The sequence below is a fragment of the Equus quagga genome, chromosome 5 (assembly GCF_021613505.1).
Source record: "Equus quagga isolate Etosha38 chromosome 5, UCLA_HA_Equagga_1.0, whole genome shotgun sequence".
NCBI classification, from domain to species: Eukaryota; Metazoa; Chordata; class Mammalia; order Perissodactyla; family Equidae; genus Equus; species Equus quagga.
This window is the reverse complement of record NC_060271.1, coordinates 137938047-138181126: the sequence shown is the minus strand read 5'-3', so window position 1 is coordinate 138181126 and position 243080 is coordinate 137938047. Positions and strand designations below refer to the sequence as shown.

General features: G+C 47.5%; 2 protein-coding genes across 3 annotated transcripts in view; both read right to left on the bottom strand.

Moving 5' to 3' along the window:
- Positions 1-17270, bottom strand: part of PXDN (peroxidasin) — an 86678-nt gene extending 69408 nt beyond the window's left edge. For both annotated transcript variants that reach the window (XM_046661896.1, XM_046661897.1), the window contains exon 1: positions 16832-17270. In XM_046661896.1, coding sequence (XP_046517852.1) covers positions 16832-17184 — 353 coding nt within the window. In that variant the 5' untranslated portion in view covers positions 17185-17270. The remainder of the gene's footprint in view (positions 1-16831) is intronic.
- Positions 17271-42113: 24843 nt separating this feature from the next.
- On the bottom strand, positions 42114-197614 carry MYT1L (myelin transcription factor 1 like). The gene is made up of 21 exons (XM_046660145.1): positions 197560-197614; positions 197346-197379; positions 196987-197049; positions 164370-164725; positions 147736-148707; positions 143123-143257; positions 138309-138399; positions 136466-136573; positions 132534-132745; positions 125010-125012; positions 124592-124842; positions 122073-122309; positions 120195-120316; positions 119248-119316; positions 85902-85964; positions 76791-76874; positions 75245-75466; positions 56434-56525; positions 48130-48233; positions 43186-43329; positions 42114-42140 (listed from the first exon to the last, which is right to left on the bottom strand). The coding sequence occupies exons 1-21, from the start codon at positions 197612-197614 to the stop codon at positions 42114-42116; spliced, it is 3444 nt and encodes a 1147-aa protein (XP_046516101.1).
- Positions 197615-243080: the final 45466 nt, after the last annotated feature.

Below are 243080 nucleotides of genomic sequence, written 5' to 3'. Positions count from 1 at the left end.
AACCTGCTAACCACGGCCCTAACCTGCCACCCGAACCTGCTAACCACTGCTACATCACCACCAACCCACTGTGTGAGCAACTACCTAATCTCTTACACTAACCTATGGCACTAACCTTTTCCACTTTATTTTGTTAGCTTTGTTTTTAAATCAGTAGAAGAAACTGGGTCCCAGAAGCTGCAGTGATCCACGCAGCAGGGCTTGTGCGTTTGTCTTTTTTCCTCTTTGCTTAAACAGGTTTGTTACCACGCTGCTGATGCACTGTATTTGCATGAAATTCTGCACCATGCATACCAACTGTAGTCAAGCTCCCCCCTCATCCCAGGGAGAAAAACCTACTCTGGAGGATAATTTTCACTGAAATTGAACCAAATTTCATTAAGTGGACTGTGATAATACTATAAATGACATGAAAAATAACATTTTAACATTGGCCATCAACTTAAGGAAATAGTTTGCCTATAGAGATTTTTGTCATTTTTAATATATTCTACCCTCAGAATTAAAGCATAATGAACAAGAAAAAACCTGAGTCCTAATATTTGAAAACTAACAAAGGTAGAGTAGATGCAAACAAGTGCAGAACTTCGTAGCACCAACGAGCTAAGAGTCTATACACGAATCTTCAGCACCACCCAGCCCGGTGCCCACCCTGCCCAGGAGCCCTGGGCCTGCTCCCTTGGGAGTCACTCTAGTTTTGTCCGTAATTCTAACAAACCCAAGGGAAGTGAAAGGCGGGAATTGGGGAAGGTGAGGTCACCCAGGTGACAACTAACCTTAGTGGACGTCTGCCAACACTGGGCACAGCAACAGACATAGAGGGCCAAGGGGACCCAGAAGGAGGCGATGCCTGGAGCCCGTGGGAACAGAGGTGAGAACACCACATGCCACGTCTGTGAGGAGAGGCCCACCGTCCTGTGTCCGGGTGAGGGACACCAGGACAGACGCCAGGATAGACTTCGAACAGCGCAGGCGGGCGCACATGTGCCGGCCACTCCCTCTCGAGGCCTCTCCCTCCAGGCTCTTGGCTCTTCCTCTCCTGTACCAGGTCGGTTAACGCAAGTACACACTGGCTCACTTCCGCAGCATCCGCTCGATCCACAGGAATGTCTGTGATGGATCACAACGCCCCTCGATGAAGCTGCCCTGTGCGTGGTTTGCTGGGGCGCACGTAGGAAACACAACACCGCGAGATGCACGCGAAGGCACTGCTGTAGCAGTCGAGCTCCACAGCCCGGAGGCATCAGGGCCCCAAGAACCCGGGCAGCAGCTGATGCGGCCTCCGCTCCTCCTGGGCACAGGAGCCTGGCCTCCCTTCTCACCTCAGTGGCCCCAGCTATGCGTGAGCCCAGAGAAGTCAGCGGCCTATCTCTATCCCCTGGAGCCCCAAACCTGCGGGAGACCCTCCCAGGGGCAGGGCTAGCACATGGGACATGTGAGGGGTCGCCCGGGGCAAGAGCGGGTTCGCCTTAAAGCAGCAGGCTCGCAGGCCCAGGATGCAGGACCACAGGGCACTCTGAGCTGCACAGGTCCCCGCCTCAGTGAGTGTGCACGGGAGGGGCCATTCGGGCAGATGCTGTACCCAGGGGAGTTCGCCCCACACTGTATGCGCCCAGAACCACTCTGCCAGCGTGCACCCTTACACAGACCCTTCTTCCTCCAGGGCTGGTGGACCTCGGGCAAAAGGGGTCACTGAGCCCATGCACGCGCAGGCACACGCACTCCAGAAGGAAGGGCACCTGCAGGGGCTGCAGTGCTCCGAGTGTGGCCAGGGCTCCCTGCTGGACGACACGACCCACTTGGGGGGACGTGTCCCCAACCTTGCAGCAGGGGCTCGGTTCCCCATCTGGAAAGTGGGGCTAACAGCAGGAGCTCAGTGACTCATGACGATGATCCTGTCCACAGAAAATGACCATCCTGGGGGTGAGCAGGAGAGACACGCCCAGGGACCAGCTGACGGCAGTAACAAGGTCTCCTCAGGCGCCAACCTGATCTCAGATGGAGGAAAACGCACGGAGAAAGAAACTGGTGTGGGGCAGAGATGGCGGGGGGCCTATACACGAGGACATGGAGTGTCTCATTATGGAAAGTAAATCAGTGAGGCAGGCATGGCACACAGATGCACACGAAAAGGCAAAGTTTCTATGCCCCAGGATTACGGCTGCAAAATTAACCATAGTTTGCTTTTTCCTTAACGCACTTTAAAAATCTCGGAGGGGCCACCCCAGTGGCAATGGTTAAGTCTGCGTGCTCTGCTTGGCAGCCCGGTTCACGGGTTCGATCTGGGTGCAGACCCACACCACCCATCAAGCCACGCTGTGGCGGGACCCACGTGTAGAGTGGAGGAAGGCTGGCACAGATGTTACTAGCTCAGGGCGAATCTTCCTCGGCAAGAAAAAAAAATTTCAAATGAACAGTCTTGCTTATGTCATAATAAATCCCTAAAAGACAGGGTTTTTTCTTTCCTTTTTTTATGTTTTAAAATAAACTAATCGAGTTGTTTTCTAAATAATTTCTAGACAAGAAATAAAAACTCATTCAACAACATGCAGTCCTGAAAAGGAGCAGAGGCAGCTGTGGACTCCGGCCCCTCTCGGAGGGTCTCTCTCCCGGGCCAGGAGAGCTTTCACAGGTGTCCAGGTGCCCAGCTCCAGCCGCCTTCCCACGCGTGTCTGCTCTCTGCTTCCTCGGAGCTCTGTGCCACTGATGCGGGCTCTGGATCCTCTCGAAGCCACAGCCTGACGGTTTCAGCCTCCACTGCTGGCTGTTTGTCCCTTAGTATTTTCTAGTTCCAGCGCCCCTGGGAGACATCTGTCCAGGCCAAGTCTGACCACAAGCAACTGGCCAGCACATGGACTGGCTGTCCTTGGTCAGGTGCCCACCCAGATCCAGGCAGCTGACCAGGAGGACTAGGGTCACGTGACACTCAACAAGGACACTGCAACAGTCAGGGTTCTCCCAAGGAACAGAACCACAAGGACATGACATGTATGTGTGTGTGTATATATACAGAGAGAGAGAAAGATTTATTTTAAAGAGACATTTACTGTGGAGGCTTGGCACGTCCAAAATTTGCAGAGAGCTGGTGGGCTGGAAACCCAAGAAAGAGCAGCTATCTGCGTCCAAAGTCCATCTGCTGGCAGAAGTCCTTCCACCTCAGGAGATCCCAGTCTTTTTCTCCTGAGCCCTTCAACTGATTGGATGAGGCCCACCCATGTTGTGGAGGGCAATCTGCTTTTTCTCAAAAGCTAGACTTAAATGTTAATCTCATCTAAAAAAATGCCTTCACAGAAAACTCTAGAATAATGTTTGACCAAATATCTAGGTACTGTGACCCAATCAAGTTGACACAAAAAATTGACCATCACAGACACCCAGGCATCCTGGGATATAACCTACTTGTTACAACAATTATAATTTAAACAATTCAACAGGTTAATTATAGTTGTTCCTACAGAGAGAGACAGAACTAGCTCTTTGAGTTCAGCAAAATAAACAGACAAATCATGTTATCCCACTGGGCACTCAGCCAGGACTGAGCCAACTGGCCGGCAGAAGGTCACATACCCTCAGCACAAACCAAGCCCAAGACAGAACCAATTTCAGGCTTTACCAAAATATACTGAGTTTTGCTTGTTGCTTTTCTAAAAGGCTCAAATCAGGCTAACTGTGTTTGAATTGCCTCCACTGAGGAAACGGATCACAAAATGGAATCAACAAATATTGAAAACCAATAGTTACTCTCTATCCAGAGGCTCTGAGAGCGTCTAATCTGGGGGGCTTCCTACAGACACAGAACTCAAGAAGTTTTTAGGAAGACAAGAAAAGCAACCCAAGTTAATTACTGAATGAGAAAACATTTTTAGAGTGTTCAGCGAGATAGTTTCATCAATCAGAAAATATCACAGGTCAAAAGCGGTACGGGACAGACGAGAAACCCCGAAAGGAGCTGATAAGAGATGGTTTGAGGTGAAGCGTCAGGAAGGCTTCTGAGGGAAAAAAACGGAGCCCTGTAAAGAGAATAAAAATAAACCTTAGCCAAGGCAGTTCCTCCTGGCAGTCTATGTGGACCTCTTCATTTTAAATAAGGTTATCCCACGTTACCAGCCTAACCTGCCTACTTGCAACTCCTTGGCCGCGATGCCGGAGCAGTCATCTTCCTTTGCACTGAGTTTTTGATGGTCTCACTGGGCTTCTCCAGTGAGAAAATGAGAAGCCCTAAGGCAACCCCCACGGAATGGAATGAGCTGGTTCATCTCCAGCATCCAGATGCTAGCGAAGCAGGATCTTGGAAGAATTGAAAAAAATAATCACTCAAATCATTTTCTTTTGGGCTTCATTCTCTTAGGAACTGCCTGAAAAGGGCTGCTAGACACAGAACTCAGAGAATCCTCAGAGAAATAAGAAGTTTCTCTGAGACTAACGAAAACAACGAAGAAGTTGGATTTAAAGCCAGTGAATTTTGAACTTAGGAAAAAAGGGGCTTAGGTATACAGACAGAGTTCTTTCCACAGCTATCTCCTTTTCCAGAACCCTCTAGCTAGGCTTCCAACCCCACTCCTAACCCATCAGAGGGTAGGACGGGGCAGGGACAGGGCTGTGTTAGGATAGCGGTGCACTGCCTACACAACTGGGTGTGCCTCACAGCCTGGCCCCTCCTGGACAGTGAGCCCCCAGCAGCAGGGTCTGTGTGTCTTAGCACCAGCACTTGACACCTAACAAGGATTCCAGAAATGAAGGAGGGAGGGAAAGAGTGATGGAGAAAGGGATGTGCAGTTGGGCAGACGGATGAAAGAATGAATAGATGGAGGGGTAGCTGAATGGGTGGGTGGATGCATGGATGGATGAATGGATGGAAAGATGCATGGGTGGGTGGATGGAAGAAAGGACAGATGGATGAATGGGTGGATGGACGGATGGGTGGATGGACGGATGGGTGGATGGATGGATGGGGGGGTTGGATGGATGGGTGGGTACATGTGGGGATGGATGGGTGGGGGGATGGATGGGTGGGGGGATGAATGGATGGATAGGTGGGGGAATGGATGGATGGATGGATTAGGTGGATGGATGGGTGATTGCACAGATGGATGGGTGGGTGGTTATGAATTGAAGGGTGGATGGATAGAAAGATAGGTGAATGAATAGATGCATGAGTGCGTGGTTATGGACCAAAGGGTGAATGGGTGATGGATAGGGTGGCACAGGCACTGACCGAAGAAAATTACACAACAAAAAAACACGCACAAGGAAACAAATGCTCAAGATTAATATTTAGCCACCTGTTGCCATGCCAATACAAACATCCGACATGTCTGAATAAGTAACAATGATGACTAATGGTATCCACTTTTAATCACTATTTTTAAAAGTTAAAGTCCTGCTCAGCTGGTGATAGACTTTTAGAAATATTGTGTGACTCCAGGAAGCGACAAGGCTAATCTAGGTTCTCTTTCCCCAAAGGAAGCTGTGAGGAAGAAGAGAAGCACATGTTTAGCAAGAACTTCAGATAAGTTACAGCCTCGTTCCACTGATGGAACACACTCTCACATTTGTCTGCTATCATGCCTCCTTCCACGACATTTCTGAGTAAAGAAATTCCTGCCTGAGAGCTGTAATAGTCTTATTCTTCCCCAAAAAGGGAGAAAATATTAATCTTACAGCTCCAATCACTGCAAAAGCAAACTTTTCTCATCTCTACCAGTGTCGGCTTTATATCTATTTAGAGTAACTGTGAATATTCAGTTTTATTGTCCTTAATTCTTAGCAAATAATTAACATTAGATCTATGCCAAACTGGCATCTTAGGAAGTTGAGAAGGGAGGAAGCTCACATTATGGGATATTTCCTGGGTCCTAGGACTGCAGAAGGACCCCTGCAGGAGCTGTCCTCAGGAGGGAAAATTAGATGCTCCCTGAACATTTGCGTTTGGTCTGTCAGAGAAAAATGCATATTTACAATGCCCTGAAAACCTGCTTAATGGTATTTCCTAGCAGTAGTTCCTGGCATCACTGGTATCTGCCTCCATTAAAACCAGCACACAAAATAACGAAAGTCACACCCAGGAGCTCAGGGCCTGCACTCCACCAAGAGGAACACACCGCCCATCACAAGCACCCCGTTTCCCCGGGCCTGATAAGGGAGAGCGCCCCCTCCTCTGGCCTCCTCCGGCACAGCCCCTTGTTTGAATTTGCATGGTCCAATAAATCCATTCTTCGAGGATACAATAAAAGCTTCCGTTGTAAAAGCATCTTCCCCACAGGCTCCGGGTCAGAACACTCACATAGATGCCCTTCGTTATTCCTCAGGATCTGCCCACAGATGGGGAAACTGAGGCCTCGAGGGCTGGAAAAACTTACCCCAGGGTGCTCTAAAATAATCCAAAAAATATACACAATGGCATTTGGAAAGTTATTGTTTATACTAGCAGAAAAGTGGAAACAGAGAAATGACCCATAATAAGAATCCACTTAAACAAATTTGGCAATTCCAAACGAAATTAAATACTATGTGGCTTTAGCAATGATGGTGCAGACAACTATTGCCTAGACACATGGCCACAACGTGTCACTAGAACTAAAAATGTGCACCATGCGCTACAGAGCAGGACGTAAAGCACGACCCAATTTCTGGAAATAGATGATAGATAGATTGATCCATAGATAAATAGATAATATGTAGATAAATAGATCCTTAGATGGATAGATAGATCCATAGAAAGACAGATAGACAGATAGATAGATAGACGTAGATAGATAGATGATAGAGATAGACAGGTACATAAATACATAGAGATAGATGACAGATGATCCGTAGAAGCTAGATAAATGTAGACAGATGATAGATATGGAGATAGAGCTGTAGATGTAGACAGACACATGGACATACAATATTTCTGTGTACATAAGCACTCATTTAAATGTTTGTTCATGTCTGTATCTGAGGGACAAGCCCAACTTGTTAACAGTTTCCTCTAATGAAAGGAATGTAATTTTTTTGTGTGTGTCTATATTTTCACATTTTTCTACCATGACCACGCACAAGTTGCATAAAAATATTTTAAAAATATGTTGTAAAAGAAAACTAAACAAGATGGTGCAATTCAGTGGGTAAGGGGGCAGGTTGCACAACCTCCCTCCAGGGGGGCTCAGGGGGAGTGGCTGACTTCATCCGTCCTGTGCCCACCCAGCTCCACGCCTGCGAGAGGTGAACGACGACAAAGAGCTGAGGGGCCTATGACAGAAGGCAGGGGGGCAAGTTTCCAAAGGCCTTCAAAATTATACACAACTTGAGAATTACGGGAAGTAAACAGGAAGAACCGGGATCCTCCGGCCAGCGGGCAGGAGCGCGCACGCTCACAGGACGCGTCCATCCCCGGCATGCAGGTGGCAGGAGATGCACAGTCTGCCTCCTGAGCAAGAAACTCAGAAACACAGCTGATTCCTGGCCCCTGGAAGCTAACGATCCAACCTGAGGATTAAGGATTCCTCGTGGTTTTTCTCCTTCTAGCCCCTCACCACTTCTCCCCTTATTTCTGTAATTATCCAGGGCTGACATCATGTCAAACCCAAATTGGTCTCGTCCCTTGGAGAAAAGTCTTTAGTTGAGCAACCTGCTTACGAGAAATGTGGCTGTGACGTGTGGGTTACAGTCACTGAGGCCACTCGACACTTGCCACAGAAAATCACATCCGGCAACTCTCTACAGAATATAAATAATCCGCCTTTAATCCCCAAATAATAAACAACAAAATTCTTCTTGTTGAAAAGAGAGGAAGTTTTTAACCTGCATTTTTCCGTGATGGAATTTGCTACAGCCCACAGCAGGAGTTAAACTAAACTAAGCAGGGTCGGGTGGTGGAACCCAGTCGGTCACAGACACAGAAACAGTGGGAGCACAGCCTGGTGGCTGCCTAGCCGATCTCTGTGGAAAAGCATGAGAGCACAGAGCTGCTCCCTGCCCATGCCCGGCAGCGCCCTGTGGAGGAGTGCGCAGACACGGAAACAACCTGTGAAGGGAGGCTGAAAACAGAGTCCAGCACGGTCGTGACATAAACTGACAAGATGCTAACAACTCACTTCTTTTTCCTGGGCACGAACAAATCAACGTTCCCCAGGGCCCCTGCTCCCAGGCTGGGACATGTGGCCAGCGCAACGTGAGCAGCAGTGAGGCATCCCATTTACGCTCCCTTGCGCCCCTTGCGTGACAGCTTGGAGGGCCAGGGACTGGCAGCAGAGCCCCCGGATGGACAGATCCTGAGTCCCTGAGTCACTGTGAGAGCAAACATTTTCTTAGGTAGTAAATATTTTGACTTGTCACAATGACCCAGCTCTGCCTTTGTGGTTAGAAGGCGGCCACGGAGAAAAGACAATGAAGGGCTGGCACGTCCCAATGCACTCAGTCCACAAACAGGCAGCTATCCCACTGACCGTGGTCTGCTGACCCCTGGCTGCAAGCAGAGCCTCTGACGACAGCTGCCCAACCGCGGACATCCGCCCGGGGCCCTGTGAGCGAGGGGGACGCGCTGTCTTCATCCACGAAGACTCTGCGACCGCTCCTCACAGCAGCTGAAGCCCGATTACGCTGACGAGCACACAGGCATTCCAAAGGCAGGTGGGGACAGCAGCAGGGTTGCAGAGCTCTTAACTTTTTTTAACTGCAGACTTGGGCATGTGAACTCAGTCATTGTTTTACTCTAATTGTTACTTACTTTTTAACACACCTCTTTGCAGAAGAATTTAAAGGTTTTCTTGAAAAAGTGAATGAGGACTTCCACTTTTGAACACGATGGAATGAGAGTGCCGGACTTACCGTCCTGTCTGGACCAACCAAAAAGCTGATAAAATACACGAAACAAGTGTTTTCGAGATGTTGTACATCAGTGAACAACGGACACAATCCCTGAGAGGTGAAAACGAACGAGGTGACCACACGTCCACCCCATGGCTGCCTAGGAGAGAAGATGACGATGACGCTGTGTATCTGGGGAGACCAAGGCAACGAACTCACAGGACAGAGACAAGACACCCAGATGCTCCAGCGAGAGAGGACGGAGGGAGAGAGAGAGAGAGAGAACCCCAGGGATCTGCAGAGCGTGGAGGACTCAGCTGAGCACTGAGAAGGGCATGCGTGTGGGCAAACCAGGAGAAGAGCAAATGAAATCTAAGGTAGAAGAAAGGAAACAAGAAAGATCAAAGCAGAAATCAAGAGAACGATGAAACAGAAAAATCAATGAATCCAAAAGTGGAGTTTCTGCAAAGATTAATAAAACTGATAAACCTCTAGGCAGACCGATCAGGGGAAAAAAAGAGACCGACAGGCGTTTCCAATTTCAGGAACAAGAGAATCTCACCCCAGATTCTCAGATATTAAGAGGATAATGAGGAACAGCTTTATGATGGCAAATCCAACTTGTGTGACACGGGCAGTCTCCCTGGGAGACACAGTCTTCCAAAGCTCTCAGAGAGAAAAAGCCCTGAACGGCCCTTTATTTGTTGAAGAAACTGTAGCTTAAATCCTTCCCACAAAGACAACCAACCCCAAGCCCAGGAGGCTTCCCTGGGAAGTTCCACCCGATGTTTAGGGAAGAACTAAAACCAAGTCTACCCACACTCTCAAAAAACTGAAAAGGAAGGAGTGCTCAACTCATTCCATGAGGCAAGATTTACCCTGATAAGCCAAAGCCAGACAAAGACATTCCAGGAAAGGAGAACAAAGGCCGACAGTCCCCCTGAACACAGCCAGGTCATCTCCAACCAGGCAGAAGGGCGGAGGGAAGGGCTGCCAAGGACCAGAGGAGACTTCGTGGGCAGGGAGGTTCATTATCTTGATTGTGGCGATGCTTTCACAGGAACAGACATATGTCAAAACTCACCAAAGTGTGCATGTTATATATGTGCACTTTCTTAACATCAATTATGTCTCAATAAGGCTTTTTTTAAGTGAAAATTCATCTGGACAAAGGTCAAATGAGGGAATCGTCACTGGTTAAGCTTCTACTTCAGACCTGACTCCAGAACAAAAGACGAGATGATCCTGTAGGCTGCTCCGGGAGCCTCTGAGCTCAGCAGCTCCATTCCCAAGAGTGGGTGCCGAGCGAAGAAACCGCCAGCCGCAGCCACTGTGGGCCCTCCTCCTGCCCGAGCTCTCTGATGGGCTGGGCGTCCAGCCGGGACCCCTCTCTTCAATGAGCTGAAGATCCCGTGGGCAATCAGATTTGGAACAAAACCGTTTTCTTAAAAAAAAGAAGTCTCAAGTAAACCCTAAAGGAGAAGGAAAGGAGTCCCCTGGGGACATACAGAGGAGGGTCTGACCACCCTTTATCCAGGATCTTTGGGTAAAGTTCTTGGGGGATCAGGGTCTCCCAGATTTCCATCCCTAAGAAGGCAGAGAAACAGGACAGAGGCAACAGTGTCCAGAATAGAGAAACTGTCACAACAAATTAACAAAGATAACCGACCTCATAGCCAAGCCGGGGAAGGTAGACCCTGAGAACTAACCCACGAAACAACTAGCATATGCTCACTCAACTGGCATATGCTCACTCAGCTTTCTTGCTAGTTTCGATCTCAGGATTTGTCTATCTTGATTGTGGACTTCTGGCATCTGAAGACAAACCACATGACCAGGGAAGAAAAAGTACAATTTCTATTTTCCAAAATTAACTTCGAGACAAAAAGACTATAAATCATTGGAACTATTCATTTAGAAAGATTTTACGCCATCAACGACATTACTTTAAACACCAGAAAAGCATTCCCTCCCCCACTGACATCATCAGGCTGTTTCATCCAGGTGGATACGCAGCACACAGAGCATAACAATTCTACAGTCCCGTCCAGATCCCAGGGAGCCACTGGCCTCACCGAGAGATGGCAGTAACACAAAATGTCCTGATGGACTGTTTAAGCATCAAATACAGTAAACTTTAACTGCTTTTCAAGTGAATTCACCAAAAAATGCACTTTTAAATAAATCGCATTTTCTGTGTACCCCAAAAGCATATGAAACCGTCAAGATTAAAATACTCAGTAAACCCATACACTGAAGAGACCTTACATGTTGGGTGCTGAAGACCAGCGACCCAAAGAAGCTCTCGCAGTCCACACAGTAAGGAGGAGACGAGGAGGACCCAGGTCCCCGACTCCCAGCCCTGGGTTCTGACTGTGGAGCTCTGCGGGGGGGCCCCCGGCCCCCACATGGTCACCATTGGCATCTATGTCGTCTGTTCAAGTGCACAAGAAGAAGCCTGGCATCTCAGAAAGATAAAAAACATACTTTGCCAGTGGGACTCAGCATACTGCATGTTGACTTCCAACTTTTACCTAGTTTTCAAACTGATGAAGAGATCAGCGCTGCAGACTGGAATTTTGTCACTGTTTTTGTTGACATCTTTAACGTTAAACCTTTAATCAGTGCGGTGGACAGTTCTTGTCTAGTCTGCCCAACAGCCACTTTAACAAAAACGCCCTGTTCCTTCCTCTGGGCAAAGGGCGTGGCCTGCTTCCAGCCCACCAGCTGGGCACAGCAGGTTCCATCCACTGCTCCAGAGGCAGGCGGGGCCCAGGCCTTGGGGCAAGACCTCCCACTCCACCCCCCTCCCCGCCCCACCCCATGTGCTTGAGACCAGGCAGGTGGTCCTTTCAGTCAAGTTCCAGAATTTGTGCTTCTGCACCAAGAAAGAGTCATTCACTCTCTTTCCGTTGCACTGAGCGCCATTAGAAGGGAAGCCGACAGCTGTCAGTCATCACTGTGTAGAGAAACTGAGTCACAGTCTGAGTGGAGAAGGAGCCCAGTGCCTCATGATGGTGGCATTTGGACCCTGGATGAAGCCACGCTCGAGGCAGGAGCTGTCTGATGGGCTTTCCTATGATGACTATTCCCTGGACTCATTAAAACACGAAGGAGGCAGGGAGTTCCTCCAACAGCTGAACTTCAACTCAATTCCCAACAAGAGGAGCACTTTCCAGGCACAGCTTTCAAATACAAGTTCACATTTTCAAATGGTGACCGGGTTATAACTAAGCCCAGAACCCACTCCTGATGGAGACGTCACACTCAGAGCTCTCCGCTATCCACAAGACGGCTCTCCAAGCTTATTTGGGACACCGAAGTTTCCTCCTCTGAACACAGCACGCGGTGCAGTCAGAGCTCAGGAACAGACCCCCGTCCGCATGGGACCCTGCAGAGCAGCTGTGAGTGGGAGGAAATATCTGGTGCATCACCATTTGGGGAAGATAAATGACCAATACCTAAATATTTAAAAAGTAGCCAGAGCCAGCCCTGACGGCCTAGTGGTTAAAGTTCCGTGCTCACTCACAGCTTCGGTGGCCCAGGTTGGCTTCCTGGTCTCAGAGCCAGACCACCCGTCTGTCAGTTGCCATGCTGTGGTGGTGGCTCACACAAAAGAACTAGAATGTCTTACAACTGGGATATACAACCATGTACTGGGGTTTTGGGGAGGAAAAAAAAAAAAGAGGAAGATTGGCAAAAAAAAATAAAGTTACTTCCCACACACTCCATGTAATTAATAAATATTTTTGAAAAGAAGTCTTCCTATGACAGTTTTCAAATGCATTTGAGCTGCGATAATAAAGATTTCATCGTAACAGGGAATTTACAAATAAAGTAGTAATTTGTTTTATGGAAGCCAAAGGCTCCGCCTTGGAGCCTGCTGTCCCCAGCGCGGCACGCACTAGTGCTCTGCAGAGCCCAGAGGAGCCAGGATGCAGCCTTCATGTCCACCGACCTTGTGAATCTCCCACCCCAGAAGAGGCCAGCCTTCCCAGGAGCTGAGGGTGTCCCCAGAGGGTCAGGAGGGAGGGAACTTCCTGTGAGCCAGAGGGAGAGTGGGGAAAGTGCCAGGGGAGAGAGCCGGGCCTCCCAGCATGCAGCTGCCCTCCTCAGCCCACCCCCACCTCCTGGCCAGGGGAACGGTTTCTACCTCAATCCACCTTGAACGAGGAGACCTCATCTCTGTGCAAAGGGAAGCTCGTGGGAAATTAGATTCTCCTGATAGCCAAGGCTGGGGAGCTCCAACAGAGGCTGGTGAACAGGCAGAAGCTGTCACTCAGGGCTAGTGTCCCAGGGACCAAAGGAAACAGTGAAATGGCCTGAAGATTCTCCCTCCACCTATGTGTCAGGATCTCAGAGAGGCCTGTGGGGGTCCTGCAGGAAGGCGGGGACCAGATCCATGAAGTGGCAACACTGGGATCTTCTTCCCATGTGGACAGGGGCCGGACAACAGGCATCCACTGGCCCAGACCACCAAAAGTGCATGGTGCCCAGAGCACGCCGTCCCCACACAGCCTGGTGCACGAGACGCTCCTCCTCATCACTGCACCTCGGGCCCTCACTCTCCAGCGCCCGACTGGACCAGGAACTCCATGAGGCAGGTACCAGACCAGGCACAGACCCAGGCACACAGCGGGTCATCAGAAAGTTGAGGAGTGGGGGAACGGCTGTCTGCCAGGTGGACCCTGTACCTTGGGGAGAATTCAACCAAGTGTGCCCCCTGAGGAGGCTCTCCCTAGCCCCCTGCCTAGTCCACAGGGGCCAGTCCACAGTTCCTCTGCAGCAACACCTTCCAGGGTCCCCCCAGGACACATCCCCAGGCTCCCTGCAGAGCCAGGGTTTCCTGTCACGTGGACGGCACTCCGGGGTTAACTCTGGGGCTGTGGAGTGGTCTGGACTGGAAGACGGATGTCAGTGATGAAGAGCTGATGATTCCCATGACCTCACGGCGGAGGCTACAGGGAACGGAAGGTGTCGCAGAGGAGGAGGTGTGGAGGGAGCGTGCCCACAGGCCAGAGCCCAGAGCCCTGGGCCTGTGGCCAAAAGGCTGGGGTTGAGAGGAGGGCAGGAAGGGGGCCAAGGAAAAACGTCAGCCTTCATCTTTTAATACTAGCCTTTCAACTATCACAGTGACAGACATCTATCATGGCAATGAATAGAGTGTAATGCTCAAAAATTAAACAAGCATTTCTACAAGAACTTCTGAGAGGAAACGAATACTCCACCCAGTGGTGAAGGGGCTTCTACAGGGGCTGCAGAGAAGCTGCAGAGCCGCCAGACCACAGGGCGCCGGCTTCCAGCTGCCGTCTGTTCTAGGACACCACTTTGCACTTTCCAGTTGGTGTGACTCAAGGGTCAAACGGAACCTGAATCACAAGGTGGCCTCAGACGTTATTTTCTGAAGCCCCAACCACGAATCAACACAATCCACTATGAGGCCCGGCTGGCACACACTGCTGGGACGCCGCGCGGCACACGCGGCTGGGACGCCGCGCGGCACACACTGCTGGAACGCCGCGCGGCACACACTGCTGGAACGCCGCGCGGCACACGCGGCTGGAACGCTGTGCGGAGAAGTCTGACATTTCCCAGTGATTGAGAGTCAATCTTGGGGGGGGTGCAGTTCTTGAAAGCAAAGGGATGATGTGATGGTTGGACGGCCCAAGTAACTTTGGGGGCCAGGCTCTTTATCTATCGTCATATCTCTTAAGTCCTCAATTTCTACCAAATAATTTCTTAAAAAAAAAAAAAATCATACGCCTGAGGGCAGAGACCTGGGAGAAAAGCTGAAAGCGAAAACTAAGTATTTCTGTGTGAGTGGAATTTGTAATATGACTGCGTCCCACCATGCAACTGCCAGACTGGACCCCAGAGACATATCAACAGGGTGCCCCCAGAACTGGCCCTGTTCCCTCATTCCCTACTCCCTGAAGGATGTACTCCATCCGACTGTCTCTTCTTTGTTTCCAAAAACCTACCCCCTCCCCACGGTCATTGAAAAGTCTCCACTTGTGCCCTCAGTCCCCAACCTCCAGGGGCCAAGCGACTGGCGAACTGTCCCCCAGCTGGAACCTGTCACACCAGGACTCAGTTCTACCCTCTTCCCTGGTGTCCACAGTGGCCATGATGGGAGCTTCCTCTCCCGGAGCCTGGTCTGCACAGCTGTAAAATGGGTGGGTGCTCATTTCAACGAAAATCTGCTCAGTTCTCTTAGGGGTTTGCTTATCTCAGCATCTGTTCTGCCTGCCTCAGAGTCGATGAGACCAAGGATGGCCATTTCAAAACATTTTTTAAAACTACAGAGACCCATAAAAGTGTAACATATAAGTGTGTACGAACGAACACTTTCTGGAAATCTTGCAAATGCCAATTATCACGTCACTCTCCTTTCCTGTGACCCCCACATCCCGCTCCCCACTTTACAAACTCCGTTAGGTTCTGTAGACAATCTCACCATGTGCAGCAGGCCGGAGGATCCCATTTTTGCTCCACAACACTCATATTTTAAAATACTGTTCTTTTTAAAAAGCAATTAAGATCTGAGGGCAAAGCATAGGACAAGTATTAGACACTGGCCAGATGTGGAAAATGGCTTCAGGGTCCAAGCGTTTTCCACTGACTCACTGAAGAATTAAACTACCCTACGGAGAAACGCCTCCCCCCCCCCCCCCCCCCCCCCCCCGCCCCCCCCCCCTTCAGTCCGTTTCTTGAGAGTCTGACGCCCCCTTGGGTCCCTCCTTGGCAGGCCGCTCAGACGCTCTGGAGGGAAAGCCCTATTTATCTCTCTGAGAGGAACAATTTCGCAGGCTGGGAATGACTCCCGACAAAGACCCTGAAGGAAGCTTTCTGCAAACTCAGCGACCACTAGCAGAGGTCTCCGTCCATGCACTCGGTTTTAAAAGTAAGGACACTAACCGCCCACTTCCTGAATAGTTCGCTCAAAATTTTACAACTTTTGCAGGCTCTTCAGCGGTGCCAGAGGAACTTGGCTCAGCCAAGAAAAGTGGAAACTATTTTTGGCATTCAGAAGGGCAGCTGTAGGACGCTGAATTACAGGCGGCGCCTAAAACGCATGCCTGCCTTTACAGATTTTGAAAATTTCTAATCAAAGTCGCATCGGAACACCTCGAGGCCCGCAGCGAACTCTTGCGGCATTTCGGGCCCTCTGGGGACGGGATGCGGCCTTTGGGGACCGACTGGGGCGGAGGCGGGCGGGTTTCCGGGCCTGCGGGGCCGCCGGAGCACGCGACACTTTGTAACAAGCCGAGCGCCAAGTATCCGCGAAGTTTGGCACAGCCGGATCGCGGCGCACCTGGGCTAGAGCCCAGAGGGACGAGCCCCGAGCGGAAACCGCTCGGACCCCGGCTCCGTCCAGACCCGAGCTGCCTCAGAACTCGGAGGCCCGCACCGGGCCCCTCCCGGAACCTCGCCGCCAGGCTTGCTCCGGGCTCAGGGAAAGCCCCAGAGAACTGTGCGCCCCGCGGGGCCGGGGACATTCCGCGCCGGAGGCTCCCGGCGCCCCAGGCGGACGCGGGGACTGGGAGGGGCGCTGCCGTGAGTCAGTGAGGGTCCGCGAGGGAGGATCCCCAGAGCGGGGCCAGGGGGTGCCGCTCTCCAGGAGGAGAGGGAGGGAGGGAGGGAAGGAGGGGAAAGGAGCGGGAGGCGGAGGGGGAAGATCCCGGCTGAGCCGAGGAGGGGGAGCCCCGCGCTCCGCGAGGAAACTGCCCAGAGGGGGAGAAAGGGGAGCGGAGGAGGGGAGCCAACAGGAGGGATCCCGGCCAAGCGCGGGGAGCGGGCAGGGACGTCCGGAGGAGAGCAGGATTTTCCCGGGCTGCTCCCGACCACTTCCCAGTCCAGCGGGGCATTCCCTGCGCCGAACAAAGGCGGCTCAGGAGGCCGCGCGAACTGCGCCCAGGTCCGCCCTCTGCGCCCGGACCACCGCGGACAAAGGGCCGCGGGCCCCTGCCCGGCCCCCGACGCCGCGATCCTCCCCCACCTCCCCTAGTCCATCGCCCTCCTGCGCCCCCGCCGCACTCACAGGATGGAGGTCTGCGGCGCCACGGCGGGCACGGCCTCCAGCAGCAGATGCATGCAGCGCACCGTGGTGCGGAAGCACAGGCAGCGGCTCGGGCACCCGGCGCCCGGCTTCGGGGCGACAGAGGCCAGCGCCCCCCAGCCGCAGCACAGCACGAGCGCCAGCAGGCAGAGGCGCGCGGGGCCCGCGGGGCGCAAGGCCATGGCCGACGGCGCGCACGGACGCTCGGGCGCACCGACCAACCGCGAAGGGCCCGGCGCGTCCCCGGCCCGCTCCGGACTGCACCCGCCCGCCCGGCCGGCCAAGGCCCAGGTCCCAGCTGTGTGCGGGGGGCGGGGGGCGCCAGCTGTGCACATGCGCGCGGCTCCTCCCTTCCCACCCCCACCTCCCCAGGGGCCGGGGCGGGGCGAGGACCTCCGGCCGCGGCGTCCGGTCACTGCGCCCCCGTCCCTGCGGCGGGGCTCCCGGGGTGCAGGGGGAAGATGGGGGCCTGGCTTTCAACCCCAGATCTGCACTCACGAGCTGGGGTCTCGGCCAAGTTGCTTCGCCTCGCCTGGCCGCCGTTTCCACATATGTGCGATGGGTTTTTTGTTATTTTATAAAACACTTTTAGAGAGCTTATTATGTCCCAGGCGCGGTTCCAAGCGGGCACTCTCTGTCTGTCTCGTCTCTCTCTCTGTCTTTCGGTCTCTCTCTCTGCCTCTCGCTCTCTCTTTCTGTCTCTCTCCCCCTCCCTTTTTACTCACACACTGCAGCGGGATTTGAGGCAGGCATGCGGGCTGAGACCCCAGAGCCTGTTAACCACTCGCTCTGCCCACTACTGACCACAGGGCACTTTTAGGAGTACGGAAGATCAGGCTGGCGTTCTACCAGGGGCGTGCTTGAAGGCATGCTGGAATGGGACCAGGGGGTACCCCAGTACTTTCCTATTGCTGTGTCAGCACTCTCCTGTAGCTCACACAGTTTCGAGGGTCCACATCTGGGACCAGCTGAATGAGGGGTCTGGCCCCTCTGGAGGCTAAATGTCTGTTGTTGAAGTTACCAGCCCTATTACCACGTGGAACAGCTTTCTAGGGACCCAAAACAAGCCATCCAGCGGTCCTACATACTAACCAGTCACAAATCTCCCCCGCAGCACACTCCTGGCCTCCACACTCATTTCCAAGTGCCTTCTAGAGGTCTCCCCTTAATGTCTTACACAAATTTCAAGCTTATCATGTCAAAAACCTAAAACATTACTCTTCCAAAAAAATCTATTTTTTCTTCTGAATCACTGCTTTGATCCTCCAAACCAGTCTCTCATAACTTCCAACCTGGAAGTTGTCCCTCCCATTTAAGGAGTTGGGAAATCCTGTTAATTCCAGTTGCTCATGGTTGCTCAATCAACTTCAGTCCTTTCTATCCTCCCGCCTCATAACCACTGAGAGTCCGGCCCTCCCCATCAGCCCTGGACCACCACTGAGTACCCTTCCTGGGTAGCCTGCCTCCTGTGTCTGCCTGGTCCACCTTCCCCACAGCCGACAGAGAACATGTCACAGCTTCAACTCTGCCACTTCTCTGTCCAAACATCTCTGGGCCCCTCCAGTTTAACTGGGCAAAGGCCATATTTCACTCAACACTAAGAACTTACTGCCTCTCCCAGGAGACAGGGGCATCTCTGAGCAGCTGGCTTCTCTTTTCAGTTCAACAGCTATCTCCTAAGCCAGCGGTGATGTTAATTTTATGTGTCCATTGGGCGGGCTATGAAACCTAGTGATTTAATCAAACACTAATCTAGGTGTTGACTGAAGGTGTTTTATAGATGAGATTAACATTCTTTGACATCTACAATCAGTTGACTTTAAGTAAAGAAGATTACCCTCCATAATGCGAGTGGGCCTCATCCAAACAGTTTAAGGCCTTACGGGCAAATACCAAAGTTTCTCAGAGAAGAAATTCTGCCTCAAGATTGCAGCATCAGCTCGCACCTGCGTTTCCAGTCTGCTGGACTGCCCCACAGATTTTGGACTTGTCAGCCCACACAATCGCACAAGCCAATTCCTTAAAATCTATCTGTGTTTTTATTCTTCCATCTATCCATCCATCCATCCTTCCTCCCTTCCATCAATCTGTCTTTTTTTCCATCCATCCATCCATCCATCCTTCCTTCTTTCCATCCATCTATCCATCCATTCATCCATCCTTCCTTCCTTCCATCCTCCTATCCATCTATCCATCCATCCATCCATCCTTCCTTCCTTCCTTCTTTCCATCCATCTATCCATCCATTCATCCATCCTTCCTTCCTTCCATCCTTCTATCCATCTATCCAGCCATCCTTCCATCCATCCATCCTTCCTTCCTTCCATCCGTCTATCCATCCATTCATCCATCCTTCCATCCTTCTATCCATCTATCCATCCATCCATCCATCCATCCTTCCTTCCTTCCTTCCTTCCATCCATCTGTCCATCTATCCATCTATCCATCCATCCATCCACCCATCCATCCATCCCTCCTTCCTTCCTTCCATCAATCTGTCTTTCTTTCCATCCATCCATCCATCTGTCCTATTGTGCTGTTTCTCTGAAGACCCCTGACTGACACACACCTGTTTGCAGAGCATTGGATGAGGAAGTGTGGTGGAAGTGGGAGGCCAGGATAATGATTTAGCCTAAAGAATTTACATTTGAGTAATGAAGCTCTTCCTTATTTTAAGCTAAATGTGCTTCCCATATCTTTTGTTCATTATTTCCTGCTTCTGCCCTCAGAGGCCACGGACCCTCACACCTCCAGGATCTTGACCTCCCAGGGGGTAAATTGTTTAAGGATGATCAAAGCCACTGAACTTTTCTACTGCCATGCACCCAGGTGAAATATCCCCATTTCCCTCTGATGACCAATTTCCAGATCTTGTTGTCTGCCCCAAATCGTGTTATATGTCCCACAGCAAACATTCCTTTCAGGGGGATTGTGCTAATGGACAATCTTTAGCTGTTTAGGTTTCCATACACAGAAGCAAAGATTAATGAGTGAAAGATGCTCCTTATCTTCCATCCTCTGTGTTCTGTGAATGCTATCACTGAGTTCTACAGCATACCAGGTGCGGCCCTGGACACACATGGAAACAATCTCTACTCCTGGTCGAGTACTGGCCTCTGTGGCAAGGATTCCCCACGACTACCTTTGTGCAGACGCCTTAGGATCTGAGCCTCGCAACGTCCCTCACAGAAGGTATTATTATCCCCATTCTTCAGAAGAAAAAACCAGTGTTCAGAGATTTGGGTAATTTGCCCATGCACTTGTAGGTAATCAAGGGAAGGATGGAAGGAGGGAGGGAAGCAGGGAGGAGAAAGGAAGATGGTGCTGACTCAGCATTCGCAGTGTGCCAGGCACTGACCTGTGTGCTTCACCTATTGTAGTGGATACTCGCTGGGGGGCTGCACCCCATCCCAGTCACTGCTGATGTTCTCTGGAGAACTGCCTAGGGCTCCCAGGAGCCTTGTCCCAGAAATGCCGGGAGCTCTGCCCCTCCTGACGCAGCCCGCAGCCAAAGGCGGACTGAGTTGGGGCTGCCTCACCTGAAGGTTGAACAGCTGGCGAGCTTCCTGGGGCATCAGGTCGATGGCCAGCTTCTCACCCTGCGCAGTCGGCTGCCCTCACTCCCAAGAGCCCCCCTTACTCATCAGGCTCTGCTTTGGGGCCCCAACCTAATAGTGCATCTATGACATTAGCGCCCACAGTGTCCCCCAAGGCACACAGTCTGTCTTTTCTACAACCTCTTTGCGGTGCAGTGATGTCATCTGTCTGCCTGTCTGTCTCCCCACTAGACTGAACACTCTTCAAGGATTTATACAGAAAAGAGCAGGGGTTTTGGAACAAGACAAAACTAGGAGGCAGGCTCACCAATTCCGTGACCCTGGGCAACTTTCTTACTCTCTCCCTCGGCCTCAGTTTCCCCATCTGTAGAATGAGGACTCCGGCTCCTACTCACAGGCTGTTGTAAGGATTAAATGAGGAAGTGTATGAGGTGCCCACATAGTTCTCGTCAATAAACTTGAGTGGAATGAAGCTTCCCAGGGCCCAGGGGGGCCCCCCCCCCGGAGTCTAGAAGGCCATGGGGTCATTCCCAGACGATGAGTCAGCCCCTCTCGGAACCTGGCAATGCCTGAGGCAAAGATTTCAGCCTGCAACCTTCACCCTCATCCAGCGAACCCTTCTGAGTGCCTCCTGCATGCTCAGCCCCATCCCACAGCGCTGGGCAGCCCACAGGAACAGAGGGCCCGGCACCTGGCCAGGGCAGACAGCTGAGATGGTGAGTGACTCCCTGAGTCAGGCGCCTAGACGGCTGCAACAGAGCACCACAGACTGGGCACCACGAGCAGCAGAAGCCTGTTCCCCCACAGTTCTGGAGGCCCGAAGTCCAAGATCAAGGTGCTGGCAAGAATGGGTCCCTCTGCAGGCTCACAGTGAGAGTCTGTCCCAGGCTCCTCTCCAGCTTCTGGTGACAGTCAGCAACCCCTGGCATTCCCTGGCTCGTAGTCACATCCCTCCAACCCCTGCCTCCATCCTTACATGGCATTCCGCTGCATCTGTCCTCATGTGGTGTCTTCCTTTTGTGACAATCATATTGGCCCAGAGCCCATCCCAATGACCTCATCCTGACTTGACTACATCTGCAACAACCCTATTTCCAGATAAGGTCACATTCTGAGCTCCCAGGAAGACACGGATTCTGGGGACAGAAATAACATGGCAGGGCAGTATTAAGCTCTGAAACTGTGACCTGGAGTCATAGTAAAGGGCCTGCCTACCTCGTGGGCTGTTGCAAGGCTCGTGTGAGGAAGCGGAGTGTGGTTCCCAGCAAGCTCTGGGTTAATGTTGGCTCCACGATAAAGAGCTGCAGGCGGTGAACAGCAGGATGGTGTTGGGCTCCACCCCCCGGAGGCAATGGGAGGTGTCTATGGGCCAGAAAACAGCTCGCTGTCTGCACTTTAGCCACATACACTTGGAATTCTACAATTTAATGCAAACTGTGGAGAATCAGTCCTTCTTTATCCATCCATCTCTCCATCCTTCCCACTCACAGACTTAGGCATCTAATTGTTGCCAACGTGGTGGTAAAGAAGAGAGAAATCCTAAAACGCGCCTTTCAGTCAGAGAACCATGTCCCCATTGCTCCTGTGCCTGCAGAATATTTACGTAAATTCCCTTAGTTACACGACGAGCTTAGATTCATGGTTTTCTCAGATCTCAAGGGTTTCCCTGTGCCCGGATGAAAAGTCAGGCAGCAGAAGGCATGTCCGAGAGGGTGGTGGGGCTGAGAAATGCTCTTCCCAGTCACAGGCCCTGGGCACAGCCTGAGGTCCCCCAGCCCACCCACTGATGCTCGTGCGGAGTCCTGGGGCCTGCAGGGAGGCTGCAGGAAGCAGGGAGCCCAAATCCACGAGTCAGGGTGTCGTGTCTCACTCCCGCTCGCGGCCCTGGTGTCAGTCAGGTGCAAGCAGGACTTAGGTGTACACTCGTAGTGTTGAGCAGAGGAGAGGTCAACTGAGCGACAGTCTCAGAGGTGGGTGACCTGAGGGAACCTGAAAGGACCAGGGGATCCATCCAGGATTCCCCCTGCACATCCGCACCACTCCAAGGCCTGGGAAGGCGAGGGAGGAATGAGTAACCCAGCCTGGCAAGCCCTGTAACTCCACCCCACTGGGGCAGACAGGGGGTCTTGATGACTCCCCATTCAGAGGTGGGTCCCCGGGATGGCGGCGTGAGGGCAGAGGCGGATCAAGAGGAGAACGTGAGCACTGCATTGGCTCAGCATCGACTCCAGCTGGTGAGCGGGCCCCCATGAGAAACCCACAGTCTGGGGAAACACAGCCTTATAAATAAGCCTCCTGGATAGCAGGTGGTCATTAAGCAATGGGTCCACAGCCAGAAGGGAACAGCAAATAACTCAAAATCATGGTAGATCACTTCTCTATATACACCCTGAGTCCCACTGTGGGAATTTCTCCCCACCCCTCCCTCCTGGCGCCCCCTGTCCTCTTTGGGCACCTGAAGCTCCTGTCCCCCCACCCCACCAGGTGAAAACAGAGGATGTTGGTCTATTGGTCACAGGGATGTATGGAGTGACTGGCTGTTCCACGCTGAGCTGAAGGCTAATGGGTGAGATGCGTCCCTGCCTTGTGGACACCAATGGGAAAAGTAAACGTGTGCATGTGTGTGCACTCTGCACACACACAAGGAAAATGCCCCTGAGCTAAAGGGAATTCCGGGGAAAGCACCAGGCCGGGAGAGACCACACGCCCCGGCTACACGAGAGATGATGTCCCAGCAAGGAGAGACAGCTGCAGAGGCTTTTTCAGTAAGATTGGAAAAGTGAGCGGCCTGCTGCCATAGAAGGAACAGGCCCCTGAGGAGCCTGTCAAGTAAGGAATACCAGAGCCCCAGCCCCCGGCGCAGCAAAGCTGCTTGGTTAGGAACCCTTTAAGCCGATCTTTTATCCTTACCAATTTTGTGTTTTCTGGGTTTAGTAAACACTCACTCAGACTCCATCCAAGACTTTTAATACTCATCCCTCAACGTGGACATAGAAAGTCACCCAGTCTGGCACTTCTGAGCTTTCCCAGACTTCTGGGACTAAGTCATGGGATCGGCTGTTCAGACAACACGGGACCTCTTCCTGGGAGGAGGGCATCCACCTTCGTGGGCAAGGCAGAAAGCTTAGGTAAACCGAGCCATGAAGAACACGGAAAAGCCCACTTCTCTAGAGTGAATTATTTCTGTAAAATGCAGAAGTCTCTGCCCACAGCTTGGAGGGCATTGCTCTGGCACTCCAGCCCTCCGGGGTAGGCTGGGTCAGGGCGCTGACGAGTGCCCACTTTGCATTTTGGCAAACCTCTTGCTCCCCAGCCAAAAGTGTCCCGTACATGCTAAGCATGCTTGGCTAACGGGTGAAATCATTGTGAGGTGCTGCCAAAAATGCCCCGTAATCCTGTGTAATAAGTTAATCACTTTGGGAACAACACTGTGGGCCCGCTGGCCAGTCCGACTGCAGCCAGAGTGGCTGCGGGCTCAGCCAGCCCAGGTGCAGCCCCCGATGGATGCCTCCCGATCTGTCTGGAGCCTTTGCACAGAGTCGCTGCAGACACGGCTCACGTTACCCGGCAGCGTTTACCCAGCAGCCAAAGAACGTCAACCACAGGACCTGAAACTCAGCCCTTGGATGTGTTTTCCATCCCCGGTTATACAACTAATGAGTTTGTCTTAGGAGAAATTCCAGGACCCTCCTTTGTAAACTCAATACGACTTCAAAGGAGTCTCTGACCAGGTATGGCTGTGTGTCTGAGCTCTGCTTCAAAGGCTCCCCTCTGCCCTGCAGCCAGGCCTCCAAGCTTCTTGCCTGGTGACTGCCAGAAGGGGCCCAGGGCCGGGGCAGAGACGGGAGCCCCTCCCTCCTTGTCTGACCCCGCCTCAGGGGCTGCCCCACTCACAGACCGCGGAGCCTGACTCGCTGCTCGGAGCTGTGGAGGCACATGGCCCAACGGCTGTCTGAGGGTTCCGGGGTAGGGGGGAGCCACGCTCCGGCGGGATGGGCAGGGCCTGGACCCAGACAGGGGTGGTTCCAAATCCAGCTCCACGTTCCCGACTGCCCGAGTTTGGACACACTGACCTCTCAGAGCCTCCGAGTCCTGATTCGTGAGGTGGGAGTCACCTCCCCCAGGACTGCCATAGGGCTAAAACGATTACGCGTCTCATTGGGTTGGCACTGCAGACAAGGGTCCTTGGTACGAGTGTTCCACTCTGCCAGCCTGCCCTTTCCTCAGAGATCAAACCCTCCTCCTCAGCTGAGGTCTCACGTGCGCAAACTGACTTCACCTCCACACTCCAGACTCTCGACCAGAGGGTCACTTAATCGTCTCGATGAACCCGTAAAGGCAGCCACCAGGATTATCAGTGACATTTCCTTCCTCGGTCCACAGTAGTTTTCCTAATATGGAAATTGTGATTTCTTACCCAAACCACACTCCACACCACAAGGCAATAAAACCGTGGTCGGAGAAACATAAATACTGTTCTTGGACTTAATAATGTCCTTCCCTTCGGCAGGGTCACAGCTGGCAGGACGATCCCCTCGACCTGGGCTTCCCACCTCGCAGGAGCCCCAGACCAGCCTGAGCCAGCACTGGAGCTCACACAGGGCGAGGAGGACCGATGGCTGTGCTGTGGCTCCCACTTTTGGGAAGCAGAGTGGCCAGATCCTGATGGAGACCCTGCAAATGCCAGTCTGTGTGTTAACCAAACAGTTTGTCTTGTTTTTCTTTCTGATAATTTTGTCTTCGGAGCCATGTGGGGTTTGCGGCTGTATTGTGAGAAAATACCACATGAAATACTGGACGGAAAATGGTGGAAACAAGGGCATTCGTTAGAAAGCTTTCTTTGCCAAGGTTCAGCTTTCCTTCTTGGCCTCTGAATCTCTGACTTTGATACTCATGGCACAAATCACGAGTTCAAGCTTTTCTGTTGTTTCTGTTGTTGAGAGAAGCAAACACTCAGAATTGTTGATTTTATTTTGATTTCTCAACTCACTTCTTGTGGATCTCAGCAATGGTTTGTTTAAAACTATTTCTGTGACCATTGTACCCATGGTGTCCAGCTGCTGATTGCAGACTGAACAAATGCTGGGGCTGACCCAGGGTCTTCACTGACTCGAGGAGTTTCCCTGGAGAGGTGCTCTCATGGGATTACATCCTGGCAGCCTGCTATGGGTTGAGTTGTGTCCCCCAGAAAGACATGTTGAAGTCCTACGTCCCAGTATCTGAGAATGTGACACTATTTGAAACTAGGATTGTTGAGATGTAATTAGTCAGGAGTCAGGTGGGACCTTGATCCAACGTCTCTAGCTTAGGGCAAGTCTTCTCTTGCAAAAAAAAAAAGTAATACAAAAAAGAGGGAAGATGATGTGAACAACGATACACAGAGAATGGCCACGTGATGATGGAGACAGAGATTGGAGTGATGCATCTACAAACTAGAGAACCCCAACGATTCCTGGCCACACCGGTAGCTGGAAGAGGCCAGAAGGATCCACCTCTAGAGCCTTCAGAGGGAGCACGACCCTACTGACACCTTGACCTTGAATTTCCATCCTCCAGAACTGAGAGAGAATAAGTTTCTGTTGTGTGGAGTCACCCAGTTTGGGGTACTTTGTCACGGCAGCCACAGGAACTCATACACAGCACATAGGGCTGTTCAAGGTCTGGAGACCCCCCAGGGCCTGGCGGTGTGTCTGGCAGAGAAATAAGTGTGATCAGAGTCTTATTCACAGGCCTTCTCAGGAGGACGGGCCTGGTGGTGTCCCCAAGCCGGGGGACATCTGGCTCGCCTGGGAGATGAGCTAGGACTTCCCGTGGGGTCTCCCCTCAACTCGGCTCTGCACCTTTTCCTGCTGATGATTTAATGATTTAATCTGTGTCCTTTCACTGTAACAAACCTTAACTGTGAACACAGCAGCTTTTCTGCGTTCTGTGAATCATTGAACTTAGAAGTGATCTTGGGGCCCCCGAGCTGCAGGGGCAGGATCTGGGACGTTAGGAGGCCTACCCCTGGCTTTTGTCAGGCCTAGAGCAAGCACACAAGTGGAGACTCCATCCGGGGCCTGCTTTGTCCACCTGGCTTGTAGTGGGATGTTCCCTCCTGGCCTATCATCCAGGCTTCATCACAGTGCCCCCCACCTGTAACAGCTCCCTTGGGCCTAGGGTGCATGCACGGGCCCTGGAGGTGAGCATGGCATCCTTTGGGAAGGAGATTCCAGAGTTCTTAGAACATGGGTGGGCATGGAATCCAGGCAAGCATGTTCCTTGACCTGTGACCCCGTGCACCTTGGAGGAGGGTGCAGCCTGTGTGGAGCCAGGGCACTGCCCTATCGAGGGCAGGAGTCTTGGGGCCGAGGGCCGGGGCAATGCTGACTGGAGGCATAAATGTTCCTAAAGGATCCTGAGGGCACAGACTACATGGACAACCAGAGCCTGACTTCACGCGCTTCCCAAATGCAGGCCGGTGATGACTTACACCAACCCCGTAGTGGGCAGGGTGGGTGGGGCTCAGCCAGGGTCAGCCCCTTCTTTTTCTAGGGGTCAATTCGTTACTCACCTTGGTTCTAGATCCTGTCATTCATTAGGCATTCCTTCAAAACCTCAAACCGTTTCCAGCTTGATAAACTAGGGGATTGATAAATTCAGGCTCTTTCACCCCCTGTCTAAAGTATGACCATACACTGTTAGGGGTGGCCATTCCACTTGCATTGTGTTGAATTGTGTCCCCAAAAGACAAGTTGAAGGCCTAACTAGGGAACCTATGAAGGTGACCGTTTTAGGAAATAGGGTCTTTACAGACGTGCTCAAGTCAAGATGAGGTCTTTGGGGTGGACCCTGATCCACCATGACTGGGGGCCTTATAAGAAGAGGAGACACATGGAGATGAGAACACCATGTGAGGACAGACATGGAAGGAGGACGGCATGTGAAGGTGAGGCAGAGACTGGAGTGATGCAGCCACAAGCCAAGGGACCCCTGGGGCACCAGAGGTGGAGGAGGAGGGAAAGTCCTCCCCTGGAAGCGTTGGAGGGGCATCAGCCCTGCCCACACCTGCATTTCAGGTTTCTGCCTCCAGAACCGTAAGAGAATAAATTTCTGTGGTTTTCAGCTGCCCAGTCTGCGGTTCTTTGTTCTTTGGGAAACCCTTATTCCACTAATGGTAACTCTGTGCCCTGTTGGAGAAAGTGTTGGGGAACGTACGATTATTCGAGGCCTGCCTGCACTTTGTGCTGGCCGTCGGCTCTGTGACCAGGATTTGATCACGGACGAAGCTGCTGGACAGCCGTCACCTAAAGCAGCATACGCAGACACACAGACTCACACACTTGTCTTCTGTCTCTATCTCCAGAGCAGCACACAGGTATGTGTTTCGTCCCCTTCCTCTTTTGTTTCTTTTTGCTGAGGAAGACTTGCCCTGAGCTAACATCTGTACCAATCTTCCTCTATTTTGCACTTGGGTCGCCGCCACAGGGTGGTTGCCAACGAGTGGTGTAGGTCCACGCCCAGAAACCCAACCAGGCTGCCGAGGCGGAGTATGCCAAACTCAACCACCAGGCCACGGGGCCGGCCTCTGGTCCCCTTCCTCTTTGAAGGACTGTGGGAAACCTCCCACTGCAGAATAAAGCACAACCACAGCACGTGGTGTCATCTCATTGTCACCAACTAGAAGGTAGCTTCATAGATAAAGGGGATAAGGGGCAGTTCTTCCAAAGTAAAGCCATTCGCTTTGACAAATACGCCCGAGTGTTTAGTCGTAACCCCACGCGGCAGCTTTCTGCACCCCTTTATCTGGCAGCTTAGATCAGGAAGCTACAATACGTCACAGGAGACAGAGAAAGGCTCTTTTTTTAATTTAAATTTTGAAAATGAAGCAGATGATGAAATACACCACTTACAGCTGTTTTAGACTAAAGTTAACATACCTGTATGTGTGGCTTAGCCTTGCAAGGTTTTAATCACCTGTTACCTTGAGTTAGAGTTGATGTAAGTAAGTCTGGAGCTTGCCCTAGGCAGTTCCTCATGAGGCCTCTGCAGGGTGAGGGTTCCACCGGGCCGACGTCCTCAGCAGGCTCCTCAGTTCTCAGACAATCCCTTGTCCACACGCAACCTGCCGGCCAGCCGGGTACAGGCCAGGCATTACACCAACAGCACATCACTGCCCTCCAGGGCCGGGTGAAGGATGCCTGGGGTGCAGGCACTCGAGTACTGGGCCCCACTGCCTTTCAGGGCTGGGTGAGTGATGCTGGTGCTAGTACCTGGCAAAAGTCAACTGGTCGATCTGAATGGGCTGGGTCTTGGTTGCCTTCAGCTCAAAATAATCTACATGCCAAAGTGGCAAATTTTGGGGGGATGTATTCTACTCCCCTTCATCTGCCTAAAAACAGGTCCTCCAAAAGGATCTCCCTTGTCATCAATCCCTTCCTGGGAGTTTCACCAACAGGGAGGATTGACTGTTGACAGGACAGGAGACTAAAGGCACACCACACCCTGACAAGTGTCACAAACTGTCACGCTCCCCTCATCTGTTCTTCTAAGGGCCCAGTCATCTTCCTAAAAAACATTGACCCTCCCTACAAGGCCCGCATTCTCTCCTCCCTTGATGAAGAGGATGTATTAACTCTCAAAACTCACCAATTTGGGGGGGCGTTCATATTTTTCCTGTGATGCCCCCCGATGTAATATTAAAAGTTAAGAAATGTGTGTACCTTTTCTCCTGTTAACTTTCCTGTTGGTTTATTTCACAGCCCCAGCTGTCAACCTGGGAGGATGGGGGACAGTGTTTCCTCCCCCACAGCATTAAGCCAGGACGTGATGGCATCACAGGAAACCTGCTAAGAGATCACAAAGTCATGAAATCTCAGTTTTTATAGAGCCAAGTGGATACAACCTACTACAGTTTGGAGACAGGTGACAAGGAAGGCTCATCTCCCAGGAAACCGGAAGGTGGGTGCCATGTCCTTGATGATCACATTTCAAAGATATGCTTTCAGAACCTTGAGGAAACTTTGCTGAGTCTGAGATGGGCGGAGGCTTATTTTAGACACTAAAAAGATTTACATACATTTGAAAGGGACAGAGAAAGACTTTCTGAGAGAAAAGAGAAATGGGACGTTGCTTCCCCCATCTTCCACAGGGAGAATTAAGCCTCTAGTTTTCAATGTGCATTTGTCCTCCCACTGAGAGCTGTTGAAGTGCATAGACGGGGCTGAGACCCCAGAGTGATCTGCCTGGGTTGTTTACACTTCCAACCAGGCAGATCCAGCCTTGCTCTCCCTTTCACCTGCACCTGGGGAGAACTCTGGTCTTGGGGTGGAATGCACTGTACCCCTCCTTGTTCCACCACCTAAAGAATGTTCCAGAAAGAATGACAAGTGTGGGAAGCACTTATGAGCTGTGGATGGGGAACACCTGATGGGGGACAGTATCTAGGGTGACCCCAAAGGCCTGAAAGTGGAACCACGGCCTGTGTATGTAAAGAGGGTACCCAGGGTCTGCCACGTCAGTTGGCTTTCATGCCTTGTTGTTTGAGAAAAACCTTAATAGGCTCTTAGTAGATGAGCCCAAGGATCCGTGTCCCAGGGCCACTGTCTGCTGCAAAGAACCAGTGATAAAGTAGAATTTCTCTGGCTTCTCCTTAAATATTACTTTCCTAGGCTCACCTTCAGAGTGAGTATTGACCCTGCTCATTTCAGGATTCCTCCTCCATAGAGGAGGAAAAATAATTTTCCCTCTGCCCTTCTGTGTTCTTGCCTGGGCTCCCATAACAAAAGACAGATGAATAAGAGAAAAACAGAAGTTTATCAACAAGCGTACTTCATGTACAGCCAGCCCCAGTGGTCCAGTGGTTAAGATCCAGTGCTCTCATAGCCCGGGCATGGGTGCATTTCCCCGTCAGGGAACTGATGAGGATTATTTTGGGCTGGTTACTTTTAAAAACTGCAGATGGGAAGGAGGCTCTGAGGAGTGGAATTTGCTTGCCCTTTGATGAGAGACATTTGCATTTGCGAAGGAAGTCTCCATCTGTGGGGGTGTCTCCCTCTCTGCACCAGGAGGAAGGAGGGATGACCTTATCTCTAGAAACTCTTAATGGGGAAGCATCGGACATCCTGACTTAATCCGGTCTGATTCACATCTAAAGTTAGAGGACCACCCAATAACCAAACCCCACCTGCACTGATACCATTTTAATGACTTTTTTACATATTCTTTCCTTTGTCTTGTAAAGAGATAACTCACATACCTATGCCTTATAAATTTAGCCCTACCCTCAACCCATGTTTGCAGCAGCTCTTCTTGCCCGTGGGTCCTATCCCCATGCCTGCAGCAGCTCTTTCCTGCCCATGGGTCCGACTGTCCCCATGCTATTCCACACTGTTCTCTAAATAAAAGAGCACTACTGCCAGACCTTGAGAGTCCAAGAAATCTTTCTTTCGACGACTCTGCTCACTGAGCCCACATCAGGAACCACACCACCTATCCATCAGTTGTCATACTGTATGTTGTGACTTTGAAAGCTCGGCCACTGGGATCGACACAAGCGCACTAACAACAAAAATGCTTCATTTGTACGTGCAGGGAAGTGAGTAAGTTTTAAAGTGGCTTAGAATTCAGGCTTAAATATCACCTTCAGGGAAATGGGAGAAAATACCACCTTCAGGGTGTGGTGGGAGGGTGACCAGCTGTGTAAGCAGGGTCCAGTTTTGTGCAGATCTGGGTCGAGCCTTCTCCAGTGATAAGTCTCTGGGGCTTCACCCTCCTCTTCCTGCTCAGAGAGGGAGACCCCCACGTATGGAGGTTCCCTCAGCAGAAAAGCCCCCTTACAAAGAGAAGCATGCTCTGCCTTTAGAGCTTCACCAGTGTCAAAGCAATCCTTATGCCAAAGAGGGATATTTGGGGTGGCATGCTCTGATCTCCTACACCACCCAGAATGATACGCAGCACTCAGTGATGGGTTAACGAAACACGGCTGGGGGCTCGGCCTGCAGTCCCTTAAATTGAGATTTCTCTTAGATTGTGCCAAGCCAAGTTCTAAGTGAACATAGGCCCATGGTCTTCACTCACAGTGTTCTTCCTCAAAAGCAATACTACTTGTCACCCACAGCCACAGCAAGCCAAGCATTCAGCACCCTTTCCCATTGGTCCATGCCAGTCGGCTCTTAAGCTCTTACAAGCCTATCCTAACAAAGAAATCCAATTTGCAAGCCTATTCTGCAGGCAGCCAGGTCTTGGGAAAAGCTTGCTGGAGCTAATAAACCTAGTTTTGTACCAGGAAGGCGGGGTGCATTAAGGATAAGGAATTGAGGACACTCATCTCAAGGAGGACTAAAGATCAGAGGTGAGGCAGCCTCAGTGGGGCTAAGAAACTGAACCATTTCATTTCTCAGAGAATGAGACAGGTCAGGATTCAAATCCACACTGAAGGAAGGCTTTCCAGATCTGGAAAGTGAGAGAGGATTCTCCTGTGTTCTTCAGGAATGAAAGAATTTAAAAAATGTGACCATGGGCTAATCTTTCATACTTTGCATCAGATAAGCCTAGAGTGTTTAAGAGTATCTTTGAATCAACACTTCATTGGGTTCCGGGAAATATTTTTGGCAATGTAGCAAATGGTAGCATGTGATTCACAAAGCAGTGGCAAGTTGGATGTCTTGAGTGAACTGCAGAGACTCTGCAACCCTGAAGATGGGAACGGAGGAGGAGGAGGCCTGGTTGTCTATACCGTAGTTGGCAAATCTGGTCATAACAATGCTGGAAAAGGATCGCAACAAATGAGTGAGAGAGAAGCTTTACCCGGAGACGCTCAGGGAAGAAAGTCAAGACAACTTTGGAAGCTGGTGCCAACAGATGTAACTCTGAGAGAGCAGGTAACACCTGTGAAAATTGGTCTCCTGTTTTCTAGACCTTTCTGTTGCTAATCTATCATCCTCTTCAGGGCCTTTGGTGCTTCTATGATAAGGAACATATTTCTGTTCAATGGAAAAAAGAATCTGACTGGTTTGTTCCTTATCCCAAATCTCTTCCTGTGCCCCAACTCAACCCAAAAACCAGTGATGAAATTTTGTCATCTGAGCATTTTTGCGCATAAGGAGCTTGTGTGCTGTCTCCAGTCAAGTTAAAAGGGAAAATTGCTCATTATTGCAAAAAGCCTGTTGTTCTTTTAAGACTGGTCTTCTGAGAACTTTGCGTACTTGCCTCACAGACAGTCGGTATGTGAAATCACTATCATCAACTCTCAGAATCTAAGATAAATGGTCACTGTGCAGAGGGAAAGAAAATTCTCTCTTTTTACTTTAACATTAACATTTCTGTCCTGGTCAGTTTGGGCTGCGGTAACAGAACACCATAGACAAGGCAGCTTACACAGCAGAAATTTATCTCTCACAGATCTGGAAGCTGGGAGTCCAAGATCAAGGCGCTGGCTGATCCAGTGTCTAGAGAGAAGCTGCCTCCTGGTTTGCAGGTGGCCCTCTGCACGTTCATATGTTGGAGAGAGAGAGAGAGAGAGAGGATTATAAGGACACTAATCCCATCAGGATGGCTCCACCCTCATGACCTCACCATCTCCCGAAGACCCACCTCCTAACACCCTCACATTGGGGGTTAGGGTTACAACATATGACTTTTGGGGGACACAACCATTTATTTCATAATGATTTCCAATGGAAAATGTAATACCCTACTATAAATAAGTGTAGGGAATGGAGGCAGTCTTCCGAATGCCCGAGTCTATCACCCGAGAGCAAACTTGCCGGATTTTCGAACCCTTCACATCTCTCAAGCTTCCATGTTATGATGGTGGCAGCATCACAGAGATCCTTTTATTGATTTGCCCTATTCCATGGGCCATGTTTCTGTGTGAGCCACCTTAATATAACTTAATGAATTTGAAGAATATTAGATGAAAAAATAAGATAGAAAGACTGGAAGACTTCATTATTTCCAACAGTCACTAAAATGAAATAGATATAACATGATGAGAAGCAGAGGGTATCAATGGCATCTTACACATCTTTCACCAACAGCTGCAGCATGAAGACTTCCTTTTTTGCGTGTGGTATTCCAGTCAAGTGTGCAATTCCTACTGCCCCGATCCCACCATGGAGCCACTGATGCTCTTTAAGGACTGAGGTCCAGTCTCCTCCACAGACAGAAGTACTCCAATGCTGAATTTCAAAAATGTACATTTGCTTTCATTTGATATTTGTTCACTCTGGTCCTGTAATCTTTCTTCTTATTCCCTTGTTTTCAATTGTCCCTAAAAGGGGGGACTCATATTGACCAGAAATAGATATTTCCAGACAAACAAACTTGTGTGCATCAGAATTTAATACAGGATAAAATGTAGGACTGCTATATCAAAGTTTGGAAATGATACATATTCCTTTAAATATGATCTAAACAAATTTCCTAAATTCTTATATTTTCGTCATCTCTCAGTCAAATTCCTTCCGTAAGAATGACTCTCAAATTTTGTGCTCAAAATAGCTACAATATTTGTTACGACTTTTTTTAGGAGTGCATCTATTTTAAAAGATGTAAAACCACATACTGTCACCAGTATTAGCTTTTATTGAGTTTCATTTTAATAACCTTTATCAGGGTGATGGATTCATTTTTTAGCAACTGCGGTTTCAACTAGGTCTCTGGTACTCAATAACTCTCGTGTTTACTGAGGAAATCACTCCACCTTCCGCTTTTTAGACAGTTTAACAAAAAAGGTTAAGAATCACACCAATAGCTAACTTTAGACAGATACCTGCCGAAAGGTGTGAATGAGTAACTGCCTTCCAACGGTGTAGTATGTTTGTGTAGCCCTAAGCTAAACCTAGCACTCTTGGGTTACAGCCGAAAGGGTCAGGCTTTCTACCCTGACTACCTGCCTTGGAAACTTGATCCATGTTCTCACCTCAGAACACCTCTTTTCCCATGGTGCATCCATTCTGCTTCTAGCCACCAATCCATTTGGTCCTGCCTCGGGGACAAAGCACAGCACCTCTGAGCATAAAATGATTGTGGAGTACACCTAACCTGGACCCCTCCCATCACTGGCCCCCCACACACTTATCTCTTTGATTTCGCTGAAGATGGTATTCAGCCTGAATTCTAAGCTGCCTGTTTGAGTTACTCATCTCCCTGGGTGCCTCCTATGTGTATGTGAGTATATGTGTTGATAAACTTTAGTTTCTTTTCTCTCGTTACTCTGTCTTTTGTTTCAGGGGCCCCAGCCAAGAGCTTAGAAGGATAGAGGGAAATTATCTTCTGCTCTCCTATGTCAGCGCACCCCCCGCCCTGACTGCTTCATCCCCTGATTAACTTCTGCATTAAGTTGGTTCTCAGGAACTTTAGATTCCTCCTAAAGGCCTCTGTCTAGCTCTTACGTTATAGAGGACTTCAAAGTTGAGGAGTTCTGCGTTCTTCTTAATCTTCCTTCCTTTCTTTCTTTTTTTTTCTCGTTCTTCTTCTCCCCAAAGCCCCCCCAGGTACATAGTTGTATATTGTAGTCATAGGTCCTTCTGGCTGTGCTATGGGGGACGCCACCTCAGCATGGTTTGATGAGCAGTACCATGGCCGTGCCCAGGATCCAAACATGTGAACCCTGGGCCGCCGGAGCAGAGCACCCGAACTTAACCACTTGGTCATGGGGCCGGCCTTAACCTTCCTTTCTTGATAGGCCATGTCTTAAGTAGATATTTAAGATGCATCTATAGTCATGCATTGCTTAACAATGGGGATATGTTCTGAGAAATGCGTCATTAGGAAATTTCGTCATTGTGTGAACATCATGGAGTGTACTTACACAAACCTAGAAGGTACAGCTTCCTACACACCAAGGCGCTACGGTACTAATCTATGGGACCACCGTCATATATGCAATCCCTTGTTCATCGAAACGTCATGATGCGGCCCTTGAATTCTAACGTCATAGGGCTGCATCTTTCTTTAATGGAGTCATTCCTAGGAGAGGAGGGAGAGAGCATCATATCAGATCCAGTGACATCGTCCCTGGTAGGAGCAGAAATCCTCACCACTCTGGGAACATGTAAGGAGAGGAAGCAAGAGGGGCCTCCTCTAGCTAGATTTTCCATGACTCTTCTAGTTAGGATGGGATGCTGCCCAGGACGTGTTCCTGCCTCAGATACACCTGATTTCTGGGGTGGACACTGCTCAGGGAGGGACCTACACGGAGGTAAGCACGTAAACAACCTGGCTTGGGGGCCAATACATATCAGACGTTAGTGTTACTTCTCTAACCTGCTCCCCCAAATGGTCTTGGGCATGTTTTTGTCCCCACATATCAAATGAAGAAAATAAGTGTAATACCTCCTGTTTATGCCTCACACATGAGAAAGAAAAATTTGTTTCAAACATGAGGAAAAGAAAAATCATAATTACTAGTAGTTTTTATTAGAAGCTGAATATTTTTTTGTTAGCTGTTCATACTAAAGAGGACAGTTGCTTGCATTTTCTGCCAGCTGGCCAGTCTGGCATGGCAGGGGGGAGGGTTGGAGTGTCATTGCCCAGGGGCCAGAGAGCCATTGCTCCTTATTTGTGATTTAGGGCCAGGTCAGCTCCACCCCATTTTATCCTGGCCCCTGATAAAGACATGATGTTTTGCAACCCTGGGAATGAACTCTTAGAGCTCACACTCAAGTCTCTGTCCCAGGTGCCTTGTTAATGAGCCAGTAACACCCTGACACATGCTCAGGATCAGTTTTTTAAGAAGTGTTCTTGTGATAAGGTGGTGTTTGAAAAATGCAATGACATCCCTTCACTGCATTATCTGACGTCTAACCTTAGAGCATCTGCTCCGTTCCGTACATCTGAGAGCAGCGGTGAGGAATACAGCTTCTTTCTTCTCAAAAATGAGGATGAGTGACAAAGCAGCAGCCCTGTGGAAGGCCTGGAGGGCGGACAGGGGACGAGCAAGTGTGAGGTCAGTCTGGCTCAGGACAGGGTGGTGCTGCTCAAGGCCGACCACTTCCTTGGGAAACGAAGCTGAACTCGGCATGACATTCTGCCGTATTAGTCACAGAACACAATTGCACTATGAACCCTGAGAACATCCTTGGACACTTACTAAATTACAGATAGCCATGACTTACCTAATGTTATTTCCCTTTCAGGCTCGAAGAAGTAATGTTTATTTTATGAGTCCATCATCTGCCTTCTTCTCTCTTCCCTTTTCTGTTGAATTAATCTCCTTCCTTGCATGCCATTCACTCACACACACAAACACCTTTGTTTCTGCACAATGATGGGGTTCAGAACATGCTTTCCCAAAATATGGCACTTTGGCATATTGAATATTTTCAGCTGGAGGGATTTGAGGAAGGGCAGGTGCCAGAAGGACTCTCTGCCCTTCCCTGAATCGGGTCATAGACCTCACATGCGAGGTTCCCCCCCCCCCCCCCCCCCCCCCCCCAGGGAAAGGCGCACACTGACCTCCAGATGGCAGGGCGCTGAAGGAGCCCAAGCGAGCAGGCCTTGCTACATCTCCCCAGCTGACCACCCTGAGATCAACATTTTTCCATGACTGTCCGCTCTTCAGCAAACCTAGCATAAAAATACTCAGGCCTGACCACTTCTCAGGGTCTTCATTTCCTCGTGAAGTCTCCCGTGTCATGTAAAACTAATATTAAGTAAACTTGCTTGCTTTTCACTTTGTGGTCTTTTGTTACAGAGACCCAGCTGAGAACCTAGGAGGGTAGAAGGAAAAAAACTTTTTTTCCTCCCCTACAAGGCCTATCCTTGTTTATTTTATCTTGCCTTGCTCAAAAAATGATTTGAGACAACTTAAAGGATATATATACTACTACAGGGAGAAAAACCATGTAGACAGAAAAAGAAGAGAGGAGAAAATTTGGAATTAAGGATGGGATTAGACACCAGAGATGACTAATCTGCCAAACAGAGGCTATTCCGGCGTCCTCCCCTAACACAGTTAGGTCTTCTGGGGACTAACTTGGAGGCCTCGGCGTGGCCACTGTGTTAGACACAGAAAGACGGTGAGCCACAGAGCTGGCTGTGTCTGTCTCATGTGGTAAGGTAGGCTTGCTCCCCCTGCATTTATGATGTGGGATTTGATCTTTATGCTGTTTTTCCATTTCATTCACAGTCTGTACAGTGACCAATAACTTTTTTTGGGTGTCATGGTGATTGGAATACAAAGACAAAGTATAAAAGTTTGATGTTTTTCCCCTTAATATATATTTTAAATTGCTTAAGACCCTGGGCTCTCCTGCATTGCTCTGCTGTGTTAAAATGCCACATCGATCCATGGCCACATTGACTGGAGTCAAGAGAGTGGAGGGAGATGTCTTGCTGATGGGGACCCTAACTGCTCCTGAGTCTACCTTGAGCAGAACGAGCCTCAAATCAACTGTGCGCACAGAAGAGGGCAGCGGTGGGAGCTGAGAGGAACATACATCAGCCGTGCTGGGGGCTGAGGGCTTCTAAAGTTACCAGAGCAACACGTCCTGAGGAGGAGGGAGTGGGAGACGGGGAGCGTCTTACCTTCCGCAATGGGCAGTGCCGGGAGACTGGGCTCCAGATGGACTTTCCTGATGGAATCACCCGCCGGCCACAGCAGCAGCACTCCACACGCAGCATAGTCTCCTGCCCCGTCTGCTCCAGGTTCTTGTCTCACCTCCGCTTCCGATGCTCAGGCGACCATGTAACGCAGACCACAGGGGATTCCCAGAGGCCTCTTCCCTAAACCCTCTAGAATCCTGGCGAGACCTGAGCATTTTTCTTTTTCAAAAATTCATTTCTTTGTCCATGGTGAGAAACACATGATCCTAGCCTTCCATTTTGATAGTTTTACGGCAAAATGCACACAGTAGGCCAGCTTTAGACAGAGGGCCCTGGGGAGCTGATCAAGGGCTCACCTCCTTGTACTATTTCTCTTTGCTCTTCAGTCTTTTCTCATTCTTGCCCTAAACCTGGAGATATTTGCTTTCTAATCGGCCTTGCCAGCTCCTCCCACTCCTCTCTTCCCTTTTTTTGGTGATTAACTCAGCTTCTTTGAGGCTGGTCACCCACCCCTTGCTGGCCTGGGCTTGCTGCACACCTGGTGTTACCTTTCCGGCCCCCCAAGGCACAGCCAGCAGCGAATCAGCAATCAGCACATGGCAGTTTGACTCAAACCAGCTGGTGAGCTGCTTCTCAACGTGCTCATAATTTTGTTTTCTGTAGTACTCACTAATTTCACTACAAGCACCTTATTAATGAGTCTTTATAACCACCATTTTAACTAACTCCATCATGCTCTATAACGTGCATTTATCATCAATTGCTTAATCATTCCTCCATAATAGGGCTTTGGGTTATTTTTATTTATTTCAGTGCATTTACAATTGTTTTGGTATTTTAGGATAGACGTCTGGAATTATTGGATCAAAAATTTGAATTTTGTAAGATTTTTGACATTATTGCTAAACTGCTTTCCAAAATGCTTATAGTGATTCTCAGCCACATTGCTCCTAAGGGGAAAAAATGGCTTTTAATAATCAAGGTGGCAGACTTCAGTCACTGACGGCAGCTGCTTGGCTGCCATCGGGTTTAGGTTTATCTGTTCCTAAAGACGGGGCCTTTGGCAGAGGCTGCTCCCTACAGCAGAGAGACTGCCACGATGGGATCCTAATGGTGCGTCCTCCCACCCTCCCCGCTGTCAGCTCTGGTAAAGCTGACCGGCTGTTGCATGTAAAATGTCAGACAACAGTAACCGGCAGAGCGGCTCAGTGGCCTTGAGTCTTGGAGCAGTAGGAGTCCACCTGGAATATACGTCGGACTGAACAAAATTAGGAGAGTCTCTTCCTCAAAGTCTGTATTTCAGGGGAGTGTGTCTATTATAGGAGAGCATGTTTTGGAACTTTAAAGGGTGACGTTTACTAATGTAGATGATAGGAAAGTGGGTAATTCATCATTAAATCATCGTTGAAGGGTAATTTAAGTTTGATGGGTGGTCTTTGCTGACAGCGTGAAAGTAACAATGGATGATGAAGCATGCAGGGAACAAATCACCTGGCGAGTGGCCTTGTGTGCCCTGGATGTGAGACGCTGAGAAGGGCACATCTCCCATTGAAACAGAACCGCCAGGAGGCAGCCATCAGACTGAGCCCACGTGAGGACGTTCCGCAAACCAACTAACGGCCCTGGACGTTGACCAACGTCCGTGCGCTGGGAGGAAGAGGAAGGCTGAGGAGCTGCTCAGGAATGAGGGGCCAAGGACAGCTGGACACAGCGTGTGATCCCTGAGAGAGCCAGGTAAGGCGGAAACCTGTGAAGGGCACTGTTGCTTCCACTGGGAACTTTTGGGTATGGATGCACATTAAATAAGGACGATGTCACATCAAGTGTGATGACGGCCCTTGGTCGTGTAGGAGAATGTCCTGTCCTGGGGAGAGACCTTCGCTCAGACGTGACAAGACGACAGAGTGAACCTGCTAAACTACTCACGTCGTTTAAAAAGAGCCATTTACTCTTATGCGCTCTGGAGTAGAGAACTAAACCTCTAAAAATCTTAAAACGAAAGCCACAGGCTTGGGGGAGACGCTCCCGGTGGGCCCTGCGGCCCGGATGGCGCGCGCAGACTCCAGCGAAGACGCGGCCCCTCAGACACCCAGCGGGACAATGTGGCAACACCTTTTTTATTGAGAGTAAGATGTGTTAACATCCAGCATGACAAAATTTGTACAAAGTTCACAATTTAAAAATGAAGTTATCACCGCAACTCGTGATTCCACACATTTATAGCAAAATTAAAGTCTCAACAAACCCATGCCGTGTAGTACAAAAATAAATCAAACTTCAGTTCCACAGAGAGCACGATAAATATTTATACAAAATTCTGTCTTCATAAATGATTACTTAAATTAACTTAGAAATGAATATGAACAATAAGTTAGAATAAATAAACTCTGATGACCCACAATAATCCCATACGAAAGGTCAGCATTCTCTATGTGACACTTTGTGATGCCTATATAATAGTCACGGTAACTTCTGATTGGATAGTATGTACCAACGTTAGATGAGCAGCAGATTTGTGCTTAAAACCCCTCTCCATTGTACATAGGTGATGACAAGAAGAATCCAAAACTGATACTACCTATTACTCTACTAAAAGCATTACTATATTGGCAAAGAAGCTGCAGACACAACGCGGCCGGGAAATGCATATGCCGATATGAACAGCGGGCCCCGCAGGGAGGCTGGGGCCCTGGACGATAGATATGGCATCAGGTGACAAGAAGCACCTTGCTTCAGCTCTCAAAAAGGCAATTCTGAGCATGGCAGCTACAACTAGTCGCACAACAGAAAGAGGGCGCCTGCAGAGAAGGCGCTGCAGAGCCCCGGTAATTACATAATCTTTCCCAGCTAGGTATTAAAGTCCTCGTGGAAAACTGTCAGCTTTTGTACAGTGAGCAGTATAAAGTGCCGCTGGGATATACATATATTTATACATATATATATACCGAGGTTGAGTATTGTATCAGAATATTTGCTGTGAGATCCCTGTAATCTCCCTTAGCAACATTATCGGGTCAGCCGTGAGGGCCTCCTCCAATTCTTCCAGGGTCAGCGTCGCAAGGCCACTGACACCAGGAATTGCACACCTCCGTACGGATATAGAGGACAAGGTAAGTGCAAATAATCGACTGGCACGCTGTGGGGACAATGACCCTGTAAGTCCTGTTCTGCTAAAAATATTTTTTTTTTTATTTTTACAAAACCCATCTTTTTTTTTTCATAACAAAATTTTAAAGTACTTTTGTACTTCCTGCATAACATCAAGACATGGAAGGAAGAGATGCTATTCCATGTAAATCAAGTCGACATCGGAAAACACAACACGTCGTCCTGGGGACTACTCGGGAGGGGCGCACGCAGCAATCGAAAGTGGTCTTATGCATACATGTAAGTGCAGTCACTGAAGAAAACAACCAAATCTCCAGGTACAACGAGGCTAAGATGATCTAGTGTAAAGCAAAAAAGTGCTGAAGTAGATTTCATTACTCTTAAAATCTGATTGCATTCATGCCTAGGATAGGTCGGGACAAACCAAAGAAGGCTATGCGAGTGCCGGGCGGTCAGTGGTCTCCAGCGGAAGGTAGAGTGTGAAGCTCGCTTTGAGAGTTCTCTGAACAGAACCAAACGCTTATTCAGAGCCAAAGGCGGTGGCGGGGGGAGGGAGACCCTTTACTGAGCTGCTTTCCCACAATCCAGCAGAAAACTCAGTCCAGTAACTCGAAGACCCACAAATCATTTGCTTTCATCCCCCAAACGTAAAAGAAACGTAAAATAATGATAATGACCACATTTTTAAAAGTGGAAAGGAGAAATAAATATTCTTAAATTATCTTTAAGCTTAAATTAAAACACACAGATTCTGTTGGGTAAACCACATGGCAACAACAGACAGTTCAGTGGGGCACAAAACTCAGGGAGGGAAGAGGAGGTTGTCCCAAAGTTTACTGAAAATGGAAAAAGACATCTTCACGCCGTCCACCTGCATTAAGCCCCTGTCTTAACTGAAGTTCCCATAGTCACGCCATGTAATGCTCAGGAGTTAATTTAAAAGTGCTGTTTAAGCTGCTTGGAATCTTCCGCCAAGTTTCCATGGCTTGATGTGGTCTTACAATAAATTACTTATCTCATTTCTTACAGTTAATCCATATGCCATTTCCTTGGAATGCAAAAAACCTCATTTATTGCCCCCACCATACACCATCCTCCTAAAACAAACAAACAAAAAAATTACATAATATTTCCAAGCATTGTTCAAAAATAAAGCATTTTTTGCAACCAATTCTTGCTATGAAACAATATGCACACAAAATGTATTTCTTAAATTCCATAAAATCCTCCAACATGAGGCAAAATGATAATGTCTAAAAAGTGGCTGCACGGCCACCACATGATCATTCAAAGCTGTATTTTTTTTTTGTCCATTTCAGTTCAAAATACTAAAACATTTAATCACTAAAGCATTAAAAAGAATTTACACTCTATTTATTTTGATCGGCTTACCTCTTCAGAAATATATATACCCCCAAATGTGCATACATTAGCAGCTATAAACATTACATGGCATATCACACTATGTCAGCTTATATGAAAACGTACAAAATGTGAATGTATTCAAAAACTATTCTGCAGGTACTATCTTTAAAGCAAGACATAAAATCATTATGAAGTCTTGTAAGCATAACACTGTTTCAAACAGAAATAAATATATAACACTTTCTGGTAAATTACAGCAGCAAAAAACAAGAGGCATCCTTTTTTAAGCAAGATTCCATCACTACAGCAGCTGTTCAGACCTGAATTCCTCTCACAGCCTGCTTTATATTTTCCAGAAGGGCTTTATTTTCTGGGCTCTGATAACGATCTTGATTTGTATACATGTCCGTCAAAGTAGTCACGTATGCATCAAAATTTTGTTCATTGATTGGATCCTACGAGATATTAAATAGTAGTTCATATACAACTTTTATTTTCTTAATAGGACATTCACATCAGCATAAAATAGCATCATAGCCTAGTGCCACTGTCCTTATGATATTTAAAAGGCCTATTCAGAGCATATTAACCATATGGGATACACTGGGTCAGCCCCACCAATGTTGGCTAGCAGTTAACATTATGGTTTTGGGGTGGTAACCACAAACATCCAAAGTCTGAAGAACCATGAAAATAGTAATAGGAACAGACATCTACTTTATGCTGTGCGCGGTGGAAGACCACCAAACGCCTCATCTCGAACTCTCAGTCACTTACCATATGTGGCAGCTGGATATTAGCTAGACTATGAATTAAAGACTGGCTTAAGTTGGCCAGCTCATGAAGAAGAGACTCATTTTGCTGTTCAATTACTTTGTTCTCCTCTTCTATCGTCTTCAGGTTGCTCTCCATTGTGGTAATCTAAAACGCACAAATTTGTGTACATGTAACACAAGGCCAGCCCTGGGAAGCATGCGCTCCTGCCCTGAGTGACCACAGCCTGTCGATGCATCAGAGTTCAGAATCTGTCATTTTAAGGGTTCGGTATTTATGCTTTTGATTCATTACACTTGAAAATCTGGTAACTGGACTGTAACGGTTTGTCTTTCTGAGGTGGGATTAATGAATTAATGGAAAGCAGGCTTCTGGGCTGTTCGACCTTTATTCAGTTTCTTTAAAGTCCTGCTTGTCATCGTGCACGGATTATCACACAATGACTGTTTCCTTCTCCTGTCCTGCTCTCGCCACTGGCTCGATGGGCTACGTCAGCTACTTGAGTTTTACTGACTCGCTGCTAACAATTCTTTTTTGGCTTGAACCTAATCCTGCCACAGATGAGTCTTAAGATGCTGACTTGTTGGTGAGGCACATCCGTGTCTCTCAGACAGGGGCAGGTGGACACTCTCTGTCCACAGTGGTGGTGTTCCTACATTCCCATGTCAGGGGAAGGCTTCCTGATCCCCTCTTTCTTCCTCTGATGCCCCAGGGAGAACTCAACTGTTGCCATGGTCAAGGGGCTTTAGGTGGCGCCCTGCTGGCCTCTACCTACAGCCAGACAACCAGCACTCACTTATACAACCGGAGTCACACACAGGTAGGGAGGAGAGCCGCCGTGATGGATCCACGTGGGTGGCAGGAACAACAGCAGTGGACCCAAATACGCAACTGGGACCAATGCAGTCAAGGCGCTGGTGGCAGAGAGCCCTGTGCCCTGGAGGCCACAGAGAGGGGGCCACGCCGTGTCCTGCTCAGGAAAGCCAGACTCGCAGGACCCAGAGCAGCATGCAGGCCCACGGCAGCGTCAGAGGGGACGTGTGGACACAGACAGGACTGCCAGGGACACACCAAGTCCCGCAGCTCGGCTCCTCCAGTCGTCTCCCCCTTCTGCCCCTGAGTTACCTGAATCTCCAGCTCATACTCTGAACTCCAAGTTTCTCAAACAGGGCTTCCCTGCTCAGAGTCCCTGGCCTGGCACCTCTCCCAAGGATGCCAAGAAGCTGGGAGTCTAAGGGGAGCTATCGGCTTTAGCTTCATTAGATCAGTCAGGCAAACTCGGGGTTCTTTTCCTGGCAAACGGGAATGATGATACGTGCCCAATGTGCCCCTCATGTAGAGACGCCCAGTGTTTGCAGTAGGAAAACATGTTAGTCCTGGGCTTCTGGTCCAGTCAAGGGGCCAAGCTGAGGGGAGACACCTGGGAGCCCCCTGGGGTGGATACATGACTCGGCGGTAACAGAAACTGGAGAAAGGAGCTCCTCTCCCTCCCCAGGCAGCCCCATCGAGGGCTGGCTGGTCTGTGCTGTGGGAGGAGCCACCAAAGGGAGGACGGCGGGCAGAGTGCCCTCCCTGCAAACCCATGCTAGAGCAACCATGGGTCCCAGGTGTTCCCCAACGCCTGGCTCTTGAAAGCCAGGGTGGCTCTGAGGGAGGGGCTCCGCCCCAGGAAAGGCCTGCAGCGTGTGGGGAGCACGAGACAGGGGACAGGCAGCGGCTAGTAGCCTGTCCTTCCGTCATGAGCCACGTGCTCCTGGCTGTGGGCTCGCTGTCCTCAGCCTCGGGAGGCAGGAGAAGGGCGCCCCCATGTCGACAGCTCATCCTCCGTCTAAACGTCTGAGGAGCGTCTAGTTCCTGTGGCAGAGGGAGGAGCCCCCTCAGGGCGGGGTGTGTGTACAAAATCCAGCTGGGGCCCAAGTTAAAGATAAGATCCATAAGAGAAAGAAATATAGCTAAGAAATCACTGATTTGCTGATATTAAAGATACGTGTAATTCTTCACACTGTTCTGACCGTTTTAAGCGGAGAGACCATTGAACTCTGTCACTTTTGGTGTCCAGGTTCTGGACCTGGGACAGGGAGGGCCCCCGTCTCCCTCAGGTTCTACAGTTGTGAAAGGAGAGGTTTGGGTCGGACTGACCATTCATAAGACTTTTTTGAAGCCGTAGAAGCTACTCTTATCCTGAAGACTCACGTGGAGCCGTGGCGCAGAAGGCAGTGAGAGTGGCCCCGACAGTGGGAGCCAGGCGCCTGGGCGGGGCCACGGCCGGAAGGGCTCTGCCATCCCTGGGGCCTCGTCTGGGGGAGTGGGCCAGCTGACCCTTTCACCATCTCGCTGGCTGTCCTGCCGGGACGTTTGGGCCCTGCAGGCGAGCCTGTGTGCCCTGTGTGTCACCTGTGGCCGAGTGGCCTGGGAGAGGTTGCCTTCTCCTCCAGTCAGACGGGACAAAACACGGTGGTGTGGGTCTCCCCTCTTCCTGGTGGCATGGATGGGGAGTGAGGGCGTCAGAGGCACCAGAAAGCCAGCCACAGAACCTCCAACCTTCCAGAGTTTTCTGAGACAAGCAGGGGGCTAACCTCACCCCGGCCAAGGATAAGGAGGCAGAGGCCCCCCTGAGCTAACATGGCCCCGGGGCTGCCTGGCTGCACCGTGTGTGTCCTCAGAGCTAACCGGGCAGCGGAGTGGCATGGGTTGGAAGGGGCTCTTCCAGGTGTCAGCTCAAACGATTTCCTGAGGAGTTTTGCCTGAGGTCTAATCCACTCACTGTGGCTTTATGTGGCCTGTGGCCACTGCCTGTCTCCACATTCAGGGCTGGTGTCCCCTGACCTGCAGCCCATCCCCTGGCCCCGAAAACTAGAGCTCAGGACCTGGCTCAGTGCATCCCCATCACTTTGAAGACACCAGGCTAGCCTCCCAGAGGAGAAGAGCCGCCTGGGTGCACCTGGGAAGTCACCTCTCATCGGCCAGTGAGGATGCACGTTGACCCTTAAGATTTGTCTTTGACGTCCGATGCAAAGAGATGCTGCTGGGAGCAAATATTCACATTGGACACCAAAAAGGCCCCGAGTGGGCCATGACAGCCAGCAGGGAGCAAGGGACTGCGGAGGCCGAGGCAGGCGGGCATGTGTGCACAGGGCCTCGATGTGTGTTTCTGGCCCAAGTGTCTGCGGTCCTGAGGGGGCTCAGAGCCAGGGAGCACGGCGCTGATCCCTCAGCCTGAGCAGGGCTCTGGCGTCTGGTCCTATTCACAGCCGGCAAGAGCTCCCCGTCCACGGGTGAACAGGGACACTGGGAGGCAGGGCTTCCCGCGGAGGGTTGGGGTGTGAGGGAAGGGGTGTCTGGACGAGTCCTGCGGAATGGGGCGCCCGGCGGGCTGTGGACTTAACACGCTGGACAGAGGAGGAAATTCTGAATCTTCACGACTGTCAGAAATGCGCCATTCGGAGGGGGATTAAGCATGATTCTGGGCCTTTCACCCTTATGAGCAAGTCCAGCTGGAGGCCAGGTAGCCTCGTCTGCCCGCCGGACGCCTCACTTCTGCTTGGCCGTCTGACATTCCCTACAGCCAAGGGGCTCGTGGGAGGGTCATGTGCCGTGGCGTCCTCCACAGGGCCAACGCCTCCTCCGGACCTCGGCCTGGCCTGTGGCTGAGAAAAGCCACACGTTTGGATAAACATCAGGGAAAACTCCAGCCCATTCCGGGCGGGCCTTTGGCCAGGCAAACAAGCCTACCGAGCCGTCGGTGGTGGCGGCCGGAGCACAGCCTGAGGGTGAGGCTGCCGGCACTAAGTAGGCTGGTATCAAAACAACGGGACAGGACAGGAACGGCCAGGTAGAGACCGTCCACCCTCCACTCATCTTTTGTCCTCACAGGGAGGGGCCCATGGGATCCCTTTCAATTATGCTGGTGGGAACCCAGCCTGAGGGCCCCCGACACCAAGAAGCTGTGCCCACTGTGGACGAGGGCCAGCAGGCAGCAGAGCAGAGCCATGACCTCCACCTGGCCCCACAAGACCCATAAGACCGAGGGCAAGTCCCTCTCAGCCGCTCCCGAGAATCTCAGTAACACTGTTGAGGGTCCCGCTGGGGAGGGGCTGGTCCAGGCCCACAGGGAGGGTGGGAGTCAGAGCCCTCGTTCCTAACAGGACAGAAACGCCTCACCTTACCTGTGACAGCAACACAGGGGGCCACTCTGGGCAGTGAGTGTCCACTCCCAGAACCTGTACCAGGCACAGGGGCCCCGCGGCTCTCAGAGAGGCAGCAGGGCACATGGGGAGCCCCCAGCACCATGGCATGGCCACTGCCAGCTGTGGCCTTGCCGTAGCTGAGGACGGCACCTCTCTGAGTCTCTGATGCGGCGTGTGTGGAATGACGACAAGGATACTCACCTTGCGGGCCACAGGAGCACAGCGGGGCTACGTGACCAGAGCCCTGGGGTCGGGCGCCCAGCGGGTGCTCAGTAAAGACCCACTCCTCTCTCCCTGCACCCCAGCTGGTGGGCTGCACGTCACAGGGGGTCTGTGCCGACCATGCCCAGGCCTGGGAATCTGCACAGAGGCCGCCCCCGCAGCACTCCTTATCTGGACAGCGGGGAACAGGGGCCACTCTCTGTTTAAGGTGGCACTCAGTGACGTCGGGGCCCTCAGTGTCTTGGAGCAAGACAGCTCATCTACTCAGGGACTGGGGGTCCTCGGGGACGACTGTCCACACACAGTGTGTCATCAAAACGCACAAGCGAGACAAAACCAGACCAGCGAGGAACGCCTGTCCCAGCGAATTTTGCCACTGAAATGATCTCAGCAGAAAACTAAGACATAAGGCGAAAAAATGAAGGGAAAAAAGAGCAAAGGAAAGGAGAAGACGCCTCTGTGGACGCCGGCGCTCTGCGTGCTTCTCTGGCGCCAGGCACGCGTGACGGCCACGGTTGAGGGCTTCAAAAACTGTTACCTGAGTCCTGAGCTTGATCATGTCGGCCTCCATCTGCGAGTTGGACTCGTTCAGCTCCTTGATTTCTTCATCCAACTGTTTGATCTCTTCATCGTTCTCTATACCTGCGGCGACAATGCCAGAACATGAAAACGACTGTGAAGAAAACATTAGTCAGGTAGATCTCTTTGTTCTTTTTATATTCAGAATTGAATTTCCTGGGAAAATAGACTCTTTTTTTCCACAATATTTCTTAATTGTTTATCTATCAAGAGAGACTAGTTCTTAGCCCAAATATTCATGTTTCCTAGTTCAGGAACACAGGTCAACGAGTGACAAACTTCCATGGCACTCAACCCAGAGGAGTTCCTTACACTCCAAAATCACTGGGGGATCTGAAAGGTGCCAGCCTTCCTTGTCTGCTCAAAATCGTTCATGAAATCATAGTTTCTGTAGAAGTCCGCGTATGCCTTCTTTCTTGGTTCAGCCACGGCAAACTTACAGAAAGCTGCAGCCCCCGGGACACAACGAATGCTCCAGCAATACAATCGCAGACACCTGGCCAGAAGGCCCCGCCTCCGAGGTATCGTGAAAGCCCTGGAAATTATCCTCCTCAACACCAGCACCCTTCCTGACTCATATATTCTTGAATTAAAAAACACATAGTCACAATTGTGTGTCCCTCTGTCTCCTACCACTGACCTCCCTACCGTAAAGGCATCTAAACCAGAAGAAACCGACTGAGGGAACGCAGACCACCCGCCCCGAGGCACGGGCAGTGAATCTCCTCAGATAAGTAATCGGAGCCCCAGGGGGCCTCTGCCACAGCTGAAGCACCTTTGCCCCGGATGCGGGTTTACCTGGTTCCGTCCATTAGTCTCTCCTTCACTTAGCCACTCTGTCTCCCTCCCTCTCTGCCTTTCTCTCTGTCTCACCCCCAGACGAGACTGACGGTCCCTGCCCCCACCACGCTGAGATTCAGGTGGGAAAACTATTGACAGACATGTGAGCAAAAACCTGATGCAGCGAGAGCTGAGGATGGCCCACCCCATTGACTAAAAGGAAGCCGTCCAATGTGGAAGAGAATGATGGGGGCAGGGACGGGCTGCAGGTCCGTGGTCACAAAAGGGCTCTCTGAATATCTGACTTTTAACTAAGCATCCCCTCATCTTGAATGGTAGAAAGGACATAGGAGCTGACATCGAGAAGCTCATCTGGATCGAGTACCTGTCCTTGCCTGAGCCGTGGTCCTGTGCGTGGAGAGGACAGCCCAGGAAGATGATCGCCCTGAGTGGGCTGCAGGGGTTGGTGCTGGTCTCTCTGGCACAGGGGCCGAATGGTTGCATTACAAGGGGCACTGTCAACACCGGCTGGCTTGGCTGATGTGCTCAGTTGCTTGCAACATTGCACTGCCAGGATCAGAGAGATCCTGACCCTTTCTAGTTTGGGCCATTTGGTCTCACATGGTTGTGTGTCCTTACGGGGAAGAAGAGCAGAAATCTTGCAAATGCAACCACCTTGACGTTCCAGGGTGTGGGATTGCCATTCCCATCAGTCAGAGGCAAAACAAGGGAGCCTTACTCAAACCCAAGGGAGCACACGCTGCCCAGGCCTCTGCAGGGAGCTGGGGTCAGGGTGACATGCTGTGTTCAGCTTTGCAGACCGAGGGGTGCGGTCAACCTGAGACAACCCCGTAGCACTGCAGAGACCGGGTGAACCAGGTCCCTCCCCACCGCGATGGTGAAAAGACAAAGAGGGAAAGTGCTGGGATCAATGGGGTTGGGTCTTAGTTGTGGTTTTTAGTGAAATGGTTTGGAAGAGTCAGCAGTCTTCCTGGTAACAGTCCGATTTCCACCCCAACACCGTTCCTCACAAAAGCAGTGAGGAAGCACATGTGACTGGTTTCCCATTTACCCTTCCTTCTGGATCATTTCTTCCCACGAGTCAGCCTTAGGAGTTAAGGGGGCTTCACAGACGTGCTGGTCTGAGCACCCTCAGAGACTTCCCTCCTCCCTCCGGTGCCCCCACCTCACCCAGAGGGACTGGGCATGGACCGCTAACCAGAGCAACGGTCTTGAGACCATGACCTGTGACCTGCCACTGAGCTCTCAGAGTGCATCCCCTGCCAGCGTCTCGCAGGGTCCAGAACACAACAAAGCTTCCCTTCTTATCAAGTGCACCCCAGAGCAATTCAATGGTATCCTAAAAAGATGCCAGTAATGGAGTGTACCCTTTCTCAGGTGCGGGCTATTATTTTTTCTTCCCCTTTTCATATCTGAACAGCCTTTTACGGCAATATTTCAAAATTAAGAATTAGGATTGGGGCCGGCCCGGTGGTGTAGTGGTTAAGTTCACAAGCTCTGCTTTGGCGGCCCAGGATTCGGATCCAGTGCTCAGACCTACAGACTGCTCATCAAGCCATGCTGTGGTGGCATCCAACATGCAAAAAATAGAGGAAGATTGGCAAAGATATTAGCTCAGGGCCAATCTTCCTTACCAGAAAAAAAAAAAATAGGATCAATTGAGATGATGTATATAATACTTGGCACACAGGAATCTCAATCAAGGAGGTGGTCATGTCATTCTTTTTCTATAGTAGAAGTTCAGATACACCCCGAATAGGAAAACCCAGTGCATAACAATCTGGATGGAGAAGCAACTGAATTATGAATCAATTTATCATTTAATAAGGATTCTCCACAGAATTCCTTTAAATTGCGAGCAGTCCAAAGGCACTGAGAACATCTCTCATGTAGGTCGAGGCCTGCGGTGACCTGAATACTCATAAGAAGTCGATTCCCCAGGCTGTGACGGGTGGATTTTCTGAGGCCTGGAACCTGCACACGAAGCTGGTGTGCAGCTCTTGTTGCGGAGACATCCACTGAAGACCCCAGAGCTGTTGGATCAAGATATTTAATTTCAGGTAATTCTTGATAGGAAAGGTGAAAAATGCTCTGCGCACCTGCCGGTTCCAAACATCCAGATGACACGTTTCCATTAGAGAGGAGGAGTGGAATTACAAGCAAACTGTCCCTTTAAAGATGGGCAGTGTGAAGACCACCGTGCCACTGCAGATCTGTGAGACAGCAGAGCTTTCCCCAAAACTCCAGTTAAATCACCTTCATTGGCTGTCAGAGGTGCTCCATCAACGGCAGCTGATACAGAGGGAAGCACATCAAACACCCCAAAATGTCAACGACTTTGTCTTGGTGCTAGATCCTTGCCACGAAAGCTCGGAGGAATTCTGATAAAGTTATGAGAAGAGAATATGGGGTTTCTGGAGCATAGGTGAAAACTGGCGGGACCATTTTACTGGCTTGAATTGTCATGAAAAAGCATCAACAATGATTATTTTCTGGTCAACTTTCATGGAAAACCACATCTAAGCAGGGGATAGAGGTCACACTACCGGGGAGATTTCCTGAGGTCTGGAGGCATTTCTGAGCCACCTGACGAGAGGTTTTAGAAGCTGGGGTTTGAAACAGGACAGACCTGGAGTTTAAATCTATCTCATGCTACTTGAGAATTTTGTGATGAGTAATTTTCTGAATCCCTTTAAACCTCAAATTCTTCCATTGCAAAAATGGTCCCTATTGGACAGAGTGGCTACAAGAAATAAATGAACCGTATACGACACCTGACCCACAGTGAACTCGATAAATGGTGGCTAAAGAGGGAAGTTAAACATCGAGCGCTGCTCAAGATGGCAAACACCAGCGGAGCATCTGTGTGTCTACAAACTTATCTGTGTTTTGACTGAAAAGTAGCACAAACTAATTTTGCTCTGCTGACACATTAGTGTGAGTTGACAAATAATTGAAAGAAAAGGAAAAACATTCTATGTGGTCTAGTGCAGTGGGCTTCCATTTTTGTTGAACTAAAGAATTAAAAACAATGCAAATTTCCTCCTCCTAAGTCTTAAAGTCGACATCTAAAAATTTTTATTATGAGTTTAAATAGTTACCAAAAAAAATATACATATTACCGCAAAATAATAGGTTGCAAAGTGCTTTCAATATATTTCCATCAAAACTTTGGGCCAGAATGTTTAGTTTATAAAATTTATGAGAAATGTCCACTACATAAACTAACTAGCAAATCTAGCTCATTATCAAATCAATACGCAGATCAGATCAACTTTCTGACAGATGTCAGTACCATTTTAAACCCAATAAAAGTATGGGCAAGGGTTCCATGATGACCTTTCCATCTCTAGTTCTTATTCTAGGAGCAATGGGTGGACGGGTGGATAGACGGATAGGTGGATGGATGGATAGACGGATGGGTGAATGGATGGATGGATGGATGGATGGATGGATGGATGGACGGACGGGTGGATGAAGATGCGAGTTTTTGCTTGGATGAAATAGGAAGCCCAGTGCCTGCGTATTTCTCCCTGGAGCTCTCTGGCCCTGTCCTCCTGCCCTCCTGCCCTCCTGGGATGCGCCCTCAGGAGCCCAGCATTTGTGAGCCCTCCCTTGTTAGGTGCATGCAAATGTCTTGCTCCAGGACTCAGGAGTAGCCTTTCTTCTGTGAAGGTGGAGAAGGTAGGTGGCGACACAAGGGATGGGGAAAGAGCTGGCAGATGATGATAGGCAAAGTCTCAGTCCACTAGATTCTGGAGAGACTCATGTGGAATTTGAGGGTCTAGAAACTAATTTCCTTAAAGCAATCTGTGTCCACTCACCCCCAGGACAAACCCGAGAGCCCCAGGCTCATGTGCCTCTGTGTGACGCCCATTTCTAGAGAGAAGAGCTTGCCAGACCCAGGTGCAAAGACCCCGGTCCCTTAGGCCCACACGGGGGTGGCCCGGGAAGGCAGCTGCCTCGTGCTTGTTGGTGCCCGTGTCCTGGGCAGCACACAGCACCTGGCCCCGCTGCCGGGCTGAGTGGGAACTAAACTTTCTGACTAAGTTCTGCAGGCGGGCCTGCTCCCTCTCAGGTAGGGTGCTGGTTGGGTGAAGGACTGGCCTGGACAGGGAGCAGCATCTCCTCGTCCGTAACGTCAGAGCTCCTCCCCTCAGCTTCCAGTATTCTATGATGATAGAGAAAATGATCTCATTTCCTTCTCTCCTGAAGATTTGGCCAAAAAGCAGGGAAGCCAGGGGACCCCCGGCAAAGATGCCGACAGGCCAGCAGTGAGCTTTAAGTCTCGGTACACGGCTGCCTGGAGGGGGCTGAATGCTGACTGACTACACGAGATCGTTCAGCGGGATGAGGAGAATAATGACAATCTTGTTGGGAAGAGATGAGCGCAGACTCTTCTCTTAACTTGAGAAAAAGGATTTTAGGGCTGGAAGGGAGCTTCAAGGACATTGAGAACAGCTCCTTCTTATTCATTTAAGTGCTGGAGAGAAAGAGCTGGAATCCCAAGACAGGAAGCGCCTTGCCAGGGTCAGCTACGGAACCTCAAGATTGTCTCCTTGAGACCTCAGCGCTCCTGGGGCTCCAGACAAGGGCACCAAGGGAGGGAAGCTTCCGGGCTCGTGTGTCACACATGACGGCGTAAGAGTGAGCTGGAATGAGGTTTTATACCCTCGATGTTCAAGAAGAGAGAGGAAGAGAGATTGTCTCCTCCACACATACAGCTAAGGCAACATCAGAGCCGGATCTTTTGATTTTCAAGGTACAAGTGCAGTGGGAAATGGGATATCCACACTTCTGTGCCCTGAAGAACAGCAGAAAATTCCCCCGTCTCGTCATCTAGTTAGCCACACAGATGCAGATACGATGGCTGGTTATCTGCATCCTGCACCACAGCCTTCTCACAGAGAGAAGTGTGCTCTGCGGTTTAGGAGCAATGTCCGGTCCTGGCACAAAAGGGGCCCCGACAGGTGAGGACCAGGAGGACCGAGGGCCCCAGGCTCCAGCAAGGACTCGGGCTTGGGGAGACCCGGGTCTGACCTGCTGCCACTTATTCTCCGGGCGACCTGGGGTTTCCCAGGGTCCTCACCTGTGGACGTGCGTGTAATAGAGCCTACAGCAGGAAGAGCTGTTTCTGCCCTGACGCCGAGAACCGCATGAGCTCTGTTCAGATGCAGAGAAATGGGCGATGGCAACCCCAGCCTGGCGACCCCGGCGGACCAGAGCCGTGCCCTGCGCCGGGGGCCCAGCCAGGATGAAGCCGGTCGCTGGCTCCTCCAGAGAACAGGAACAGCCCACGCTGACTGCCACCTCTTCAAGAGGGCACTAGGCTTTCTCACTAACAGCTGTGTCTGGTGGCTACAGAAAGCGGACTCTGAGTTTGGATGCCCCTGGTAAGGCGACGGTGAATGACATAGAGACGCCAGCCCTGCGGACGCCCTGCCTGCGGCCCAGCCCAGCACAGTGATGGCTCCTCCTCGGGGTTTGCAGATCCACTCTCCCAATGTGCTTTCTTACTTTCCTTCTTGTTTACTTTGCACCAGGCCTCTGTCTAACTACCACTGCCTTCATTAGCAAGTCATAAACGGATAGAAACTCAGGTAAACGTGTCTAAGGATTTTCACTCTAACGCCAGAGTTGTTTTGGGGGTGAAATGTCACACTAAATGTTTTGGAAAGAGTTCAGTAATGTTGCTTTCTTCCTGGCAATGAGCACCAGCCTTCGATGGCCGAGAGAGAAGAGACGATGGTGATCCTAGTGTCTCAAAACAGGCTTCCCCAGGCCGGCGGCTGGGACTGCAGGCAGGCTGAGAACTTGCGGAGGTCGGTGCGCTGTGTGACCAATCTCCACTTCTCTGGCTCCTGACCGTGTGCAGGACACAAGTGGGAGGCAGAGAGCTGGGCCCGCGGAAACCAAGCCTTCCAGAGATGAATACGGTGACCTCGACTACCTTCCCAGGAAATGAGGGGCCGCACATAAGGAACGTTTCGTGTAGGCAGGTGCACGCTGAGTCTCTCACGCCGTCCTCAGGGCCTCAAATGAAGGGTCAAATGTCCTGCGGAAGCCTCCGGACCATGGCCCAGGCCTGTGCACCTACTCACGAGGGAGCTCCTCCCGGTCTGTCTCCTCATCAGTGGGTCCCTGGTGGAGGACAAAGCCCCAGCCTGGGAGGGCTGGGCTCTTCCCCAGGGCCAGAGTTATAGGTCGTGTCTATCTGTGATGGTTGAGGGGACTTCCGGCCAGGAGGGACCCTCATTTCGCCGTGCTGGTTCCTTCGCGGAACACAGAGTCAGGCGAGCGCCTTGCTCCCCAGTTTCACCATAACTCTCGCTCTGCCCAAGCCCGCTGGTCCCGAAGTCCTGAGGGGCTGAGCAGGAGGCCGGCCCCTGCCTTCAGGGTGGCCGGTTTGCTGAGCGGTTACGCATCACACCCAGCTCTCCTTACTCAGGAGTCTGTCCTACAAAGTCACCGCACACATGGGGCGAGTGAACATGGAACCGTTGCTTCTGGGGGACCTGCCGGCCCCTTGAAAGCCTCTGGTCGCAGTGGTTTTGTCAACCGATCCCCACGGAGGCGTGTTTTGCGTGTGTTTTGTCTAAAGACACCTTTTTAATGTACGTTGTCGGTTCGCTAACGTGAACTCATGGCAGCAGCACTAGCTCAGGCCAAAGGCAGCTTCTTCCACACACGTCCTCTCCCCGAGGCGCCTGGCAGCCTCCCTTAGGGACCTAGACAGCACGAGGCCTGGGGGCTCCTAAACGCAAAAGCACAGAAGTGGGATACATGCAGCACTGAGGGACCCTTGTTGGCGGATGGGCTGCAACAAGCAGGCGAGTGCCGCCTCGCTCCACCTCGGCTGGGAGCACGCAGCAGGCCAGACTCGAATTTCTCTCGGCTCTGCTCACTTCCGCGAGGGGCCTGGGATGTGCTGCGAGTGTGGATTTTGGAGTTACAGATAAATTTTAGTGAGCAGGCGAATTCACGGATACGGGGACCGTGAGACGGCCCCAGGGCTGTGTGCTGTCCTCGCCCTGCAGGCTTCTCTGCGGCCTCTCATCGGCCCCCTAGAACTTTCTACACAAGATGCGTGCGGGTGAGGCAGAGAGGCAGGCAGAAGGACTCCAGAACATCAGGCCCTGAGAGCCGGGAGGGAAGGGGGAGCAGAGGAAAGCGGGCGGGGGCCGTGTCTGCTTTGTGGCCTGAGGGACCCCTGATTCTGCCCCTCTATGAGGAGGCCCTGGAGGAGCCACGTGGACTCTGGAGAGCACACCCTGGACTTGGGCTTGTGTTCTGGTGGGAGGTAAAGTCAGGGGTTGGCTTTACAGGTGGGGCAAAAACTGACTTCGCCTCCACTGCCTTTGAAAGGCCAGCCATAACTGTTTGGGCTCCAGCTAGGCCGGAGGACACGAGGGTGTGGTTGCTGCCTGCCCCTGAGCAGCGAGGGACGGGGGATGGCGGTTACCGTTGCTGGCCCGCTGTCGGATGGTCAGCATCTGCTCTCCTGACAGCTTCGCCTTCTTCATGGCCGACGTGGCTCTCGGGCATCCCGACAAACTGAGGACAAGAAGACAAGAGATGGTGTGAGTCTCGGCTCTCCAGAGGCCCCAAGCCCTGCACAGAAAGGGTGACGAGCCAGGCATGTCCCGCGTCATTTCATGAGGCCACTCGCCAGCAAAGGGCCATCTCAAATGGGAAAAACAGCCAGACCGAGGAACACAGTTCGGCCCGCTGTGCACGGGGTGGATGTGCCCATCTGTGGTTCTCAGACATCAGTGCCCGACACAAGGGAGCCCAGGCTGCAGGCGGCCTTGGGTGAGGGCCCAGCTCTGGGGCCCCAGGGCTGGAGGGAGATGTGCCCTTCACTGTGGGTCTTTAGGGCTGTTTGGTATTTTATGGAGTGACTACCTGTTTTAAAAAACTTGTTACTTACGGAAAGTGTCAAATTTACACAAGGGTTGAATTCAAAACTTAATTCAAACAAACAAAAGTAAAAGGGTCGGGATAACGAGCTCACATGCAGATTCCATCACTGTCTCGGCACATCCCGGTGCCTCTGTTCCCCTCCCGCCACACGGGAGTTATTCTGCAGTAATCCCAGGCATAAAAAGAGAGGTTTAAAGTCAATATCTCACTGAATGCTCTAAAGCTAGTGCCAGAGGTGCGGCTTCAAGCTGCCCGCTATCTCCTGTCTGTGCCCACAGCTGTCCCTCCGCCCACGTGCGCTCTGCGCTGGAACTGGGCCGAGGCCTCTGGAGACGTGCACAGGAGGCTCTCCTCTTTCCTTTCTTGCTGTGGACGTATTGAGGACAACGTTCTCATCCTGAGCACCTTCACGGAGCCCAAGTCTGGGCCCCACCATGCCTGCCTCACCCCTCACCTTTCAGCCCTCACCTTTCACCTCTCACCACTCACCCCAGCTATCATCCAAAGGATCCCCACCGGAGGACCCTCTGCACTGGTGGTCAGGGTCCACCTGGCACTTCATATACGGATGAAATGAAAAATCGTTTGTGTAGAGTAATTTATGTATTTATTTCACACATGCATAATTTTGTATTTCATCCGTATATTCAGTGCTCCGTGGGCCCCATCCATAGCACAGTGACGCCAGGCTAGGGGTTTATCCACCTCGACACCCATCCCATACCCAGTGACGGCGTAGATTATATTGTTACTAGAAACCACTGTTCAATGTTACATTAATATAATGAGGATTTCTAAACATCTCTTCAGACATTTTTCTAAAATACTTTCTGATGGGGATGTTACAGTTGTTTGCAGGGAAAACATATCTTGTACAACAGACATTTTCACCGTCCTTTACCATTCACACTGCAGTGTCTCTGACGTGACCTTGCTGGGCTGCTGGCATCTGGCTCTGTTCTTGAACATCCCTGCGATGCTCAGTGCCCACTGTGTCTGTTGCTCTTCCCAGAACCTCGCTGGAGTGAGCTGTTTGCTGACAGCGCCTCTAGACTTACGGGGAAAGCGGCACGGGGCTTCAACCCAGTGGGGCGCCACCAGCCCCAGGCCCTGTCTTCTCCCTTCCCTGAGGTCAGCTCCCCAGAAAACCCCAGGAAACAGAGGCTCTGGGATCCTGATGGCAGGCGGGTGGGGTGGGGGCAGGAAGGCCCTGAGGGGCTCCCCAGGAGCAGAGTCATTCTCCTAAGGGGGTTCTACGCTGGTGCCCCAAGGCCAGCCTCCTCGTCATCACTGTCCACCCTGTGACCAGCCTCACAGCTGTGTTCTGAGCCGAGTGTCCCTCAGAACTCCTTCCCCTTCTCCCTGCCGCCAAAGTGACCTGTGATTGCCCTTTGGTGGCCCCGTGGCCTCGGGCTGGCTCCCCTCAGCTCATCAGCACCGCACACTGGAGGCACCCTGGAAACTCATAGCCGCCACCCGTGCTAGAACACGTGGTTTCTCCGGAGGAGTTCCCCCGGCCCAAGCCATCTCCCGGTGCCCTGAGCCCCGGGGCCCTCTGCAGAGCGCCGTCCTCCCTGGGCCCGGCACTGGGCGGCTCCCCCCATGGCTGCGGGGATGCCCGTGGCACAGCTTGCTCCCCGGCTCTGCGCTGCCGGCCTCCTGATTCCTCTTCACTGCTTGTTACAAAACAGGGCCCGGCGGGGGTCCTGGCTGAGCCCCTTCGGCTCTGACCCCAGATGCCCTGGAGCCTCGACCCTCGACCTGGGTTAGTTTCGATCCCCCGTCATCCTTCCCGGTTTCCCCCCATCGCAGGGCTGTTCCTCGAGGCCCCGCCAGGCACGTGCAGGCCTTCCGGGAACACTCATGGATGGGGTGCTGCCACAGTGGGCGTCTCCCCACCCCGAGTTCCGACCCCGAAAATAAGGCGGCCAGAGGCACGTACGGGACAGTGATGGAGGGGAGGACGAAGGGGGAGGCTCAGAAAAGCAGAGCCGCGGAGCCGCAGGGGCGTCCCCGGCGCCACCAGACTGCAGGTTCCCGCCCGGGACGGGCAGCGGGAGGACCTGGAGACCGCGTAGACACGGATTCTCGGACCCACGCAGAGGTTCAGAACCGACTCCATCCTGCGTGGCTTCTCTTGGTCCTCAGTTAGCGAGGCTGCCAGCTGGGAGCGGCCGCGACAGCATCGTTCGGGGCCGGAGCCCTCGGCCGCAGCCGGGAACCGCATCAGGACGCGAAGGCAGCCGCGGGAGCCGCGCTCTGTGCAGACGCGGACCCGCGCGCTCGGCCTCGGGCCTCGGTCCCCAACTGCATCGCCGCGGCCGCGGGTCCAGCGCCGTCTGGCGGCGGCTCTCCCAGCCTCACCCGCTGGGGGCGGGGGTCCCGGGGTCCGAGCTGGTCCCCGTCTCAGGGAGAGCGACCCGGGCGGTCTCGCGCGGTGGGAGTGGAGCCTGACGTGCAGACCCCGCGGGCCGCTGCGGACCCTCTTTAGTGGAAACCCGGCTGCTCGGAGCGCACGCGGGAGCCGAGAAGCCTCAGGTCTGGGACGCTCCGGGCAGCAAACAGTCGGCAGGCTCCGCTCCAGCGCGGCGCTGGCCGCCCCGGGCCCCGGCGCCCCGGGAATTCCGGGGAGCGTTCCAGGCAAGCGCTTTAGAAGGAGACCGGAGGCCTGACGGTTTTATAGGACATTGGCCCCAAAGGGACCTCCTGCAGGAGAACATCACAGCTGAAAATACCTAAACAAGTAAAAATTCCGGGGAGACGTGGTTCAAGAGACGTTGGGAGGAGGAGGGTTCATTGGGAAGGAAAATAATTAATCTGAGAGCAGGTCGGGGGTGTGTTCAGACTGTTTCTTGCCGAGAGTGGCTGGGAGGCAGAGAATTCAGGACCAAAGAACCCAGACGGGGGCTGGGACCGTCCTGTCTGTGACTCAGGCCCGTCCCGGAGACACGTTCATCCAGGTGCCAGCAGCTCCCTTTACACCGGTTTGTGCTATTGAGAGTCCTCATTCATTTTGCTCTTCACTATTCACGGTCGCTATTATGATCCCATCAGCATGAATGACTCCTACGAGGTGTGATGCGCTCCATGCACAGCACACACACAATTCCCTGTTACAGTGCTGTGCTGACTCTTCCCACCAGGGTGTCGTCCCGTAAGCAGACGTCGATGGCGCAGCAGCGGCCTCCCCGCCTTAGCATCAAAGTGCGCACCATCTGCCCACCAGAGCAGCCGGCTTTGAATTTGCCTCCCGGGACTCCATGGTTTCACAAGGGACCCCAGGGGCATGTGTCCAGAGGGGGAAGAGGGTGTCCTCTGAGCTCAAGAAATTTCTGCCTCTGGTTATTTATCAAATCTCTGCTAGCTCAGATTTGGAGTTTCTTCCCCGAATGTATTCTGAGTCAACCCCCTCCTCTGTGCGGAGCAGCGCATCCTGGGAGCCACGGACAGAGGGAAGTGTTTGGAGCAGGAGCTGGGCCTCACACGGTCGACAGGCAAGCCTTCGGGGCCTACAGCTCGCGGGGTCCCACCAAGTCAACCAGCGTGTGCGGGTCGAGCCAGGGACCAGCAGGCTGCCCAAGTGCCTGTTTCTCTTTCTTGTTTCCCCCTCAACCTGCGGCATTTTGGAGGCGTTATGGGCAAAGTAGGCTTTTGTGAGTGTCTGGGTCCAGGCCATCAGGTTTCACAGTATTTGGAGGCCTCTTCCCTCAAGGATGGGGGGCGTGGGGGGTCTTTCACGTGTACCCGGTAAGGACCACAGCTGTTCTGTCATGAACCCCTTTTCAGGCCTAACACTCCTTGCTGAACTTGAGGGCACTCAGTAATGTTGCCGCGTGAATGAATGAACACAGGCCTGCAGGACTGCGACGTGTCTGCTCTCTGGGTCTTTCCCTCCGCGGTCTCTGCTGGAGAGCAGACGCTTAATACTGTGTCTGCGGCCAGAGGGCAGGGCTCTGCATTGGCTGGGCTGACAGTGACATGTAACAGCCTGGGGCGCTGGGGAATGCTGGTCCACGTGGTCCACAGGTCCCGTGGCTGCCCCTACTGCCGCCCCCAGGCTGCTGCTTGGCTGTTTCTCTGGGTCCTTGACTGACATGTGCCTTATCATCCTCAGTGAGGCCGTCCTCAGAACTCAGGAATGCAAGCTCTCAAGCTACCGAAACTTCTCAAAACTCTCAAGATCTCCTCAAAAGCTCAAGACCTTTGCTGCCCTGCAATTTTTCTTGTATTTTTCCTTTGACAATTTTCTGTCTTCCATTTTCTCTCTTCTCTTTTTCAGAATCTCCTATTAGTTGGTCACTAAACCTCATGAATTCTCTATTTTATGAAAAATATTTTCATCTTCTTTTCTCTTCTCTGTATAATTTAAAGGAGATTTCCTCAACTTTATATTCTAAACTTCAACTGAATTGTTTATTTCACTTATCCAGTTTTTTGTTTCTTGGATTACGAATATAATAAATTATAATACTCTTTCTTTTCTCCTTTTCTGTCTGATGACAAATCATAGTTTTTTAAAAAAATATTTCTTCTCTTTCCAGAAATGTCTGTTTTTTCTGAGCTTTTCTTCCCTTTTTAAGTGTGTTCACTGTGCTTTCTGTTATGTTACTGCGTGCTCTCCTTAAGTGGCTGGTGCTCCTTGGCTGTCTGTTCACATTTCCCAAATATTGGTCGTGGCAGGCCTGTCTCTTGGATCCGCTCATTTCCAGAGGAGGCCCCCCTCTTGTCTGATGGGCTGGGGTGGAGGAGAATGCAGAGTGCAGAGAGCCAGCAGCCACTTTGAGGTCGTGAGGGGGCTGGGCTTGCCATTCCACCCAAAATTCCTGTGTCAGTGCAGCGGCCCACTCTCGTGTTCTAGGTCCCTGTACTGAGCTCCCCTTTCTGCTGGGTGAAGAGGGCCAGGGCTGGGCATGCAGTAGCCATTTCCTCTTCCTCAATGATAACCCCCATGTGAGAGGCCCCAGGAGCCTCGCCCGGCCAGGTGTGGTCCATAGTATGGACCACAGGGAATGGCCATAGTATTTGGGGGTCTCTCCCCTCAAGGATGGGGGGGATGTAGGGCGTCTTTCCGTGTGGAGTGTCCTTAACGAGGGAGCTGCTCTGCGTCCGGGACAAAAGGAGAGCCTGAGACGGGAGCTCCCCGTGTCAGGCACGGAGTCGGGCCCTGGTGCCCCGCGTGCTTCTGTGATGAAGAAGGTGGGTCTCGCCAGCCCCCCGTGCGTTTTCTGCTGCTGACCGCTGAGCCCCGTCCTGACAGACAACGCAGAAGCTGCTGCTCCTTTTCTCTCCCCTTTCACTCGGGGAACTCAGAGCTAAATTTAGTGTCAATCATTGCTGCGGGTTGATTGAGCCCCCCAAAAAGATTTGTGGGCGTCATCACTCACGGAACCGTGAATAGGCCTTATGCGGAAATCAGGTCAAGATGAAGCCACACTGGATCAGAGTGGCCTAATCTGGTGACTGGCGCCCTCAGAAGAGGAGGAAACACATACACAGGAGGAGGAGCCACGTGGCGATGGGGCAGAGACGGGGTGACGCGCCCACCAGCCCAGGGACCCTGAGGATGCGGCACCAGAAGCTGGGAGAAGCAGGGAGGGGCGTCCCCTCGAGCCTTCAGAGGGGGCGCGGCCCTGCCTGGGTCTTGATTTCCGATTCTGGCCTCCAGAACTGTGAGAACAAATCCGTGTGGTCTTACGTCACCCATTCGTGGTCTTTGTCATGGCAGCTCAGGAAACTGACACCATCGTGGTTGTTACTAGTTTGGGTTCCTGGCCCAGACGTCCCCCCATTTCCTATAGGATTTCTGTTGCTTCTGCCATGCGACCATGCTCTTCCGTGGACAGAGATTTACCGCGAGTTTGCTCAAGCTGCAATGACACGTGGGAGGGAAGATGACGGACAGTCGAGGAGACCCTGAGGCCGCAGACTCAGGAGGGAGTCCTGGGCGGCCTCCCCACGGGGCTGCAGTGGTGGGAAGGTGGGGACCTGTCTTCACCCGGCTTGCCCCGACGGCCCACTTGTCCTCCCTCGGGGTCCTGCTCCGGAGGAGGCATGGCGGCCGTGTGGCGGGAGTGTGGGTGACCCCAGAGGTGGCTGGGGTGGCCGGCTGACCCGGAGCTCGCGGGTGGGGCCCACAGGATGCCCATGGCTGCAGCTTCAGGAACCGCTCAGACTGTGCGTCCCTGTGGGAGCCACCTGCATGGCCACTCCAGGTAAGCTCATGTCAACCGAATCAGGCGACGTTATACCACAGCCCCTCTGCCGCAGGTACGGGGCCTCAGCGCCTGTCAGCCTCACGCGTGGCCATGGGGACCATGACCCTGGGCAGGACAGCTCTGGCCTGGGTGTCTGTGGGTGCCGTGGGCTGCCCGCTCGGCTGCATGGGGGTCGGTCCCCCTGAGAGGGGCTGGGCGGATGCACGGGGAGCGGGGACTCCTTGGGGCTGCGGAACGTGATGGGCAGAGGATCTCAGCTCACTCGTTTGTGTCTTCCTATGTATTTTCCCACCATTTTTGCTGGAACGAGAAGCATCTGCTGTGAAGGAACCTGTTCCTGGGGCTGAAGCCAGAAAAAGGGTTTGCGTTTCACGGTTGAGTGTCGTGGACGCCAGGCCCAGGGTCGGAGAGAAGTCGGTGTCTACACCGCAGATCTGGAGGAATCTGTCCAACGAGGTCAAGGTTCCCAGAGCAGAAGAAGGAGGAGGGAGAGGGAGGAACAAGGAGAGCGGAGACACCGGCGGGTTGAAGGGGAGGCCCCAGGGTCCCCTTGTGTCTCCGCAAGAGGAGGAGCCGCAGAAGAGAAAGGGCCACGGGTGCGAGCTCCCCTGCCTCACCCCTCCAGAACAGCATGTCAGGGGGACCCCAGAGGCCCCTCCACCCTGCAGACAGCCCAGAAGCTGAGGAAGCTGGCAGGACACTGGGAGACAAGGGGCTGGCCGGGGGCTGACATCAGACCAGACAGGACAGGAGCCGGGAGCCTCGGGGCTGCCCACTGCCCAGGGAGCAGACAGCAGAGGCGCTGGGCCCCCCGGAGCAAGTCCTTGTCCACGGTGAGCACAGAACAGAAACCAGCTCAGTTACAGAAAACAGACTTGTACAATTTATATGTAGTACAGTCACGTTTTAAAAATTGCCACATTGTTGAGAACCATTATTTGCTTACAATCTAGGTGATGTTGTGCTGATCAGAAATGATCAGAGGAGTGAAAAGATCTGGGGTCGGAGCTGCCCCCACTGACCACGAAGCTTCGAAGCCTTTGCACGTGTGTGCACGTGCGTGTGCGCGTGTGCGCGCGTTTTACACCGAGTTTGTAATTCAGATTAGATCACAGACCGGACCTGAAGTCTTTGAAGGGATCAGTTTCCTCCCCTGTTTACTGGAGATAAAAAGGACCTCGTTGTCCGCACGGTTGAGTTTTGGCTTGTCCGTCGGTCTTTCCCGTGGAATTACAACAGGCTCTTTCCCGGGGGAGAGGCGGCGCTGAGGGTTTTGTTTCTCCCGAGACCCCGGCCTGGTGGCCACGACGGCGACCGTGGGAGGCCGAGCCCAAGGGGGCGCAGGATCCGCCCCCGCCCCTGGAGCGAGGGGCGCGTGCGACGGGCGGTCACTCGGTGACCAGGGGGCCCTGCGGGAAGCTCAGCCCTGGACGCTGGAGGAGGTGCCCCTGCCGCCTGAGGGAGCGGCTGCCACGCAGGGAGGGGCTGAGGGGCCAGCACCCGAGGGCGACTCTGCCCCCGAGGGCCGCCCGCAGCAAGAAGAAGGGGCCGCAGTCCGCCGACCCCAGGAACTGACTCCTGCCAAGACCCCGAGGGAGCGTGGAGGGGCTGCGAGCTCGGGGCGGGACGCGCTGCTCACTCCTGATCTGAACCTTGACCCTAGCGGAGGGCGCCCACCCGTGGGGGCCGAGATGACCACCGGGCGTTGTCTCCAGCCCCTGCGTCCATGGGACGTTGGAGAGCCGGCAGGAGACTCCTCGGAAAGCGGTGAAGACGGCGGCACCGCGCCCCCCGCGCCCCCCATGCCCCCGCGTCCGGGCGCTGCTCCTTGGGGCCGAGGCCGCGGACCCTGCATCCCCACCCTCTGATGCCGCCCCCCCAGCGGAGAGACGAGCTGCAGCCGGCCGTGTGAGGGGCTTCAGGAGGAGACGTGCAGTGACCGTCCCCGGCAGAGGCTGCAGGGGACCCTCGGCTGAGTCGGGCCGGGAAGGCGAACAGAGGCCGGGCTTCCGACTTTTCTCGCGGCCCTTCGGGGTTCGCAGTTTGGGACAGATGTTGGATCTTCAAACATCTTCAAACAGGAAACCACTGAGAATGAATTGGAAGAGGTGGAGCGCAAGGCGCTTTTGGGGGCAGCGGTCAGCACAGGGCGGTGCACAGGGGACCTGTCCCCCGGGGCGTCGGGACCAGGACCCAGGGGAGGCTGGACCCCGAAGGGCGGCGAATGCAAATCCCCAGAGGCTTTCCCTTGTGGCAGCCGGTGCCCAGGGGGCAGCTCGAGGCTGGCGGGCCGGAGGCAGTGAGGACGCGGGAGCTGAGGGCTCCCCGTGGCGCCGGTGGAGGCCTCCTCTCTCCTTCGCGGCGGTGGGTGCCGGTGGACGGACGCGCAACAGGCCGGAGGCCCCCGGGCCCCCAGGCCGGCCGCGCAGAGGCGCAGAGCCAGGTCCTCGGCAGGGTCCCGGCGACCCTCCTTGGGGGGCTGCAGCTCGCACAGAGTGGCTGCTGCCTGCGGCCCCCTCCGGCAACACCCCAGACCTCGGGCCGGAGAAGAGGCCGTGGGCAGACCACAGGGGCACCTTCCCTGTCCCCCGCGGCGGGGCAGCCTGGCCAGACGGCCGAACAGTGTGGACGGCGTGGAAGAGGGCGCGGCCGTTCCCGGGAGTGCCCTCCAAGGAGCCCGCCAAGCCCACTCAGCGCAGGGTCCCATCTCCCTCGGCGCGTCTGCTCCTCCTGGAGGGGGCCACCTGGACCCTCGCTCCTCGCTCCTCCTCTCCGGCAGGTCACAGAGAGAGCTGGAATCTGGGAGGCCTTTCTTCTCGTGTTAGTGTGAGGTAGGATGCTTCGCATATGCTGCCTTAACAGAAAGTCACCGCCGGGTCTGGAGCGCCGGGGCTCTGCCCCGCGGCTCCCTCCGCGCTCTGGGCTGCAGACCGGGACCGGACTCAGAGAGCCGGACGGCGGAGGAGCGTCCGCGTGGGAGGGCGAGGGTCCGAGTGCTCGCAGCGAGGCCCCAGGGCTCGTCCTCGGCTCGGATCGCAGGTGCTGGACGGGCGGTGTTTCGCTCCCTGACGCTGTGGAATTTGGGTTTATCATCAGAGAAGGTCTTGAGAGAAGAACAACGCGAACCTCCTTTAGTGTCCTCCGTCTGTGCGGGTGTGGTCTTGGCGACAGGGGCCAAGAGCTCAGCCATGGGAGGGAGCGGAAGGCCTCCCCGTCCCGCTCACTGGCAGACATGGACACGGCTGTGCTCGGCCCAGAGCAGTGGGCGTTCCACGGGGTGAGGACGGCTGGGGTGGAGCAGGTCCGCCCCACTTTGCTTCCCGGTCTAGCCCTGGAGAGCAGCTAGTGAGCTATCCTGTGAGACCAAAATGAAACCTAGGAGACAAGGTAGCTGTCTGCCCTCGTTAATGATAGTTTCTCGGGTACCTGCACTGTGAAAGCCTGTCCTAGGTCTTGCAGGTGTACCGGGTGAGTGAGGTGAAGGTGACCCATGGATGGAGAACACTGGACAGTCCCAGCTTTCTCCTTACTGGCATGGGAAGGTGAGTGACTGGTCTTCCTTGAGTTAGTTTTCTCAGCTCTAAAATGGGAACCATACAGATCTCAGGGTCGTGTGGTTGACTTTACATGTTTTTGTAAAAAGGACGGCAGCTCGACATCACAGAGAGGCAGGATGCATAAACGTTTCCTTCTCTTCTTGGGCTCACAAAAACTACGTTTCCCAGCACCCCATGGGTGGGCTATATTTCCCAGCACCCCATGGATGGACTGCATTCCCCAGCATTCCACAGGCGGACTACATTTCCCAGCATGCCACAGGTAGACTACATCTCCCAGAATCCCATAGATAGACTACAACTCCCAGCATCCCAAAGGCGGAGTCCTTTCCCAGCAGCCCACAGGAAGACTACCTTTCCCAGCATCCCACGGGTGGACCACATTTCCCAGCATCCCACAGGTAGACTACATTTCCCAGCATCCCACGGTAGACTACACTTCCCAGCAGCCCTTGCTTTAGGTGATACAATGGACTGAGTTCTGCCCACAGGAGTTGGAGGAGGTGTGTGCTCCTCCTTCTCTGCCGTGGATCCTCCACGTTCTTGTTCTCCCTCCGGTTGTGGAATGGAGACAGACTCTTGCAAAATGTGCTGAAGATGGCAGAGTACTTCTGTCCTGTTCCCCAGCCAGTTCTGTTATGTGAGCAAGAAGGGAAGATCTGCTCTGTTGGGGCCAGTTTCGGGTGTGTTTGTTATGGCAGTTAGCCTTTCCTAGCTCTTACATTAAATGAGATGATTGATCACAAAAATAACTCACCTGGTAAGTATTCAGTATGACGACTTATTTTCACTACAATTCTCTTGAGAAGAAGCAAGCAAAATAAACATTCTAAAAAAGACTACCTTCTCATTTATGATAGATAGTGGGGGAACTGAAAATAAATAAACCAGATCATATGGTCCAGGTGGAAAAGGTTTAAGAGTGTCTAGGAGGTGATTTTTTAAAAAAATTATTTTGGTTAAGCCCTATGAGAAAAGATAGGACTTCTAAGATTATTTATTTTTCAGGGTTAGAATCGTGACTTTAATTTTGGAGAATCTTCCTAATCTGCCTTGAAGTGGAGTGGGATTGAGGTGATGGCAGAGATGTACGTTCAGCATCCTTACACACACAGAAGCAGGTTCAACAGGTAAAGAGGCCCCTCCAGCCGCATCCCCTCCCCTCGCCCTGCAGCTCTCTCCTGCCTCTGCTGGCCCCACGGTGTTCCTGAGTCCTGACATCCCCACCCAGGCTTGCCGAGGGTCTTTGCAAGGAGGTGGAGTTGGGCCAGTCGCCTCCTGAGTCAGTTCAGACCCAGGCAGAACATTCTGGGGTTCCTCTTTCCCTGTCCTTCCGCCTAAGGCCTCTGACCATGCTCCTGGCATCTCGCGTCTCCAGGCCCTTTCGCACCTGGTGAAGCATTCGTGTCTGATGACATCCAGGTGCTTCAAGCTGCATTTAGTGAACACGGCTGCTCCCTGTTTTAACCACAACTCTGACCAGCCTTTTAAAAACTGTGTTGAGTCAGTGACGCATAAAAGCATTTCTTCAGCGCTGATATGTGCAGGCATGAGCGAGGTGCTGTGGACATGCGGGAACTAAGAAATGGTCCCCATGCATACACACAGGTAGTCACAACAGAGCACGACAGACCCTGCAGTCACTCAGTGGTGGGGCGCAAAGGGACGGACCACGCTTCCTGGAGAGAGAAGTCAGGGGCGGTTTCAATAAGTTGATAAAAAGGATCAGAGTCGAGAAGAGGCACAGAGGAGAGGGGCCCTGGGTTGGAGCATCAGGCTGCCTGGGGTGGAACCCTGGCTCACTGACAAACCGTACAACCTGGAGCAGTTACTTCACTTCTCTTTGCCTCAATTCCTAATCTTTGAAACGGATGATTAGGGTACCTATTTCCCTGGGTTGTTATGAAGATTAAGAGGGTTAATATACAAAGGTGTTTGGTGCACACTAAATGCTAAATAGCATTAAGCAACATTATTTAGAAGGACCGGAAGGCATTTACGGGGCAGATGGGGAGGTGGAGAAAAGGGTATTCTAGGTAACGGGGAGGCGGAGGCGTCAAACAGTAGGCTGTGGGTGGGGTCCTGGCAGCTCAGAGAGGCTAGGTGAGGCGGTGGAGGTGGGTAGGGGAGAAAGGGCACAGGGCCAGGTCAAGGAGACCTGTGGGTGCACGTTAGGAATCTGGATGTGGTTTCCCAGCCAGTCACCTCCTCCCAGCTTCTCTGCCCTTCCCTACCCATCCTGCACCCTGCTCTCATCATCCTCTGGACCAGCCACGCCTCACGTCACCTCTGCGCCTGCATTCCCCCGGGGCTGCGTCAGAGCTGCAGGTCTGTTTCCCTTCTCTGCGCCCTGACAGCTGAGTGCTGCGGGAGACAAATACGACGCCTCCCCGGCGGGACACAGGTAATGGGTCAGGGTTTCCTGGGGGCCTCGGCATCCCCATTACTCATCTCGCTCAGCTCATGGCCTTTCACTCGCTCCTCAGCAGGGCATTCCCGCCCTCCCCAAGGCGCCTGCCTGAGGTGCCCGCTCACTCGTGGCTGCGTCCTCTGGGGAAGCCCGGTGTGCACAGCATTTCCTCACTGACATCCTCACTCATCTTTCCTGACCTTCTAGTGCTTGGTTTTCTCACCTCCTCTAAGATCTGGCCCCGTCAAGTCCCGAGCCCGCGCTGTGTCATTAATTTCCTTCCGTCTCCGGTTTCTTCCCTTCAGATGAATAACATGCCCAGTCTCTCTCTTCCTGTGACACCCTCCTTGCTCCCAAGCCCTTACGGTCACTCTGAGTGCTGTTCTCTCGTCTCCTCTATGGTTCTCTGGTGTCACAACCTCCTGTCACCACTTGACCCCTTTCCTTAGCCCTCTGGCCCATCTCCGTCTTGCTTTGGCATCGGGCGCCTTCTCTGACCTCTCCCTGAGGTGACTGCCATGTTCCTGACGTCTCCGCCCTCCTAAACTTGGAGTCCAGTAATCCCCGGGTCTCTCTCTCTCTGCCACCCCATCCTGTGGCCACCTTCTCCTCTCCCAGATGCCCGGGCCCTCAAAACACTGCCTGTCGCACGCCTGTCTCTGTCATGGCCTCACTCTGGTCCGCCTGCCCGCCTATGCTGGGGTTGCCCATGCGTCCTTGCTGCCGCTCTTCTCATTCTGCTCCTGGTCCCTGGGTGGCTGTGGGGCCGGTCCTGACCCAGCTCCTGCTCATTCTTACAGTGCTCTCTCCAGAGCGCTGTCCTGACTTCCAGCTGCCTGCAGACATTTCTGCTTCAAAATCTCACAAAACCTGAAGCCTGTGTATTTCAAATGAAATAATTGTCTTTCCCCCACTGCTGTGGACTGAACGTGTCCCACAGATGCCTGTGCGGAAGCTCTAACCCCCAGTGTGGCTGGTTTTGGAGAAGGGGCCTCTGAGGAAGTGAGTACGATTAAGTGAGGCCGTGAGGGTGGGGCCTCGCTCCAGCAGGATTAACTCATAGGAGTATAAGAAGAGACACTGGAGAGCTGTTTCTCTCTCTGCCACATGACGATGCTGGGAAGGTGGCCGTCTCCGAGCCAGGAAGACGGAGCTTCCCACTGACTAGATTTGCCGGAACCTCGATACTGGATTTCCATTCTCCAGAACCGTGAGAAAGTGAATTTCTGTTGCTTAGCCCACCCCGTCTATTGCATGTTGTTGTGGCGGCCTGAACAGTTCAATGTGCCCATTTTTGTGTAAATGTACCTCTTTTCCCATGTTCTTGACTCGCAGCATCACCGTCCTTGCAGTTGCTCCCCTGCTTGGCTCCCCGTCCCCTGCAGCCTTCACCCACTGGCCCTGCTGGTTTTACTCCTGAACGTTTCTCTAACCTTCCGTCTTTGCTACCATGGCACGGACCCAGCGCCCGTCCTCTTGCATTTGGGTCCCTAGGGGCTGCTCACCCGTCTCCCTGTGCCGTCAAACCCTCCGCAGCCGCCAAGATGGGGCGTGTGAAACACAGACTCGGCGTTCCATTTAAAGCCCCCTCATACACCATCCTTCCCCAGGGCGAAGGGCATCTCTTTCTTCAAAATGCAGCCCAAGTCTCCTCCCGGTAGAGCCTGTCTGTCTAGCCTGGTCTGCCCTGAACCCTCCCCCTCTCTTCCTGACCCCATCCTCTGCTGCGTGGTGGTTTCTATCTATGCACAGCCTCCTCCAGCCCAGACTCTTCCTCTTCTCTTAAGGGCAGAGAAGTGGTACCCAACTCTGTCAACCAGAGCCTGATGTGGTGATCAGGGATGCCATTGAAGGCGTCTCCATCACTGTTAGCTGAACGAAATGAGTGACTGATGCAGCTCCAGGGACTCAGGAGAGAGGGTTGGGTGCGAGTTGAGGTTTCCTTGGGAATGTACCTAACAGGTCTCAGTTTCCTAAGATGCCTGTCTGATTTCTCTGAGTCGAAGACCTGTCTTTCCCACCGTGTCCTCTTCCTTGATTTGAGCATTCATCCCATTTGATCTGCCCTACGTGTGGGGTCTTGGTGTAAACATTTGTCCTCAATGTGAGGTCCTGGGCTTGGGGAGGGCGGGTGCTGTGTTTTCTCGCCATCCCACAGTGGCCGTCCTGAGCCAAACGTGGAATGGAGGGGACAGGCTGCACGCCCCACGCACCGGCCGTGTTGGCCTCCCAGCTGTACTGAGCATTGTCCTCAGTTTGTATGAGCTGGAACTGAGGAGTGTGCTCCTGACCTGTGTCATCTGGCCTTCAGCTCCTCATATATAAAATCGGCATTTTCCATAATGCCTTCTAATTGCTGTACAGAATTACCTGACTCCTCCCCTCTGGGCATTTGGGTCGCCTCTGGTCATGGGCCTCATTTGGGGGAGGGTCGGCCTGAGAGTCTCGACTTAGTTCCTCCTGCGATTTATCCCGCGTCCATCCTAACGGTGACGAGACCACTCAACCACACACGCCTGGGAGGCTGGCGTGGGCCCCGGCGCGCGGAGGGTCCCCCTGGCCTGCTGCTGAGCCCTGTGGGGCCCCGCGCTCACAGCTGCCTTCACAAGCGATGGGGATGAGCCCGGCGGGAAGACCCTGTCACCCTCAAACGCTCGAGAAACAGCAGAAGTGGATTCGCCCTAGGGGGCCGATGTTTTTAAAATGTGCTGTCTATAATTAGAAAAGAAAAGGAATTCAGTTTTTTTTTTTTTATCACTGGGTGTCAGGAGCACGTCTCAGTAGAAACGTTTGCCTTAGTTATATGAGGACGCATCCGGTTTTGAAAGACTCGCTTTTCACGTTGAACACTGCTTGTCTAGAAAGATGGGCCTGTCCTAAAGGTAGGACAGAACATTCTCCACGTGCTTCCCGTCAGCTCTGCTCAGGAAACGGGCCGGGAGGAGGTCCCCTCACACTGCCCCTCCCCTGTTGACAGACTCCCTGTGAAATGATGGAAACAATTTCACGACAAATGGGGCCTCGGGGTGCCCAGAGCTCCTGTCGGCTCTGAACGTCCTTGTCCCGGAATATCCGGGGTGACCTGTGCGAGAGGAAAGTGGCGTGGGCGTGCTCTGGGGGCTCCGGGAGCCACGGTGTGCGTTCCTGCCTCATCTGCTGTTTACTGCTGCTTTGTTATCTGCTGACACCATCAGAAGGTGATCCTCTGTCATCTAATGAGTTGTCACAACTTGGGGAAAAAAGAGAATAAAACAGGAAATTTCTGTTTCAGTCTCATCTTTCCTTCCGATTCTAAAAGCCGCTTTGTGTTCACAGCACGTGGGGGTTCAGGGAGCCCCGCATCTTGGCGCCACCCGTGTCCTTGGGACGCTCCTCCTGACCAGGGCCCTAAGGGCTGCCGGTCAGCCCCGGACGGCCACAGGCCCCGGGGAGAGAGAGGTGCAGACCTCGCTGCGCGGCCCCCGCCCAGGGTCACTGCTGTTACACCTTCAGCGAGGAATGCTGCGCCTGCCCAATAAAATACATGGAAAGCTGTGCGACAGATAAAAACTGCAGGTCAACATACAATAGGACATTATTCAGCCTTAAAAACGAAGGAAATCCTGTCACAGGCTATAACACGGATGGACCACGAGGACATTGTGCTGAGGGAAATAAGGCAGGCATGAAAGGACACGTAGCACGTGGGCCCCGCACATGAGGTCCCAAAGTCATCAGTCCACGGAGACAGAGGGCAGATGGGGGTGCTGGGGGCTGGGGAGGGCGCCCAGTCAGTGTTTACTGGAGGCCGAGTTTCAGTTTGGGAAGAGGAGAAGAGGTCCGCGGATGGAAGCTGGTGATGCTTGTACTACAGTGTGAGTGTAATTAATGGCACTCAACTGTGCACTTAAAAATGGTTAAGATGGTAAATTTTATGGTATATGTTTCTGACTACCACGAAAATAAGTGCAGGTCTGTTCTGAACGCTGCTCGTGGCCCTGCTCATCCCTTCGACCCACGAGCCCCCCTGCCCTGTTCTCCTTCACGCACAGACATTTCAGACCCTGCAGAAGACGCAGTTAGTCACCCCGCACCAGGGGGCTCAGCGCACTTGCCTACGCGGCATCCATTTCCTTTTCGTCCTCGAGAGGACTAAAGGTAGCAGTTCAGACTGCCCTGGTTAAGCTTTTATAGTAAAATAAGGTTTCACAGCCTCTGCACAGCTCTGCAGCCATAGGTGGGCCCTTTGCTGGACCTGGGCCTGAAAGGCTGGAGAGGTCGCAGTCCTGGCTCCAGTTCACGCTGGAAGCGACGCCTGGACCAGAGCCCAAGGGCCCTTCCCGGCACAGCTGGTGGGTGGGAGGCTGGGCCATGTGGTCATTCCCGCGTGCCTGGGCCTCTGTGGCTCCTCCAGGGACCTGGGACCCTGAAACGAGAGTCTGCCTAGCCCTGGGGGGCTAGAGGAGTGGAGGGCAGACCCACAGTGCTCTGGGGGAGGGGTCTGCAGAGCAGAGAGAGCATTGATGGGGGTTCTAGAAGGGAGAGATTCTCGGGGTGCAAACTGTGCGAGTGACACGAATCTGTCAGCTATGACTGTCCTTACTAAATGTGGCCTGCATCCCGGGGTTCTGTCCTGTCAGGACGAGGGCACCCCTTTGGACCAACTCCCTTCTCCTCGCCTGAGACCCTGGTAAGACTTGTCCCTGGGGAAAAGAAACAGGGAAGAGGCCCGAAGCCCAGGAGAGGCAGGCATCTTTACGAGATCGCCTTGGTTGTGGCAGCTGGGTGTCAGACAGAGGTGTGTGGGGTGAGGCCCAGTGGCATTTGGGGGGGGGGACAGGGCATGACCCTGGCGAGGCCTCCTGCCCCGCTGCCCGAGGCTGGGACTCTGGGCTCCGCAGATGCCCCAGAGCCCAGGACACGCAGCCGTTCCCCCGCAGCTGCCCACCTCTTGGTGTGAGAGCTGTGGAACCCAAAGTACTTACATTTGATCAGAGGAATGGAACTTGTCTCTGTGTCAGATTGCAAAACACGTACACCCTTATTCCTATGCCACATGGGCAGGGTTTACACATTTAATCAATAGCCAAAGATCTAAGAAAGTAGGAACTTTTTGGAGGCATTTTGGCACTGTCTGTCAAACTGTAAAAACTAGCGTTTTTGCTTCTAGCCTGCATCCTGAAGATGCGCTTGCCCGAGAACACGCAGACGTCCGCAGCGGGAAGTCTATGCTCGAGTTCCTGGCACACGCGCACCTGGAACGGGACTGAGCCGCGTGCGCTGGAGCCTTCCAGCGGGCAGGTGGCGGCGCTCTGCGCGCAGTGGGAGGTTTGTCCATCCAAGGACAGTGCCCACCTCGGCCAGTCTAGGGCTTCCAGGGGCAGGGAAAAGGCGCTTGTCCTGTACAGATATCTAAGAAACATCGTGATCTATTTGCATGAAAAGAAGAAAACGCGATGCGCGCACGGGGTTGGCGGTAACCAGGTGCCCTGGACGGGGAACGTCTGCAGGGCGCATGGGCTTCCCTGTTCCCGGGCGCTCTCGGAACGGAGCCGCCGGACCGGACCGCCTGCCAAAATGAGCAGCTAAACCCACAGACGTGCGTGTGCTGTGCGTGCGCGTGTGCTGTGCGTGCGCGTGTGCTGTGCGTGTGCTGTGCGTGTGCTGTGCGTGCGCGTGCTGTGCGTGCGTGTGCTGTGCGTGCGCGTGTTGTGCGTGCGCGTGCTGTGCGTGCGTGTGCTGTGCGTGCGCGTGTGCTGTGCGTGCGCGTGCTGTGCGTGCGCGTGTGCTGTGCGTGCGCGTGCTGTGCGTGCGCGTGTGCTGTGCGTGCGTGTGCTGTGCGTGTGCTGTGCGTGCGCGTGTGCTGTGCGTGCGCGTGTGCTGTGCGTGCGTGTGTTGTGCGTGCGCGTGCACGGAAAACGAAAACCTAGTTCCGACCTTGGAGCCTGGTCGACGACGTCTAAGCCCGCGGTGCTAGCGTGTGGATGTGGTGGGATGACTCTGTACTTCTCAAAACGAATGTAAGCCTTTTCTCTCCTTTTCCCAAGCCTCAGACGGTTGTTAGTTTGGTGTCGCAGTTTTCGGTGTTTTCTTTCTCGCGGTGGGTGATGAGTTAGGAGCTGCGCGCGCCGTGACACACCCCTCCCAGGAGAACTGCCCGGGCCGGGAGCCCAGACAGGTACCACTCACCTGCGGTGCGTGAGGAAGCTGCCGCTGACGTGCCCCGACCCGTCGCATCCCGGCGTGGGACACGACATGCCCTCCGTCTTGACCGACTTCCAGGAGAACTGGGAGCCATTGAGGTACCCGTCCTTCTGCCTCTTGGCTGCCAAGGGGCACCCGGACGCGCTGCGGTGGGAGGCGTACTTCCCGGTGATGTGGCCCTGGCCGTCACACCCGGGAACAGGACATCTGGGGAGCAGACACATGAGACACACGCTGTTGTCTTGCCGCCGTATACCTGGTGGCCTCTACAACTAAGTCAAAATAACCTGACATGAAGGAAAAAGCACCTCTTCTACTCGAGCAAAAGAAAAAGAAAGGAAGAGGTCGCTAAAAGACACCACCTAGTGGGGCCATGAAATAGTTCAGCCTCGCAGAAATACTTGATCTGCAGCCCGTGAAAGGAGGTTTTTCTGGAGCAGAACGTCTGCCCTTTGTGAGGCATGATGGATGCCAGCACGTGGAAAAGATGATCCAGTTTGTTGTATCAAGAGAGATGCAGGTGTCTACTTAGAAGACACCACTTTTGGAGAGAATCACAGCTTTGGTGGAAAAATGCAAAGTCAGTGGGAAATTGGAGAATTATTTTTAAAAGATTATTTTACAAATCTGTGTTCTTCTCAAAAGATAGAGCTAGAAAACACTCATTTGTTTGGCCGTGTTTTCTGGAGACCCTACAACACCCCTGCAGACAGGATGTTAAGCAGGAGAGGCTGTATTTAATGAAAGGTCCCGGGATGGTGTTGGCGCACAGTGCGCCATCAGTTCACTTTTGTGAACAAATGGGAAAATCGTTGGCTGGAGCTAAAGGTCAACAGTAGGCTGACCCAGCTTCCGAGACTTCTCTGTCAGGGGCTACGGCAAACGGCAGAGGAAACACAGCCAGCACTGCAAACAAATGTTTAACTAATTTTATTGTGTTTTCATCAAAATTTTTCTCTAAGGATATCCAGTGAGATTGAAACTTTGGGAAGAGAGCACAAGGTCTCTGTTATGGATTTCTGAGACCAGGCCCCCTGGGCATCGTTTGGGCACAGGCCCAGGTGAATTGGGGCTGACATTCTCACCCCACACATTCAAGGCCAGGGCACCCGTGGGTCTCAGTCCTGCTTTCGGGCGAGGCAGAGTGTAGCTAGAGGGTTTCCATAAGCCAGAATGCCAGCAGAATGTTCACTTTTGGTGCTAGAGCTAACACCTTCCTACGCTTTCATGAATCTGCCTCTCCCAGTACATTCACTGCTTCCCCCCCACCCCGGGGTCGAGGACGTTTCCTGTGCATTGGTTACTCAGAACGTCAGAAGGACGGTGTTCGCTTGGTACCGCAACCATAATTTAGAGGACGCTGTGGCCCCATGGGCAGGGGCACTCTCGTTTGGTTTTTGGGTTCGACAGTCTGACATTGCAGTCGACTGATGTCTAAGGCCCTCACGGAGCTGCGGTTCCTCCACACGCACTCCCTTGTGTCATCTGAGCGCCTGGCCGGCAGCCCTGCCCGTCCCTGTGCTGCGCGTACCTGATGGGCTCCTGGTCCTCCTTGTCTTCTTTGCTCTGTGCTATTCTGATGCCGCTCTTCTTTGCTCTCGGGCACCCTGAAAGGCTGAAGAAGAAGCAGGATGTGAGAAACAGCCGCACTGTCAGTTCTGCAGACTTCCTTCACCAGGATGGGGCTCAACTCCATCCTCTCCAGAGGCCGCTGCTTTTCGGCATGAAAACAGCATCGGAGGAGGGTCCCCCCACCGTGTGCTCTCACAGCCTGCAGACACCTCAGCCCCTTGTAAGGGCACCGAGGGGCTGGGTGGGCCAGAGAAACTGACCAGCTGGCAGAAGTGGAAGCAATGGGGAGTCACCAGGAAGGAGCTGGGGAACTCCTTGTTGAGAGAGGGGGAGGATGGACCCACGCACAGAGAGGGACATTGAGGAGGACGTGCGCCTCCCTGCTTCTCTTTCCTGGAACTGTTTTCGCACAGCCAGCTCGCCAGCCCTTCCACCCTGGGAGGGAACGATATGCTGGCGATCTGTTCCTGCTTATCAAGTACAGGCTTCTGGGTGTACCTGCAGAAGGCACGGTGGAAGCTGAATGTGCTTATTTTATTTAACTTTGAAATTTTTGGAAATAGAGGCTCATGTTTGTCTAAAGGAAATTTTCCAGCTGGAACACAGATGTATGTGTCTATTTTTCTGTTTGACAATAGGCTAACCACAGGCTTTTAGGCTGTTATATATGAGAATATGTAGAATAAATGGGATTCTTTGCAAAGCACTGAAGAACCAGAAATTAGGCAAGAACCAGAAACTAGACTATTACTGAGATGCCCGGGTGTGTGGAAGTGGAACCCTGACAGGAACGCACGGCTGTGTCTCAGGTGGGATATGCTGGCTCCTCGGTGTCTTGCTGAGTTCACAGATATGTCCTTCTTATCAGTTCTGATTTCTTTCTAGATACGCTGATTCTCAGGCGGAGGGCCTGACTCCTAAAGGGAGGCCCGTTCCCCATCACCCCCTCACTACCCGCTTTCCCTAGCATTTTCCCAAGTTGGTGCGGTGGCCTGGCTCCTCTCGGGGGAGGCAGCACCCCACAGGCAGAGGTTGGGTGCAGGGGGTCTCGAGGCCTCCCAGAGCCTGAGCAGTGGAGCTGATGGGTGCTGGCCCCCAGTCCCCCCAGGCCCTCCGTCTCCACTGTCACGTGTTCCACCTCCCCTCGGTGTGGCCTGTCTTCTACTTCTGCAGGAAAACAGAAAAGTTGGGCCTCAGTTCGCTCCCTGCTGCTGCCTCCATTTCTCTCCTCCCTTCCTTGACAAAAATCTGGAAAGCAGGGTCTGAGCTTTTCCTCCTGACCTCTCAGCTGCTACCCCACAGCCGTCTGGCTCCTGATCTCTCTTCCAGGAAAACTGTTCTCGCCAGTGTCCCCATGACACTGAAGCTGGAGGATGCTCGTAGCCTGGTGTAGCGTGCTCGTCTGCAGCTCCCGAGACGCCTCCTTCCAGAGCCCGTGTTCTGTCTCGGCTACGGTGATTCCTGGGTCTGGAGACTCCTTACTTCCACCTGCTCTGCCTGAGCTGACCCTCCTACCATTTACCCAGGTCCTTCCTCTCCTCTGTGTACAAGGCTCCCCATGGCAGGGCCTCCCACCAGTGTCTGTCCGTGACCTGCTCCCCATGCCAGTCACACCCGCCCTCCGCAGCTTCTGCCCATGCCGGGTCTCTGCCCCGCCAGCCCATGGCCGCTGACGTCCATGCTTTGTCTGCTGGCCCCTTCCGAGGGCTTGACCTCAGCTCAGGTGGCCCCTCCTTCCAGAGGCCTTCTCTGACTCCCAGCCCTTCCTGACGGCCAATTCTGCGAGTTCTCCAGCGCGCTCCGCTAGTGTCGTCATGCTGTGTTGGTGATTGTCCCCTCACTGACCCATGTGGTCCTCTAGTTGTTGGTCCCGTGAGTGTGTGCGCCTGTGCGCATCCACCGTTGTCTCCCTGGTTCCCAGTCGGGGGCCTCGACAGAGCAGGAGAATATTCCACAGCTAAATATTCACTGAAGGGATCAATCAGGGAGCGAATGCAAGAGGGATGGTGGGGGATTACAGTGTTCTGCCCCAGGGCCCTGTCTCCCCTTCCTCTCCCCGGACTGAGAACTTCATTGTCGGGGGGAGACGCCGACTCAGGACTCCGTCCAGCGAGCCTGGCCGCCTCTGCTCTGCTCCCCGTCTTCTCCCCGTGAACTTGGGAGTGAGGGGCAGCTCTGGGTCCTCAAGAGACCTGGGCTGGGGTGGAAATAAATCAGAACAAACCAAAACAGAAGAAATAACAGCGAACCTGACTGACAGTAACCGGCCTGGAGGCCTCGATCTTGACTCGGGCTGGTCTAGAATCCTGGAACGCCTCCTGGGGCTAGGAATCCCACAGTCACTTTTCCAGGGTTCTGGGAAGCAGGCGTGTGGGTTAGAAGAGGCACTGTCGTCTCCGTGTGTGGGCGTGGGGTGCTGGCCCCGGCCTGTGAGAGGCCTGGGCTCATCTGGGCGGTGGGGCTGCTCTTGACGGTTTTCCTCACCTTCTGGGTCCTCGCCTGGTCCTTCCACCTGCCTGGCTGCTGTTGCCAGTATTCAGCGCCATCCCAGCCCACACCCTGCAGTAGCCGGCCTCTCCTGTCAGCACTGATGTCCCACAGTGCAGGGCCGAGGGGTCTGTTCTCACGGGCAGCATTTGAATGCTTGGGCCGCTGGCTTCATCCCGCTTGCTTCTTGCTGATCTCCATGCTTGATGGAAACAAGAGAGCTTTCCCCACCAACAGCTGAGCACAAGGGACCCCAGGAAAAATGGAACTAAGCATTGATTGCCATCTTAAAACTCTTGTTTTCTGCTTTAAACCTGGGCAGGAAAACCCGCTGCCTGCTGCCGAGGCCAGCACGGAGCTTCTCTACAGAGCTGCCATCTGGCGGCATTTCCCACGTGGCCCTGGGTGAGAGAAGCTGACGAGACGTGGCATCAACAGGCACAATGAAATGCCACTTCTGCCCCTAGTCAGCCATGGGGAGCCTCAGCCTCCTCCTCCATGTTCTGGGGAGAAGATGCCCACGGCGCCGGCTTTGGGTACAAACCGAGCCCAGGCGGGTCTCCAAGGTCCCCACAGGAATGGTGCTTAGCACTTAGATCCTATCCTTCTACCTCCGTCCGTATTTGTGATTCTTCCTTAGGGTCCAGATCTGAACCCAACAAGGTCACTCGGCCCGTGTTCTCCTTCTGGTTTGAGCGACATAGTAGTTCACGCTGCAGGACCACAGACTGTCCAGCGACATGTGCCCAGAGTGGCGGGAGTGATTCCTCCCTAGGGTGCCGGCTCAGGGCTCCCGGTGGGAGCGAGTCTCTCAGTGTTTGGACGCATCTCTCATTCTAAAATGTGTGATTCTCTGTCCACTCCACGGAGCTTCCAATGAGCCAAATAGCAGCGGACACTCCACACCCTCACTCCTCCTCCAGCCCTGCCTCCTCCGTCGACGTGCACGTACCATAAGACTCTCAAAGGTAATGCATTTAACCAGAAATTGATCCCCTCTGTCTGGGGGCTTCTTGACCTCAGACAGGGACATGGCCCTTCACCCCTCTGTCCCCCGGGGAGATCCAGCACTCCCTCGGCCCTTCCGTCCTCACATTCAGCCCGTCCTTCTCTCGCACTTCTTAGCCCACCAGCCTGTCCTCACGCGGGCTGCGCGTAGCTTCCCTGTCGCTGCTTCCGCCCCGCCGCTCCCAGTCTTCTCGCGGACGCTGCCCTCACAGTGCGCTTCTGGAGGCCTCTTGTCTCTCGGCAGCGCCTTCTCTGTGCCGAAAGTCAGCCCTGCCACTCTGTCACTGGGGTGACTTCCTGGATTCTAGAGAATTAAATGTCTCTCAATTCCCCATATGAATATAAAAGGACTCCTAAAACCGAGTTTCATCGGTAGCCACTCCCATTACTTACCCCCGAAACTCCAACCAAACTGACTATTCACACTTTGTCAAATGTACATTGATTTTTGTTGTTGTTGCTGCTGCTACAACGCTTTTTCTAATGCTCTTCCTCCTTCCTCATGACCCAGCGACTCTTACCCAGCCGTCCACACGCAGCTCAGAGGTCACCGCCTCTCTCTGGCTTTCTCTGGCCCACCCTCCCTGGTCAGAATTAAGACCTGCCTTCTTTATCATGTTCATGCTTTAATAACTATATCTGATCTCTATCTGTCCCTGTCTTTATCTGTATCTTTAGCCTCTAGCACATTTTGTGTGGTCAATAAATATTTACTGAATTTACTAGGTTTCTAGAATTCCAGGTTGACATTTGCGATTACGCTCTATATGATTAACAGTTTCCTGGGCAGAAACTGTACTTTCCGCGATTCGATATTGTTGATGCAGGAGCTCATCACAGACCTGTATCTTCACATGGAATTTTATAAATTTTGGAGCCATCGTCAACACTTTCGGTCTTGCCTTCTCTGGGTGGGGAAAGGCTCGGCTGGGACATGTGGACAGCTCTCAGACAGGCGAGCGGTTACAGGAGGCCGAGATGTGGAGTGCTCAGCAGGGCTGTGGTGGAGGGAGGTGTGCCTTGTGGTCTCAAGACCAGAAATGGTGCTGGGATGGGCATTGCAGCTGAAGCCCAAGGTCGAAGGAGAAACTGCCACTGCCTCTCTGGCTGAAGAGATCTGCTGCGAGTGTGACAGCTGGTGTCTATGGGATAAGCCAGCGCCACGCCTCGATGGTCCTTGGAGCTCCCCGATGAGGAGTCACATGTCCTGACTTTGTGACTAGGACCCAAGAAGCTGGAAGGGGGACTTATTCACTCCTTGTTGGTGTCTGCGCTTCCTCAGGCCTGGTTTTCATTGCCTTCCTGAGTACCTGGTGACTTGTCCACTTCACAGCTGGAAGGCCTTTGGGCTCCTTGTGTTGACTTCTCAAAGCACTTTGGAACCGAGGAGCAGAGAGTGATATGGTCAGACCACTTGCCTGTCGTGCTGGAGGCTCACACATTTTGCCCATTCTTATAAAAGAGCAAAATGAAGGTGCCCCAGGAGAAACAGGACTTGAAGTGTGGCTGACATAGGATCTCTGTGCCCTGCTTCTTCATATGCAATTGGGTTAAAAATAATATTCTCACTGGATAGTGAGATTGTATATGCAAAATGTTCAGTAATGTTCTGAGTCCGTAGTAAAGTGATCGATAAATACTGTTCTTTGTTATTAGAGAACATTCTGGAACCCTAGGGGTACAGCTGCTCTGTAACACTGGGAGGGTTTCAAATGGGAGTCTGATTCATGTAGTATAATCATTTGTGGAAACCATAGACATTACTTCTATGCTAGAGCAACAACTCTGGGCCTGTGGGTCTCTTGCTGCCTGTAGGTGGGATGATGGAATCAGAGAAAACAATGGGCCTCCTAGGAATCCTGTGTGGTTGGAGGCTGAGAGGTCGCTGTACCAGCACATCTGAAAATTGCAGGAAAAAGCCATCCTGGAGAAGGGTCAGGAAAAGGTATAAAGATGCCTGGAAATGGGATCCTTGAGGGAAAGCTGAAGACCTGGATTTTTTTGTTGTTTGAAAGCAAGAAGACCAAGATACAGCCTGACAATGACTGTGAACTTTATGAACACCTTTATATGGGCTGGTAAGCAAGTTCTCTGTCTTCACTGGGGACAGAGGGGAGGGCAAAGTATTTGATGATGAGTTTTTTTGATAGAACATCATAGACAGTCAAAAATCATTGATTAGATGAATTTAGGAAAGTTTCAGAGATGAGGTAGAGACTGAAAAACCTCACCACCGTTAGAACCAAAACAAAAGCCAGCACAAACTAGATCCTATCTAGGGTGGGTTGGGTGGCCTCACTTCCCCACAGGGAGCTGAAACTTCAAGGGCTGTGTGGGGCATGGCAGTCCACAAGGAGACAGGACATTGGAGGCAGACAACATGAACTTGACTTCCATCTTGCTACATAACCTCTCGGAGTCTCAGTTTCTTCTGGTGTGAAAAGAAATGAAACTGCCTTTGGCTCTGCAGATGGCAGATGAAAGCACACTTTCTTAAGTTCCCAAGACTGTGCTCAGGAGGACACTGGCACCGGGCTTCACATTCCTCTGTGGCAGAGGCTCAAGGCGGGTCTACCACCCTCGACGTGTTGAGGGTCCTTGTTCTGACTTCTCTTCTCACTGTAGCCCACGGAGGGGCATGAAGACACCGCAAACTCATATAACTGACTTGAACTGTGGTAAAACTTAGGGAGACACCTGAAGAGCCACCCTCCGAGTAAAGTTTTCTCTAGAGTTTGCACAGGTAACATCAGCTCATGTTCCTGGGAAATGGACAACAGAAGATTAACTCTGACAAAAGTTTCTCTACATGTGTTTATGGCCATCAGGAATCAAGAGACTGGGGAAGTTTGCTTCTTTCTTTCGTTAGTGGCCAATTTACACAAGAACCGCTAACCGAGTGTAAGACTTTTGCTTAACAAAGTGTTCAGCACCACTCACACTTTTATGCAATGGAGGTTATTACTAAGATAAATAATATTACAATGTCCTCTACTTTGAATATGCTAACCCCCTATAGGGCTGTATGTTTTACTCAAATTTGCTGAAAACACAATCAAATTCATTTTCCAACTCTATACGTTAACCCTGTATTACTTACTCCAGGCATAGATCCCAGCTTGAATCTAAGCTTAAATTATATTTCATTCACAGGTTTATGCTATATTAATATCCACCATTCTAAGATGCAAGTTAAGTAAATAAAAATGTTTAAACAAATTATGAATAAATTTACATGATGCCAAACCCTCCAGAAAAAACAGTAGAAAAACAGACATTTGGACATGAAATGACCGGTAAATATTCACTTTTAGTTGTGCAGACACGATTAAATGCTGGACGTTCTGGTCATGAAGGACTAAGACATTTCTTTTCCAAGATAAATTAAAAGGCGGAGTAGCATAGAATGTGCTTGGCTTTTTATACTTAACTGGAGTTTTAAATTTGACTTTGTTTTATTTGCTCTAGCGCAGTGGTCCTGCTCTGGCGATTCTTCCTGGAGGTGGTTACCCTTGTTCTACGTTCGGAGTACCCTGGCTGGCTCTCGACTGCCTGGTGAAAACAGATGAACATCACAAGTCTCCTCCTGACCCTGTGGTCTGGGGCAGTGGCCCCAGGAATGTTCAACGAAGTCTAGAGACATCTGTGGTTGCCTCTACTGGGTAGTGGTGCTCCTGGCATCCAGTAGGTGGAGGCAGGGATGCTGCTTAGCATCCTACCACACACAGAGCAGCTCCACAGCAAAGGATGAGCCGACCCTGAATGTCAGCTGTGCCCAGGGGACACCCCTGGTCTAGAGGATGAGACCTTTTCATCAAATGAGTATGAAGAATCCTTCCATAAACGGCATCATTCAGTTCTCCTTGTGGCGTTCGTAATTCTTGCTTTTCACAGACACGTATTGTTTAAATAGTGCTCCATGGGGCCGGCCCTGTGGCTGAGTGATTAACTTTGTGTGCTCTGCTTCGGCGGCCTGGGGTTTTGCAGGTTCAGATCCTGGGCACAGACCTAGCACTGCTTATCAAGCCACGTTGAGGTGGTGTCCCACATAGCAGAGTTAGAAAGACCTACGACTATTATATACAACTATGTACTGGGGGCCTTTGGGGAGAAGAAGATAAAAAAAAAAAGATTGGTAACAGATGTTAGCTCAGGGCCAATCTCTAAAAAAAACACAATGGTGCTCCCAAATGGTTGAAGAGTGAACACAGAAGCACAGGTCTTGGAGTAGGATCTTAGTGAGCACACAACCCCCCATATGAGCTCTGTCCCCAGCTCAGACCCTACCAGCCAACCGTCAGTGTCCCCGGCTCTGACCCCGGGGGCTGGTCACTCTGGCGGCCACACGGTGTAGACCCACAGGATGCACTCTGCTGGATCTGTGCAAACCCCTTTCCTCCAGGGCCATTGGAGAGGCTGCTGGCACTGCCACTTGCTCTAACTGTCCCAGTTTTCTCTCTCTCTTTTTTTTGTGGGGGATGCATTGAAAGCAGGAGCGCTCCTCTACTCTCGGACTCTCGCTTTATAATAACTTAGCTTCTTTATTCCTGGGATGCAGCACTGCCTTCCATCGCTGGAGACTCTGCCTCCAGTGGGTCTTTGCTCAGACATGGTCTGGTCCTTGGCTTGGCACTGGCTTGTTGTTCTTAACTGAACGTGACAAGAAACTACTGCTCCTAACCACTGAGTCTGGATCCACCTTTGTGTAGACATGGTACCAAAAGTTTCTTTCAATTCACTTCTAACATAGGGAGGGCCTGGCATAAAATAGACGTTTGTAGAATATTTACTGAATGTCGACTAGTATAGAATTTTTGTTATCTTAGATGACTGAATCTCTACGCTGTATTTTAGACATTCCCTTCTCCATGGGAGTGACAGGGCCTCGAATTGTAAGGGTAAGCATTTCTTTCTTTCTTTTTTTTTTTTTAAAGATTTTACTTTTCCTTTTTCTCCCCAAAGCCTCCCGGTACATAGTTGTATATTTTAGTTGTGGGTCCTTGTAGCTGTGGCATGTGGGACGCCGCCTCAACGTGGCCTGATGCGTAGTGCCATGTCCTCGCCCAAGATCCAAACCGGCGGAACCGTGGGCCGCCAAAGTGGAGCATGCGAACTTAACCACTCGGCCATGGGGCTGGCCCAAGGGTAGGCATTTCTGTGTGGTCAGCTCTGCTTAGAGTAACTGCACAGCTTTGTGGCTCAGATCTCAATATTTAAGAGATCAGCTCTCGGTGGTCTTGGACCGCTTGCCTCTCAGTGATGTTCTTGGGGGTCCCATCGTGTATCAGCGAGCGTTGTGTTTCCTGCACTCTTTCAATTTAGAAAGACGTGCTCCTAGATGAGTTTACCGATATTTCTTGCAGATGGAACCAGTTGCGTGACAGGGGAGATAGCAAAGAGGAGCCTGTGCTTCTGGAGCTTCGAAGTAAGGCCCCATGAGGACAGTGTGCTTGGTGGTCTGTGGGCCTCTAGACCCTTAATTTACCCATGGTGTCAAAGCCGGCCCTTTGCAGTGTTCTCGTGCATGATAGATGGTAAACAAGAAAGAATGGAGAGAAGAAGCACCTCTACTTACCTTCGATGAGAAGCGTAGTTGCCGGTAATGTGCCCAGAGCCGTCACAGCCAGGGGTTGGGCACCTGCAGTCAAAAATGCAAATTGGGCGATTTACTTGAAAGAAATAAAATTCCCTGAGCAATTAACTTTCTTATTTATCCAGAAAGCAAGCTGTCTGTAATGCTTAACCTCCCACGCGGATGAGGTGGCCTGGAGTGGGGAACTCCCTATCAGGGTACATGGACATGCCCCTTAATCACCACCTCCAGACACGGCCTTGACTACCTTCTCCCTTCCAAGCACAAGGACACTTTTCAGAAGGATCATGAATTTCAGGAACTGCCTAGGATTCAGCAGTCTCTGGAGCTTCCTTGGGCCCTAAGTGTCTCTATTACCCCTAAAGGTCTCTTGGGTCTTTCCCTTTTTGTTCCCTCTAGTCCCATCAAACCCAGGTATAGCAAGACTTGTGGTTACACCGTCCATAGAGGAAGCAAGATTTTCACATAAAAAGATCCACACAGTGGTCTGAGAGATGGGTCTTTGTCTAAACTCCAAACACCAGCACTACAATGGGCTCCCACTCAACTCACTCCTCATGGCCTGGCAACCGGTCAACCCCAGAGTCCGGTGCGGCAGCAACCTGCACCAGAACTGCCGGCAGTAGGTCAACAATCCTTCAGAGCATCACTGAGCTCTCAGGTGGCTTAAAAAATCCTTGTGACTTTCACTGACTTGAGCAGAGCACAGATCTCTCTTGACTGACCAGGTCGAGTCAGCCGAGATGCTTAGATGGGCCCCGGCACCCACGCTGCCCCTATACGCTGTCCAGGCAGCGCCATCCAGGTGCTTAACCACCACGCTGCCATTGTTCCGATGGAGAGAACGTTTTCGGAAAGGGTTTTGTAATTGTTGCCCTCCACATAGCTTCTTAAATGTGCCATCTCAACAACAATCAGGTTGTCCTACAGAGACAGCTTCCCTTAAATTACTTCAGCTGCATTCGTACCAGCAGGAATGTCAAAATGAAGGACAAAAATTAAGAAAAAATTCTTCTTTCTCTCCATTAAATTTGTAACTCTCAAACAACGACCAGGACCAAGTGATGCAGTATTGCCACCTGGGAGGAACGCTCAGGTGAGGCCCTGTGCCCGGCCCCCCTCAACGAGCACCTGAGTTCCTAGCAAGGACAAAACCCACAAATTTTAAATCTGTAATGAATGTACTCTGCTTCTAAGAGATTTCAACTTGCTTTCCCCTGGAAAGTCACCCTGGATGTCTGATGCTGAGACCAGGCCAGCTAATGACTTGCTTAGAGATGGGCTCGCTCCAGGTCAGATGAGTCAGGGGGTGAAATGGAAAGACATGACACTGGGGAAAGTTCAAGTGTGTGAATGCCGTATTTGGATGCTTAGATGTGTAAACAATTTTTGGTATTTAGAAATTGTCTAATTCTCATTTAGTCCTGAGCAAGGGAACATAATTCTAGCTCTCAGGGTATAGAAAGTGGTATTTGCCATCTCATATTAAAGGTTAAAGTTTAATCTATAGCCTGTGCTTTGGGAAAATTAAGCAGTGAGTGAAAACGTAATAGAGAAAACTCTGGGGTGCATAAGGGGAATAAGGGTTTTTTAAAATACGAGTTTGAGGCAGAACAATGAGCTGTTTAAAACAATATCTATCATTTTCTATCTGTCTATCTATCTATCTATCTATTTATCTATCTACCTACCTACTTACCTACTTATCTGTCTACCTATTTATCTATCTTAGAATGACAACCCCAAATCAGATTATTAACTTGATTTTTATTAAAGTAACAGCTGTATGTACACTTAAAGTTTGATCACAAGACTATTCTGTCGATTGCTAAGTAATTATTTTCTAAATAATGACTTAAATAGCTGATTTCCCAAACGAAACCTCCTGTGGAGAGACCCCTGCCCCAGAAAGCTCCCATAGTGAGGAAAACTTGAAAGCAGTACAAATCATTCTATCTAAGAAGCTAATCTTCATGCAAGTTTCTGTTTGAAGATGCATCAAGAAATAGAAATGTTTCCTACCAGCCAATAAGATGCACTTGGCCTTGCTTTTTGCTCAAAAAAAAAAAAAAAGATCCTTAAACTTTTTCTAATTTAAGCACAGTGCAAATTTATTTAAAATTTATTCGTTTCAACACAAGTAGAAATTTTTTCACATGTCTTTTTTTGGTGGGGGCGGGAGGAGGTTGGCATATTCTGTTCAGATTTAAAATGAGGCATTATAACCAAAATAAAGCAAATGAAAATCAGATCTTACTGATGGTAAAAAAAAAAAAAAAAGAGAGAGAAAGATTTTAGGAGTATTTTTTTGTGCATTTAAGCTGTTCACAAATGTATCATATGATGAAAAAAGACGTGTTTAAAATGTCCTTTGTCACCATGAGAACAAACAAACAAACAAAATATTGATTTGGCTCATTTTTGGAGATTTCACTGTGTTGGAAAAGAAGAAAACATTCCCAGAAAAAGGGGTTTCTTTCTTAAAAGGTTTTGGTTTTATTTTCGTGGTTTCACATTAGGCAGATGGGGTCAAATCCCAGGTCTGCCACCTGCTGGCTGCCTGAATCTGGGGACACGGTTAAACCTGCCGAGATTCATCCCTCTCATCTGGGGCTAAGACGCCCTGCTCATCTGTGTGATGAGGATGAAAATTAGGTGAGACCCTCGAAGGGCTTGCTCTGCACTTGTCTCGGGGAAGTTCTTTCCCCTTCTGTCCTCCCTGCACTTGGCTGATGCTGAACGAAGTGCCCAGAACTGATGGCAGCCCGTATCCTCAGTTCTCCAGCTCCACTCGGGGGTGAACGCGTGCTCAGAGGCACCCGCGGCATTTCCTTGTTAGCTTGCCCTTGAAATCAGCAGCCTCTAGTTTTCAAGGGTGGTAATTCGGCTGGTTCATCTTTAGGTGGTGCTTCCGGACCACAGAAGGCAGCCCAGGGCAGTTTCTCAACTATTCTTTCTTCCAACAGCTCTAAGATTCATTTTTATGTGACTGATTAAGACTTTAAGACTTTTTTAAACTCTTGGATTTACATACAAATTTCCTAGCCTTAAGAAATCTCAACATTCAAAAATACAATTTTCTGAAGTCAGTGAATGAAAAGTGATTATTTATCTAACGAAAGGGGTCTTTGCTTCTCAGATGGAGCCAGCTCCAGGACCCTTGATAAGGGGGTGGGTAAAATTGATTTACAAAAATTCGATTGGGATCTACCCATCTAAGAGCACATCTTTTCCGTAAAGGGAGGCCCATGTGGGATAATCAAAGTCCCCCGTGGATAAAATCAGACAGTAGCATGTGCTGCACAGCTTGGGTTTTGAAATGGCAGAAGAGATTGACTGGGTTTCCATGGAAACTCCCTCTAAGGCAGGCACAGGTTCTCAGCACGGAAGTTCTCGGGCGGCCACAGGGAACAAGCCCCAGCTGAAAGGTGCTCCCTGCTTCCTGGCGGTTCTCATGGACAATAACACCAAGTCTATTTTAGGGAGGCAAAGTGGTGTTAAATAAAACCCTTGCTTTGGACGTTTTTTCTCTCTTCCACACCAAAGGTGCTATTAGTAAAAACACCCTGAGAATGCAAAGGATGAATAAATCATCTTGGATCTACATTTGTCACCTCATGGATATGGTTGAGACAAAAATATTTGTGATTCCCTTCCTTATCTGCAATCTTGCATTTGCCTTGGGATTCAAGTAATATCAAGGGAAACTAATTTTAGGTAGGACATGTTATTATCTGGCTGGAAAAATGGGTCTTGTATAGACATTTAAGAATGGTGATGGAAAAATCATAATAAAATGTCTTAAGCAGTGTTTAAGTTTTGCAGAATCCAGACAAAATCTAAAAAAAGAAAATCAGGGCCACTCACCAACTTTTGAATTCCTGATTTCATGGAAATAGCCCTTCTCAAGTAGGAACAAGCGAGGTGTCTGTTGCTTTTGCAGATCTAAGATGGCAAAGAGGTGTCTGGGCGGGAACCTCCCAGAACACCTTCTGTGCCCCTGGCTTTCTCTTAACTATTTACCACCAAAATATTTACCGTGTGTGGACCCATGTAGGAATCGTCACTGACCACTCCTACATACAAGTCATCAGAAATGCACCCTACCATCAAAAAAGAGCTTAATACCCATGCACGGAACGAATAACTGTGAGCATCTTGTGACTTTGCGTTGGCACACATCACAAAAATGGGATGACGGGCAACCTGCTTCTCAAGTTTGACTCCAATTTGTCCTTCAGCAAAGCATATCGTGTGTTACCGTGTTTCTCCTGTTTACAAAACCACAATCCTGGAGCAAGGTAGCAGAAATGTAAATTCTTAAATCTACTGACTGGAGCTGTATTGTTGCTTAATTATTTATAAGAATATCTTTAAAGTGCTTCCTCCATATTCTGTCATCCCCTCTCTCTCGAAAATAAATATGAGAATTTGATAAATAGTTACATTAAGTAAGACATTTAAAATATGACATTTTTTTCATGATTGGAGCGTCCTCTAGTTAATGAATGGACACATTAAAGTTCCTTTGTCTACACATCAGGGGCTGAAACAGGTGAACCCAGGTGGCATCAGCTCTGTTAGCAGATGTCAGTGAACTCCTTGAGAGGGAGTCCAAGACAGATTCAACAAACACAGACATTTGCTCTTGGGGACCAAATGCACTGCTGATGCTCCCCTGCTGGATACAACGTGGGGAAACACACGAGCCAGTCTGGGTCGGCGTCTGTCTCTCACCATCCGTCTGCACCGGAGGTGGAGCGGCGGTCTAGCCGCCGAGCACACAGGCCCGGGAGCCATCTCCTCAGTGCCTCACTTGTTCTGAACGGGGCACCCCCGTGGGGCGACTCTGTGCTGGGGCTATGCTGGCCCGCTCCCCAAGGTCAACGTATAGAAAAAATGTTTTGAAGAGACTCGTGACCTCTCATCCTGATAGGGTCAATTATTTATTTTTAAAAATCATATAAACAAAGGTTGGAAGCACTGCTGATGTGTTTGAACTATATGTGGAATTCTCCCTGTGGCTGACCTGACCTAGTTGATTTTCAAACATGCCTCATTTTGAGCATAGTAGCTAAAATGTACAGAAAAATACTCACTGAGCATTTGGAATAATAATACAAATGTCAGACTGACACTCGGAGCTCTGTGAAGAATTCTTGGAGACCTCCTTTAGCAGTCTTTTTTGTTCCTTTCCTTCATGGCAACTCTATCAAGGGAACTTAATAAGTAAAACACAAAATAGGAAAAAGTGTAATTTTTTTTCTTAATGTCTTCAATTGTAAAAGAAATCATGAAAATGTAAAATTAGGCCTTGTCTATAGCAGCAAAATGAATTTTTAAATTGGAATGATTCAGGCCACAGATCTAAAAACCTTCGCCCCACTTATATAAAAAGTTTAATTCAAAAATTTTGTCTTTGCCTAAAGAAATATGGTTCTAAAAATACATTTCTTTGTTTTGATTTTTTTTTGTCATATACATGGGAAACAATAAAGAAATGTAGCGGAGTGCAAAATAAAGATTTTTTTAATGGAAAAATGGTATATCCTGATTCTTAGGTTACAAGTCTGCAATTTTCTCCCCAAACAGAAAGAAACCAGGTCACTTAAAAGCATTCTGCATCACTTCTGCCCAGTTTCTTAAACATATTACCTGAAACTCAAGGAAAGACAAAATCTTATAAATCGTTTTTTAATTTGTAAGACATTCAATAATCTTCTCTTTTTTTGAAATTCAATAAATTCACTATTGAGTATATGTATCCTGAGCTTCTCCCACTCTGACGCGACCTCGGAGGGTCCGCCCTTGGGTGTGGCACTTTCCAAGCTCCCTTTTAGTGTCCTCTCACCTATGGGGCCTCCCCTAGGCCCTCTGCTCAACCTCCCCCCTCCTCTGGCCTCCCCTGAGAAACACAGACGGCCCAGGACTTCTGCACACACGCTGGAGGCCCTGGGAATAAAGCCCTGTGAGGCCACTGCGGGTTTTGTGCGGTGGGGGCTGGAAGACGGGGCAGGGGTCGTGGCCGCCTCGTTATCCCACCTATACTGCACCGTGGCGTGCCGAGGGGGCTGGCTGGGGACCTCCCCCATCCCGAGCCCCTGAGCTCCCACCGCTCCTGGGAGAGTTTCTCCCACTTTCCCTCATCCCTTGAGAGTCGGGTGAGGGGCTTTGACACGTGGTGCTTAGATATTCCAGTACTAGGAAACCTGCACATTCCAAAATGCAACGTCGACTGGTTAACAATGGTAGAATTTAGTGGAAGACTTGCTTTCTCATGTATGTAACGTATAAATAAAAACCCTTTTTTCTTTAGTTCCAAGCATTTTTCTTTTTAAATTACGCTTAAAAACATTAAATGAAAAAGAATTTTAAAGGGAACCTTGATGTGACTTTTAAACAAATTTCATTTTGATGATTCCGATAACGTTTTGAAATAGGTTGGGCCTCAGGTCGCTAAGAAGTGGGTGTCATAGTGTGGGTGGGGCTCAAAGTTCTGGTCTCTGGAGCCCTGGGCTGGTGGAATGCCCAAGGACCACGTGGTGTGGAGGAGCAGGTGGAGACGGGCAGCGACCCAGTGGGGAGCTTCATCAGGCCCGCGATGCCCAGTGATTGTACTGCACAGAGCACATGGCCTGTAGAGTCCACTGGGATGGTGCACCCGGCATCGACCGCCGATGAACAGGGCGCTTACCTGCAGGTTCAATTTTTGATTTAGGGGCTGGCCTGCCGTCAACCTTGGGTCACCTCTCACTCTAACATGTGCCTGTGAACCACCCCGTCCCTCCCTGCCCCAGGCCCCCAGCATGGCATTGGTGGTGTATGCTGCCCTGGCTTTGGCTGTCAATGCTGGATGATAGGGCTCCGGGGTATTGGCCCCAAACAGAGCTGAGGCTGGGTCTGGCCTTGCTCCTGGGTCCGTTTTCCACGGGACACTCAAATTGCAAGTTTGGCTGTTTGGGGAGCACCCAGGGGAGGGAGGCTGCCACAGCAGCTCTACTGTTCATGCTGCATGCAATTTTCAATTTTCTTTCAATCATGCAGCCTATAAAATCTTAACATATAAGTCATCTCTGTAGATCATGCTGCCTCGTTGCCCGGAAGTGGGAGCCTAATGAGACCCCCTCATCGCCACACTGAACTGCTGCCTGCTGAATGGTGTCCCAGGTACATCCAGGAATAGGCTCCTGTCCAGTGCGGCCGAACGTACCTAGCACATCCTGACGTCCCATTCATTTAACGGGATGTGTCCATGGGAAACTGCTGCCAGAGCACATGCACGTCCAGCAGCAGTGGAGCGGCTAGACAAGAGGCTGGGGCAGCCGGAGTCAGAATTGGAATTGGACTCGAAGGACCCATGCAAAAAAAAAAATACAAAAGTTGACTGGTGCAGCTGACTCAAGGCAACAGAAACCCCCATTCTAACCTCCTGTCCTTACGAGGGTGACGCGTTACGCTCGGGGGCCTGTCCGCATTCACCGCGACCCTCATGATGCAGGTGGGGCTTCAGCTTTGGCATGCAGAGTGTTCATGGGGCTGGGATGCTGGGGACGGGGACCAGAAAAGAAGTACTCACCTTTAGCTGATTAACCTGAGCTCTTAGGCAGTTACCACCATTTGTGTGTACTGAAAACAGGTTTTCAAAGCTCATATGCATGTTGTTGCGGGGAATGTCTTTCTGGCTACGGGAACAGGACTGAGATGTGCAGGAGTGAGCACCTCTACTTTACTAGCAATGTTTTTGCAGACGTTCCTCGCCTCTACGAATGAGAAAGCACTTGCGACCGTATCCAATTGGTCTTCAGCGGTAAGTAGCACACACGGAATGATGAGTCGGCCATTGCTGAAGTTTACTGATTAGGTGGGGTGGGGAGGGGGTTCTTTGCAGAGGTGCTGGCTGGACAACACCAATTTTGTCAACACCAGGAACCAATTGGATTGTGCTTGAGACAGACAGAGACGACCTACCACGACCACGATAGCTGTTCCCGCAGCGACCACTACTCACAGGCATGCATGCACAGCCCACGCCCAAGCTCCGAAGGGCAGGCAGGGAAAAGCAAGCTGCTGTGAAGTCAACACAGCTCCTACATTGCTTTTTCAAGTCTGAGGACACCGAGGCTCAGAGCCGCCTGTTGGGTCAGACACAGGCTTTTGTGGGGCTACATGGCTGGTGACTTTGAGGCTGTAAAAACCACAATGACTCAGGGACATCAGTTCCATTTCTCTGTCCATAGATGGTTTCAAACCACTTACAAGTTAAATGAAGCAGGACGTTTATATGCTTTAAAGGCAGTCCAGTTTCCTAAAGCGTGCAGACTGTGGTGAGCACAAGGAGAAGCCCATCCTGCAGGACAGAAGAAAGGGAAGATCCTAGGGCCACGGAGGGGAGGGCGGCCACAGCTTTTCTCCTTTTTGGCTAAATTTTGTTCCTACTTTGGATGTCCTTTTTATTTTGGTTCCTCCTGTCTATTTTCTCTGTTTGTCATGTTTGTGGATCTTTTATTTTTTGAAGCATCTATCTTGTCTCATGGAGAAAGCATTTTTTATTCTAAACAGGAGAAATTAGAAACCTGCTACTTGCATAATCCTGGGATTCTGTGTATTTCCCATGCCTTGTATCTCCTCTCTTCCTGTCCCCTGAGCCTGCCTCCTGCCCTCTCCTCTTGTTTCTAACTATCTAGTTTTAAAATATTTTTTCAGTTTATTTTCTCCTCTTTTAGCCTCACATTTACAAAAGATGGAGTTCTAGCATGTTCTCCCTTCCCACGGAATTCCTCCTATGGAATCTGCCTTTTCCCGTTTCACATCTTGCTTATTTGTCAAATTTACAAATGATTCCACAGACTCTTAGTTTTGTAAAAGATTTTAGAAATAGATTAATCAAAAATCCTTATTTTACAGGCAAGGAGACATCCAAATAGGTGAAGTATATTGTTTAAGGTCACACAGGAGTGACAAGTTGTGGTTAGAAAAAATTCTCTTCTGGTGCCTTTTTTCTCTACTAGACTCTTTTTAAATGTCCCCTTATTATCAATAATTCCTACCTTACAGACCTGTCATATGGTCTATCCCTCGTATCAGGCAGATTCACTTGTTTTTAAAGACACAAAAGTTCATTTGTTCCCTCATTTGCAATTTTTATTTCTTGATAAGGACTTCTCAATGTCTTATAAAATGAGGAGAGTGAAAGAAATAGTGGGAAAGTGAAATAAAATTTCAGAAAGCAAAATAAAATTTCTTTAGACTTCTGTATCAAGGACACAGCCATCAGTGGTTTTTAATAATCACTGTTAGTCATAATTTCCCTCCAGTTATGAGGGGGGCCGACAAGAGAGCAGAGGGGGCGTCAGAGCACTGACAACCAGCACAGTTTGGGTGTGCTGACCCCACGCGCAGGCTCTGGGATCAGCAAAGTATGTTCCACTGATAAAAAGACTAGAATCAGCTAGAGTGTTCCAGGGGAAAGCCAGGAAGGAGAGAGTTGAGCACGGTGGGCGGGAGGGGAAGAAGATGAAAGGAGGGGAGAGGAGAAGTGCAGCGTAGGAGGGGCTGCTGCAGGCGCCTTACAGAGACCCCGTAGTTCTCACAGACCCCACAGGATGCTCACATGATTGGCCGATCTGAGGGTGGGAGCCCGGAGGCTGGGTGGACGCAACCTCACCTCTGTGCGTGACAGCATGTCCAGATGTGTCCTGTGGTGGAGACCCTGTAATGACCCTGCCTGCCCTTGGGCCACATCTCTCTCCAACCTCTTGGAGAGGAAGACAGTGACCTTGCCTCCGATGGCTCACAGCTCTACCCAAAGCCTGAACTGAAGATCAGTAACTTCGGAGAACTAAGTTTGGGATGCGCGGTTGGCCATCTTGGTTTGGGGTGAGAACACCACTGTGGCGGCTTCCACTTTTTCCTGTGGCCATTGAGATGAGCAAAGGATGCCGCTCAGTCGCCACTAGGCACCTGCAGGAGAAGTGCAGGTTCTCCCCACCTGGACTTTGTTTAAAGAGCAAGTTAGCAGAAACGGACTAAATGGAAAAAGGAAGAGATGCTTCAAAAAAGAAGATGAAAAGCAAACTGATAAACCAAATGGATGCAAAAGGCAGAAGTAAGGTATGACTGCCCCAAGGTCCTGAGACTCATCCGGACAGGTTTCTCTCAGGTGGCCAGGTAGTGGAAGTCCAGCAGCAGGACAAATGGCTGCTTCCCGAATGTCCTATCTGTGCCTGGCTTCCGGAGGGATAGAAACTGTGTATCCAGTTATACGCCAACGGGGACCAAGGCCAAAAGGACTGGAACCACGTCATTCGAGAGAGAATAAATCAAGCATTTGAGGTTTTAGCTTGGAGGAAAGAAGACTCCAGGAGACAGTGCGGCCCTGAACTACGTGGAAGCCTTCCACGAGGATGAGGGTCGTCTGGCTCTGAATGTCCATAAGGGCTGGGGACCTACTTTCAGTGAGAGCTGTCTCATTGTAGCACCGACCCAGGAAAGCACAGGTGTTCCTGGGAGTGCTGAGCGCGCTGACACTGGGGGCAATCAAGAACAAGTTAGGTGACCACTCAGAAGCATGGGAATCAGCCCAACCAATGGTGGGCTGGGCCAGCTCCTGCTAGGGACCAGTCGAAGGCCCTCCCAGGGCTGGACTCCTGGGGTTTGTCCACAGCCTGGGATGGCCCAGAGGGACAGCAAGCACCCACCCCTCTGGGAAACCGGGACACGGCTTCATGGCACTGCAGGGGCTCCCCCCTCTCCAGGAGATTGGACAACGACGGAGGGTCCTCTCTCCGAAGTGTGGGGAGAACAACTCCCAGCAGGAGAAGCAGGTCCTGGCCTCCTGGGGCCCCTGCCTCAGGGCCCACCCGCTCTCACCTGACCCTTCCCACAAGCACCTCAATCCCTGCAGCCACTGTCACAGCCACGGTCGCAACCACAGGAGCCTGCGCTCTCCACACGCCCTCTGCCGTCTTGCTTTCCCCTTCTGCACACTCCAGCATCCCCGAACTTCCCGTGTGTCCCGTTTGCCCAGCTGCGTTGTCTCTCTCCACCTGTCCATAAGCTCTCCTCCTGCGTTAGGAGGAGCCTCCCGAGAACTGACCCTTTCTCTTTCTGCCTTTCTGCAGAGGCACAGCCTGACCTCCGGCTTAGCACAGGGAGCACCATGCAGCCTTCTGTGTGTGTGCGTGCACGTGTGTGTGGGGGGGTGCTTGTGTGCGTGTGTGCACGTTTGTGCATGTGCGTGCATGTGTGTATGTATCTCTTATTCATCGAGACGAGGCTCCTGGAGGACAGGCCCAAGCAACGATGGAGCCAGTGCTGCACCACTCCTCAGGCTGGGCCCAGGTCTTGTGGCCCAGATGGACGCAGGGGCTGGGTAGTTTCTTCCTGTCGCCTGGACCCGGGCAGCTGGTTCACTGAGTGCTTGTTGAGCTTTTCAGTTTTCTGACTAGCAAACCGGGGGCCGAGAGTCTCAGAGCTGGTGTAGAGGCCTTAGTGCATGGGCATGTGGCCTTGAGTGTGGCCTGTCCTCAGTGTCCTTCCTCTTTCTCGGCTGGATTTTGGTAGCCAGGGTTGCTGTTTAGCTGTGTCCCAGAGAGTGAGCTTTTCTTGCATTTAAGCCGGAGCTTTATTTCCAGCCTCAGGTTACGAGTGGCATTTTCCTATCACTGCCCTGTGGCCCCAGGGCGCTGCCCTCAACAGCCACTCTCACGGGGGAGGCAGGGCTGAGGACATGTTCTGTGCAGGTGTCGGCATGCTGACCAGCTAGGCTGCTGCATGCCATCTAGATTGTGAGTGTCTTTGTGTAGGGACCTGCTCTGCTTTGAGAAGCTGTGGACCAAGGTGGACCCTGCCCTCTGGGAGCCACCCTTGCCACCCCACCAGCAGGTCCGAGGAGGCCAAGGAGCAGAGCGGGCAGTGAAGGGGCATAGGTACCCATGAGCTGGGCCTGGCCTTGAACTAGAGCCCTGCCATCCAATCAGCGAGGCTTGGGACACCTTCCTCAGCCGATCTCAGCCTTGAAATCGGTAAAACAGGGCAGATAGTGCCCACCAGCACCAGGGATTCTTGTTGGGAGTAAAGCACTAGAGTAAAGCAATTCTAGCTCCCTTTTTTTAAAGATGGCCTAGGTTGCAGGGAGTGTGCATTTCCTGAGGGCGTTGACCTTCTCGTCCCCTTTACGTGGAGGACCGTGATTACGCAGAGCCCAGTTAAATTTCACTGGGGCCGAGCACACCCGAGAGCTCTGCGGAAGAGCAGCTCTCCCTCAATGCTTTCTGTCCAAGGTACTTGGGGGTCGAGACAGTCACAGAGTGAGAACCAATGATCCCCGCAGGCCTCTAAGGCAGCAGTCAACGCTCCAGCTGCTCACCTGCTCTTCACTACAGCCCATGCACCAGATGCTGCTACCATCATCCCATCTCATGGGGGAAACAGGCACAGAGATGCTCAGTAATGTGCCCAACGTAGGGACTGGCAAAGCTGTGCTTGAATCCTGGCGGTCACTCTAGAGTCAATGGGTTTAACTGGTGGCATACCCTAGTGCGTCTGGTAGGATGTGCTTATGGGAACATTGCACCGGATGCAGCCCGAAGAGCAAGAAAGGAAATATCCGCAGGAAGGAGCAGGGGGATGAGCAACCAGAGGGGCAGATAGGGGTCCCCAGATTGGGGAGAAGGGCTGAGGGGGACAGGTGGAAGGAATTGGAGCAAAGTGAAATGTGAAGAACAATGGGGAGGTCTTTGTTTATTTTTATATAAGAAGGATCACTTAAAACGAGGAGGGAGGAGGCAGAGGCGGGACAATGGGACACTGCAAAGAGGTAAGGAATGAGAAGGCACCGCAGATGCATGCGGCAGATGACAAGGCCATCCCAGGAGTGGGAGAGGCAGAGTAAAAGCAGCAGAAGGCAGGCGCCCCCATCCCCACGGACACGTCACGGGAGGGAGAGAAAGGGAGGTGCAGGAGGAGGTCTGTCTCCTCCAGACCTGGGGCAGACTGATACACAGAGAGCTGGCATTGATGAGAAGAGAAACTCTGCAGCACCCGCTGGAGAGGCCCCACACAGCCCCTCAGCGTAGGCGCTCTCCGGAGCCCCTCTGCCTCGCTCACAATGATCTCAGAGCCTGAAGTGTATTTTCCCTTGTTCCTCCCATACCTGGAGGCTTGGTGTGAATGTGTCAGGTTTTCCTGAATTACCAAGTCGAGACAAGCATCCTTGTACTCAAAGCTGTTGTAATTTCCCCGGGGAGAAGGCAGCACTGCCCAAAGCAAGATTGGTAGGAAGTTGAAGTCAGTGAATGACAGATGCTGAAAGAATGACTCTGACAACCAGGGAGGGGTGGGGGGACCCTGGGATGAATCACTGGCTGTCCTGGAGGGCAGGTCTTAGGGTGCACGCTCAGGTCTGCAAAGCCTGCCTTCTCCCCGACGCCCCGTGGGGTCCGAGGCAGCAGCAGTTCGGTGACTGGATGTAGGTCTGCTCGTTAGTGACATGCATAGATTCAGGTCATTGTTGATACACTGCTTTCATTGCATTAGCGTCTCCACTAATATGTGGACAGAAACCTGTTCCAAACAGAAATGTGCTATAGAGGTTGCTGATTGTGGAAAACATAAACATCAACAATATCTATCTTTATTTAATGGAAAGCAACCTTCAATCTGATTTTTAAGACAATCGTTTTAAAATGTGACTGTTCCAGAGTGTATTTTAATGGAGACTTCACTTGCCTAACACCAAAAATGTGTTTCTTAGGAAAAGAATCCCGTTTAGAAATGACTTTGACATGTAAACTATAAGAGAAGAATAAGAAGGATTTTCTGGAAAAGAGAAGGAAGGAGATAGAGAAAGGAGGGAAAGAAGAAATCTTCATAATTGGGAAATCCCTCAGAGGGTGAGGCTGACTACGTTTAATTTTCACGTCTCATTAGCAATTGTGTGGGAAGGCCTCTAGGGGGCCCCTCCTTCGGCCCAGAAGGCAGGGCTGGCGTTGCCAACCCTGCAGGGCGCCTCTTTGGAGGTTCACGTGGGGCAGAGAGGGCCTTCTGCGCCCCCTGCAGCGCTGCATCCCCCTGCAGCACCACAGGGACGGCCCTGCCACTAGGAGGGGGTGGGGGAGGCGGGAGCGGGTTGCTATGGCAACCTCCTCCCTCAGTCATCCCCACAGTGCAGCTGGTTCTATAATGTGCAGAAAAATTGTAAAAGCTGCTTCTGCACGATGGGGAGCTGAGTGGGAGCGCTGCCCTGAGAGGGGGATGGGGCCGGGCACCTGGGGAGGACAGGCAAGGGCTCTCAGCAGGTGTGTGGCTTGGCTCAACCCGTCTCTCACGCGGGAAGACAGTGCACAGCCAGAACCCGAACCCTAGGGTACACAGGACCTTCAGGGCTTCCCTGAACCAGGAGAGCCGAGAGGCCACCCTGCAGCCAGGATCCATGGGGGCCCACCCTGGAAAGTCGGAGTCACACCGATTCAAAGCTCAGTCAGCATTTCCGTGTCCCCAAACAGATCAGAATTGTGTGCTGCTACAACGCTTTTTCTAAGTGCTAGCAAAGACAAAGTATGAACCCCGGTAGTTTTGTGTGTGGACTGCCCTGCCCACGTCATCCTGAAGACAGGGTGCAGGGGAGATGGCGCACGTTGGAAAGGGTACCGTGCTGGGCGTCATGACACCTGGCACTCTATGTCCAGCCCTCATCAGCTGGCTGTGTTACTTTAGGACATTCTCCATGCTAGGGTGTGTGTGTGTGTGTGTGTGTGCGCGTGTGTGTGTTGTGTAACAGAAACATGACTATAAGCTTCACATTCACAGGCTGTCACTGATGAGGGAAAAGTGTCTGCTCTGCAGATGCGAGGAGAGGGATGCGGCCGTGGGCACGGAGCACTGTCCCCCCTCTCTGTCTCTGGTCTGTGGCACAGTGGTCACCTGCAATTCACCAGGCACAGCATCAGGCATTTGATGGCTCCTCTACGTTAGTCTTCCCTTAAAACTTAGAGGATGGCTATTATTTTCCCAGTTTTAGAGATAAAAAGATTGAGTTTCAAAAAAAGCCAAGTTACTAGTCCAGGCTGACTAGTCCAAGCTGCCAGCTAGTAAGTAGCCAAACTAAGGTGTGGGCTAATTTGTGTGACTCCAGAGCCTGTTTCTGCCTCATCATGCTACAAGGATTCTCACTTCTTATTTCAGGAAAAGAGCTGTAGACCTAATAAGCTCTTTAAATTTAGGGCACATGAGGGCCAGCCCCAATGACCTAGCGGTTAAGTTTGGCACATTCCTCTTCAGCAGCCCCGGTTCAGTTCCTGGGCACAGAACTGCAACTCTCGTCTGTCAGTGGCCATGCTGGGCAGCGGCTCACATACAAAAAGAGGAAGATTGGCAGCAGATGTTAGCTCAGGGCAAATCTTCCTCAGCAAAAAAAAAAAAAAAAAAAAGGTACATTAAACATAAATAAACTTTATCCTTTGCTTGTAAAATTGGCTCTTTGAAGGGCTGATGAGCCCTTGATTCACATTTTTTTCAGGGTAAGAAGCCAAACATGGACCACATTATTATTTTCCACTTGTTGTATGACACAGTTCTTACAGTGGCTCATGGAAATATTGAATTCCAATAATAAGAATTTCTTCACTGAGGTCGTTCACTGAAATTATTTTCTGGTCCAGAGAAGACTGGCTACTTGGCCAGAAAGTTTCTGTGAACCCTGGGAAGTCACCTGCTCTTGTTATCCTTGCTCACAGGAGGGACAGACCAGGCCCTCTGGTGGGCTTGCCTTGGGGGGACGGGTCTTTCTCTGGCGTGCTCTTCCCTCCACTCCTCTGTTCTTCGTGAGTGATGGACGGGTCATGACAGCTCTGCCTCTCGCTAAGGCCCCCAGAGAGTAACAGCTGCACTGAGTCTCAGGGAGGCCCCTGGACCACACCAGAAGCACGGCTGCCCTGCTCGGGGTGGGGGTGGAGGCTCACCCACGCAGAAGCTGATGGGAGGATCCCAAACTCGCCTCCATAAGTGGGTGTCTCTTCAGCTGTCTTAGGACCGAAGCCCACTTTGGAGAAGAAAGTGAAAGCCATTTCTGTCTCCTGGGCTGGGCACTGCACTGCCTCCATGCTGGACAAGACCCGGCCCAGCCAAGCCCATGGTGAGCGCTGACTCGTTCTGCTCTAGGTGGAATCCTGACAGGGGCATTTTATGTGGCTTTGTGTGATTTATGTGTTTTTGTGTATGCAATTTATCAGAGCCTGCTACACACTGGAAATGCTAATAGATATCATTTTCTCCTCTAGCTATGAAAGATTGGGTTGAAGTCTTGTCTTTGTGAAAAGCAGCTTTGAACTTTTGATTGGGGTGCAATACTCATTTTTAGAAGTCACAGCACTCTCAGCTCTCAGGGATCATCTTGGGATCGTTTCCTGTATGTGGAGACCCATCCCTCAAGCCCGTCGCCTGGTTTTCAGGTTGTCGTTCTCCACGGGCCTCAGTGCTTTATTCATCCCGCCCTCGGCTATAGCTACTCGCTGGTGAAAGGGACACAGTCACTGTTTGGAATGAATAAGAGTCTTCACAAATGGCGAAGAAAAGGGGCAGGAAATGGATATTAGATAGAAGTAACAGATGAGGAGTTCTGAGTACAGGACGGTCTGCTGGTTAACACCACAGCCCTTCTTGGTTCTGGAATCTCTTAACATGTTTCTCAAAGTGAGTAATTAAACCTCACCAAAAAGTCATTGTTTTGATGAGCTAAAAATCAAACGACTTGAATGTCTAAACCGAGTCTTCCTCTGTTCTTAGGCAACTTCCTTAAACGGAAAGGCCGACCACTTAAAGTGATTCGGAAATTGAGATGTGCTGGGATCGTGCGTCTGCACGAGAGCTGAGGAGGGACACTGGCCAGCCGGAAGGGAGATTTGCTTCCAGACCCAGTTTGACAGCTAAGTTGCTTTGTGATTCTGGGAAAGTCACGCGGCATCTCTGCCCCTTCGTCTCCTGGTCTGAGGAAGGAGGGTCGTGAGCGTCCCTCCTCTGCTGAGCTCCAGTCACAGCACACGACCTCTGCTCCACCATCATCAGCCTCAGCAGAGCATGAGACACAGCATGTTCTTGTGTGACCCCTATGCAAGTCACGTGAGGTGGGGGGCAGACATTGTCACTTTTTCTAGATAAGAAAACTGCAATTCAGAAGTTTAAATGACTTGCTAAAGGCCATTTAGCTAGAAAGGGTAAAGGATCTGAACTGAGGTTCTCTGACCTCAAACCCTGTGTCCCCTTCCTTCACCACACTCGGCCCAGCCACAGCACTGGGTCCTGTGCTCTGAAGACAGCTGCCTGTCTTGGTTAAGTCCACCTTCAACATCTCAGGGCCTGGCGCAAAGTAAATCCTTAAATTAGGGCTTCTTGAGGCAATTGGTTGTGTGGGTGACATGCCAGCAGAGTGTCTTGAAAGAACTGAAGGACCAGCGAGTATAAGATGCTACTATTATGTATAAGAGGGTTCTAGATTAAACCAAGATTGTCAATGCTGACAGTAGGAAGTTAGCATCAAAGCCTCCTTCAATGAAACTGACCTGAAGGTCATGCCCGAGACACCACATCAAAAAGAATCAAACTGGGTTTTGCATGAGATACGGTATTTTTAGAAACAATACAGCACCACAGGCTACACACTGTGTCTGGGAGCCAGTCAAGGTGCTGCTGGTGTAGCCTCCCGCGGGTGTAAACAGCAGGGAACCGGGAAGTTGGAATCTAATCTCTCGTATAACAGACTGCCTACGAAGTCAGGGGTCTGCTCTGGCTTGGAGCTACAAAAGGGGGAAAGAAGGAAGAGAGGATTTTTCAACATCTCCAGCACTGTTCTGACCCACAACAGTGTACTGGGAATAAAAAGGGCCTCTATTTCTATTATGTTCTCATCTTAAAACACATGTCATCCAAAAAAGGCAAGAGAGCTGAAGCGAAAATTCAAGGTAGTTTGAAAAATAAAGAAATGACAGAGAATCAGACGATCAAAATATGCCAGTTGGGAAGATGTTTCAGAATTCAGAAAGTGGGGAGAGGAGACTGCAAGCAGTAAATGGGGATTAGATGTGACATGAATTTGATGGGCTGATGGACATTTTTATTTGATAATTTTAAACCTGATTTGCAAGTCTGATATAAGTATTTTAAAATTGTACCATATTAGACAAGAGAGAGAAAAAGACATATTAGGAAAATGGAATCCTTTTATCTTTGAAATATTTTGATCTTGGTTGTTGGAGTTTCAGATACAAGAAGTTTTATTTCATTCACTCATTGTTGGAATTGGGTCAGACTTTGGGTGTTGATTATCTTTGTCTTTCTTTTCTGACCTCCTGCCCCCAAGCTAATCAATCTCGCATCTGCTGACCCCTTTGGCCCAGCCCGCCAGGCTGTCATGGGCTGCTTATTGTCTCTTTGTCTTGTCTCAGACCTGGTTCTTTCATTAACAAATGCTTATATCGCTTGTTCTGGGTGCCAGGTGCTATTCTGAGCACTTTACAGACGTGAACTCGTTTAATCTTTATAATGAACTACCAAGTGGGTACCAGTATCACCTCATTTTGTAGATGGGAATTGAAGAGGTTGAGCCTGCTCAAATCACCCAGCCGCGTGTGGCTGGGCCAGAGGCTTGAGCCTGGAAGGCTTCCTGGAGGTCTGCACTGCTCTCCGCTCCTGAGTCTTGCCTCGACCTTTAGAAGCTTGGACTCTAGAAATCGCCTGGTACCACCAAGAGGTTGGAAGAGATCAACTCTTGATGCTCACCTACTGTCTTTCTTACATCACATTTTTAAAAACCCAAAGATTTTTTTAAATGCTTCTAGGTCTTTGAGGAGTCTTTATTAATGCAATTAAAATATTCTGACTAGATTTTTAAAAGAATTTCTCAAAGAAAACAAACAGTAGATTCCAAATACTTGCAATGAAACAATGAACGAAAATTTGAATTATTTCTACTTGGCCTAAAAACTTGCTCCATTTGATATCCCTGGGAAATTAAAAGCCAGAGACAGGCATTTTTAATGGCAAAAAATTCTCGTCATAACATCAAAGGAGAAAAAAGAAAAAAAAAAGCAGAAATACATTAGAGAGAAGCCAAAGCTTCCAAAATATATATAGAAAGAACGGGATCAAGTCACTGCAGGATTATTCTGACAGTAAGGTGCCATTGAGCCCAAACAGACCTCCCTTTTGAAAGGCCAGAATTAATCAAAATGACTGAAAGTTACGGTTCAATTAAATTCACTAAGGATATGTTCAGCATCTAGTGTGAGTCAGGCACAGTGCTGGGCAAGGAGCAGAGAACAAATACGCACACATCCCAGCCTCACGGAGCCCACCTTCCAGTGGGTTCCAGGGGAACCCTGATCCTACGAGTGTGAGCCTAGCTGAAGTCAGTAGAACTAAACTGAAAACATCATACACTTAATTTAAAACAAACAAAATGGAAAATTCAGTACTTCCTTGGGAGGCAGCAAACTTTTGAGAAGAACATATACTCGAAGCTATTTGGCCTGAAAAGTATTAACTGAAAAGCTCAGAAGTGTCTAACATCTTCAGCCTAATAAACATCACAGATGCTAGAGAGGGATGGCAAGTGGTTGGAAGACGATATTGGAATCTATTGGATGGGCTCCCAGGAAGAGAAGAAGCGACAAGGAGCTGTAAAGCCAGGAGGGAAAGAAATGGAGGGAGACGGGGGGAGTAGAGCCTGCCAGACAGGAACCGTGGGAGGTTCCCCCAGATTCCCTAAGGCAGAGGTCCACATGCAGAGTAACTGGCTATGCATCTCCCTTCCTCTCACAAACAGCCCAGTCTTGAAAACAGGTAAAGTACATCTGAGATGAGTGTTAAATGTGGGGAAGCTGATATAAATGGAAAAATCCACGTTATTCCTTCCAATAAGTCTTAGGATCCTCAACTGTGAAGCGCGGTCATACGATAACTTACTTAATGAAGACTAAATGGGCTAATGTACGGAAAATTAACAATTGTGTTCAAATTGGTTGAGACTCTCAAGCTCTGCTGACCCCTAGCTAACACGGGCTCAGCCCTGGCCCTCTTGTACTCAGCGCTTCTCTCACTGTGCCGTGGAGACAGGGCCATGAATCTGGCACGCAGCTTCAGGGCACAGCTGAAAGGGAGCTGGGCTTTCTTGTTGGACAGTGATGCTGCTTCCACCCCCACTTTTGGTCCAGTAGCCAAGACTGTCTGCCTTTCCGCTGCTATTTGCTCAGTGATCAGACTGTCCTGGCTCAGGCGATGAGGCGTGTGCTGGGCAGTAGAACAAGGCTGGAGCCATGTCATTCTGCATGTGCTGCCGTGTTTTCACCTCTGTGTGACGTTGAAGCACAGACTTCACATGCAACGGACTGGATGTGACCGGGTACCACTCACACAACTACCGCAGTGAGTACCACTCTCCCCTGCACACGGGCGGCACCATCTAGCGCAGCCACCACCATGGCCTCATTTCCATCTAGAGCAATAGAATTTTCAAAGTCACTTAAACATTCCAGATAATCTCACCCAATCTCCTCACTTCACAAGGGAGAGACAGGAACTCAGAGAAGTGGCCTCGTTTGCCCAAAGTCACTTGGCTGGCCTGTCTGGTGACCCCACTGATGCCCTTCAACAATTCTCCCTTCAGAGTTCATGGGTTCCTTACAAGGTTGTGTTGTGCAAATAAATTTATTCTGATTCATTTATTAACTCATTTACTTAATGACATGGATTCCAGCAACGTGCAAAACGTTCTGATGGGTGCTGTGAGGAGAGGCCAGCACCGCAGCCCTGAGTGACACCCTCAGGGAGCCCACGTTCTAGTGCACGGCACAGGTGACCGAATAGCCACAGACTAAGAGGGAACACAGTCTCTGTAGACAGAAGCCAGTGCACCATGGGTTTGTGGGTGTGAAATGTTGTGCCCGGTTGAGGGGATAAAGAGGCTCAGTGAAGGGCTGACCCTGCTCCATGATTCAGTGGACACGTTGGATTTTGATCAAGGAAAGGGTCAAGGAAGGTCATCACAAGGGAAGGTTCCTGCGTTGGAAGCGATTTGAGGGGAAGGGCATCACGTAATTCTAGTACCATGAAATAAGAATACATTTTTAAATGGTTACTTTAAGAAATACACATTTTAGGATCTCTCAAGCTGTCTTTAAGCCTCAAGGTGAAGTAGTTCTAGAGTGGATATCCTTCCTGTTAAAGGTAAAACCAAAGCATTTCTCCCATGAAAGGCCTCCCAACCTACACCCAGCCTCACTGCCTCCTTCCTGCCCCAGCACACCTAAACCTGGATGCCGTTCACTGTTTGATAATCAGATTGTCACCAGGAACAGTCACAAGTTAAAGACATTCATTTAACCTTTTCTTGACCTTCTACCAAGGATCACCTGAGCCACAACCTGACTTGTCCAAGGAGCCCACGAGGAGTGAGCTCCTCCTCCTGCTCCAGGGAACATCAAGGGTGTAAGTGTGCAAATGATACGCCCACCCTTGGTGGCTGTGTCCTGTCCCTTTGATAAGGTATTCAAGAAAAACACATTATTGGAAATGTATTGAAGTAGTCCCCAAATAGTTATACTATCTTCCCAAGTCAGATGTACAATTTTGGTTTCTGAAATATCATTCTGTCTAAATACACACCCATGGTGAGGTTTGGGGCTGGCTACCACGGTCAATAAGTTGAAAACTTTACACTACCTCATTCTTATGGGCATTTTGTGACAGTATGAAGGAGAAATGCTGAACTGTAGGGTCAGCAGGACACCTGCAGGGAAAACATTTGTGACAGGACTTCAAAATTTTGTAAAGATTTTCATTTCCTGAAAGTAATGAGATTATCTTGGGCCCCTCCCACCGAGTGCTAAACAGACAGAGACCAGAGGCTGAACTATGGTCCAGGTTTTGGCTGGAACAAGAAGGGGCTGTCCTCCTTTGTCCACACTCAATTCTGGTGACTCATTCATCTCATCTTGTAGCTTTAACTGCCATCTGTGTGCTGACGACCCCACACCTAGGCTTCCAGCCCCACTCTCCCCTGAACTCCACACTGGCTCACACAGCTCTCTCCGGAACCCCCACACTTATTTACCACCCTCGACAGCCCTGCGTGGGTATCCACATGGGTATCCCTACATGTGTATCCACATGGGTATCCACAGCCCCACATGGGTATCCAACAGGCACCTCAAATGTACACATTCAACTAGGCACGCCCCAAATCTCTCCTCCTGCAGCTGGGGTGCTGGGGACACCTGTGGGTGTTTTCCATGCCTGCCTTCTTGCAATCGCACCTCACATGCGTCTGGCAAATCCTGTAAGTTCCACTCACAGTACCCCCAGAATCTGGCCACTCCTCTTCCCCTGCATTGCTCCTGACCTGAATTGCTGCATCTTTCCCAACCTGGACAGTCGTCAAGACCTCTCAACTGGGTTTCCTGTTACTTTCGCCATCCCACACGCTGCTGTCTAATGGCAACTGGAGTGATTTGTGCAAATATGTCGGACGATGTCACCGTTGTGCTGAAGACTCATCTCACTTGGAATAGAACTCAAAGTCCTGCCAGGTCCTATGAGCGCTCATGGGATTTGACTCCTGCCTCTGCGCTCCACAATATAGGACTTTCCCCTGTCACTCCTCCTCTGACCTCCTTGGTGTCCCCTTAAGCATGCAGGCTGTGCTCCTACTGTTTCCTTGGCTATCAGCAAGCAGCAGAGGACAGGGGCTTGGTCTATTCACTGTCTACTGGAGCCTAGATCAGTGGCCCCATACAACAGGGGTTTACACGCAAATCAGGGGGAACAATGTAGGACTTTTGCCTGCTGTCATTTTTTAAAGCTTAGATAAGAATATGTGAGTTATTAATTCTATCAGATAAACTATCTGCATGTAGATGATATCATCACACTTTACAAAGCATTTCTCATCTGTGACCCACTTGTGACCTCAGCTCTCTGGAGTCTGCCTTTGTCCCAGCTCACACAGGCAGAAGGCCCTGCTAGACGGGGTGTGCTTCAATTGCCTGGATTCCTGGTGCTGGGGAATTTTTGTTGTTGCTTTGTTTGTTAGAACCGAAGCCATAGAAATATTTGTCATTCACACATCTGTGTGGGGGACACTGAGCAGGGGTGGGATGCACCTATGACACAAGGTCACATGTCCGTGAGCATGAAAGCTAAGACTGAGCTACTCTCTGTTGTCCCTAGGATTGAAAATTAGCTAAAATAAGTCATCTATTTAAGTCCTGGGTTGTGAAAAGAGCATTATAATGACATCTTCAGAATTCAGACTCCAACAATAATTGGGACAAGGGAATTGCTGAAGTTCACCTCTGGGTAGCAAGTTTTTCTCTATAGGTAGGCTAATTAATGGCATAAGCAAACTTGAAAGAGAAATATTTAAGATACTAATGGAGAACAGGCTTCTAACAACTTTAAAGCCCCAAGTATTAATAATGGATATGCTAATTAGAAGCCAGGTTTATTTAGTCACTAAGGAAAGTGGCCTAAGGATCTCTCTTTGATAACACCTGCTTAACCAGATTTGAGTTTCTGTACAAGTTTGAAAGAAATGAAGATGAATATATTTCAAAAATAACGTAACTCAGACTTTATACTAACTTACATGGAATGCCGCACTAATACCCCAAAGAGTGAGGTTTCCGTGCAACACGCAGTATCCTGTTCTCAAAACAGGACATAGTGAAATCTATGTCATAGTCTGTCTACTAATGGCATTAACTTAAAAAAGAGGACAGTGTGTAAATATAAAAGGATTAACCTATTTGTCAATGGCTTAACAATATAACACAAACTTTGAGGATCCAGATGCTATAAAACAATCATAAACTTTTCAGTTGTAGGAATAAAATATTTTTGAACATTTATTAGAATGTGGTAAAAATATATAAAGAACAATATAAATGATGTCTAAGATTCTATGTGTCACTGTGCAATATGGTATCCATGTGATACGTGTGGCTGTTTAATTTGAATTAATAAAATTAAATACAATTAAAAATTCAGTTCCTCAGCCACAGTGGCCTCATTCAAGCGCTCCGTAGCCGCACGTGGCTGTGGCTGCTGTACTGGACAGCGCAGGTCTCGAACATCTCCTCGATCCCGGAGAGTTCTGCTGGCAGCCCTGTAGTTGCTCATTTCACAAAGCCAAATCACATTTTCATTTTTATTATTAGAAAGTATTTGCTCTGGATGTCTTTTCTTAAAAGATATCAGGTAAGAGTGGGACTTCTTACCTCTTTATACTAGTACAATATTTTCGATTGTGTTTGAAGGTAGACAGGATGTCTCCATCTCTTAATTGTGGTTAGAGAAAACTATTAAGAACCTGCAGAACCTAGAGACTTCTTAAATGGAGACAATGAATGGAATTCACTAGTGCTGGGGACGTGTGTCTTTCTGTAAACATGCAACAAAAGAAGAGAAGAGATGAGCTGTGCTTTCCTTGAATTGGAAGATCGCAGATTGTTTTGGAATAAATGTATAGACGGGTTAAAGACAGACATAGGGTAGATTGCTGCTCATGAGCCTCTCTGCTCCTGGGCCCTCCCTTGCCCACGAAACAGCCATTTCATCCCTGCAGAGTCTTCCCAATCAAGGAATGATTCTGTCTCCTGAAACTGCCAGGGAAAGATGTCCTCCATAATCCTTGTCAATAATTTCCCAAAGGGAACATCTACTTTATTTCCAATTTCGTTCATTTTGCTCCAGGGACCTATAAATTAGTGAGGTGTTTACTGGAATAAAGCCTCAAATTTACAATTAAAGGCCCCTGTAACCTAGTCCTTGCTGGCCAGACACGTCCACCACCGACCCTCTGGGGCCGGGGGTCTGGCACCAGCATGGCATACCCGTGAAGTTGAAGGGAGGTCATTTCTCAGAATCACCCCAGAGGGCCAAGAATGAGATGAAGATAGGACCAGAATTCCCAGTAATTAGGACAGGCCAAATTTAACTAGATGTGATGTATGAAGAAGACTCAGAAATAATTTAACATGTTTTGTGAACAGAAACGTGTCGAGCTTTGATTGCTGGCCTAACGATGCAGACAACAGCCACAAAGTATATGCATACACACGTGTGTGTGTACTAATAATATATATAGTTAATGATATATGTATATATATTTAAAATACTTTTAAAACTGCAGTACTTAAAATTGTAAGGAAAACTATTTTTCCTTTTGTTCACGTGCATCAAATACGCCGTGCGTTTTATAAAGAAAAGTAATGAATCCAGAAGTTAAAAAAATAATATTATTCAAAGAATAATTTTAAAATAGTTTGTAGAGGATGCATTATTTTACATTTGGTTAGGTGACAAATTATTTATTTGTTTAGAAATAGGCGGGATCATTCAGTACTTTCTGATGTCTATATTAAATGTGTCATCATTTCAGAAAGGGGAAATGGAATGTTAAGAAATAGTTCACAAGAAAAATCTTTCTCATGGCCTTATTCTGGATTTAAAATGTTCCCCAAGTTTGCCACAATAAAAGTCATAAAAATCCCAAAGCCAGTTGGATGAAGGCAGAAATTCCCCATTCCTTAGGAAGACTCGGGGCTCCTCTCTAAGTTCAGACACACCACGGTCACTGCAAACTCGTTTCAAATGGCTTAATGTGCAAACTGTTAAAGTGGCAAAGCAAACAGCTGAGTCCGAAAGACAGCAAATACGGCAGGTGGAAGATGAGATAAAAAGTGAGTGTCCATTGAATCCACCCTCCGTTTAGTAAAAGTGTGCTGACATTCCCGGCGTGGAGTCTGCTGAGGGAAAACTCCTTGACCACAATGACTACCGAGGAAGGCCCAGATCTGCAAGCTTTTACGTGACGCTTTAATTATTTTGTTGCTGAGCTGATTGTGGACTGGGGAGTGCTGTCTACACGCATCACGCTTCATTTAGTTTTGACGGAAATGGATGACGACATATCAATGAACAACTTAAAATTTCCTTTTCCAGGAGCAAGACGAAGACTGGATTTTCAAGGCGGGCCTCCCAGTGGTCTCACAAATCCCTCATTTCGCTGGGGGAAGGTGCCTAAGCAGGTTCTCAAGAGCACTCATGGGCCACGTGGGCAGCCCATTTGAAAACCACATTCCTGGCAGGTGGTGCCTGATCAGACTTCCTTCGAGGAGCCATTGTTCACATGCCGGCCCCTCAGACTGAACCTGTGACCATTAGCTCTACACAGGTGTGACCTTGTCTGCAGTGACCATGGGGAGTCGAACCCCGTGTCCAGGAAGGGAGCCTAGGAGTCTCGCCTCCAATGGCCGAGGGGAAAGCGAATTTGCCAGTGCCACTCTCAGAATCTCCCTCGGCCCCGTGCCCTCAGCTCTGCCTCACTGCAAGTGTTTCCCTGCCCTGACACCCTCTCCCAGCCTCCTTTCCCTGTCAGTCTGCTGCCAAACTCTGGTCATCCAGGCCACAGCTGAGCTTCAGGACCCAGTCCAACAGGACGTGTCCCACTCCAGCCCCTGCAGCTCTCACCAGCTGACCCTTTGCCAGGTGCGGGAAGTGGGCTCACAAGGCCCCACACACCTATGGGCTCGCCTCCCCTCCGTGTGAACTCTTTCCTTGCTCATCCATTACCAGGCCAGCTCCAAGCATCCTTCCAGACTGAGCCCAAACCTGCCTGATGACCAGACATCTTTCCCTGACACATGGTCTTAACATGTGTGTCGCCTCTCTGCTCCATGCTGCCCCAGGTTGCTCTGGATATAACCTTTTTTGTTTCTTGTTGGTCTTCCTTAAAAAATTGACCATGAGTTCCTTGTGGGCAGAAACTATGTCTTATCTCTGGGTGCTGATTGTATGTTTTAAACCTAAATAAATGAATGAACCACACAGCTTAGCTTATGGTTTTCCTGCAAATGTCGTCTCATGGTTTATGCTTCCACCTAGAAGCTTAGGGGGTTTCTAGATTGTCCCTCTCTACTGAAGGGCCATTGGGTGTGAGCACAGAGTACAGAAACGACGGCCAGGGAACAGTCAGGGGCCGGGCAGCTGGGATGTGTGTATTGACTACATGGTGCACACACCAGACTGTGACACCTCAATGTAAACAGCCTGCGCTAGGACACACACACAGCACACACACCATGTGAACATGTCAGGACACAATCAGGGCACACCTCCACCCAACGTTCTAGAAAAATTTCCCAGACTATCTAACAGATCTGACTGCAGCACTGTCTTTTCTTCTCTGGTGTTTTTCTTTTTTAATGAAAGGACTTCACGTGAAGTCCTCCAAAGCTGGAGGCTCAAAAGATTCTGGAGAGAATTAGAGTTCTCCTTATTTCTGGACAACCTAAAAGGGGGTGGAGACAGAGTCATTCAGTAGATATTAAATTAACCTCTATATTATCCTTCTTTGAAGTCTGCTTACTGTTTTCACAGTATTAATTTCCCAACAATTTAAAAGGAGCTGTGAGATTTTTGTGGTTGATATTGTTAATAATAATATCTACTGAATGTCTGTTCTGTGCCTGGTACCAGGACAATCCCATTTCACAGACCAGGAAACTGAGGCACAGGGGGTTCAGCAATGTCCTGTGTGACTGGGGACCCCACTGCATTTTATCTTGCACAAATAATCTAGTCATGAAAACCTGTGCCTATTCCACATCTCTCTCTTCCTTTAATGACCTAGGTCTGATTTTTCACTCCGTGAATTTTACCATAACCTGCATCGGAACCTGGAAGATGGTGGGGCGTGAACAAGTCCTAAACACATTTCAAATACTGCTGGAGAACTGTACAGTGTTTCTGTAAAGCACAGACCCCTTCATAAAGTGAATCAAATGCTGAAGGTTTCTGTTTTGTTTGTTTTTGGTTGGTTTACGAGTGAACACCGTTAGTTAAAGGTGATTAAAATATGACCCCAAACCCAAACACCTGGAGCTCTTCCTCAGCAACGGTCTGGGTCTGATGCTGACCATCAGAAGGGGAAGGAAACAGGAGGGAAGATTCTTAGCCGGGATCTGACAACAAACCACCAAGGACCCGTGTCAGCGTCAGCGTCTAGTCTCTGTTTTTCCCCCGACTTGGGGCCCCTCTGGTGACTCAGGGAGGTGCACACTTAGGGGCAGTATCCGTGCGCTCCAGAAACAGACACAAACAACGGCTTTTCTCGTTAACTCCCCGAGGAAGGAACTCGGCGAAGCCTGATCTGGGTGGTGTAGCTCTGCTTTGTTTGTTATTTGTTTGTATGCTTATTCGTGTGTGTAACTGGAGTCATTCCCAAACATCCCTATTTTAGAAGTTTTACTATATTGTGTTCAACTTATTGAACTTATTTTAAATTGGCCCTATTTATTACGGTAAAATAAAAGTCTATTTGCAGCAAGCTTTATTTCTTAGGGTATTTAAAAAAATGCTGTAGTGCACGCTTTATAAAACTTACAGACGTTGAAATATAAACGGTGGGACTAGGCTCTTCCCAGAGCAAGGACAAAACGCATTTAGCTGATTGTGGGAACTGCCTGTGAACAGTTTTCCACAATTGATTATGATCAATACCTGGAAGTTAGGTATCCCAGGACCCATCACCTGCTTAGCTCCCTGTGTGGGTTAAACCAATGTGGAGAGTGTCAGACAGAGAAAACTGTGTGTGTTTGTGGGGTTCTAGCCTGCGTCACATATAAACCTTTAATTCTCCGTTGCAAAGCAGCACACCTAATGTGTACTGGTCATGAAGAGGTGGCTGGATGTGTGCAAAGATGCTTGCTCCGGGTTTTGCACTGCCACTTGTTGTCTACGGGTCTGGCCTGAGCTGCCTAACCACCCTGGCCTCAGCTTCCACATCCGCAGAATGGGTCTAAGCCTCGCATCTCTTCTCACAGAGGAGACAGTCTGTGCATGGGCACTTTGTGAAGTGTCACGCACCTCATGAGTGTGATGTGTCTGATTGTCAGCAGTGCCATCATGTCTTTGGGGCAGCCTCCTGGGCGCTCGCTAAATCTCAGCAGTCTGAGTGGTGCTCACTCAGTCCCAGGAGATCAAGGGTACGGGCGTGAGAAGCCTGAGTCCAGCACTCGCTTCTCACCCACAGACATTCACACTCACGCACGTGGACGGTCTCACACGCACACAGGCGTTCCCAGGTAGATGTGTCGCTTGCAGAATAAAATGAGCTTTCTCACGGAAAGGAGGGTGTCCCAGGGATACTCTTGGAAGTGAAAGATGGTGTGTTGCCTGCCTTCCCCAAAGTGGAGGCTGGAACCTTACAATAAGTTCCATCACAAAGGAGCTAAGCGCACACAGCAGGCAGCACATCCCTCTGATAAGGAAATACGGTCTGTTAAAGAACCCAGCCCCTTGAGGCCAGGGCAGGTGTCATTCACGAAGTTCTGTGGATTTCCTATTGTGAACCATGAGGCTAAAGATGGTGGAAGTGAGGACTATTTCTAAGGACCTGGGGTGCAGTGAAAGTGGGTGAACTTCCTGCACTCTGAACCATAAAGGCTGGAGGAGGGAGGCTCTGTCAGACCCTGGTAAGCAGTCTTTCTGCCACCTGCATTACTGTTATAGCTGAGAAAATAAGCCCTAGCAAATTCTAGAAATAAGTAGCCTTCAGAGAAAAACAATATCTTGCCATAAGTTCAGAATTTTAATTATTTGATTCGTTTATTTTAAAATAAATGTAACCAGGTTAAAAAAAAAGGTTTATGGTCTACATGGTTAAAATTCCTCTGTGTCTACGGTGGATATGTGCTGAGAGACTACAGAACAAACAAGAGCATATTCTAAAGGGCAGAGAACCAAAACGTAGGACCCCTATCGCTTCCCTATGATGATTAACTCAAAGTTCTAACATCAAGAAGTAAAGATGAACCAGGGATCTACGACTCCTTTTCCTGCAAGGAGTTATACTAATGACATGAATCGTGGTATTATAAGATAAAGATACGAATAATAAGGAGGTATCTAAATTTGGCCAACCAAAGTATAAATGGAAGCCAATCTGGGGGCCCATTTTTAGAGCTAATTGCCTCTGATTGAAATCAGTTTTGATTTGGCTTAAATTGGTTACTGAGATGGCTAAAACACCTACATCATGCCCATGTCTGCAAGTGATCAGGCATCTGGAGCAGGAAAGAGAACTCCTGGCTGGGAGGATGTGATTTCTCAAAAAAAAAAAAGGCTGATAAGTTCTTTCAATTTGCAAGTTCTTTCAAGTTGCTACTTTCAGGTAATCTTAGCGAGTGAAATTTAAGAGAAGAAACTTCCCTTCCGAATCAGAGCCCACCGTAGGCAGAGTTCTCACCGAAAAATCACTTTACTTTGAGCACTTTTGTTCTTTGTTTCTTTTGACCTGAGGTCTCAGCCAGTGCCAGGGCCAGGGATCCTCACAGCATCGCGAGGCAGGCTCTTGGAACATTTATACAACATAATAAGCATCCGCTTCGAAGGATCTGCAAGTCACGGGGCTTTCTGAACTGCGGCTATGCCTGTCTGCCTCCCGGAAGCTTGGTTTGTACCAGTGCTGTTTCCTATCTTACTTCCGAGCCCCCGAACTATGTTTTCTACATCAGATGGACTAGGGACCAGAGAAAGCAGTAGCCGCAGAGTCTGAATGACGTTCACGTACACATTAAATTTTAATACATTTTCAGTTTACATATTGTACGTAATTAGACATAAAATTATCAACTTCTTTTTAAGAAAGTCCCACATGTGTTGCTCTGGATAAGAACCGAGCAAAGTGTTATCTTAGGAAGTTTAAAAGGTTTGAGGACCCAAGACCCAGAGTTTATCTGGCAAAACTCATCTGTCTGTGATCAAGGATGTCCTGTTAATGGCCAACTGTCAAAAGTCAGTGTTAGAAGTGACAAGAGGAACATTTCCAGAAAATTCCATTTCTTAGCTGATGCATAATAGAGAACATTTTTTGAGGTAATTGGGACCCACTTTCTAATATGTCTTTATGAAGAAGTAGAGATTGTGCATCGTACAATGAATAATGCGATTTCACTCTTAATCAGGTAAAAGGCTGCTGCAAGGAGAATTGACCAAAGCTTTCAAAAACATGTGTAAAGAAAAATCTATTGAAAAGGGCAAATGCATGAATTATTCTAGAGGAAGCAGTTGTAAACCTTAAAGGGATTAATCCATGCTCCCATGCATGGGAAAGCCACCTGAGAGACCTTTGTGACTCAGACAAAAAAGTAATAGATGGAGGGGTAGCATCAATTAAGAGGCTAAAGGAAAAAATATTATAATCTATGGTTTCCTCAGTTTAGAAAGACATACCATCAAATGAACATTGGTCTTTTAAATATTAGACTTTTTACAGTAGACATTTAATTGAAATCCCTAGTCTTGAAGATTCATTAATAAAAACGGACCATTTCAGAAAATTGGTCAAGTTTAGATTTCCTAGAAAAGGTCAACCAAAATGGGTTAACCAAAGACAAGTTTAGAAATGAGTGTGGTTTTTAGATCAGGCAAAATTAGCAAAAAGCCATTGCTCTCTGGAGGATAAGTTCTCCCATCCAGGAAGAGGCTGGAGAGGGGACCGACCACCTGGAACTGCCCTGGAGGACGGGAAGGGCAAATTGCCTCTCCCTGAAGATACTGACGGTGAGGACCAGCACCCCACCTTCCAAGATGAAATAAGAGAAGAAGAAAGTGCTGAAACTGGAGAAGTGGCAGGTCTACTTGGAACTTCAGATCAACAGAAACTTCTAAGCCCAGAGTCAAGGGATGCAAACCGGCAGAAACTAGACCTCTCAGAAAACTGTTCTGGTCTCTGGGGCCCTTGACACACTGACCAGTTAGAAGCAATACTAGATACAAGGTGTGCAATGGCTGTTTTCTTGTTTACAGCTTGCCTGGTGGAACTGGAGATATGCCAAACTTTGCAAAGTATTCCTCATCAAGAAATTCAAAGGAAAGTTGCCATGTTCTGATGTGTGGGCCAAGTTCCAAGCGCAGTTAATCATGTTTTCACCATGAGGGAAATATGGTTTCAACCCATGAAAAAAGATGCCTTAACAAAGTGGATTGAGTTGTTCTTGCTAATTCTGTCCGTTTTGAGGTTCTAAAAGCTATTTGTCCATTACGCACTGCGTGGATGGTGCTACAGACTTTAGAGCTGTTAAGTAAGAGGATGCCCTCCAGGTGTTTACACGCCATGAAGAAAACTCCAAGAGTCTCGTGACGAAAGGGCTAGTTCAGGAGGTCACTGAACATGAGCAGGTGATCTATGGCGCTAGGGCCTTGGACAGGGATCCTGCAAAAAATGACACGGTGTGAAACAGAACCTACGCTCTGTGATAGCCCTGCTCTACTGCTGCGGGATCGGGAGCGGGGTAGGGTCCTGGGAAGGAATCAAAGAGGTCTGGAAATGGCGTTTTCTCCACGTGGGCAATGAAACTGTTTCCAAGCGGTGGAAGCCAAGCGATTTGACATGATGATATTTATAACATGCCAGGTAATTAAAAACAATTATTTTGGGCTCTTGGTTCTCATTATTCTTTGGAACTCTCTTTCAGGTATTGACCCTCTTTCCTTGCATACCACTGAATGTCTACTCTGACTAGTAGCAAAGGTTTTACTATGCTTTCTATCACTTGTACTGACTTCTTCCAAAACTTCTCTAGGAAGTGAATATGTTCATTATATATATATACACACACACACACAAAGAAGAAAAACCTTAGACTGGTGGCATAATGTAGGTGACCAGATTTATGTTTAAAACATAGAAGAAATCACAGGCAGAGGGGAGAGGAGATAAACAACCAGAGCGATGTGGGGTCTGTGCCTGGTGAATGCCTGACTACACACATCACTGAGCGGAGTCACTGCTGTCCTAAAGAGTATTAACAGCTATAGCCACAGTGTGCTTAAGGAATTAGCCATTATTGTGGTGGGTTTCTGTCATTAGTGTTATTTAAATGTCCATATTTTAAATACTCATATTAACTACTGACTTTTAAAAAATCAATTTTTGACTTTTTGAATTAAAATCATTTCCTAAAAGTTTGAGTAACTCTTAAAACTTCCCTTCCATGTGCATGCACATCTGGAGAGAAAATACTTATGCTTTAGAAAATTCAAGACAGGAAGGACATGATATGAAAGAGCCAGAGATCAATGAGAGGGAGAAGGCAGAATGGACTGTCCAGAAAAGTGACTGGAGTCCTGAGGAGCCAATCCTGAGGGCCAAACTGAGGCGCTGATGTGCACAGGTGCTTCCTTAAAGACATTTTTTCTTCTCAAATGACACATCCTCTTAGTTACTACTAAGTGAACAGATTTTTAAAAGAGAATGATTTTCGTTAAGTCTTACTTGAGTTCTTGTGAGCTGGTGGCCAGCATGCTTCGAATGCTTTTGTCAGCCAGTGGGCAGCCCGACAGACTGTAAGACAGGCCAGAAGAGGCAGGTGAGTAGGCCCTCTAGCCGGCTGGAGCTCCCGAACAGACACAACATAACGTCGAAATTAAAAAGTCAATGCAGAAAAGCGATGGGGGCAAGTGCTGTATATTGAATTGTTTTGTATAATTAACTCTGCATATGTTTACATATAAATTTAAGAAAGCAGGTCTGTTAATAAACAATTTTTAGAAAGTCAGATGAGAATATTTGTGCTTTTTGGTTTAAATGTGAAGAATTTTCCAAATTCAGGTAGTTTATTTAAAAATAAAAGACATTATACAACATATAGATCAGCATGCTTTTAAAGGTCAACGTACAGCACTCAAAGGGTTGACACATAATTCAACGTTTTTACTTTGACAGCATTGTTGAGGTAAGCTGAAAACAATAAATTGAAAAGACAGAATCCACCATGAGAAAAATGAAGTCACACCTTCTATGTGAGGCGTAATTACCAGTCACATGACCACTCCCATCACACCTTGGTGTTGGACATCTGCCACCAAACAAAAACAAAAACAGCCAAAATAGTAAGTATGTTTAAAAAAAAAGACTTTTAAAAAAGTTTCATTGTTTCCAGTTTAGCTGCAATGTCTGCAAGGGGACTTAAGCACCCTAAAGAAAAGCTGCAAAATGCACAGAATTAAATGAAAATGACGTCTCCATAGCACAGAGCATCGTTAGGAACAAGCGAGTCCACGGCTGGCTTCTCACTCTACTCAACTGGCAGTTTGAGACATTTATATGCTGCGAATGTCGCATGCTCAAACGGCAAGGCATATGCAGATCCGGTTTTTAATAATAAGCCAGAGAAAGGGAAAGTTAGGAAGAGTAAGAATTTCACCTCCCATTATGCTTACGTTATTAAGTCCTTTTTGCTCTCCTTGCACTGGGGGTACTTGGGTTTGGGGCTCGGGATGGTCACCTCCCCTGGATACCTTCTTTCTTCCAGAGCTTCCTGGAAGGGATCCAGGTCTTCCGGCTGCAGGCAAAAGACAGCTTCAGGGCCACGCAGAGGAGGGTTCAGCACACAGACCACAGACCCGGCCCGGCCCGGAGGTGGCCGCCTCTGCACTGGCCACCTCTCCCGACTACACCTTTAAAATCGTCACCTACCTTGGTCCTGACAGGCCCCTTCTGAAAATGCAGACTGAACTTTGTTCAAAGATTCTCTCTCCCTTCTATGGGGGATCTCAGTTTCTCATCGACTGCTCTAAGCTTCAAAGGTCTAGTAACCTGCAGTGGGCAGGGCCTTATTCGATATTCTGTAGGCTGTACTCACAGATAAAGGTCTGGCAACCAGAGACTGCTTCCAACTCAGTCTTTCTCCTTCAGCGTTCAGTAAATACCTGTTTGTGTATTGCGGCCAATATGACACTTTTCTCAACAGTGACCTGCAAAGTTAGAGCACTATACCTAAAGATATTTTAGAGTGAAGTGTTTACTAATCACTGGTGAGAATTCTACATATGTGCTGTAAGTCCCAGGGCAGGGGAAGGCCAGCTTAGATTAATGCTGTAATTTAAAATTATTCCTTTGCAGCATTTTCTTTTTCATGCAAAGTATTTCCCTTGCTAAGTGGGTTCAATTGCAGTAACCCAGAAATTCCTGCAGATGGCAATGTTCAGCAGACGTGTTTCATGAGTACTGGGACAGTGGTTTTTACTTCTGTCACAATCTCTATGATGAAAATACTTCTGTCGATTTATGAGGGCTTAATTTTAATTAAAATAAATTTGGATATTCAGCTGCCATGCCTTATCTCATAGTAACTATTTAACAATGTAGGAGAGAAAAATAATTTGGAATTTAGCTTGCCACTCAGATTCTATTCTCTATCACAGTGCCTAGACACTGAAGTCAGCTTGAAGAATAAAGATAACAGGCTTTAAGAGGTAATGGCCTTATTAACAGGTGCCTTCCCTGACAATTCCTCCAAGTAGCTACTAACGTTTCCCTTTTTCTCCACATCCTTGTTTCAGTAGGATGCTGTTGCTTTGATGGTGGTCTCCCCATTGTATTCAAAAAGAATTTCCATTTTTGAGTGAATAAAGAAGGTGTCCTAATTTTCACAACTGAACACTGGAGGAAAAAAGTCAGTCCAATACAGAACAAGTTTTTCCTCTTTTCTTTTCTTAACATAAATGATACTATAATTATTTTAATAATGTGAATTTGAAAATTGTAACTACTTCAAAAATATGTTCTCGACATAGGTGTTTTGGTAATATTATTGTCAACAAAGAGTTGAGTGACTGTGCTGGGATGGTTTATCCAAGGCTGAGGGCACTTTTCTGAACATTTTAGGTTTCTTAGCACTGTCCTTAGCTTCAAAGAGCTAGCTGATTAATAGCTCACAGTTGACCATTTAAGTAGTTAAGACTCTCATTATAATTTCCTACCTGCAAGGAAAATCCTGAATTATATCAAAATGTCACCCAGAAAAACGAACTGGTATGCTATTAACACATTTTCTCAGAGAAAGGGTAACAAACACACTTGTTAGAAAACACAAATCATCATTTAAAAGAGCCAGTGGTTTGTTTTACCAAATCCGTGTTAGTCACAAGTCTCTCCTGGGTCAACAAAAAACATATTCTAAGCCCTAGTCATCTAAAGGTCTAATTTGAAGAGAAAAGACGTTTTCTCTTATGGTGTGTGCTAAGGGCATTCTCTCCCAGCTGACGCCCAGCCTTAAATTCGGAGTGGACAGAGATAGGTCAATGAAAAGGACATACAGTAATCTCTTTGGGATCATCCTCATCTATCCTCCCGGGTTTCATTTTGGTGTAGTCTACTGGCAGGTCCCAGCAGTCCCCCTCGCTCAGCTGGAAACACCGACTGTTCATCACCGCCTGCTGCTGCGGGGACATGGGCTCCAGGGGGGTCAGAATGGGGCAGCAGCCCTCTCGTGGCCTCTGCTTGTTCATGCTGAGGTCCAGAGTGCCGTTCTCATCCACTTCCATGTCAGGGTTCTGTGGGACAGAGAGACAGGGTGACTGGTCGATGGCATCCCCAAGGCCACAGCCCTGCCTTCAGGCAGACCAGAATCCAGACGCCACACTCTCATTTACACAAGCCCCCAGGGTGAGCAGAAGTCATCCCTCCGTCCATTTCTGCCATCCTGTGCTTAGCTGCGAGACAGGCACTATCTACTAATCATGTATCATCTGTCTATCATCTGTCGTCTGTCTCTTTTCTATTTACTTATCTATCACTTTTCTATCACCTATCTGTCCTTTATCTATCATCAATCTTTATCTTCTTTTTTACCCCCAACACATCTATGCTTTTAGAAATAAGCCTGGCCAGAAGAAAATCAAACAAGTGCTGAATTTGAATTCTATTCCAGTTCAAATATGTCTTAAGAGATCAGCAATATATGCATGTGTCTGTGTAAAAAATATATAGATATAGGTTTAAAAATGTATATATACTTAAAAATTCCCCTTCAGTTTCATTGATGCTAACACTTCAAGGCTTGGAGAGGAGGAAAATAAAAGAAGTAGAGGGATGGAGGGAGGAAGGAGAAGGAACTAGAATTTACTTTCTAATACAAAATCCTGTGATGAAGAGAATTTCCATTTCAAGAGAGATATCTCCATCTGTCTGCCACTGCAGTTCAGAATGCCCTACTGCAGTGGCTGTGGTCTGACCACTCCGCATTTCAGCAAACCTGCAACTTAGTCAACTGGTTTAGAAAAAACAAAGAGGTACAGGGCAAGGCTTTGTTTTGAGTGATGCTTTGAAATAGAACCAGAATTCTTCGGAGCCTCCCTCTCAGGAAGAGGGAGAAAAGGAGGGCCATGTGGAGGACAGAGGAAGAAAAATCAAAACACCCCTAACAAGCCTCCATTTTTTCCCAGAGAGTTACACTCTCTTGAGCAGAAATCTGATTTCCGAGCTGGCCTGTAAGCGGCTGCCTCCTTAAATGTTTAGCAGCTCCTGCCTCTGGATGTAACAACGGAGGGAGGATGCCTGGAATGAAAATCCCATCCTTGGGGCTGTTACCTTGATAAATTATAGAGCATTATTCTGCCTGAACTCTTTTTGTCAAAGTGCCCTCCTGATTTCAAGCTTTCCTACTAATTTAGCCTTAATCATGTTGGATTTAATTCTCTCAGTCTTAGTTTAATTTTAATAACGTGAAAAAAATTGGAAGAGGTTACTTCTTTGTTTTCTTGCCACAGAATCTCTTCCACGCTAGCCTTGCATTTAGCAACCCTGATCACCAGGGAAATCGCATGCCCCTGACGCTTCTCCTAAATCTAGGAATAAAAATATTAATAGAAAAGAAAGCATTTGCAAAATATAAAATTACTGACCTTTCTCCATTCATATAAATTACAATTATTTATAACAACTACTGTCAGGGTTGTGAGCTCATGGTGCATGGCCGAGCAGCTTTAGGTAATGGAGAGAGACCCTTTGTTTTCTGGAGAGGAGGTGACCGACCACGTCTGCCTGCTCACTTGTCCTCTGAGAACACAATGCGCCGCGCGGGCACCGCCTGCGTCTCCAGGCCACCTAGTGGCCTTGCAAGGCAACTCTTGGAGCTCCCTGCTGCAGCCTGAAGGGTTCTCTCTCTCCTGCTCTCAGCACAAGTAGTCAGTCCACTGACAAGAAAATCAAAATGATAAAACCCCCGTAAATATTGCATACGTTTAGCATCTGCGATGTTTCTGAGCTAATGAAATCTGGCTGTAACTGCATGACTAAGCAGTCCGTGTGCAAATCGGATTTTTACTTTCTTTGTTTCCTTGTATTCTGGGTGGCCTACTGGGAGCGCTCGTAGGGGGACAGTCCTGCGTTTTACTTGACAACAGAGCTACACAACCCTCCTTATGCTTACTGTTCAAGGCACATTACTTCTTTAGTTCTCTGCACTCTGTGCAGCCATTTCAAACTACATGAGGGTCGTGTGGTGTGCTTTGTTTACAGAAATGATTCTGGATCCTAAGGAGGAGGGTCCATTTACACACGTCAATCTGAAAGACCTGACAATTTCTCCTGGTTTAGAACACAAGTCCTCTTTGGACCATGTGCTATTAAGGCTCCTCTAAGAAAAGCTTCAACTAGAAAGACGCTTTGTGAGATGAAGTCTTTGCTGAGGGCAGGTGCAAAGCGAAGCAGCCTTTGGGGCACAGGCTGCTGCTCTGGGCATGTCTCTAGGTGGCTGGCGTGACCTCAGGGGGGACGTACTCCAGCCCCGCCTCCCCCGGCCCGCCAGGTGGGGCCACCTGCCAAGTGTGCGTACCCGCGCAGTGCACAGGTCCTGCGGCTTGGTGGACAGGTTCTGCGGCATCTCGCGGCAGCGGGTAGACAGGTTGAGGATGGCCGTGGCCGCCATGTGGGCCGCCTCCATGTCGTGCGTGTAGTCGAAGCTGCTCTTGCTACATGTGCTGCTGGCACTGCTGCCGCCGCCACAGCTGAGGTTGCTGCTGCTGCTGGGCGCGTAGCTGCTCGTGGTGCTGCTGCTGGGGCTGGCGTTCTTGCAGTACCGCTTCGCTGGGGAGACACGGGGACAGGGATGACTCGGGTCCCCGCCGCCCAGGGCAACAGCAGACAGAAGGACAGCGCCCGGCAGTGCCCCGCCACCCGCGCCCCTCCCGCCAGCCTTGTAGGTAACACACAGTATCAAAGGGGCACGGACTGATTCGTAAGGGAAAAGAAACCATCTGGCTTTTTTCCCTTTTAATGTTGCATGTCGTTGAAGGAGCGGTGTTAGGGATGAGCAGGATGAGAATATGCCTCCGTCTCTTGCACAGGCTGCACGTGGCATACATTACGTCATCTGTTTAAAGGCACACACCTGGTTAGGACTCAGCCACCAGGATTTCGGGAAGTGACCAGGCACCAGCCTGGCCAAGGCCCGAGGAGGGATGCTCCCCGTCATGACAGCGCATCACCTCCCTGGGTGACGGGGGCCCCACAGACCCCCCACCCCTCAAGAGACCAGCTGCTCCTTCCAGCCAGAAGGGGCCACAGCGCCAGTGGGGGCTCACCGTCCTGTGTGCACGTGACCCAGTCACCTGCAGGACCTGGGGAACCTGAACTTTGGGAGGTGGCATTTGGGCCGGGGGTGCAGACCAATGTGACTGATACACCCTTTTCCTCAAGAAAAGTCTTATCCTACGATTCCAGTAAAGAGCCATATGGTAAAGGGTGCCAGCAAAGGGGTGAGAATGGCACCCCACCGTGGATGTGGACAAGCCCAGATAAACACAAACACGGCAGAGTGGCTGCTCAGTGATGCGCAGGCACACAGGCAGTCACATACGGGCCACACACTGGCCCACCTGTTTTATCGGAATGGCCTCCATGTCCCTTGCATGGACCTTCACTCACAGGATTCCTTTCTGAGCAACCAGTGTCACTAACAGCCAACCAGGTACTCAGGAGCAAGTGTTGTTTCTTAGGGCTGTTTAAAAATTCCCTTTAGCACGCACGGATGAGAAGATGATGGATGGACGATTGACTAGCATGGGCCCGATTACCATTGCCAGGGTCATTAAAGTCACAGGATGTCCATTTGCTCAGGGGTCAGATGTCTCACTATGATCCCGTGGAGTGAGGAATTACTCAAAGGTGAACCTAGAGGGCCAGGAGATCCACCACCAAACATCTCCCTCCGCGTGTCTTAAACCCTCCATCACCGGGCCACGGCTTCTAGGAAGCACACACCTCTCTCAGCCTTCTTCCCAAAGCACGTTCAGGCGACTTCCCCATGTGAGCAGGAGGTGCAGCGGGAGAACTTGGTGATGGGGGCAGATGGGGCTCCAGCTGCGCCTACGGCTACCTGGTCCTCACGGGCAAACCTCATCTAGGTAATTCTGGTGGGAACCAGGGTTGTCCCTTGCTGAACACAGGCAGGGAGGGATCCTGGAGCCTGCTGCTGCTCTCTCAGTGTCTCCAACATTGCCATCAACAGTCTGTAACCAGAGCATCCCCCTTCAGGACTCACATGGTGCTTCCCTCCCAACGGGAAGAAGCAAACCACACTGAACTAAATAACAAACCTCACGGCCAACAGGGTCCGTCACCATGAGAAGCACCAAGAAATCAGCCCCAAGCGCCTTATTCAGATACAAGTGAAAAAAGAACCAACTTTCCTCGTCAGTGACTTTCGACTTTGGACTGAAGACTGAGCTTCCCTGACATTGAAGATGAGGTTCATCGTTGCCACCTTGCCGAGCGGCGATGCTCTGAGAGCACAGGCAGCCTCAGGGGAGCGGTCGAGCGCCCGGCCTTGTCACAGTCCCTGCCGAAAGCCACAAAGCCACTACACAAGCAGGTAACTGTCCAGAGCCAGGTTCCCTCAAATGGACCAGAGGGTCAGTTCCACAAACTCGACCCACCGAACATGAGGAGGGACTTGCAAGTAAGTTACTTCTATTCTGCTGACCCGAGTGAGCTCAGCCATGAGGACCACACACCACACCCGTTAGCGCGTCTGGTGATGTGTCCTTCCCTCCTCTCTCCTCTGCACGTGCCTCGTCTAAACAGCAGAGGGCACGGCGTGGGGGGCAATGGTCTCGTGTCTGAGCACAGAGCTGGTGGGGCTGCTAAGGGAGTAGTCAAAGGGGCTGACAAAGACCCACCTTGGGAGGCAGCCCCTGGGACCTACCCTGTGGGTGCATAAACCACACTGAGGCAGGAAAGCCAATTTGCAGGTCATGATACTCCCCATAAGGACTAAAGTTCATGGTTTTACATTGTGTAAAATTTTGTCATAAAAATAGGAATATAAAAATTGTGAAAGAAATGAAATAATACTTATGAGTGTTTTTTCCCCCTGGTAGTGGCTAGCTGCTGGTTCAGGAAAGAAAATAATAGTTTTGTTTTGAAATGAGTAAATTTCAATTTCTAACAGAAAGTAAGCAGAACGACAAGTGTCTATGCAACAAGTTGCAGCAAACTTTTGGTAAAGTGCATTGACTCTGTCAAATATTTAAACCCTGAGATGCTCCTTCTCCTGCATCTTGCCACATTGTTAGGACTGGGGCAGAACAGGTGATTGAACTGTGGATGATTTGCTGGTGGGTCTGTCAGCTCACATGATCCAGGAGAAGCAACTAGGACAATACGCATTTCAGATGCATCCTTCCTCTAAATGCAATTAATCATTTTTTGTTTTGTTCAAAACAAAGAGTCCCTCTATTTCAAATTTTCCAGGTAATGAAGGTCTTTGGTCCTCATAATCATTGTCTATTTGTAAAATGCTTGCAAAACCTTCTATGTCAGTGATCTGTAACCACTCTCCGGGTTTCTCAGACTCACTGAGCCGGCAGCCGGGGTGCCGCCGAGCAGGCAGGGCCTCGGGAGGGTGGCTGCCCCTCACTCAAAGGCCACTCTTGTCCCCTCTCCTCCCTCCTGAGGGAGCCCCCACTTTGTCAGGTGGGAGCACTTTAACCACGACAAATGCACTTTCTTTTCCTTTTGGCAAACAAAGCTATTTTCAATCAAATCATTTTCTAGTCAACCGGCAGACAAGAAGCTGTGAATGTCCTTCTGGTGCCAGCGTATCACGGGAAGTTATGAGATACAATTGCTTTCACTCTGGAGCCCACCAGGCACTTGACAACATCAGCCCACCAGATCTCACACTGTACTAGGAAACACCTCTTCGAGTATTCCACCCTTCTTGCAGGAAAAAGAAAAACCACACGGGATCTGTAGTGATTAAACACGACCAACGAAACAAAACCAAAACCAAACTCCTTCCGACCAGAAGCATTTATTAGCCTTCTCCACCCGTAAGAGTCTCCCTAAACGTGTTTCTCGTCCACTTTCTTACATATTAAAATTTCCTATAGGGAACAGAGGAATGTGTCCTTACAATCTGAATTTCCTTGAAAATCAGACAGAAAGGAATACAGTCCAAAGACAAGCGTCATGAGGAGTTATCCCACTGGGCAGGCCTGGCACCGTCATGTAGGCCTATCTGACTTGATTCAGACCTTCACATGCAGTAATTCACAGCACTGACTCTCACAGTTTTCATGTAGGCTCGTGTTTGTGCTTTATCATAAATAAATTGAAATATAGACTCAGAATCCTAAGAAAAGAAAGGAGCTTTCTTGTAAGGATATCCTGTTAGATGCCACCTGCAATGACAATAGTTTACTCAACGTTTAACATATCAAGACCAAGTTAAGGATTCCTGGTTTGCCTCTCTTACTCACTCGATTAGCTAGTATTCTTTACATGGCTGCTGTCTGTCTGGCCAGCACTGGCGCTGTGGGGTTTGGATCTGAAGACAAGGCCTCTTGCCCACCAGGAGCTTCGAGTCCAGTGGGACAGAGGACACGTGAAATTACCAAGGACGAGACCCAGAGCTGCATGTGGGGCAGGGCAGGGGCATCATGTTCTACATGAGCAACACTGTGAGGTCACTTCCGAGGAGGGCCACCGAATGTAGGCTGGGGATTTGTCAGAGGTGCTTCTGGAAGCTGGTGCCAAATGCAGGAGAGCTCATGGTCAGGTGGAGAGGAGGAGGGTGGGCTTTGCAGGGAGAGGCTGGCAAGAGGGGCAGGGGTGTGCGTGGCTGCGAGACCCTATGCTAAGGAATTAATCCTGGAAGGTGACAGGATGGCAGCCTGGGAAAGGCTTCAGGAGGCAGTGCTGGCAGACTCGCCTGGCGAGGGGCCCGGACAAGGGTAGGGGCGGGGGAAGGAGAGGTTGGGCTTGTCAGGGTGGCATAGCGTTTGAGGACAGAAAAAGAGGGAGTTCAAAGACCATCGAAAAGATTTAAGCTCAGGAGAATTCAGAAGTAGGGAGTAACCAAAAGGGAGCCTTGTGAGAGGGAGCCCACTTGGAGGCTGGGAACTTCCAGGTTTTAAACAAACCCTCGGGGTGCTGACAAATTGCCCAGAGACACAAGCAGGGATGCCTCAGACCAGAGGTCAGCAATTTCTGGTCGTTTCGGTGGTCGCTGTCACGCTGCTCAGCTCTGCCATTGTTAAGTGAAAGCAGCCACTAACCATGTGACTGAGGGTGGCCATGTGCCAATAAAACTTCACCTATGGACACCGAAATTTGAATTTTACATAATTTTGTTTTTCTTTTGTTTTTTTTTTTTCTAACTATTTAAAAAAGCAAGGGCCATTCTGAGCTCACCATAAAAAACAGGCCATGGGGAGATAGGGGGGAGAGGCAGGCCCAGTGCTCCTGGGAGAGCGCAGGGCCAAGACACACGTGGGGTAATCCTCTGCTCTTTCCCACCGTCCCCTCCTTCGTCATCTCCTGCACATGGATATCCACGTCCTACAGGAGAGCGCCCAACTCCTCAGTGTGGCAGATGCTGCAAAGCCATTTCCTCATCATCTCCATAGCTGTGCCCTGTCCTTCCTCTCATGCGTCCCAAGTGCAGCCTCACCAGCCCACTGGCAGCTCCCACGAACCCATAGGTTTCCTGCCATTACATAATTTCTCCTCACGCTTCACGATCAAGTTTAAAATTTGCCGCTTTGGGAAAGCTTGTGCTATTCCCTCCAGGCAGAATGCGTTCCTTCCTCGTGCAGAGTAGGTCTCTCACTGTCTTCTATTTATTCACAATCTCTTCTTTGAAACTTGTTATCAAGAGAGAAAGAATAGATAGATAGATGACAGACAGATGGATGGGTGGATAGACAGATGGGTGGATGGATAGATAGCATGGATACATAGATAGAAGAATGAATAGACAGACAGACAGACAGATAGAAACTAGTGTGTCTGGAAGGATGCAGGTGGTTAAATCGATGTTTGATCACAACTATGATCAACCTGATAACAGTTGGTGAGATGTAGGGATGATATCCAGAGACTAGGGAGGTGGGTCCCACTTCTCTCCCCCATTCTGCATCTCCAGGGCCCTGCTCCTTGCTCCCAAACATTATGCTTCTTCCCAGCAACAGGCTCACTTCACTGTCTTGCTTTAGGAGCAACGACTCAATTCCTTGTGCACCTGAAGCAAGGATGCTCTAGGAGGTGACTGCAGAGTGCAATCACTCTGGTATCTATCACCCAGCACTCAGTCACAGAAATGGCTCCTCTCAGCTTACACCCTATCAAGAAACCTGACCTAGCCAGTCTCATCCTTAGTGGGCACTTTCCATGATGTTTGAAAAATCTGTCAGATGAATATAGTGGAAGAGAAATGGAGTCATCAATTTTCTTCTCAATAGATTGTGGTAAAAGGCTGCTTTTCTTAGTTTCTTGAAGACCCACTCTTGAAGTTTCGGTTCTATATTCTTATTTTGTTGTGGGTCAGCTGAAGAGCATGGCTCTGCCTAAATTTCCCACAACAGGTATTTTTTCTGGGCGGGTGAGAACTAATGCCAATGATGCCCGTGTGTTTGGTCGCCTCCTAGAGCTGTCCACTCACCCTTGCAACAGCCCTCGGAGGCAGCAGGGCAGACACGGCCACTGCTCCTCTGCTCTCGAGGAGACTAACGCACGAAAGATTGATTTGTCCAATATCATACAGCTCCTAAATGGAAGAGCTGAGAAGAGACCCGAGGTGGTTTGATTGCTAATCCACTACAGGGCAATTGTGACCATGAAGACGTGCTCTCCTGGTCACAACATCACCCAGAGGCTGACCACAACAGCAAGCTTGAGCAAAATCAGGCCTCACAGAACAACAGCAATGAATAGATGTGTGAAAATGAACACCAGTGAAAGTCCTCATCAGATCACTGTGACATGTCATTGAACTGGAAATCATGTGAGCAGAATCCTTAATTAGGCAGATTCCATTTCTTTTGATCCTTCATTTGCAATCGGATGAATGAAATTATAACAAAATCTGAAATTGGCAAATTATTATTACAAAATAAACAAAAGGAAAATAATTATTTTCTGTTATACCCTAAGTCACTCCCTTTCTTCCATTTTTCCTGTATATTAAGAATTGATATGCACAAGGATAATCCATATGTGATGCATCCAAGAAATATTAAATTTCATTCACTATACAAATTAATTGTTATTAAGGCAACGAATGACTAACACAACTTAGAAAGATGTGTAGCAACTCACGTTGCGTCGTAAAAAGGTTTCAGAACTCCCCAGGCATTCAATTCAAAACAATTATTTTGAGTGCTGTGATTTTAAGTAAATATCTTTTTCAGAGAGGAACTCGAAGATCTTTAAAAACCTGTCTCTGCCTGTGCTAGAGAACACCAAGACAAGACTTTCAAATCACCAAAACTTATACAACTCACATCACAACGGGTAAAATTTGCCAACTAAGTCATATCTCCTAGAATTTAAAGCAGAAACGTGGTTAGATAAATAAGTACAATCAGAGACATGCAGGCTTCCCCTCGGTTGTTCAGTGACTTACCAAGTTAGCTGTGTGATGAAATGGAAACTACTTTACACCACTGGCAGTGGGTTCAAACTCATGTGAGTGAAGACGAACTATCCGTTTTCTGTGGAGCACTTAGTGTTTTATTTGTTTCATAGGTTCTGTTTTATTGTGGATGCTGTGGTAGCTATAAGTATAGCCCATAACAAAGTTATGTCACAACAGGTGGCATTCCCAGGGTCCACTCTCCAGGCAGAGAACAGACCAGGGCCCATGCCCGCTGGAAAGAGGTGGATGACACCAGCAGAAGTTGTCTGCCCTTGGCTACACGTTAGAATCACTGGTAACTTTTAAAAAATGTCACCCACCGCACAAGGAATACCCCCAGGGGTTCTGGTTTAATTGGTCTGGGGAACAGCCTGGGCATTAGAGCTTTTTAAACCTCCCCAGTTGAATATAATGTGCATCCAAGGTGGAGAACACTGAGGAAATGCAGAGCTTCTCAAAAAAGCCAAGAACTCTGGCGTGCTACCACTGGCTCTCCTGGTTTTATCTGTGTTGGGGCCATCTGTTAAAGGAAGTTTATAAAGATAAGAACACTGTCTTAGCAACAGCATGAAGTGGATGAGCCAACGGCTGTCTGTCCCCATATTCTGCAAGCGGCCAGAACATGTTGCTTTGGAAGTACTGCGGGAAGAGCATTTCCCTCCCTCCTCAGACTCCTGTTCCCCCGCGCCTGTGTGAACCTGGGGCTTTAAGCAAAAGAGCCTGTGCTCTGGGCTGCTTTTCTTTGGTGCCCATCAAGTGACTGCATGCTCGACCAGTTTGTAGGAAACGGGTATACACAACAACAACATCATTAACGGCAAGCGCGACTCTCATGTATAAGATTGTCACCTCCTACCATCATATCCTTTGGGGGATATGTCCCTGGTTTGCACCTTGGGAGCTATGGCCCGCTTGCCATAAGTATGGCTGTCGTAACTGTTGTATTCAAAGGAAGTCTTGGAATATTTCTCCAGCTCTTTGGCCAAGTTGGAGCGAGGCGTGGTTGTGGGGACGTTGTTTCTGTAGCCGTAGTGAGGGATCTCGAGCTGCTTTACAAAGCACATTGGCCTGGAAGCAAACAAGAAACAGTCGACAGCTTGCTTTCTTGTGGCTGTGGACAAGATATGGTTCACGTTAAAATTAGAGCATCTTGTTCCATAACTGCATTACGGAGTCAGAACCTTGCGCTAAAATCACGAATTCTATTTTCCTGAGAAAAGACCAAGTATGCTGTAATTATATAGCATCAAATATGCTATCTACCTAAATGTCAACTTTGGCAATAAAAAGAACAAAAATAAAATATTCGACTTTTTTCTCTTTTCTCTTTTCCTTTTCAGAGTTTTTGTGGGTTTGATGAAGAATGAGATATGAAGGTGGGAAAGACTCTCACTCCCATGCACTTTCTTTTGCGGCAGTTTTGAAGAGCAGGAATTATACACAATGAAGTGAGCTGATAAGAAATTTCCCTTAAAAATATGAGGAAATGAAAGAAATACTCGTAGGGACACAGACTGAGATGAAACTAGATAAAAATTTATCTGGACAATAAAATGGGACACGGAGCCACATATTTTGACAAATAGCTATACTTTCAATATTTATACTTAATAGCCACTCATTTTTCTAAACTTTGGAATAAAATATTTAAATGGAGGCGCACAATTTTTCATTCATTAATATTCTATCTTGTTTTGGGTATGTGTGTGCATCTATTTATCTATCTCCTAGGTGGAAATTTTAACCTTTTTTTGGGAATAATTTTAGACTTACGGAAAAGCTGTAACCAAGGGTTTCCTTAAACTCTCACCAACTTCCCTCATGCGAACATCTTTATTGACCAAATCACCCACTCTTATTTTGATTTCATTAGTTTAGCCTATGTATTTCTTGTCAGATCAACAAAGTAATGTAATGATTAGTTAAATGTCTATTATTTGAGGCATTTTACCATATGGAGGGTGCATAAATAAATAACACCCTCGGTCTTGCCTTCAAAGATCATGTGGAATGCGACAATATTTTAAGAGTCCAAATGCAAGTAGAATTCTAGAGAAGAGAGATTCTGGCCATGAGATTCAGTTCAGTTTTCATAGACAAGGTAAAGCTTGAAGTGGGCTTTGCAGAATGGGTAAAACTGTTAAGATTAAGATCCAGAAGCAGGTGGGAAAGCATTCCAGGAAAAGAAACTACAAAGTCAAAAGGCGAGGAGCAAGGAAGCGAGGAGTATCTTCGGGGAACAGCAGGAGACCTGGGTGCTTGGGACCACATTGGGAATCTGTTCATTTGCCCAGTAGGCAAGGCCAAAGGGTTTGGGCCGGGGAAGGCATATTCTCTAAGCCTTCAAAATATTAAGGCCAGCTCAGAAGGAGGCGGACTGGAAAAAGGAATGAGGGAGAAGGCAACGCCTGATGGCAAGACAGAGGTTGTGATGAGATCCTCGAGGCAGGGTGCTGCAAAGGAGATGAAAACTTTGGACAGGACTGGAAGCGCTTACCTAAGTCTTATTCCTGTTGGACATTCTACTTAAAGACTTTTAAAATCTTAATTAGTTAAATGATTGTAGGTTGAAAAAAAGGAAAGCTATTTTTCTCTTTCCTTCTTTCCTGTTTCTTTCCTTTCACTGTTGAATGAGCATCCCTTTCATGGGGCCATCGTGGGGAGTATGAAGTTGCCCCGGTGGAGACCAGGCCCTCCAGACCTTGCCCATAACATGGACTTTAGTGCCTGAGGTGAGCGCTTGGGATCTGGACAACACAAAGAGCCCTGCAGGAGCGGCCAGTGCACCAGCCAGAGTTCAAGCTCCTCCTCAGAGATCCAGAAGTCCACACGACCTGGCCTGGCTCCTGGGCACTTTCTTCCATTGCAGGAGTGGCTCCTTTCCTTTTGTTAGGGGTCCTGTCCCACCTTACCCCCCCACAACCAGCCAGAGGCACGTAAAGAAAATTGTTTGTAGATGCACAATTATTGGCCCACAGTATTCTGTTTTGTTGTCATTTGATATGGTTTTCCATTACATCCGCCCAAAGAAATTCCAGACTGTGAAACCAGAGAAGCAACATAAAAGGCTGTTGTTTCAGGCTCCATATCAGAACGGAGGCTTGTGTCTAACAAGGTGATTTGCAATGACAGACGCATCTTGTCCATCTCAAGCTCCAGGGGAGCTTCTCGCTGGAATGCAAGCTTGGGACTGACCAGAGGAAGGGAGCACCACCACCCCGGTGGCTTTTCAAGAAGGGGGTGGGCCCAGGGATCTTTCTAGCTTTCTGGTCTGCCCAAAGTAGGCAAGGGAAGTTAACAAAAGCCTTCAGCCTCAATTCCTGACTTTTCTCAAAATCTCCTTTGGTTAAGAATCATCCCTTTGCAAACGTACATAGCCCAAGGGGTTTTTTAGGGAGAGTTCTCATGCTGTCAATAACTAACAGTGGGCTGAGGGAGGGCCCTCAGGGAAGTCCTATCATTACTTCGTGTCAGTCCTGTCTTCTGTGAGACGAATGAGTTACAGGCCCACTGGGGGCATGTTAGATTGGTAACCCACTCATAGAGAAATCTAGAAGAATGCACACCAAACTTTATTGAGGGTTTATCTCTGAATGGTAGGATCATAGATGATTTTTGTTTTCTTATTTTTGTCTATTTAAATATTTCTCATTTTCTATAAAGATTTTAATTTTTCTATTGAGGGATAAAAGAGAGTTTAATGACTGTGGTAAAATCCTTTCAGAAAGCTGTGAAATAATATACAACAAAACCAAAGAGGTATTCATATTGTCTGCCTAGTGATTTTTTCCAAGTGATTTATCCCAAAGAAATGATTTCACAGAAGCAAAATTGTGTGTGTGTTCTGACTGCTCTCTCTTCAATGGTAGAAGTTGGAATTAACCTACTTTCAGAGCTGGTGGCACCTCCCCACAGTAGAACACACGTTGCTATTAAGATGACAATTATGATTCTCATATAGACGTGGAAGTGTGTTTAGGGTATGACATCGACAAAAAGGCAGAAGAAACGATGATTGTCATCGTTTTCACACGGATGAGGGGTTGAAGGGCACGTGCAGAAATGGGGGTTGATGCTAGGGTTATGGGAGCGTGGATTTCTTCCTCCACTTCCTCTCCCAATAATCATTCTTTGCCACACTTAAAAAACAGTGGGTGGAACCAGGTGATCTTCGAGGTCATTCCTGCTTTAACCTTCAGTGATTAAGGTTTCAGGTAAGTCATTTAACCTCTCTGCACTCTGGTCTTCTCGCTTGTCAAGTGGGGACAACAACACCTCCTCTCGCCCACCTCTCAGGGTTTCTGAGGATCAAAGGACAGGCAGCTGTGAAGGTTTCACACAAGGAGCCTCTGTGTACACGCAAGCTGGTGTTCCCACCACCCTGACATTTTCAGAAACATTACCACCCTCCTGCAGGTGGGTGCTATGCCCGCTCCTCCAGACTAAGATAAAATTACTTTGGGCATCTCATTAATTTTGAAAGCTTCCTTTCATCTAGAATTCGTACAATTATGAAATATCAGAGCCAGAAAGAGAGCCAGAAACAATTTCATCTGCTTCTGTCTTCTAAAAACTTACAATGGGTCAATGAAAACCCAGGGAGGTGAAGTGACCTCCCGCTCCCACATAGCGCCCAGGACGGAGCGAGAGGTGGGCTCGGGTCAGCTACCACCTTCATTCCTGTCACTAAGCATGACCATCCACCTCACCCAGTGTCCCGAGCACTTGGGCGTGCTGGGGCCTGGCTGTAGATGGGGCTCGTGGAATGACACACTGCGTGTTCGGTACCTTAGCACTCGGTCTGAGGCCTGGTTGGACTTGGACACGTCACAGCTCTGGTGTTTCTCTTGGGCCTTTGCCAGTTTCTCTGCTGCAGCAATAGGGCATCCAGAGAGGCTGGAATTACAGAAAGGGAATTTAATTGTCTCCTCAAATGGCTTCGCAGCACACTGACCCAATCCTCCCCTCCCCTCCTCTCCCTGTCAGCACGGAGAGACCCTGAGGCAGGTCCCCAAACCTGTCGCGGGCTTTCCTGATGGAATGAATTGGGAGAGGGAAAAATAACCATGTTTGCAGTTGGCATGTTTTCCTCTTGGTCTCCAGTAGACAGTGCCGATGGCCATAGTATGCATAAAGTGTACTCGGTCCTTTCCAATGACAGCAAGCCAAATTCCGTGACATTCAAGAGAACATGAGCTGGTTAAAATTTTAGACACAGATGCCATTCTGGGATGTTGACTGTTTCTGGAGACGAGGAATTAGCCGCTTGGGCAGCATGAGGTTCTAAACAGCCCAAGAAAGGCAGCTCTCTGGTTGGCACCAGAAGATGGAGCGCTAAGCGGATCCCGTGAGCACTGCTGACCGTCGTGCTTTGGCTTGTATCTGGCCAGCTCGTTTGCGTCCTCCCCAGGAAGAGAAAGGGAAGTGGAAGAGAAGCAGAATAACTTCCCCAAGTACTCTGAAATGTTTTTTTGAAATACAATTTATGGAAGAGACAACAGATTGGCTCTTTTGTGTTTGAGCTTATTCTTCACGAAATCATGGTGTCTGTTCTTTGTGTATCTGTATATATATCTGCACATAGGCACAGATGCTTACTCCATGTATGTGTAATGTCTCAAAAATCAATGACTGTGTGAAGGTTTGGGGATGAAGCTGATCCTGTAAACACTGTATCGAAGAGTGCCCCGCATGAGCATTCCCAGTTTACTATCATTTTCCCCCTCTGCAGATTAAGCCCAGGAATATCTCTGAAGGGCACTAGGTTGTGATTTGTTTCCATATAAGTTTGACACAAGTAGTTAAATTTACCAGTCAGACAAACAAAAATGAAAGTGAGACTCATAACAGTTTCCTCCATTTAGACATTATTTTACATGAACTTATGAAGCTCAAACTATAGGCTACAAGACAATTCTTAACAGAATCACTTTTTGGCTACTGAAAAAAAAATCTGACAAACTGAATATTACAGGAAACTTAGTAAAAGTCAGAATACGACAGAGAAAGAGAATTGGAATTTGAAAGTGTGATTCTGAGCATGCTCATTACAGCAATAGTCCAGGAAAAGCCTCTTTGCCTGGCACACTGTCGCGCCAAATGTTCCCCAGGCAGCACTTTAGGACATCTGCTCGTATTCTGATGATGTCCACACTGCTGACCGGGGCTTTCAGCAGAGTTTCAAGGGGACAGCAGAGTTACGTCACGCACTGTGCAGTCTCACTGTGTTCTGATTCCATCCTGTAGGAGGCACATAGGACAGCTCCTCCTGACCCCTTAGAGATAATGGAGCCTCTACTGCCTTCCTTTGAGTCGTTGCAAATGGTCATGGTTCCATCTTAGATATTACACCAAGGAAGGCGCCTTCCACTGGACCACTACCCCATCACGTCCAGTGAGGTAGACAGCTAAACAAATTTCATCTGCGAAAATGGGCTCTGAGCCTTTGACTTCCCCGTGCACTATGCGACAGCACTCTCCAGCCTCTGAAAGCCATATACTGAGGGCGTGTGTCTCCTGGGGCGGGAAGGAGGTGTGTGCAGGGGCGTGCACGCCCTCTGGAGGTTGTGGGAACACGGCTGTCAGGGAACTGCCTTCCCTGCAGCGCAGAACACAGGAGCGCTTTGCTTACCTTCTGTGCGAGTTCCTGTTGCTATTTACATGCCCTCGCCCTGTGCAGCCCGGAGTAGGACACTTGAGAACATTTTCATGCATGGCAAGAACTTGACAAGGAGAGGCAGAGAAAACAGCCCAGCATTAAAACATAGAAATGGTCCGAAAACAAGAATATGCAATCATTTTAACAGAGGTTGGGTTAGTTTACAACAGACAGTCCTACAAACATTTGTGATGAGCATGGTCAGGAAAATACAGGTAGGAAGAAAAAGGAGGTTGTCTCAACCTTATTCTAATTGGCATGCAAAGCAGGGTGCGTGGACGGGGAGCCGTGGAGGTTGGAGCACATGATAACTGAACTGTTCCAGATGGGATTGGAAAGCAAAGGCCCCTGGTAGGTCTCCCATACATAAGCACCGAGGGTTGATTAGCCATGTAACAGCACGTAGAGTGGTAGTTCTTAAAACATGCCTATGCTTTGGAAACACACAGTGTTATGAAGGCGTGGTCATGGGTGAATAGAGAACCCCAAACCTTATTTTTAAATAAGATGAATTGAATAATGACTTTTCACCTAGGAATTAAATATTTTATTGTCTCGAGTGAGCTACAGTTCATCCTGTGAAAGTAACAAGTGGGAGACAGCACGACATGGTCTTCGTGGTGAAGGAAGATGCAAGCTACTGTCAGGAGACAGCAGTTAAATTTACCCGGCAGTGGCAATGGACTGTTGGCATACCCTCTCTTTCCTGGTCCTCAGTGAACACACCACTGCTCTGGACTGTGGGGGAAGGCTGGCAGGGGTGAGAAGTGCTGTTGGAAAGCCAAGAGAATTGGCCCCGACACTGGCACCAGCACAACTGTCTACAAACTCCAGACCTGGGGACTGTTGGAGCTTTCCCTGCCAGCGAGGTTATGCCAGGCGAACATGGAAGGACCATGAAAAACAAAGCCCACCCACATTGGTTACATAATTGTATTTTCTACAATTTTCCTCCTTCTCTAAAACGATCTCTCTCTTTTCCCTGCAATCCACATGCTATTTCCATGTGACGTTGTTATTACTTGAGTCCACTTCTTAGCTCCTCAGTCCTGGTCAGTTCCTTAAAAACTAAGTCCATTTTGGTTTCATCTTTATAGCTCTCATACCTCCTGGCTTGTCCTTACATATAGTTGATGCTCGACAAATGGTGATCAAACAATGGAGAGCCGACCTTTGGCTCGTTTTGTGTTGGGAACTGGCTGGGGCGGGGGGCGGGTTTCAGGAGGTCTCCTTCCTGGGGAATCTAGGCACAGCTCCCTGCATCTTTGCTCTCCTATCTCAGAGGAGGGAGTGTCCCCCAGCTCAGGTGAGCTCTTCAGTATGCTCTCTCACCTGTCCTTTTCTCTTTCTTTCAGGGTCTTCATTTACCTGTGTCCTTCATTCTTTATTCTTTACTATTTTCCTATCATCCTGTTATAACATTACAGAAACCCTTCTGATGACACAGCTTTTCTCTCAAATTAACATACATCTTTCCTTTCCTTTTATGCTAAACTTTTCCAATATAAAGTCCCCCTGGAGCTAACAAACACCTTCCATGCTTGTCTATGGTATAGATCTCAAATTGATTGTGCCTCTCTCTTCTGCTAAGTGAAGACATGGACTCCTTCCTAACCATTGTCAACTGGGACCCACACTTGAGATGGAATTTGTTGGCCATATTTTGTCTACATTTGCCTCTATTTCCTAAACCCCATGCACATTTCTCAAACTTCTGCATCATACATGGCTCCTATTCTTCGCTATAGTTTTCACATTTTTCTCCTAGTTGTTAACAGCAGGCTTTTTTTGCTCAATAAACTCAATGACCTCTTTACTCCCTTCTCTTAGACTTCTTTGTCCAAGATTATCTTGGACTTCTTTCTCAGCCATTCCCTTCATATGTGGGACCTTTTCAGAAGTACCATCCTCTTCTCATTCCCTCTGACTTCTCTCTTTCCGCCTCTCTCCCTCTGCTTCATTTTCTACACACTCACCTCCAAACCTTCCTTTTTTGGCTTCTGTTTATTCTTGCTTTATGCCTCTTCTCTGGGCAGTTTCATTCTCAGTTTCTACCACTGCTCAGAGGGCAGATCCACATAACCACCTTGTTTTCCTGCTGCACCTGACCTTCTCCAGCTCTCCGGACCCCTCCTCCCCAAAGCCTGCTAGGAGTATCATACAGCGCTTCCAATTTAAATTGGAAAAATGCGAGTCATGAGTTCCCCAATTAGATGTGGCTCCATCTCTCAATTCTCTACATCTGTTACTGGCGTCCTCCTCCTTGCCATTGACCAGGCCAAGAATCCTGGTGTTGTCTCAGTCTCCCTCCCTTTCTCCTCTGTCTCACCTACAATGGTCTTCAAGTCCTGCCAGCCTGTGTCTGGAATGTTTCTTGAATCTGTCCCAGCCTTTCTCTTCCCATTGCCACCGCCTCCTTCATGCCCTGATCTCTTGTGCGATCCAGTGCGGTAGCTTCTCTCTCACACAGAACCAGCTAAAGTGTGACCTCAGTGAAGCTTATGGGTCCTCGGGGGAAGTCACCATCCCTGAACTCTCGGGGGCGTGTCCACAGCGTGCTGCTGAACCACCATCACATGACGGCTGCACTTTGTCCCGTGTGCACGCCCCATTCTAAGCTGGATTGGGAGCTCTTGGAGGAGCAGCCTGGTGTCTAGTTCAGTGTGCGCCCTGTGTTTCTGACACAGTGTGTTTCAAACTGGGGGTGCAAACTCCTTTATTGAATTCAGCTGGACAGAAATAATGATTAGGAGAAGCTAGCCCAGGACAAGCTGAAAAAAAAGGCATGCCTTCTATGGAGTCGAATTTTTTTGCATTTTTACAGTATTATAAAAAATTATACCAGGTAAATATTTAGAAAGGATCTTCTACAGATGCCCAGGAAGGCATTTGTGAGAGTGGCGTCAGACCTGAGTCCCCACTTCTCCATGGGCGAAGGTGAGCCGAGGTGTGATCTGACTTGTGGTCTGTATGAGCACAGACAATATGCAGCTCATCAGAACAGGGTCTTATTTCTGCTGCATTTAGATTTTTCCTGTCAAAATGTAGTCGGCAGGATGTCTCAGCCATGAAGAGGATCTGATACTCTACTTTGAAGGTGAAAACATATGCCTTAAAAAAATTGCATAAAGCAGCTCTTTCTTCTTAAGACATTAGAGTTGGGTCCTAATGCCTCATTTTGTAGATGAGGAAAATAAAGTACAGACAGTGTGTGACATGCCCAATGTCACACAGCTTGTTAGGGCTGAGACTGGAGTATCACACCCAGGTCTCGGTGGAAACAGGCGTGGGATTCAGACAGATGTGAATTTAGATCTTAGCCCAGTTCTCTGCTTAGGCAAGTTAGTACCTGCTCAGATCAGTTTAGAAAGTATCGAGTATCTTTAATTTTCCAGGCTCTGTGCCAATCCCCGGAAAGAGAAAAGCATGATAGACTCTGCTCCTCATTTTCCTCATGTGGAAAACAGGGCAATACTGGGGATTAAAGGAGTCAGTGTTTGTCGAATGCGAGCTGAGTGCCCGACACAGAGAGTGTGCTTGGAAACGAAGCTGAGGTAGTTAACCCATGCTGTCTCCTTGCTCATGTAACACACGGGGGCAGAGCCATGCACTCGAGTCTGTGTATTTCCACAACTGTTCACGTCTGTTCACAGGATAGTTACAAGAAACATGGGCTTATTATTTTCAGTAGCCATTTGAAAACCTGGAACCTCTAGCTCCTAAAAATATTTCATCTGAACACGTTCAGCTAACCCTGTTTTCTAAGCCTCAACTACTATTATGAACTTTTCTTTGTTCTGACAGATTTGTTTCCCAAGTATTCCAAAGTTAGCCATTTTAATGGAACAATTCTCCAAAGTTCCTCTAATCAATCAGCTGGTCATCTTGTCATATCTCAAGCCAAACTGTGACATTTCCCCCTAGAAACTATGTCTCAAATAATAAGGAGAATCTTTAACACACCTTAGACTCAAAATCAGGATTTTAACCTCACAGAGTAATTTCTGGAAATATGCCTTTTTCCTAAGCAATCAATTCTAGTAGCATTTAAATAGCTGGCACACTGTATATGCTGAGAGAAAGATAAACAAAAAAGGGTGTACATCATTTCAGTTCTAAAAGAAATTTAGTTGTTTTCATTGATTTATTTCATATTCTCAGAAACTAATTTAAAAGAATGCATAACATCAAAACCCACTGACTTAAATCTCCTTATTTAAGATTTTGCTGTGTAGAAATGTTGGGACAACTATGACATAAAACAGACTTCACAAGTAAAATGTAATAAAATATAAGTATTGATTCACAGATATACAGAAGTTCAGATAATTGGACAAAAGCAGTCTCAAGGTCCTTTTTCTCAGGGATTCCTAGCAGTTTAGTGCTGGGAGTGATGTCTTAGAGACTGTCTAAATTCTGTTCTGTAGTTTGTGAGGACAGAAGGAGAGAAGTGACTTGCCTGAGGTCACAGAGCAGGTCAGAGACGAAAAAAGGACTGAGCTGAGGCCTGTCTGCTCAGCCCGGCTGCAAGGAGAAACACTGCGTGGTGTGCCACTGTCCTAGGGCCGACCTAGTGGGAATGTTACCAAGAAAACGCTGCACGCTGTAGGAGCAGGAAGGCTGCACGGGCCCAGGGGTGCTGGGTGAGTTGTCCATCAGGACAAGAAGGTGCTGGTTAAATAAGGTTTCACTGAGCCGCAGATGGAAATGACAAAGGCAAGAGGGATGATGTAAACAGAGTCACAGGTGTGTGTGCTCCCAAGGGGATTGGAGAAACACAGACTTACTTTCTGGAGGGACCCTATCTTTGTGCGGGCATCCGGACAGACTGCGGTGGTGTGGATAAAGCCCAGTTACGTGACCAGTTCCATCGCACCCTGGGGTTGGACACTTGCTCTCTTTCTTTTCTGCTCTCGAGGGATCTAAAAGCGACAACAGGTGTCAAGAGAATGAATGTTTTACCCATTGAAGACAAATGTGATTATTTAACAATCTGAAGAGACCTCGATAAAGAAAGCAGGTGTCAGGGGGACAGGCTGTGGCATCAGACTTTTGCATAGGTAGTTCTCTGGTTTTGGGTGATTTTTTTGACCTTAAACAGTATAATCATGAATTATAAAATATTTTACTTTCTACACTAAAGAAAAAAAAAGACTATGTCTATCTTAACTCTTGATTAATCGTTTTCCCGTGTGTTACATGATAAGCTGTGTTGCTCAAAGAAATCAACATAAATAATGATGAGACAGTGACCTTCTCAGAGAACAAGACATTACCATGATCCTTCAGCAATCGCTCCGTCAAAGCCAATCAGGGAACATCATGCCATTCAAACAAACTTTAGCGGAGTTTCTTTCTTATTAAGTGCTCTGATCATATACATTATAAGCTGCAAAATTTTACTGGTGTTGAAATTTATTCTCTTGCAACACTGTTCCTTAGCATTCCAATTCAGCGCTTTTCTGAAAATAAGCTGAACTCTCAGAAGGCACTGTAAGCGAATGACCAAAATGGTGGAAATCCCACCTGACAGAGGTGATGTGCAATCAAAAATGTTTCAGAAGCTGCTGGAGCAACCATTTGTTTTGATTTCTTCATCTGCACTTGGAACCAGAGGAAGGCTCTTTAATGCTGTGCATGCATACACGAAATTAAGAGGAAATGGGTTCATACAGCCCTGCCTGCTCTCAGCAATACCAGTCGAGGGAGCAGCAGAGTAGAAATTGGGTCAAAACTTGAATGCCAGATGCCAGAAATGCAATGATATTGCTAATAAAATTCTTTCTATGTCCAGAATTGACCACAGTTCATAAAGTTCCAGAAAATATTTCTAAGATAAAACTCAAACAAAATAGTAATGTAAGGGCGCGAAAGACTGTTTTTGAGCCAGTTTTTGAAAACCAGTTGCACAGGTTATCAACAGATAGTGACTACTATGATTTGGTCTAGTGAATGCCATGTTAAAATTTCTTCAGGGGTTTAATATTTTTATATTGTTACCCCATTAATCAGGCCAATCATGGTTGCAAGAAAATACATGTTTCACTTTTGGTTAACAATTCATTTTATAGCAAGAAAAAAAGTTTGGTTTAAAATTTTTTGAACACTTACAGACTTTCTTCTTAAGTCATTCGTGTGAACTTGAAATAGACAAGGGACTCACAGGAATACAGAAAAGCTTTAACGTTATATAAAAAGGCCCCCCTCCTTTATCTTTTTTATCTAGCATTTTATTCTACACAATGTCTTTCAGGTCTTGGAGTCTCTCAAACCACTGCTGGTGATGAGGGAAATATCTAGATGCAACTGTCAGCTACTTCCTATGATTATTTGTAGGTAATACTCTCTGAAAACAAACCTAAAATTATGTTGTTGTGATTTCAATTCCTAAATATCTTATTGGAGCTTCTCTTAAGCATGCAAACTAAAAGTCTAGCATTTTATTGCCTTTCAAGTAATTTCACAGTAATATTGGTACAAATTAATTAATGCAAATACAAAATAGTAAGTGCACAGTAACAGTTTCAAAGGAAAATACTGATTATTTAAAATCAGAAACTAGAGATACTGTTTAAAATCATAAACTAGATAAAAACGACTTTTAAAGGATAAAAAAATAAATTATTTTTAATCATTAAATGACTTTTTCATTAGGACACTTACAATTATTATTTCACAAATTTTGAAAACGTTCTGAAGTTAAGTACAGATTTGTATGAAAACAAAGTGGCTCAAACTCTCAGTTTTTGGAAGACGACAAGGGCATAGTCTCCTCTCGATGCATGGGTCCTGGTGGAGGCGGGGCCGCCGGGCGCCTTCACCATCACCTCCCTTGCTATCTTAGTTCTCACAATCCCAGCTCATCCTGAAAACATTCGAGAAAACACAAAGCAGCCAAGCAAACAGGCCAAAAATTCAACTGAAAATCTTGCAACATCTATTAGAAAAACTGTGCGCTTGGTTTAGTCTGCTCGCCTTACTCCCTTTCAAGTAGATTCTTAAAGAAGAAAGATAGAGGAGATGCGTGATAAATTTCTTTTGCTTTTGCTCAAGATTTTGGAAAGGTTACTCATTAATCATTTAAATCATTTTGAGAAGATTGTGTATAAACGAGAAATCATAAGAGTGTTCTCTCCGGCTTTAATAAAACAACAGAGAAGCTGAAAATACAGACTGTTGATCCACTATGTGGTTGTAGGAACTGTCCACTGGCAGTGTTGGTAAGATAGCACATAAATTTTTTTAATAAGGAGGGCATTAATCTCTTTCCCCCACTTTGGTGTCCCTGCTTGGCTTTATTTATTTGGTTCTGAATACAACTACGGACATCTTCAAAGGAAACTTGGGGACGACGTGGAACACATCGATCAGAAACAGAAATGAGCTTTGATCAGAGGAAGAAGCTCTGGAAAAACTGGGGAGAGGCAGAAATGAATGCTTTCCAACTCAGTTGGAAAGTCCAAATCCCCAACCCTTTCCTCATTTCAGGGAAAAAGCACATCTCAGTTTTTACTGTTTGTTCCCACTGCTGCCCCCATTTATTTAGGGGAGGCAAGTGGTTTGAATTCCACTTCTTGCAAAAAACAAAATAAAACAGAAGAACAATCACAAAACAAAATGAGTCAAAATCTACAGAAAGCTGCTGGGTTTAAAGGAACCACAGACACCAAGGAAGCCACAACACACAGAACCCGCAACGCCAAATGAGCCTGCGGGTGTCCGTGGAAGATCGCTGAGTTTCTCAGTGCTGAGACTCCACCATGAATGCCACTCAACAAAGCCCTGAAACATACGCCTGGCATGTATTTGTCCAACTGAGCAATACTATGAGAAACAATACTGTTGCTTCCTAAAAATGTTTCTATGACTCTCAAATATCCAACCTGGAAATTCCTACCAGATTGCACTGTGGTTATAAACATATATGCTATGTTTTGTAGTCTTTACAACATCCAAAGCAGCCTGATGCTCCCCTGAGCTAGCCTCCTTGCCTTGGAGAAACAGCCCCTTCCTCAGATGCCACCCCTCACAGGGCCTAGCCTTCACCTGCATCACTGAGACGACGGTCAGTGCTCAAGCACTTGCCAAATGAAGAGTCCAGAGTGCCTCTGGAAAAGGTTGGTCTCCAACTAAGATTTGGTCATCATGGTGCCCAACTTACCATAGGAGTTAGGTGCACACATTGAGAGGAGAATACACACCTATGTCACAACAGAAAAAATAGTTTTTCTGATCGTTTGAAGGTTATACAGCAACTGATTTTCAAACCAAATTCCTGAACCTCATTATCAGATCCGCAGTGAGGAAACTCAGTATTCATCAGGAGTAGAATAACGTGCAAAACAGAAGATCACTTTTGATACTAATATGGAAGGGTTTAAGGAATCACCAACTTCATTCTCGAAATTCCTTCTTACTTAGCTTCAAAAGAGTCTTGTAATTGAGATATCCGCGATGGCAAGGTTCTACATGAGGTTAAATTATAATCCACTTTATAGGGAAAGTAGACACTGTTTTTACTACAAACATGAAGCCAATCATTCAGGTTGGAAATATATATATATACATATTAGATATATTGACTACAAATGTATATGATTGAATATGTAGATAATGCAAATATGTGCCCACATATTTTATAAGTGAAAATCTGGTTAAAACTATCATATTGGATGGTTTTGAGCGTTTTATAATAAAGTAAGCACCATAACTGTTTCCACAATGGAATGGAATCAGTGTGGGAGAATGAATATACTAAAGAAATTACTATTGATCTCAGCATTGGATAAAGCGTGCCTTGCATAGCAAATGGCTCCCATCACTTCCTATCTTAAGATAATTAATGTGCAGTCACTGGCCTTGTCTTATGTTATTGGTCATTCCATTACTGTTCAATTTCTATCAGGGATGTTTTCTGTGGGGGAGGTTTCATCAATAATTGTCCTTTGATGATAATTGTATAAATCATGATGCCACCTACCCATTCCAATTGATAAAAGATGTGCTTCATCCCTGATTGACTAGTTGCTACATACCCCCTTGCCCTCCACATAGATTGTGGTTCATTTATAAGAATACAGGCTCATCCTAATATTGTCTTTTACATGATGTGTTTGTGCTCTAAGTTTATCTTTCCAAGGCATGCAGTTTCCACTGAAATATCATGTTAGTCATCTGCTCTGATAATATGACATGGAGCTGCTTTGTGTATTTCTCAGACAAATATTTTATTTACTGTTCAGAAACATAATCACAAAATATAATTCTGGAATCCATTCTAAGAAATATGCGTTAGGGATATAATTTAGTGTGATGCATACTTTAATTGTAGACTAAAATTGACATCTTTTAGTCTAATTTTCACAAGGCAACTTACGTTAGGTAGAAATATTACCTTTACCATAGTATGGCTTTTTGACATGGCTGTCACTGGATTTAGGTTTTCTCTCCTCCCCAGGAAGTTGTCGTGGCGACTGCTCCTCATATGATCTCATGTTGTCGCGCCTCCCAGCTTCCATTGCCATCTTCTCCCTCATGGCCTTTGCTCTCTCAGTTTCCAAAGCAATGGCTTTCTCAAGAAGGGTCAAGTTTCCCTTGGTCATGTCAAACACTTCCTCGGACCTGTCCGAGTTCACTGAGGTGGTATCGTCATCTCTTTCATGATACCCATCCTCCTTTGCACAGCTGGAGAAAGTTCTCGATCTGGGACTCAACTGCTCCTCGAGCCTCATCAGGTTCATCATGTCAGAATAGTTCCTGTCAGGTGTTCTTCCTGGGAAGTCATCCTCTTGCCGGACGTGCTGGCGGATGTTCATGTTTTGCTGTTGGTTCCTCTCCTGCGGGTTCGTCTCACTCAGTTTCCTGGCCAGGTCGAAGCACTGATTCCTCAGGCACTCCAAACTGCTCAGACACACCTCCTCATCGCTCTCCTCCACCATTTTTTCCATGAGTCCGTTGTTCATGGGCTTCCCTAACATTACATAATTCATGTTTCTATTATCTTGCTGTGACATAGTGTCTGCATAATTTCTCTCGTTCATGTTTTCGGCGAGTACCACTCCGTGTCCCTGTGCTAATAATTTAAGGGAGTCCACCGTTTCTCTGACGACGTCGCTGTCTAAGTCCAGACTCAACTCGCCCTTCCGACCCAGGTTTTCGTTCTTGTCACTGTCGTCTTCCAGACTATTGGAGGTGTTGCTGTTCATTTCTGACTCAGTCCTGGCCCGGTACGCTGCGTCCTCGGCAATCTTGCCAAGATTCAACAAGGACTTGGCCACCAGCTCGTCGTAATTGTCATACTCGTCATTATTGTTATCGTCCTTTTCTGCATCCTGCATTATTCGAGTATTGTGACAATTCATTTGATGGTCTTCTGCAAAGAAAATAAAAAAAGGACAAAAAAGAAAAGAAAAGAAAAAAAATGGCTAGAATTTGAAGTTTAGTTGCAACAGCATGGATAGCAAGTTAACTGTAAGCCAAGCCCTGTTCATTACCTAATGGAACCTTAAGTCCTGCTTGCAGCTCTGCTGACAGTGTCGACATAAAGAAAGTGGATCGTGCTAAAAACACAGGAGGCCATTTAAAATGGTTGCTATAAACTCTTAATTTCTTTAATCTTAAAATAAACCAGCATATAGGGTAAATATATTAATTTTTCATTACTTCCAAATTTTTCTTTATTGGTTTCATTTGTTTACAGCCCAACCAGATGCATAATAATTATATTCATCATATTACTAGGCTTTCTAAGAGTTCATGACCTTTACTCATTGCCAACTCTTAAACAGATGGTCGTAGCAATCGCTTTTAAATTGTTTGTTTTCACAGTGATGCTCAGGCAAGACAGAAGAAAGCCTCAGGTTGTTGAGGAATCATGTAGGGACGCCACCTATGTTGGGCCTTCAGTATCAGAAGCACATATTTGGGCTGAATTAAGAGTTATTTTGAATTTTCTACCTTAGAGACAATTTATCATGATCCACAGTGAAATAACAGGAATGCCATAGTAAAAGTTTAGAAACTAAATCTGATTAACTGTAATTCCTGCATAAGTATCTCAGCAGGTTTGAGAGAGTGGGAGGAAAAAGTACGCAGTGACCAAATGCCTATAACAACCAGTATGGACATGGGCTGTGTGACTGTAACACGTACAGTACAGCTTTAATTTGCTTTAATTTCCTCCACGTCGAAGCCTAGGGAGATTCTGGTGAGCTAGTGGAAATAATGTGTGAATAAGCATCATATCCAATCTCAAAAAGTATTTAGGAAAACTAGAGCATGTTAAACAAGACCATGTTAAAAATTATGTAGAACCCCTCGGTTTCATCTGAAATGTATCCTATTTGATGCTAAAGGAACATTTGGGATATGCATTTCTCTTCACAATGTTACATAATTGCTACCATATATATTGCAAATATAGATAATAATAAATGGATTCTCAAAGATATTCTTTCCCCCTCCCTCAGACTGAATTTGGTTAGCTTCATGCCATTTTCACATCTGTGAACCAGAGTAAGAAGAATTTTTAAAGTTTATTAATGAGCTGAAGAAATGAGATATATTAATTAGCAGAAAATACCTGTTGATTAAGAGCTGAGTCAGGATGCCCCCAGTGATTTCTTTATGGATTTCATGGTGTTCCCTCAGAAAAGGCTTTCGTTGGTAAAAAAGGTTTGGACATCAACATATCAACAGCAGAAAACAACATCCTTGCTAGGTCATACACAGAACCAACAAATTTCTAAAGTCAAACACATCTTTTATTAAAGCAAATCAAATTTGTTATATATTAGTCATAGAGCATCGTTAATTGGAGGAAACAAATGTTGTCCGTCTTCATGATAATCCCTATAGATCAATTTCCTTAGTGCAAGGATACATATATTTCCAAAGAAGGGCAAGAAAAATAGAATCAACGAGTACCGGAAGGGCATCAGAAATACTGTGGAAGCATCCATCTCAAATGTACACCATGCCACTGGCCTAGGGTTTAAGCTTTTAGGAATTGAAGGAATCCTGTTCTAATGAATTTTTGAAAACATAAAAGTTATATTCTCCTCTCAATTTATGCACTTTGATTTCTACATTCCCAGGCTGCGAGAAGCAGCAGCCTCCAGATAACCAGGTTCCATGACCTCCACACAATATCTGGTGACTTTTGACAGCCAGCGCCACTGTACCTACACATGAGACGGATTTCTAAGTTATGGTTTGAAAATAGGAAAGCACATGCCACATCTTGAAGCATTTTGAAAGTTGAGTCAAAGAAGAAAACACAGTCAGGTAAGATTTATTGTTTTGACGATTTTCTCTTAACTTTCTCTTGTGAAACTCATCTTGTCATCCCAAAGACCTTGGAAAAGGAAGAAATTAGTGAAAGTGGTGAACAAGGAAAGAGAACGTGTGTGTCATCTCCTTGTTCCTTCTAAACCCACAACAAGGCTGCACATGGAATTTGACAGGGATCCACGTTTTATGAAACTCTTTGCCTTTCTACCAGACTTGTTATAGACATGATTCTAGTTAACTCTCCACGTTCTAAACCTTGGGATTATCTTCAGTTCATTTGTTCCAGGTAGGAAATGGTTTTTCCTGTTATTTTTGAGCTTCCCAACAGCTCCTACGTTCGCCTCTGTGTCCCATAATTAAGGAACACGTCTTGCTTTTTGATCACCAGAAACCTATTCATCTCTTCCCTTGATTCATAAGCTACCTTCCTCTAAAAGAGACTAAAACAAAGATGGACACGCTTCTCCACACAGCCTCACTGCCACAGAGGAGGGAGGCTGAGAAGAAGCTGAGGTGGGGTCCCTTTACCGTCTGAAAACCGGGAGAGCCAGGCCACTTCCAACATACCCTCCTGCTTTGGATTCTAGTAGCAGTACAGCAAGAGAGGACGTGCACACAGCTTTTGTAGTTATCTCAGAATGCAAATGAAAGTAGAAGTCAGATAACCCAGTCTTGTCACTCTTTTGCTGTTTACCAGTTGCATGATGCTAGTGACCTAGGCCTGGCCCCTTTCAGAGACCTCCTACAGGAATCCTGGGACTAGGATGTGCCATGTAAAGACCGCACATGGTGAAAGCAGTCTGTGCACGTGGGGGCTAGTCCCATCATGGGGGGATTGGCCTATGGAGCAGATGATGGGGGAAATCAGCCTATTTGTAGAAGAAATTTGGAACAGGCAGGGCAAATGTATTAACATTTGACTACATAGCCTCCTGCAAGGGTTGGCTCTCCTTCCAGGTTACCAATGTTCAGTGTTGTCTGAGGCTGCATGACCTTCACAGTAACTGTGGGAACTGCTGGTGAAATGGCATGAGTGGCCAAAATTCCTGGTAGGTTGATGGAATGTCTCAAGTTACCAGTATTTAACTGTTTCAAAACACATGTGAAATAAAAAGTCAATTCTTAGTCATATGGACTGAGGGAAGGGAACAGTCAATCAAGCCGTCAACAAGCAGGTTCTAAATATCCACCGTGCATCAGCCTCCTCCAGAATTCAAAATCACCTACAGTGAGCTTTCAGAACTCCATCTCTGCTTTTGTGTTTTCAGGAAACTTACCCATCTAGTTATGTTTTGCTGAGGCTAATAATAAAATGGACCATATGTGGAATCGGGCCATGGGAAATGGACCACAATTTTCTGGCCAGTCAGGAATTAACAGTGTGGTACCAACAGTCCACAGACTAAATATTCCAGCCACAAGAGATAAAGGAGTCAATTGGATTAGTTCTTGACATGATCAGTGTTCTATCAAATAGGCAGAATGCACTTGTGATGAAATAAAGCATTTTACCAGAAAATTATTTTAAAGTACAGGTTCACATTTTAAATAGAAGAGCACAGCAATTTAGATAGAGATTTAAAGAGACCAAAGGACCTCAGCTTTCTTTTTGTGGTTTTCTATTCCAAGCCCGTGCTCTGGTAAAGCTGCACGGTGGCAGACATGAGAAGGAGTCACCTCTGGTAGGGAACAGCCCAGGGGTTCACCATCGGGTGAACTCAGAGAAGTTTCATACCGAATGGAGAATTCCAGATGACCTGGTCCAGGCACTTCCTGGTGAGGAAATTGAGCCCAGAAAGCAGAGGCGTCTCAGTGGCTAAGCCCCTGTGCCCTTCTGACGTTCCCATCAGCCAACTACTAACCTCATTTTTGTTGCTATTACGTGTGTAGTTTTGATTCTTAGGTGAGCTTTATGAAAAGTTGTAGGTCTCAATTTTATCTCCTTTGAGCCAGATTGTTATCGACAATTTATGCTCAATAGTTACAATTAGAAAACCAAAAGAATTTCTTAAACAAAAAAAAAGTAGTCAGGGAGGATGTTTTTCCTCTGCCTTCAGGACTAAAGTGTGATGTGGTTACAACTCTGTGGCTTATAACTTTATAAATATAAGCACCGGCTTTTTAGCGCTTTGTCTTTAAAAAATATATCTGAGACCCAACTTTTGTTTCCTTCACTATCAGTCCTGATTCTGTTCCTACTCTTCTTTCTAGCCACCAAAATAGGCCACGGGCAAGCAAACACACAACTGATTTTTAAAAAACATACTGGAACAAACAGATAGAGGAGACACTACTACTTGGAATCACTCTAGACTTTACTGGGTCACAGGAGATGTGGTCTGAGTCCAAGGCTTTCCGAGTAATGAAAGGTCACCACTCAAATGGCATTAGATGGGTGTTTCCTTTTTGATTATAGAGATAAATGAATATCAAAATTCATTTTTGACTTGTAAATACAGAAATGTGATAATATATAAGATTCTAATGAAAAGACGATGGTGTTTTAACAGCCTTTGTAACCATAGGAAAGAAGAAAAAGTGGCAATGATTCCATATACCATATCGCATGGATAGTGCAGCACATACCCTCCTGTCTTGACTATGCGAAATTAGTGAGCACGGGAAAACAGCCGACACAGTCTCCTGGCACATGGCTGTTTGTCCTCACTTTGTGACCCCAGTGACCCTATGAGAGAGGCGCGAAGCACTTATTGTTCCCTCTTAGAGAAGATGGTACAGAGCCCCAGAGAGGTGAAGGACTTCACCATCTCACACTTTAAGTGACAGAGCGGGAATGCCCTCCCGGGATTCTGGGCACAGTGCTGCCTCTATTTCAACAGCACCCAGACCTCCATGGTTCTCATGGACAAGGAACCCAGAGGCTCCTTCCAGACTAGTTCCAGCTAGACCTCTAGCTGTTCATTGCTTCCCACCTGATTCACACACGATTCCCACCTGCCTACCACGCAGAAGATGGTGGCTGTTTTTCACGTTCATCTTGCACATTGGTTTGTATGATTTGAGGATTTAGTTGTAACATCAGCCATTGAAACTTCTGCTGGGATTGTTAGCTTAGCCCCTCCTTTACTAGGTTCCTGACTAATGGAGTTTAGGTCCACTCTGTGGAAAGGAGATTAGGAAATTGGAAAATCCTGGACTGACATTCAAGAGCGTCAGAGTGGGTTTATAACAGCAGATTCCTGGAAAGCATGAGGGAATTGAGTAGGTGTGAAGGTTTGAAGGTAGGTGACAACTGGGGATGAGGTTATGCAGAGAAAGGAGTGGGCAGGACCACAGGACAGACTGTGTCCACATCAGTGTTCTATTGACAATGATCCAATCATTACTTGTGACACATGCACTCTCTAGACCAGACAGAGCCGTATGAGTTCATTTCCCACTCTTTAGTCCTCCTTCAAACACCCAGACCCACTTTGAGACAAACGCCATACCTTTCCCTCCATGTAGGGAGAGAGTTTTCGGGGATGGGCCCTGGGGAGGGGCTAGTGCTGGTCACAGCTCTTCTTTAGGGATTAGCACCAGGACCCTGGCACCTCTCCCTCCCTCCTGAAGTCTTACTCTCCCCATCTGAACAGCAGGGTGTCTAACAAGAAAACTTCTAAGACCCCTTCACACTCAAAAGCCCCTTCAGTTCAGCAAGAATGAAAGGAGAATCGCTCGAGGGTGAGAGTGGAACAGAGCTGCCTGTCATATATGGCAGGAAGATTCCAGATTCCTCACCTCTCTAGGCTTAACTATCACCTTTTCTATTTCCATCTTACTTTACACTGTGGTTGTTTGTCCTATTTTCAGTTTTGTGAGGAGCTTTCAGACTGCGTCTATCCCTATTCACAATTAAATGGTGGTTTCTGGTTATTAGAGGTTAAAATGATCCTAGCAGAGATTTGTGCTCACGGCCCTTCCAAGCATGAGAACGGAGAAGATGGCCACATTTTCCAACATCAGCCATTGTCATTTTCTTAGGATCCTACAATATTAGTGCTGGAAAGAATTATAGAGATAACGCAGTGAAAATTCTGACATCACATTTGAAGAAACTTAGCTCCAGCGAGTTGAACCAACCTGTTCGCCAATCAACACGCCCTGGGGAGTGGCGGGTCCTGCATTGTCACTCTGGGCATCTTGTGCCACCTTGAGTCTTTTTCCATCACACGACACTTCCCCTACTTTCCAAAACTTGTAAATACTCTGGGGATTATAAAATGTTCTAATCTCAAAGATAAATTATCCAGAAATACGAAGATCCCAGTTAAGTAAGGCATTTCTCTGCTTCGCGGAGGAGAGGTAACTCTTGGCCCTCACACCCTATGCTGGAGAGAGCAGGAGGCAGTGGGGAGCATGCAGAGGCTGTCTCGACCAGAAGGGAGGCTCGACTCACAAAGAACCCTCCCCAGCTCCTGATTCGAAGAGTGCTCAGGAGGAGCACAGAACTTCAACTGGAGGGGCGTTGAGTTCTAAATGACAAATTTCAGATTTTTTCTAAATTTGTGCCTCCTAATGGAACAGCCTACTCCTGGATGTCCCTGATTCTTTAGCTTAAATGGCAAGAATGCAGGGTTATCTCAGGGCAGAGGAGCAAGTCTGTCTCTACACGCCACCCCGGGGGTCCCCACGAGGATCCTCTGCTCTCTGATAATTTATCTGCTTCTCCTTTTGCTCCATAGGTGCAGACATGGTCTGATTCTACTTGGACTGTTTTTTCTTTCTCTTCCCCACCTCAGGGCATTTCTCTACCGCCTCCGCCCTCGACAATCCCAAAGCTTCCAGTGCTAGCTCTGTGTTTAAGCAGTGTCATCAGCAACAGCACACACGTCCTGCGCCCTGAATAGCTGACACTGGCAGAGGGGGCACGAGGCACCAGGACACAGACGTGTACCCGCAAACTCTGCACTGACCACCGTCAGTGTGGATGAAGAAGGTCTGAATTTTGTTTTCACAGACTAATAAAATGCTCTAAGTCTCTCTTAAATGTTGTTTAAAAATGAATTACTGATATCTGGCATATGATTTCTCTATTGATTGTAAAAAAATATTTAGAATTGGCTGGATTTGTTTTAAATTGAGGAAAGTAGAAATACCTGCACGTCAGTAACAATCCCCTGCCCTGTGTAAATTAACTAGAGTGACTCCCACACCTACGTGGGGATCTGTGGTTTACACACTCTGTTGGGCACAGCTATTTCCATTGTGCGGAGATGGCACAGGCCAGTACACCCTCCGCACGTGCTGACATGAGGAGAGAGACTTGTCACGGCCCAGGGGGTCTTCCTCTCCGGAGCCTCCCAGCGGAGAGATGCTCTCCTTCTCAGAGAGGCGGAGGCAAGCTGTGATGACGGCCTCCTCCCGTGCTGGCCTCCTCGCTCTTCCTTACCTGCGTGTGTTGTGGTGTGGCAATGACAGAGGAGCTATTTGTAGGTGGAGAACCAAGACAGACACTTGGAGAGATTACTAATGCCAGGCAGGACGCCTCTACCACTCAGATTTAGAATGACAGACAGCCTCCTAAGGAATTTCCTTCACCTTCAATAACGCCCACGCCTTGCGGGGACTTCAGTCTCCGTGTTCCTTCAGATGGTAGTTTTTTTTGTTCTCAATTGTGCTAATCACTGAGGAGATGATTTTGGCATATTATATACAATCACCCAAAATATATTTCCAGCCTTTTTTTCTGAACTCTGTGTTGTTTCTTCTGTGGTTATTTCTGGGCTTCGGTCTCATTACCATAAATGTCTGTACATTAAACAGCTCAGCCTACTTATCTGTCAAAGAACTGGTTCAGTGGACTTGAATTTGCTCTGTACCTTTGTATTTGCTGCTGTCTTCTGCTTTCTGTCTTTGCAAATTAATCCACTCTGTGGAGCAGGAGTGACTGCTTCCCCACACCCAGTCAGGTCATGCGTGTTGTCTCCCTTTTGTCACAGTCTCTCCTTTATGAACACGTGAAGGCTTCCTACCACATCATCTATTTCTAAAAAGTTTACTGACTTCGGTGACTGTCATTGTCTTAAAGGCTTACTTATGAGTGAAACGAGGCATGCAGGCCAGGCTTTCCCCGCACTCCCACAGACACCCACTCTCTAAGCAATGAGGAACCTCGGAGATGCCAACCTCGGCTCAGGCTCGGGGGGTCCACCACAGCTGATTAAATGGCAATGACAAATCTCTCCCAAGAATGAGCTCATATAGGAAACTGAGGCACAAAGAAAAATGTCTACCTAAGATATGAGACTGTCATATTCCCTCAGTCTTTCTTTATGAGGGTTAATATCTGCATTTCTAGATACTTTCTTCAAACTGCAAAGTGCAAAATCCTTGGAGAGGGCAACATACGACAACCCTTTATCAGATCGCAGACAAATTTATACTTCATGACATGGCTATTTATCGAGGCCTGTTCAGAGCAGAACAATGAACCAAAGAGACAAGATCCCGGCAGTCACGGAAGTCACGTTGTCGTTGGTGAAAGAGAGAGAAATGAACAGGAAGGAACAGAAAACAGAAAGGGCCGAGTGGTGGGCAGTGAGGGTGACATGTGGCCAGTGCCACAGCACATCAAGACACAAGCCCAGATGCCACTCGGCGACGTCAAGAAAAGGGTGATCATATCACATGAGCACTGCTCACGAAAACATAGCACTGGCAACCTTACAGAAATTTCCACTGTATTACGCACTCATGGAGCCCGGAGCCTTCCTGGGCGCCTGGCCCGTGATTTCTAGAGGCCACAATGTCCTGCAGGCTACATATTATCACCTCCACCTTACAGGTGAATGAGTAGGAGCCAGGGAGGTCTAGTGTTTTGTTCATGGCTAGGAAATCAATCCAGGACTCCCACTCACCTTAGTCTGAGTCCAGACTTGTCCACTGGACCAGGCTGCTTCCACTGGCTCACGGAAAATACGTATCATTTTTGACATGAGCTGTCACCATGCTCTGAGTCCTAAGTTAATGCAGCCTTAATACACATAATATATTTGCTACATGCAAACAAGGACCTAGGGTTCCAAAGTACAGAAAAGTTCGAGTAAATGCACGGGAGGGCAGTGCCATGCGAAAGTCATCCTTAGCTGCAGTTGCTGCATTGTAGTTCTGAACTGCTTACTTTTCTTAAGCATTTCTAAATACTGCAACTTCTGGAAGCTTTGAAACATGGCAGTAGGGTGAATGGAGGGCAAGTATTATCATCCTAATCTTTGGAAGTGCAACTGAGGTCAAGTGAGCATAAGTGACTTACTCAAGGTACGTGGTACGACCAGAGCTGGAGGACACAACCTGTCCCTGGGTTTTATTTTATACTTTGATAAACCAGCATTTGGAATAAAAATTAAATTCACAAGAGAAAGAAAATAAGCTGGTAATTCCTTCAAGTGGGCCTTAACACAAATTGAACCAAAACAAATTAGATCTATTCTCTTACATCTTTTATTTCTCATTATTATATAAAAAAGATTTTTCCCAGTACTTTAAGCATGTTGCTTACATCTCAAAGGTACATGACATCGCACATATTCAGCAAGTTTTCTGGTTTGTGTTGAAGTGAAAATTCATGAAATATAAGATATAATTATATTTTTATAATTATTCAAAACTAGTTTGCATGAAGAAAGTTTAACTTTTATCACAGACTGATAGCTAGAAATGTCTAATTCTGTGTGTACTCATTTCCAAGTGATAGAGCCATCCACATCAACATATCTGCACACCAAACTTCCTAAGATAACACCTTCATGGATATAGGGAAAGATTAATTTTTAAGATGATAAAAAATCATCATATTCTTTCTCCCAACTGTGTGCACAGCCGCTCTCAAGTTGAAACCTTGCATACTAAACACATCATCTTTGTTTCTATGTTGGTCTCAGAACTCATTGCTTTTTCTGCTGACTGCAGTAGAAAACTGGTCGGCTAATTCTGATTTTCACAGTCTGTCTGCATTTCAACTTGATTCCCTCATCAGGGACATTTCCCTGAGAACGATGTAAGAAGATAATTGACTAATCAATATGAGAACAACATCCTAAAGGTGGTTTGGGGATCTCAGAGGCCACAGTACACACTCTCCTCACCTTCATTCTGTCATTGTCTTGGGAAAGTCAAGCTGATCTACTGCAAATTCTCATGATGCTTTAATGACTGGGGGCTCAGGGCATCATCCTGTTTGGAAGAAAAAACACCCTGGAAACTTTGCAATTTTTAGAAAAATTTTGTTTCTGAGAGGAGGAATTCATACAGTGTGGGTTTTGTCTAGAATTCCCTTCAAAGAAAGTTGAGTTAGTGCAGAAGGAAAATGACCTGTTGGAAGCTTGACTTACATAGAGGATGTTTCATGGTGAGGGTGTAGGGAATAGTCCAGGATCAGGATGTCACAGGCACTGACCGCCAGCACATCCGATGATTTCAGTAGATGACAGGGAAGAGGCACATTACATTGTCTAATGAAGGTACCCACTGACTCCACACCACCCATCTCTACCCTGCCTCTGGTCAGCCTGCTCGGCCTTGCTAGAAGAATCACATCTACATTCGAAAAGGTTCTTAAAATAATTATTCACATTTTCCCTCAAATCACCCAATTCTCCCTTACATGCGAACTTCCAAGAATGCCACCACATCTCTTTGGCTAGTTCATATGTGGAACAATGTGCTAAAGAAAGCCAGAAAACGTTGAGAAAAGGTGGGCTTTTGCATTGTATCTAATTTAACCTAACGGTCAAGTGAATTGTCCTTCAAAGTCGAATTGTCCAAGACAGTCCCAAGATTCCATAAAAAGTATTTCAGAAACAGAATATTAAGAAACAGTTATATGTTAAAAGTGGTAGTGAATATGAAAGTTTCCTCTAAGCTGGAAAGTACATTGCTATGTTCTTCTTCATGGAATTTTCTTTCCTGTCAGTGGGCAGATACAATATGTACTCATAAGGATATATATATATATATATTTATTGTATACACATATATGTGTACATATATACACATACACATTATTTAAAGATTTATTCTTTTTAGTGGACTGAAGTATGAAAATGTACCATAACTTCCTAGGCATTACATAACAATTTAATCTATATTTCTCAAGTCACAAGAATCCAAAAAGATATTTATCATAATATGTACAAATCTGCTAATAGAAAAATCTACAACCCCTGAATAACTTTTTTCTTAACTTTAGGATAACAAGGGAATTTTTATTTATTAAATGCAGACTTAGACCATTACAATATTAAAATAAAATTCTTCATGCAAAAGACCAGCCTCTGATAGTTTAACTGGACAATAAATATCATTTTGATTAATTAAATACGAACTTAATGTAATCTGAAATGAATTACTCAGGTATTCTTCCCTGTTGTTCAAATAAGCAGAAAGTAATAAAAGGAATGTGAGTTCTGTAGAAGGAAAAATACCATCCACAGAGTCTGACCATATATCCACCACTTATTGAGAATAATCTACTCTTTCTGAGCCTCAGTTTCTAAGGAATTCAATGAGAATGAAATTGCTTCTACTCTATCTATCTTACACAATCACTGTGAAAAACAAACACAATACTGTACATTAACATAACCATTGTAAATGCACATCAGCAGTAACCTTCCGGTTCATATGTACTACAATGCTGGAGGATCCTTGGAATTAAAGTTAACACCTAATTCCCAAGCTATAAATAACGCTCCTTCCGTAAGTGGGCTCCTATCATTCTAATCTGGTGGTTTGTATACGTTTGTTTTATCTAAAACAAAATCTCTCAATAAACTCCCCGTTTCAATTTATAACAGAAGTGGAAAATGGTACATGGGAAAAACGAATAACGGCATCCTATTAGCAGAAATAGTCAGAGACTTTATTTCTACTCCTAAAGCCGATGGCAGCTTAAGTTTTGTCCCTGTGGCTCCGTCTTGAGGCCCTGGTTTCTTCCCGTTAGGTGATCGTCTGCTACTTGCGGATGTGCACGTGTGTGCCAGGCTCTCAGCACTGTTTGGGATGTTCTCCTCTCACTGTGTTATGACTGCCTTGCTTCTCTGTTAGGTCTCTTTCTGTGCTTCTATTTGCTAAGAAAAAGGCACAATCCATCTTGGAGAGAATCTACTGATGACCCAGGGATGAACAGTCTCTATGAGTGTAGACCAAGGAACAAGAAAGGCCAGCTTCAAGACAGTGACCCAGAACTCTGATCACTGGACACAGAAAGGTACACCTCCCGGTTTTTCAGAAATGTCCAATTTCTGCCAGATCCATTCAAGGAGGGGATAAACGCACATCTCTGCCACGTGCTACATGGAATGTCCTGTAGTTCCCACACTGCGTTTCTCATGTTAAAGGTGCTATGGTGGTAGAAACTCGCATTTATCGATAGCGATTTTGGCACTAAATGTAGCAGTAAGGTAAAAGAGAATGTCTTCGGTAGGTGAGGACAGGAAAGCAGGAGATTGACAGATACGCGCCTTTCAAAGCTGTCTCACTAAATTAAACATAGCTAGGAGTTTGATCCTGTAAAATGAGCGCTCAATCAACAAAGCTATGCACTTCCTTGGATCTGGAATCTTCTTGAAGACTCCTGACCCTGCAGGCTTATGAAATACCTGGAGTACAGTACACCTAGAATATTGTCATGAGATATTGGCTAAGTGGGGTCTTGGAACACCTGTTCATCGGACTCCTCCGGTGGAGACTTCTCTTCTAACAGAGAAGCCTGGTGAAACGGTCTTCAGGAATCAGGCCTCCGAAGTGATTTCTTTCTAGGAGAGGTACTTTCGTTTGACTTAAAAATCAAGCAAGCTTTGGTACTTCCCTGCAGAGAACTTGTGGCAATCAGAACCACAGTGGAGGGTCCTCCACATGGGCCACTATTGTTTGATCTAAATTACTCCTTGGGAGTTAAGATTCAGAGAGGTGTGACATGAGTGGAGCCATGTTAAAACAGAGCTGGAGCAGCCGTTTCAGAGGAGCTGTCTTGCACGTCTTGTTTCCTTTATCTTCCAAACTGGACCAAAACGCCAATCTTCCAAGCAGTCAGTAAGGACAAGAATAGCCTGTCCATGAGGACTGGTGAAACTGGACTTTGCTGATGACCAAATCTCATCCAATCAGTGAGGCACAAGTCTAGTCTTTTGCCTGATGACGGAATCTCCAGCCAATCTGTGAAGTACAAACCCAGCCTTACCTCACCTAGCACCCAAGACCTCTTCTTTAATACAACTCACCTCATCTTCCTCCCTTTTCCCGTAAAAATCCTGAGCCCCTCTCCTGTAATCAGGACACTATTTGGGTTTCTACCTGAATCTGCGCTCCCTGAATTGTAATTCTTTGATCTCAAATAAACAGTTTGCCTCTTAAACTGGTTCCTGTTTTTGCAGGTTGACAGAGGCTATCTGAAAGGGAATAAATTATTACACTTTACTGCCAAGGATATTCTGTAAATCAGATATATGTGTCTTACAATGGAAGCAGAAAGTCTACTGATCTCATAATATCTCGCCCTGCCTGAACCCTTCTTTTGTAGTTCCAGCTGATTTCTTTAAGGTAACAGATGATTCCAGAAGGTACTTAGCTGGGGTCCAGATGCTGAATATAAATTCTGAACCCAGGAAACTAACAATTGATTATCTATCCTCTGAATGAGTATTTGTTTTCCGGAACCTGCTTCCTCATGTGCTTCAGATTCAGATGACGTTTGTTGAATCTCCAAGTGTTGGTTGCTGTGCTGGGTGGGTCACGTAATAGTAATGTGAGATTCTGGGGTCTACATTATAATTATGCACTTGTTTGTTTCATGGTACTATCAATATGCCACTTACCTGAATTTTTCCAGAAAATGTCATAAGTTTTGATTTGCTATTCTACTTTTTAGAAAGTTATAAGTGTTCCCATCAGAATAAAAAACCCTCTGCAGTCGCATTCTAGACTACTTCAATGAGGCTCTGACTACTTTTTCAAAATACGTCCCTTCTACTTTTAAAAGTAAATTATTTAAAATATGACCCTAAGTGAACTAAAACTGAAAGTTTAATTCTAGCAAATGGAGAGCAGAACCTAAAATTTGGGTAAGACCTTTGGTTAAATGGTGCATATTTACAAATCTCTCCTGTCCTAATCCATCATACACACAAACATCCATAACTTCAAATATTAATTCCATGGCTTTCCAAACATAGAACGAGAATACGAAAGAGCAATATTTTATGCTATCTTTATAGTAAGCCATGATTAAGTTACAAATCATTAATCAGCCTCAACAATTAATGATTGCATCCCAAACTACACACATTTAATAGTGTCAAGAAATAATTTGCTAAATTGGTCTACTCCCCAACTTTGCACAGATTTTATTACCCTGGGCTACTGTTGTGAATTCTCAGCATGGACTCCCCGCCATCTCATTAATGGTACTGGGGCATTATTATGCCCGCGGTCCACTTAGTAGAACTGGTGGTGCCTTATATTTGTGTGTATCTGATGTTCCTAATTAGACCGTCTCCACACCATGTCTAGAATATCAAAGGAGGAAAAAGAACCTGGGGAGGCTAAATTTTAATCCATGAAATGTACACATGTGTATGTGTGTATACATGTATCTATAGATACGTTTGTATATCTACGTGAACGTGATGATGAATTGTTTTCATAAGGACCTTAAACCACTGTAACAATCCAGAATTATTTCATAAAATTCAGGTTTCCTGCAACAAACTATGATGACTTCTGAAGGAGGAATGTTAATTTATGCCCGCTGCATGGGATTAACAACTGGCTCACACCTGCCTCATCTCAAAGAGCTCTCCTGGCTGCAACAACTCTCCTCTGTACTGAGAAATTAGCTCTCCCAGAGTTTACATTCTCAAAGAGCTTTGAATCTGAGGAAGAAGGGTAAGAAAAAAAATTCCCTTCAGTTTTAAACATGTTTTTGCGTTTCTCTGAGGCAAACCCCAATCCAATAAAGACCATAACTAGACTCTTCAGAAAACACACACTTCTTTCTAGAGAAGAAATGACTTTTATGAAAAGATTAGCTTTGAAGCCATATTTTTGAGTCTGACACTAAAAGAAAACTGGATGTAAAATCAAAAATCATCTTGAATGTATTGCCTATAGGCTGCCCACCACCCTGTGCAGCACGCTGCTCACTCGCACACCTCACTCACAATGCCGCACATCTCAGAGCAGAAACATCGTTCTCGACTATGGAAACCGAGGACGGGCAGACTGATCATTTCCTTCTCATCCCAATACATGACAGTTGCTAGAATGAAGCTTTGGAAATTGACAGACAAAACCTACTTCACCAGTTGATGCCCCATGGTCATAACAAAGTTCCCAACTCCTGGGAGGCATGAGCTAAGTCATCCCGACGGCACTATTTCAGCTCATAACAGTATCTCTTAGGTAGAGCATCCCAGAAAATGCAAAAATTAAAGACTAGGTATGATAACTTTCTGGAAAAAAATTACTAAGCTAACCAAATGTACACAATAAATATTTCAGCAAGTTTCTGTGATGACCAATCTGAATAAAGATTTGGCTGAAATAAAATCTAATAGACAATTTAAAGGAATTTTTTAAAATGAAAGTTAAAGACACATAAATGGTTATTCTTTTCAACATTGACCAGGCAAACTTATTCATATGGCAATTGTTAATGTGTCATGAGTATTAACACCAGGTAATTCTCGCGGAAACACTGGCCCAAATCACCACTTGATGCTTTGCTAATATTTTAAAGATTACCATTTTCTTCTTCTTCCTCCTCTTCCTCCTCCTCCTCCTCTTCCTCCTCCTCCTCGTCCACATCCTCTCCATCTTCGTCATCGTCGTCGTCTTCCTCCTCGATCTCCTCCTCTTCCTCGCGGTCCACTTCTTCCTCCTCGTCATCGTCATCCCTTTGCTCGTCATCGTCTTCAGAGTACTCCTCCTCCTCGTCCTCCTCCTTCTCGTCCATGTCCTCTTCAGTCCCGTCGCTCTCATAGCACTCGTCTACTGAGGAGCTGTCTGCTTTCACTGCAAATGGTTTCCGTTTGGGTGCAGGTTCTTGGGGCTGTTTATCTTGTGTTTTTCTTTTTTTAGCCAAGGGGCAACCATATACACTGTTAAAAAAGAGAGAGAGGGAAGATGTGTGTTACTTTCTTTGAAGATCTGAACAACAAGAGTCCTTGATCAAGAGAGCTAGTTTCAGCACGAGTGCTGACAGCACAGGGATCTAAGCATACACCCATTCTCACACATGTGCCAAAATCTGTTAATGAAATGATAGTACAAAGAAGTTCAGCTTGCATTTGTCTAGCTACCATTAATGTTTTTTCTGATCTCCTCGTTCCTCATTACTATCATTCTGCGTGATAACATGGAGAGCCTAATAAAATTCATGAGGATGGCTTATAAAGCACTTGCACAACACCATGTAGCTGACAACACAAATTTATTAAACGTCTCAAATATATACTACGTGTAACATACATTTTAAAAGAAGAATTAGTTCATGCACACTATATTAACATATATACATTTATGTGATATATAAAAATACATATGTTGTGAAAAAGCTTTGGATATATCTGGATTTATATATTCCGTGGATAAAATTCTATCTTTAGACACAATGACCTACTCAAAGAAGATGAGCCATAAACCCCTGTTGATGAGAGCAACTGTACAATTAAAACTCATGCAGAATGTTGTCAGCCTTGGCTTGCAACAGTCCCACCCCCAACATTACAGAAACACTCAGTGTTATTGGCAGTCATTACCAAATCATGTTGAAATTGGCCCAAACGTGGGTAAGCCCCTTACAGCAGGAGTTCACACCCATTCCTGGAGCAAGGGCAATTTTCCAAAGCTATGTCGCTATTACAGTTCTTTTCTTCCTGAAAACCCTATGTGTATACTATAAAGAAAAAGGGGGATAAAGACATAGAGGCAAATACACTGTGGGCAAATATCCTATTTGTCTAAAATGCCATATGTGATCTCCATTCCTAACAGACCGCTTTGGTAGGGGTTCCAGCAGACTCTGAATAGCTTGTTTGGGCCCGGGAATGGTGAGAGATTTAGTCGGTCACAAACCCATCCAGTGCATGTTTATTTTGGGAGCCTCCTCCGTGCTGGACCCTGTGCTGTGCAGGAGACTCAGAGGAGAAAGGCACAGATCCTTACCACAAGGATCCAACTGGGGACTTAGGCAAGTGAGCAGGACCACTTCAGAACCACGATCACCATTTACCACGGTACACCAAAGACCTGGGAGGGCACAGGCACTCACCAAATGGCTGTTGAACAAATGGGTGAAGTGTGACAAATGCTGTGATAAAAATACATAGAGGACACTAGGTCATGAAAAGAGGGGCCGCCAGTCAAGGGAGCTGAGAGTCCCCCAGGGAGAGGCAACGCTGGAGATTGGCCTTGAAGGAGATGCCCGTGTCGTCTGCGAGGGAAAGAGACCATCTCAACACATTTCAAGTGAAGCAGAGAATTTGCAAAGGTGTGAATGTATGAAAGAGCACGATAGGTTCAGGAAACTAAAGAAAACAAAACACAGGAGTTTAGAGTGTGTGAAGGTTGGAGTGGGCATGAGGGTGGGAGGTAAGGGTTGAGAATTGGCAGGATCAGACCAACCTATGGACTAATTTAGGGATTCGAGACTTTTATGCAGGAAATAGAGAGTTATTTGAGTTTTTCCACGTGCTCGGTGATGCAATCAAATTTGCGTGTTAGAAAGGTGATGACAAGGTGCAATGAGGAGAGCAGACTAGAGGGCACGTGAGACAGGAGCTGGGAGCCACGCGCAGGCAGCACGACTCTCCTGTGAAGCACTGGGATGCTTGGCCACCTGCCCTTTAAAGTTATTATCACTTAAAAACGTAAGAATCAAAACAAGGATAATACTTATCATAACCAGAAAAAACTGAAGAAAACAAATATTAGTCTATATAGTATTTCTAACGTGAAATAAACAGAGATCTGAGGTTTTTTTATGAGAAGTTTTACACGTATTAGGGGGAATCTGAGTCAATAATCTCAGAGAGATATTCTACAGTGCTGATGGATCAGTTCCTCCCCACCTTGCTCTCCACCTCCACTGTGCCGAATTCCTACCTGACAACCAGTCAAGACTAAGTCTTCTCACAAGATGGTCTTGGATCTGAGTGGACTTGTTTAACGTATTCACTCTGCGTTTGTCGAAATAATGAATTAGTAGACGAAACAATAAGTGTTTCTTGCTCTTCTGGAGTCTGCCCGTGATTTTGCAGGTCATTTGACTATTGGCACCTTCGCCTGCCTCTTCTCTCTCTTCTCAGTTCTTCAATAAATTGTTTGATGCATCTATTCTGGATCAAAGCTACCTGCACAACAAGCATTCACTAAAACAGATAGGGAGGCCCACCTTTAACCATAAGATTCATCCAGATTGCTAGAAAATGATGTAAAACCAGTTGACTCCAAACTACTCAGTAATGTTATTCAAAATACCCCAGCCTCAACATGGCAAGGGGGAACTTTTTTAGATGATATTGATCCAGCACTAAGATGGGGTTTCCTATTTTATTCTCTCAAACACTTAGTTGCCCCAAATCTCAAGCTAGCTCATATTTTGAGATGGTGGCGCTGTAGAGTTTGGAGCAAGTGAATGGAAATTGTCCTATTGTTACCTGGATTGGTTTTACTTCTCTATCCTACATTTTGTAAACCACTTGTCTTCATCTTTTTCAACTGTTTGGAATTAGCTGGCATCAAACTTCCAGTGTGTTCTGCCAATTCACATGGTTTGACGCTCAAGCTTTTTCTTATGGCCACTAATGTAAACAGTAAATAAAATTGCACTCCAACTACAAACAAATCCTGTTTGTCCCTTCTCTATTTGATCGGTTCTCATTGACTAGCAGCTCTGGTATTCACTTTAAATGTGACAATAGAATTCAAGCCCACAAGACAGATTTCATTCTATCTGTGTCAAACAGCACGTGGCTCAAAAACCTGCTCAAATCGACAGATGTCTCCTGGTCTAGGAGACCTGACGGTTTGGAATATTTCAAAGCAAAGTCATAGAAAGAAATTCTGGAACATTTGGGGAGTGTGGGTCGTCCTAAACCCACGTTCTGTGAACATCACGTCTGCTGATAAAGTGGCTGAGCCCTGGAAGGAGAGAATTTGCACACCTGAAGAAGAGTGGGGTTGCCCCTCCTCCACCTGGCAGGTGCTGTTGATCAGGTGCTGGAAAAGCCAGCCTGCCTCACTGCCACAACCACATCCAGATTCATTAGGACTCGTGTCTGTCACCACATATGAGTCAGATTTCTAAGAAAGCAACAAATCCCCACAATTCTGGAATGTCCCCAGATCGACAGAAACCAAGTGGAATAAATGATGGATTCTTAGGAATAACTGGAAAGCTGGCACCAAAGTGAAATCCAGGTAAATGAACTTGGCAGGTGCCATGATTGGTCCTTCATCTGTATCTCCCACATGCAGGGAGGGTCTAAGCTTGGCTTGTTGTTGGAATTCATGTCACTGCCTCATTCTTCCATCTTGCTTTTCAATACTCTAGTCAAGCCTCCACTAGTATTTCCCACAGTGGTTGAAGGAACCTTGCATATGATGCTTGCTCAATGAATATTTATGAATGGACAAACCATAGTGTTCTCTGTTTATTAAAAAAGAAAGCGCTTATCACATTCTGGTGTGATTACAGGTTGACCTACTGTCTTTCTCCTTCACAAGATTGAGAAAATGGCTTCTGCTTAATTGATTATTATATTTTAGAGCTACAGTATCCAATATAGTAGCCACCAGTCATATGTAGTGATTTAATTAAAACGAAAGAAAATTTAAAAATTAATTTCCAGTTGCACTAGTCACATTTCAAGTGTCCAATAGCTGCATGTGGCAAGAGGCTGCATACTGGACACACTAAGTGCTTAATAAATATATGTTGAATGAAAAACCGATAGAGAGGACTGGACACTGCATGGAAGGAGATGAGAGGGGGACAAGGAGAGAGGATCTGAGCTTCGGGAGGTGGCACACGATTTTAAAAGCATGGCTTTAAGAAAGCCCGGTCTCCTGCCCCAGACGTTCCAGGAATATATCCTGATAACTATAGCAACCCAGACCTGGCTACCTCTGAAGACAAGGGCAGTGGGAGGGCGGACGCCTCCCATGACCCCTGCAGACGCCTCAAAACAGAGACGCTTCCAGCAGCTGCAGCACTGATAGCTGCTGTTTCGCACCTCAGAGGCTGGATGCCAAGTCCGCGTCTGCAGTGAACTGACAGACTGTCTCTCACACATCCTCTCCTCCATTCGCATCACTTCATATAAAAGCAAACACTTGAAGATTACAATAAATGCATTCTACGTTTTTCACACAGTGAAACTTCAAAGCATTAGTAAATACTGTTACTCATAAGATCATGGTAGTTCGTATGTTTCAACCCTGCTTAAGTTACTTAAAGTTACAAATGGAAGGACCGCATTCAACTAGCTCCAACTTCCTCCTATGGGCATGGCTGTGCTCGTACGGACACCTCAAAATGCCCTTTTGATATTGCAGCTTTTATAATCTTTTTGACAATGACTTGATTTAAACAAACTTAGTCTTTTTACATCAGGTTATTCTAGAAAATTGATTACTTGCTATGGAATTCCCACAGTGAACACATGTATTTACAATACTGTGTGTTACATGTTCTTGAGGCCAGTTTCCATGTTATTTGTAATGGTCTTCTTCTTGAGGTTTTCATTTATCCAATTTTACTATGAGCAGCGGGGTGGGTCTCAGGAACTGAGAAACCCAATTGGTAGAGCAAGCCCTGTTCCCTGGTCTCTCATTACAGCTGCTTACAGGAGACGAAGGGGCGGGAATAAGAACCTTATGAGATAGAAGCTATTATTCCCATTTTGAGGGACAGAGTTTTGAGTAACTGCTTAAAGTCACATGGCTGAGGAACACTGAACGAGGTCCTTGAAACCCCTTTTTTCCCCGTGTCTTGGCTTTCTGACTTCTAGAGAGGGCTAAAGACTGCCCTGCCTTCTTGTTGGGCTATTGTAAGGAACCATTAAAACAATAACATACTTGTTTCTCTAATGTCTATCATATAGTAAGTAGGTGCTCAAAAAATATTTGTTGAATGATTAGATTGAGCGATTCATTTGTTCACGAAATGTTTTGCTGAGCAAGGCAGACACATCCCTAACCTCATGGGACAGGAGCAGAGTGGAGACAGTCACCCTAATGGAGAGGATGGGAAAAGCTTCACAGAGGAACCAGTATGGCAGGAGTAGAGTGGGAGAGCAAGAGGGAGAGAGAGCAAGAGATAGAGAAACAGAGAGACAGAGGAAGTGTGAGCAGTGCGACTGCATCAGTGGGATGGCAGGTGAGGACCTGGAGATGGAGATGGGCTTGATAAGGTGGTTAGTGTTTACCCCAGGAGCAGTGGGAAGCCCTGGAATGTTTACTAGTACGATCAGATCCGCACTGTGGCTGCAGGGTGGGGATGGGCTGGAGGAGAGCAAGATCATATCCACTGGTATGGAGAATCCACAGACTCAAGGATTTTGTTGGTTTTTTTGGTGGGAGTGGGCAGAGATCAGGCTGACTTGGTGTGCTAAATTTTAAGCGTCAGAGTTTAGATGACAGCTACAGGGGCTGGAATCAGGAGGGAGGTCTCGGCTGGAAACATTGCTTTGGGACTGTCAGTACTGTCACTCCCTGGTGGGGATGGAGCTGGCTTCCAGGGAAAGAGTGGGTGAGAGGAGAAGGCAGCTCAGGAGAGAACCCTCAGCACCAGGGGGATTTTAGGAAAAGGACCGGAGAGGGGCCGATGGAAGGAGCATTGACTGAGTGCTGGGCGGGCTCACCGGAGGCATGGGCACCGGGGCTCATGCCCCCGCCCTGGGAGCTCCAATCCTGGCTGTGAGGGGCGTGGGGGCATAGAAACGTGTAGTCACCAGACAGCTCGCAGAGCACTGGGGCGTCCCCAGCAGGTGTGAGAAGAGTGAGCGGGACCAGTAGGGACAGCGCACTGTGGGCAGGCTCTGAACCTGCCTGCAAGGATGGGCCGTCTACAGAGACGGAGCAAGGTTCAGGTCACCAGACATCTGGAGACACCTGTGAGTGGCACCAGAGCTACACAAATATAAAAATTAACTCTACCAGGTGTGCATGTGTAAGTAACTTTGCTCAAGGTTACACAACTACTTAACTTTGGGCAACTTATTTAATTCATATTAGCCTCAATTTCTCTGTGAGAGGGACACAGTAATGTTTATTTCACAGACTTTTGGCAGCAAGTGAAAAACACAATATATGTAAAATACCTAGTGGTTGGTATGTGGGAGATGCTTTGAAAACCGAGTTCTCTTTTTCTTATTTTCTCCCTCTTCTTGTTTTAAGTACAATTGACATCTCTTCTTACCTCGGAATTTTTAAATCATTATTCTTATATGTCTCTAGGATATATAAAAGCATTGAAAAATACTTCAGAAGTAATTTAATTCACTGAATTATTCAATTAAATAGCGAGCATTTCAAACATCCTCCTGATAGAGCTTTTCAACAACATATATATGAATAAAACCACTTGACAGTTTTAACTACATATTGACATATTTTCTTAATTTTGTTCATCCTCTATAGAGTGCTGTAAATAAGAATCTAGCTGATCTGAAAAGTATACGTTTTTAACTTAAATGTGACATAAATGTTCCAGGCATTCTAAGACGTTCCGGGAATAATTTTTCAGAATATTTACTTGACCCTTCGGCTTAGAGAACTAAAAAAAGTCTGTTTCTGGAAGGCAGAGACTTGCTTTCTCATCTTTTTTTAAGTCACTTTACATGATGTAGTCTGTTATTAAATATTTATTGCCTTGAATAGCAATTCAAATATTCAAATAAAACATAAAATAAACACTAACTTTAATCTATTTCAACTCAAGAAAAATAGTTCCCCAAGCGAAGGCAACAGTCTGGCTGGTTTGGGCATCTACGCCTGCTGACGTCCTGACGTCCCTTGGAGGTTGGACGCAGCACGTGCGGGAAGCTGGCACATTTCCCAAATCAGCTTTCCTGGAGGTCTGATTACTGGCTGCTGAGATTATTTCTTGAGTGTTTTAAAAATTCTTGAAATCCTAACAACATCCCCCTCCTCTTTCTCTTTTCACCTGAAATAACCCATGTGTCTCTGTTCCTTTAGGGCTGAAAGAGTTCAACTCATGCAGCCCTTGTGTGTGGGTGCCGCCGCCTCCCCCCTCCCCCTCCTTCTCCCCTGCCCCTCTTCCTCCTCTTCCTCCCTCCCTTCTTCTTTCCTCCTTCCTTCTTTCCTCCTTCCTTCTTTCCTTCCTTCCTCCCTCCCCACTCCCTCCCTCCCTCCCTCCCTTCCCTCCTGTGCTCCTTCCTCTGTTCCTCCCTTCCCCACTTCCCCCTTTCCACCCTCCCTCTCTCCTTCCTTCCTTTCTGTTGAACTTCTCTATTTCAACCCTGCATCATTACTCTTGAGTTTGCGTCAAAAGCCCACTCTAAGTGGGAGATATTCAGGACTTTCACAATTACACTCCCTTCCAGAAGTATCTATGGCACTGAGATAATTTATTCCGAGTCAGGTCCTTTCTTGAAATGCTACAGGCTCAGCAGACCCAGAAACAGGAGGACATGGGTCTGGTCAAAAGAATACCATGAATAGTCCTTTATATTCAGTCTCTGTCTGATTGACACTTCCTTCGGAAGAGAAGGAAGGCATTGATGAGGGGTGGTGAGGTGTGGCGACGTTTGCTGGGGTGTGGTGCCGTGTGCGGAAGGCGAGGATGTGCCTCAGGCAGGCTGTGAGCCTGGACTACAGGATGCCGATCTGACCAGGTGTTCCTTGCGCTCCCAACTTCTGTTGACCCTCACAGGGTTCTCAACGTCCCACACCTGGTTTCCTCCTAGCAGACATTCTAAATCCAGTCTCTTCCCATTGCTGTCATGCTACTTGAAGTCAAACACATTTTCTTGAATTACAACTTTGAGCAGGTCCGTCCTCTACTCAGATTTCATCAGTAGCTTTTCTTCACTGAATCCTATTTACACTCCTCTGCTTGGTTTTTAAATTCGTTTTTATTTGCACATAGTTTGAAGAGGCAACCAGTTTGAAAAGCCCTCCAATTCTCACCCTTAGTGAATTTCCATTCTCCAAAGTAACCATTTTCAAAATTCGAGCTGATTCTTTTGGTCTTCTACTAATTTCCTAAATAAATGCTTATATGTATTACTACTTCTTGATTTCCTACTTTTAGGCTTTCTCTGTTGACTTCACAGTGCAGCTCCACCCCCACCTACATCCTCCAGTAAACAAGTGCACTTTTAGTACCCTGAAATTCCTAATCTGACTATTGTATGATTTTGGTTAGATCAACATTCACTTTTGGTATTATGCGAACACAACAGAGCAACAGAACCAGGTAATATACTGTGAGTACTTTTCTTTCCTGCATAACTTTAATTTTCCCTGTATTACTACATTTTTAGTTTTCTACATACTCTTGATCACTCAATTTCCAAACTTTCCCCCAGGTGTATGAAACTCTGCATAAATTCAGATCCATTAGCCCTTCCATCAGTCTCTTTGAGTTTTCTCACCAGCTCTAACTAGTCTACCCTAGGCCTCTGTCCATCTTGGAATCCCCATCACCATCTGCATGGGAATGCCCTTCCCTCCTCCCTGTGTTGAATCTCCCGTGTTCTGCACCCAAGGTTTCTCTTCCTCTCTCATCTCTCATTTGAGTGGATTTCATCCTCCAGATGCTTAGTGAGGAAGGGTGCATGGAGGGGACATTTTCTGAGACCTTGCGTGTCCAAAATGTCTTTGCTCTACCCTTCCACTGAACTGACGGTTTGTCTGGGTGTCTAATTCTAAATCGCAAAGCCTTTTCCCTCAGAACTGAGTTTTCTTCCTTATATTCCAGTTTCCTGCGATCATGTCAAAAAGTCCAATACTATGTTGATTTTGGATCCTTTGTATGAATCCTAGCTTTTTGTCCCTGCTCAATGGAAGCTGTTCGGATCTCCTCTTTGCCTCAGGAGTCTGAGACTCCTTGATGCATCTCTTGGTGGGGTGATAGTTCATCTCCTGTGCTGGGTACTTGGTGGGCTGTGTTGATCTGGAAAGTCAGTTCAGGGAAATTTTCGAATTGCTTCTTGCACTATTTTATCCTTACTATTTTCTCTGGTCTCTTGTTCCGAATTACTATTATTTGGATGTTGTGTTTTCTGGGCTGGTTTTTCCATTGTCTTATCTTTTCTCTCCTATTTTTCCCCATAGTTTTGTCCTTCTAACTGGGAGATTTCTTCAATTTTATCCTCAAGCATTCTCTTCAATTTTCATTTCTTACTATCTTTCACTTTTCTAAATTTCTTAGAGTTTCTAATTGTTTGCTAAAGAAATTATCTTCCCATTTCTTTGAAAATATTACATTTTTTTGGAAAGTCTTCTCACTATATAATCTCTGTTTTCTTCAAGCTATTTCTTCTGTTTTCTTGTCTTCATCTTAGAGGCTTTTCCCTGTCCGATCTTTGACCGTCCACTCACAGTTAGGGCAGGACTATGTGTTGACTGTGAGCTTCAGGTAGAGTGATCTCACGACGCTGCTTTGCCAAGTAACACAACACAAAGTATTTTTTTTTTCCCTCTTAGGTTGGTCAGATTCCCCAGAGAAGGCTCTTCCATGTTCCCAGTGGAGGGTACAATCCTGGCAGACAATATGCTTTAAATCTAGTGTGGGAGACACCCAGGGTCTCAACACTGAGTGCACGGTTGCCCACTAAGCCCTCCTGTTTGCCCTAAACTGTCTGGAGACCCCAGTGATAAGCTCTATGCTTTATTCTCTTGACAGAACAATTCTCTAAGCTCATTAAATCTCTAGGGAGAAAGAGGGTTGGTTCCTTCCTTTCATGGAGCAGGGTGGGAGCTTGGGTGTCTGCTTCTTCCACAAACATAAAGCTAGTGTCACAGCTTTCAGATCCATGGTCACCAACACCTCCAGAAGTCCCCGGTCCCACCACTTCTCAGGCTTTAGGGGGTTCCACAGTAACATCAGGCTGCCTCTCAGGTTTCTTCAGTGCTGCCTAGAATTCAGCTTTTGTTGAGGGGCAGGACGTCTGTTAGGTCAACAGTGCACAAGTCTCTGTTTTCTAGCTTCCAAAATTCTGATGCTCTTCCCTCCTCTCCCATTACTTTTCCTACTGTCTTTTTGCCTTTAAGAACTAAACTCTTTGTTGTCATTTTAGTGAGGTCTGAAAGGCAGTACTAGCTAATAAGTGTATTGAACCGTATCTTGAACTTGGACATCATCTACTTAATTTTCAAGAACTTTAAAAATATGACTATATCCTTTCTATACAATTATAGATTCCACTAAATGCCTACCTTCATCCTTCATTGTGGTTACCCATTTTCCATCATTCTCAACCTACACTTCTGTGTTCATTCACGATTCTTCTGGCCTGAAATACCCTCTTATACCGACCCTACAAGACCGTCTCAAGTTTTGCCTTCTCTGTAAAGTAATTCCTGATTGGTCTAGAATTCAGGATCCTCCACCTTTAAGAATGCTGTGCCATTAGATCTTTAGCATCAATCTTGTAAACTACCTCGTATTGTTCTTGACTTTTTCATGTGTGCTCATCTTATCTCAATTTAACCGTTTCTCTTTGGCTTTAGTGACAGTGTCATGTAATTAATTATTCTAAATTCCCGTTGTGCCAAGGAGTGGGGATTCAGCATTTGTTTCTATTGATTGATATTACGGACACTTCTGGTATGGGCCTGCTAATCTTTGTGTTCCATCAGTATCTGGCCTTCAGTGAAATGGTATCTCCTCTCTCTCTACAAAACAACATTTACTAATCTTTGCCATTTACAAGACTAGAATGTTGGGAATGTAAGCTAAGTTATCTCAACAGCCAATCTACCTCTTGGCAGTAAGATAGGCAAATTAAACTGCTATATAAATATGCTTAGGCCCTTTCTATTTTAGCTAAAAATCTCAGATAGTTAACAGGAGTTCCTGAAGTGGCCAGTTCATTATGAGCTAGTGACTTGTGCTAAGAGACACTATTCACCAAGATGGTACCCTCAGAACGGGAGAGCCTTGAGAAGAGAGGAACTCCAGAAATCACTTAATCCATCTGTTCACTTAGAAAAGGAAGAAACTAAGGCCAGAGAGATTAAGTGATGCACGAAATCAGAATGTGGCTGGACTTCCTGCCTGCTAAGCAAGCACCTCTTCTGCCAGGGCACAATGAAAGCTGAAATGAGCATTGGTCAGAAAAAAATGCTCCTACTGGGGACCTACCTGCACTCTACATTCCTAGTACTAACTGCCCCTTAGGCAGCCTGCTTGATGTTAGCTTCAAGGAACACGTCCAGAGAGAAAATCACTGGAAATGAACACCACGCATAGTTAGGCTGTTAACTGCTTATCAGTTTCAGCTTTACCTTTCTGAATATTTACAGGTTGACACCAACACTCTCAGTCAGAAAGGTGCTACGTGACATTTAACAGTAACAGCAGCACAGACCGTCCAGTCTGTATTTAGTCCAGAAGAAGAAACTCGATGCCTGAGGTGGCAACTGTGACAACATCATTAGCAAGTGATTGTCCCACTTTGTACAACCACAGGTACTTAAGACCTCAGTAACTCTTAGGACCACAGTAATACTCTCAAGCTCCCGAAGTCACACCAGTACTATTACCTTGCATACCAGCAATTACAGAAGAACTGAGAAGCAAGTTATACAAGAATTCATGATTCTACCAATTACTTCTTTGCCTTAGGGGCAAATAGATAAGAAAATACGGAAGATTTCCTACTCTTCCTCAAACACATACTAGATTCCTCTTCTTCAGATGCTCTAAGAAACAGTATCTATTTGTCTTTAAATGGTTGGTAAGAAATTCTTCAATTGTGAAATATTTAAAATTCTTGTAGTTGAAGGATTGAGATGTTTACACATTTAGCTTGAGGATAGAGGAGACGCACTTGAACGTTCTTCGTTCAAGGAAATATGATCATTCTGATGATCGTATATGAATACATGACAGAAATGCAACATTTTATATATACATATAGACACACATGCGTATATATACATACACACAAACACACACATACACACTCCCGGCAAAGTATGTCTCTCATAGAAATTGTGAAACTTCTTAAATACGCATTTTCTAGTAAGTTATTGCACACAAAATACAAGCTCTTACTCCACATAAATTTTCAAAGCTTCTCCGTAGTTTACTGGGCACTGGGTTACAATAGTGAGCCTTAAAATCTGGTCATTATAAAGAGGATTAAAATGTTTTCTCCATGGTGTGGCCTTGGTTGTAATTTCAGCGGCACTGGTTAGCTACAAGCTGTTGTGCCTGCACTTTCTTCGTGAGGCGGGACCTTATGAGCAAACCCGCCTGCATTAGGGCTTCCCATCCAGTGTCTGGGTGACACTTCAGCTGGATACAGCTATTTGGATTCGAGTTATTTACTTTTCTAATAACCATTAGAAATACTTGTCCAAAGAAAGCATGTAATGGGTTTCTTATTACGCTTACTGCCCAGCTCTAAGATACCCCGTCTGTGCAAACGCAACTCCGGTCGTGTCTTTAACAGAGCTCCCTGCCGCTGTGGGGGCTGCACTTTGTCACAGGCTGCATTCAAGGCTACGGATCTCCATCATCCCCGGAACTCCCCACTCTTTTTCCTAAACTCAGATGTTAGATTCTCTTGTGATGGACAGCGCTGGTGTGGCACCTGTGATTCTGCTTTCACACATAACTGATAAAAAGCAATTGAAAGTTCCCTGTTTGCTTCAAATGAGGGAGTAGGATTTCACAGGAAAGGTGCTTTGAAGACAAGTTCAAAACATCCACCGTGCTCCTCCTTTTGAGGTCTGTCTTGGAGTCTCTGAACTACAGTGTCTCTGTCTCATCTAGCTCCAGCTTGTTTGTCTCTGTGAGCAGGGAGATGCCCTCAGGGGACACGCCCAGTGAGGTGGTGACAGTGGTCTGGCCTTCTGGGACGTCCAACAAGAAGGGATATGGCACAAGCAGTTGGCTTGGGGTGGGGTGCTGCAGACTGCAGCAATCCTGCTGATTTATTTAGATCTGACGGCACTGGGAGTCTCAGTTGGGTGTGAGGTCACAGTGTGCGTGTGTGTGTGTGTGTGTGTGTGTGTGTGTAAGCCAGCTCTGTCTATCTTCTTCACACTAACTTTTGAGCTGTAGGTCTTTACTCCTCTGATCTCTGAATTCCTTTGAACTTGCACAGGTCTTTGGGTAACAAGGAGAAAGACTGTCTTAGAATGTGGACCCAGCACATAGTAGGCCCTCAGCGTGGCTTTTATTTATTCATTTATTTTTGTTTTAATGAGTGGATGGCTCACTTACAGTGAGAGGTGAGATGAGATGTCTTGGTGAAAAGGCTCTAACCATTTCCGACAGCACCCCATGCAGTGCTGTCTAGCGAAGCCACAGTCTTCCTCGTAGCCCCCAGCCCCCTTCCCCACCGTCGTCCATGGGAAGAGGACAGTCTTCCGAAGGGGCATCTGCAACTGCAGCCAAACCTGCTTAGTTCATGGCACCCGGGATAAGATCTGGGGTGAAAGTCGCAGAGCTTTTCATCTTTCTATTGAGGTGTGGTATTACTTCTTTCCCATTGTGCAGACAACCTGCTGAGGGGCCTGAGGAAGAGGAGGTGGCTATGGCAGGAGTGCTTTCTCGGCTTCGAAATAAAACCAGTGGACTCCAACTCAGCTGGTTGAACATAAATGATGCTGCTACGTGGAGCCTAAAATCGTTTTATCTGTTTCCACATTTAATAATACTAAACAGCCAAGAATTTTTCTTGTTTTCTATCAGTTTTCTTAGGAACTGCCTACCCCTCCTCCCTGTGAGTAGAAAGATAAATCTTAGTCCCACAAATGCAGAGATTCTCCCACTTCTTACTCGGGGAAAGGACACTGGTTTGGGACCAGAAGAGCTGGATTTGAAGACTCTTCATTTATTGCGTGACTTCGAGTGGGTCACTCCATCACTGTGGGTCTCAGCTTCCTCATCTACAAAAGGAAGGAGCTAATCAGAGGGGTCTTGAAGGGTGTTTTCTGGAACCAGGACTAAAGACCAGTTGTCTCGGGGCCCCTCTTACATCAGGGCCTTCCTGTTCCACGTAAGGCTTTTACTGGGGAGTACGTGCGAGTTTCAGTGGACTTGCCAGATTGCCAACATCCCTTCCTTCTAGGATTCTATGGTGTGTCCTTTCACAATTCCTATTGCAATGGGGTCCCCCACGTGTTTTTTGAAATAGGTCAGTCTCATCAACTAAAAACTATCAGATACTAAAGAGAAATGAGTAAGGACCTGTGTACAGAGTGTGGACCCATTTGGGGATGTCACTTCTCAGTGTGAGAGATACTAACATGGTAATTGATGATGAGAAAGTCAATAGGCGTCATATCATCTTACTGCTGGAAAAAACTCCCCCCAAAACAGAACCTGAAGCTAAAAGGCTAGATCCTACAATGAAGTAAGCATGCCTGTGAGCCATTCAGAGATGTTCCCTCACAATGACATGCACTTGGGCTTCCTGGGGTCTCATGATTTACGATGTGGCCCAGAACGGACCTCAATGCCCCTGGGAGAAGGCTGAACTCAGACTCCCTCTGCTGCCCCTCTCCTGCCCTCTGTGGGTCTGCAGGGAGAAGAGGTGGCAGGCCAACAGTCCTGGCCTCTCTCTCTTTGTCTCAGGAGAACGGTCCCTGCAGACACCAAGCTCAGGCCTCGCTGAAGGGTGGGCACCATCTGTGGGCTCTGGCTCAGACTCCAGGACCCACTGGTACCCCAGCTCCAGGGAGGTCACACTCTGGGCGAAGACCTGTATCCCACAGAAGTTTTGTTTCTCCTAAAATGATGCTCACACAGAAACAATTCCTCTCCACGGGCCTAAGCACTCTGCACCAGCCCCAATAGTTTCCATCCTGCCCTGGTGATGTGCTAAATCTCTGGATATGAAAACATAAGTGGTTAGCAACCAACGAGTGAGCTGTGCGCTGTGCAGACCGGCTGAGATTCTCTTGCTGGTACCCGAGCTGGGTCCTCACAGGTGGAACTGGGTGTCATTATCTGGGGTGAGTTGGTTGTCTGGCCAACTGTGAGGACAGTGGCAGAGCTGCAGTGTGCTGCAGGTAGAAGTGGCCTTGGTCCAGCAGGAAAACGTCCACCTGGAGACACTTGCCCACTTTTCTCCTGAAAAATGCCCATGTGCTGAGGAAGTTATTGCATTTGTAGAAATTGGAAAGATCCTCCATAAAAAGAGGGCTTGACCTCAGGATATGTTGGAACAGCAGTTCTGCAAGTTGGTGGCTGCGCCTGGCCCTCCTTCTCCCGTGTGTCATCAGGTTGCTCTTGGTGGTTTTCAAGGTGGGAGCGGGCCCGTAGCCGCTGTGGCATCTTAGCTTCAGTTTACTCAAGAAGGACCCTCATCATATCTCAGATTCCTGGGACTTTATCCAGGTTCCAGGTCCCACCATTGAAATAAAGAACTAGAAGGCAATGGCATTTATGTCAAAGTGGAAACAGGGCCAAAAGGGATGCAGGTGTCGTGAAAAGGAGATGCGATCTGGAATGGAAAGAACTGAATTGTGAGCCAGCTTATGCATTCCTGTCCCTGGGACCTGAGCAAGGTGTTTGACCCCACTGAGCTTCCGTTGTCGCCATATAAAATGAGGATGATAGAATGTTCTTGTGTGTGTAAGAGTACACACAAGCTGCAAACATACTGAGAGACCGCCTTCTTGCACAAAGGACTTGAGACGAATGTGAAAATGTCAGCTGCGGCACATACTATCGCATTGTGTGCCATACTCCCTCCGGTTCCTGGGCTTGCACTGAATTAGGTATCTGAGAAGGCAGTACCTGGATCTAAGCGACCCCTCCTCTCTGGCACGCTCGCCCAATCAGCTTCTGAGTCCTGCTGCCACTGCACTCCTCTCTCTGCACCTGCCCCGCCGCAGTCAGGCTGGTTATTGTTCACCTGGGTCAAGGGGAGCTTTCCTTTCCTCTCATCTCCTCTGATTCACTGACCACAGGGCTGACAGGTCATCTTTGTACAGCATCCTCATTACCTTCCCTGCCTCGTTCCTTCCTTCCATTCTCCTCCTCCTTGTCCTCTTTCCTCTCTCTCTAGTTCTCTCTTTTCCTGAGAGGATAAAATCTAAACACTCAAAGTGCCATCGAAGACCTTCTATGACCACGGTCCCAGCACCTCCTCCCCCCTGAACTGCCATCCCAAGGCTTGGGCTTCCACATCTCCTTGTCTCGACATGGGGGACCTTCTGTGATGGGGATCCCTCTTACGGCCACGGCCTCCTTCCTTGCTGCGCTTCCCCCTGATGCACCCATGCACAGCTGTAGGGGCTGTCACCGGCTCACTGAGGACCTGCTTTCTTTTCTCTCCTCACTGCCCCCACCCTGCCCTGATGGGCTGAAGCCTACTTACACGTCAAGTCTCTCCTCGGCCTCAGCAGCCCAGTGGGCTGGTGCTCCTGAGTTCTTGTGTGTCCTCTGCCCTGGGGCCCTGAAAGTGTCTGGGGGCCTGAGACTTATCTGTTACTATGGAGACCTGAGCCCACAGCTGTCACGTTGCAGAGGCTTAGCAAATAGCTTGACTGACTGAGGAAGGAGTGACTGAGTATGGGAAGCTCTCCCATGCGCACACCCCTCACTGGCCAGAGGACAGTCTCCTCCCCCGAGGACTGAGCAGCCCAGGAGAGTGCAGTCCCCTTTCTTCTCTATGCCCTCATCCCTTGACAGACTCCTCTGCAGCATCTGGGATGTCGTCTCCCACCTGTGATTACCCAGGGAGTCTGCAGCTCCTTTAGAGGAGACACGGCTTCCTTGCCTCTGGGCCACACTCTTCTGTGCATGGCAGAGTCCTTGACATGTGGGGTGGAGGCAATACATATTAGGCTGTTAATCAAGAAGCCTTTCTCCAAGGAAAAGACATAATATCTTACTATGGCTTATAAATTTGGATAGAACTAAACCTAGCCCAATCTGTTTACATGGAGAAATTGTTCTTCTATTTTTTCAATCATTTTCCCTTTTTAGCATCCTTTTGTTCATAGGTGACAACATTTTCTGGCAAGCATTTAATGCACGGCCACAGTGAGCCAGCAATGAAAAAGATACCACAGTGAGCCAGAGAAAGAGGATTCCTCTATCTTCTGAGGAGTCGGTGACAGTCTATTTGGGAAGGAAATTTTCTCCATGGGCAGAAACAGTGCAGTGATGGAAAGGCCGCTTACAGCCAGTGCTTCACAGAAGTTTGTGTAGATAACATTTCAAATGCAGAAAAGGAAGCTACTCTTTAAAGGAAGTGGGATGGATCCTGGTGGAAAGTGAAGAATCATATGGCAAGTGAATAACGCAGAATGAAGACCAAACCTGGAAGGAGTCTGGCGTCCATCTGTATTTCACATCCACAGGGAGGTGAGGTAATGGTCCTGGGTCCTACTGCTAGTTAGAACCAAAGCCGAGGACTAAATACGAGTCTTCTAACCTCCATTTTCCAAAATGCCATCAAATTTGGAATTTTTGTGTTCAAGCCATTTCTTAGATAAAGGTCAGCATGCATAGTACCCTTCACATTTATAGTGGTATGAACAAATTAAACATGATATTGCCGGCAATCTTTGGCCATCTCGAATCTTGGTCTCCCGCTTAGTTTTTTGGAGCATGTGGCAGGGGTCTCATGTGAAACCCTCCTGGCAGCTCAAGAAGGCTCCTTGTGCGTGCTCACGTCTCCAGCGCTGCTCCCACCGTCCTTCCTCCTGCTTCCCTGCACACACCCCTCTCCTGCCAGCCTGTACGTCCAGGTGCATGTGTGCATCTCTGTCACTCGCACACTTTCCATCATAAATACTTCCAGGGCAGGGGATGTCTCCTTGTCCCTAAACACTCAATAATTAGCACAACAGGACATCTTTTAGTAATCTGCAGAGTCATATCATCCTCTACCTGGCCAGGAAACAGGAGACCATTTCACACTTGCCTTGATGCAATTCCCTAACAAGTATAATAATTCCTGGAATAAAGCAATCAGGTGAGTTTCGGCATTGGGTTGGAGGTCCGCCTCTCCTTCTGCTCGCTCCTTCCTGGTCTTGCTGCAAGATCTCCAGGCTTCCAGGATGGCATTCCCTGTGCCATGCTGGAACCTTCCATGCGCACACTGTCAGGCTGAGTTCTTGACAGCCGCAGCCGAGAGTTGGAGAGACTCTAAATGAAGGAGCAGAGGCACCTCGCTGGAGGAAGGCAGGGAGAAAGGAAGAGGGTCCCAGGCCATGCTGCTGAGCCCTGAGGCCTGTTGCCTGAATTTCTATCATTTTAGAATCTATAGACACTTTTATATAATGTTCAGACCTGGAACTTCAGTAACGGCAAAAACTAATCTAAGAAAATGCTTCCAAAGTACAATAAATTGTTTTTTTTGCTCCAGAAAAAAAGGGCAACATTTTACAGTTTAAAAAAACTAAACTAACTAGATTTATTTTGTACTATGATACATTTTTAGATGATATCAAGAAAAATATAGCCCACATCAAGGACTTAAAATTAATGACAATTTTCAGGGCATCAGGGATAAAGGCGGACCCACCACGACCTTCCTCTACGTCTGCAGCCTGCTGAGCTCACACGTCTGCAGCCTGCAAGGAACGGGGGCTGTGCTGTGTGAAAGGCTTACACGGTGGGGCTTGTCGGAGGCGACTGAGGCAAGGTCACTGCTCTCAAGGGGCCTGTGGTCTAAGGCCATGAAGACAGACCACTGAGAGAGTGCTCACTTGCCATCAGTGGCATTCGCTAGGCACTCCGTACTGCACTGGGAGGGCCTGCTCATACGTTTTACTCCGATAACTAGGACAGAAACAACCACGGGAGCTCGTGAACCATCAGTTTCCAGAACATTAAATTAACCAGGATATTCTGGTCGCTGGTAGCTCTACTTATGCAAAGAGTTGGAGAACTTTCCAAAGCTCGTAGAGTAGAGAATGGCTAGAGGGAGGAGGAGCAGCCTCAGGCTTTGTGCTACATGCAGAAGATAAACTCAGAAGACTTTAAAAGATTAAATTGGACCAGAGTTTATCCAAGTGCATGGAATAACTGGTAGGTCTCATCCAGGTTGCAGTGAGCTTCCGAGTGTGTAGCGGTAGGGTGCTGTCAGTATCAAGGGCGGAGGCACTGGGTGGGCAGGGGACCAGGGCCACGCCTGCCTGTTCCATCCCTTCCCAGTACATGCGAAGCTGGGACATTTTAGGTGGCTTCATCTTGCTGTCTTAAGGCATTACAGCTGTGGCTGAAGAAGATTCTTCCATCGTCCTGAAGTTAAATCACGAAGAAACGTGGCAAATCGAGAGGCAAGACAAAAGCATCTGAGCACTACTCACAGTTCCGAGTTAGAATGAAGCAGCACTGATTGAGCTCGTGGAGAGCAGGGTCACTTGCTGGCCAATGCGAATGCAAAGAGGACCAGGGCATGGTGCTTGTTTCCAGGGTGGCAGAGGACGCAGCAGAAAGGCACTGCTAGGTGCCCTGGGAGCAGGCTGGCCGGGGAGCCCAGGCTGACCAAGGGCACTTGTGGGCACTGTGGGGCATGGGGCACAGTTGCCTTTTATCCTGTGCTGTGTCCCTGCACTGGCATACTCTCACCTGTGGCTTTGGTGGCTAGCCATTCGACTTTCTTCTGCACCCTAAGCTTGAGAGCTTGGAATGGGAGGCTGAGCGGGTGTCGGGGAGGGGTGAGCCAGGTAACTGGGGCAGAGAAGGAATGAGAGTGATGCGTTTCATCCTCTGCCAGGCACCAAGCACCAGTTCCTCAGCTGTGGGAGACAATCACCCTGGGTGCAGTCTAGGGGAAGGGAGCTGGGAGGGGAGTCAGGCAAACCTGACAAATAAAAATGGCAAATGACAAATAAATATGGCAAATAATAGGATATATTGGAGTATATGAGGAAGCCATTTGGTGTAAACCTAATTCGGCCTGACCTTGTCTTTCCAAAAGGGAGCCATTGAGCACGCATTGTATATCTGCTTTAGCTATTCCCTATGGCAAGAACAAAAGCCTCTGAGATAAAGGTGCAACTTCCCTCCCCCTCCCAACGTTGGCATTTCTTTAAGGATTAAGCATCTTTCCTTAGGCTAGAAACTGATTGCTGTGCTCACCTGTGACGGCCCAGCTCGAGACAATAGACTTGCCTCCTGCTATGCCCTCTGAGAGAGCAGACCCACTACCTGCTGTGTCCATCAAGTGCTGCGCCCACAGGGCAATCTTGTGACTATTGTGGGAGGGACATTTCAATCATATGTGAAACGTCCTGTTTGGGGGTATATAACCACTCTGTACACCTCACTTCTTTGGTGCCCTTTCTTCCTTCGGGAAGAAAGCCCCGGGCCATGGTCCTCAGATTTCAGCTCAGAATAAACTCACCCAAATTTTCATTTATAGATTGGTTATGGATTATTTTCGTCGACAAACCTAAGTAGGCAAGAACATTCTCCACAAGGTAAAAGGTGTGGCTTAAACTGAGAAACATGCCTTCTTCCAGAATTTTCTGGCAAAGACATTGTTGAAAAAAATTATCAATTGATCCTTTAAAAATTGATCCTTTTACAAATAAGAAAATTCTTTTTTGAATAGGAAGGAAACATTTTTAAAAGAATTGTATTCCGTATTATCTGCGGTAGCATAACAGGCGGGTCCCCCCATCCCGCTGGCGGGAGGTCTGATCGTCCTGGAAACTCTTAACACAGCCCATGTCCTTGTGTCCTTCCACCCAATGCTCCTCCTTATGACAGTCTACCCCAAGGAAAGTATCAAAAGGTCATAAAAATTATCTGGAAAGATACTTCTCACATATTATTGATAACATGGAAAAGTAAAAAAGAAAAAAGGCCTAAATAAGTTCCAACAATAAGAGAAGAGTTGCATAAATTACAATGCAACCACAGGATGGAAGTTAGCCATTAAAACTAAAATTAAAATGTGTAATGACATTGGAAATGCCCACGTTATAATGTTAAGTAAAAATAAAAAGAGAAATACAAATTTACATCTATGATATGACAATAACTTAAAAAGTAGCAAAAAAGGCACTAAAAATCAAAAAAAAAATGTAATAATGGTTACTGATGTTCTGGGCAAATGCCACATTGTTCTGGGCTGAGCACAGTGACCATAACACAACAGATATTCCTAAGAAGCTGCCCCCATTTCCATTTCTATCTTGTTCATAGCTTTGCTTTTAGTCTTATTCCAGGAAAGGAGCACCTCCCCCGCTTTCATCATAGATCACCTTTGGCCCACGCAGTATTGCTTTTGGCTTCTCTTGCCGATACAATTCCCTGGGAGAATCAGTTAAGAAAATCTGAAAAGCAAATGCCTTTTTATCTTTTCAGGTTCTGAAGTGCTTCAAAGCTGGAAGAGCCCACGTCTTTCTCCCTTCCCTGTTTGAGCTGGAGGCCAGGAGCCTGTGCTGTGCTGCGCGCATCAAATCCCAAGGCAGCACCTGCACGTGGTCCAGGGCAGCGAGACCCCAGGTAGGTGCTCTGGATTCCTGGGTGGAGGGCGCTCCAGTGAAAGCCCCAGCCCCCAAAATCTCCTCTCCTCTGCCTCCACCATCTTTTCTTAGAAATCAATTTGAGTTAATTTAAGAAGCTTCTCTGACAAAATCCGTGCTCGCCTCAGGGCAAGTTCAATTCACGTCACTCAAAGCGTTGTGCGCCTCATTGTACGAATCAGATTAGTACTTTCGGGGCCACGCCATGGCAGGGAAGTAGGGAGCTGACCGGAGCTGGGAGAAATCGTCACTGTGGAGTGGAAGAGCAGCTCTAGCGGGGGCGCTGTGCGCCGAGGAAGTACATGACTCCAGATGGGGGGCTGCAGAGACTGATGACATAGTCCAGGGTCACAGATTTCTCAACTGCAAAGTGCTTCCCAGAGTCGCTGCTGCTGGGGTTGTTGCTGTTTTGTTACACGGGATTATGAGTGCCGCAGAAGGGGCTCCCAAAGGGAAGGGGGAGGAGCCCAGGGTGCCCTTTGCTGAGTCTCCTTCCCGGCAGCTCCCACACCATCACTGGGTGCCCTGCATATGGCAGGCTGACACAGCCAGCCCAGGCCCCAGTTAGGATGAAAGACAGGTCTGCTGGACGGTAACCCCATGCCCTCTCCTCTGAGCGGCCCCACATCTGCATTCCACACCTTCTCTGCCCCCATCCTTGGAATGGAGTCTCTTTCCTAGACACAAGGCCAAGTAGCTGCTCCATTATCAACTCTACCCGACTTGCAGGAGAACAGTGGGTCACACCGAGTGAAGCACAAGCTACAATTGAGACCCTGGCTCCAGGTCGCTGGGTCTACCACCCGGCCCTCTTAGCTGTCAGTTCCTGCCCGGAGTGCGTAGTCATACGGCTCCCAAAGGATAAGTGGACCTGCAGCTGCCCACTCCTCTCCCCTGTCTTGTCTGCCCCCTCTTCCTGCCCTGGGCTCTCAGGGGAACACAGGCTGTTCATTCAGAAGCACGACAAGCCGTGGGATTGGCTGAGGGGCTAACGAAGCGATCCGAGAGCATCGCTGAATCATGATGCATTATTTATGAACAGAATTTCTTCCAGGATGCTGACTTCCTCCCTACTCTCTCCTCCCTAGAGTTTTAGGAAATGCATCCACTTGTATATGAAGCGTATCTCTGGTGATGTCAAATATAGCATTAGATAGTATTCACAGCCTGCAGAGTGGCTACTAAATTACAATGAGTGGATCTTTTAAAATCTGTTGAATTATACAGGTGGAGTTCAGAGCTTTCCCTGAGGAAAGGGAGGTGCGTTTATCTTAATGCTCCATTCTGAGGTCCACAGGGGCTCATGGAGGCTCACAGGGTCCAGGCAATCCTCTGAATGGGGGAAACGCACACCTCCACAGGGTTTCACATGATCCCCAGGACGCATCCAGGGAGTCCTTCAGCTGAGCTGCTATGCCCCTTTAATCCTGGATGCTCCTGGCCACAGGCTCTGTCCAGGCTGAGGCTGCAGGGCAGAAAGGTCAGGTGACTGCAGTGCCTCGCTCTCAGACAGCGCCCTAGCCTAGGGCACATGCACAGGCAGGCGGCTGGCTGGGGGCTCCGAGCAGCCAGAACCTCTGGACCCCACCTTCGTGTGTGACCTGAAGCCCTGTGATTGCTCTGGGGGATCCTAATGTGGAACAAGGCTGGGCCTGGAGAAGTTGCCTGGTTCACGGCCCTGACCCTATCCAAAGCAGTCTGCCACATCCTTCCCCAGACAGACAGCTGCTTCAGCACTCTTAAATATTTCCCTGATTGCCAGGTCATAAATGCATGGTATGAACAGAGTGACATGGAAGATAATGCTGTCCCGATTAGAAGTCATCCTCCCCAGCCACCGGAAGGCCTCTGGAGCGAAGCTGGGTGGCAGCAACATTGGGGTCGTGTCCAGGGGCCGCTAGGAGGGATGTGACGCATGCAGGCTGCAGTCTGTGAGGTGGAGCAGAGTCCGCACAAGTCTATGTGTTGGACTCTGGCTCAGAGTCTGCACAAGTTTATCTGTTGGTGATTTAGAGGTTCCTGGGCCACAACTGGATCTTAAGGAGGGAGCAGGGACTGGCACAGATTTGTAAGGTAGCTTTGGGGCCCAGTTTTGGTTGTCATTCCAGGCTTGTATGCTTTGGTTTTCAAATTCATATTTGCTCTTGGCTTTATTTGCTGGTGCCTACCTGGAACAAATTCCCCTCTTCCCCATTTCTGGAAAACTCCGTCTAATCAGGTATCGGTCTTTTGTGCACATTGGCCTGTTCCTTCAGGCAGAGCATCAGAATCCCCAGAGGGGTAGCAAAAACAGAGACTACTGGGCCCCTCTACAACTTCTAATTCAGCAGGTTCAGGGGAGGTGGCAAGAATTTGCCTTTCTAGAAAGTTCCCAGATGACGCTGATGTTCCTGGTCAGGGCACCCTACTTTGAGAACCCCTGCCTTAGGGGAAGCTGATGAAGGCTCCAGCTACAGAGATGGCTTGACAGTCACAAGGGCAATCACGTTTGCTTCTCAGGGACGGCTCAGGAACGGTTACAGACCAGCTGGAGCGCTTGAGCCTGAGGATGGTGTTGGTGGCTTCTCAGAAAGTTCCTCCTCGTTCTTCTGAGAGAGCGTCTAGAAATGACCCCCTCCAGCCTCCTATGGATGTTAGGGGGCAACTGTCCAGCCAGACACAACTTTAGTTTTTTCCCGTGATAAGCTAAGAACACAGGAGCTGAGAGGATTGCAAGAGAGGTGCCGGGTGATGGAGCAGAAGGCCCTTGAGTTGAACTTGACACTCACCTCTCCATTTCCAGTTTACATGAGATACTTAATTCCGTGTTATTTAAGCCTGTTTGAGGTGGGTTTTCCATTTATTGCAGCTAGAAACATCCTAAGTTATACAGAAGCTTTTTCAGGTGAAAACACTAAAATCTTATTGCATTAAAGCAATGTTACAGCTAAGGCAGTGTTTCTTTCCTCTGACTTTTTTACTAATTTTGGCAGGAAGAGTATACTGAAGTTTGGGGTTTCAATCATATTTTGGGGTCTAATATCTGCAGCACGATTTTCTCTTCAGGACAGAAGGTCAGAGAAGGAGGAGAAACAACGACTTCCCAAATGAGAATTAGTAAGGGTCATCTTCTCAAAGTGTGAGTAAAAATAATAATAATAACAATGTGAATGTCCTCAAATACGGATTTAAAGAACTAGATCACAGCGCTGCTCACCATGCTGGGCTCTCCAGAGTCCTTAGTTACGAGGGCAGATTCCAGGCACTTAGAGCTGCTGCCTGGAATCGTCACCTGAACTCGCTGAAATCGGCGTGATGGGTTCTCAGTCCCTGTCCCCTTCTCTCCTACCATCCTTACTTCTCTAATTAGTGGGGAGCACACACCCCTCAGTGGATGGAGCCCAGTGATCCATCTATCAATCAAGTGACTCAGGGTGTCAGCCTTGTCTCGTCCCTGAGAGTAAGAATCAGGGGAGATTCCACACACATGAGGTCGAGGACAGCTCAGGGTTACAAAGCCAGCCATTTGCAGGTGTGTTGTGGTCGGTGTGTTCATAATCGCACGGCGGGGTCGACTCCCTCCGACATCCTTCATCACCACATCAGGACCCCACCCTCTGCCCATCAGATCTGAAAAGTGGCTGCTGTGTATGTGCCATAATTCCAACGCAGATGGTGGTGGTCAGAACTGAACTGTGGGTTTTCAGTGGGTAAATCCCAGACAATAGCTATATTATACACCAATTTCTGGTGTACATTCTAGTGACATTTCAAACTCATGTTTATATGTCTTTAATCATTAGTCAAGGAATCAGATGGAGGTTGTAATTGCTAAATTCAGACGTGACCAATACGGGCTGTGTACGTTAGAGATTCTCCTCAAGTCTACAGATTGCTTTTAGTTCCCTATCTGAAAATACCTACACTGCTTCTCTTTTAATGTGGAATTATTTAAAAATCATATTTAATTTTATCAGATGTCAAAAATATACCCTGAAATGCATTACATGTTTTCTTTCGCAGTTTTAAGTGACTGAATCAGTCACACTGTATTCTAAAATTTGGAACAAAATAGCCAACGGTCAGAGATCTGCCTGCTTGGGCAGACGTGCTATAGATGAGCAGTAGGCGCATTGTTTTCTTAGGATAATGGCCAGGAGTCCTTTTCTTTTTAATAGGGGATTTACTGTGACAGTAAAGGTTAAGTGCCAACACTGTCCAAGAAGACTGCCTGAATGTGGTGTGTTTGCACACATGTGGTTAATAAAAAGGTATCAGAACAATGAAGATGCTGAAAACCCACTTGTTTTGATTCTCCACTTCATACAAATAAGTTCCCAGATCTCAAAATTTTTGCTCCATGTGCAACTGTGCAAGCCATCATATTAATGTTAAAATATGTGTACCCTAACTTCCGATTTATAATATCAGTGACAAATAATAAAAAGGACAGGCATGCCATAAAGTTTATGGATGGGGTGATGGCATGCACAATGATGTCTCATAAAGCATGAAGGGGGAGTTATTTGTTCTGTGGATTCATGAAGTAAAACACAGATAGGCTGGCTGGGTGGCTGCGTGCACAGAATTTTTCATAAACATCCCACGGAGCGCCCTGTTGTACAGCAGCCATACATTAATTAGTGCATTCAGAAGACACTGCAATGTGTTCCACGCACCCAAGTGAATCTTCATTTTTCACAGGCAGGGCCTTACTAATTAAAATCAGCTCTGCAATTAAATGTGGAAAATTGTGTTAAACTTTCAAGCGTGGTTAGAAAAAAATGCAATTATTTTAGAGTATTTTATTTTAATGCAAATGAAATTTCTATCAATGTGAAACGGGTAAAAAGGAGGAGTGGGATCCCTATTCCTCTCTCCGTCTTCCTCTCTGTTTCTCCTTTTTTTGTTTTGGATTATAGATGCTCCTCTCAGTTGCACGTTGCCATGCTGCACTATCTTGCTCCCAGTAGCTGGCTCTGTGCCAAGGCTTTTAGTGAGCTCTCTCTGTCAAGGCATGAATAATACAGCCCCTAGGCTGTTGGCAGAATCCAAATGAGGCATGCATACATCAGGAAGCAAGCCCTCGACTTCAGCTCCAGAACAAGCTCCTGTGAAGACAGGCAATTATTCACCCGCGGCTGCCGCCATGGCAATCACACCGGTGGGTGCAGAGGTACGTGAAATGGAAAAAAGTCGGAATAAGGAATATGCACAACGGGCCAGAGAGAATCCAATAATTTTCTAATAAAAAAGAAAAACTGCCATTTGGGGCTTTTAATTTTGAAGTTTCCAGATCAATTGATTTGACTCTGAATTTTCTAAATTGGGGAGGGATTAAATATAATACCAATGCCCGTCACCCAGCTTTTGGATGCTTGTTGAGTGTGCAAGACTCTAAAGCTAAATTTTGGGTCAAAGATTTCATCAGAACCCTATGTTCAACAAACAAAAAATTGCAGTGAAGGGTAAATGTAAATGAAATCCATTAAATTCCTGAAATAAACTCACAAAGTTCAGAAAACAGATAGGTGAAGAATGAATCCATGTTAGGGGCTTCCCCTCTCTCTCTCTCTCTTTCTTCTCCTCCGTTAAAGGCTTATATAAAAATCACTATTCAGAAAGAAGTAAGTAAATCTAGTTAATTTCAGATGTTCCGGTATGTGTATAACTGTTACAGGGAAGGCTAAAATTCAAGTTCCTCTACATAGTTTAGTATTAATCTTTAATAGATATTAATAAATTCCTATTTCTAATTTGTATTGGGAAAATTAAAAAAAAATTCTTAATAACCATAAACTGGCCATTATTTTGGTGATAAATTTAGTCTCTGTAGATATATCCCTTTCTAAACATGAATTTGCACCTCATCTTTAACACAAACAATAATGTGTATCAACATGGCAGAAAAAACATAAACTGTGAATGTAACGCACTAGAATTTTCAACCATAATCAAATGTTCAAAAGCATGTTTTTGCAGAAATGCGTTGACACTCAGCGTTTCAGCTCCTATCTTGCTATCAGTTCGTGTAACATTCTAGATTAATAATGACATCTCTTCATCAGGCAGCTGAACCATGCCAGAACAATTATAGACAAAGAGGGATATGTGTGGTTTCTTTTCACCGTGTCCCCACCCTTCCCTGAGATGTCTGTCTTCCATTTGGGGGCCACTAGAAAGTGCAAGGCCCCGAGGCCCAGCCCTGACGGTCCCATCAGCTCAGGGCTCTGCATTCAGATGCCTGCCCTTGATGGGGTGTTGCTCACACCGCCACAGCCTTGGTACTTCATGCCTCGCCTTGGAGCCTTCCTGCCAACAGACGGACAGGCCAGCAACCTCCTACCATTTTGTGTTTGTGGCTTCCAAACATTCCTGTTTTTCTTTTTTTTCTTTTTAACCACCCATTCACCATCAAAATGCACTTGTTTTTCACCCCTGGAGTTTTAAATGCTTCCAGGTTACATGTCACATGTCTGCTCACACACAGGGGAGGAGGAAACCGAGGGAGGAGAGTGGAGGGAATCCAGAGCATTCCCTCCCGTGAACTTGGGCCTCTAAGAACCAAACTTTGGAAAACTCACTCAGGAGGATTGAAATTAGGTTTTGCATATGCAAAGGAAGCTCTGTGATTGGACCCTCTGTTGGAGAGACATCAATGCCTCTAGCCTCTGTAAGTATCATTAAGAGAAGTCGTGTGCACTTGGAGTCGCTGAGCCACGTGCACAGCTATATGTGAATGAGAGTCAAAAGGAAGAGGCCGGATTTGCTGTGCACAGAAAAGATTGAGTTAGCATTTTGGTTCCTAGTAGGAGAGTTACTTCTGGCCCTGACTGCAAATTCCATGGTGTTTTTGTTATACTTATGTGCTAATAACATAAAGCGTCAGGTGGGAAAAATACAAGTCAGATTCACGTGTCTGGATTCTACTGATGTCTCTGAAGATAAATGTCTGTTATACTGCTTAGTGGGACGAGAGGTCTGGCCCCGGCGGCCTGTATCCATCAGGAAACAGAAATGTTGACTGAGCTCGGATCCCAGCTGGTTGGTGTATGGGAACTCAAACACTTTCCTCTTTGGCACCAAGATCAACTCTGAGGAGCTGATGCCACGCTTGTACCAGATAATGGGAATTCTCTCATTTATCTTTCTCATTTTTGCGTTCGCTGCCAGGAGACTCAGAACTAAATGTGAAACTATAGTAACCCTGATATATCCTGGGTTTCTGGTAAAATTGTTTCTGTTTCTTTTATGTTTTTCCTAATTTATCTCTTTAATTTTTAACTGTGCAGTTGTCCATGTGTTTATCAGCTCCTCAAATTGTTTACGAACTTTCAGCACACATAAATGACCATGAATAGGTTGTCTATTGTTCAAGAATACAATTTTTGAAGCAAGGCAGACCATCAAATAAAGTAAGTACGATAACCTCCCCATTTCAACCAAGATCTGAAGTTGTGAATTCCTTTTCAAATTATGGTCTCCTTTCTCAGCTGTGACCGTGGTTGACTCTCCTCTGTCCTCTCTTCTCGTTTTCTTGCAAACCCACACCCCAGCTCTATCATACCGAAAATAATAAAGAAAGAGGCCATTAGTGTCAGCAGCTGCCATGGAAAGCCAAAAGCCACTGAACCAGTACGGCTAGCCATCAAGGGCCACCACCCTGAAATTGTGATTAATATTTGATTTCTCTAGAAATATTCTTATGTTAAAAATAAAGATTAACTGGTAGGTACCCTTTTATCACTTGGTATCAAATTTCCTAAAATTTTTTATTTATTTCTTTACATCATTGATTCCCCACACCTGCCTCAAATTATTTTTTGCATGTTCAGATAAATAGATACTTCAACATACTAAAATAATGCCTTTTTACTTGGTTATGAACTGATGTGGGATGTGAATACAATGCAATTGTAGCCCTATCAGGAATGCATTCATTGAAAAAATTATTGTTAAAAGAACAAAAGGGTGAGTAATTTCATTAAACTCAAACTGAGGCTGCCACTTGGGTCATATTTGAAGAGGCCTGCTGGGCCCTGGGTCTCAGCAGGGACGCAGAGCAGGGCTCCAGGCTCCCGTGTGTGGTGAGGCGTGTGTGGCACTTACGTGCAAGAACAAGTGTTGGAGGGGAGGAGCTTTTATAGCAGGAAATCCTTTAAAACCAGAAAAAAACAAAACCAGATATAATTGAAATATTACAGATGTGAAATAACAAGAGTCGAAAGATGTTAATGTCTACATGAGTTTTATCTACTACAAAGAGCACTTTTTCAGTTTAACAAATTCGAAAGTGATTCCTTAGTTAAAAAATCATGGATAATATATGGGCATCAAAACACAAAGCTCCGAAAGCCTGCCTTGCTCCCGGAGTGAGTCCTCCGAGAGGAGGTGGATCCGGAGACGGAAGTTTTGAATGGTAATTTGATTTCCAGAACAAAGTCCAAAACTCTCTCATTTTAAACTGAGGAAACTGAAGTCCACAAAGGTGATGTGATTTGTCCGACGCCCCTTGGCTTGTTAGCGGCAAAGGGGAAACTAGAATCTACGTCTCTACGCTGGGCAATAGTTCTTCTCCCACTCCGACACATTAACTATTTCTGTTAAAATGTCGGGAATTCTAATAGTTACATACAACATGACTCATGGTGAAAATCATGACATTACTGGGGCCAGCCCCAGCGGCCTCGTGGTTAAGGTTGGCACTCTGTTTCAGTGGCCCTGGTTCAGTTCCTGGGCATGGACCTATACCACTTATCTGTCAGTGGCTATGCTGTGGTAGCAGCACACATACAAAAAGAGGAAGATTGGCAACAGATGTTAGCTCAAGACAAATATTCCCTAGCAAGAAAATAAAAATAAAAATAAAAAAATCATGACATTAAGTTAAATTTAAAAATTTGTTGAAAAAATTTCCAATTTGGATGTTTCTGTGAATCCTTTCTAAAATTCCATCTACTTAGCACCTGTAACACTCAGGGTGCTCTGTGCTAACGTCAGCATCCTGTCTCAGAGGTAGGTGGAGGCTGGCCATCTTCAAACCATTCCCAACCCAGGTCTAAGCACCATTTTTCAAGCAGAGAAAGAGACCTCAAAGACAGGTACGCCTCCACATTCATGTCAGGACACTTCAGTCCACAGTGTCACGGAATGTACTTTAGGGAAGAATATGAATGTTTGAAAGAATTTTTTGGAAACTTCGTGATTTTTCCTGTAAAACTGTGGTTATGAAATTGTATTCAGCTGACACCTAATTAAAACTTTTTAGCCAAATGTAATAATTTCTTTTAGTAATAGTATGATGAAGTTTAACTATTGACTAATCAAGAGATGATTAAGAAAAAAAATCAGATTTCACATGTGCTTTGCTAACTTGTTTTCCCTTGAAAATGTAAACAACGGAGTTTTTATAAATTTTTAGATCAAGAATTTACATATATATTCCTTCATAAAATAACAAATACTTTAAATAAACTACTTATTTAAATTATATAATTCAATAATTTACTCTTTTATACAATAACAGCAATAATATAATAAATTACATATAACATTTTAAATCACAAAATTCCCTTTAAAAAATGACCCTCCTTTCCTTTGGTGCAGAACCGAAGAAGTCTGATAACCATCTCATCATGGATGCTCATTAAAAATTCCCTGCCTTCTTAACTGCTAGCATAGGGATTTGGGGAGTAATTTGTAATTTTTCCCTTGATTTTACTGAAGGACAATCAAAATAATTGCTTGATTTCACCCATAAATTAATGTACAGCTGAAAAGGAAATAAAATGAAAGACAGTCTGGGAAGGTCACCCTGAGGTGCTGCGGGCGCACCTGCTGTGGCATCTGAGCATTGATTGCGTGGGCCTGGCTCCTGAGGGTGTGTTAGGTTGAACGGTCTTAGTCCTAGCAACCAATTTGTGAAAAATTAGCTGAAAATTTATTACAGCCTGTAAACATTTCTAACTCATAACCGAAATCTTCCATTGAAAAGCAAAGCTGAATTAATGTCCCAGAGAAGAGAATCCTTATGGAAAGCAAATCGAAGGGCTGGTCGCTGCATGACTCTCAGCCTTGGGTGTGTGACATTCTGCTGTGATGCATTTTTCGCAATAATTACCTAGCCACCTTATCTCCTAGATGCTCTCCATGCCCATCTCTCTTACAGACCCAAATCCCAGCATTTATCCCAGAATAATATAATCAGTTAAGGCCTAAAATCTCATTAGCGTGTTGTGTCCTTGATGTTTACCTCCCATTGTAACCTCCCCCTGCAGCTGCCCAGGTGCCAGACTTGGACTTCGTTTCCCAGGAAAAACTGTTAAATTATGGAAGCCGAGTTCCTACAGAAAGATCGGGAAGATCACTCTTAAATTACCCTCTGTGATTTACCATCCTGCAGCTCCCAGAATGAATAAATGGGGAAAGAGAAAGGAGCCTTCTCAATGGGACATGGGAGGTTCTTAGTGAGCTGCAGCGTGCAAGTGGGAAAATGAGTTTAAGGCTGGTCCTAATTTGTGTCATCTTATGTATTATCTTAAATTGTGCCCCGTGAGATGGTTAGAATGGCTTCCACTGTGCAACAGACCAAAGACTGAGTTCATGCCAGAAGAGAAAAGGACAGTACCACGCTCACTGTCCCCCAAGAGCACCTACCCACTCATTTCCATCGTTTGGTTTGGGTCCCTGTGCGAGTCATGTTAGACAGTACATTGTGAAAAAACGCAGACATTACCTTCTGTGTCTTGCATATTTGCCACTAACATGACCACTGCCATCACAGCCAGGAGTGGGACAGCTGCAACAGGAAAGAATCAGTTACACAGGTGCTGCGTGCTGCAGGCGGGTTAGACCAAAGCTTCTGTGGCGTCAGGGGGAAGGAGGGCGACACAGACAGACGGAGAGAAACCAAAACACTGAAAGGAGGGAAAATTAGGGGATGCTTTTTATTAGCAAGTCTCAGGGGAATTAATTTCATCAGTGCAGCAAGGCATGAGCAGGCTGCCGATGAATTTGAAAGTACAGTCTACCCATTAAGAAGTATGAATTTTCTAAATTGCTAATGGGGATACATTTTACCCGCAGAGCACTAACCTGAACAGCTCTTGTATGGCTGGTTCCACGGGAACTGCAGAGAGATGGGAAATAGATAAAAATTTATCATCTATCTCAAGTACCCCTGTTCCACAGAACATTCCCGAGAGGGAGGTGTCAAGGCAAGGGTCAGAGTGAACCGTGCAAACAGCTTCTGCAGGATGAAGGTGACCCTGAACGGGGCCTCCAGGGACTCAGGGAGGCGTGGACGTACCTCGAACCCCTTTGGACCGTGTGCGATGACGCTTCTCCTCGGCGTCCACCTCCATCTGAGGATAGATTAGCAGGCGGTCAGTGTGCTTCTCCTGCATGCAAAGGCCAGCAGTGCATGAGCAGTGCGCTGGCACTTTAGTGACAGTGTTTTAATCTGGTTTCCCTCTGTGAAGGGAAACCCTCTACAAGGGGGCGTGGGAGGGAAGTGTCAGGCAATCTAAACGTGTGATTTAAAAATAATAAACCAGACCTTGACCTTGCAGGGGACGCTGCACCAGGAGGCCTCTGCCGTCTGCAATGGGACAGACTTGGATGAAGCTTGAGTGCAACCTATTTACTCTCTTTTAAAGGATTGATCAGGACACATCTGGAGTTGCACTTTGCACCAAGAACATAATAGAACACTGTTAAGTTTGCGAGAAGGTAAATATCTACATATAGTCTGGATTCTCCTTGTAACTGAAAGGTTTGATCAGATCAAGCAGTAAGAGGAGAAGAGTTGGTGTCATAGAAGGACAGCATTTTACCTGGGGGGCTACCCTCACAGTTGTCCAGTTCCTGGGGTGCAGCTGCTGTTCACATTTGTCTACACTGTTAGGGTGCTCTTTAGGGGCACAGGGCCTTTGCTCATGTAACTGACATGTCTTATACTTGGAGATCACAAAGAGTTTTCACATGTTACCTTGTATGATCCTCACCACAACTGCATAGGAAAGGAATTTTTGTTATGTCTCTTTGATAAATGTTACTTGCCCAAGATCATCCAAGTAGAAGTTTTGGTGCAGGGCCCTGAAACCAAGCCACCTGTCTCCACATGATCTTTAAGTCAAAGAACACACTGCCGGATGGGGGACTACGTGCCAGTGCATTTGTGCACCAAATATTTCCACAAGGTATAAATAATTTATATGTGGAAAAACTGCACAGTAGGAGAATTCTACTCAACACAACAGAGGGGCTGATAAGAGAGAGGCAGTAAAGATGACAGCTCCTCTGATTACAGGCATATAACTTTCCAACCCCCATCTGTGATTTCTTTGCTCTGTCCAACGTGGCCAGAGCTGCATTCCAGGCAGAAGATGCGGACACCGTAAAAAGCTGTCTATGCACAGTTCACTCCCTCCAAGGTCTATGACAAGAAAGGTCAGAATGGGGTAAAGTAGACTCTAGCTAGATGCTGCATTGGATTCATGTTATAGAAGAGAACAGGGCAGATCTGCCGTTAAAACAAACTTCTAGCAAGGCACGATGCTCATCAGATGTAACGTTGAGGCATTGTGGTGTCCCCCTGGCAGCTCCTGATTTAATGTTCATGTTAATCGACCACCAAATATTTATTTATTAACACTGTGTGCTGAGTATGGTATCAAGAGTTGAAAAAATATGTATAATAAAAGCATAGGTATTTAATGAGCCTGATGTCTCTTAATGGAAGGTGTATCTGTGCAGATATAAGACTGTGCCAGATTTAGTAAAATAAGAAGAATTTCAGAAAAGTAGAAACCAATATGAGGTGGAGCATTGAGGGAAGACCTCTCAGGGAAAGTAGCGATACTTCAGAATCATTTGTCTGGGAGTAGAGAGAAGAACAAGAGCCTGTATCTTAGCTCACATGCAGACACTTGAAATGCAGTTGTTGAACGAATGAGCGAATGAATGAGTTAGGGAATCCGTTTGCCAGGAAGATGGCAGGTCAGGGAGGCGGCCCAAGCAAGGTGGAATATTGAGAAGACAGGACTGATGGAGCAGACAGGGCCTGGGTGAGGCCACAGGGAGAGTGCAGGGGGCACTCTGGAGGCTGGACAGATCCGGGAGGGGTCACAGCTGACCCAGTGGATGTACAGCTGGTGTTGATTTTCAGCACGGGGTTGGGGGAGGGGAAGATACCTCACAAGCGTATTTTGGAAAAATATTGACTTAGCACAGTTTGAAAGAGTGTGGAGGAAGGCAGGAGTGAATCAAGAGAACTAAGATGAGAGGGAGAGTCGTCTAGGAAGGAAGGGCCGAGAGAGCAGCCTCCACCAGGCCTGTGTCTAACTCCAGGAACGCAACTGTCCAAGGAAGGCACAAGTGAGAAGAAAGAGATGAATTCAAGAAACTTTTCAAGAAGAATCAACGTGATGCAGTGGCTTGTTGGGCCTCTTCTGAGGGTCTGCCCTTTTTCTATGATTGAGCACATGCACAGGGTGTGAAGGCCCTGAAGGCAGGCATATTTTGTGGATTTGCAGAACAAGTCAGTAGCACCCCTGGGTAGCACATCAATGTTCCGAAATTGCTATTCCACCTGGAAAAACTTTCCAAACACTGTAAAGGTTTAGCAAAGCATATTGAGTCAGTATGACCCAACGCAAAACTGTGCACCAACATTCAAGAAGGCGATGGAGAAAATACTGTGTCACATTCTGTGGAAAGAGTATATTTCCTGACACGCTGTGCACCTGTTGTAGGACTGAGGGTACAGGCACAATGGGATGAAATCCTTTTCTTTAGGGAATTCAAAACTGAGTAAAAACTTTGTGTTAGGGCAATAAGTTGAGAAACGTTCTTGATGTGGCTTAACAGAACATGGATGAGCTGTGTCTAGCCCATCGTGGGGAAGTGGAAGGAGAGGTTTTCTGGAGGAGGTGACATTTGACCAGAGTTTTAAAGGTTAATTGTAGGTTTCAGGTTTAAAAGAAGGGCGGGCAGATGCTCTAGGCAGAGGGAGCAGGATATGCAAAGACACTGAGGCTTGCAGGCACTGTGGTGTGTTCCGGGGACCCAGGAGGGGTTGTGCTCAGCGGTTTGCTAGGGGGCTTCCTGCAATAGGGCGCAGGCTTCTCAAACCTTCTAGGAGGAACAGGGTTGTCGTTCTTGCAGCCGGTGCCCCTGCTCTCTTAGACTCCTACAGCATCTGATGAGTAAACCCGTCTTCATGAGAACCCTGGCTGTAGCTTAGGAGACAACTTGTCACCAAAAGGGTGGTGAGGCTGGCTTTTCTCTGTGGGTATTAAACTCAGAAACATGGCCTCATTCACTAATTGCTCATAAAGGGGTTTAAGAATTGTTTTACTTTTTACATTTAAATTTTTAATCAATTTTTTTTACATATAGAAGGAGACAACCTTATTTTCTTCTAGATGGATAGTTAATTCCACCCCTTATCACTCACTAAGTAAATAATACCTTCCCCACTGCACTGAAATACCCCTTTTCCTGCATGTTCCCACCATAACTGGGTCTGTTTTTGGACCCCCTCGTGCCGCTCATCTGTCTGTTTATTCCAGTGTGAATCCTGCCTGAATTTCACGTCTCTGTGATGTGTTTTGCTCTCTGGTAAGTAAGCCTCCTCTACTGTGAGGATTACATGGGATAGCTTTTTAAAAATATCTGGCACAGCACACAGCAGATAGTTGACGCTGAGTCAATGGTGGTGGCCTTCTCTTTCTCCTTCAACTACTCAACCAAAAACTGAAGAGCTGAAATTCTCCCTTTACACAGATGTTTCAATATGCACAAACTGCCAGTGAGACTCAGATTAAGCATGAAAAACCATGGTCCAAAATTTGAGGAGAGTTTTCATTTTCTAATTTTCAGGCATAAAGTTTGTGGGCAAAGCCACCTAAGACCTACGAGCTCCTTCACACATTTTACTTCTTCAGGAGTGGCCCCCCCCCCCCCTTCCCGCCGGCCCCGTTCCCGCCTGCCATTTTGATCAGAAGGCTTGTTTTCACCTGTGGCTCCCTGACAACTGGCAGCTGTCACCAGAGGAATCAGGCGGGCCGTGGCTTTGAACTCCTTCTCCTGGTGGCTCTGAGACCTGAGCTGCAGGAGCCATGAATGGTTGAGTAGCATCTCTCTCACGTCTCAGCTCTGATCTTCCCTGGAACTGGAGAGAGTCTCCCCCTACCGTCATCGCTCGGGTCCCTGAGTCCCTCTCTAGTAATTTACATTTAGAAAAATCATCCTTCAAGTGCTACGTGAGCAGAATTTTATTTTAAGTCCAGTACTTGCTTTTAAATCAAGGATGGTTTTCCTTAGGAACTTTATATGGTTTTATACTTAAAGCAAAGTCTTGAATTTAAGAAATTTACTTTTGAACAAACGAAAGCTATCGGAATGACTTATTGAAGACAGAGCCAGTGAATTATTTTATAAGATGTAAACTTTACATTTGAAATCAGGATTTATTTTATTACTTTGATTTTCCCTCTGTCTTCCATCTCCCAATAAAATGTACACTCTCCTCAGATTAAGCCTTAGTGAAGATAACAGAATATTAATTACATCAAAAACTCATAAATTCAGTAAAGTTCCTACAAGCGCTCAGAGGCTGCTTTCTGATGCTGAACAGCCCTTCAGGCCACAAGCGTGAGGCCCAGGGAGGAGCTGACTTGGGCTCGTAGGTCTGCGAAACCTACCACATTCTCCTTCAGCATTCTGCTCTGCGTCTCTGCACACTGATGACCTGTTCTCCTTCTGGCGGGAGGGGCACTGGTTCGTGGTCTCCGTGGTGGACAGCTCTGACTTGACACAGAACCTGAGCTCCGTTGCTCCTCATCTCCCACAGTCACTCCTCAATTATTCAGGAGGCCATTACCCATTTGTCAATTAACCAGACCCTATCTTTCACCTCCTGCTGCTCAACTGTGGGTCGTTTCACTGCTCATTAGCACCATCAAGAAGAGAAGATTGCAGGAAGGGCAGAAGCTGAAGTTCAATTTACTAAGCTGTGACTGCTAAGAAAGTCTGGGAAAGGTATAATGAAGAGACGTTAGAAGCTTCTGGCAAAATGAAGTGTGCAGATCAAACTGCATGCTGATATTTTCCTGGGTACTCTCATTCCCAGGAATTACTGTCTCCTAGGTAACTGAGACCGGCCCTACACACACCTCACACAAGAGAAATTGCTTCCATGTCTCACTTCAGACTCAGGGAAGTTTTGGCTCATAAAATAATCCACCTGTAAAGATCAGCAGGAATCAGAAAGTGTACATTGTAGTCATCGTTGAAAAGTGTTTAGAAAAAGCTACTGCGACAATTAAAAATTGTTTATGACAAAAATTCTATGCTTTTCAGTGAATTTATTTTTATTTCTTTTTGCTGAGGAAAATTCACCCTGAGCTAACATCCACTGCCAATATTCTTCTTTTTGTGTGTAAGCCGCTGCCATAGCATGGCCACTGACAGCCAGTGGTGTCCATCCATACCTGGGAACCGAACTTAACCACTAGGCCACCAGGGCTGGCCTTTCAGTGAATTTAATGTAGTGCAAATACATTAAAGTTTAGGATTTCTGTCCAATATTTATATTAAGAGAAAGGATAGCACTATTATTCAGAGGTTGCAAAGTTAGAAGAGATCAGTGGGTTTATAGTTCACGGCATGATGGTTTATAATTTTTCAGTTTTCGTACTCCAACCTCATAGGATGGAAATAAGGAAAAATTAGGCAAATAAAACAGGGGGAAAAGACTTGTGTGTCTCCTCCTCATTTTTCCTTTGCCTCCCCCTCTGTGTTTCTTTATCAACGAGGATGGTGATCAGTGAAACCATCCTCGAAGGAAAGAGACCCATCCCTCGGGCCGTTGACCCCAGAGTGAGCTATGTGTGGATGTTTGGTAAGGGGGGGTTGGTGCCAACAGAGGCAAGAGAGACGGAAATGAGAAAAGCAACATTTTCTTGGCAAAAAGAAAAAGAAGATGCAGCTGAAGTCCATCCGTCTCCCCCCGTGATAGTGAATAGAGAGAGGCATTCGCCATGCTCACCCGGAAGTGAGCCGGCTCCCTCTGGACTCAGGCACAAAGAGGGAAAACGTCACACAATTCTCTCCTGTGGATGATTTTCTGGGTAGCATTTTTTTTTGGAAAATGCAGAATAATATGGAAATTAGTGTATTTGAAGTTCATTCAAATGAGGAGCTTTGAAGGCTCGTTATTTTAGGAACCGGTCAGTGAGTATTTAGTAAACTTTAAGTAGGTGGTGTCCACACATTTGGAAAGTCATTATAAAACCACGGCATTTTAAGAGCTGACCGTAACCGAGGCTGGAGCAGGGAAGCGGCCCCCTCTCTTTGCTTATGGACTCCTTATCATCAGATACTGTTTAAAGAGTGAAAGCAGGTTGGATTTTAACCTTAGAATGGCCTCCTCTTCTCAGACTCCTGACACCAGTGAGGGACCTGCGCTGGTTTCTCCCCAGATGGAGGTTCTGCAGGACACACAGGACACGGTTCAGCACTGATGCTCAGCTACGGGTCAGGAAAATGGAGCACGTATTTAAATCTCTGTTTGCCTGTATTTCGCTTTGGTCTTGAAGAAACGCTGGAAGACTTCTTCTGGTCCCCGTAATGCTCTGTCCACAGAGGCCGGAAGTGGTTTAAGCGCTGTGGGCAGAGTGGCCGTGTTTTCAAAAGAAAAATTGTAGACATATGGTCTGATAAATAATATTTATGCTGTTTCTTTGGGCAAGAAACAGTCTGTGAGACAGAGCTTTAAAGTCAAATCACTAGAACTTCTAGGACACTTGGGAAGTTTTTGGTGCACCTAGACAGGATAGTTGAAATCACAACAGTCTTGGAAAACTTGGGACACACCCTTGCTCCTGTGGCTCAAGGCTGTGGAGCTGAAGTGATGCGATCGTCCAAGGATTACCATGAATCCCTCAGAGTAAACCGTCTCGGCAGCAGCAGTTAACTCTTACTAAACACTTAAACTTCTGGGCCTACTTTGGAACTTATTGCTTTAAAAATAATGCAATGATTCCTGAGAAAACAGCAATGGATACAATGACAGTTTGCAATAAGAAGTCCTGTAACAGGAGCCCTAGAGAGGAGGTCTGCCATCTTGACACAGTCCACTCTGAGAGCGAGATACTTGGGGACGCTTCTAATTGAAACACCTGCATGGGAGGGCACCATGCTGACCCCTCGCTCTGTGGCTGAGCCTCACCTCTTCAGCCCTGACCTGTGTGTTTGCGTGTGAGGGGCACGGGGGTTGGACCCACAGAGGCAGGAGAACAACCATGAGGAAACTCCCTCAACCTCTAGTCTTCTGAACATAGAAAAGGAAAATTGTCAGAACAGGACCCCTCTCTTAGGCAGGTAGACCCGTGATAGAAAGTGCCAGCACTAGTGGGCACCTGTAAATTCTGGTTAAATGAGCGAGTGAATGAGCGAATGAAAGAATTACAGTGAACTGGTGCTTCTCTTGGTCGCTACATCGTTAATCACAATTTATTAATAGTTTTATTACTGTTTTAAAGCTTTTATGATACAAATAAAGAGCTGCAAAGAGATACCTGCCCCACGAGCAGCCAGGACGTGCTTTATCTCCAAGTGTGATGGGAAGGTCCATGAGGGCCTTATCAACGGGAGCTGGAAGGTGCACGCCCTCAGGCTGCACACAATCACTGGGCTCCCTGTTGAGGGGGAACTTACAACTCTGAGAAGTCTTTTGTAACTTCAAAAGAAGGATGGGGAATTTGCTTGTCAGGAAATCCTGGATTTCCTTCGCCCAAGGAAGGGTCCTGTCAACCATGCTGGAGCAGGGGACCGAATGGAACATTTGAAACAAAACCAAAGTTTCACAGGCTTCAAAGATGACTCCAGTGTGATCGAGGCAGTGGTATTTTAATGAAATAATTGGTCTGATTTACTCAAATAAGGGGCGATCTGGCAATTTTATATGCATAACAAATCTGCTTCTCCATTTGTATGGTCTGTCCCAACAATGGAGAGGCAGCTAAAGCACGGTGACATGTAGTTCTGGGAGAGGCGGCACGGGACAGCAGGAGGGAGCTGCACCTTACCATGGGGTCTGCTTTATGCAGCACATGCGTCCCAGGCCAGGGGGGCCCAGCAGCATCTGATGGGGCTCAAGGGACCCGGGGAAAGCGTGGAGCCACTGTCCAGCTGTGCTAGTTCACACTCAGAGTTAATGACTGACAGCTGAGCTTATGTCATATTTACCTGTTGTGTTCACAGTCACAGCGTGATGCTCACTTCCAAAGATGGCTGAGCAGGGAGGGCACCTGTTTCCAGGACATCAGGTGCAATACCAAGCCAGGTGCCCTTCAAATACTAAATGGCTTTTTGGTAAAATAGCTGTTGCTCTTAGGGCTCTGAGTGAAAAAGTAAGAAAACAAACCAGTATCTGCATTAAAAATCCAATTTTCTGAATATGAGTGTGTTTCTAGTTACTTCTCATTGTTCTATCCTGACAGCAAGCTCTGGCAGAAAATGAAAAGAATCAGAATTTAGGGCCAGGATAGGGGGGCATGTAAGTCTCGTGGCCCTCGAGCTACTGCCCAGCTGCTCTGTGAGGCTCTCAGCAATTCACACGCTGGACTAACACCTACAAATCTGGAGGCTTTATATCCAAATCTGAATTTCTGATTTTGCTGGAAAAATAGGAGGATCTGGAAATACTGTGCTCAATTTCTCTCAGCCACAGTTGGCTAGAGTGGCAGCCCCACCGCCTGAGGTCCTGTGTGCATCCCATCCCTTGTGTATGACATCTGCCCCTTTGGGTGTTTGACTGTGCTGCTCCCCATCTGGCCCCAGCTAGCTCAGAAGATGGGCTCCAGCGACCCTGACTGCTTGGTCCAAGGCTGCATGGGGCTGTAGCCCGAGTACGCTTCCTGGGTCTCCCTGCGTCCCCCGCTCCTGCCCAGTAGTCTCCACCCTTGAGGATAATCGAGTCTGAAGAAAACAAAACAGAACATCTAAGTCCCAGGACCTCTGAAGAGTCATGGAGAAGCCAGAGCTAAAACGCATGAACGCTGTAGGATTTTATGTAATCTTATAGGAACAGTATTCCCGTCCTGGCTCTCAAGACCCAGGATCCAGTCAGTTGGGACCTTCGAGGACAGTGGGGTCCCACAGTCTGGGATTCAGAGGGCTGGATGGGGACACTGACTGGGAAGGTTAAAAGTTCAGCACCTGGCACCTTCCCCAGGAGCCACCTGTGTCTCCAGCCTAGGAGCTTTTGCTCCAGGTTTAATCATTTATTTCGATTTCCTCTCTATCCCTCTTCTTGGAGTGATCGGTTCTTTAGTTTTCCTGAAAGGTACTCCAAATAGGTTTGCAGACTTTGTACTGGCCTTCAAAGTAATTATAATCTAGCCTTAAAGTGTTTGTTTAGGCTCCTTCTTCCCCATCAGAGCACCTACATCTGCTCCATCTCCGGGGTGCCAGGAGCACGGCCGGGACCAGCCCACGTGGTTGGACAGAGCATGGATGCACGGTACTACCTGGCTTTCGACGTCTCTGGGTTTGCCTCTTAGGGCCTTGCAGACAGCGTACTCCCTCTGACCTGCGGCTCCAGAGAGAAGAGCTTGAGGCCTGCAGACTCCTCTGTGTCAGCCGCGATCCTTCGCCTGATCTCTGTGGATGCGCGCTTCCCTGTGCACGGCGGCGAGAGCACATCTCAGAGGCAGGTGGCTCGGCAGTTACTTTCTGTATGACGTGTATGTGTAACGTCTATGGATCTCAGTTCTCTCATGTGTAAAATTCCCACACATCTCACTGGGCGTTGGAGGGAGGGAATCGAATGAGATGATTTTACTGGAGGACCTAGCATGGTGCCTGGTACACGAGGGGCGCTTAAAAAATGTGTGTTGCTTTCTTCTCATCTCAATTTCCTAGGTGAAGTATTTTTCCCAAAGGGATGGAAAGTAGAAACACTCATCACATCCAAGTTGTGGATGAACATATCACCTGTGATGAGAGGAGATGTTGTCCTCTCTGTATTTTAAATTACCTTTTCATGATACCAAACGTTTTATTGGCGTTTGAGGGTCTGAACCAGTTTAAGGGTGCATTGCTTCAGAGTGTAGCCTCCACAATGACTCCTAGAGCCGAAAGTTCAGTTATATTTACAAAATCTGAAGAGTGTGTGTGTGAGGTGGGGAACAAAAGTTTCTTTTCTACTGGAGAGTATTTCTCTTGGACTCTTGACAATCTCCCTTAATCCGACTAATTATTTTTAATAGATTGTAGACTTCCAGTTCCCTAGACCACACAGAAGGGCAGCTGAGAGCGTCTCTCAGAAGCTGTCGTCCTGGAAGCCTGGGGAAATAGGTCATCTCTTAGAAGAGTCGCTCTGGAGCGCTCAGTGCTCCCCAGTCACCGGTGTGAGGCCATCTGAAACAGGAGCGTGCATTGTTCGTCTTTGCATCCTTCAGCCTCCAGCATGGTGCCTGGCACAGAGCAGCTGCATGATAAACACTGCTGAGTTGTACTAAATAAAGATAGCATGGTTCCCTTACAGAGCATGTGGACGCTGGGCAACTTTCTTACCAATATGGAAAGATGCTCTACAGAGTAAAGAAAAAGAGTGACAGAAAAGTGAACACTCCCTGGAACTGAATATTCCTTCATTGGAAGGGGACGCTTCAAAAATATTAGGTAAAGAATGAATAGTCAAAAAAGATAGGCTACGGATCAATTTAGTGGCTCGTAATTGGTGCTTTTTCAGACAAGAATGGTCTGAAACGAAAAATCCTTATTCTCAGCCTGTTGGGCGCCTTTAAAATCAGATTCTTGCAGGGTGGAGGGCATGGTGGCATGGTCAAGGGAATCTAGTCCAGTGGCCTCCTCCTCGGCTTGCCTGTTCTCTGAGAGAGCCTGGGGAAGACGCAGCCTCTCTTAGGAGCGCACGCTCGCTCCTCTGCACCGCCACGGAGCACACTCACTCTTTCTCCTGCTCACAGCTGTTTACAAACTTACAACCACTTGCAGAACACTCAGTGTTATTTGAGTAAGATCTTTTTAAGTTCATTATTGTATTTCCTGGTTCCTCTAAGTATTGCACTGTTTCTTAGAAATAAGAGATCCTGAAACAGGTGGTAAATCACTGAGAAGACAGACAATAAAACAAAAAAGTTGTAATACAAGTCCCTGGGGCCAAATCTGAAGCTACGATGGGGTGTCACGGAAGGCGGTGCAGAGCAGAGGGTACCCACACAGGCCCCGGAGTCAAAACTCCCCAGGGCCAAAGGCTTCCTTTGTCTCTTCTTCCTTGTACAATCATAGGCAAGCAATGTGACCTGTCCGTGTCTCAGTTCTCTTAATTATAAATATGTGGTTAATAGTACCCCTGTGTATCTCAGGGATGTTGGGAGATCAAAGAGGAAAATGACTTTGACAGTGTCCTAGGAGTAGACAATTCTATGTTAACTGAGGGGAGGTGCTAAACACTGCCAGGGCTGGTCCTGTTTTCTTTTTTCATTTGTTTTCTTTTTTTTTTTAAAAAAATTGGCGCCTGAGCCAACAACTGCTGCCGATCTTCTTTTTTTTTCCTACTTTTTCTCTCCAAATCCCCCAGTACACAGTTGTATATTTTTTAGTTGTGGGTCCTTCTAGTTGTGGCATGTGGGACACTGCCTCAGCATGGCCTGATGAGCAGTGCCATGTCTGCGCCCAGGATCTGAACCAGAGAAACCCTGGGCTGCTGAAACACAGTGTGCAAACTTAACCACTCAGCCACAGGGCCGGCCCCTGGTCCTGTTTTCTAAACGTGCCTTGGTATAGACCCACGGGTCCAGAGCTTGGGGCCTTCTGTGCTGCATCTCACACTATGAGGAAATCGGTCAAAGACGTAAGGCCCACGCCCTCCTGTGCACACACTGCACAGGTGTATGTTGGAATGGAGAACACAGCTCTGACGGATAACCATCCAGGTGCCTGGATGAACCTCAGGCCATTGTAGAGTCTAAGTAGTCTCCTCAGGGCCTCTCCCGTCAGAAGTCTCACGTTTCCACTATTCTCCCCTCCGAGTAAGTGCCCGCCTCTTCCCTTTACAATAAGGGGTAGTGGAGCCAGCCAACGGAGTCGCTCACACGTCTCTGATGCATGCCCCCGAGTTGATATTCACTTCTAGCCGGTCTGCAAGCAGGAAGTCTCCCTTCAAAATCCTTCTCATTGTCAGGAATCTGGATCCCCAGATCTTGGCTGTGGATTGGGTTCTTGCCGTTGCTGGGCCCTGTGCCAAGTGCATTCCCTGTGTTCTCTGGCTTCTGCCTCTACATGGTTGATCGATTACTATCTCTGCTTACGGACAAAGTCCAGGAGGTACAGAGGGTCTGTGACTTGGGCAAGGTCAGTCAGCTGGAGAAGACACAGTGCCGGAATTCACGCCCAGGTTCCGCGCCCCCATGCCTAACCGTAGCCGTGCGCCGCCTCCTTCTCCACCGATGGTCTTGTCAGGTAACTTGCCTGAGAGAGGGGCTTCTGAGGGCTTGTTCCCTGTCTCAGCCTTATCTCTAGCATGTTCAGTCTGCCCCTCTCACTTGGCTTTCTCCTACTCTCTGTTAGCCTCAGTTCTCCTCCACCCCTTGAACCCACTGAACTGTAGCAATTGTCACATCTCTCTCCTTCCTTTGTTGTGACACTTCTCCAACAGCAACCTCCTCACCGATCCCTCTCCCAGGCAACTTGTACCCTGTCGGGTGTGGCTGCTAAAATCCCTGTTTCAGAGGTCCCCAGTGACCTGTTTCCTAAACCCCCAAAGCCTCAGCCAGCCTCATCGTCAGTAAAGCGTTTGATGCTGTGCTCACTCTCCCTGAACCATCATCTCACGGAGGCCCAGCTCCAACCGTGTTCTGTCCCAGGTCCACACACACTCAGAGGAAATGTCTCTACTGCTCTACTGGGATGCGCTCAGACCAGCGTCTATAACCCTAATCTCTCACATAAACCTCGATTCTTCATTTCTAGATGATTTCCGAGTATTGACAACTCACACGAAATTCACATTGACACCACAGCTGTCGCAGTTTTTTCCAGCACAGGGCCTTCTGCGAACCACATCGTTTCTTCCTGTCTCACCGTTATTTCCACTCTCACCTCTGTCCTGCCTCGCATTTTAGAAATTTCTTCATTTGACAATTGTTACTCTCTATTACGGCAAGAGGGTTTTCCTCTATCGTTTTATAAGGTCTTGTGGGGAGGGGATCTTGTAATACTCCAGCGTCAGTCCATTATTTACTGAATAAATGAAGTGATCGTCCTTTTAGTCTGAAACCTTAAAATCATATTTGACCCTTTTCATTTCTCCACTCCTCTATCAAGTCACTTAGCACATTCTGGTTTTTGCTGCCATTTCTTTCAATTCCCCTGGACACGCTCCAGTTCAAACCCTCACCAATCAAGACTGAGTCATTCAATAGTCTTCTCCATGCTCAGCCACTGTATTTCACTTCCTTGTCAATCCACTATAGCTGTGATGTTATCATTCCATTTCCAGCATGGAATTCTCTGGCTTAAGAATCCAGAAGGGGCGGGGAGGCTGACCCCGTAGCCCAAGTGGTTAAGTTTCTGAGCTCTGCTTCGGTGGCCAAGGTTTTCACAGGTTTGGATCCTGGGCGCAGACCTAGCACCACTCATCAGGCCATGCTGAGACAGCAGCCCACACAGCACAACCAGAAGGACCTACAACTAGAAATGTACCACTATGTACTGGAGGGCTTTGGGGAGAAGAAGTAAAAAGAGATTGGCAAAAGATGTTAGCTCAGGGCTAATCTTAAAAAAAAAAAAAGAAAAAACCAGAAGCATCCCTTGCTGATTACCTCAAGTCTAAGCAGCAATGCCTGCATTTCTTTTCTTCACTTCTTCTACATTACTGGGTTGAAAAAAATCAAAAGAAGTACATACGGTAACATGTCAGTTATGCAGTGGGGAATAAAGCAGCAGTTCTAATCTCTCTTCCTCCAGTCAATTTCCTTATCCAGAGGTAACCAATGTGGTCTCTACTCCTAAAACGTGATGAATAAAAGCACAGTTTTCTCATATGTTTATTGCTTACAAAAGCAGGTGCCATTATACACAAACTTTTCTGTAAGTTGCTGTTTTTCACTTATGAAAAACCACAGCTCTCTCTCCAGGTCAATGCCCATGGTTTAAACTTTTTTTTTTTAAAGATTGGCACCTGAACTAACATCTTTTGGCCATCTTTTTTCTATCTTCTTCTTCTTCTCCCTACAGTCCCCCTGTACATAGCTGTATATTCTTGTTGTGGGTCCTTCTGGTGCTATGTGGGACACTGCTTCAGCGCGGCCTGACGAGCAGGGCTAGGTCCGCACCAGGTTATGAAGTGGTGAAACCCTGGGGCGCTGAAGCAGAGCACAGGAACTTACCCACTTAGCCACAGGGCCAGCCCCTAAACTCATTCTTTGAATGAAGCGTAACATTCCTCTGAATGCATATCCTATAATTTATCCAACCATCCTTGCAAGTTCTCCTATGAAAGGATAAGTAGGTTGTTTTATTTCATTTGGTTGCTTTAGTCCATTATTTTAAAAAGGTGCAATAAATATCATGCACATCTTTGTGCTTATTTGTATAATATAGTTTTCTAAGAAGACATTGTCAATTTATAGCTGAAAAATATAAAAATCCATGTACTTTTAGTAATGTATGATGAAGCCCATTTTTCTAAATGCTTGTCACCAATGGATCTCACAAGTCTTTTATTTGTACCCAGTGAAACAATGTGTCTCATTATTGCTTACATTTGTCTTTCTCTGACCAAGAATGAGCACAGGCATTTTTTTCATATATTGGCCTCTTGCATTTTCTCTTCTGTAAATTTTTATTCACATCCTTTACCTATTTTTCTTCTTTTTAAAATTTTCACATTGATTTGTAATTTCTTTTTGTGTACTTAAGGTGTTAACTCCTTTGCCCATCTTATCTGTTGCAAGTGTTTTCTTCTAGCTTCTTTTGTTTATTTTTACTTTGTTTGCGGTACGTTTGCCATGTGTAAGTAAAAACTGTAGGTAATTGCACCAGTCATTTGGAAAGAGTTCCAGTGCACCACGGCCTGGCTGCGATTCCTCACCAAGGCTCATTGCCTGGCCTCTCTGAGCTCTCCTGTCACTGGACCCCGTTCCTGCTGGGCCCTCACCAGGCTCAGTCCCCTCCCGACCTCAGCAGGCATGTCCTCCGTGGCTGGCGAGTCCAGCCTCTCTTCTTTGTCCTGTTCTGCACCCTGGGCTATGTGTTCGTGAGCCAATCAACAGGAGGTCTCCAGTCAACATCTGCCTCAGCTGGACCTGTCCCTCAGGTGCAAGTGAAAAACAGAGAGAGACAACGCATCTTTTTTTGATAGCTATAAAAACCATAAATGGGATGAAAAGACTACTTTTAATGAGAAGCAAATAATGCTCTGTGTTCATGAGCGGATCTGTAAGGCTACTTCTGACACTACGTCTGGTCTACACTCAACGTTTCCCACCTTCTCCCTAATTTAAATTTTGATGAATTGGTACAAAAAATAAAATTCAAAGATTCAAATGTTTTGACAAATAAAAATATTAATAGAACTGTCCATTTATAAATTTTTAATCCAATCTTTTAAAAAAAATTGTTTCACATTTTTTAGGGGGAAGACAATAGTAAAAGAGTCAAGAACAGAAAATTAGAGAAGCTTCTGTTCACAAAGGATAGAATGTGTCATCTGGGAACGACATTTGTGCTCAGGGGAGATGAAATACACTATTCCACAGAGAATTTTCAGACACTAAAATGGTTCAGAAATTATTAAGTGGAAAATATACATGAATTTTAGAGTGACAGGGCTTGGCTTGGAATTTTAAAGATGAAGTTTAGTTTTTTCCACTTTAATTTTGAGCCTCGTTTCATCATCTGCACAAACTCTCCAGTGAGAAGAATATTTTCCCCTATGCTTAACATGGCGGTCAGGTGGGTGGGAAAGCTCCCAACACATTTGGAAGAACTCTGTAAAGTGTGAAGCACCCTGCGTGTGTAAGGAGTGACACACATTTGGAAGAACTCTGTAAAGTGTGAAGCACCCTGCGTGTGTAAGGAGTGACACTATTAGACCCGAGTAGTCCCAGGACCTATGGCTCTGTGTGGTGGCTGTCATTCACTGAACTGTCGCCACTAGGCTGTCACTTTTGCACATCTGTCTGTATGTTGGCGTGTCCTTCTCAACGGGAGAAATACACCACCAAATGAGACACATCCTCATTGCAAGGAACTTTCAGAGGGCAGGAGTTGAAATAAAACACATCCACAGAAGAAGAGTTCTCCAAATGATAGGGAGGCAACCTAAAGAAATAGCATGTAAAGGAAGGCAAGAGAGGAGAAAGTTCTAGAAGGGTGTAGGGAAAGAAGGAGCATTAAGTTGTGACTACAGGGTTTTGAAAGGGGAGAACTGGATGAAATTCATTGGTCTTACATTGACCCCTACTGGGAAATGGTCAAGAGTAGGTGAAATTGTCTTGCTGGGGTCAATGTACAGAAGTTTTATCTATCTGATGATGAGATGTGGGACTGGATGATACTTAAAACCCCTTCCACCCCTGACATTGTCTGGACTTGGTGCTCAGGAGATTGACGGTGGATTTCCAGAGAGAAGTTTCAGGAGGAAGGCAGGACAACAGCCAGACTTCCATAGACTCCTCAGTGGATAGGTGATGAGGAAGGCATGGCCTAGGAGTGGCCCCAAAAGGACAGAGAAAAGATAAGAGACTGAGCAGGGCTGAAGGAAGCTTCTCTCTCTTCTTTTTTTAAATCCCAGGATAGAGTCGATCTGCCCATCAGAGAGAGAGAGGAGATAGATTTGAAAAGAGGAGAAGGCAAAGATGGAGTCGGTGCCTCGAGCAGGATGGAAGGAAGTCGGAAAGGTGAGGCTGCAGAGAAATCTGGTGGAGGGTGGGGAGTACCGGTGATCAAATGCATAAGGAATCAGTTTGCTGACAATGGTGGTCCAGATCAGATGCCTAACCCACGTCAGGAAATGTGAGAGCTGGCCAGTCCTTCACACACTCCCAGGGTATACAACCTTGCCGTATAGACAGGGCTGCCCCACATCATTGCGGACTGCACATACCCCAGGGGCAGGAGGCCATGCTTTACCTTGCAGGAAGTCTTCTCTCCTAGGAACGGAGGCAGCGTGACTCCGTGGGCAGGACGCAGGCCCAGAGTCAGGGGTTCTCTCTAAGTTCTAATCTTGGTCCTCCCCAGCTTGAGACTGTGGCGAAGTCACTTAATTTCTCTGTGCCTCGATTTCTCCATCTGCAAAATATGAACCGCAATATAATCACCTAATGATTTCATTACCAGATTAGGAAGAAATGTAAATAGAGAGCATCCCTTTTACAGCTGGCACCATGGGTCCTTCAGCTTCCTCCAGGGACCAGATGTCTTCTGTCCTATCCAGGGATAACCATTCCCCTTGAGAATGATTATCCTAGATGTAGGGCCTGCTGTTTTGGCTCTGAGAAAGCATCTCCCCTGGGACTTGGTTAGGTGGTCCAGTCTGGGACAAGCTCTGTCTGGGAAGTTTTGTTCCCTGCCAGCTACATCAGCTCTGCAGCCTGTGAGATATTCGGCTCCATCTGAGAAGGTTCTAGAACTCCTGGTTCCCATGGTCCAGTATCCCTCCAGGCAGCCTTATAGAGACTCTCATTCCTAGACGTGGGATGGAATCAGCCTACACAGCAGCATGGTAGAGCTACAACCCAGAGCTCTCTTGCGATCCTTATTGTCTCTGATTTCTCGAGGGACTTCAGGAGCTGTGGGACTAGGCTGTTCTCCTTAAAGTTCCTGGAGCTCGAAGAGCTTATGAAACATTATTTTCTTATCTATTATGTCATTTAGTTATCAACCAAACTTTATGCTAATTTTATGAATGAAGAAACAGACACTCAGAGAAGCTGAAGTACTTGCTCAAAGCTACCCAGAGAGTCTGAGGGAGAGCCATAACTGAAACTGAACTCTCTTGTTTGCAACTAGGACCCCTCCCAGTGTAATAAGGCCTTTCCAAACACACTCCCAGCAAGAACCTAAAGGGCTGAGCCACAGAGTGAGGCCTTTAAGTCCTGGTGGTCCTGAATGAGCCTTTGGGTGGGTTCCCCCGAAAAGCCTCCATAGATATTCCCTCAAAGGGATTTCTTCATTCAAAAGGAGTCGGTGTGTCTTGCTCGTGTGGCTTACTGGAACTGAAAATCTCTAGGCTGTTTTAAACCTCCACGGGTCAAGTGAACTAAGAGCCTGGAGCTGCTTAGAGATGATGCATCAGGAATTCACGAGGTGACGCTGACATTTAAGTTGACCAGTTTGACATGGATAACTAGCATAACACCTACAGCAAGAAACTATCATCTCAACTTTCTCTGTAATTCTTCGTTTGAACAACAGACAACTCGATGGTTGAAACAAGAAACAAAGGGAGTGACTGGGGCCCTCGGAACTCAGTACCCCTTGCTGTTACTGGGAACCAGCATCCTCATCTACTTCTGTGGACCCTTGGACACTGAGCTGTAAACCCTTTCCTTGTACGCTCAGTCTTCCCCAGGGATGACTTCATCACACAGAGAGTGACTAAGTGTTTGAACACGTGTGTCTTGCCAAGAACATAAAGATATAGATCACAGAAGATTTAAAATCATAAATTCCCAGAAAGAGAAAGGAATTAGACCAGATTTGTCTCTTTTCTTTCCAACTTTGCCATTTAAAATGAAGAAACTTCTCCCCCTCTCCTCCTTAGGATTTCATGACTTCCCTTAAACTTGACTCCAGGCTCTTCATCTGACATGGCACAAGGCTCTGTGGCATACCTTGGGACAATTCCACTCACCTTTGCGTCTTAGCTGTCTCCATATTGACTGGCTGGTCAATATGGGTTTGTTGATTGTATGACAAAAAAAAAAAAGAAAAAAGAAAAATGAAAGAAGAAAGAAAGAGAGAGAGAGGGTGGGAGGTGGGGAGGAGAGAGGAAGGGAGGAAAAGACAGCACTCGCATTGACTGGTGCAGCAGGAATTCTAACTCTAATTGATTGGATTATGTTATACAAGTGACGCAACCAACCGGTGAAATGTTTAATGGTTAACAGTTTCGAAATCAGACGGAATTATAAGTCACTACCACCTACGGCCTCATGCACTGAGCTCTTTTTATAAACATTACTTTCCCAGAATTTTTCAATCTCTAAATTAGACAATATACAACAAAGATCTAGCTTTCTGTAAATGCTCAATAAATGGTAGTACATTTATAGATTATCATTCTATACCAATTTACTAATATACCTACATAATATTGCTGAGTTTTAGTTTCTCATTTATAACTGTGACGATGTAAACAGCAGCAAAAGCTATATGCAGAGAAATCTGGCTCTCTAGATAGGGATGCCTTTAATTCATTCAGCCAATATTTACTGAGGACTCGCTCTTCGGCACTCTGCTAGACTCGAGTGACTTGGAATAAAACAAGATAGATAAGATATTGCTACATAAATTCAAAGGAAGCATGAAAGAAAGAATAGAGAGAAGTTAGGATCAACTTAGCTGCAATCTTAAATATGTGGAAAAGGTACTTTATTTTGGATATAAAGAAAAATAGAAATTATGAAGGAATAGAAAGAAAAAAACATAAAACTGTCTGCTTGGGTAAAATAGAAATTCCACGGCCAGCATTAAATTTACCAACCCCCCCCAATAATTAAGAAAAATACAACATAATCTACTAAAACAAAAATTAAAACATGTTAATACAATGACATATTCAGTTTTAATACTGTGACACATGCAGATGTTTGCCTTTTTACTTTTTATTTTTTTGAGGAAGATTAGCCCTGAGCTAACTGCTGCCAATCCTCCTCTTTTTGCTGAGGAAGACTGGCCCTGAGCTCACATCCGTGCCCATCTTCCTCTACTTTATATGTGGGACGCCTGCCACAGCATGGCCTGACACCTGGTGCCATGTCCACACCCGGGATCTGAACCGGTGAACTCTGGGCTGCCGAAGCAGAACGAGCGCACTTAACTGTGGTGCCACGGGGTCAGCCCCCAATGTTTCCCTTTTTAAAATAAATTCTTTTATAAAACCACAGTTATAAAAAGAAGCATTTTGAAAACAGCTAATATTCAACTGAATGTTAGCAGTATTATCAAAAAATACACATATAAATTGTTCACAAGATTTAAAAATTAAACAATTAAATTATATATTAATGAGTGACAAGCAAATTGTTAATTACGGCTCAACTCATGTTCTCAGCATAAATTAAACCGGATTCAAGATTCCTGTTTACCATGGTTGTCACATAAACCTGAAGCATAGCTGTCTACGAGTTTTGTGTTTTGTTAACAATAAAACCGTGTTAGACAATGTCCCTTCAAAGAACAAATGGAAGAATAAGAATGATGACGCGATAGAGAGAACTTTCCACCTGAAAGCGGCGTGTTCCCATTATTTAATCAGAAGATGGCTTTGTGTGACTCGGAACAGAATATTGCACAAAGCCAAATGTTCCCTCACTGGGCTGGAAGAGGCACGGCTGAGTCCCGCCCCACTCCTCTGCAGCCCCCACGGGGGCTTAGGAGTCCTCCTGGGGCAGCCAGGATTCAGAACCTACCAGAATTCCCCTTCTTGGAAACTAGTGCTCTTTAAAATTTTTTTAACATTAAAAGTCCGTGGCAGAAATTCCCTCTGGGAAATTTCTTTTAGGAAATCAAAGCTTCAGACCTAATTTATTTCTATTTATTTGCTTTTGAAAAATGTGCCTTCAGCAGTGTCCATATGGAGGGCTTGAAAGGAAAAGAGCCTGACCTGGGTACTTGGCACACACCCCCGCAAGGCAGCGTGGTGGGCATCGAGGGGAGGTACCTGCCTGCTCCTGCTTCTTCATTCCTCTAGACCCTAAGAGACTTGAGGGCAGGGAAACTTTATTTTTAGCATTGTAACAGTCTCCTTGCTGGATTTCTTCTCCATTTGGTCGATGCTAAGCCCTAGGCATTTTTTCAGAATAAGGACCCACAAGTGAGAGTTCCGTCCGAGGCGTCTTTGCACATGGGGAATGTCCTTATTTCAGTCTCCGGGGTGACGTTCTAAGCATAAGTCGTTTCCCCAAGACGAGGGGGGCACTGCTTCCGTCGCAGCACTCTCCCCCGAGGCCAGGCTGATTCTGCTTCTCATCAGAAGCACAACTTTCCTCTGTAAACAGCTCTCAGGACCTTCTCTTCCTCCTGGTTTTCTGGAGTTTTCTGGGTTGGGTGAGGGAATCTTTTCTTGATTCTTGTTGCTTAGCCCTCAGCGCACCCATACAGCCTGAAGTCCGCTGATTGGTGAGAACTGTCTTCTCCTTTCTTTGATAATTTCTCCTCTTTATTTTCTATCCTGTTTTTAAAAATTCTTTAAAATTTCTATTAAATGGATTTGGATTCTCTAGATTTATCTTCCATTGACCTTAGCTTTCATATTTTTTTCATCTTTTTGTTCTTCTCTATCTTCTGGAAGTTTTTCTCAAATTTATCTTTGAGTTCTTCAATTGCATTTAAAATTTTTTTTTCTGCTTTTTCTCCCCAAATCCCCCTGGTACATAGCTGTGTATTTTTAAAGGTTTTATTTTTTCCTTTTTCTCCCCAAAGCCCCCCGGCACATAGCTGCGTATTCTCCGCTGTGGGCTCCTCCAGTTGTGGCATGTGGGACGCTGCCTCAGCGTGGTCCGACAAGCAGTGCCATGTCCGCGCCCAGGACTCGAACCAATGAAACACTGGGCCGCCTGCAGCGGAGCGCGCGAACTCAACCACTCAGCCACGGGGCCAGCCCCTATAGCTGTGTATTTTTAGTTGTAGGTCCTCCTAGTTGTGGCACGTGGAATGCCACCTCAGCATGGCCTAATGAGTGGTACCGTGTCGGTGCCCAGGATACAAACCCGTGAAACCCTGGGCCGCCAGAAGCAGAGAGCACGAACTTAACCACTCGGCCACTGGGCTAGCCCCGCATTTTAAAATTTAAGAATGCTATATTTTACATGCTAAAATTGGTTTTTGTCACAGAGATATATTTGCATTTATTTCGTCAATTATTTGTCTTTATAAGAAGTTAGAGAGCACGTGTCACCACTGTGTCACTAACATCTCACACTGTGTGACGCAACAAGCACTAAATTAATGTTTGATTGATGATGAAATGGATGAATGAAGGAGCAGGGCTTGTGTGTGTGTGGGGGAGCAAGCAGGCAGGAATATCTGTGCAGAACCAGTATCAGGCACTTTCCCAGTGTTTCTAATCTTCACAACAACTACATGAAGTGGGTGTTACTGTCCCCATTTTGCAGATTCAAACAGGAGCTGGAAAGACATTAAATAAATAATTTGCTCAGTTTATGAGTAAGTCGGGAAACAAAATACAGGGTGCCCCACAGCAAAACAGTCCAGAATAGTTTGGTGAACAATGTGGGACACCACGAGCTCCCTCTCTTGGGCATTTGACTTGGCCTTGGTGGGTCAGCTATGAAAGTGGCGTGGGGCCAACTTGGTGCTCCCAAGACTCTTGGAGTACACTGCTTCTTTCATGAATGTAGGTCCGGGTACCTTCAGTTCTCCTTGCTCGGGAGCCTGGTTCATCTCTTCTATATGGAATGAGGCTGGTGGCTTTCAAGGTTTTTGACCGTGATCCATAGTGAGAAATATACTTGATATCTTGATCCGTGTGCACATACACATTGTGAATATTACAGAGAAAATTGAAACCACAGCAGAGAGAAACATTTCACAAAACAGCATTTATTCTTGAGTCATCTTGGAGTTCTGTGTTGCCTATGAGGACACACTTTAGAAGAATGTTTTTCTGGAGAAATATTGGACATGACACATCAGCCTTGGGAATTAGTGAGAACCTGCCTAGGCCTCATGTCATCCCCAAATGAAGCCTACAACTGCTCCAAAATGTGAACTTGTTCTTCCTGAGTGCCTTGTCCTCTGCTTTCCAGTTAGATTTGATTTATTTTTACAACACCGTCTACTTGATGGCAATGGTCACATCTATGCCTCCAGCTTATCTCCATCAACTCAGACTCACCCCTAGTTCCAGCTGCCCTTTTGGGCTTTTCTAATTAGACATTTCAGATAAACCATTAAAAAATCACCAGGTTGAAGGGCAAGTTACTAAATGTCCATGAACACTTTCTCCTTCTTGGTTCCCTTTTTTTGTGAATAGTAATGGAATTCATGTCACCCAGCTCAGAAATGTCCACCACTTCCTTTACCCCAATACCCAGTTGTTTTAGGGTCATTCAAGTCCACCTCTCAAATGTCTGTCCAAGCATTTTTCCTTCCTTTCTGTTTCTTTTGCTTTGATCCACAGTTGCAACCACGGTCCGTGGTCTTATTGCCTCTTCTCTGAATGCCCGCAAGAGCTTCTTTCCTGGGGCCCCTGCCCCAGCTCCCACCTGTCCGTTCTCTACAGCTTTCTAAGATACAGATTTGTGAAATGGGCGCCAGTCAAACTTCCTGCTAACATTTTTTAGTGTTTCTCCGTCACCTTCAAGACCCATCAATGCCCTGTAGTGATTGCCCCCTCCTCCTGAGTCTTCCTACGTGGGGTCCAGCCCACCTGCTGAGCCCATTTGAAGCAATGCCCCTACTGAACCATCACATGATGCTGAACCACCTCAGTTTCCTTCTCCTTCCCACACCTTGTGTCTGTCTACACACATCCATCTGTGTGGACCACCTCTCTCCCTTTGATTCAGTCCCTTGTTGTCTTCTGGGAGGAGCCTAAGTGGCCCCCAGCCCCCAGGCAGGCTCAGGCACCCCTCCTCTGTGTTCCTAAGGCAACTTGTGTGTGTGTGTGTGTGTATCATAAATCTTATCACATCACTTCGTCACTCATTCCATTTCTGTCTTCTCTTTTGTACCCTTTCTTATTTTAGACAGAAAGTGAGTTATTACATGGTATTGTAACAGCCTGCTTACTTGTTTATTTGCAGTGGTGCAAAAACTCTCCTGTGTATTTTGGGTATTTATAGGATAAAATGGAGAATGTGCCAAGGTCATGCCCATTCTGGCAGAACTCCTGAGTGGATTCCCCTATTTCTCCTATTGCTATAGCTGTTTCTCTGTGTGGAAGGTGCCAGCAGGTGAGGCATGCAGGCAGCAGGAAATCAAGAAGCACCATTTCCCTGTACGACTCTTCAGTCTAAGTGAAAACATTCAGAATAGAATGGGCTGCTGAGGGTGATGCAAGAAGTTGTAAGTCAGGAAGACCCCATGCTGGCTTTCTAGTGGGAATTTCTGCTTGGCTATAAGAAAACTGCCATGTGGGGGCAGTTGATTGTTCTGTGGTTGCTAGACCATGGCCTGTTGCTACTCAAGGCGGCATTTTAGGATGAAAGGGTCTTGCAATTCTGCACATAGATTCATTACTCTGGGTCAGTTCTTGGTATCTTCTGGAGTCCTCTGGGAAGGTCAAGATGGAGTTGATCTAATGTTGTAATCATCACTCCTGCAGTAATACATTCCCCATCACTGGAACTACTCAAAAATGACCCACTCATCCCTTCTAAGAACGTTGTACCATAGAAAACAGGGACTGAATTCTGGCGCTGCTATTTATGAGCTTTGTAACCTTTAAGAGTCAGAAGATATATCCACAGCTGACATCATACAGAACAAAGTAGAACTCACACTTCCCAATTTCAAAACTTACTACAAAGCAACGTTAATCAACACAGTATGGCATGGCATAAAGACAGACATATAGATCAACGGAATAGAATTGAGAGTCTAGAAATAAAGTCATACATCTATAATCAACTGATTTTCCACAAGGGGGCTAAAACCATTTGAAAGGGAAAGGATGGTCTTTTCAACAAATGGTGCCGGGACAATTGGATAGCTTCGTGCAAAAGAATAGATTTGAATACATATCTCACAAAAATAAACTCAAATTGGATCAAAGACCCAAACGTAGGAGATAAAACTATAAAAATCTTAGAAGAAAACGTAAGAGTAAATCTTCATGATCTTGGATTTGGCCAAGAATTCTCAGACATAACACCAAAAATATGAGCAACAACAACAAATAAACTGGTAAATTGGACTTATTCAAAATTATGAAAAACTTTTGTGTTAAAAATACACCATCAGGAAAGTGAAAAAGACAACCCACAGAATGGGAGAACATATTTGCAAATCATATATCTGATAAGAGACTTGTGTTGAGAATATATAAAGAGTTCTTACAGCTCAATAATGAAAAAGACAATCTAATTAAAAATAGGCAAATGATCTGAACAGACATTTTTCCAAAGAAGATATACAAATAGCTAGTAAGTGCATTAAAAGATACTTGACATCATTAATCATCAAAGAAATGAAAATCAAAACCACAATGGGATACCACTTCATACTCACAAGGATGGCTAGAATGTAAAAGTCAGGTAACAACAAGTATTGGCAAGAATGTGAAGAAATCAGAGCCTTTATACACTGCTGTTGGGAATGTAAACAGTGCAGCCACCTTAGAAAACAGTCTGGCAGTTCCTCAAATGATTAAACAAAGAGTCAGTGTATGACCTGCAATCTCACATCTAGGTAAGAAATGAAAACACGTCCACACAGAAACTTGTACAAGTATGTTCATAGCAGTATTCTTCATAATATCCAAAATGCGGAATCAACTTAAATTTCCACCAACGATGAATGGATAAATACAATGTGGTCTATCCATATAATGGAATATTATTCAGCCATAAAAAGGAATGAAGCGTTGATACACACTGCACCACGGATGAACCTTGAAACATTATGCGAAGTGAAAGAAGCCAGTCACAGAGACCACACATTATACGACTGCATTTATATGAAATGTCTAGAATGGGGAACCACTTGGAGACAGAAGGTAGATTACTGGTTGCCTTGGGCCAGAGGGGTAGGTTGGGAAGCAGGCTATGACAGCTAAAGGCTGTGGGGTTACTTATTGAGGTGATGAAAATGTTCTAAAATTGACTCTGGTGATAATTGCACGTCTGTGAATACACCAAAACCCACTGAACTGAGCATTTTAAATGGGTGAATTCCATGCTTTATCAGTTGTATCTCAATAAAGGTGTTAAAGAATATTCATAAGACACATCAGGGGACACTTGGGAGGCACGAGGGAAGCAGCAGAACCTGCTAAGACTCCAGGGAGCAAATGCTGCTCCTGCTTTGACGCCGGGGCCGACTCCCTTGGAGTCCCGGTGGCATTTCCCCTGGATTTTGGGTGTAAGACTTCCCTTGCATGATTCTTGGGAGTCCCCGTCACCAACCCTTCTGCTCCTAGCTGAAATGACTGCTTCTCAGCATTAGCATCGGATGGTACACCTGTGTCTGCCAGCCCTGCTCAGGTGGCAAGCAAATCTGACATCCCCTGGGGCCCAGAAAGATGCCATGCTGCGCCCAAGCCCACAGCTTGCTGTGGCAAAACCAGGCAGGAACCTCAGTCTCATGGCTGCCTGCCACTGGCGCAGTGCTGACGGGGCACGGGATGCTCAGGGCACACTGGGCACACTGCCTCGCTGGGTCCTGGTCTGTCTGTGAGTGTGGCTGTCCACCAGGGTGCTTCCAGGGGGCCCGGGTTCAGCTCCTGTCAGTGTTCTGTGACCCTTTGGTGGCACGCTGCCCCCCCATTCCAGCTCGGTTGAAGTTCTCAGAAATAGGGGACGTTACTCACAAGAAAGGGGAAAGCCCAGCTGGTGGGATGGGCTCCAGGAGGGTAACTGATTTGTGTCACGTGAAATGCCCCTGTGGTTTCTGTGAAGTGTTCTTCACGTGCCACTGCACAAAGGCCTTTCCTGACCCCCGATGCTCTGTGTTTTAGGTCGTGTGCAACTGAAGTCATTCCTCCACACAAATGGTTTGGTTGACAAGTACTTGCTAAACGCATCACCATCACATATCTGATCGTGCAGGGACCCAATCCATGTGACCAAGATTTTAGATGCTGCACAGTCCTTCTGCGCACCAAATTTACCTAATAAATAACAACAAACTGCTGAAGGCCCAGATCAATAACAGACAGCCTCATGTGCTTTTTAAATAAGAGGAAACATATTTGAGAGCAAGTACAGTGCATCTTAACTGGTATTATTTCATTTTTCACCCTGAGGTAGGATGTGTAGGAATCCTGTTTTCCTCCCCAGCAATTGGAGAGAGTTGAGCTGCCTTCTATCTCGCAGCAAACTGGGGATTTAATACTTTAATAATCAGCCGTGTCCTTCTGAGCCACCTTTCGTGGGAGATCTCCAAGTTTGTTCTTTCCAAACAGTGACTTAATTAATCCTCCCAGCAGCCCTGTGCCCTGGGCAGCCCAATAATCCACCCTCACAGCCGATGGAATTCCAGGAAGACGAATCCTCTTCAAGGGACGTGTGCACTGCAAAGCTCGATGAACCTGGGACTCAGGGCTGAAGGCACGGGAAGGCTGTTTCGGGACGTGAAGAGGTCCCGTCCTCCGTTCTCTGGGTCTGCTCCTGCTTCGGGGAGAGCAGGCTTCTCATTGTTGGCTGCATCACAGAAGGGATATCTGTCCCCGGTCGTCCAGGACAGGCATCCTCACTTATTCTTGTTTGTAATGTGGCTGCTGACACAGAGCCCGGAGCTCAACAAAGCTAAGACAGAGAGGATGTATTTAAATCAAAGGGAAACCAGCAGGGGAGCAGTAAATGTGGAAATGAGTGAGAGAGAAGAGGCACACAAGGAGCTCAGGGGAGGGACCGATGCTGCAGGAGATGGAGGCCGAGGGACGAAGACGATTCACCCAGATCTCGTGTAAGAGGGGGCATGGCAAGAGTCAAGGTCAGGACCAGTCGGCCCAGAGGAGAAGCAGTAGATAGAAATGTGCTGCAGAGAAAGGTTTTGGGGGAGTCAGGGTGCAAGGTTTTGAACACTGAATTAGGGAATTTGGACTTTTTCTCCTCAAGTACAAAGGCCTATTGAATGCTTCGGAGCAGGGCAGACTTCAAATCTCAGTCATTTTTGGGATGATATTGTTGGTCCTCACTTAAGACACAAGTTATCTGGTTGGGCTGGCACTTGTGCACCTGGCAATCAGGAAAGGATGTGGGCTCCCAGTGACTGATGGGTCATGAGCACACCCACAAGGATTTTACCAAGGGCGCCAGGGTCCTAAAAACGCTGCACTGTGAAAGGGGTGGATGTAAAGGCCTCATCAGCACACAGCCTCTGAGGAGTCTCTCCGCCTCCAGGACTTCACTCAGGGTTCAGTCACAACGATGCAAAATGAAAAGGTGTGCAGCTTGTGGAGGTCTGCGAAGAGCTTTCACGTTTGCCCCCTGGCCCCTATGAGAAACTCGTGCACTTGGAGGCCGGTTGTTGTCACCGTGTTTTAAACGTCCCGGAGCCGTGGCTGGGAGAAGCTGAGCAACCCTCAGCAGCCAGGCGGATGACCTGGGAAAGTTCTGCCCTCTCTGCGCCTGCACTGTCTTGACTGCAAATGGGACCATGGTGGGACCTGCCTCCGGGCCATCCTGTAAAGCTCCCATCGGAGCAGCTAACACAATATGGAGCGCTCAAAACATTGTATGACAACTGTGTTCTCTGCACACTCAGGAGGCTCCTAGCTGCCCTGGCCTCGACACTATTTTAGAGAAAGGAAAGACTGCACAGTGAAACAGAGGAGGAAAGAGCGAGGGGAGGAGGAGGACAGGAAGGAGCTTCTCAACTAAGAAGTGTAGCATCTTCTGTGTGCTGGGTCCTAGCCAGGGCTTCCTTACGTTGTAACTGTTCATTCCTTTCAGCAACCCTGTGAAGGGTCATGCTTAGTCTACCTGCAGATGACACATAACCTAGACGAGGTTAGATGCCAGCAAGCAGCCTGACTGGGATCCCAGCATAGTCAGGGCCTTGCCCCTAGAGTCACAAGGGTCAGTGCAATCGGATGATGGCAGAATGAAAGGAAGTATTACAAAAAGTGATGGGAGGCTGATAACATGGAAGGGATGCACCATATCCTCTAAGGAAATGTCAACTTAGGAAGAAACATCCACATTTATTTTGGTTCAGCTGAAGCCTAGTAAGGATTAAGCAACTTGATCCATTCAGCAATTAGGTGTTGAGACCTGTGTCCACATCCGGTGTGGTGCTGGGGATGCAGCAGGGACCTAACCAGACAGTTACTGCTCTCAGGGACCCCACAGCCAAGGCAGGGAAGGGGTGAGAGGTGCTAAGAAGAAACCACAGGGGTGGAGCAAAGGGCTAGAAGGGGCAGGGAGTGGCTGTCCCAGGTGGCTTGGCCAGGAAGGTTATCCTGGGAACTTGGACACACAGCAGAGAAATCCCTCTTCCTGACTTTCGAGCCCTCAACACAGAGCCTGTTGGGGATTTAGGATGAGGAGGCACACGACACTCTACTTTTTGAGTTCTTACAGATGCCATAGTACCGTTTTCTCCCTAAATGGTATCAAATGGGGGGATTCCTCAGAGACACAGGATCTGTAGAAATAAATGGGAATCTGTGGCCTTCTCTAGTTTGGCTCTCTGGAGCTGCCTATGGGTGAGGCAGCTTCCTGGGGAATTGGGGAACATACGTGAAGGCAGAATTTAAAAATAATAAAAGAAAAAATAATATTTAGAATCAAGAGAGAGAAGCTGGCCTGCTAGATAGGAAAAGCAAAATAATAATGTAGCATACATATATACACACATACACATCTACATTCATTTATATGACGTGAAAACATGAAGCCACGTAGGACAACCCTTACAAGCATCCAAAGTGTCTGATTCCCCATCTTGTCAGTCTCAGCTATGGCATTCTGACATACACCAGCCAGGTTACCTCTAATTAATGCAGACCTTAATTTTCTTGGTGTGGATTTCACTACACAGATGGCAATTAAAAAGCATCTACCTACTTAAATTACAATTTAAAGGAGGTGATATTAAAACCTTGCTATTAATTGAGTCCACAGGCCCACCAACAGCTGTGCTACCTCCCCCTTCAAGCAGCTGGGAGCGGAGGCTGGGTCATCAGGGGTTTGTTGCCAAGCCAGCATCACAGGAGTAAGAATGAACGGTGCAGGTTGTTGTTTTCTTCCCAGGCTCCCAGGACTCAGTGCCGAGTCCCCTTCGGGAGTGCTCACTCCAACCTTCTCATCGCTCCTTGAGTGCACCTGACACAGGCAGTCCTCTTTCTTCCACTCACTCTCCTCCTTCTGAGCTTGGCAAAGGTTATTCAGGAGAGTGGAAAATAGGAAACAACCTAAACACCCAACAGCATGGAAAGCTACATGATTTACAGTGTGCCCACTTCCCAGCTTGAATGGGAAGACCATTGAGTTTTTCCAAACACACTTGAGTTCTGCTTGATCAGTTGCCAGCCAGGTCCTTGGTCTGTTGACATCATGGCTCTGAGTCCCAGGTTCCCTTTATAACGTGGGGAAAATAATTCTCGCCTGTTAGGTTGTTGAGTGTATTAAATGAGTGATACATGAAATACCCAGCACACAACCCGTGCCCAGTCCATGCAAGCCTTTCTTCCCAGGTAAAACATGTAATTATGAACACTTATGGCAATGTTTTAAGTGCTTATGATGTAATTTTGAAACAAATATTAGGTTGAAAAATTATAAGCATTACATGCTTATAACCAAAAAACACAATGGACATGTACAAATATTGGCAAGAAATAAATACAAATGTTGATAATACCTGTGATATGGGGGTGGGATTTTGGAATATGTGCTTTTTAGCTTCCCAACTTTCTCTGCCACTGCACTACCTTCCTAAAACCTATTAGTGCTTAAGATGATGCTATTATTCTTGAGATGGTTCCAAAACATTAATGTAGATTCTGACTAATACTAAATTCTGCGTACAAAAGGAGACTTATCATTAAGTAGGCTAACTGTCTTTAATAATGCTAATTCAATGACCATCTTGGAGATTTTTCTTTTGTTTTATTCAATTTCCTGTTAATGAGAACTAAATTTTGGCAGGAGAGAGAAAGGAGGCCTAAATTAGTCCCAGTCATGTAGTGACCGCTGGGCTGGGACAGGGGAAAGTGACACTTTAAGATGGGAGGTCTCCGAGTGGAAAGACTCAAGTTGGGTCATGTACTGCAGTTTTAACTTTATGTGCAAGAAAACTTGAACACCTTGGATCAGATTAGGTCTAGCAGAGCAGCTTATCTGATCCACACATTTCTGCCTGGTGCCTTTTATTGCAGCATGCATGTTGTAAAACAACACAAAGTTAATGGGTGATTACTGGCCGTTCGAGCCCTCAAGGAATGGAACGAGGCCAGAGCATGAAATCTTCCCAGAACCTGGACTGCGTCATTGCTGGTGGCCTTGGTAGATGGGCTCTCCCGTCCACCTACTGTTTCACTCTGAGCTCGCCCCATCCTACCCCAGTGACGAGCCTGTGGTTTGTACAGGAGGCCAGCAGGAGGCGTGCGGCTTCCCCAGGCTAGCGGCATTTTGTTTTGCACAGGAGGAGTCTGAGTCCCAGAGAGAGGGCACCTCCTGGGGTGGCTGTGCTTTCAACACGTCTACACTTGCTCAGGTGTAGTAACGAGTGTGGGGATGAGCAGCTGATTTGTTAGATGGGTTTGGACCTGGGTTAGAAATATCAACTCACTTTAATCCAGTAATACGTGATGACTTCTGTGTGAGCTAAGCTTTGTTGTCTCCATTTCTCACACAAAGAAATTAATTTTGGGGACTGAGGCAAGGTCAAGTAGCATGCCCAAGGTCGCTCAGACAAGAGAACAGATTTGGTATCCAAGCCCAGGGGTTCTGACCCCAAGTCCACTGGTCTAAAATGGCACATGGATACATCTCAGTGTAAAGAATCCAGACAGCACAGATGACATTCGAGTTCCTGTTGACTGGAGCCCCATCTCATCCCCTTCCTTGCAGGCAGATACTTTTATTAGCTTTGTTTGCATCTGCTATAACTTTCACTCTCACCTAAACACATGCACACACACACACCCCTTACCTAAATACCGTTAGCCTTAGCACATACGTAAATACATAAAATTACTTCATTTTTAAACATAAATACTGTTATATTTTACATATCCTTCTACAAACTTTTTTTTCTGTTAGAATTGGATAGATTTCCATGTGAGTGCAATAAGCTATACTTTAAAATTTGTAACTGGAGGTTATAATTCCATAATATGGCTACATATAATTTATGAAATATCAAACGGCTTGATATAAATTCAGATTGTTTCCCGTTTTTTGCTAAACAAATGGTACTCTAATGAACATTCTTGGGTGTGTCTCCTCTTTGTGCACATGCACTTCTATTACTCAACATTTAATATTTTAACAGATACCAACAAGTTGCCCTTTGAAGTGGCGTAATGGGGTTCACAATTAGTTCCTGGGTGAGGGCACACGTCTTCTGGATGCTCTGCCAGCAGGTGGTACCATCTCACTTCGTCTGATGGCCCATTTGTGTCTATAGATTACTTGAGTCTAAACTTCCTGATTTTAAGCCGTTTCTCTCCTGTTTTGTCAAGTAGCTGATTGCATCCTATATCTTTCTGATTACATTGTTATATATATTCTGGATATTCATCCTTTTCATGTTATACTTGCAGCCAATACTTCTCCCCAGCTTATCACTGGTCTTTTGTTTTGTTTACAAATGTGTCTTGCTCCTAAGTTTTAAACTTTGATAAGGTTATGCTCGTCAGTCATTTCTGGTATAACTTCAGTTTTTATGCTGCATCTAAGAAGACTTTTCCTATTCTAAGGTAAAAGACACTTGCAGGTTTTCTCCCAAATCCTCTTAAATCACAGACAGCTCACGTTTACTTGTGATGCGTGTATGGTGGGAATCTCACCCAGGTAGTGTCATTCCAGGAACCACAATGCCTCCGAGCAGGCACCCTTCCAGAGGATTCCTCATTCAACGAGCCCCGTGAGCACCCCACCTTGTGCTGATTAGCACCCGCCAGGATGAGTGACGTCCACGTGAGGGAGGACAAACGGGAGCTCAGCATGAGCGCCGGAGCAGAAGTGGCCATAGGACTGACAGTACAGGAGGGGCTTCTCCAGACCGTCCATCAGGATGCTGGCATTTCTAAAGAGGGGAGGTTTGGGTTTTGACTGGAAGGAGGAGGCAGATGGCTGAGTGAGAAGCAGAGTAGAAATTCCCAGACCGAGGAAGCAGCAAGAGAACTAACCCAGGAGAGAAAGAGGTTTAGGTAAAGGGGCAGAAGGCAGGCAGGGTCAGACCATCACGGGTTTCCAGCGCCACAGAACAGGCCTCGGTTTTATTTATTCTGAGTGTGGCAGGAGGTATCAGAGGGTGTTAGGTAGGGGGCAAGTGATCCAATCAGTTTTTGAACAGGCCCCTCGTGCCTGGTCTTATGTGTTCTCTCTGGAAGTCAGAGAGTTGGGGTCAGTAGTAGGCAGGAACTCTCTTCTTAGGAAACAGGGCATTCCCTCACTTCCCGGAGACCCTGCTGATGTTAGACATTTGGAGGAACAAGGAACCAAGTTCCTACCTGCAACGATTAAAGTTTAAGTGTTCTGAGGTCTTCCCATGACCAAGACTGCTTGTTTGTGCAGTGGGGCATCACCAGTTAAGCTCCAGCTCCAGCATGCTCTGAGTGTGAGCAAGAAGCCACTGGCTCCAAACCTCACGGCTGAGCATGTGCAAGGAAGGCAGCCCGGGGAAGACATCTCAACTTCACTCACACGCTTTGGACACTGTGTGGCTCGTAAACGGAACAAGCTCAGAATGTTGGTTACATAGGGCCTTACTCTGCCGTGGAAACCTCTCAGCACACATCTCCTGGCAACGCATAGGATTCCTTACAAGTTGGGGAGGCCTTTTGCAGGGTACAAGCTGGGGTTCTCTACTCTCCAAACAGTTAAGAGCGTCTGTCCCACCCAGTGAGCTCTGACACCCACCTCCTGGTGGTCTGATAAACTCTAGTTTAAGCTCTCAGTTGGCTAATATTTTCTCATATAAATTTAAATGCCCTCTGTTTTATGGGATAGTAGTTTTTCTTTGTCAGACTCAGAGTTCCATAACATTATATTAAATAGTTTTTAAATAAAAAGAAACACAAATTCAACCAAGTAAAAGATGATAGAACATGTATTGAGAGATATTTCAATCTTCCCTTTTCCTCTTGTCAATCTATGAGAACTTCTCTGAGGTCAGAATCATATACAATACGTTGATGCATAAGGTCAACCTTTGTCCTTATTCATCCTTCCAAAAGTATCATTTTTCACCCCGCAAGATGACATGGTCAAATTGGTCAAATGTGATAGAAGATGGATCATCCACCCACGTGTGACCAAATGGTGACAGGGACATTTCATCTTGAAGTATTATTATTGCTGAGAATTGACAACAAGTACTCAGGGGTTGCACACGCGATGTCATTCACATTCAGGGTTCACTGACATGACTCAGGACTGGGTAATTTTCTCCACCATCTAGAACAGAAAACAGCTTCCACGATCATTGTTGGATTACCTTCTCGTACTACGAAAGGAGTGCTATCAATGTTTCTGTAAATGTTGTGTTTCACCAAATCTAATTGTTATAGGTTGAATTGTGTTTCAAAAATTCATATGTTGAAGTCCTACCCCCCAGGACCTCAGAAAGTGACCTTACTTTGAAATAGGGTCATTGCAGATAAAATAAGTTAAGATGAGGTCATACAAAATAGGGTGGACCCTAATCCAATATTGCTGGTATTCTTATAAAAAGCGGAAATTTGGACACACATACACAGGCAGGGGGATGCCTTGTGACCATTATGCAGGCATCATGGTGATGCTTCTACAAGCCAAGGAACACTGAGGATCGCCGGCACACCACCAGAAGCTTGGAGAAAGGTCTGCGGCAGATGCTCCCTCACCGACGACACCCTGATCTCGGACCTGCACTTCCATCCTCCAGACTGTGAGACAGAGAATCGCGGGTGTTTCAGCCCCAGCCTGCAGTGCTTTGTCACAGCAGCCCGAGCAGATGCCCGAATCTGGGCCCTCCACCCTCTTAGAGACTCTGCCCTATGGAGCCCATGGGGTGAAGTGTTTACGTTGGGCTCCCTGGAAGAAGGTTCTTGCCATCATCCAAGATCCTTCCCACTCCACTCCTGACTCTTACTTCAAAGCCACTGACAACAACATCTTTTTGGTGCTATTCATTTGGATGGAGTTGAAGGTCAAGGGTCATGGTCACAAGGTGACCATGAGGCTCGTCACCCTGGTTCAGCTTTCCAGGCTGAGAGGCAGTTTAGGCAAATTTCAAACTGCCCCTTTCTCCTCAGATGGGACCCCAGTAGCTGTCAGTTTTCTGTGTGGAAAATGGGATATGGCATATGAATAGTGCCATCTTGGATATCATTATTTATATTATTCTTCTCCACGTTTCCTTTTGTGCCAGTCTGAGCCTTCCCCATGGCCTGAAAGAGAATTAGGATTGCTATAATTGGAATCCAAAATTAAGAGAAATCAGTCAATATTCATGTGTTCTGACCTCTGTAATAGGTCCTTGAGGATCAGAACGAAGGACAGAGGAAGCAGGCATGGAGTGTCAGTAGGCTCACAGAGTGGAGAGAGAACAGAAAGTGAGCCAGACTGGGTTTTTGGGGGGTCTTTTTTGGTGATGAAGATTGTCCCTGAACTAACATCTGTGCCAATCTTACTCTTTTTCCTATGTGGGATGCTGCTACAGTGTGGCCTGATGAGCAGTGCATAAGTCCACACTCAGGATCCGAACCCACAAACCCTGGGCCGCCGAAGCAGAGTGCGCTAATTTAACCACTACGCCACTGGGCTGGCCCCAGCCAGACTGTTTTAAACCTCGCCCAAGGCGGGACAAGGTACAGGTCACCCTGCTGGGAGAGAGAGGAGGGGAAGAGGGAGAGACCTTGCAGGAAAGCGCAGGGCTGCCAGGGCCGAGGTGGGAGGTGAGGCATCTCTATGGCCTGGGCTGTGCACTCTGTGGTCCAAACCCCTGGACACCAGCTGCCTCCCTCAGAGGGAAGCTGGACAGTGAAGCCCACGTCTGAGGAGGCCCGTTAGCTGTTCACCTTGGCCGTGCACAGAGCTACCATTAAGGGGATGGGGGCATTCTGCCAAGGGCTGCCTGGAGATTGCCTATGGCTTCCCCATTCCCAGGGGCCTGTTTGAATTCCATCCAAAACTGTGTGGACACTCTCCTGTTTTTCACCCACTCTGCCACTTGTATAAAGCCCTCTCCAACAAGGATGGGGGTGCTGTTGCTTAACACCCTCAAGGTGTGGAGGGGAAATTTTCCCCAGCGCCTGGCTCAAAGGGGCCTGGCAGAGGTGAACCCACCCTGATTCCTTCATGGTCTGGTGAAGACCGGAGCGTGGTCTCCTGCCCTGACCACAAGCTTTGGTTTTGTTTTTTCACATCAAGTAGTTGGATGAGAAGGAGCCTGCACGGGCTGCTCAGTGACTCTTCCTCTCCAGCTGAGTGTGCTCCTCCTCCTCAGTGGTCCCAGTCCTGGACAATCCTGCCTTCAAGAGAGAGAAGTGCCCAGACTCATGTAACTCACTCTCTCAACCACCAAAGTTAGCGTCAGTGTAGACTGTGCTCCTGGGTGTGGTCCTCCTCTGGGGAGAAGCACGAGGTGGTGATGTTAGAGCAAGCATGACTCACTGCATTAGTCCCCTTTGAAACGGCCTAACTGAAAAGTCTCTCAATGACAGCCAAAGCTGGGGGTAAAAGTCTCACCAGCTTGCTTGCTTTATGTCTGCAAAACTTGGACTCTCTTCAGAGAAGATACTTTACATTGATTTTAAAATGGTTCCCTCAAAAAAAGCCAATTTCAGATAATTCTGAAATTTCCATCTTGACTATAATCTAAAAATTAGCTTATTGATCTACCTTCTGCCGCTGCTCTGACTAAAATTATTTTCTCAGAAGGTGCCCAAACCCACCAATTCCGGAGCACTTCTCATCACAGCATCTGCCTGCTGGGTCGTTTCACTGCTCTTGAAACTCCTTCCTCCTGTGGCTGATCCAGTTCACTTCTTAGTTTTCAAGACACTCTTTCCACCCCCAGCTTAAGATGTTCCCAAGATTCTGTTTTGGAGCCTCCGCTCTCCACTTGGCAGCTTCATTCACTGCATGAATATAACTTTTACCTCTAATGAAACAACTTACAAAGCTTTACCTCCAAGCCTGTTTTCCCATCAAATCATCTCTCGAATTTCAGCATCTGCCTCTTTTCCCACACAGACGTCCAGGGATGCCTCATACTTAGGTTCTTTCCCTGCCGATGGACCGGTTCTGACTCCGCATCCGTCAACACTATCAACACTTCCTCCGTCACCTTCCCTGGACCAGAAAATCACCTTTTCCTCTTCCCTGGACCCTGCGCAGTTTCACTCAGGTGCTCGGTTTTGAAGCCTTCCCCGTCTTAGCCCTGACATGACTCTGCCCCCTCCTTTGTCTTCTGGCTGTTCTCACTGCAAGGGCCCGAGTCTGGGCAGGGCCCGCTCAGCGCCTGGCTGCCTCAGCAGCTTCTGTCGGTCTGTCTTGAGTGTCTCCACCACAGCCCATGCCGTCCTGTGCACTATGGGATTTTTTGTTTTGTAAATCTTAGACAGAAATCCAACATGTAAAATGGACGGAAGCTCGGACATCCTGGACGAAGTGGGGTGAGGGGTGCAGGGTCCTGACAGCTTGGTTTTCACTTGTTCCCTGTGTCAGCTGTTGCACTTTTGAAAATCCTGGGCTTAGCAGAGCACAGCTGAACACAGTTCACTTCTGCTCACGATCCTGAGGTGGTTCCTGCAAACTGCCAGTTAAATGTAACGTTCCCTGTCTGGGGATCCGAATTCCTTCCATGTTGTTCTGCTCACCAAACTGCAAGGTTCTGGAACGTGAGGGCTGTGTCTTATTTACCCAGCACGGTGTTTTACTCAGAAAAGTGCCCAATGCTATTTACTGAGTTGAAAGCAACTTAAAAACCAGCACGTGTAAGAAACATCTAGACTGATTTCTATTAAAAAAGACATGGATAATTTGGAAGATCACCAATGTGATTTTTTTTTTTTGTCAACTGGAATAGTCTGGGGGATTTTGAGACCATTTGAGAAAAGCCATCATGTTATTTGCAACAGGGAAATAAATATGCTCCAGTCGTCCTGAGCGTGTGGCAGAGCATGGGGCTCCCTGGTGGACCAACCTGTGAGGATGTGACAGCCATCACACTCACCTATGGGCTGCAAGGGGACATTAGCATACATTTACATAAATTTACATATAACATTCCTGTCACCCCAGCTCCCACACCTGCAGAATGGATAAATTTTTTAAAAAGGTAGTGTGACCCATGGCAATTATATTCAAACCCAATATTCAGAACAAGATACATGAAGCAAAACAAAAATCTAAACCAATCAATTACGTGCCTGATTAGGATAAAGACAGGCAGAGCTTCAGTGAAAAATAGGAAACCAGGCAGCAAGCTCAAGGTCCTCTCGTAACAGAGCTTTAAAGCCTCAGCACCAACGCCGAGTCCCCTGTCCTCACGGGAGTGAAGCAGATGGGAAGGGGGCCCTGTCAATAATGTGAGCCCATCCCAAGGGATCCTGATGGGTTGATTTCTCATCACACCTAAAAGCTCAGTGTCTTAGTGAAAAAGCAGCTTCTCAGCCCCATGGGCTTCCTGGAGCTGGTTCGGGAGGTCAGTTTCTCTCCCAGTGTCAGGTGTGTGGCTGAGCCACCACTAACAGGCTATGTCAGCCTTTGCCTGACTCCTGATGCCAGGGACAGGGAGGGTGCAGGGGACCTCTCAGCACCCCTCCGACACACACACACTGCGCTGCTGCTGCTGCTCTGGGGAGGCTGTGGTGTCGACTGCCCCCTGCTCACAGCCACCCCTCACGGTGCTTTCTGATAGAATGTTCTCGAATGCCACCCTAACTCTGCTGATAGCCGAGCCCTCAGTGCCCACAGAGGTGGTTCTGAAGAAACCCGCTCGTCTGTCACCTCTGGAGCAGCAGAATCGGCCGCTGCGAGGTTATTCTGGGCCAGTGAGGTGGCCTCACTGAATGTGAATGGTCAAGGGGTGACCAGCAGAGCAAAGAGAACAAAGAGCCAGGAGGGAGAGGGGGAAGTGAGGACACCTCCACTGTCACGCTTGTGAACTTGCCCTCTCTGTCTCCAGGAAAGGGGTGCAAGCTGCAGGTGCGGTTGGAGGGAGACTGCATGGGAGCTGACCCTGCAATCCTGCCCGAAACCTTTCAGGGACGCCCCCCTCAGCACGAAGCCCACCCTTCCTGGCGCCAGGCAGGGCACCTGAGAGGGGCAGACTGATGCCCATCTCCACCCGGAGACTGAGAATCAGGGAAAGTTGGGAGGTTGGACAAGCTTGGCTTTAGCCAAGAGGGTTGTTAGCCTCCCGGGAGGAGAAGACCCTCCCAGTTAGAGTTAAAACCTGCGAGGTCGCCCAGTTCCGCTTGGCCACACTGTGGATAGGTAACACAATGTCTGTTCTAGCCTAGAAGAGGTTTACACCTACCCTGCCTCATGCATCAGCCGGGGTGGTTCTATATTGTGGTGAACAGATTACCAAAAGGTCATCTAAGGGGAAACAGGGTTGGTTAAAAGTATAGAGGGTGAATGACAACTGGCACAACCTTCTTGCACTTACACAGAGGGCACACCAATGTGGTTTCGACGAAATAAGTTGACCTGTAAACTAGCATTGTTAAGATTGTATAACAAAAAGTAGCTGTCAAATCTGAGTTGATTGTATTAATATTTTAGAAATACAAATTAAGAAATAATGTAATGTACGAGAAAGATAATGCTATAATGACCAACCAACTCCCTCTCGAGGCTGAAGGTGGCAAAACCAACAGAGGGTTGAAACTCGCCACCTCAGAGCTGCCATTAGCTGTGTGATGGTGGCCACTGAGGGGACGTCTCTGAGTTCTCCCGCCTGAACTATGAAACAGGAGCGGCGAGACCCACCTTGCAGGACATGGTCAGGATTAGAGATGGTGTCAGTGCCCAGAAGGCTCCTACAGGGAAGACTCTCAATACTTGCCAGCTAAGGTGATGGTTAATTTAGAGCTTAGCAACTAAGATCAAACTTGAGAACTGAAGAAGACAATAGTGGAATTATCAGTTTTGCTTGGATAATTCCTCGTGGCCAATCTCGTCATCTTGTAGAACTGAGTTTCTACTATATTTGGGGTCATAATACGAGGTTATGTAAGAAAGTACTTTTCTTAACAATGTATTGCAATGCTCAGCCAATGAACTTCTTATTTATGTATGTTTCACCATACTCATTTGGTTAACACAGAGCATGCTCTCAAAGAGTAAGGACAGTGAACATCTGTCTACATGGTGGTGAGCCTGGTGCCTTGACTGGCTCCATCGGGGAGTGAGCCCGAGACCCTGCAGAGGAGGCCGGGTCGAGCGGAGCAGGCTGTCCTGAAAGCACCATGGGCTTCACGCCACAGTGACCACTGGCAGCTATGCTGAAGCTGCGACGGGATTAAAACTTATGGAGCGAAATTGAAATGACTAAATGATAGATCCAGCAGGTCAGAAAGTGATAAATATAAAGAGAGGTTGTAGATCTATGAGGCCATAAAGAGCAGGAAAAGAAAAGGAAATCAGGCAGGACCACCAAAATGGCAGATTTTTATCCAAGTTCTACATTTTAGAGAATTTTTTTTAATTGAAGAAATATTTTTGGATATAATAAAAAAAAGTTAGAATCATGGCTCCAAAATGTGCTCTTGTAAGGCATACAGTACAACATAAAGATTAGACCATTTGGAGACACGGCTGCTAACCTTGAGTTCGTTAATGAAACCTACTTCCTGTAACACCACAGCTTTTACTGGGAGGCCCCCATGTGTGGCAGGCCCAGGCCAGCTACTAGGGACACAGGACAAAGCTTGCAAATCTTCAGGGATCCTACGGTGTAATGGGAGAGACCAAAAACAAACGTAAATTAACTGGCATTTAAGGGGCACAGAAGAGGGGCACTCAAACCAGGTGGTGCATGTGTTAGAGAAGCCTTCTGAGAGGAGGGTGATTAATGGCGGTCTTTCTGAACAACTCTTAAACGGAATACTGGAATGGATGCTTTTTAAATTTCTTTCCAATTCTAATATTCTAGAATTTTTTAAAACGCTTCTAGGTATTCCATAGCTCAGAGCAAAGGATCCTGTTCTAAATGTACCAAAAAGAGAAAGGTGACTTTTGTACTGAACTGTGATCACACGTGGAAACCGTTTCTACTCTGGACGAAAGCGACTGGTAAATTACATTAATGACTGCCTGACATATACATTACCAGGCCCATGTCTACGTACATACATGTGTATATACACATAAACACACACGTGTTAGAGCTTGACTAAAATAGTAAATGGTATACATACCATGAATGGTATGATTTGGAGTTGGAATTATGTTTTTGTGCATAAAATAATCTAGGTCCTATTTCATTAAAGAGAAATCTAATGAATTTCTTCAAAACTGCTGAATGAGGAGTTTGCATATAATTTAGAAAATTGTTGACATTTGACATTGTTTGTGTCAACATATATTGACCAAATACATATTTTTATATCTTAGATTACACAAAAATAAACATATGCAATCTCATCAACTTAATTGTTTCAGCTAACATTTAACCACGTTTATTTGCATTTTTCATAATTTGTTTAAGTTACTCACTTCTTCCCTTGTAGGACAAGAGTTTCCAAGAAGAAATTATCTGGTAGAGTGCCAGTGACAGCAATAACTAGCTAACGTACAATTTAGCATGTCTTAAAGTATACAGATTCATATTTTGTCTCTAACGCATCTGATTCTTACCTATCATTCATTCACTCATTCATTCATGTCTTCTTTTATTCTGTAAACACAAACTGAATGCCTACTATTTGCCAGCTATTGTTCTGGGTGTTGAAGATTCATGGAAATGAATAAGAGAAAGCAATTGACCTAAGCATATTTTAAACAAATGTAAGTCAAATTAAGATATTTTATTTTTAGTTTTGTTAGAAATGTATTTGTAAACTGAATATACATGCTCAGAAATTATGCAGGAGTGACAAATGCAAATTTATTCTACAGTATATTGAGATAAAAACTGGTTAATTTGGAAAAATGTCCCCGAAAGTACAGTATGAGTTGATGGGAAGCTAGACTCCGTCTGCGCCAGTGTGGTTGTATCAGTGCAGGGATTTTTTTGGGTGGACCTTAAGATGTTCTCTATTGTGACTCCTAACCAGAGTGACTGTACAATTTGGTGCTTATGTGTATTTGGTCCAGTTATTTTCATTTTTCAAAATTAAATCAGATTTATAAAATTCATGTCACATTCTTTTTTTTCTAAAGAAGATTTGCCCTGAGCTAACTACTGCCAATCCTCCTGTTTTTGCTGAGGAAGACTGGCCCTGAGCTAACATACATGCCCATCTTCCTCTATTTTATACATGGGATGCCTACTACAGCATGGCTTTTGCCAAGCGGTGCCATGTCTGCATCCGGGATCCAAACTGGCGAACCCCGGGCCACGGAGAAGCAGAACGTGTGCACTTAACTGCTGCACCACAGGGCCGGCCTCCATATTACATTCTGATAAAAGCATTAGTTTCTAGAGTCTCACATTGTGAGGACATAGTTATTTCTTAACCTTTTTTGCATTTGTTTTAAATATTTGCATGACTTACGTTTTTGAAATTAGGTATTTTTCCTCACCAGCCTCAACAGACAACATGTCTGCTAATTTCCAACAAAACACCGCTTTGCTTTACAAGTTAAGGTTTATTTTTCCCTAAATTTTAGAGGCTTTGCAGGTCAGCATCATTAGCTTTGGGGTCTCTTGGACCTTCAGGAGTATCCACTATCTTCAGGGCTTCACAGCAGCTGTGATGCTGAAATAAAACAAGGAGCAAACAGCATGGAGCAAGGACCCAGGAGAGTACTCGGGACCGAGAGTCGACTTGGACCCAGTTAATCACCACTTTTTAAACTGCTGGGAAAGATTGAGGACTCAAGAGATGAAGTGAATTTTCCATGGCCACGTGTGCAGCAGCTGGCGGATGTCCTAGAAGGAAGACCCTGTAACCTCTGCTCAGCGGGACCTCCAATCCCATGGCTGCGAGACAGGACTTCGGGCTGGACTTTGGCCTCTGGTCATCTTTCTCAATGCACTATTTGCTGTCTGCACAACATACTTATTGGAACTTGCAATGGTTTTACGAGTCCATTTGTTTTTTCTGTGAGCCTCTTCTCTAGATGGTGTGCTCCATGGAAACTGGGACTGCACCCGTCTTGTCTTCACTGGCTCCCCGTCACCTAGCACAGAGCACGGCCAGCAGGCCTTCATGATGGTCAGTGTTGCTGTGAGACTTGAAAGTACTTCTTCCTCCGGTTACAATGATGGTTTGCTTGTCCAGAACAAGCAATAATTGGGTTCAGGTGATGAAAAACTACAGCTTTGGTTGAATCCCTAAATTACTCTGCACCTCCTCCCACCCCGAGCACTGATTTTATCCAACCTTGAATAACAATTATTTTGTGCTTATTAGATTATAAACTCGTTGAGAGTGAAGGTTATGTCTTAGTTATATCTTAGTGAAGTTTGCGACAGGTTTAGTGAAATCATTCAAACATTCAACATTTACTGAACAACAGGATTAGGAGTATAACGTATGTTTGCTGAATTAAACGGCGTTATTTCAGGACATGTCCATCTCTTATGGGAATGCTACCATGTACACTGTTTAAGAGTCATTTTGTTAGAAAGCATGCCCTTTTTTATCACCTATTGTTTTATTACAACTGAACTCCAAGTGTGGAGTTTTGAGATGTCTTTTTAATTGAAGATTTATCTCTATAACCTCTGAGGGTGTCCTTTGTTGAGTGGAATCTCCCATGTTCAAGAGTGACCTGTTCTTCTTCCCACTCCAGTGAACGAACCACTGTGTGACCTAAGGTCCCAGCCAAGCACTAGGACCCTCCCTGCTCCTCCGTCCTGTCCATCACACCCTCCTTCCACTGCTCCACAAAGGCCTGTCGGTGCCGACGCCGGTGTCTCTCCGTTTGCCCATTTCTGTCCATCCTGCCTGCCCCTCGTTGTCAGCCTGCCATATTTATTTGTCTGCATTCCTGTGGTATATCCTAGCTGGTGTTCTTGCCACCAAATACATCTTTTTCAGGTCAAATTTTCACGCTGTGGTCATCAATCACAAGTACGACTGTGTTACTTATCTGCTTAAATGTTTTCCAGTGGGCCTCTGGAGGCTCCAGAACAAAAGCCAAACTCCCCGACGGGTCCCTCGGGGTCGTTCCTGATGAGGCCCAGCTCTCTCTCGTACAGACTCTTCCCCACGACACACCAACCACACTTAGTCATAGCTCCCTGGCTTCTGCTAGTCACGTGCTCTCTCTGGCCCTTGGCGCTTTCTCCTACCTTTCTCTTAGCTAACCCCTTCTTATCTGGGGAATGATGCTCAGGCATCACTATTCTCACCTTTACAAGGATCCATTCCCATGTGTGTTAGATGCATCTTTCACTCTGGCCCCATGGCTCAGTATTGTAATGTTGTGTCATCTACCCTCCACCACTGCCAAGACTGTACTGAAACATGCAAGCTCCTTGCTTTATGTGTCTTTATTCATCCTTATAGCTCCAGAACCTAGAGCAGAAACTAGCACATAGAGGGCAGCCAATAAATATTTGTTGAATGAACAATATTTCACTGAGCGTATCCTTCCTAATGCTAATAAGTAATAATTGTGGAGCACTTTATGGTTCACAACTCTCTCACACATCATTGTGGCATCTGATCCTCACAATATCACAATAACTATTCTATGAAAATTCTATATGTGACCTGTATATGTTCTATGGAAAAACTCTCAGTTAAATACATTAGTCAATTAGTCAAAATCTCCATTTCCTGCTACAAAATGGAAAGCTTACCATCTGATGGAAGGTTCAAAATTGAATTTATTAGTGGTGGAAAATGTGAATTATTAAGGCTGAACACAAAAAATGTTAGGGAATAAATATGACTTGAACCTGGAGAACTTGAAGTTCTCCAGCTGTGGGATGTCAAAGACTCAGAAAACTCTCCACGGGAAACTGATGCGCTCTGATGGGAATTAAAATGCATTTGGGCTCAGAGGTGAGCTTCTGCGGCATGCCTGGGTTGACCTGTTTACTCTTCATGAATGTGAAAATTACTCAGTAGATGATGACTCGTGTCCTGAGGTTTGAGGAAGAACTAGGAAGTTTGCTCCGGGCGGGACGTTGTAGGTGTAGGAGCGTGAGCAGGGCTGACCCAGGCTGTCATTAGTGCCTGGCTGCTGAAAAGAGAAGTGACGTGAGGACAGAAGACTTGGAAAAGAGGCAAGGAGAGCATGCTGAAAGAGCAGGCCAAGGGGTGTGTGTGCTCGTGTGTGTGTGCCTGTGTGTGTGTGTGCTCGTGTGTGTGTGCTCGTGTGTGTGTGCCTGTGTGTGTGCCTGTGTGTGTGTGTGCCTGTGTGTGTGTGCCTGTGTGTGTGTGCTCGTGTGTGTGCCTGTGCGTGCGTGTGTGCCTGTGTGTGTGCCTGTGTGTGTGCTTGTGTGTGTGTGCCTGTGTGTGTGTGCCTGTGTGTGTGTGTCTGTGCTTGTGTGTGCCTGTGTGTGTGCTCGTGTGTGTGTGCTCGTGTGTGTGCGCCTGTGTGTGTGTGTCTGTGCGTGTGTGTGTGCTCGTGTGTGTGTGTCTGTGCAAATGTTCAT

What these genes read in the sequence shown, in the direction of transcription:
- MYT1L (XM_046660145.1), bottom strand. Translation starts at nt 197,614, where the DNA reads ATGGAGGTGGACGCCGAGGAGAAGCGTCATCGCACACGGTCCAAAGGG. An exon ending in GCCTCAGACCGAGTGCTAAG is followed by an intron (nt 132,746 to 136,465) that starts GTACCGAACACG and finishes GTTTGCTTCCAG; the next exon opens with GCCAATGTGCTTTGTAAAGC. An exon ending in AGCTTCCTCACGCACCGCAG is followed by an intron (nt 56,526 to 75,244) that starts GTGAGTGGTACC and finishes TCTTGTCCTCAG; the next exon opens with TTTGTCGGGATGCCCGAGAG.